This window comes from Lissotriton vulgaris, unplaced genomic scaffold, assembly GCF_964263255.1.
Source record: "Lissotriton vulgaris unplaced genomic scaffold, aLisVul1.2 SCAFFOLD_2217, whole genome shotgun sequence".
NCBI lineage: Eukaryota > Metazoa > Chordata > Amphibia > Caudata > Salamandridae > Lissotriton > Lissotriton vulgaris.
The window spans coordinates 111296-399653 of NW_028242215.1; the positions used below are offsets into that span (position 1 = coordinate 111296).

General features: G+C 47.2%; 1 protein-coding gene across 2 annotated transcripts; it reads left to right on the top strand.

Annotated features, from left to right (window-relative positions):
• Nucleotides 1–17793: 17793 nt before the first annotated feature.
• SMAP2 (small ArfGAP2) lies at nucleotides 17794–197192 on the top strand. 2 transcript variants are annotated; one of them, XM_086948280.1, is made up of 10 exons: nucleotides 17794–18126; nucleotides 107302–107435; nucleotides 107931–108016; nucleotides 109493–109571; nucleotides 110995–111075; nucleotides 111227–111308; nucleotides 114558–114667; nucleotides 122202–122364; nucleotides 166332–166615; nucleotides 193785–197192. In XM_086948280.1, the coding sequence occupies exons 1-10, from the start codon at nucleotides 18024–18026 to the stop codon at nucleotides 193908–193910; spliced, it is 1248 nt and encodes a 415-aa protein (XP_086804406.1). In that variant the 5' UTR covers nucleotides 17794–18023; the 3' UTR covers nucleotides 193911–197192. The 2 variants fall into 2 exon arrangements, with proteins under 2 accessions (XP_086804406.1, XP_086804405.1); XM_086948279.1 differs by having other exon boundaries at nucleotides 17806–18126; nucleotides 110995–111114.
• The last annotated feature ends 91166 nt before the right edge of the window (nucleotides 197193–288358 follow it).

Genomic DNA, 288358 nt, shown 5'->3' on the forward strand with positions numbered 1-288358 from the left:
AGCGTGTAGTGCTGGGTCCATGTCGGCGAGCGGCTCGTGGTGGGTATGTTCGCTGTGGGGCATCCGCAGTGTTCAGGCAGGTTGTTTTTCCGCAGCGCTTTTATGTGTATTTTCCGCCATCTTGATTTGGAGGACGGTCCTAGACGTCAGTCCGTACGGCGGAGTCTCTGGATTGGTTACGTCCGCCGCGTGGTCGGGTGTAGTTGGGCAGCGGAGCGTGATCTTCCGGCGCGGACGGATTTTGGCCCATCTTTTCTATCCTGATCTGGCGGACGGAGTGTCCGCGACGGGCGGATGCAGAATAGGCATGTTCCGCATGCTCCGGGGCTGCGGAGGCACTTCCGTCCGCCATCCTAATGAGCCCCTTAGTGTGAATCGGAATGAGATTCGAGAAGGCAGGCATAATCATTTCTTCGCCACGAGGGCACTCCCTGACAAACTCCGGGGGGCAATCTTTTTCAGCTAACAGGATGTCATAGCCTTTTGAGAGTTTATCCCAGAATAGACCCCTTATTTTCCTAGTCTTATCTCCCTCTATACGCAGTTTTATTTCGTATATCTTATGAGGTTCGCTAACTCTGGTGTCGGCAGTTTCTACTTGAATGTATTAATTCATGTCCACTGTCTCCAGATGACTCATCAGGATCTTGCGAGCTATGGTGATTTCTGCTGCACTGTCTAGCATTGTCTGTGCCCATTCCCCGTTTTTCAGCTGTGTCCTCAGTATTCTCAGCATGTTCGATTACTCTAATACTGGCTACCTTCTTTTTTGGAAATTGGGATTTTTTACTTTGAGCATGTTCCTTGTCTTTGGACTTGGTGTGCTCTCCTGGGTCTGACCGTCCTCTTCTTTCCGATTTCTGCGAAAAAGATCGAGAGGGACGTGTATCAATACTTTGATATCTATCAGGCTTCTTCAAGTTATCCCTATTTCTAAGGTTATATCTTTTCTCAGAGGGCTCCCTCTGGGGAGATTGGTGTTCCCGAGTCGGAGTTCTTTCCCTCCGTCGAGGAGACCTTCCTCTGGACTGGAAAACTTTTTCCTCGGGAGTGGATTGTTTATTTCCATCCCAGTTCTTTTTAGGAGTGTTTGAATTATTTGTAATAAATAATTTTTCAGGATTTTCGAGTAGTTGGGGTTTTACTGGTTTCCCACCCAAGCTGTCTTTACCTAATTCTTCATAAAATTTTTCTATAATTCTGGCAAGCTCAATTGGTTGATCTGTTATATCTGTTTCCTTCAATTTCTGGCGGATCGCCACAGATGCTGCTTCTCCTTTTATGTTGGCTAGTAATATAGCCGAGACCTGCTTGAAGTCTTTCAGTAATTTCATACCAAGAGTTAAAGCAGGTTCTGGACCGTATTCATTCTGAATCTGTTTTAGTACATCTGGTATTACCGCCATTGACGGAACACCATGTGTTTTTGTGTAAATGGAAGCAAAGACTGTACCCCAAGTGTCACAGTCCTCCACATGTGGTGCGACCCCCATTGGAAGGCAGATGGTCAGAATTCTGTGTTTCTCAATAGGGGTAGTATTCGGAAATACTGCCTCTATTTGAGTAATTTTCTGCGCTAACCAGAAAGGAATTTGTTCCCGTTTTATGGGTGTTTTACCAAGACATGATTGTATGTTCTGTGGTGTAATTTTATTTGTGTTCCCCTGATGAGGGGTCGGCTGTGGAACATTAACAGCTGTTTGGACTGTTGCAGTCCGCATTACATATTGTACTAATTGTCTATGTATTTTAATTAATGTTTTTAGCTGTGCTAAAAGTTCTTCTTTAGACATTTTATCAATGTCCGGATGTGGTGTGTAGCTGGATAGAACCGGCTACGTTGCTCCTGGTCTACCTAGTGGACCGAGCCTGGTAATATGATCATTGTGTTTTAGGGCGCCTTTAAACCAGAGCAGATGCTCTTGGTACTTTAATGGGATTTCAATCTCCTCGAAAGGAGCGTATTCATCCGGTGGATCCTCTATTTTGTAATAGTGGAACTCGTGTGTTGCAGCGTTTGCCGCTGGAAATTTTATCCAAGAATAGAATACCTCAGTCTGCCGATATTCATGTGCCTCTATCACGAAGACGACTGTGCCACCTGGTGTGGTCAGTCCATTTTCTATAAGTTTTAACGTTATAGTTTTTCTTATGTTGACCGGGATGATTATTGCACCCGGTTCATTAACACCGGCGTTCCGTTGATTCGCATCTACTGCGGCTTCAGCGGTCCCGTTGTCTAGTACTGACATTGTATAAATGAAAGTTTTTCAGAGCAGGTCTCCAAGGAGACAAAGATTAGGTGCACAATATTTTGGAACACTGTATCCTTCAACGTTGAATAAACCAGAGCTTTACATAGGAATCTCTTCCTACTAAGATCGGGCGGATTTTAACCTTTCACCCACTCCAGACGTCTATTTGAGTATTTACGGTAGAAAGGGTCTGTGTGAAAAAACACAATTGAGTTATTCTAACGTCTTGCGTTAGTTTGATCGCCTTACCAAACGTTGGGGGCAATGTAGTGTAGTTCCTATTTTCCCTATAGGCCCTGCGCATTGGAATAACATAAACAGCAGTGTAGACGTAGAAGTGCGGTCTTCCAGGTCTCTACTGACTATGTTAGACTTAATTGGGTTTGTACCAACTAGCTCAGAGGTCACTGGAAACTTTCTTGAATGAATAGGAAGTGATCAGCTCCCCTGGCTCAGACAAGAAGGGATTCAGTTTTCCAACAACCGCATAAACATGACAACTTTGCTCCTTAGAATAAGAGTCAATCTCTAGAGTCGTGTGAAACAATAGACAGCTATTTCACTCAGTCAGTTGTGCAGATTACTTTCACCAGGATGCAGAGAATAGAGAGACGGGCGTTTTCAATAAAAGGTATTATTTATTGAACAGTCTTTCTTCTCATGCAAGAGAAATGAATTGCCACAATTGCAAGCCTTGTTATTATAAAAAGTGCGTACAGTAAAAGGAGGATTGTGAAATAATACTGTAAAAGCATCGATATGGTTTCTTAGCCATACGATAGTTAAAATAAGTAAAATATATACATTCATATATACATTTAGCTAACGTCCTCAACTGGTGCTTCTAACTACGCCTACCCCAGTGAACGTGACCTAAGCCTAATACTTGGAAGGGAGTAAGTAAGTAGCAGTTTAAGTTAAGTTAGTTTTGCCAAGGGTTTGCTTCAAGAATTCTGTCTAAGGGTTTAGTCAACACTGTACCTCTGGAATAGAATGTTGGAAATCTTGTATTTCCTCTCAGGACTCGATATCCCAGTTACCCGCAAGGGTAGGCTGGAAACGCCGGAGCTGGATTTTCTCGGCAGGAGAAAAGACAGCGTCTTTCTCAGCGCGTCAAGGATGAGGAGGGGCAGCGTCCGTGGGCTTCTCGCATCTGCTGGGCTTTGCAAGGAACAGCTGCTCTGCTCCTGTATTCACCACCAGTACCTCTGTGTTTACTTAAGGCAACGTTGGTAATATTTATACCTGGAAGGTGCCTTGTTTGACGTACGTTTTTTGACATAAGACTTCAATAAAGATGTCACTAAGAACCGGTCGTTCTTACAGTGCTCATTAGAGTTCTATTACTAATCAAAACATAGCAAGCGGGGCTTTCCCAAGTTGCTGGGGGTTTTATCTGTTGAAAGAACTCGGTGTGTAGTCTAGGAATCTAAGATAGTGGCTTCTGCTGTGTCATATACTGTAATGAGCTGCAGAGACAAGTTTCTGAAATATGGCTCTGATCGTTTATGCCATTATAGGGGGTATGGATTGATTATAGCCGTATAGGGGCATAAGGTCACAATATTGATCGGGGTCCTAGATAGAACACGACAAACGAGAGTCAATCAACTTGGCTTGGTAGGAAAATTTAAGGCTAAACATTAAAAGAAGACCCCCCCCTCCCCCTCCCGGCTCTACCCATGTTAGACAGGATTGCATGTTTGCAGAATGAAATGAAGCCATCCAGTTAAAAACAATCATTTGGCCTCCCACGTTTCTTGTAAGGCAATGATGTGGTGTGTAGCACAGAAGTGTACCCAAGAAATATCGCCATTCTTTGCCCTAAGGCCATCTATGTTCCCGGACAATACCTTCGTCGTAACGTTGTCAGGGATAGTTGAGGTAGAGGAGGAATTTGGTGAATTAACCAGCAGGAGTTGGGGTATGGGAGCGGATACAGTTGGCTCGTTGGAAGTCTTAGTTGGCCCCTTCTTAGCCTGTGATGTCCCTGCTGTTGTCACTAGTCAGTCATTTTCGTCAAGGCCCTGGGGGTTAGCTAGCGGTAGGTATCGATTTGTTAAAGGTAGTATAGTGTTTACTTTTCTAACTTGGGGGGCTTAACCGGCTTAAATGGCAACTGCCAGTCACGGTTCACTAGGGGATGTTTGAAAGTATACAAAAAACTGTAGGAGACTGTTCTAATTTCAGTTTTGATGCCATTCTTGTATTGGCAGCGTACTAGAGCTTTATCTTCCACAGGGTGACTAAAATTAACAATTATACAGCCCCCTCAACATTTTTCCTAGTCCCAAGGCCAATCAAGCCCACTCTTCTGGCCATGATGACATTAGCTGCTCTGATTAAAAAGGAGTCTATCGTCCTAACTGGCCCTAGGACGTTTGTCCCTGGAGGGCCTCCAGCAGCTAATTTCCTTTTGCCCATTGCTGGCTAGTCGTATGTCGCTTTGACTTAAATAAACCCGCAGTGGACCCACACAGCAATATTTGCACACTGAACTTCATAATAGGGAAAACAGGAGGGCCTTCTTTGACTTAGTCTTAGGGGCTAAACATGACATTAAAAAGGGACACAGTCAACAAACACCATAGAATAAAAGTCTTGCCTGTACCTTGTTCCGGCCCTTGAGGGCTTTAGTCCAGCGAGCCGTGTACTGAGAAAACAGGGTCCTGACGGCAAGGACCCTAAAAAGATGAGCCAAGAGACCTGGCCTAGCCCGGCCTCTTCCGGTCTCGGGCGGGTGCAGACGGGCCCACTCTTGGCCTAGGCGCGGCCCGGGCACTCCCGTGTGTGTCCCTCACTGCGGGAGCCACTGCCCGATTTTAAACACCTCCTGGCGTGAAAGAACCCGTTGGCGCTCCCCGGCGCTTAGGATTGTGGGGAATGGAGACCCCTGAGGGAAGCAATAAGGTGGTGGTGGCTGGCGGCGAGTAATTACACAAAGTGGGCTCTTGTGTAATTTTCCAACTCCTTCACACAATGCAACAGTGCCAGCATTTTGTCTGCTTTCTGTTTGGAGCAGCAACCTGCAGGCAGGTGAGAGGGCTTTCTTACAGGGGTGTAGCTACATGAGGGGTGTTTGGGATGTTACACCCCCCTAAAAATGGTATTTTTTGGTAAATAATCAGGTACAGATGCTTTCAGTTGGGTCTGGTGAGGTGTCTGTCGAATTTCATCAGGACTTTTTACATACACACAGACAAAAAAACACACACACACACACACTCTCCCTCTCCTCTCCACTTTGAAAGCCTTTAAAAATGCTGGTTATTATACAAAATGTTGTGTTTTCTCTCATTTAATACCCTTAACAATTTGAATTTGCCTCCCTTTCCACTGCCACTTTAGCCCCTCTCATGTGCCCTGCTTGTGGTATAATGTATTTTAACGTTATATGCCAGCATGATTGTTGGAAAATCTGAAGCTCTCACACCCCCAATCTTACTGACCAAGCGACGCCCCTGCTTTCTTATTTTCACTTCCAGGTGGACTCAAAGCAAAGGCCTGATTCAAAAGGATCTTCAGCCCTTCTTTTGTTGAAGTGTCATTGTAGCTGGGAGCCATCTAGAGCAGGCTTCTCCAATGAGTAGCTTGTGAGCTACTAGTAGCTCTCCAGTTACTTGTAAGTAGCTCTCCTGTGTGAAGTACAGTCCATCACATTGGTGTAGGTTTAACATGCAAACTAAATGTTTGTGATTACCACAGTGTACCTCTCGACCAGTATTTTGGTTCCTCTGAGCTTTCTGTTACTACATCCAGATATTTAATACAACTGATTACACCTACCACTGCAGAAAGCATAAGGGTTTGGGTGCTGGCGGGTGGGGGCCCTGATACAGGGCAGGGGAGGAGTGGCTTGCCCACTATTGTGGGCGCTGACTGGTTGGCCGGCCCCAGGGCCGACCAAACCAGTTATACGCATTCTCTGTTTTCTCCATGTAGGGAGGAAACGGCCTCCCCATAGATACCTGTACGTCGGCGTCCGAGCCAATCACAACGCTGCCATTGCAGCTTATGATTGGCTTTGGGGAGGAGAGGGAGGCTGCCTGCTTCCTGGGACTCGGAGGGATGCGACGCAGCACCAGACCGGGCAGGCAAGGTAAGTTTAAAACATTTTTTTAAAAATAATTCTCCCCTCACCCCCTTGCGACCCCCTCTGCGCATGAGCCCCCCGTCCCCCCCCCACTAGTGACTAATGCCAGCCGTGACTGAGTTTCTGTAGTTTATTTTTGTTCAATATGTGACTCTTGTATAGGGCATAAAAGGTGAACTAAGTTGCCTCTAAATGTCTGTGTAAGTTCATGTTAGGGGTGGTGTACATTTTGGAGCATGAAAGCTTGAGGTGAGGATTAAGGAAGTGAGGGCTTTACACCATGCATCTAATCACTGGCTTCTCTAAACAGCGCTCTGAAAGACAGTAAACTCTTCCCTTCCATGTCACTGAAGCAGTCCCTGGTTACATTTCCCATTTTATTTGATTTTGCATTCCCTAAGAATACACCCCTTTTCTATATATTATGTCTCTATAGTTTCTATAGGTTTTCCTTGTATACTGCATATTGTGAACAGAGTTTCCTTTAGGTATCTGGGTACCTTCAGGTTATGGGTGTGTGTGAATGACAGTACATGATTGATTACTGTGGAATTGAGGTTGAAGTTAGTGAAAATGTATCACAGTACCTCTCGATGGTTCATTTAGTTGCTATGACCACATTCTCATCCAATCCGTAACCTTATACAGAGCGCAGAGACCGATTGTCACTCATTACCATTTTGTATAAAGGAGGTATACAGCGGTTGAAACAATGCTCTATTTATTTACAGATGAGGAGTGTGTGTGAGAGAGAGTGTGTGTGTGTTTTTTTTCATGACAAGGGGGTACCATAAGGAAGTAATGCAGAAAGGCAGAGTGAAAAGACAGTAGTGAAAAGGAAGCAGATAAGATAAATGATAATCAGATGGAAGACTTCTGAAAGATGTGAGGAAAATATGGCATAAGTGGTCATACAGTGAAAATGTGCCCATTAAAGCAGTGTGAACATACATGCCAACATTTTTTAAAAAGAAAGTGGGAGATTTTTAAAAAACAATCAGGAGAATGTATTTCTCTCATTGACTTCTATTGAAGCAGGGGCAATTTCAGGAGGGAGACAACCAAAATAAGGCCATTTTGGCTTAAAAAATTGGGAGTCTCCTGTCAGAAAGAACTGGAGTGATTGAGACACACTGAAGACAATATCCCTTCCACAGTCCTAGACGTTTTCATAACAGTCTAATATTCTCAGAACTTAAATATTTGTAATTCTCTTTATTCACCCCACGATCATTGTTACTACCTTTTGTTTCTTTCCATTTCTTTATTAGTTTTACAACAAACAGCCAGAACAAGCGAGCCAGGTCCCAGCCTGGCTCACATAGCAAACTCCTTGGAGTAACAGAAGCACACCCGTCCCACCTCCTTAATCCAAATAGCAATATTGCAGAGAACATACACATCATCAACCCCCAACATGGGCCACCATATATTTAATCAACAAGTGCCCTGTAGGGGTGGCCAGAGTAATGGTGCAGAACTGCCTTTCAGCTGCTAGTGGACCACATTCGCAAATGATGACTGATAATGCAGCATGCTGTGTCGCCCCCACCCAGTCACAGTTCTAGGTGCACTGTCCCCATACCAAGAGTCACAACATGAACTCATAGAAAGAGATATATGAAGAGTTGTGTTACTGTAGGAGGCTGGCTTAGTATATGGTGCACACTTATGTAAGTGTAGTACCCTGCACTAATCCAGACAACCCTTATGGTGATTTTAGTGGTCTTAGACAAACTTAGAAAGCTCTCTAAGTGGTAGCTGTGGAGAGCAGACTTCAGGCTTAGTCCAGAAGGAGTGTAAAGCAGCTGCTTTTACCAGTACTTAATCTTTATGGTGTACGTTAAGTGAAAAAGAACCATACAGTGTAGTTATAAAAATATGTATTTATTATAAACACTCACTAACACATTGCAATATCTCCTACCCGGAGTTATAACCACAATACACACAATACTTTGATAAAATAACACGTACATAGCACAGATACACAGTGGTCTCCAGGGGGAGACCAACCCATATACTATAATAGTGGAACGCGAACCATGACTTCAGTCTGAACTGGACCCAGGAGATGTAGAAGAGTCGGGCCCTAAGGAACCACCCATGATAAGTACCCAGGAACCCCACAGAGGCCGTGTGCAGAGTGAGAACACGACTGCGGACTCAATACAAGTCAATGGGTAAGTCACAGTTGTAGTTTTAAAGAAGAAGGACCCTTGCCAGTGGACCCTGAAGAAACCCTGTGGAAGATGGAAGGTTGGAGAGTCACCCCACCCTTGGATACCCCAAGAACCAGGATACCTACACCAGGGAAGATGGGTGCACAGGTGCGAAATTGATGTTGGAAACTTCTAAGTCACAATGGAGGACTTCAGTGAAGATGTCGATGGCGAAGAAGGCAAAAGGGTCTGGTGGAACCCATAGGTTGATTCAAGATGAGAGATACCTGCAAGCAGAGGGGACAGAGTATATGCCACTCAGGAGTGACCAGGAGTCACAGAAGACAAATTCCCACCAATGTCGGGGATGCAGGAGAGTTGATGGTGCCCTTAAACTTGCAGCTGTGTGACCAGGCGACACTGTGGAAGACCAGGAGCAGTTCACCAGCTGTCCCACGTCAGATGTCAAGAGCCAGCGGGTCAGTGTCCGGCAGGGTCAACAACAAGCTTGGCAACGGCAACTAACCTAGTAGTCGCAAAAGGTACAGTGTCAGGACCAGCAAGGTTCAAGTGACTCGCCACGAGCAGGTAAGTCAGGTAAGTCAGAGCATGCCCTGAGCAAGCAGGGGAGCCCACTGGAACCAAAGAAGACCCTCAAGAGGACCCATGGGCTGAAGTCACAGGAGTCGCAAGAGGACCTCGAGCACCTCACAAAAGGATGAAGACCCACGGTGCAGAGGATGCTGGTCAGGCAAAGATCTTGGTTGCAGGAGATGCTTGTGGCTAGAGCTTCTTGGAGCCTGATATCTCTGATAAAGAGAGTCAATAACCCTTGAAAAGGGCAAGTTGACATGGTGCACAGGGGTACTGCTCCAGCGGTTCTGACAAGGGATACTGGCTTCAAACTTGCTGTGAAAGCAGTGCAGGCCTTGAGGGAGTTGCAGAACCACCACCTGTGTAGCGGAACCTTTCAGAGTCCGTAGGAGGCCTCCCATATTATCAGAGAACTGAAGAGCAGAGAGGTCAGATGATTTTTGGAATTGCAGAAGTCGGTTGGATCAGTGTGGTCAGATGATTTTTGGAATTGAAGAAGTCGGTTGGATCAGTTTGGTCAAATGGAGTCAGTTGGTTTGCAGAGCTGGAGATGAGAGCTGGAGCTGTGAGTTGGACAGCTGATCTGTGGAGCAGTTACCAGGCAGATGGAAGAGTTGGAATTGTTAGCAGATGATGAAGTTACATTTGGAGTGCAGTTGAAGTCAGTGAAATACAGATGCCAGGAGAAACACCAGAAGTTGAACCAGTGGAGTGAAGCTAGTACGTTGGTGATGGTGAAGGAGAGACAGTCCTGATTCCACCAGAGAGAGGAAAAGACAGTTGGACCCTTCTTAACAGGGTGAGGTATTCTTAGTTAGTTTGCACTATATATAATCATTCATCCCCTTTTGTTTTCTAGGTTATATTTAGGTTCCTGTTTGCATCAATAATTCCCTACTGTAATATTGAAATGTTTTCTTTGTCTTGTTCTCCTTCTAATAAAGACCCCAATGTGCATTAGTACCATTTGTATGTTTTCCTTTGGGAGGGAGTAAGTGGGCTTTTCATAGCCAGGTGCTGACGTACAGAAGGCTGGTGATCTCCTTCTTACAGGTAACTGAAGACAGTGATGTGTACTGCTTCTGATCAGAGAATAACTGCAAATGCATTAGTCAGATCTGTGTATCTTTTTAGGTGTGTATGTGTGCATTCTCATGATTAATTATTTTCCCTTTCATCTATATTGCTATTCCTCCTTGTCATCCTATTGGTGTGTAAAGAGGCCCCAATACGTAGTAATTGCACTTGAGAGTTGTTTACTAAGACAGAATTAACCATTCTTTTTAGCCAGGTGCTGTCGTATAGAAGGATGGGCAATTCCCTTCTTACAGGTAACTGAGAAATGGAAGACAGGGTAGTTTTGATAGGAAATAACTTCCAGTGAATATTAGGTACTTAGGAACTTCCCAATAGAGAGAGAGAGAGCAGAAGGTATTAATAAGACAGTGAGATCGCACAAGATAGGGCGTTAATGAGAACACCAATTGTGATTGGTGTGTAATGAGATTGCTCAAGATAGGGCATTAGTGAGGACACCAATTGTGGATGGTGTGTAGTGAGATCGCTCAAGATAGGGCGTTAATGAGAACACCAACTGTGGTTGGTGTGGTAGAGTGAGCTGCTCTCCAATATGAGAAGGAGGGTAGAATAGCCCGGGCCAGATTGTCGCGGGGCTATAAGGTGAGATCATAGGATGAGACATGGAATTCCGTAGTTATTAGTGACTATTCTTAGTAATCCCTTAGATCTAGCAGTGTTTTTGATGGTATAAGTTTGTATATTGCGAATTCCCCATTCCCGGGTAAGTACTCAGGTACTGTTGTAAATAGGATCCGGGAAGGGATGGTGTTACGTTTTGGCCGGGTTGGTTGCATCTAGGTGAGTGGATAGTTTTTGGTCCGATAATCCGGTCATTACAGCGCCCGAGAGACAAAGAGGCCTGTTAGTGTTGTTTGGCAGCCTTTAAAGCCACCCCAAAGTGATCTCTGCTGATGAAGGATATTATCCAGAAACACGAGTTGTGTCTCGTGTCTAGAGATACCTTATACCAAGTACCTACTTGCACCAATCTTGGTGAAATACTTACGAACTTTTATCTGAATCTTCATATCATATGACCCGCATGTACCAGAATGCAAAGGGGCGATCCGGCTGAGAGGGTAGGAGTGTGCTCCCTCTTTGTTTCCTGTTTAAGGGCTCCCGTGAGCCTCCGTATCTGACCAGCTATTGGTGATGCACCTGCGCGCCCGAAAGGCAACGAGGCCTGTTAGTGTTGTTTGGCAGCCTTCAAAGCCACCCCGAACTGATCTCCACTGATGAAGGATATTATCCAGAAACACGAGTTGTGTCTCGTGTCTAGAGATACCTTATACCAAGGACCTACTTGCACCAATCTTGGTGAAATACTTACAAACTTTTTCCTGAATCTTCATATCATATGAACTGCATGTACCAGAATGCAAAGGGGCGATCCAGCCTCGAGGGTAGGAGTGTGCTCCCTCTTTGTTTCCTACACAGAAAGAGGTCCAGATGAGTGTGAATGACGTGCACTGGTGAGTAGAAAGAAATCTCGTTGCCCTCCGGATGGGCCGGTTACATGGCCAAGTAAGGATGTAACAGGCCCACGACCGAACAAGCAGCTAAGGAATGTGCACAATTTATGCCGGGGGTACGGCAGCAGAGCTGCAATCTGCTTTTGCGGTCCTAAAGTTGTACACCGGATCCAACAATAATGACACATTGGTCTCCACCAGCGACGGATTCCATGGCCGGGAACTGACACCTCAACTGATTGTCGAGTTTGCTATGATGTACTATGTCACTCTTGGGTGGTAAGACCCATGCCTACCTCTGTGAGCCAGACAAACATTTTTGGAGACTTGGGTGTGTGCTGCATCATGAAGTGGGTACTAAATTCACTGTGGAGGGCTCGAAGGCAGGATAACACTGTATACTGTTTGCCACACACCAGTTCACCGTAATGGACTTGAGCTCTGCATTGAAGTCTGATAGTGTTTTGTTGCATGAATTTGTTGCATTTCTACAGCTAGGAGCTAGGGGTTTGTCTAGTCAGGGGTGAGGTGGGTTGGCTTTCTACTGTTGATATGGTATGCACTTACACACCTACCTAGCTGTCACTACCACTGTTGTCACACTCTCATACATTGGGAGGGGTGTGAGAAGGATCAATTCCGGGGGGAGCCACACAGATGGGGCAAGGCTTTTGATCTCTGACTGACACTACATGCACTGAATGGGCACACCTGAGTGAGCGATGACCCCACAATACACCTTCTTGACATGGAACGTTCAGGGCATGACCACTCCTACTAAATGATACTGAGTTCTTACTTACCTTAAAAGATGCAACACATATAGCTTTCTTGCAGGAGATGCACTTGAAACAGACAGAACTGTGCAAACTCCATGTGAAATGGAGAGGACAGGTTTATGGCACCACTGCCTGTCATCTGGATAGCTCGGGGTGTCGGGTTTGTGCAAGAGTCACATAGGGTATATCCAGAAGGAAGAGATGTGACTGTAGAAGGACGTCCAGATGGCATGCCTCTTTCACTGCTCTCTATCTATGCTCCCAACATTAAAATTAGTAGAGTCACCCATTACAAAAATAACAATTGATGGACAGAATGCAGAACAATGTCATACATTCACCCCAGTACAGAGATCTGGGACTACATCCATCATTTTTTTTGCTCACCATGCCATTCCAGTTTCCGTTCCGGGGAGGACCTGGCTTGGCAGTTCGGTCTGGACTGTTCCCATGAGGCACAGTGTCAAGATTGATTTGCATATGGCTGGGTCCAAACTTGGGTGGCATAGTGAGCAAAAGAACAAAGGATTTAACCTAGATCTCTTGACTGGGGAGAGTGTATGAATCATTCATTATTCCGTCCATCATTTGTTGCAGTTACACTTTTTGCCCTAAGAGGTATGGGTATGCCCAGACGTGGGTCCCTTGCTCACTGTGCCACTGGATCCAAGCTAGCCTGGCTGATGAAGAGTGACATACCCTGAAACCGGTCCCAGGATGCTTGTTTCAGGTCCAGGGAGGACCTGGCTTGGAAATTCGGTCTGAACTGTTCCCATGAGCCACAGGGTCAAGACGGATTTGCATATGGCTGGGTCCAAACTGGGGTGGTATAATGGGCAAAAGAACAATGGATTTAACCCAGATCTCTTCACTGGTGGAGAAAGTTTGAATCATTCAGCATTCCGTCCATCATTTGTTACAGTTACACGAGTCACCCATTACAGTGCCCAAAAGACCACCCTGAGATGCGCACTGCGATTAAACCACACTGTGCTTCCCAAAGGAGAGCTATGTGCTTTACTTAGTGCCTCTCTCTTTAGTGCTTCTCTCTTGTTTAATTAATCAGTATCTGGTCTACAACACTCTGTTAGGTGCCACGCTGTGCTGCAGTCAGGGTAATTAATTATTACTTGACAGTTCGATGAAGCCGAGCTGTTCTATCCGAGTGAGTGGACCACATAGTCTCTTTCTTTCAGAGCAGCTCATGGTCTTGGACAACATTCGGGTGGGCGACACCTTGCTTGTTGTTATTTTAGAGCAAGTGGCCTGCCCCATTGTGACTACACTGTGGGGCCTACATCCACCAGAGCATGCAATGAGCAGTGAGCAGCAGTTCTGAATTTTCTTGCTGTTGCTCGATCATCAGTGGAGGTCACATAAACAAGTGAAAAGGTCCGAGATTAGCCTCCCTCACTGTTAAGTTTAAGAATCAAGTTTACATTTCTCATACGTACAAATTTGAGTAATAACCATACCCTTATTTATTAATGCTTATTTTTTAACCTCAGGCTTTGGAACTTACGAATGCCTGTTTTGCCTTTTACCTTGCATTGAAAGTAGCTTACTGCTCTCGTAACTAGCAACATGTCAAACCTTGTGCAAATGACAGAAGAAAATAGTCTACATACGCTTTTTGCACGTATCGGAATGGGTATAGCATATTATTCTGCATTTCAAGGAATGGAATGTTAAATAAGCATCTGCTAATTAGCCCACCCCGTGCTACTGCTAATTAGTGGGTGCACAATTTACACATGGAATTTGCAGGTCTGCTGCTGTAATCGAGCCCATACTGTTCAAGAGTCCAAGACCCCCTCAACGCTATGACCGACACCAACTACGCAGCCAGGGAATTCCACTGCTGGGCCGACAAGCTGGCACCTCTCCGCCAGACAACGCCTGCTGAAGGCCGCCTGGTTCACCACCGAACACCATGAAGCCAGACGCTCCTGCAGACGCATCGAAGCATGGAACAACCACAAGAGTGCCCTGAAGGACTACCACTAGCATATAAGGGACACCAAAAGGACCTTCATCAGAGACAAAGTAAAGACTAACGCATCCAACATCAAGGAACTGTTCAACATCATTCAGCAGGTCGCAAAACCCACCTGCGGAGCCACAGACATCACACCCTCCCAGGAACTCTGCGACAACCTCAGCTCCTACTTCCACCGGAAGATCAAGGCTCCCTATGACAACTTCAGTGAGCCAGCAGAAGACAACATCACACCTCCCACCACCGCGGAGAAGCCTACCATCACCGCCTGGGCCCCCGCGTCCGTCGAGCTCATCACCTCAACCATGAAGAAGAAACACTCATGAGCCCCAACCGACCCCTGCCGCCCTCACATCTTCCACAGGGCCACCGCTGCCATTGCACCCGAACTAGGACGGACAATCAACTCCTCCCTCAGATCCGGCATCTGCCTAGATGTCTGGAAACGTGCGGATGTGAAACCGCTCCTCAAGAAACCTACGGCCGACCCAAATGACCTGAAGAACTACCGGCCCATCTCTCTCCTCCCCTTAGCAGCCACAGTCACCGAAAGACTCATAAACGCCCAGCTGACCGCCTTCATCGAAGAGAACTCCATCCTAGACACATCCCAGTTTGGCTTCCGCAGCAACCACAGCACCAAGACCACCCTCCTCGCCGCCACCAACGACATCCGCATGCTGCTAGACCAGGGACACACCGAAGCCCTCATCCTCCTAGACCTCTCTGCAGCTTTCAGCACTGTCTCACATCGCACGCTAGCCGCCAGACTCCACAACTCAGGAATACAGGGATCCGCCCTCGACTGGATCTAATCCTTCCTCTCAGGCACAACCCAGAGGATCATATGCCCCCCTTCCTCTCTGACCCCACTGACATCATCTGAGGAGTACCCCAAGGATCATCACTCAGCCTGACGCTCTTCAACATCTACATGGTCCCCATCACTGGCATCGTCAGACAGCACGGGCGCAGCATCGTATCCGACGACACCCAGCTCATCCTCTCCCTCACCAAGAACCCAGAAGACACCAGACTCTGCTTCCATGAAAGAATGAGAAATGTAGCAGCCTGGATGAAGGGTAGCTGCCTAGATCTCAACTCTGAGATGACTGAGGTCCTCATCCTTGGACCCTGCACCTCAGCATGGGACAACACCTGATGGCCCCCGCCCTCTGGAGCCCACCCACCCCGGCAGACCACACCCGGAACCTCGGCATAAACCTCAACTCCTCCCTCTCCATGAACCGCCAGATCAACGCTGTCAAGTCCACCAGTTTCAACTGCCTCCGCATCCTCCGTAAGACCTTCAAATGGATCCCCCCCGACTGCAGAAAGACGTCACCCATGCTCTAATAACCAGCAGAATAGACTACGGCAATGCCCTCTACGCCAGAATCAACAAATCTCTTCTACGCAAACTCCAAACCATCCAGAACGCTGCTGCCAGGCTCGTCGTAGGGACTCCATGCCACAAGCATATGACCCTACACATACGAAGCCTCCACTGGCTCCCCGTCGAGAAGAGGGTCACCTTCAAACTCCTCATCCATGCCTACAAATCCCTCAAAAACATTGGCCCCAAATACCTCAATGACAGAGTATATTTCCACGTACCCAAGAGGAACCTCCGCTCCGCCGACCTCGCCCTGGCAGAGGTCCCCTGCATCCGCAGAAACTTACCGGCGGGAGAGCTTTCTCCTACATCGCAGCCAAGACCTGGAACGAGCTACCGGCCAACATCAAACGCTCCCAAACACTTCACACGTTCAGGAAGGACCTCAAGACCTGGCTCTACGACTGACTCAGACCTGCTCCCTCTCCCCTCCCCCCAGCGCCTTGAGACCCTCACGGGTGAGTAGCGCGCTCTATAAACCCCTGATTGAGTGTCTATATTGCAGAATTGATTACGCCTTGCGTAGGCCACGCAGTCTGAGCACACCATCAATCTAAACGCTTTGACGTAGAATGTTCTACAGGCCACCGTAACCCTCCCATGCTGCCCGGCCACATTACAACCATGCACGCTTTTAACCGCGCTGGTCTGCTCCAGTATGTAAAACAAAACACGATAGAGCGCTTCAAGGACACAAAAGTGGCAGTAGTGCGCTATGCAAATGTTGAGTGCAAAAAACAGGTAATTTGTCTGTGTTTTCCATTGAAAGGTGAGAGTAATAGTTGGGCTTTCTTTAAACGAGATTTGCCTGTAGGCTTCATTATGATGTGTTGTCAAAAAAAATTAGCTTCAGCATTCCAACAAATGACAAGAGCCTACACAGTGGAAAACTGGTTGGAGCAGTAGTGAATAGTGACAGCTCTATTATAGTGCTAAGAGGTTGCAGCCTGCAATTGAAAGCACTATGAATATGCACATTGTTTTATATATGTATTACACAGTCTGAGATAGGCTCCCACAGAAATATGGTGTTCATTGTAAAGCATGTGATAACCTTCTTATTTCAGTGCTCTTGCAGCAGTTTTAAGATATTTATAGGGCTTCTCAATAATCACAAGGGTATAATTTCTGATACTTATATCTTTCTGTGCAATTCATTGCTTAGTTTTACTCACGAGATAGTGCCACTCTAAGTTTCACACGTTTGGCAGCTGAATATAACTCGTATGTGCACTGAAACCATACAAATGTCACACATAAGCAATTTGAAAATTTGGCAGCTGTGGACTGTGTCATGTCGGTCATTGCCCTTCTTTTTCTGGTGCATTGCACCCGTTTTAAGATCCTCTTTGAGTTCCTCGTTGCTCAAATAGGTGTAATTTCAGAAATGTATATCTTTCCCCGTCTTCATTGCTTGGATTTTGCTTTTTAGAAAGTGTCACTCGTAGTTGTTGAATGTCATTTATAATTACACTGAAATTATGAAAATGTCACACATAAGCTATTAGGAACCTTGGCAGCTATTTTCAATGTGCATATTTAGTATTCACATTCCACCTATTACTAGTTGATCATAAACGTTTCAATGCTGGTGTTGTGTAATAGATACTCCCGGCTCTTTAAGAACAACTTCCGGTCCTCCCTCTTTATTACCCGTTTCATTCATGAATTTCAATGTCGAAACCTCCCACGGGCTTCGAACGCGCACTACTTACGTTCATCTTAAGGACAGGCAACTACGTCATATTAATAGTATTATGCTGAATATCGGTAGGAAAGATATGTTCCCTAAAATGAGCTGCGAGAAGCCTGCCTGACCCCAACTTGGCTGCCTTAGAGGACGCGGTTACGTGCATGGACGTAGAGTGATGCGCGTACTCAACATCAATGTTACTTGTGCTTTCTTAAACTCAGCTCCACTCTTTTCCTATTGGCTGTCAGTGGTGGGTGCGTATTCCTTGACGTCAATGTCCCTGTCTCGAGGGCGGAAGCGGTACCTGCCTTCCCGCAGTCAGTGAACAGAGGGAAACGGGACCCGGATGCAGGAAGTAGAGGTGTCAGCTGCTGGAGTAGAGCTCAATCCTTTATCGTTTGAGGACAAGAGCACCGGGAGGACTTAAGGCACCAGTTTAAAGAGTAAGACGGCAAAAGGAAACCCGTGACTGGAGGCTGCCGTGTCCTATTTGTACAGCCATGACTGGAAAATGCGTGAGGGACGTGGAGCGGTACCAGGCTCTTCTCAGCACCCTACTACAGGAGGAAGAAAATCGGACGTGTGCGGACTGCGGAGCTAAAGGTATGTGTAAGCCGTACAACTTGTCAAGCCTTGGAAATCTTAGTTTAGAGTTCCCTCCGTCTTCTCGTTCGAAACAGGGAACCGATGCTCCCTCAGGCCATCTCTTAACCGAGATCCCAAATTTCTGGAGTAAGCACCCCCTGCCGAAACCACCCTCCCTCCGCCCCCCCCTCCCTCATCACCTCACTGTTCAGAAATCCCTTCCATAGCCTCTTGTTATCGATCCACAGAAAGATCCCAATAGAATTCTGTAATAACTCGAAGGCACAATGAATGAATTTAAATACAATCTTTATTTAGTTCCTACATACATGTCTGACCAATTCGTTTAAAAAAAGTGCTCCATATCTGGCACGGAGACCTCCGCATCACCCCGCCCTCGTCAAAGGTCTTCAACAGTTCCTAGTTGAAAACCTCAACTAAACCGACTCAAAGCCGATAGCTTTCTCATCCGCACTGAATCCTCATGGCGCCATCTATCTACAGAGATAGGCTACACTAAGTTGCTAGTGGCACCGCAGTCCATCTAGGCTAGTGGCACCTAAGTTCATTTGCCTTCCCAACCCGAAGTACAAGACCCCGTTTTCAAGAAGCAACAGCAGTTGCATTGAGTCCTATACACGGGGCGTGTATAGGACTCAATGCGAATCCCTAACTACGGCGCCGGCTTTGCACACAGGTGACCGGTTTTCTCACTATGGACACTACTGTTCTTTTGGGTGTCACTTTTGCATGTAGATTTAAGTATAGCTTGACATTACTTTCACACGAGTAAGCGCACATTCTTGGTCTATAAGCTCTTCTGATAGTGTTCTCCGTTCTGTATTGTGGGGAATAAATATACTTCCCTCTTATGTCTCAATGAAAGACACACTTTAGATGCTATGTGTAGTAAACGGGCATACATTGGATCATATCTTGTAAGCAGAGTCTTTAATAAGATACCGAGGAGTAACAAGAGCGGACTCTCCTCCACAACAGCCACCAGTAACTGTCATAGAACAGAAGCCCACACAGTAGAACATGAAAGCAAAGTACATTCTGCATATAAAACATTCTAATAAAAGGTTCTATAAACACTAGAGCGAAACAGTATGTACTACACTGTGCCTATAGTTTCTTCACAGTATCCCCTGTGAAACTATAGAAAACATTGCCACACTACTCTCCCAAAGATGGGTTCCAGCTCAACTGTAGAAAGACACACTAAGCCAAAATAAACTAATTTCCACTCTCACATTAACTAGTGGTTCAGTTGCACTAATGAGGTAAATACATTCCCTCCACTCCTCTCAGTCAGGGGACACTTCAACCCTTCATGGGTCCCGGTAGTCTTTTGTGACACAGAAATGTACTACATGTTCACGGTGTAGTGCACTGTAAATGGTGAAAACACAACTTGCGAACAAATGTCAGAATAATGGTCCATAATTTACCTCTCTGTTTCACCTATGTGTTTGCTGATGCCAGTGGTCCACATCTGAGTCTACAGAGATGTGAAATAGTGCCTGTGGGTTTCTGTTTGTGTGAAAAGTAAACCTCCTATTTGGAAGTGAGACCTAGCCCTCATTGCCCTGTAACTCTCCTTTGGGTTTGGTAGCCCTTGGTAACTCATTACGCTTTTCCCACTTAATGGTCACCCGTGAACTTAAAGGCCACCAACTCTGCTCTTGTCTCCTGCAACTTCACGCCTGGTGCAGATAGGCTCCATGATATCAAGAGTTTGAGGGTGTTTGCATTCCAGTAACGCAACAAGGACTGATGCTTGCTGTCCAGCTCTTGGATCCCCAAAGGACCTAGTTCTTCATGTCCAACTTGGCACAGCAGATTGAGGTTTATCACACTGCTGCCCTTTCATGAATGATGTACGGCAGTGGTCCTTAACGATTTAACTTCTGTGAACCCCCCACTGAATCATTATTGGATCCAGTACACCCCCCACTGACTCATTATTGCATTCGGGGGACATCCATTGAGTCATTACTGGAAGCCGGGGAACCTGACCTAACCAATTTCAACAATTTGAACCATAAAACAATACACACAAATTCAGAAACAAACATTCATCAAACAAATACACAAATTATGAAATATTTTATTTGAATCACAAACAAATATGAACATGTCTACATTTTATTTAGAGGAAACATTGTGGCTTTTCTAAATTTGGTTGGGACCACCCACTGTCCATGCTATTCTGTTTGATATGCTTGCACTACTCTCAAAAATCAATCTGTGGACACCAACTTAATAATTAGCCTCCGATTTCAAGTTCCTTCACATTTACAGAACATTGCAGCATTTTCAATTTTACATTTTGTTTTGTTTACTTATATCCACTTTATTAATCTGGTAATATCACATTTTCTAAGCTTAGGCGTCACAGACCCTTAGGGGTCCTGGGACCACAGGTTAAGAACAACTGATGTAAGGTCTTTGTACCTATGATACAACAAAGCCTACCTTTCCCTTCACAAATGAATTGACAAATGTACCCAGGAAGAATAAGTTGCCGTGATCCTATTGATTCGTGCGTGAAAATCCTTCGATTGGTTTCAGCCCTGATTCTGCTCCAATTATTCACTCATGATCTAGCCACTCGAGAACCATAGAGCAAGCCATTCTTGCTGTGAGCCTATCTCCTGATACCAGTATGTAGGCCCACAACTCCTGGAACTGTACAAAAGGATCTGCAAACTTTGTCCATGGCGCCCAAGCACCACCCTCATCACCTACACTTCAGCATATTATATTCTGTGAGGTAATAATCAACTTGTGTGGGAGAAGGTTGAGGCAGGTGCCATAAACAAGGACACCACTCTCTACTCGCATATAGAACATGCTCCATTGCTTATTTTCATTAAATAACTGTACTCTCGTGACGCCTTTCCTCTTTTTTTAATCTTCTGAAATATCATCTAATTCACTGACATCGATATTTTCATCGCATGTCTGTCTTTTATATGTTGACCTCCAGAAATCTTGCACCAGAGGTTGTGGGCTTGTTTGCAAGGTAATTGAGGGTGCTGATTGTGACAGTGTTGTAAATGATGCAGCTGGGTTTGAAGATTGTGCGGCTAACAAGGGGAGCCAATGGCGTTCTATCAGGACTGGGGTGATGTGATCATATTTCTTCAGGCCCTGGAAGAGACGTGCTGCAGCATGATGGACACTTGTTAGAGGCACCAGCATGGTGGTTTGGAGGCCATGGAGGACTTGAACAGCAATTCTGCTGTCACTTTCTGGAAGAAATGGGTTAAATTTCATTAGGAGAGATAGCTGTAACCAGTCTCTTTGCTCTTTGACAGTGTGTTCCTTGAGGGTTCGGTTGTGTCCAGAGCAAATCCAAATGACTTGGCGTACAGTGAAAGTTGGGGTTCAACGCAATCAAGGTTAATTCCATTGAACTAGGTTTGTACTGTATCGTGTTTATTGCTCTTGGCAAATAACAGGATTTTTATCTTGATTGGGTTGACCTTCTGGGAGGCCCTGGATATCCAGATCTGGAAGATGTGGAAGCACTGTGAGATGTTGGATGTCTGTAGCAGAGGGGACTTTCAAGGAGAGTTGTGCATAATCAGCATATCGGTGAATCTTGATTTCTGTTACCTGTGCGTAGAACACCAAGCAGCTCCATGTGTAGGTTCAAGTTGACGGGAGAAAGCATGGAAACCTGCAAGACTCTATGGATGATGGGCATTTTTTGTGATCTGTACATGCTCATGTGAGCAAACTGATGTTGGTTGAAAAGCTAGGAAGAGAAATAATGAAGGACATTGTCAATGAATCCCGTGCAAGGCTCCCAGGTGTGAAAAAGGGTGAGATGGTAGACTGTGTTGAAGGAAGCAGAGAGGTCAAGCAACATCATGAGGCAGAAACCATCTTCATCTATGGTGAAGAGGACATACTTTATGATGTATATTGTAGGAGTTGCTGTCCAGATATTTTAGTTTGACACCTTTCTTAGTTCTTCGTACCTTCCTTATTCTATAGGTCCCCTGCTTTATTTTTTTTTCTTTCTTTCTGCTAGTTTGTCAGCCAACTGACACTACCTCAAATTTTGTGTGCCTAACTCTAACAGATGAAACTGTCTTCTTCCTGAGTTGTGATCAAAGTAAACCTGCAGTTGGCCTGAACTTCCACTACGATACTCACTGACTCAAGAAGGTCATTTTTCTTTCCTGTGTATTAGACAGTGCATTTACTCTCTGTTGTGTGGTGTATTGTTATTTTGCAGTAGGTTTATATCCCGCCCACTGCTTTCTCTTGGTGAGCTTCATTGCCACTTTCATTTGCTTGCTTATTCATTAGTGTATGGTGGTTCCTTCCTCCTCTTGTGTTTGTCAACTCACCGGGACCGTGGATTAATGACTGCATTTTTATACTTACTTTGTTCTTGTACTGCTCGATTTTCTTCAGGCACTGTTTTTTTTTTTAAGCACTTCACTCGCGTGTATGTGTTTTCCAGCTATCTTCTAAGTGTGCTTCTCTTCCTCTCTAGTGCTGCTCTGTCGCCAGTGTGGTTCTCCCCTCATGCCCTCTGTGATTCTCTTACCCTTTTCCTGACCATTTTGCTTTCTCGCCTCTATGCTTCTCCACACTCCCCATTCTACTTCCTCTTTTGTCTTTTTATTTGCTGATCTGAGTTGGATCGATCAATAAAAAGAAAAAAAAGTAGTAACTTAATTTTAATGGCATGCACATGAGTGATGCACATGCTTGTACAATGATGCAATAGCCTTCCACCGCTTTTCTTTTCCTACTTAGCCATGCTGCACAGCATCAGTGGATCATGTACAGCCTGGCTAAAAGATATTGGCAAATCAAAAGTTCCAAAAGGCGAGACCTATTGCTTTGCAAATGCTTGTTATGCTGTTCTGTTCCCCTCTCACTCAAAATGTCACAGCTATGTCCTATATTTTTTTGATTATTTGGTCACAACTCCAATCTTGGTACGACCCGCCAGTAATGCTGTCTTCATCAATGTATTTTATAGATTTAAGAATAATTTAGTTTTAACATTCTCATTGTCTAAGATGACAATAACACAATCTTAAAACGCTACTCTGACTCAGTGTACAACGACTAACATTTTGTTGCGGCAAATTATTTCACCTTATGTTTATCCGCACATTTATTTCATGCTGCTACATTATGGCAATTTAGCATTTATGAAATTGTAGAGCCATCTAAACAGTTTAAAAGTAAGTGACTCTTTTTTGTGGCTGAATTGCTTATCTCAGTGATTTGAGTCTGGTTACGTTTTTGGCTACGTAAGGCGTTTTATATTTGCACTTGATTGTTATTTTAAACGCGTCATTAGTTTTTGTTTTGTTCTTAATGTTTACTAATTCCAACCGCTTTTCACCTCTTGTTTTCAGTTGACTTACTTCTTCTCTTCTGTATTTTATTCATGTCTTTTCGTGGCTGCATGCTTTTCACATTCTGCAACTTTACTCGGACTCAGTGCTTGGTCGTCTCCGACCTGTTAAGCGTCAAAAACCTTTTTTTTTGTGTGTGTATATCTGTGTTCATCGCTGGTAGTGGTGATGCCTTGGTGTGTATCTGGAAAGGGTTGAAGATCAGCAAGTAACAGTATTCTTTTTGAGTAGCACAGGCCTATCCCGTATGCATGTATAAATGTCTCTTAGGCCCCAAACTACCATATTTGTAACTTCTTGTTGTACTTTCGAATGCCATATATTATTGGGTACAAATAACCCCCTTTTATAAAAATGATCTGCAATGTTTAAACAGTGCATCTACTAATTAATAACTTGACCCTCAAACATTCATAGAATAATATCTGCTGGTAACTGAAGTTTTCATGGCTTAAAGTAGTGGAGGCCTGAATAACAAGTTTCTCCTGTTTGTGCGATGTCTCCTACGTATAAACCTTTGACACACAAAACCCAAACCTGTTTAACTCTCTTGGGAGTCGTGTGATTCAGAATCCGACCTATTACCCAACTCATCAAAATGTATCTGTGTGCTCTTTTGCACATAATATGCCGAAGGCGACAAATCTGACTCTATGAAACAAAGTTAACATAAATAAAACCAAATATGCTTAATGTTGGTGGTGCAATATGAAGGTTTGGAAAGATTCCAGTTTAGCCACTGAATGGCAATTTCGGAAGTATTTTTGCGTCGGTATTTGCAGGAAGGGGCATGTGCACACATTTGTAATAGATCATGCAATAACATACATTCTGCGATAAGATAATTCGTTACACTACACATAGTCTACACTGTATAAGTGTATAATTCACAGTGGAGTTAGTAATGATGTTTGCATATTTGATGGCAGAATTAAAGGACCACATAGTACGTATAAAGTGCAGGAAAGCGTTGCCTCAGCTAGGGGATTATTTAAATTTCGCTGGCGATTGTCATGCATTTGGTCCCCCCCCTCCCGAAGGTCGGATTTCAAATACCGATGCATTTTGAAGATGAGAAACTAATCTCATGAATGGAAAGCCAGCTTAAGAACGTACAGGTGCATACATTTGTGGGGTGGCATTGGTTCTGTTTGTGCCATGTCCCCGTCATAGAACCTGACACATTATGGAAAACATGAACTTGGAGGCACCTTACACATCGATTAAAATTACTTTCATAACTTAATAACAATGTAATATGTCCATAAGTTTTATTTTCTGTGTATTGGTTGAGCATCAGGTATGGAACATCTAGAGACCAAAATCATAAATCTAATAGACTCAGACAAAGTTTGTTTTTTTCAAGGCTAGTCATTTAACTGGAGTCATGAAAATGCAATAATCATGTCAATTCAAATTTGAAGGACTGTAGCAAACCGTAGGCCACATGTACAACAGTTTTTAGCAGTCGCTAATAGACATTTGGGCCCAGAATCACAGGATGGTAAGCATCCCTGCCGAGACTCGAACCTGGTTCCCCAGCTTCGAGGTCGACCACTCTAGCCATTATGCAACATCCTTTCCCCAGGTCAGGTAATTTGCGACCCCATTAAGAATCGCAAAATGTGTCTGAGATAGTACATTTTCTTTAGCGACTCTCAAATTGCTAGTCGCTAAAATGTGCAAATTGTTAATCACAAAAGGAAATGGTCGTACATGCGGCCCCTTATGTAGTAGCATCCTTTTCAAATACTATCTGTAACAGTTAATACTAAAGGATTAAGTGTAGACCAGATTTAATACATTTTAAACTCTGGTTTAACATTGTGACTCTTACCCTGGGGAACATGGTTGAGTTTGACGCTATTTTTACTAATGTTAGTATGGCACATCCGTGAAGAAACTAGTGGCCATATGTATGAAACTTAAGTTTTACGATTCCCAATTAGCGACTTTTAGAGAATCGCTATTTGAGAATCGCAAAATGCTATATATGTAGGATTTGCAAATAATTTTGTGAATCTTACATATTCCTTAATTGCGAATCACAAATTGCAATTCACAATTAAGGAATATCTCCCTAATCATTCCTGTGGGCAATGGGAAGACATTCTCAATTTGCGATTCTCAATTAGAGAATCACAAATTGAGAATGCAATTTCAAGAGTGCCAGTGTGTCAAAAAGACACCTTGTTGCACCCCTGAAATGTACATGTGTGCACATGTGGCACATATACATGCCTTAAGGGCATGTATGTGCGCCACATAGCACTTTGAAAGATGCAAAAAAGTGCATTTTTCAAAGAAATCGCAAATTGCCACCAAATTGAAGTTGGTGGTAATTTACGGTTCCTTAATGCCAAATTGCACTTTTTCTGTGCTTCTTAAATTGCATTTAAGGAATAGTAATTTGCGATTCCTTAAATGCAATCGCAAAATAAGGAAACGCAAATTTTGCGATACCCTAATATTGCGATGCAAAAATGTCTCATACATCGCGTTTAGCTTTTTTTTCTTATTCGCAAATGCTGTGTTTTTGTGATTTGCAGCGTTTGAGACTACAAAATCGTTTCATACATATGCCCCCAAGATCGTATCTATCTTTGTCTGATTAGAGTGGAATGCATGTTCAAGCAGATTGCAGCAAAGGCTTTTGCCCAACTAGATCCTCCCAGTAATGCCTTTCAATGTGACCCGTTCCCTTGCCCCCAAACAAAATTACTGATACCTAGCTTTAGGTAATTTTTGGGGAGCGTGGATGGATGGGTGTTCTGATTTTTTTGGGAAATCCCATGTGGAAATCAGATTTTCAAGGCTGCTTCCTGCATGTTTTCCCCACGAAATTTGCCTGGAGACTTCGTCTGATTCCATTCGTAAAAATCGTAGTGAAAACCACAGATATGATATTTGAGGAAGTTTATAAGTGCGTTATTACCAGTAAAGTGCCCTTGTGCCCCCCTTAAATGCTTATTTTTACAGATGGGTTTTAGTAATTTCCTGAATACAGGAGGATCATTTGTGGAGATTCAGAAGTGCATTCACACCAGAGAGGACCCTAGGAAAAGCCATGTCCTGCCCGCCCAATCATTCTTCTTATTTTAGGAGGAGTGAGAAGACATGCAAATGAAGATCGCAAATTCCCAGCTGGGGTTTAACTCTGAACCAGATCGTTAATGAATTTGGGGCGAGCAATAAATGATCTTGTTACAAATGGTAAGCTTTAAACTGAACTCTTTTCTAGATAGGCAGCCAGTGCAGGTGATCAAGGTGGCTCTAGACCGATTATCTTCGAGGCAGATTCACCATAACTCTCATTCCCATCTTTTGGATAGTCGGAAGTTCCTGTATACTGCATTTTGGGAAGACTAAATAAAGGTAATTGCAGTGTTCCAGACGTGGCCCCACCGCGGATGGATCATTTTGGATCTATGTTCAGTAGACAATAGAGTAATTATTTTCCCAGTTGTCTGGGTGTTTAGCTGAAGAAAAAAAGATGTGCCACGTTTGACAACTTGTGATAAATTAATTTGCTCTCAAATTTGAATCCTAGGTGGCAGATGAAGCAACCTCGGGTTGAAGTGTCAGACGTGCAGCATTCCTACGAAACCTGAATTATGGTGGTGTTGGTAACGAGTTCCTGGCACCATCACAATTCTCGAGCAGCTCATAAGTAGGGTGAGGTGCCCCTCCTTTGCATACAAGATTGTCCTGAAAACCTGGAGTGAAAATGGGCATCGTGACCCAACATTGGACACTCTTCTACCACACTGTTGTGTAATGTGTTTAATGATAAAACAACGTGCACACAATTCCCCTGCACAGTGCGTGCTTTGTATTTCAAAATATGCAGAAGTAGTAATCTTGTTGCAAGGTGTACTTTACAGTCGAAACATCTTACTAAGGTACTTTTCGATCCCTACTTGCTAAAGTACATTTGAATATGTCTGATAAATTTGTAGGGGTAACCACACCAGTATGTCTCTGTGTTTCATGTGTCAAAAGTTGTAATACAGAACCGCAGTCTTAATCGAAATGCAACTCTTTAGTGGCACGAAAGATATGCACACCCTGTCTGTGTCTCCAGTAAAGTGCAGTTGTTATGCAAGGTGAGGGCGCCACTGCTGACATCATGTCCAGGAAGTCCCTGATTGCACTTCCCTATCTTGCTCAGTTTGCTGATCTGGCCCAGCTTATGTCGTACAGCTCATTGTTTGGTTTCCTCTGGTTAGCAATCCTGACACTGCACTTTGAGGGTAATGTTCTTTCCTAACCGGACATGGCAGAGCCCTCTTTGCATTTTTTTTCTGTGAGCGACAGGAGTTGTTAAGTACTTATGTGGTGGAGTGATGAGGCCAGTGATTGGATAACCTTGTAGTAAATGTTTTGACATGCTCGGAATTGTTTGTTTCACAACTGTAGAATTGCAGAGAGTTCTTGATGTTGCTGAGGCATGGCTTTACCGTTTACTTGTATTGTCCCGAAGTTTGAACAGTAAGGTAATGTGTGCCTGAATAATTATTTGTGTTTATGTAGGTTTTATACGTTTTTATGCCATCAAATTTTTTTCAGGGTGCATGTCGATTCGATTGTTGGAATGGAGTGGTCAATGGCTAATGGGAGAGTTGACATTTCAGAAAAACTATGAATATTTCACGAATAAGTGGGAAAATAATCAGAAGCGTTCCTTTGAGGATATCCTTAGTGAATTGATTGATGCCTTATCTTTTTAAAATGTATTTATGGCTTGACAGCTAACCACCACTGTATATGGTTGGCTATTTTTAATTTAAGATCTGGTCACATTACTGACAGTGTATCTGTATGTTTTTTTTATACCAGTATTGATACATTATTTATGATTCTGGGACGACAGTGAATGATTCTAAGATTTGTGCGTTGTGGAATTTGGTGAGGATTTGTTTAAGTTATGTCTTTATGGTTTATGGTTATAAGTGGTAGACACGTGTGGGGTGTTCTCAAGTTCATACTAGCTTGCTGAGCTTATAGCAGCAATGTTGTAAATAATATATATTTGTTTGTCCTTGTATCTTAACACACGGTCATTATATATGATCATGATTAACTGTGGTCTCTAACTTTTCGGGCTTTTTTTGTCTCTCCTGCAGTTTTCTAAGAACACATTGGGTGTTGTACTTACTTTTCTGTGTTCTTTCCCATTTTGGCTTTTTCTTGATTTTCTGTTTCATACAGAGGTAGAGACTCTATGAGTAACTTTTTAAAGCGTAGTGCCAGGAGGGTCATTTCATGTTTGTTTACAGTAAAATGTTGCCTTTTTTTATATGTGTATAAATCGAATTTGTGAATTTATAATATATTGTGTTGCAGCCCTGAGGAAGCCCACTGTGGGGCGAAATGCGTCGGCTGTTTTAAACCATCATTTCACACTTTCTGTGGCGCAAAGAAGCTATTAAAGAGTCATCACTTTGAAATCAAGGAAGAATCCGGATCTGAATTATGTGCCGTGCATTTAAGCTCTATAAATCTTGTGTTGCCTCTGTGCTTTTTGTATTTTTCTATAATTGTTTGGTCCTTGGGCAGTGGACTGACGAGGTGCACGAAACGAATTTGAGTATACTCCCGATTTGTGTATAGCTAGGTGGTGCGGCTCTTAAGTATCCCTTACTGACGTTCTCTTCTTGTTGTGTCTATATAAGCTATGGTTGCAGACAATTTTCAAATGCATATCTAATATAGAAAGCCACCATGCAGTACTGCATCAAGGTTTGCAAATGCTGCAATAAGAGAGAATGCTTTTTACATGGCACTCGCAGGCCCATAGTTTCCGTTCTTTGGCTCACAAATGCCATAGAAGCTAAGGACTGGAATAATAATGCAGTGGGCATACCCGTTCTGCTGTTTCATAGTCCACTGCCAATCTGACGTGTGGATTCTAACAAAGGCACAAGCCAGAGGCAAACATTGAAACCCACTCTATCCTTCAGTTCCTGATCCATGAGTGTGCAGAGAATGCATCGCGATTTTATTCCCCACCCCAGAAAAACATCTATTTATATCATGAGTACTATGGTGTATGCCATGTGCTCCGACTTGAGCATTATGAACAGAGATTATGCTTCTGAGTGTGTATATAAAGTATTGAACAATATATTATACACTCATTCTATTCTTGAGGAAAATTGACCAGGCATTAAAAAAAGCCCTGTCACACACTCTTTGAAAGCCTAAATTGATCAGTAGTTTCCCCCATCGAGCCATACATCACACTAGCTGATACTCGTGTAATTCCCTTAAAAAAGTCACAGTAATGGCCTCGACTCCAATATCTGTCATCATGCCCCAAAGCTTAGTACGATTTACATGTTCAAAGGCGGATTTTAATCCATAAAAGCTAGATAAACATTCCCTGGCTTAGCAATTGTATATTTATTCATTAATAGTTATAGTTTCAGGCAGTGCAACAGCACTTTCCCCCACCCGAAACCCATACTGCAAATCTAACACAATGTTGTTTTCCTCGGCCCAAACCTCTAGACATAATCTTGTTGTTGAATGATCAATTAAATGGGGTGATAGAAGTTAAATGGGGTGATAGAAGTAACTCAAAATGTTATCTCCTTTCTTGAATATGGGCACTATTACAGAATGTGACCAGGATTTTGGTGGCCTTGTCTTACAGTAGGCATTAAAAAGATTAGTCAGCAGGAGTGCCCGAAAATCAACATCATCTTTAAATAAATCCGCAGGGACCCCATTCAGGGCCTGGTGCCTTCCCTACAGGGCAGCTATTTATAGCCGCTACAACTTCATGCCTTTTCAGTTGACATTCCTGTGTCCTGTGCCAGTGGATTATCTGCAAATGAGACAACAGTATAATTCGGTAACTCTGAATTTCCCTACACCTCTTTAAAGTATTCTACCCGGCTGGAGATCCTTTAAGTTACTAGCTGCTTCAAAAGACTTGCAGGCCTCAGATCTGATCTTACTTTTCCTAGTCGGAAGTGCTGATCTATAGGACCTACGACACTTCCCAACAAGTTCAACATCTCATAGAACCTATCTGTTGGATTTTAACAGTGCTGCATGTGCTTTAGAGCAGTTGGAATCGAGCCATCTAGAAGCTTTCTGTGGGCAGTTCGCAATCTGGCAGCTGAGCACCCCCCCACCCCCGATCAAATAGCGCAACAAGTTGAAGCTTGGTATAATCTCGGTGAGGCTCCCGTCTACATTCAAACACAAGGAGTGCCTCCATATTGTGTGTGACATTGCTGCTAAACAACTTCTGTTTGTCTACTCTTTGCCGTTTCCGTAATACACCTTTTTAGGTTTCGCCTAAGTGAAAGCTGTGCACTGCGCAGCTTTTCGCGCAGACGAAAACCTAACGAGAATAACTATGTGGTTTGGGAATCCGCCCTCTGTTCCATTGCCTAGCTCCATAAATGGAGGCTAGCCATTGGAACAGAGATCTGTCCTTCATGGCCAGACCAGATTCGTGGGCGTTCCCGCGATTTCTTCCCTCTCCACCCTTTTCTGATCGCCATAGCGGCGGTGGGTGTGTTGTTTTTTTTTTTCGTGTCGGCCTGTTTTGTTCTTTTTAGAAGTGTCTGTTGCTGGAGTTGGCTGCAAGATTTAAGTTCCCACGAAGCGATCAGGTAAGGAGCATTTACTTTATAAATGTGTTTTCCCTTTGTATGTTTACGCCCTCCCGCTGTCCGTGTGCCCGTTCCCGCCCCCCTCCCTCTGTCCGTGTGCCCATTCCTGCTCCCCCTCCCCTCCCGCTGTCCATGTGCCCGTTAAATAACCTATAAAAGGACTCTGGCCCCTCCCGAAAGGCAATGTTCACATTCACTGCTGGGGAGGGCGGCTATGCCTGCATGTATTGCAGATCGCGTCCATGTACAAACTTATTATTGCTTAACTTATGAGAACCACTTTTAGTCGGGTGCCTTCTGCATCCATTGAGGGGGTGTCATGGTCCCTCAATACTTCTGCACTCCTGGCGCAGACCTGTCCTCTGCCTCTTTGGATCCGTACCAGTGCCCTACTGCCAGGGCTCCTGCAACTCTCATGGCGGCTGTACCCACTCTGCCCCTCGGTGTCCTCTTTAGAGCCTCAAGTGTATCTTTCCTGCCCCGCCCCCTCTTTTCCGTCCTCACATCCTCTGCTCTCTTTACCTGCTGAGCTGAGATGGCCCATGCTGTGCATCAGAGGCCCTGAATGCGCAGGTGTCTGAACCTTGAACCAGGGAAACCATGAATGGACGTCCAGCCAGCCCTGCGCGCCCTCTCTCAGGCCAGCAGCCCAGGCCCTTGCCCTGTGATACCGCAGTGTCTGGCCTCGTCACTTTCAACACGGGACGTTGTGAAGGATGGCTTTACTCCTGCGTGGGGGCGCGGCCCCTTCTACGCGCCTAGTCTCCGCATGCACCCTCCCATAAATCCCCCTTAACTCCCGAGTACACCAGGGACCTCGTGCACTGAACCGCGAGGCAGGGTTGGCAAACCCAGGCTGTGTAGTCTCCATCTTCACTATAAATGAACCAGCCTGCAGCAGCTCTCTTCTCCCATCGCTTCTGTTTACTTTACGTTTGCCTTCTGCACACTAATACATTTCGTTGCTTCTAGGCACAATGAATTGATTTTTATAGTTCAGGCCGCATTGTTAATTAGGGCCCCGTGTCTGTTAGGGCCCTGGGTCTGTTAAGGCCCATGAATATGTAGGCTCACTTGTGGTTGTTTAGTTCACACCGTGGTGTCAAGGCTGGGCGGCCATGTTTACAACAGCCATGTCCACTGGACATATGTGCAGCCTGAAATCCATTCGGCAGGTCTGATAATAGACTAGGACAGAGTACACTGTGCCATTAAATAAACAAGGACCTAAATGCTGCGCAATGCATACCAAAAGTACGTGCTGCCAGAGCGTCTCGCGCCAGGCCTTGGACAGCTTGAGATGTATTCATTTATTTAATGCGCTTTTATATAGTGCAAACTTTACCCGAAGGTATCAGAGCGCTTTACATAAGAACCAGTTTCAAAACATAATGATTTAGGATTAGGTGCGTTACATAAAAGATACAAGCCCGGCTCAAATTAAGGGCTGCCTGTAGCTATAGTTGCAGTGGTAATGTAACGCCATGGCTATAGTCTTCCTCCCTCAGGGCTGGGCCCACGCCGTTTCCATGGTGCGGGTCTCACCTTAAATGAGCTTCCGGGACTCCCCTGGGACTAAGTCTCAAAGCCACATATATAGTTATTGTCATAATAACTAAAGTATTTGAAGTAACTTCATATAGACAGGCACTGTCTTACCTCAAGTTGAAAAATTGATCTAGGTTATGACAGCAGCTCTCAGCTTTAAAAATTGCCTGCAACATTTTCTACACTTGACAGCATTATTTATATATCTATACTCCATGTAGTTTCCTGGCCTCGAGTTCGCCCCTCTAACACCGTCTGATGGCACCAGCCATGCATAAAAAGTTTGACTGAATAGAGTCAACCAAGCTAACGAAATTTGTGTAGTGACAGCCAACTTCACTAATGCCTCATTTTTGGCATCACTTTCTTATCTGCTCAGTAGCAGACTTTGGTGCTGCTGGAAGCTTACCTAACATCACAAAAGCAAGTTCGCCGTAAAAGTGCGATCAAAAGAAAATTTCATAACTAATCTTTTGTGAAGTGTGAAGGGTTAGCATTGGGCTGAACTACTTGCATGTTGATTTTCGTTTTCTGGGTTTTTATATGTTTTGTTTGAGATACAGGGTCTGCTAATGGAGCACACCCTTCCTCATCTTCCTTACCAAGCAACCATCACAGAAAGTAGATCCTCGTGTCCTTGCACTCCCACAAAGAGTGAACTTTTGCTTATAAGATGCCTATCCGCTCTGTAGCGTTGTGCAGGCTACACATGACTGGCTCTGCAGCATTTGACAGTTAATTGTTGGGGCAGAAAAGTAGCACCAGTCTTGGTGTTTTGCTGTAGCTAAGTCATTGTCTACTGAAGATTTGAAGGTAGTACCAAAAGAGCAGTAAGAGAACTGTTCTTGGTTTTACATTGATGCTTTTTTATGCGTGCATATTTTTACAGCACCAGTGTAGGGAATCCAAGTTTCTCTGCCCTGTTTTGTTGTTCGTGAAGAAATGTTGTGAAGTTCTTTTGCATTTCTTTTTCTCAGTATCCGATGAAAAGGGTAATTAAGTTCCCCTACGGAAATCAAACATTCAATTGGTAATATATCACGTTGTATTAAACCTTGGAGAGCAGCACGTTAGTGTGTGTCCTCTGCAGCACCATCATGTTTCAATATTGATTGTGCTAAATTCCTGCAGTCTCCTAGAAGGACTGCATGAATGTCGCTTTAAACATTATCACGCTTAGCTGATGCTCTCCACCATATGCTGAACGCCTTATTTATGGCTGTTCTTTCTGGCCCATGAAACTGTCGTATAGCAACCATCTTCTATGATTTGACTTCATTGTGAAGCAACTCAGTCCATTATCCCTCACTCAGCTGTGCCATCTCCACTCCTAATGCCCATTCTAGAATCTCGTCACAGAACTTTTTTTAAAGACCTAGAGATGTAAAGGCACTTTTTAGAGGGGGGACGTTTCTATATCTCCACATTAAAATAATCAATATCAAGTCATAAATGTCCCATCTGGTCACAGCTCTGAGACCCCCTCTATACATGCCCACCACAAAAGTTAGACTCTGCAACTTACCACCTTCTTCTTTAACACACTTTCTAACAAACGTATTCCGTAGTAACGGCCACTAATCGGTTTTGCATACTGTCTAATATCTTCTGCACTCTTGTCCTTGAACCCCTTGCTTTTTTTCCTCCCCCATTCGCTTATTCATCACCTCCTTTCTGCAGATGTCCGGCCATGATGCCAGTACCATCCTCCTTGATCTCCTTCAGTCTGGCTTTTGTATTCTCCACCTAGCAGTGGCTGGCCTTCCGCTCGTTTCTATTTTCATCACCCCAGCTCAACACTGCCACCAGTTCTCTGTACCTGTTCATCTAAATCGACCAGCTGTGTTTTAATACCCTTGACTGTTTCCTTCTGTTGTATATCCTACCTCTCTTAATATTACTTGCACAACCGATGAATTTCTCTTCGTACTACTGCACCGGTCTTTCTCCATCTCCTGGTGCTCCTCTCCGTCTGCTCAGTGTGGAAGTCTTGTAAGTGTCAATCTCAGGCCAGCTGCTTTTCTTGTTTTACTCACCTCCCTTAATACCAGTATTTGCACATTTTGTGGCTCTTACTACTGCTGGCAGTTCCTAGGTCTTATATCCCTTTATTGTCTTTGAGACAAACCAGTCGGCTATTCAAGGGGTGCTTTGCCATTTCTTAGCTAATGATATTAGATTATCTGTTTCTCCGTTTTTCCAAATTGGAATAGTCTTTACACCTCAGCTTTGTGTAAACGCAGTGAGGTCATAATATCTAAATATGCTTTATTTTATTTTTTAAACATCAGAAGGAGCTTTCCTCGTCTCCGGTTTAATACAAGTGGTAACATCATCTTTTCAGTAATTTATTCAGTAATGTGGAAATAGAGTAGAGTGGAACGTTCGTCTTGTAATTCGTCGTGCATTAGGAATGAAGAAACAGGTACTCGAGGTCGGACTCCGTTATTTAGTACATGTTCTGCCATTTATTAATTCTGCATAGCTACGATGTGAACAACGAACAGAAAAGGAAACAATAATGAGTTTACAAGTGGCTCACAAGAGTCTGTGATTACAAACTGGGCCTGAAAATAACAATTTGTAAAGCCTATGCCTGTTGCCAAATTCACCATATAACTGTTTTATGTTTTTATCTATCCATTATTTTCTAGCAAAACAAGCAAGCAATCTTTAGTGTTTACACACTCGGCTCTCTGTTCTGAATGTGTGCCCTCGAGGTCTCCTACATATCCCCATGATGCAGAAATATATCACAATTGGGGGAGGGGAGATATACCAGCTTTGGAGGAGGTGGCGCTGCAGAAGTTTTGGGTTCTGGAAATTTGCCCTGAGGTAGTCCATTGCACATTTCGAACCCTTCTCATTTATATAGAACTAATGTATCTGAGCTCAGTCACATATAGCGAGGACATGGCAGGAAAATCCATCTCTTTTAGGCCTGCCATTTAGGATGAGCGGGTGGGTGTGGTCAAGCAGGGACTGGGGTCCGTCTTTGTTTCGCCTCCTTGGAATCTCACACTTTCTGAAGTTTATGTTTGTGACTCAGTTAGTTATAAGAGGGAGTACAGCTGCCCACGTCCCTCCAAACTGTTTCCGCCTCTGTAGCTCTCACTCCAAAGAGAGGACCCTTTCTAGGCTGGGAAGCGGATATCCGATTATTTCCTATAAAGTAACTTGATGTGTCCTTGGCTCCCTCCCCTCCCCTTTCTTGCTCGGGTGTTAGGGGAGTTTGGGAAGAGGGTAGGAGTGGAACTTTCTAGCCCCCACTCTCTTCCTTTCACACTCCAATCAACGAGGAGGTTGGTGCAGTGAGCCACCCTAGTTCTGCTCCTACTCTTTTCAGCTCCTGATGAAAGTGGCAGGATGATCAGGTAAAACGCTGTGCTACTTTCTCCACTTTCTCATCTGTAGGCACTGTGGACGTTTACTCAGTGCCAAGTGCCTCGCCCAATTCTATGCAGTAATTACACCACCAATAAATCCGTGTAAGGAAAGGGAAGTGAATAAGAGAAGGTTAAAGCGATGATTGCTATTGCCTGCTCTTACAGTTTACTCTTACCTACCTGCGAGCTTTCCTATGTGTGAGATCTATAGGCAGTGGCAAATCCCTTCCCAGGCAGCTGATTGATACCTGCTTTTGTGAATGAGCTGATCCAGAAGTAATCTATCCAGCCCATCTTGAAATGGAATTAGCCCAGTACTGCCACGCCCTTTTGTAAACACCATGGATTTCTTTCACCTGAGATTTGGCAGTGATGTGTGCCATCAGGGCATTGGCATGAGTGTGCTCACTGGGGATAGCCCAATGATGTGGGAATTATTTGAAGCAATGGTGATCTGGCACCTCATGTCAGTGTGATGGCGGGCGGTTCTCCAAATCATTCACAGGTCCTGCTTGGAGGCTGTGAATGGCAAGCAGCATGGGTTGGAAATAATAGGCTCTCCCCACCAATGTTCCCTCTAATTTTTTTCCTCTGTGTGCGGCAGTGTGAGGGCTCTGTGCGCACCAGCCATGGCAATGTGCGCCAAGAACCCGACCGCGTGTGTGGGTGCAGCGACAGGGGCTCTGACATTGGAGTTCCTGCTTGATTGTGCAGATAAATTACCTAGGCACTGGAAAGGAGGAGGCCTATTTGATGGGGCAGCCAGGGCCGGACTGGGAACCCAAAGTAGCCCTGGCAATTTTGCCGCAATGGCTCCCACCCACCAGAGGTGGGGTGGAGGCGGGGGGTCAAGTGTCAAGCATTCCTACTTAAACCCGGTCCCCAGCACTGGCTTTTGTTACTGAGGGCCCCTATTGCCAAAAAATGTCTGTAATACAATTTCACACATTACCCAGATTAAAAATAAATGAAAGGAGAATGCTATGTGCAATAATCTGTTTAAGAATTATTCAAGGTCATCGGGGCAAGACTCCGCAGAACAGAGCTGGCTCTACCAAGGTGAGGGCTACTCCACTCTTTAAAATTGATAAACAGGAGTTCACTTATCCGCTCTGAAGATGGTTTCTTGGATACGCAGGGGGGAATGTACATAGAAGTCCACCATGTGTGCACTTAGAGTCACTAAAATATGTTAGTGAATCTGAAAGCACACATGGTGCTTTTAGGCTTGCTCAGGGATTTAAGTGGGATGAAAAAACTGGGGGGGTCTCTCAAAGGGGAATGCCTGATGTAATTAAGGGTGTGGCGTAAAAACACGTAAGCTAAAAATGTGTGCTTAGCATAGTGTGCCGCCCAACCGTTATTGTGCTGCCTCTGTCATTGCATGCAGATAAATAGCACAATAAGTAACATTATACCTACAAGCCAGGACTATTGACTTTGTCAATGGTTGTTAGTTGCATAGGATAAATAAGCAACAACTACAGCTTCGTTGAATATATTGAAAATGCCTCAGTTCTGAAATGATCAGACTGAAAAAACTATAAAAAGTCCTCTGAAGTTACACCAAAGGCTTTCAGCAGTTGCACTGCTGCAGAGTTGAGATTTCTTTTTTACCCTGAGGGTGAGGACAAAAAATGAAGAGCCTGATGGGGACCTGTCTCAGCACCGGCTATTAAAAACTCGAGATCAGAAGGACCCAGCCCACTTAACGCCCTGGGCTTGCTGCATGCTTTTTGTTAATAGAGCGAGGCTACGGGCAGATTGTGTGCTTTTTTTAAAGTATACTCGTTAATTGCAGCAATGAACATGAATACTTTAAAAAATGCACACAATCTTCCCGCAGCCACGCTCTATTAACAAAAAGCACGCATCAAGTCCAGAAGCAGGACGTGTGCTTTCAGAATCACTAACATATATTAGTGATTGTAAAAGCACACATTATGTTTTTAGGCCTTTTGTTAATAGCGGGCGGCAGATTGCGTGCCTTTTGGAAAGTTTTCATGTTAATTGCAGAGCCCGACATACTAATAGATGGGGCTGCATTTAACATGAAAACTTTCAAAAAGGCACACAATCTGCAGCGCTCTATTAACAAAAGGTGTGCAGTAAGCCTAAAAGCACAACGTGTGTTTACACATCTTTCTTTTGTGCTGGCTGCATTTATTTTCTTAATCGAGCACTGCTGCAAGCTTATTATGGGCTATTGTGAAAATAGTCTTGTTAATTGCAGCACTGTCAGATTGCTTATGTGTGACATTTTCATAATTTCAGTGTAATTATGAGCGACATTCAAAGACTATGAGTGACACTTTCACGCACACAAAATCATGCAATGAAGACGAGGGGAACATATAAATATCAGAAATTACACCCATTTGAGCAAGGAGATGCCTAGGATGACTTTTTTTTGTTTTTTTTTAAACTCGTTTAAATCTGCTCTTAACATTCACCCTGCTCATTACACTTCAAGAAATAACGAAGCCTCCGCCTTTTCCGAACAGTTCCTTTCTCACCACTCTAGTGTCGCACATGATCACACGTGGACCCACTTAATGTGATCCCATTCGCAGTGCCCTGGCCCACCTCAAACACACGAGGAACTGATCTTAACACTTTTTTTCAGAGTCGGATAACACGCAGTGCCCGCTCACATGATCACAAGCAGAGCGCCCCACTGCCCCCATCAGACACAGGACACCCTGGCACTTCCTCCCTGAGCAGGAGTTACTCGGGCTGGGCCTCTTGGCTCCTCCCCCATAATTATTAATGATGCTTCAGTCTTGGAGCAATCAAGCCAAGTCTCTCTCCCAGGTCGGACCTTGCCCAACTAGGATGTGCGTGAAGGCAGGCAGGCAGGCAAAACAAACTGAGCACTGAGATTGACAGCCAAATCAATCTGGAGAACACCATCTCAGGACTCGGGCCTCTCTTTGTGACACGAATGATGTCACCCGGCCCAACATCAGTGATCATGTGATAGGCCTCAACACAACCTAGTCACGGACACACCTGTGTCTCGGTGATGGAGTACCCACTAAGTGACTTAGAAATCAAGCAGCTGCAGCAGCGCCATGATCGGGTGCTCCTAGGCATTGGTATTTAATATGTGTTAACACTGACAAACACTCTGGGGTAGCAAATGGGTAAACAACTGTCTACTTACTATTAAATGATCTTTAAAGCCAGCGTGACACAATTAACAAATATTTTAACACTGATCGACAATCAGCCCGAAGCCGTGATCAGTTAAGAAAAGACATTCATCAAGTTCAAAAGTACGACGTGTAAAGCACACGTCGTGCTTTTGAACTCGCTGTATTTCTTCCCTTAAAGGAGCGCGACTGGGGGGCGATTGTGAGCCATTATGAAAATATTCCTGTTGATTGCAGCCCATCACGGCGCTGCAATTAACAGGAATATTTTCACAATGGCTCACAATCAGCCGGCAGCCGCCCTTCATTAAGAAAGGAAAACAGCAGCAAGTACAGGAGCCACCACAACCAACAAATTAGCATTTTTCGCGCCGCTCCCGTTCTAAAAGCGGCGGCGCTTTCCTGGGATGTGATGTGGATGGGCGCTCCACACGCAGCACTGCGTGCTCGGGGATCAGATATGCGCGCGCGCACAGGCGCGCGGGTTACTGGGAACAGTGCTCCCCACCACTCCTGGCCAAACACACCTGCTGATTCTTACAATGGTGTCGGCTGTTAAAAGGGGAGCTGTTATGGAATGGGAGGAAGAGCAATCACCCCCTTCCACTGTCAATTCCCCAAATGCAAGATGTATAACTTGAAACTGGCAACTGAACTAACGGAAAATGCCCACTACCTTCTCTGAAAAGACAGCGGGAAGCCAGGGATGCCTGTAGCGGCGTGAACTGAGTCTCCTGCACAACCATGCACAGTAAACATGGGCTTCGAAGAAATGACTGTGAGTGGGCAATATTTGTTTACCTGATCATTGGAAGGGAGGAAGTTCCAAAGTGTAATGCAGTTTTAGAAACATTTGCCGTTGGTCATGTCTGCAAGCTGGAAAGTGGTAACTTGCAATTAAATGTCACTAAATGGCTAGGTGACCAGCCATTAAGTATTTAATATAGTTCTTCTAGTATTAATTAGCCTGCTGAATTAATGACTATTTTCCGTGCCTTTTGCGTTCACTTGCCACCCTTCTGGCTGTAGAAGATGCAAGGGTGAGCATTTATCTGCCCTAATACGACCCTAATTCGACCCAATCCCTCTCCTCGAGCGAAAGTAGAGTCTCAAGGAGGAGCTCAAAGTATTGATCGGTGCCAACCCACTCAGTTTACCCTACTGGTTTTACAGATCCTAACTGGTTCCATGGTTCTCTTGTAACAGATCTCCTGTGCATATCTGCTTCTGTTATTGCCATTTTAATTATTTTGCACATTTAAAAAAGAAAAAATAGTACAATGTAAGAAACCACTTATCAGATAACCATACATATTTTACACTTCATATTTGAGCGCTTTTTTACAGGTTTTGGAATGGAAGGTGCTCAGTGGGACAATAGTCCAATTTGTTATATGAAACCATTAGATCAGTTGTTTGTCTGACTCCCATAGGGGCTGAGAATGTACTTTCCCCCAGATTTTAGTGCCTCGATGAACTCTGAGAGAATTGTCTGACTTGCTTGCAATTAGATCTCTCAGCACTATGCTAGGGTGCCAATCCCTCGCTCAGATATTTACTGGAGTGGGAAGGGAAGTGAGTGTGGTCTACTGAGTACCACCCCAAACACCTTCACAGGCTTCCATCTCAACCTGAGCAAGAAATGTGTGGGCTGGGTGGAAATGGACACAAAGTAAATTGACAAGTTCAGTGTACTTTTTGAGTCCGACATCGAAATGTTGAGTAGCTGTCAAGGAGCGTATTACTCCTTGTCCATGTCCTTGATATGACTGAGGAAGGGACACATCTTTTCATTAGTGTTTTTGTTACAATTTAAAATGTCCGGTGAGCAGTCTCATTGTCATGTCATTCATATTTACAGGTACCATCTTCTAAGGTTCTTCCACCGATATTAGTTGTTTGGTGGCTCGTGGGAGACACATGGTTAGTAAAATCACAGTGAACATTCCCTTGGTTGATTATGGCCTATCTGCCTCAAAGATTCACTATAGGCAGCTTTGCTCCCTAGGATGAAGTGACTATTTGGTGCTTCATTACAACAGTGAGATGCAACAATAGATCACTCAACACTTAGTTTGAAGGATACCAACAGCATTTTAGTTAATGGATTTTTTTGAATTTTCTTTTCAGAATTCCCCTTCTCTGAATTAAGCTGGGTACTTTTGTTATCAAGAAAATATCAGCCAAGAATGATAGAGGAGACAAGCTTTACATACGAGATTATACCTACCAGACAAACCAGCCCTTAAACCTAACTAGTAATACACTGCTAGACACTGCTGTAAATAGTAGCATAGCTCTCTGGTTTCCAAGGTCCCTGCGGGGGGAGTCCAGGTTTTTACCTCTGCTAGTAGTTGCAGTCCTGATTTTATCATTGTAAAACTGGATCACAAACACCAGAATGCCAAAACAATTGTAAACTTAAGGCGTTACTGATGTACAGTCCGTGAAAGAGTAAGAGCTCTGAAATTTCTAAATAGCAAACCAAATAAGGAAGCACAAAGTAAAAAAAAAAAAAAGGTTGCTTTTATCATTAGCTGCTGGAATATACTACAATTCTAATTACTATACCCGTTTAGAGTTCTTTGTGGACATATTGTTAATCTACCACCGTGACTTTGCAATAGTTTAACACATGTTTGAATATCACCAGGGAAGCATCTTGCACTTACAATACAATGCAGATTCACCTTTGCCTTGCTGAATTTCGAAGGGGTCCCTAACTTGTGCAAATGCCGACAGCTGAGAGTTTGCATTAGCCAGTGAGAGAAGAGCATTATGGGGAGCGGAAGGGGTGTGATGTGGTGGCTAAATTGCAGACGTCAGAACTGAAATACCTGAATTTGATTGATTCCCAGCTAGGTAAACTTGTCTGATCCTGGGCAAACCGATTAATTTAATTGTGTCTCAATTAATTCTATGGGCCTGCTTTTAGTAAAAAAATGTTCTTTTTTGTTCTGCAGTAGCTGTTAAAAAGATGGAATGCGGGAGAAAAAAGAATGGAAGGTGTAGAATAATCAGTTAAAAGCAGGAACAGCAGGAAAGTGAGGACAGTGTTATGATATAAAGAGGCATATGAGCAACAGAGAGGATGGATTCCGAGGCAGATCAAGAAAGTTGATAATCTCTGGGAAAACAGAAAGGAAGAAAAATCGTGGTAGTATAAATAAAGATCGTCCTTATGGTATATAGGGTAGAAGATGGGAAGAGAGCAAAAGGAGAACATCAGTGATGCGAAATAGGTTGATTGGGGGGGGGGCATTGAGAAAGGGAAGAAGAAGCTAGAGGGAGATTGGTCGGAAATTTGGTGATGTAAAGACATGATTGGGGAAAAAAAGGAAAAAAACTCGGATCCTCTTCAAAGAAATAAAAGCACGTGTAGGCTGATGTGCTTAGGAGGGCTCTGGATGTATGGTCATTCTCATGTGTCAGTGTGGGCCTGGGTCAGTGTCCCAGCAGGCCACGCATGATGCTAGTCGGACCTGGGCTTCCTAGGATCTTCGTTTTCTCAACACCGCCAATATCGGACTATCTGATCCGTATTTAGATTTGCCTCCGGAGTGGGGGATATATAATCTACCTACCTACACACCTGTTCCTCTGATGTGAAAGTTATAACTTTCAAGACTAAATGGAAAATCCGTTACACTGATTGGAAAGGAGCGAGTTGCGTGACTGCTGGTAGTGCATACTGAAATTGTTGTAAAGAGCTGTTTGATTTCTACCGTAACGGCTCTATAGATCGTGTGATATGTTTTTTTTTCTTTCTTGGTTTCCAAACTGTTGTTGGAAAAGCTGGGCGATGAAAGGGTATGATCCTCTTCTCTGCTTTTGTTTGTGGTGTCATCGCCAAGGGTGACACGCTTGCCTGCCATGGAAACCTGCCTGCAGACTGCTGTTACCTTATTGTCTTCGCAGTGGCAGGTGCTAGCTCTAGATATGCTGCAGGACAGCCTGCTCTTGTTTGTTTGATGTTCCTTTATTGTGAATAATATAAGGTGTCACACTGTTTACCTGTTTTGTGGTGAGAGACCGTGCCTGCATTCAAGTGAGTTGTACGACACACAAACTCCGGAGAGGGGGAAGAGGGATCCGTTGGGGGAGGAGTGTGGAAGTGGGTCGGTGGATTCACAGTTCAGTCATTTTGTGTCTTACTTGCAAATGTCATTGTCCTCATTTTGATGTTACCAGAGTCCTTCCTTCCTTTTGGCGATGTCTGAAGTTTCCCAAGTATTGTGCGCCACCTTTAATGTCTTTGGAAAGTAAATTCTGAGATGGGGTCTGAGTGACTCCAAAAACCTATTGTAGGTATATTCTTTCATATTGTGTAATGTTTGGTTCGTAAGATAAAATATACATATATGTACATATATACACTAAAGGTTACTAAGCACGAGCTGCATTAGCAGAGGTGAGTGTAGAATTGAGAGCGGCATAATAAGTGAAGCAGAAGATGGGAAAGATGAGGGAAAAGGGAGGGAAGGAAGAGGTTGGTCATATGAGGGAAGTGGATCTGAAAGTCAATATGAATATGGATACTTGCCCTGAGAATCTGCTAATTCTTTGCAGGGCTCCATTGGCAGCCCCAAGATGTTCATGCATCATTTGCCAGTTTATACATAGCTGCATGCGCCAGAATTTCTCTCCTAAAAATGTTTCAAAAGATTATTGACTTGAGATTTTTCTGGAGTTGCCATTTTTGGTTTTGTATGCGACCTACCTATAAATGCAACCGATGTACGAGTAGTTTGCATCACAAAATGGTCTTCAGAGTAGGTTGCAAAATAACCTGGCAATGTTTTTGTCCACTATGCAAGTAGACCCAACACCTGCCTGGCGTAACAAATTCTTTGGCTGACAGTTTAACGTGCCAATGTGTATCCGTGAAATTAAGGCAAGATTGTACCCATATCTATAACTTGTTCAAACTGGAGTATGGTTTATTAGTCAAAGAATTTAGTAATCGGGTGAACCCACTATGGAAATGCAGTGAGCTGTGAGCTCAGTTTGCATTACTGATAGTGGTTCTAGTTTAAAAAAAATCTACAGACATGGTTACAAAATGTAACCATTTGAGACTACATATAATGGTCCAGAATGCTCCTTGATTATATGCAAATACACGGAAAAGCTTGAAAGCACGATTTGTGGTTGTTTGCTTTCAGGATAACATGTGCTTGCAATTTTTTTTTTACTTAAAAAGCCATTGTGCTAAACTATTGTGCAACTTTGGAAACCATTTATTTGAGGCTTCATTTTACTAAACATGTTATACATGCTAACATTTTAAAAAGTAATAATCATGAATGAGTCTAAAGACATAATGGGGTACATGAAAATTAACATGTTGTCCAATATTTAAATAAAGGCACAAAATTGCGCCTTCGGGTATATGTCCTCAAAATTACAGCTTTCAGGAATTCACAAGAGTTTCAGAAGGCGGACTGGAAACGTTACTCAATGCAAACGTTTGTGAATTCCATTTTCGAATGAGCAAATATACAAACGCATATTTGCCCATGCTACAATATTCAGAGAGATTGACAGTTCACATTCCCTGCAATCCATTTATCTGCACCCTGAAAAAAAATTTCTCGTCCCCATGTCAGGAGTAAATTGCCACCCTTTTCCAGTGTGGGAAGAGATTGCAGGGGAGTTGGTGAACACCCTTAAACATGTAAGTTTGTAGGAGTACACAGACTTTCAGTTCATTCTAACCCTGGAACCACCACTTCCTACCTACTTCCAGTCCATTTGTAGATTTGAGGTAAGGTGGAAAAATTGGAACATTGCAAGAATACAAATCCTGATGATGAGATGCACCCTGACATCAGAGAGGATGTTTCAGAGCACTAATATGAGAATGCTGCCATGATCTGTCTCCTCACTGCATGGCTCTAATGGACCTTCTACAGTAGAGGTAGATTTATGAAGAACCCTCCTCATTGAGCAAGTACATAGTTTATAAAGATCTCCTAGAATGGAGAACTCGTGGAGCACTACAGGCTGCAGCCGTTTACCTTCACACAAGTACATGTCACTGTTGGTGCAGGTCTCGAACAGTAATTCATAGTTACTGTAGAAATGATTGCTAACTTGCAGCGATCTAGGGGCATATGTATGACGCATTTTGCTGGTCGATGGGCTGTTTGCGACCGGTCATATGCATTTTTGCAATGTACAAAAGGCAAAATGCAACTCCGTAACTCGTTACCGAATCACATTTTGCTTTTGTGATAAGGTATTGGGAAGGGGCGTGTTTAGGGCGTCCCTTTTTAATACCAAATAGCACTGGTATGTATGAATGTTTTGCGACCGAAATCCGGTCGCAAAACATTCATAATTTACCAACTCCGTAGAGGAGGTGGTAATCCATTTGCAAACTGGAAGGGGTCCTCAAGAGACCCCTTCCCCTTTGTGAATGTAGGTGAAAAGCTTTTTTAAGAGCAGGCAGTGATCTCGCGGACCACTGTCTGCTCTTAGAAAATGAACAGAAAACCTTTTATATTTGTAATTCAGTTTGTTTTCCTTAAACAACAAAGGGCTGCATTACAAAAAAAAACATTGCTTTATTTAAAAAACAATCACAGACATGGGGGTCTGCTAACACCAGCGGGACACCATTCCTGTGATTGTAGCCATTCCCAATGGGTCGCAAATTGCACACAGTTTCTGTGCTAGCTACTGTCTGGCAAAGTTGGTGCTACATTAAATGCTGTTCAGTGCTATTAATTTAATTGGACAGGGCACACTTTCCCGAATAGTCTGCTAGTGTACCTCTGACTCCATGCTTGTTAGTTCTGAGGTTGCCAGAGGCTGTGTCGCTTGGACCGTGATATGGTATTTTTTTGTTATTATGGTTTCATAATTTCACCAAGACCGCCCCTCTTCTCAGAATGACTTTAACCATCTGCCTTACACCAACACTCTGCATACTAATGACATTTGGTCATTGTCTCCTTGGCAGTACATTTTTAGCAGCTCTCAAACATAGCCCATTCGACTGAGCCGTCCACAGTCCTCTTAGCACAACGTGTACCATTGGCATCTTTGCACCCATGTTCCACCAATATGCCCAAAGCTGTGGTGGAATTAAGTGATATGGAGAGGGTAGTCGGGAACCTTCTGAAGACCTGACGTGCCAAAAAGCAGTGCCGTACCTACCTTTTCGGGTCACGGAAAGAGGAGAAGGAACAGGCAACAAGATTCAAAAGCTCATGAAAGGAAGCCTGCAAGATATGCATGAGAAAAAGGGCCAATCAAAGGACAGCGTACCATTCAGCGTACCTGTGATAGCTGGGGAGACCAGCCTAGTTTCCTTGGTCCGCCTTCAGTGAAAGAACGAAGTTGATGAAAAGACTATATAGTCCAATTCACTCTTTTGAAAATTCAGCAAAGAGGCTTAGACTTGGTCCTGGAATAGGATGAGGAAGAAAAGAGGGAAAGGGTAAAAAAAGAGAGAACTTGTAGGATGGATACCAGTCTGTATATTTGTAGAGAAGGTCCCATACAGCGCCCCAGCACTCTGCTTTTCAGTCTAAGGTTCAGGAGGCACGCATGATTTCTAATCCGGACGTTTGGCTGAACTACGATGAGTTTCTTGTTAAAAATGCAGAAGTGGCCAGTGATGGAGTGGGTCATCATCGGTTGTGCTCTCAAATTGGTGCCAGCAAAAGAAGGGGTAGTAAAGCCTTCACAGCCCTTTGATAGGTCTCCAGGAAGGGAACACTTGACCAATCCCAGCCTAGTCAAACCATCAGCAAGAGGCGGCTCTTACACATAGGAGGACGGAGAAGGGAGTGTAGGCCATATAATGGAAATTTGGAAAGAGTAAGTGGACCTGGGTGCCTGTCTGCAAATTCAGGCACACATGTAACAGCTATGGGAAATTAAACTCTAGCCCTGAGAAGCCTACCCGCGCCACAAACACCCTGGGGGCATGAGACAGCCATGGTGAGGTGGGTCACTAGAAGAGGCAAAGTGAGCAGTTAAAACAAAAGAACCCAATTTCAGTATCCGCTATTAAGGTGGCATCTGAGTGGTTACCACAAGAAAGACGAAGCATAGAAACTATCTGGGAGGGTAACGGGGTTTCTTAGGACATTGCTTGCACCTAAAATTTGGAAATACTCACCGCTGTTACAGCGGGCCTTTAGCTGCTTCTACCTGCGAGGGGGACATCTTGGGTGAGGTAGTGCCGGCTGCGGCAGACATCTTGGTTAGCAGGCTAGCTGCTGGCTGACGTGATAGGCCCACAGGAGGCCATTTAAAGCTGCCATATGCTAACGCGCAGCGTGGGCGCGCCGGAGGCGAGCCCATCTACGCCCATCCAGGACCAGACGGGACCCGGGGCCAGAACCCCTGGTTCGCGCATTATATATGACAGAGATGAGCTTCTGGAAATTAACTTGCTGCGCACTCCCCTTGAGGAGGGGAGCGAGGCGGCGCTTCGACAGGTAGGACTTTGGAAGGCTCAGGAGAAAGGTCTTGGCTGGCCTCATGCTTATAAAGCGAGGGTTGTGCATTATGGGCTGTTAAACACCCGCTCTCTCCAAAAACATAGTGTAGAGGTGTTCTCATTGCTGGAGGACGGGGAATTTGATGTGTTGGGGATCACGGAGACATGGCTGGAGGATTCCTCGCTACCGGATCTTGTGGCTGCCTTACCGGCAAGTTTCTCGGTCCTACATTGTAATAGAGCGGGAGAGAAAAGAGGCGGAGGGGTGGCACTCTTCTTTGCTGATCGTTTGCGTGGAGAAATAATCTTGGCCGAAGATATAGGCGGGGCGGAGGTTCTGGGTGTTAAACTTAGACTGGGGACAGATTGCTTAACTGTCCTGGTAGTTTACCGTCCTCCTTGGGCCATGCCGGAGTTCCCGGACCTATTCTTGAAACTTGTGCAGGATATGCGCTCGAGGTTTGATAATTTGGTCATCCTGGGAGACTTCAATTACCATTGGGAAATTACCCCAAGAGAAGGGCAGGCTGGCCACATTGATGAGGCATTATCCTCGTTAGGTCTAACCCAACAAGTAAGGGGGCCGACACATGTGAAAGGTCACACATTTGGTTTGGACGTCAATTCCGGTACAGGGAGCGACGATCTCACGACCGTGTGTCGGATCACCACCTATTGAAGGGAGATCTCCTGATGAACTTACATAAAACGAAACCGGCAGAAGGCCAGAGGCTGGTGAGGAAGTGGAAGAACATCAATGGAGACAAAATGGTGGCACATCTCTTGGCGAATCCATCTCCGAACCGTCAAGATGAGAATCCTGATGCTCTCTGCAGTAATCTAGATGAGAGACTTCGAAGGGCGGTCGACTATGTGGCGCCAGCACGCAGGGTCAACCTAGTAAATAGAGGCCGGAGGTCCCCATGGTACAACGACTCTTTAAGGGAGAAAAAGAGAGCTTTACGCAAGACGGAGAGAGCTTGGCGCAGAGCCTACGACACGAAGGCGAGAAGTCTCTACATGTTAGAATTAGCGAACTATAAACGGGCAATAATAGCTAGGAAGGCGGATTTCTATGAGGAAAGGATCATCACAGCTATAGATCCTCAAAAAGAAATCTTTTGAGTCCTAAATGAACTCAAGAAAGTAAAAGAACAAAGGCCGGAGTTCACTTTAGAGGACTGTCAGATATTTCAGAACTTCTTCACTAGCAAAATTAAAGATCTTATTTCAGAAATTGCCTGTACTCCCATGCATGCTTGCCCCCCACTGACTACGTCGGCTAAGAAGCTGGTGGTCAGACCTCTGGACTTTCTTCCTCCTATCACGAAAGAGGAACTGTCCCTGCTTATTGGGAGAGTTAAGTCTGGCTCCCAGGCTGATCCTTGTCCCCCTGATGTATTCAAACTGGCTATGCCAGGAATAGAAGAGGAGGTTCTGACCCTTTTGAACTCATCCTTAGCATTAGGCAAGGTTCCTACTGCCTTTAAGGAGGCAAGGTTGATCCCTCTGCTAAAAAAGACTGGGGCAGATGTGAAATGCCTAAAAAACTTTAGGCCCATTTCCCAGATCCCTTTCCTGGCCAAAGTGCTGGAACAGCATGTTCTGGCCGAGCTTTCTGACCATCTAGAAAGGAACGGGCTGTTGGAACCAAATCAATCGGGGTTCCGTGCAAATCACAGCACGGAACTGGTCATGCTGTCTATCATGGATGAGCTCCGGAACAGGGCAGATAAGAAGATACCTGGTGCCCTGGTGCTGTTAGACCTCTCTGCGGCGTTTGACACCGTTTGTCACAAACAACTTCTGTCGCGGATGAGGGATTTCGACATCCTAGGCACAGCCCACGCCTGGTTTGCTTCTTTCCTACAAGGGAGAACACAAAGAGTTCAGCTGGGAGAATTGCTCTCTACTGCAACACCAATTTTCTGTGGAGTGCCACAGGGGTCGGCTTTGTCGCCCCTGTTATTCAATATATTTCTCCAACCATTGATCGCACTCCTGAATGAAATGGATTGTCAGGTATACAACTATGCTGACGACACCCAAATCATTATCCAAATGGATAATGCTCCTGGGGCGTCAGCAAATCTGCAAACCATTCTTAAGCACACAGCTAATTGGATGTCGCTAAACTCCTTAAAAATTAACCCGGACAAGACTGAGGTCTTACCTATCACCATCGCTGGCAATCCATGGCATGACGGGTTCTGGCCTAGGGAACTTGGACCGCCCCCGGAGCCGGCAGTGGCAGTAAAAAGCCTAGGCATCCATGTGGATGATAAACTTTCCATGCGGAAACAAGTCACCACAGTGGTAGGAACTTGTGTTGGCCTGCTCCGTCAACTTAGAAAAATTGCGCCACTACTGTCCTATTCCACCTTGAGACGGGCGGTTTCCGCAATGATTCTAGCAAGATTGGACTACGGCAACTCACTTTATCTAGGATTACCCCAAAAAATCCTGGACAGACTTCAGATGGTGATGAATGATGCCGCCAGGCTCATTCATAAGAAACCCAGGAGCACGCATGTGTCCCCACTTATGCGCGAGCTACATTGGCTCCCAGTAAGGCAGAGGGTGCTTTTCAAAGGGTTATGTATTGCACACAAATCTCTCTATGGTAAGGCGCCAAGATACATTAAGACCCGCCTGATTCCATACAAACCGGGTAGGGTGCTAAGATCTGCTGAGGCAACCCTTCTCACACACCACGTTTCAGATTGGCGACAGTGGGTGGTCGTGCCATCTCGAATACCCTCCCAGCAGTCTGGAATAGTCTATCGGCGGATCTGCGTAAGGAACCTAATTTGCTGTCCTTTCGGAAGAGGTTGAAGACTGTTCTTTTCCCGAAGGCCTGGGGTGGGCTATAATCTTCTGGGAAGGGTCTTTTCAGGATTTCTGCGGTGTTTACCGGACAAGCGCTTAGAGACCCCTGGGTTATAACGCGCTATATAAATCGAAATAAATAAATAAATAAAATAAACTGGTTTTAAGCTGGGTTTCACAATTCCCTAAACCGGGTAATGCTGCTCAATAACATGTAAAAACATTAAACTAAATCCGCAGGAGACAATTTAGAGGAGGTGACGAACAAGGCAGTGAAATTGTTGAAAATAGGCAGTCACTAGGCCTTTTAAGACAATGTTGTTCCCAAAATTCATAATCTCTCCGTTAGGTTTGGTCTCAAAGAAAAAGGGGCAGGTTGGATTTATACACTGCCTCTGGTATCCTGAGGGGGTGGGGGCAGTGAATGATGGTATAGATCTCAAATACACAAGCATGACAAATCCATTGACTTTGTAAAGGCAATGGAAAAAGACGAGGAGATGGCCTGGGCTGATATAGTCTGCTTTTTGCCTCCTACCATTGTACCTGTATAGCTTTATGCTCCTCTATTTCCAATTTTGAAGCCACCTTTACTAGGACTGATGTCTCGATATGGTCTGTTCAGTATCTTGTTCATACTTAGAAATGTTCAGCGTGTTTATTGAATGGGCAGTGCACAAAACTCATCCGGACAGGGGCAAGCTAAACTACCTCGACTACTACTTATTTGGTGGTAGAAATGGTCTAACCGCTGCAAGACACTGTTAGAAGCATTCGAGCGAGTGACCAGAGAACTGGGGGTGCTCCTTGCTAAGGATAAGATAGTACGACCAGTGCCAGAAATTACATTTCTAGGTATCAAAATAGATTTTGAAGAAGGGATGTGCAGGCTACCGAAAGACAAACTGGAGGAGCTGGAAGACATGGGTGCGAGCTTGGTGAGAATAGCTAACGTAACTGCTGATGTAGATGACTAGAGGGGCACAAGCGAAGTGCCAACACATAAAAATAAGTGTGGCAGGAATTCCTTGCCAGATATAATGGAACTTTGATATGGAGGGACACGTGGGTACCTTCCTAGCAACTGACTGTCACAGACCCCACAGGCTGCTTGAGTTTCGGCATTGTAGTAAACAGAGCATGGTAGGTGGCAGAGTTGGCAACTAGTTGGTGGGAACAAGGGATCATAAGAAGCTTAGCCCTACAGCTGCTCCCAATAGTGGTTGTGGCACATATGTAGATAGACAAATTAAGGAACAAGCGGTCAGACAGCAAAATGGTGGTACAGCTCATAAATAATGGTTCAGTAAACTGTCCAAGGGTACTAGTCCACTTGAGACAGCTAGTGCAGTGCCAGCTGCATGATAACATGAAGGTAAGCTATGTTGCAGCCGAGTTTAACTCTGTTGCTTGTGCTCTTTCTCGATTACTGTGAGCAAAATTCAGGGAGATAGCACCGCACACGGATCAGATGACTCTCATCCCCAGAGAGTTATGGAAACTGGGTAACTTTACCTCATTAACAATGCCTTGGCACCAAAGGCAGCGGTTGGATATCGGAAACACATGGATAGGTTCCAAGAGATATCAGGAGATGGAAACTTGCAAGATGGAGGGCAGAGCAGAGGAGTCTAGAGTGCTTTATTAAATGGGCATTCAACAATGAGAAAAGCAGGACATGAGCACAGTTGCACGTAGAGTCAGTTACACACTTCACAAACCGAGAAGGTGAGGATGTCGCAAAGTCGCTATATAATGGAAGAAATGAAAGGCTGGGGTAGAATTCAGTTGAGAGAAAAAGACAACCGGTGACACATTGATTTTGAGAAACTGGGCCTGTTACTAGGGGGTGCTAGAAACAGTGTGCCTGTTATACAGAGAGACGTGTTCCATGTGACATTTGCAGTACCTTTCTTCGGGCCTTACAAGGCCAACTGCGTGGTGCTCTGCCACTTCCAAAACCTGGGCCGGAAGATGTGTGGCTACAAGACAAGCATGTGTTACCGAGGCTTAATCAATTGCCTAGACAGGATAGGCACCCTTTAGGCTTGGCCTGTGTCTCGTCTGTGAGAATACCTCAAGATACGTCCAGGGGGTGAGGACCCACTGTTGAAGCATCCCAACGGAGAGTATTTAAGCATAGTACGGTTTAGGCAAATAAAGAGAGGGCACGGCGAGCTATGGGTCTCCCATCAACATAGTACAGTACTTGGGCGGCCAGCAACAAGAAGGGATGCAGACTTAATGATGAAGGGACCAGAAAGATCAGAAGATGGGAATACGGGGCATTTAGATCATTCATTAGGGAAAGTAAGGAAAAACAACTCCAAAACTGTATTTGTTTCAGCAGCGCCATGAGTAATGTACCAAGAAGAAAGTGGCATGGATCATGGCACACTCGTACATCTTGTGAGCTCAGCTGTGGACCAGTAGGAGGAAAACATGGGGTGTGTGGGCAGGAATCCACTGACGTTAAATGATTCGGGTACCCAGAGATGAGTTGGGCCCAGATTATAACTGTTTATCCCAAAACCTAATGGGGATTCTTGAGATGGTGGACTACAGATGCAGGGATGCAAGCACCAACATATACCCACTAAAACAATGGGCAGCACTGCAAGGGTGGCCAGATGGCACAGTCACCCCTTATCTGTGGGCTTGGAATATGTCGAACACCAGAGCAACTGAAGGGGTACCAAAATGATGTTTGTGGTGGCCATGGTACCGGTGCAGGCATCGGCACGGCCCTTGCAGCCCAGGTATGGTCAGCCGTGCAGTGGGTAGCATATGGAGCCTGGAATCCCACAAGCAGTCTCCACTGTAGATAGTCTAAGGGGTGAATTTAATGAATTATTGTTTACGGTCATAAACATAATGAGGTTGATAAAATCACACCAGTTGATTTCCACCTGAGAATGGACAAAGGTTATTAAATCTGCGGCCAGATAATCCCAGCCATGCCTCTGTCATTTATTTCGAGCAAAGTGGTCAAATGTTGCTCCAAGTGCAGTTGTACTGCTTGGAGCTGTACTGCTTCACAGAAGGCACATAGTAGTTTTCTGTATGTTTATACAACGTATAGGTGCCTCCCAGTTGTGACCATCTGCTGACTGTCTTTCTTCTGCCGCTGTCCACCTGCCCCTCGCATTCCTGAAGCCAGCACTTGCCAGCTGATATATTTGTTGTTAGTTTCTTTCCCCTCTTCCTCCAATATATGGGATTCATTTCAAAAAAGGTATTCATAGCTTTGTCATTTGCTTTTATGGCAAAGCATGTGTGATTTATGCCTGATGAGATGAGCATGAATATATTGTGCTTTTTTGCTAATTCGTGTGGCGCAGAGAGTATTTGACAGGTTGCTCTCCTGACTGCTTTCCATATACTTTAAGACTGTTGTAGGTCTTAGTTAATTTTAAGTCTACCAGACTACCAAGATTGATCTGTGCATACAAAGAAGGCATACATTTAAAATCTGTTTGCATAATGTTAAATGCTCAAGCTGGTAGAAAAGTTCCCACATGTTTCCTCCTTAGAGAAGATCAAGTTACCATAGTAACAGAGACTCATTCTGTTCAAGAAGTTCCTACAGAAAAGTTCTTTTTTTAAAACTGGCATGTCCATATGCTATGATGTCTTTAAATCGGTAAATTCAACACCTTCTTCGTTGGGGGCGTTCTTCACATATTTAAGGGAGCTTTAGGCAGTTTTTAGATGCTAAGCTAACTCTGTGGGGTAATGGCTCATCTGCAGTGACCTATGCAGAGTTCAAGTGTTCAGGTTCAGAAGAGATGCAGCGATGCAGCGATGCCTGTCACCTAGGTTCTGAGTTAAAGCATTCCAATTACTTGATATTAGTAAAGTCTCTTACTCCACAACACTGATAGGCCAGTGAAGGTCAAACTTTATGTGAAGACTATTTTTGAATGTGATTTCTTGTGGCTTTTGTAATTCATTCTACTTACTGTAGTATGCAGGCCGCCCTCCCCTGCAAACTAGGGCCGTTTATGCATTTCATTACACATAGTCCGTGCAAGTAAGTTATCCAATTTTGAAAGCCTCTGTACCCACCTAGCATTGCTATCCCTAGCCCTTTGAGGATGTGAGTACCCTTTAAAATTACAACATAATGAAGACATTGACATGCTTTGTGTATAAAATGTTGCAAATTCATTGATTACGTAGGTTGGGTTATTTTACGAGAGATCCAAGTGTTGACGGTGAGTTCCTTCAATGGCCGACGCCAATCCTGAGAAAGTTAGAGCTAGAGCTATCCTGTTGGGCCGAGGATAAGGGGAGCGGTCTCCAGGGAGAGCCGACTCCAGTGACCGTACAGACAAGTAACTTCCCCCCCACAGACGGACACCACACAAGGGTAAAGTTCAACGAGATTTTATAGGCGATTCTTAAAGTACGATAAAATGGTACAAGGAGGTCTGGACTCAGGGGTCCCCTCGATTCTGGTCTTTGGTTTGGGGAAAGGGTAGCGGGACAGTCTTGGTTACCAAAAGATGGAAATAGCTCTCAATCCTCGAGCTCGGCGTTCTAGATGATCGGGCCGCGGCGGAGCCAGCAGGTCCCGAGATGGACGAAGGAAGCGACGGTCCGCGGCGGAGCCAGCAGGTCCCGATGAAGATGATGGTTGCAAACGGTCCGCGGCCACGCCAGCAGGTCCCGACGACGATGAAGGATTACGAAGGTTACGAAGGTTGCGGCAGCACCAGCAGGCAGGGCGATGGTGCACAAGGCAGAGCTACGGCAGCGCCAGTAGTCCGTCAAGGATGAGTTCTTCTTTACGTCTCTCGACTCCAAGATACAACTGCCTTCCTGCTCTGGAGCTGCCCCAGTTATAGGGCTGGTGTTCTTTGATGTCCGGACCCTCGCACTTGGAGGTCGGGAGGTCCGGGATGGGGGAGTCCAGACACCCAGCAGGGGGGTGGGGCCAGCGCCCGGGGAGGCGATGGGCGAGCGGCACTTGGCGGGGAGAGCCATCGACACCTCTTTCTCCCATTGACTTGCCAAGTAGCCCGCTCACCTCCTGGGTGGATGGTGGTGCCGGGATGTCTGAGGCCTGGCCAGGCCCAGGGTTGAGGTCGATCGGGGGCCAGGCGGCCTCGTGGTGGGGTGTCCAAGATGGCGCCCAGGATGGGCGCGCGGGCCAGCAGTGGATCGGGTCCACGAGGTTGATATGTTCGAAGGCAGGGGTCCCTGAGGGGACGGAGGACGTGCAATGGCGGTGTGTGGTACCTGTGTGACCGGGCTCGGGCCGGGTTGGGCCGGGGGAGAGCGGCCCTTCATGTGGCCTGTCCAACATGCGTCCCCCCCAGCTGAAGGCGGGGAGAGTTACCCATCCTCTTGGGGACTCTCCTCGTCGAGGCGGAAGAACCGGGACAGGCCATCTGCGTTGGCGTGATCCGGCCCAGGCCGGTGTTCAACTGTGAAGTCCATCCCTTGTAGGGAGATGGACCAACGTAGTAACTTCGGGTTTTCCCCCCGCATCTGCATCAGCCACTGCAGGGGTCGGTGATCGGTCTGCACCCGAAAGTGTGTGCCAAAGAGGTAGGGCCGGAGCTTCTTGAGGGCCCATACCACAGCGAAGGCCTCCCTCTCTATGGTGCTCCAGCGTTGTTCCCGTGGTAGGAGGCGCCTGCTGATGAAGGCCACTGGCTGATCAAGGCCTTCGGTGTTCACTTGAGACAGGACTGCCCCAATGCCATGGTCGGAGGCATCCGTCTGGACGACGAACTCCCGGTTGTAGTCGGGGGCCTGGAGCACCGGGGCGGAACACATGGCGGCTTTCAATTGTTCGAATGCTGTTTGGCACTCCGGGGTCCAGTTGACTTTTTTGGGTTGATTTTTTGACGTGAGTTCTGTGAGGGGCCCCACGATAGTACCATAGTCTTTCACGAACCTTCGGTAATAGCCCGTGAGGCCCAGGAAGGCTCGTATCTCGGTCTGGGTGATGGGTGGCTGCCAGGACTGGATGGCGGCAATTTTGAGCTGCAGAGGGGCCACCAGGCCGCTTCCCACCTGGTGCCCGAGGTAGGTCACAGATCCTTGCCCAATTTGACATTTGCTGGCCTTGATCGTGAGGCCAGCTCGCTGAAGGGCTTGTAGCACTGCTCGGAGGTGGTGGAGGTGCTCGGACCAATGGTGGCTGTATACAGCGATGTCGTCTAGGTAGGCGGCACTGAACCCTTCGAGCCCCGCCAGGACCTGATTGACGAGCCGCTGAAATGTTGCTGGGGCATTTTTCATGCCGAAGGGCATGACCTTGAAATGGTAATGCCCATCGGGGGTGGAAAAGGCAGAACGTTCTTGGGCCCGGGGTGTGAGGCCGATTTTGCCAGTAGCCCGCCGTCAGGTCGAAAATGCTGAGGTAGCGGGCAGCTCCCATGCGGTCGATTAGTTCATCCGCCCGGGGGATGGGATGTGCGTCGGTTCTGGTGACCGCATTCAAGCCCCGGTAGTCGACGCAGAACCGGAGTTCCGGTGGGGTGCCAGGGGCGGCCGCTTTGGGGACCAGTACTACAGGACTGGCCCAGGGGCTGTCTGAGGGCTCGATGACCCCGAGTGTGAGCATTTTGGCTACCTCTTCCTGGATGCAGGCCCGTACCCGATCTGGCACGCGGTAGGCCCGGTGGCGGATAGGGGGGCTGTCCCCCGTGTCCACATCGTGCACACACCAGGAAGTGACCCCTGGGGTGAGGGAGAACAGGTTGGCGAACTGTGACAGGAGGACTCGACACTCCTGGTGTTGCTCTCGGGTGAGGGCCTCCGAGAGTCGGACCCCATCCACGGAGCCGTCTTTCTCCTGAGTCCGTAGGAGGTCAGGGAGGGGCTCGGAGTCTTCTTCAACCCCATTGTCGGTGGCCATCAGGAGGCCGAGTTCGGAGCGCACAAAGTGGGGTTTCAGTCTGTTAGCGTGGAGGACCCGGAGGGGGTTCCGGGAAGATTCCATGTCGATGAGATAGGTGGCAGGACCCTTGCGCTCGACTACTTTGAAGGGCCCCGTCCACTTGTCTTGCAGGGCGCAGGGTTCGGTGGGGGACATCACCCATACCTGTTGCCCAGGTTCAAATTCGATGGAGGAGGCATTCCGGTCATACCACTTTTTCATGTCCTCTTGACTGGCCTCTAGGTTGGCTTTTGCCAGCTCTCTGAACCGCCGGGTCTGGTTGCGGAGTGTTAGGAGGTACCGGAAGACATCTGGTGGGTTCTTTAGAGGGGGCATCTCCCAGCCCTCTTTGACTAGGCTGAGCGGCCCCCGCACTGGATGTCCATATAGCAGTTCAAACGGGCTGAAGCCCAGGGACTTCTGGGGAACCTCTCGATATGCGGAGAGGAGGCACGGCAGCAGTACATCCCACTGGCGACGGAGGGGTTCTTCCAACCCCCCGATCATCCCTTTGAGCGTGCGGTTGAACCGCTCAACGAGTCCGTTTCCTTGAGGGTGATAGGGGGTCGTGAATCGGTAGGTAACCCCGCACTGTTGCCAGAGGGACTTCATATATTTAGAAATAAAGTTCGTGCCTCTGTCGCTGACGACTTCTCGGGGGAAGCCCACACGGGAGAAGATCCCCATTAGAGCCCGGCCGACTACCGGGGCTGTCACAGTTCGCAGGGGAACAGCCTCGGGGTAGCGGGTGGCGTGGTCCACTAGCACCAGGATGAACCGATGACCTTGTTTTGTGCGCGGGTCCAGGGGCCCCACGATGTCTATCCCGACCCTCTCGAACGGGGTGGTGACCACGGGAAAAGGTTGCAGGGGGGCTTTTAGTTTGCGGCCGCTCTTTCCACTGGCTTGGCACGTGGGGCAAGATCGGCAATGCTGGTGTACATCGTTCCTCATTTTGGGCCAGAAGAAGTGGGTCACCAGACGACTGTAGGTTTTATCTTGACCCAGGTGTCCCGCCAGGGGGACATCGTGGGCCAGGTTTAGCAGAAAGTCTCTAAAACGGTGGGGCACCACCAGTACTCGGCTGGCCCCCAGCTCCGCGATTCTTTGCTCACTGTACAGCAGGTCATTGTCCCAGTAGACCCAGTGAGTGCCGGAGGTATCCCCTGCGCCTTGGGCGAGCGCTTGCTGGCGGAGTCCCTCGAGGGAGGGACAGGTCTTCTGTTCTTGGCGAAATTGTTCTTGCGTGGGCCCCCCCTCTTGAGGCCACTGGTCGAGGTTAGTGAGGTCTGGAGGTTGAGCTTGTTCTGGGGGGACGTCACGGTCGGTGGTTTCGGCTGGGGCGACCGGAGGCGGTGGCGCCGGCCATTCGGGTTCCTCTGGGCGGGGGTTGGCACGGGCGGCCATGGACCGGGTGGTGACGCACGCCCAGTCCGGGACGCCTAACATCCCCAGGTGTTCTCTTCGTTCTACGGCGGCCCACGGGGAGCTTTCAAGGTCATTCCCCAGGAGGCAGTCTACGGGGGCATCGTCTCGGACCGTGACTTTCAACATGCCGGAGACCCCCCCCCATTCGAAAGGGACGCAGGCCATCCGACACAGACTTTCCGAGTTATCGGCTGAACGTACAGGGCAGAGAATGTTCGGTAGATACTGTTCCGGGGTCACCAGGTGACAGCGGATGGCTGTTACACTGGCCCCAGTGTCACGAAGGGCTTCAGCCCGGCGTCCATTGATGCTCACCCATTGGCTGTACTTCTGGGTGTTAGCGGGTAGGGGGACCCGCGGGACCATGTCTTTCCCCCCTAAGCAGGCTAGAGCCATGGCGGCTGGCTCCCATTCCTGATGCTCTTGCTCATATTCTTCTTGCTCCTCGGAGATCTGTTCTTCCCCCAGGGCAGCAGCAGCCACCTGGCGGGGTCTTGGGCTCTGGTACTGTGGGCAATTTGGATCGTTGGCATAGTGGCCGACTCGTTGGCATCGATGGCACGTAACATTGGCTCGGTATCCCGGTCGCGCCGGGGCGCTGCCCCGGTTGGCCGGGGGGGTGGTGCTGACCGCGGGGGCGACCGGAGCGTTGTCTCTTCCGCGTCCTTGGCCTCCTCCTCCTCCTCTGGGACGGTGCTGACCATTGTTCCGGTTCTGTTCGTAGGACCCATTCCGGCCCACTCTGGTGATTTCCCATCGGTCAGCTTCGGCTGCGAGCTGCCGGGGATCGGTTAACTTGCTGTCGAGGAGGTGCTGGCGTAGTTCAATAAAGCAATTGTTCGATAGGTGCTCCCATACCATGAGATTGAACAGTTGTTCGTAGGTTGTAACCTTGCTTCCTTTGATCCAGCCCTCGAAGGCTCGGCTAAAGTAGGTTACATAGTCCACCCAAGTTGTACCCGGGATGCGGGTGCAGTCTCGGAACCTCTGACGGTACATTTCGGGGGTGAGGCCATAGCGGGTGAGGAGGGCAGCTTTCATATGGTCATAGGAGGTCATCTGGTGGTCCGGGAGCTGTAGCAGGGTGTCGCGGCCCTCATTGAGGAATCTCCCCCATAGGCCGGCTCCCCAGTCGTTTCTATCGATCCGGTGTGCAGTCATAGCGATTTCGTAGGCTTTAAACCATTGCTGGATGTCGTCCTCTCGGAAGTATTCTCGAACGACATCCTTGGGGATGTGTACCTTTTTCTCCGTTGTCCCTGGGGTGTGGGGTTGCTCGAACACCCCTATTTCTTTATTCTGCTTGCGTAAATCAATCTCAGCTAGTCGTCGCTCGTGTTCATGTGCCAGTTTCTTTTCCTCGAGCTCCCTTTGTCTCTGTTTCTCCTCTCTTTCTTCTCGGAGACGCAGGCCAACTTAAGTTCAACGTCCATTTTGAGCCGAGCCATTTCTAGCTCGTGTAGTCGGGTTTTTTCTCGTTCCTGGATCTCGTCTTGCGAGAGACCCGTTCTTTGCTCTTCAGGAGCCATGGTGGTTTTTGCTGCGATGCTTCGATCGGGGGTTCCGGCGACCCCGGTCTCTGCCCAAGACTCTAGGGCATGCTTGAAATCGTCTTTGGTACTTAGTCCGGTGGTAGCGATACCTAGTTCGATGCAGAATTGTTTTAGTTCACGATGGTTGTACTCGTCCAATTTCTCCATCTGGAATTTCTCGGTGGATCCGCTTTCTTTAGTTGTCATCTTGATTTCGTCGTGGGGTGAGCTACTGTCTGTACGATTATGCGGTGATTCGGATCGCGCCGCTGGCCACCAATGTTAGACGGACCGGGAGGGTCGGCCGAGGATAAGGGGAGCGGTCTCCAGGGAGAGCCGACTCCAGTGACCGTACAGACAAGTAACTTCCCCCCCACAGACGGACACCACACAAGGGTAAAGTTCAACGAGATTTTATAGGCGATTCTTAAAGTACGATAAAATGGTACAAGGAGGTCTGGACTCAGGGGTCCCCTCGATTCTGGTCTTTGGTTTGGGGAAAGGGTAGCGGGACAGTCTTGGTTACCAAAAGATGGAAATAGCTCTCAATCCTCGAGCTCGGCGTTCTAGATGATCGGGCCGCGGCGGAGCCAGCAGGTCCCGAGATGGACGAAGGAAGCGACGGTCCGCGGCGGAGCCAGCAGGTCCCGATGAAGATGATGGTTGCAAACGGTCCGCGGCCACGCCAGCAGTTCCCGACGACGATGAAGGATTACGAAGGTTACGAAGGTTGCGGCAGCACCAGCAGGCAGGGCGATGGTGCACAAGGCAGAGCTACGGCAGCGCCAGTAGTCCGTCAAGGATGAGTTCTTCTTTACGTCTCTCGACTCCAAGATACAACTGCCTTCCTGCTCTGGAGCTGCCCCAGTTATAGGGCTGGTGTTCTTTGATGTCCGGACCCTCGCACTTGGAGGTCGGGAGGTCCGGGATGGGGGGAGTCCAGACACCCAGCAGGGGGGTGGGGCCAGCGCCCGGGGAGGCGATGGGCGAGCGGCACTTGGCGGGGAGAGCCATCGACACCTCTTTCTCCCATTGACTTGCCAAGTAGCCCGCTCACCTCCTGGGTGGATGGTGGTGCCGGGATGTCTGAGGCCTGGCCAGGCCCAGGGTTGAGGTCGATCGGGGGCCAGGCGGCCTCGTGGTGGGGTGTCCAAGATGGCGCCCAGGATGGGCGCGCGGGCCAGCAGTGGATCGGGTCCACGAGGTTGATATGTTCGAAGGCAGGGGTCCCTGAGGGGACGGAGGACGTGCAATGGCGGTGTGTGGTACCTGTGTGACCGGGCTCGGGCCGGGTTGGGCCGGGGGAGAGCGGCCCTTCATGTGGCCTGTCCAACACCTAGGTTCTGAGTTAAAGCATTCCAATTACTTGATATTAGTAAAGTCTCTTACTCCACAACACTGATAGGCCAGTGAAGGTCAAACTTTATGTGAAGACTATTTTTGAATGTGATTTCTTGTGGCTTTTGTAATTCATTCTACTTACTGTAGTATGCAGGCCGCCCTCCCCTGCAAACTAGGGCCGTTTATGCATTTCATTACACATAGTCCGTGCAAGTAAGTTATCCAATTTTGAAAGCCTCTGTACCCACCTAGCATTGCTATCCCTAGCCCTTTGAGGATGTGAGTACCCTTTAAAATTACAACATAATGAAGACATTGACATGCTTTGTGTATAAAATGTTGCAAATTCATTGATTACGTAGGTTGGGTTATTTTACGAGAGATCCAAGTGTTGACGGTGAGTTCCTTCAATGGCCGACGCCAATCCTGAGAAAGTTAGAGCTAGAGCTATCCTGTTGGTGTTTTCAGCACCAACACACTTTGATTCTTTACAGCGTATTCCTTTGCATTGGGTTGCCACCATACTCTTTACTTTTGTGCCATGCTCCTGACATGCCAGAACGAGACTCCTGCCAGTCTCCACAGTTGCTCAGGATTTCAACTGTCACTTGAGGGATTAAGGAGCTCCTTCGGGTCATCCGGTCCTGCCCTAATAGCTCCCAGTGACCTGAGGGATTGCTTTTGCCTCCAAGAACCACTATCTGGAGGCCTTTTTAGCTGAACAAAGCATTAGGATCGCCCTGTAACTCCACCTTGCAATGATAACTGGTACTTCTGAAATAGAAAATTGTATTACATACACCTGTATATACAGCCACATGTATGTATCTATATAAACATATATCTTTGTATCTTTTTTAAATGTATTTATTTATTTTCTGTATTGAAGTTGTTAGAGTTGGTGGTTAATGCTGATCACCAAAAAGACCTGGCGTTGCCACATGACCGTTATTTTGTTTGTGCATCTATACCAGTGGCTACCACAAAATGATGCCTCCACCCCCTGGGTAATCTGCACTTCAGTCTCCCGTATATCACAGATAATAATTGGAGTTTGGCTGAATATAGGCTGCAGGTCCCTGTGTGACGCTTCTTGTCTGAACAACATCACTAACCAAAATATGGGGACTTTAATCGCCGGTGTTGAAGTCGGATGAAAGATGCAGTAACTGCCAAGATGTTTCTGAATTAACTTTTGAATCTACTCGTAGCTAAGGACTCTGGAACACAGCGACTCGGTAATTAGTTTGTCGGAGATCAAAAGTTTTTTTTGCGTTAATTTATTTGTAGAATTATATGGCAGAATAAATTCAACTAGTAGATTATACAAATCGAAGACAATCGGGGATCCCAAAACATCATTTGTTAGATTTAATTTCTCTTTCTCTTCTCCCTGATTTTAATGGAGGCCGGAAGAAAACCGGTACGAGACCGAAACCAATGTTGAAATAAAGACAACATTCCAAAACTAACGATTCAAAGTCGGAACAAAGCATTACGCTGCACTCCTTTTTTTTAATCTCAGTTGTGATCTAAGGCCCATAATCTCCATTGTGATGTAAGTCCCATATATATATATATATATATATATATATATATAACATCTAACTGAATATATGCAAACAATGTTTAACCCGTGTGCATGTCACATTTGGTAAAATTAGTGTCACATGACACCAGTCAGGCCTAACGGCTGCTACTTTTGGGATAGGGGTTTTGCTTTAGAAGTGTGCATTTTAATGTAATCACTGGTACTTTGGTTCAAAGCCGCTAACAGCCTTCTTCAGTTTTAAAAGCTTGTTAAGAAAACTCCTGAAAAGTTCTGACAAACGACAATATTTTTTCATATGCAGCCCAAGTTCCCCCCTTCCTTTGTCGAGCCATGCTTCATGGGTGTGGACTTCCATCCCTGTTATGACTCGCAGCATCCCTACTTCATGTCAACGGGCAGTGCAGGACCCGGCTCATCACTGTGTAACACTGCCCTCACCACGCCTGTCCCAGTCTGCCCTGGTTATACCTCTCCTCTACCACATCACCCAGTGCTGAGCCCACACACCCTGCTGTCTGTCACCTGCTCTGCAGTTATGCCACACCAAGCTTGTCCTTGCCTGACCTGTGTCTTCTCCGCAGGCTATTTACCTTCAATCTGGCTGCTCTTTCCACACCAGTGTGTTGCATCCTCCTGTGTCCTGCCCTGCTTTGTATACCCTGCTGCTGTTATGAGTGCTCCAGGGTCCAGATGCACCATCTCAAAACTGTTTATAAATGGTATGAACCACATTCATCAGGCCATTGGCTACCGATGCTCTTGATATCCTGGCCTTAATGCAAAGGCCACAGCTTAACTCACCAGTCTGCCGTGAGGGAAACGGCCAGCCACGCCAAACTCATTGCTACATCCCAGGGACCCGGGACCCGCTTGCCTGCCTAGCGCCGACCATCGCGCTGCCGCCGCTGGGTGAGGAACTACACTACCCAGCGTGCTTTGGCTGCAGGCAGGCGCGACCGTGACCTCATCGAAGCGCCCGGAGGAGCCTTATCAGGCGGGAACGCCTCTCGCCCCCGCGAGTCGCGCACGGGAGAAGCCCGGGACAAGGGCGGGGCCATCTAAGGCCATCTGAGGCCATCTAAGGCCATCTGAGGCCATCTGAGGCCATCTGAGGCCAGAGGAGGTCGGGGCGGGGCCATTCCCCTTGGCTCATCTCGAGGAGATGCGAAATATGCACTAAAGGTACTGTTTCCCTTTACATGTCCCCCTTAACAAATTGGTCCCTCCTATTTTGTCTACAAAGTGGCATCTCTGAACTATTTAGGTCGTAAAGATGGCTGATGTCTTCACCTGCACGGGGGGTTACAGGAACGATGCCGCGCATAGTGGCATGATCAGAGGAACACTGGACCACTATCTAAAGAGGTTAACGCTCCCCATTGTTAGGGACCTAGAGCGATTAGAGCGATCTCCCGCCCTGGATAGTTCGCTCAATATGTACTCTCCTTTACAGTTTGTTGACCCTGCTCCCGAGATATCATTACTGTAGGAACTAAACAACCTGTGTAAAACTAAGTATGAACACGTGAAACCTGTCAATGTGGAAACTAATCCACCCATCTGCGCCATACCAAATATTAGCCCTCGGCCCTGCAATCAATCCCAACTATCCCTTAGTACACAGGATGAGCCCCCTTTAACACGATCAAAAGTAAATTCGCCTTTGGCATTGATCGCCAATCCTGCCCAGCCTATCATTGCCAAAAGGAAGCGAGGAGGGGTTAATCATCTTGGGAGACGGGCCAAGCTACAGAAACCAAATTCTCATCCTGTATCTACTAAAACTTCTAACACTGACACATTGAATCCACCTATCCACGCTTCTTTTCTGGCTTCAATTGAGAACTTATTAAAGTCTATATTATCCCCCCTGATGGACAAAATGGTCAGTTTAGGGGATAGGCTTATGGCCGTCGAGGAAGCAATTAAGGCCAATTCATTACCTGTAAAAACTATATCTACACCCACTCAATTACAGCCTTTAGTAGCCACACAAATGCCAGAAAACCCCGTACAAAGCAAGACCACCCATTATCAGTCAGCAACTCGGAATGTGAATAGCTTGGATCCCCTTGTTAAAAATGTACATAGCTCCCGCCCTACAGTAGGGCCAAATAAACAATTGCCTCTAATTAAGGAAACTATGGTCATTCGTATCACTCTGTCGCCCACTTCTAAGCACCTACATTTGCCTCCAGAGGCCGCCCCTATTGTGTGTGTGCTTTCGGGAGTACCTGAACTTACAAGGGGGAAACATGAAAGCCATACGGACCTTAGAAACAAGGTCTCATTTTGGCTAACCAAAAACAGACCTCTACCGCCAAATATTGATGGGACCATACTTAGTGTCAGAAGGGTGGGCTGGCTAGGACCTCTACGCAAGGACTTGGTGGGCGATCTGGTTCTTGTTAAATTTAGGTCTAACTATGTGGTTCCATTTCTCCAATCCTGGCAGCCTCAAATAGGTGATGGTCCTATTTCTACATGGAGCATATGTGACTTCTATCCCAGTTCATTATATGTCTAGCTGAAACGCAAAAATTCACAGCATGGTCGGTCTTTCTTTTTTGCTGTCTTTTTCCTTAAAGTGCGTCTGTAGAAATATCGCTCTTTCTTTTTTATTTGAACAACTTGAGAATATTAGTATGTATCCTGCAAGTATGTATTATGTTGGTTTTAACAATGTTTTGTACGTTTTAAAATGTTGTTTTTTATCTTGTGATGTCTTTTATGGTTAATGTACCGAATAAAGACTTGTGTGAACTGACCAAGCAAAGAAGACGACCCTTCGAAATAGGGATAATGTGATCCTAATGCATGTTGCAAATAGTGGTAAGAACAGCACTGTAAATGACTTTTGACAGGTCAGAACAGAGCATCTTTCTTTATGGGTGTGAGATCAGTTACCTTAGTCTGTGCACAAGATTACAATATGGCGTTATTTTCCGTACTCTTTCTTTTCTAAAACTGCAGGTCTTCACCCCTGATTAAAAAAAAAAAATCTCCGTATCAAACCTTAGATGGCCATACAACTCAGATTTCAGATATATTGAAGTTCTTTAATATATTGCATAGTGATAGACACATTTATTGTAGGGTCTCATTTTGATTGTGATAAAAAGGACCCTTCTGTTGACTGGCTGGATGTCGCAACTATCTGAGTGAGATAGAGCTCGATAAGTAGTCTGTGCTTCCTCCGGTTCGAGCAGTTAGTTGGTTCACTTCTGTTAATTGATTAACTTAGTTGTCATGGATTGTAGTGGTGTAACAATTGTATCTACATGCTAAAAAAACTGCAAATGTTGTGAGTCTGGCGACTCATACTTTCCACATGCCTTTGATGTGAGGATGCAAACTCCTTTTTGTAATGACATGTATGAGTAAACTGATTAAGCCTTGGTTCGTTAGTTTGGTGTACTCCAGATCTCTTGTTCAACTCTTATTTAAACTTGGATCACTTTGCAAACGTATTAAATGACCTTTTATTGTCAATCTTTGATTACCGGCCCTTGGGTGCTGCGGAAATTCTGTAGTCTGGTTTAAAAAAAAATGCTCTTGGCAGCTATTTTGAATGGAATGCAGCTTGTTATAATCTGTGTTTTTGGCAGAACATGCATTGTTTTGTATTCTTGTCTCAAATTTCTTTACTGATCACTCTACGTTTTCTGTTCTGTTTTTAGTACACATTGATCTTTGTTGGGAAAACAACTACTTCTACAGATCCAAGTGTTGATTAGATTTGTGTTTCGAGAGCGCAATACTGTGGTTAGTGCTGGGACAGGAAGTTGCATTTGCAAGTTCAGGCAGTTTAATGGTATTTTCTTACAGTTTAAGGAAGAAAAGTTTCAACATCACCAGGTCTAGCTGAGTTGCAGCTGCCTTACTAACTCAAATATTTTCACAATACATTATTTGGTACGTGGATATGTGAATTCATAAGTCTCACATCTGTTTGCACATTCTTAGAGGTAAATAATGTGCAGGTTCCATTCAGCTTGGTGTCAGGCTTTTGGCGCACTGTCCCAGCTAAATCATTTCCTTTGTGAGGAACGTTATTTACTGTGGATAGAAGATGGAATCCAGAATAAAAGCACATATCTATGTTCCCAAAACATTTATATTATCGGGTGTACTCTAGGGTTTAGCTTAAAGGCACATGGCCCTCTCAGAACACTGTGGGAATACATTAATGTCGAGATTTAAAAAGATTTGCATATTTGTATAAAAACCTGTGTTTCTTTAAACAATTGAAGAGGTGTCTGCAGTAATGGCTGGGGAACTTATATTTGCTACATTTGTAAAACAAGAAGATCTGGATTTACTAGCGTTTGTGACATGTGGTATTTCACATATCATTGATTTTGCATCAATTGCTATAATAATAACTCTTATGTATTGATGGGAATGAAGGTCCACATCAGGGTAAGAAATATGAGGCCCTTAAAAGCAGTAAGGCTGTGGGGCTTTCTAGGCTCTGATGTTTAAGGTCATCAGCCCTCATTTGGTGCAACTTAAAGCAAACTTTGAGACAAAAATGAAACATCCTAATACTTAACAGGCTGCAGGCATGGAAATCCTAACATGTTACGTAGCCTTTAAATGAGTCACCCCTTCCTGTTTAATGCCTTGCTCTCCAAACGAGAGTAAGAAAATGATGAGAGAATTTGAAGTAAATGCGTAAATCTATCCAACCACTTGATTTTTGGTATGCAGGAAGAACCAGGTCCGGTATGATAGTCCTCCAACTTGTCCCCAACTGGAGATGGGAGGATGCAGCATGAATTGTGGGAGTGGCTCCTTACTGATTTGTAATGCCATTATGACATTTTAATCGTTCTACCGATCCCAACCACTTTCTTTCCTCATATTCCAAATGTGACTGGCTCCACTTGGCAACCTCCAGAAGAACAGTCATCTTGATATGCCTATGGAATGTTTTTTTTGGGGGGATTTATCATGCATATTTTAGCAACTATTACTTTTCTACTGCATCCCATTCGAATTTGTGTCTCCTATTTGGAGTAGAAGAGGCTAGGCTCCAGTTTGTGTACTTTATTTGTTCCCTAGTTTTAATAGCGTTCGAGGCATGTGGGCTGCTGAATTCATATCTGTGCATAGACCGCCACCTAGTGTTGGGTCCGGATGATTGCACATTGTTGTCCTGGAAGAGTCTTCGAAGTATCACGAGATAGGTGGCTCCTCCCCTGGACTACAGTGCGCATGGGCATCGCCTCCATCCCCAGATTGTTTTTTTCCGCCATTGGGTTCGGATGTGTTTCGGTTCCCTCTGTCGGAACCGATAGTTGTTCAACTTCTACTCGAGACCAAAAGGTCTTTAGGCTGGGAGTCGGTATAGTTGCGTACGGGTTTCTTTCTGACTCTCAGCTCCGATCTCTTGCTGCCCTTCCACGTGCTTTCGGCGCGGACGGGCCTACACTACACCCTTTGCTATGGAGCGGACTCCATTCAAAAAGTGTCCGCTGTGTCACTCAAAATATTCACACCTCGACGTGCACCCTGTGTGCAATACCTGCTTGTCGCCGGATCACCGCGAAGACACCTGTATGGCGTGTTCGAAGTTCCGAAGCAAGAAGACTTTGAAGATTCGCCGGGCCAATCGGCTCCAGGCTCAATTATCGGCTTCGGCGCCCCCACCAGATGACATTTTCCAGGAATCTGTCGAGGGAGAAGACGACGTGCGAGGGTCGGACTCTGGCCCCGCGTCCGAGGAGGAGACCTACGACGCGGGTGAGGAGGACTTTGCCGAAGTCTCCGACGAGGTAGGGGACGACGATCAGGCTTGTGCCACGATGGGAGATAGCTCAGAGGAGGAGCATCCCCAACCAGACTCAGGGGTTATTCCCCTTCATACGGCCCAGGTCGAGGGATCGCCTTCGGGCCTTACCCAAGATCTAACTATGAGTCCTACGTCCCCGCCTCCGGGCCCGGTCACGGACATTTCTAAGCCATCACTTATGGTAAAGAAAACGAAAGTGAAGCCAACTGGTCACGCACCCTCGGATGCGAAACCGAAACTGAAAGTGGCGTTGGTAAAGAAGTTTCTGGAGGCGTCAACTTCCAAGAAAACCAAAATGGCCGACTTGAAGAGCCACGCCAAAATGGCCGACCCGAAGCCCTCGGGGTCGGCGCCGAAGGCCTCCGACGCGGCCGCGTCGGCGCCGAAAGGGGTCGGGGACCCGAAGACGGTTCCGAAGAAGCGTCAGGGCGACGACGCGCATAGGCATGGGGCGTCGGCCCCGGAGAAAGTGCCTACCGGCGATCAGGCTCTTGAAGATGACGTGTCGCTCGAGCCGGTTCAGCCCTCGGCAACCTTTACGAAGAAAGTGGGGGAATCCTTACAGCGGATCCGAAAGTCCACTGTGGTTCCCGCTCAGGACACTGTAGTGCCTGCGCTCACGCCTAAGCCTACTAAAGAGCAAACGCCTATTCGTTTCACCCTTCCACCCAAGTCGGCGCCGAAGGCCTTCGCGCCGAAACAGGGCGGACATTCAAGGGAGGTGTTGACGCCGAAAGCTGCCTTGGTGGTGTCGAAGCTTCGGCTCCAGCCGCTTGCGGTAGAGGAACGTCGTGAGGTCATCATCGACGCCAACGCCGGGAAACTGTCGCTCCTCAAACGAAAAATCACGACGGAGCCGGCGTTGGAACCTTTTAAGATCCCGCTCAAAAACAAGAAGTACTCTGCGGACTCTTCGGCTCTGGTGGAACCTGTGTCCCCACAGGCCTTGGAACACTCGCCAACGCATTCCCCCGCAGCCGATGCGGACGAGGATGATGCCGAGTACAACTATCCTGCGTACTCGGATCCGGAGGAGGAGCATGTGCCTTGGGCCGCTGGAGGCGACACAGAAGACCCGCAGTCGGGTCAGGACACTCAACTTTTCGCCGCCAAGACGTCCCCGACAGAGGTCTCGGCGGCCTTCAATGCTTTAATAGAGAGAGCTGCGGCGAACCACGACGTCGAGCTGCACTCGGACCCCGTGGATGCGGACTTCTTATTCGACACCTTCTCGGTAGCCGAAAAGCAAGTCAAAACGCTACCGATGCTTAAAGGGGTGCTGAAACATGCACCGGAGGTTTTCAAAGAGCCCACCCGGGCGCGGGTGGTCAACCCTCGCATCGACAGGAAATATAAGGCAGCGCCCACGGATCCCACTTATATCAAGGGACACTTGCCATTGGACTCCTTGGTTGTTTCCAACGCTCGGAAGAGGGCGAATTCTCAGACTACTGGTGACGCTCCTCCCCCAGACAAAGAGTCCAAGATCTTTGAGGCCTCAGGCAAACGCATTGCTGCACAGGCAGCTAACATCTGGAGAATATCTAACACCCAAGCCCTGCTTGCACGTTATGATAGGGCCCATTATGACACATTAGAGGCCATTCTGCAACACTTGCCTGACCAATACAAGGAGGCAGGAGAGATGCTCATTCAGGAGGGTAAACTCATTACAAATGCATCCATCAAATGTGCCCTAGACGTGGCAGACACAGCCTCCAGAGCTATCAATACAAGTGTGTTACTTAGACGCCATGCCTGGCTTAGAATTTCGGGGTTCAAACCCGACATCCAAACCACGATATTGAGTCAAACAGTGAATCCTGACCATCTGTTTGGCCCTGAGGTGGATGCCTCCCTAGAAAAGATGAAAAAGGATACCGAAACTGCCAAGTCAATGGGGGCTTTACAAAGTCAGCAGTTTCGGGGTGGTTCCTTTCGACGCTCAAATTCAAAAGGCACCTCACGGGGACAGGCATCCCAGGCCACGCAATACTACAAGGGTAACACCCAGCCCTCGTATAACAACAAGGGTAGAGGTGGTTACAGAGGCAATAATATCAAAGGCAGGGGGCGTGGAAACAATGGCTCCAGGTCCACCACCACCAACAAGCGGTGACGTCTTGTCACTGCCCCCCGATCACACAACACCGGTCGGGGGGAGACTCCAGCAGTTCCTGCCAGCGTGGAGGTCCATCACCACGGACAGGTGGGTGAGGTCTCTTATCCAGTACGGGTACTGTCTAGAGCTTACGTCCATTCCACCGGACATACCGCCAAGAAGCCGTCCTATGTCCGGCGAGCACTTGACCTTGTTGCAGCAAGAAGTTCTAGTTATGCTGCAAAAAGGGGCAATAGGGCTCGTTCCATTGCAAGAGCGGGGAACAGGGGTTTACTCCCTGTATTTTTTGATCCCCAAAAAGGACGGATCACTCAGGCCGATCCTGGACCTCAGGCCCCTGAACTGGTACATCCTCTCGGAGCACTTCCATATGCTCACGTTGCAGCAGGTGCTTCCCATGCTTCAACAAGGGGACTTTCTGGCTACGCTGGATCTGAAGGATGCCTATTTTCATATTCCCCTGCATCCTTCCCACAGGAAGTATCTCAGATTCACAATCTTAGACCAGCATTACCAGTTCAGAGTCCTGCCGTTCGGGGTCACCACGGCACCAAGGGTATTTACAAAATGCCTGGCGACTGTGGCGGCGCATCTCCGTCGCCAGCACATCCACGTCTATCCATACCTGGACGACTGGCTCATTCAAGCAAAAACAGAACAGCAGTGCGTAGACCACGTGTCACGCACCATTCATCTCCTGCACGATCTGGGATTCTCTCTGAACTACCCAAAGTCCCATCTCCAGCCCGCCCACGTGCGACAGTATCTGGGCGCGACAATCGACACTCTGGCAGCCACTGCGCAGCCGAATTCAGTGAGAATCGCCAGTATCCAGGCGCTGATCCAACGATTCAGACCCCAACACTCGCTTCCCGCGAAGGTGTTCATGCAGTTGATAGGCATGATGGCCTCCTGCATCTCCATTGTCCCGCACGCGAGACTACATATGCGTCCGCTTCAGGAGTGCCTAGCACGTCAGTGGACTCAGGCTCATGGGCAACTGACAGACCTAGTGTTGGTGAGCGGTCGGGCATACAACTCTCTGCATTGGTGGAATCCACAAAACCTTTGCAAGGGCCGACCTTTCCAAGAGCCTGTCCTACAGATTATCCTGACGACGGACGCCTCTCTCCAGGGATGGGGAGCGCATGTACTCCATTACACTGTGCAGGGACTATGGACACTACAGCAAAGGAAGATGCACATCAATGTGTTGGAACTGATGGCAATCTTCATGGCCTTAAAGGCGTTCAAAGTACATCTGTGCAACAAGGTCGTGCTGATCCGGACGGACAACATGACGGCCATGTACTACATCCAGAAACAGGGAGGCACACACTCTCCACAGCTGTCTCATCTGGCTCAGAGCATGTGGAAGTGGGCCATTCAGAGGAACATCTTCCTCATGGCAGAGCACCTCCCGGGCAAGGACAATCAGATGGCAGATCTGCTCAGCAGGCACAGCCATCAGATGCACGAGTGAGAGATACATCCATCAGTACTCCAACCGTACTTCCAAAGGTGGGGTCATCCAGAGATAGACCTGTTCGCCACAAAGGAGAACGCAAAATGCCAAAGCTTCGCCGCCAGGTTCCCACACCCCCAATCACAGGGCAATGCGATGTGGATGAACTGGTCAGGCAGATTTGCGTACGCTTTTCCCCCAGCACCTCTGATACCGCTGGTGGCACGCAAGCTCAGGCAACACTCGATGACGCTCATCCTGGTTGCTCCAACGTGGGCTCGCCAACCATGGTACACCACGTTTCTGGAACTCTCCGTGGTACCGCATCAAAGGCTTCATCTCACTCCCAGCCTTCTGACGCAGAGCCATGGCGACATTCAGCACCCAGATCCGCAACAGCTCAACCTGGCGATCTGGCTCCTGAAGTCCTAGAGTTTGGCTACCTCAATCTTCCTCCCGATTGCATGGACATCATTCGAGAGGCAAGGAAGCCCACTACTAGAGCTTGTTATGCGGCTAAATGGAAGAGGTTTGTCGTCTACTGTGTGAACCACGACATTGACCCGCTAGATGCTTCCATTCAAAACATCATATGTTACCTTTTTCACCTGTATCGGTGTAATCTAGCGTACTCTTCCATCCGCATTCACCTGTCTGCTATGGCAGCATACCTCCAGAACAGGCAGCACCTGTCACTCTTTAAGGTCCCTGCTATCAAGGCCTTTCTGGAAGGACTCAAAAGGGTCATTCCACCAAGGACTCCACCAGCTCCAGAATGGAACCTCAATGTGGTTCTTACAAGGCTGATGGGTCCTCCCTTTGAGCCACTGCACTCTTGTGAGCTCCAGTTTTTAACTTGGAAGGTTGCGTTCTTAGTAGCCATTACATCGCTACGGAGGGTTAGCGAACTGCAGGCGCTCACCATCCAAGAACCTTTCTTCCAGGTACATGCTAATAGGGTGGTGCTCCGCACTAACCCTAAATTCTTACCCAAAGTGGTCTCACAATTCCACATGAACCAAACAATTGAGTTGCCGGTGTTTTTCCAAAACCCAGAGACGCTGGCGGAGCGCATGCTCCACACCCTTGATGTGAAAAGGGCCTTGATGTACTATGTGGACAGGACGAAAGATTTCCGCAAAACCAAACAACTTTTTGTTGCTTTTGCCACACAACACAAGGGAAACGCTATCTCCAAAGCGGGGATTGCTAGATGGATAGTAAAGTGCATTCAGATCTGTTACGCTAAAGCTAAGCGCACTCTCACTATCCCACCGAGGGCCCACTCCACTAGGAAGTTAGGGGCCTCTATGGCTTTCCTAGGTAACATTCCCTTAGAAGATATCTGTAGAGCAGCCACATGGTCTACCACACATACTTTCACTAAGCACTACTGTGTAGACGTGCATTCCAAACAGCAGGCAGCTGTTGGTCAGGCTGTTCTAAAAACACTTTTTCAGACTGCTGCAGCTGGCACGGGCGGCCGCCGTTAATGGAGGGACTGCTATGTATTCTATGCACAGATATGAATTCAGCAGCCCACATGCCTCGAACTGCAAATGCTACTTACCAGTATGCATCTGTTCTTGGCATGTAGGGCTGCTGACATTCATATCGCCCGCCCTCCTCCCCGGCGCCTGTAGCAGCTGCAGTATTTATTCATACAAACACATATGCTCATAGCATGGTCATCACTCACATTCTTCACTCCATCTCTGCCAATGGCTAAAAACAATCTGGGGATGGAGGCGATGCCCATGCGCACTGTAGTCCAGGGGAGGAGCCACCTATCTCGTGATACTTCGAAGACTCTTCCAGGACAACAATGTGCAATCATCCGGACCCAACACTAGGTGGCGGTCTATGCACAGATATGAATGTCAGCAGCCCTACATGCCAAGAACAGATGCATACTGGTAAGTAGCATTTGCATTACACGCTGGTAGTGTAGTCTTGGCCACACCCCCACCTCTTTCATAGCTGGGTAAAAAAACAAAAGCATTCACAGAGTGCTCTAGCAGCTCACCAAAGTCCTGTGTGTCTTCTTCCATCCACGCACAACACGAATAAAGCCAGAAACTGGTTCCTACACATACCATCTCTCAACGCCTGGCACAATTTGCTACTGAGCTACTCTGACTTCAACCATTCATTAAGTCATGCTCCTGCTGTTGCCTGGCATCTATAACAACAGTTTCTTAATTCCTTCAACGTGTGCAGCTTAACCCTCTTTGCAGCCTTTCATTGTCCTTATTGTTCATCTCCTTCCACATCAAAAACTTATAAATACAACCAACCTACAGTAATTAAGATCTGTTTTGGCTAGTTGCCATTTTCTTAATGTCTTTTCCAAAGAACCATCTCTAGGTCTTTAAATTATTTGAGTTGGATTAACCAGATGTCTTGCTTCTGACTGAAATATGACTCTGTATCTTCTTAGGATCAGATCAGGCAGCAGTCATTTCCCTAAGTTTTCATTTCAGCATGCATGACAAGCTGGTGTGCTAGCAATTGTTTTCTGTGTTGCATCATCTGAACTTACCATAGACAACTGAAATTTCTGCCAGATGGAGTGTTTTATACCGTACTAAAATTGAATTCCACTACCACCTTCACAAGGGGCAAGATTATTGTCCTCCGGGCCCCGAAGTGGATTTTTGTCTTGCTGTGCTGAGTCTCTTAGCTCCTGTTATTTTAAAGGCGACTAATTGTTCCATTGTTGTAGGATGATGGTGTCATCTAGAGGACCCTTGTCTTCATGAAGCCAGTAACCTCACTGAATCAACGAATGCTCAGATCGCAGGATATACTCTTGATCCTGTCTTTACCAACCATTCACTCTTCAGAGTTGAAGCGCCTTATCCTCCTTTAAAGTCCAATCACTTTGCAGTTCCTGTTAAGGTTATTAAACCCTTGCATCATACTTAGGTCCCACTAGTTGGACATGCTCATTCTGCTTGTTTATGGCCGAAAGTCACTCAATCCAACTGGTCTCTTGCTCAAAAATTCTTCTCCACCCACTTCTGAAGACAGACCTCTTTACCATCTCTGAAGAACTCAATGTTTGGATCACCTCTGCTGTAGACCCCATACCACCTCCCAAAGGTCACTTCAGCCCCTTGGTACAGCAATGAAATCTGGATAGCCAAACGTAATTGTAGACGAATAGAGCACATTTGGAAAAATATCTATGACCATATGGATACATTCAGTTATCACTCTGACGTTCAGAATTACAAGCAGTTAATCAGGTCAGTCCACAGCTTGCCATGCCAAAACATGTGAACATTAAAAAACTCTGCTTGTGACTTTATTTTTTAATTTTCACTGTACTAAATCGGTCTGCTAGCGGTATTATTAACCAGCTATCTCAGCAGTTGTGATGATCTCTGGAATTATTTTTTTTTAGAAATGATCACAAAAATATATTAGGATTTTCCTACTCCTCCTTTTGACTTCTGTCCACTCTTTTCTTCCTGTACCCCTTCTTCAAGGGGTGGTTCTTTGTCTGTATTCAACCTTCACACAGCACTGAAACCCGCAATATCTGATGATATCAGAGCCAGTATCGACCGTGGTGGCCCAGCAATGGTGCTGTTGGATTTCTCTGCAGCTTTTGACATAGTCTCACACTTTTCTCATCTCGCTCCTGCTTGAGAACAGAATTTGCATGCAGGCACTAAAACGGTTCTACTTTTTTCCCTCAGACTGCACTCAGGCTAGGAATGTCCCCCCTTTCCATTCCATCACAAACTCTGTTAAGTTATGTGTACTTCAAGGCTCCTCGTTGAGTCCTACTCCAAGATTTGTCTCTTCTGTACCTTGTTCGTATCTTTTGCTGTGACATTGTTTCCTACGCTGACCACGCCTAAATCATTGTACCCCAATCTGAGAACATTCATCAAACTCAGAAAAACGTTGGGAAATGCATGGAAGCTGTCGCCAAATAGTTGAATCTTAACAGTGATAATAACAATGTCCTCTTATTTAGCATGGAAACATCGGCTTGGTCATTGCTGAGGCGGCCCACTGTGCATATACTTTCTCCTACCCCAGTCAGAAAAAAGCACTGGAGCATTTCTATCAACAAGTTGTTGTTCCTCTGCATCAAGTTAAACAGTAAATCAAGACGCCCTTGGTTCTAATCTTCATAATGGGAACTTCTTGTACTTAGTGGCCCATCTTTATCTGTTGCAGAGCTTTCAGGATGTGGAGATTCAGCAGCTCTGTTGCTTCTCAACCTACCTCCATGTGCCTCCACTTCATCTCATCTTCAGGATCTTCGTTGATTGCCTATTTACAAGGGTCTTTGCTTTACTTAGAGCTGTTAACTGTTGTGGCCATTCTTTTCCATCCTTGCCTCCTCTGCTCTATTTCTAAGAACAAGATGATTGTTCCTCTGATCAAATGCAGCAGGTAGAGCGGAATCTCTTGCTCTTCTTGTAAACATTTGAATTCTCTTCCTGTACGTATTAGCAATGCTCAGAGTCTCCGCCTTAAAAAAACAAGCATTTGCAATGCAATGGTCTCGGCATCATTAATGGTAGAGCTATTGGCATTGCTTATGACATTTTTTTTAATTTAAATCACAAATAAATGGCATTGTCATTAACATTGCCAATACACAGCACTCTGCACTCAACAGCACACAATGCTCTGCACACTCACTGCTCTGCACACTCACTCTGCACTCACTACTCTGCGCACTCACTACTCTGCACTCACTACTCTGCACACTCACTTTGCACTCACTCTTCGGCACTCACTCTTCGGCACTCACTCTTCGGCACTCACTCTTCGGCACTCACTCCTCGGCACTCACTCCTCGGCACTCACTCCTCGGCACTCACTCCTCTGCACTCACTCCTCTGCACTCACTCCTCTGCACTCACTCCTCTGCACTCACTCCTCTGCACTCACTCCTCTGCACTCACTCCTCTGCACTCACTCCTCTGCACTCACTCCTCTGCACTCACTCCTCTGCACTCACTCCTCTGCACTCACTCCTCTGCACTCACTCCTCTGCACTCACTCCTCTGCACTCACTCCTCTGCACTCACTCCTCTGCACTCACTCCTCTGCACTCACTCCTCTGCACTCACTCCTCTGCACTCACTCCTCTGCACTCACTATTATGCACTCACTACTCTGCACTCACTACTCACTATTATGCACTCACTACTCTGCACTCACTACTCTGCACTCACTACTCTGCACTCACTACTCACTATTATGCACTCACTACTCTGCACTCACTACTCACTATTATGCACTCACTACTCTGCACTCTGCACTCACTACTCTGCACTCTGCACTCACTACTCTGCACTCTGCACTCACTACTCTGCACTCACTACTCTGCACTCACTAGGAGGAAGGATACACAGTTATACGAGTAGCTTGTCCAGGTTTTTTGCTTTGGATTCTGCGACTTGCAATCCTCTGTACCCCTTTATAAATTCAGATCTGCAAATCTCAGAATTGAAAGGAAAACATCTGGACTTGATTAGATACTCCTACTCGGAACCAGAAAGCTTGAGAGGGTTGAATGAGCCTGCTTAACTCTGCAGTTCGGTAAGTGCTTCCTAGAATCAAGCGACAGGAAGTGTTGAGTTAAATATGAGGGCCAAGTCACAGGCACATCATGCTAGTCTCCCTCAAGTGCCAATGTGCATAGCTGCCAAGGTTTCAGATTGCTATGTGTGACATTTTCATAATTTCAGTGCAATTATGAGTGACATTTCAACAAATGAGTGACACCTTCGCGCGAGCAAAATCAAGTAATAAGGACGAGGGAAGCATATAAATATCAGGAATTACAACCATCTGAGGAATGAGAAACTCTAAGATCTTAAATCTGTTAAAAAGCACCAGAAATGGAAGAGCACTTCAGTGTGAATGTGCGAGGCGCGCTGCTTTTAAGCACCTCATGCCCATGACCCCCAGGATCTCCAGCCACGGCCTCCCTGAGTTCTGGGGCACTCTAATCGCCCTACTATGTCTCTCACATTCCATAGCGGACACCCAGCCTTGTACTACAGGTGTAAATGTGTGAGTCACTGTGCTTCTAAGCACCTAACACCAATGATCCACGTCCCCTCCTGTCCTCCCTAAGTTCTGAGGTGCTCCCTCTGCGCTACCATGCCTCTCACAACTCTAAGGGGTCACCCAGGCTGCTGACACACATGTAGGGTCATGATACATGTGTGAATGTGCTAGATGGGCAGCTTCTAACACACCACTACCACCCAGAACCTCCAGCCCTCCTTGAGTTCTGAGGCGCTTCTCTGCCCTACTGTGTCTCCCACGCTCATAAGGGGACATCCAGGCTGCAGGTATTGAAAGCACATTTAAAATTAAGAGTCAACCGCTGACTCGTGGACTCTGCTGCAGACAGGCACAGACATTGACTGGGCAACAAATAGCACTAAGCAGCTGAGGTACACAGCCAGCGGCAGTATTTCATAAACTACCCATCAATTTAGTGATACCAAAAATAATAATTATTGCCCCCGCCCCCTTCTTTGCACAGATCACAACACACCACAGCTTTCACAGAGACCTACACACCACTGAGCAGAGTCACCGGCGCGGCCCAATTAAAACAAATTAGTACATGACACTGCGGGCTCGCTCCGTTCCAGGACTCTAAAAGTACAGTGTAACTAACATTGCAGTTTTTAGAACGTACAAAGCGTACTCCTGTTATTAGTGTTGGTTTAAGCATGGGGTTACGTGGGGACACAGGAGCGGCAAGGACTGCAGCGCTAAAAGTTCGAAACAGACCCCCGGGCGTGGCAGAAGAACCCGAGTGGGGGCCTTACCGTTGTGCCTGAGGAACCAGCATATTTTGTGCTCACAGTGAACCAAGGTGGTTGTCGGCACAAAGGTCAAGCACTGAGTCTTCTTAAGGCACAAGAGGCGGGAGGGGCAAGCTGCTGCGAGTACGTGAGCGAGAGAGAAATCATGTAAGTGCAGGGATGCATGCAGCCTGACTGGCCGGTTGGGGACTCTGCAGCACTGATGCCAGGCTCAGGCCTTGATACACTCCCCCCGCCCCCCTCTCCCTGATGCCAGGCTCAGACCATGATCCACTCCGCCCTCCCCCCCTTCGCGGTAATCATTTCATTTTAAGAGGTGGGTAGCCTTAGTTCCGGCTGACAGTCTGTCCCTGATTTAAGTTCTATCGGGCCTGGCACTGGCTGCTGCACCAATCTTACCGTTCAGTGGGTGTCACACGGAAGACTCCACGATGTCCGATCACTCCACTGCACTCTTCCTCAGCAGGGTATGGCAAAATCGCATTCACTTGTGGCGCCCATCATAAGCCCCACAGCATGGGGGCCCCTACGAGCAGACAGCAATGCTGAGAAAGCCGAGCGCGGCGCTACCTGCAAACCAATGAGCCCACACTGTGCTGGCTTTTTCGCTTGAACTTCCCGCTGCGCCAGATGGCAGCAGGATGGCAGCAGGACGTGACGTTCTCCGCTGCGCCACTGTCCAATTGTATCAGTTGGGCCCAGCCCTGCGTCATGCTGTCTGACTCACAGCCGCGCGGCGCCATGGAATCACCACCTCGAGTCCTGAATAAGGTACCATTAAATGACGAGACGATGAGCCCGCCCCCCCCTAGCTACGCGGCTGGCCCCGTGTTTATTTCCTCTGCGGGGCTGTGGAGGAAGCACAAAGCACGCCCCCTTCTGCGTGACCCTCCTATGATGGGCTGGCTGAGAATGAAAGTCTTACCATTGTTCGCTACGGCGCGCGCACTCCTGAAAACGAAAGCTATGGTGGGGGCGGGACTTCCGCCTTGTGCGCGAAGCCCGCACCCACGAGTGTCTGGCCCGAGGAGCAGTGGTTGAGGCTGCAGATCTCCGGAGTGGCGGTAAGTGCCCTTACTTGTAGAGGGGGGGGGGTGCGCTTGTGTGTGTATATGTATGTGTGCGATGGGGGGCCTTGGTGCACGTGTGTGTGTGTGTGCTTGTGCGCGCGTGTATGTATGTGTGTGTGTGTGTGTGTGTGTGTCCGGGGGTGTGTGTCTATGTATGTATGTGCGTGCGTGGGCGCTGGGGGAATTGTCAGAAGAGGTGCGGCGTAGAGTGTGAGGCGAGGTGGGGGAGGGGTGGGTGCAGTATCGTGGGCAAAGGAGAGAGCGGACGAGGCACTGGGAGGCATGCGAAGGGGGGGCGAGAGTGCCGGGATAGTGGGCAATTGAGGAACATCAGCGATGTGAAGAGTGGGGTGGCATAGCGAGCGCTGAAAAATGGTTGATCACCGGAGTAGTAACGGCATAAGGGGCCCGTTGCTGGAGAGTTTTTAAAAGGTGCGCGTCTGTCGGCGGGGGGGCGTGGTGGGGGCGAGCGGGCGGCTCCCGTATTGGTGGGGATGTGTGTGTCTGTGTGCATGCGTGTGTGTATGCGTGTATGCGCAGGCGTGTTTGAAGCTTCTCAGGAGACAGTGGCTGAGCGCGCGGCCCGCGGCAATCGCCTCAACAGGAAATGCGCGCGGCCAGGACTGTCTCCTGGGAAGCACGCTCGGTGACATAAGATCTCGGCGGAGACCTAAAAAGAGTAAAAACATGGTTATTACAAGTCTAACATTACAATTTCATAATGTATCTGTCAATGCCAGAAAGCCCAGGAGGAAGAGTTCTGCGGTATAAGACTATTATGTGTTTAATTAAAAAGGGAACCCAGTTGTAATGGTCAGGGACCCTTGTGTATGTTAGCATTACAAAATAGTCCCTGACTGGGGAGATCACACAGAAAACCATGAATATAGGCCTGAAATCAGTACTATATTAAGGCTGTCTTGCCGGACAGAAAATTTAATAATTTATCAAATCACATAAAACACAAGAATAAAGTAAGACGCAATCTTGCATCCAACACAACATATATAGCAAAGACACAAATAAACAGAAATTCACAAATTCAGAAAAAGGCTCAGTCATATTTTGGTGGTGCCTCCCCTCCTCCCCCCCAATATATGTGCAGGAGGCATGTTTTTGCTGAGTCTGGTATCTTCACTGCTACAAGTTTCTGTAGTGCCACCCAATATGTCTGTGTTGCAGGGCAGGACCACAGGATGTGAAAGAATGTTCCCCTCTCCCCGCAGTCCCAAAGGCATAGATCTGTGGGGCATCTGGCCATGGCCTGAATGGCAGTGAGTGCTGGATTAACAGGAACGGTGTAGGATATCCAATTGATTTAAGCTGAACCCGGCATTAATTGCCACCTCCTTGGTAAGCCCCTGTGGCCTCCTCCCACTCACCATCCTCACAGTCCCAGACATCCCCCTCCCATTTAGTCCTCAGGGTGGCCAAGATGTCAGGCTATATATTGATTAGTTTCTTGTAGATAAGTGGAATCGTTTTTTTTTGTTGGGTAATGGTTGCGTAAGGCCTCTGTCCTCCAGAGGTGAGGACTCCTTTATCAAAGTGTGTCTGGGGATATGTCTCATCAGGGCATGCTGTAAACGCTGATATCTGAAAGATTCCGTGGGTGCCAAGTCATATTGGGCTTGCATGTCAGCCTGGCTGAGCATAGCTTCAACTATCCACACATCTCCCACTGTGGATATACCAATGAGATTCCATTTGTGAACCCTGTTACTTGCCGCACCTCCCCAAGGAGATCCCAGCACCACAATGAGATCACTACACCACAATGGGATCATTGCAGTTGGCTTCCCCTACCAACCAAGAAATGCTGTTGCCTTCTACCACACCTGGACCATGGTACGTGTCTGAGGCAGGAGTGTGTGTTCATGTTAGCCAGGGTGTAAAGTACCCTGAGATAATCCGGGACTCCCATCGAGAATCTCTCTAGTCTAAATGCTGGGTCGTTCCTAGCTGCAAAAGCCCAGCCATTAACCACCGTCAGTTGAATGGTCTAATAGTACTTTCTAATATCTGGGAGACCGATCCCACCATCATACACTGTGGGCATTAATTTAGAGAGGGCTATGTGCAGAGGTTTCGTGTTCCATAGAAGCAGACGGAGAAAGGACTCAGTCTTATGGAAAAACTCCTTGTGTATACAATATGGAGTATTTTAAAGTGAGTAAAGCATCCGGGGCAGTGTCCTCCTCTTGAACATTGCCACCTTGCCCAGGAGGGAGAGCGGCACTTCCCTCCAGTGTTGGATATCTGCTGTGAAGCGCTCTAGAGTAGGGACCAGATTAGAATGGTAGAAAAGGTCGGGGCCCTCCATGACATTTGATCCCCAAGTACTTAAAAAAAAAAAAACAGGAGACCTAGGCAGCTGGATTTCCCTTGGCAAGGTGAGCTCGGGGACGGTAATCAAATTCATGAGGGACTTATCCCAATTGATTGTGTATCCCGAATGTCTGCCAAAGATCCTAAGTATTTGGCCCAGCCTGGTTATCGTTATGGGGCAGATTGGTAACATAGAAAAGGATTTCATTGGCGTATCAAGAGATGCACTCTTCCCACAGATCCCTTCTAGTGTGTACCTCATATTAATGGGTCTTGGCGGACCCACGCCGCCATGGGTTCCAAAGCCAAGGCAAAGATCAATGGGGAGCGTGGGCATCCCTGCCTTGCTCCCCTACATAGAGTAAATTTGTGGGATATAGTTCCATTAACCCCAACAATAACACGCCCCACTCCCTGGCGCCCTTCATGGTGGGCTGCAAAATACCCCCCCCAATCCCCAACTAGCAAGGCACCTATAGCCCTTAAAAAACACTGTAGTTAACTTATAACTGGGGGTGATAACCTGCCCTCGCAGCCCCTGTGACTACCTCCCCCAATAAGAGCCAAAAACATTTGGCCACCCCTCTCTGGAATGCCTCAAAATGTGTTTGCTTACAGTTCGAGTTCGTCAGGCCAGTTTTATAAACACAGACAAGATCCAGGCTAAGCCTGATGTAAATCAGGAGCACGCCGTAGATGTGGTTTTGTCCATCTGCATGTCCACTCTGCGTGGACCATCTTTATCACTCCTCATTGACTGGTCACTGGTTGCTCCTCCTTCATGCCATCGCCTCTATCGTGGGTGGGCCTCTTCTCCTGCCGCCCATGGTTGTGCGCTAGCCCACCAGCCATTCCCCGCTAACCTCTAGGGATTTAAAAAAAAAAAACATTTTCCCCTCAGCGATCACTCAGTTTTTATGGGAAAGCATCATATATTTGATGTCTCGGTTGCGGAGCTCTTGTTTGACCTTCAAAAGCCCCGGCGTAGCTGCTGAACCCTGAGGGTGAAGTCCGGGTACAGGCTGGCTGTTGCGCCCTCAATTCTCAAGTCTGACGTGCGCCTCGCCACCTGAAGTATTGCGTCTGTCTCTTGGATTGAATAACCCTGCAATAATTGTGCGAGCAGGTGCACCCGGTCTGGGAGTACGAGCAGGCGCACCTGGTCTGGGACCAGGAATGGGTAACCTATGGGCTCTTTCAACAGAAAAGAGAAAAAGTATGAGAGGCCTTTGGGCTCTAAAACATTCGCAATAACATTTTCAACAACGGTTCATTCATTGTTCTTCCGCTCGCTCAGATACCCACACCAGGCAGATATTGTTACGTCTGGATCTACCCTCCATATCTTCCAGCCGTGCCTGCATGGTTGCATTCTCTTTCTGAATTGAGATGACCTGTTTCTGGAGCTGCGATGTGGCCTCAGAGATACCTGCTACAATCTGTACTTTATCATGGAGGCAGCCTTTTCTTTATTGAGCTCAGCACTCATCAGCGACATCTTTGCCATCGCAGAGTCCAGTTTGGGTTTGAGTGAGCCGGCAAGCTAACAAAGCTGACGAGGTGTCGGGAACTTTTCCTTCCTCTCTTCCGACTCACGCCCCCAGAGTCTTTTTGCCTCATGGGTCTCACTCTTTATGCCCGGGCTGTCTCCCCTGCTGTCCTAGTATTCTTCGATGCAGCCCCCTGGGTCTAGATATCCTCAAACTTCAACAGGACAGGCCACCTCCAGGCTCGGGGTGAGGGGGGGGCCCCACTGCTGTCCCTCATGTCTCCCTCTGCCGTTTCTCTGATCTTCTACCCAGCCTGTGCGTCTCAAAATGGTCCCCCGCCCCCACCTTTTTACTCTTTCACAGGACAGAGGTGTGGTTCCTGCGTCATTGTCTTCTCCTGCCAACGTGCAGGCTCCCACCGGTCTGAGATCTATCTGCCCAGTCGAGCCAGCAGGAAGGTGAGAGGTCCCAGTACCGGGGACACTCTGCATGTCGCACCAGCTAGCCCTGGCCTCAGCGAGCTGCAGCTCGCACCGGACCCGGACCCCACCAGGTAAGCTCCTTCGCGGCCTCACAGGGCTTAGCTAACCTGGGTAGCAGACCTGTTACTCCAGCGCCAGCATCTCTCTCAGAGCTTGCTGCAGCCCCGCCTCCACGTAGGCTGCAACTCTTGAGCCTGGTGAACCCCCCCCCCCCCCAGCCCCCACCCCACCACCCCGCCTCAGGGAGGTAATCCCAGTCAATTTTTACAGGGGGAAGCAGCGCACAACCGGGAGCTCTTCTGACGCACAACCGCCATGTTGGTCTGCTGACCACACCACCCAATGCTATATTTAAGTTATTGATGGTGTGTGGATGTAATCTGTACTAGGGTTCTCTTAACATGCCTATGAAATTGATCTATGATTGTGTAACAAGCTGGTTCCATGCGTAGAGGTGACACAGCAGACATAGCCGAGAGATATCTTTATGATATTTATTAAGTTCTTAACAGCCCCACCAGGAGCACCCTGCTAGCTGCTCAGCCCATCTTCCAACTGTCTCACTCACACCAGGCACCCAAGCATGCCACTCATGTCAACATTCCACACAGAAGACTCACACTGCTGAGCAGCTAGTTACAAGGTAAAGGGGAACACTATAAATCTAACATGAATATACTACAGATTTATGTGTTGTAATGTCTTTCCCTAGATCCCTAAACAAATACAAAAACGGTTTAAAATAGTTTATACACATACACAAGCTTCTTCATGTGCCTGGCCTTGAAAGCTAAGCTACGGAATTGCTGTTTGTCTGATGGTAGTTAGAAGAACATGGAGAACAGTGACCATTTTGTGCAATCTGCATGGTTGTTTGCCAAATAGTTTTTTTTTTTTGTAGCAACTCTGTTCCATTATGGACACATTTTGTCAAGAAAATGGGCCACAGGGTAGGAGGACGCTCAAGGAATCTTCGCATATCTTTGCTTTACCAGTGAGGGTATTATTCCCCTGCATACAAAGTGGGCATTAGTGTAAACATGTAATTGATTATCTGCAGCCCTGACTCTTAAGGTGCATTACGGATAGGCAGTTACATATAGAATGAGAGACTGGTGTAATGGAACAAGCAAACGTTACTTTTGCCTCTGATGCCACTGATTGTGTCCATCCACAGTTTCAGTTCCTCTGTCTGTACTTGCTTCCCCCTCTGCCTGAATAGTGGTGGTGTTGCTCTTTCCGTGCACCCATGGTGAGGTGACAAGCCAGAAAGTTCCAGCTGGCATCGTGATGATGTATGTATGCATGCATGCATGCAGATGCATCACCACACATGCATACGCATATGGCGTGATATGGTGGACAGTATATTTACATTTTTTATTTCTGCATCGAAGATGGTCCAAGTCAATCTTTGAGTGGTAAATAAAAACATTTGAAATGTGCAAACGCACATGTGGAAAGAGAGCGGCCTCTAAGCAACACTGCCAAACACTCCAAAAAATGTAAAAACAATGTTTATTTAAAGTTCACAATGCGGGGTGTGGTGTGTTTGTGCAGTGGAGAAGGACTTTAGGGAAAAGTCACAGCGAGGTGGGGGGAAACAGTGGGAGTGGAGTATTACGGAGATGCCTGTGGGCAGAGAGGAGCTGTTTAAAAAAAACACAAAAAACAGGGTGGTAGGAGAAGCAATTAACATGCTGGGGGTACAGGCATGCAGGAGGTACTTACTGTGAGAGGGGAAGAAGTGTGTGAGGGTGAGAACGTAATGACATGCACTCTTATGGCGTGCTGAAAGAAAAATATTAAGATTTACTTGAATGTGAGCAGTGGAATGCTACAAGTTATCTAATGAAAAGGATGACCAAAGCTATGCTCCAAAAGAGGGACAAATAGATGAAAAAGAAGGAAATTAATTGAAGAAGCAAGTGAGAGTGATGATAGCCAACCAGTGGTAAACAGCGGCCTGACTCTAACCCCACTAATATTTTTGTGTCGCCCCCACCTGCCAGAGGTGTTTCGGCAACAAACCGCTAAAAGCTTTCAGTGGGTGAGATCTAAAAACTCATGGTTGTGAACTGTTGGTTAGAAGAAATAAGCATTTGCAATGCAATAGGTCTCGCATTTCCAAGAGTTGAAGCTAATGGCTTTGTAAATGACAATACCTTTTATTAATTTGTTTTGAAAACCTGCAAGCAGCGCATAAACACGAACTTCGTATGTATAGTCCTTGCTAACGAAAAGCAAGGCTTGCAGTAAAGGAGACTGCCAGCCTTGCTTGTCATAAGCAAGCACTACAAGAACAAAGTGCTTGTTTAGGCACAGCTTGCAGGTTTTCAACGCATAAATAAGTCATTGTCATTTACAATGTCAATTGCTCAAACTCTCACAAATGCGAGATCTATTGCATTGCAAATGCTTGTTTTTTGTGTGTGATGTGTCTCTTGAAGTAAAGTTCTGAGTCGACTGCGACAACAAGATTTTGCTGAGGGAAAGTATGTGGCCGGAGTTTTCTATGGCCGAGATAGCTTGCACCTATGACTTAGGGTGGTTGTGAAGAGAAAACATTGTAACTTTATGAGGTGCAACTCGAGTTATACAGCGGTCACCCGCGCCTGTATTGCTAACGGCCACTTCACGGGGCCTATCTCTTTTATCCTCATGGCACTAAACATGCCCCGGGTCCGGCACCTGCAGGGACATCTTCTCTGTCCAGGACCTGGTTCCAGGGCCTGTTCTGATGGCACTGTAGGAATGGGCACTGGTTAACCACAGGGCGTGGCTTGTGTCCATGCCCTGCATGACTACACCATGTGTATATATAGCACCGTGCACAGCACAAGGCAATGTACTCAGGAATATGTGGACATTGACACTCGGCACAGGCCTTGCTCTATTAGTACAGAAGTGTACAAAAAAGTAATAGCTGCAATGTGTGAATGAATCTCAGCCTCTGGTAATTCTTCAGTGCCCCTTCCCAGTTCATCGTTATTCTGCACGCCATGCCACCTCAGTTTGGATGCAGACATGTAAAAATTAGCCTTGAACCTGCTCCAACAGGATCATTCTAGGCCAGGGCACTAAACCGGAACCCAAGCAACTTTTTTTTAGTCTCATATCGATTTCCGTTGAGGATATTCTCTTCATGTAAATACAATCACACATTGGCTCCCTTGTTGGTCCTCCCAGCAGAGAGGCCAAGGACTGTTGGGTTGAGTAGCATAACAAAAAATAAGTGATGCACTCTGGCGTGAAGTGCTTGGGTCCACATCGGGTAACAACTGTTTATGCAGCAATTGGTCTCACAGTATTGCAGCTACATAGCACTGTAGATAAATCATCATACTATTTAGTCACGATTAAAGGTCAAGTTGTCAACATCAGACGGGGACAAGGCTATTGTATGCCTTTACAGGGCAAATACTTCATACATTCCACCTGAAACTTGCACGCTGAGCTCCGCAGAGGTTGCATTAACACCTCATACCCGTTGTACTAAATCGCCAAAGGTTCGACGGAGGGATAATAAATATAGCATATTAATCATGTGCACGGCGAGCACCTTAAAATGAATGGTTTCACTCGTCTTTGTAATTTGGCAAATATTATGTGACTTAACTCCACACTATGCACGGACCCCAAAAGACTCATTCACGTATTTTGTGGTACGAACACGCGGGCCGCAGACTGCAAATTAATTAATGTCTGTGGCTGCCGGGCAGGAACACACCTAAAACTACGTATTCGATTTCCAGGACAAACTAAATTGCACCTAGTTTCTGCTCACCGCTACTTCAGCAGGAGCTGTAAGCGGGCACACATTTTGAGCTGTTTATGTTGTTATAACGTGCAGATTGCACATAATGTCGTCCCTTAACTTGGAGGGAGTCAAGGAATCATTGTGCCACGCCGGTGGTGGGCAATGAGGAGAGCGGTGTTTACCCTGCGGTGCGCTGGACTTACCGCCCTCCGCCGCCAGTGTTACCTGGAGCTCCGCGCTGTTACCATAGAGACGCTGCGTATTCCACTGTCCTCCAGCCCCACCGCAGCTACGTGTCCTCTGCTCCTGGCAGAGCAGGGAGAAGCTGCCGGAGGTTCCGGACGAGGCTCGGCCTGTCTGAAAACCCAGCCTGGATTCACGCTTCTGTGCGCAGCCCTGCTGCCACGCACTTAATCCGTGCACACTGAGGCTTTTTGAATCGTGGCGGCTTTAATAACTGATATTATGGTCACATTTGAAAAGATCTGAATTCCCTTTAAAATATTTATCAAATATGCGGGAAGACATCGAGCTAGTCCGTTACATATGCGTAAGGAGAGCTTCATAGATCAGGAATCTGTAGGCCGACTTCTCCCCCTTTGTCTAGCGAGGAAGATGGTGCTCTTGCCGACCATAATTAAGAAGCAGCAGGGAAAGCGTTCGCTTTCACTTGAAAAACAAAGAAGCTCGCGAGTGGTGCGCGCGCACCACTGCGAGCCATGTGGTTTCAGTTATCATGTCAGTGTCTGGGCACGATAATTGAAACCACATGACGGCCGGTGCGCGTAATGGACACCAATAGGCCGTGGGCGAAGCAATGCGCCCGCCTTTGGCCAATTGCGTGCTGTCTTTTATAAAAGGACGCTCGCAAAGGCCAATAGCCTGGCACAAAAGGAAAAGCACACGCACAAGCGTGTTCGATTCCTAGACCCGTTTTGAAACCACCCCTAAAAAAAAAATCTCTCGCTGCGCGAGCAGTGCTGCGTACGGCTAGACGTGAGACCTAAAAAAAGGGGGGGGATTTTGTTCTGCTGCAGTGTGACTAGACAGGCACCCAGTAATCATTAACTAATGCATATGCTTCTGACCAAGCCTAGATCCAAGTTTGAAGCTTTGAGACATACTTCCTCTTTTTGCGTTGAACTGCTGGTGCATTCTATTGTTTTTAGCCTCTGCATAGAACCATCCCAGTTCGCACTTTGTGATCCATCACTGTGGTTATAGTGAGTTTTCACACTTCTGGGAAGGTTGTTAGTGTTTGCCTTCAAGCTCACCCTCAATCACTGAGTTTGTTTTTTTTTGACCATCTGAACAAACTGCAAAGGCATTTAGAAGACTGGGAGCTTTGAAGGTCTGTTAACTTCCTGCTTGAAAAGTGCTATCCACGAAGCCTCCGACATGCGAAAAATCTAGCCAAACCATAACTAATTTGATAGAGAAGTGGGTTGAACATCATATGATTGTGTAAAATCTGCAGGTCACAGCTCCACACGCCATACTCTTTTATCCTTCCAAGTTGATGTAAGGAGCCTCATTGAGTTGGCTGCTAATTTCAACAACTTGGGGGTATGTTGTGCGATGTTTGTTTACAACTTGACTTTAAGCACATAGTTTGCTCATCTGTGATCTGTATGTACTAAGCCGAGTGTGGATATCTGTTTGGTATTTGAGTTTTGCAGGGTATTTCACAATTAGTAACAGTATTCGTGCTAAAAAGTGGTAGGCCCCACTCTGGAAGAGAATACAACTTGAATATGACCAGCTCATTGAAGTAAATACATCAAGTGGCTTTATCTATTGTGAATTGCTTTGAATCAATTCTCATTAAGATATGAGAATGTTTGGTAAGGTGTCGAAGTAAAGGGATACAGCTCTTCTTTCTAGACACCACTGTATCCGTATTATTTGATAACACGCCTGGCATTTCAGCCTTGCTCCACTGTGCTGACTTGGTGGGGGAGAGACACGGACCACAACTCCCAGAATCCGTCGTGACTCAGGAGCCGCCACTGCTGCACAAGCGCGTCAGGAGGCGCTTCAAATTGCGCCAGGGCTCCCGCAGCGTGCGACGCCCGGCATTTTAGCCTTGCTCACTGTGCTGAACTGGTGGGGAGAGACACAGATCACAGCCCTCCGAATCCGTTATGGCTCAGGAGCTGCCACCGCTGCACGAGCGCGCCAGGAGCCGCTTAATATCGCGCCAGGGCTCCCACAGTGCGGAACGCCTGGCATTTCAGCTTTGCTCCACTGTGCAGACCTCGTGGGGGAGCGACACGGACCATAGCCCCCAGAATCCGTCGTGGCTCGGCAGTCGCCACCGCTGCCAGAGCGCACCAGAAGGCGCTTAAAATCGCGCCCGGGCTCCCACCGCGCCAGACTCATCAGGGCAAAGCCTATGCCAAGGGCAGGCCCGTCCAAGCCCGTCTGAGACCGGAAGAGGCTGGGCTTGGCTCCCCCTCTTGAATCTAGCTCAATCAGAGGTCTTTCATTTTGACTAGCTGGGAGAGTCTTGCATGCCCCCCTCACGTGCAGGTGCTGTCGCTGGGCTGACCCTGTCCTTGGATGACTGTAGTTTTGGGGTCAATAAGTAGATCTCCTATGCAACAAGTAGGAAATGGGCTAAGCGTGCATAGTGCATCAACAATGGAGCTATCTATAAAGCTGCATTTGGACTTGGGTTGACGGAGGTTAAATCAGGGTTGGGCTACCCACTATTGTCATCTTCCGCTCCCATCTCGTTTGAATAGATCACAAGATTTATTGTGTTAACCCGGTTTTTGCTTCATTGATTTTGTCTGGGTCAGTGTTCACCAATAGCTTACTACTATTGCCAACGGACTAGTAAGAAATTGAGACTTTGGCATTAACAATCATACCCAGGCGATCACTCAGTTATAAACAATTGCTGTTTGATTTTATTGGGAGACCCTCTTTTCAGACTGTTTTTTGATCTTTTGCTTGTGTTCGCTACATTAGGTTTGTGCGCAATCTATGCTTTTGAGAGGACCAGTCATTTCTTGTAATATATCGGACTGTACACTAAGCAAAAAATACACAAGTTACATACGCGATATAGACTTATTGATCAGCATAATTTCTTAAGTCTCAAAAAACCCAAGTCACAGGGTATCTCCACTATCTGTCTTAAGCTCCCTTGCACCATATTCTACATCCAGTAAGCAGAACGTCAATCACTGCTATGACATCCCCTTCATCTACATTGTTGCAGACACTATCACTCTTTTATTATGGTCATTGACATGGGGAAAAGAAAATTGTCCAACTGCGAGGGAGGAGGTGAGATCCCTAAAACGAGCAGAAGTTAGCTGGCTCGAAAGACCACTTCTAATAACTGCGCCTTCGATGGCACCGACTATCTAATAGTGGAATGCCAGGGAATCCTATCTCCTGATACGTACAAGGCTGCATCAGGTAGTCCACATCCCTCATATGAGCCTTCTCACCCCCCTAGTCTCATTTCTAATTCTGAAAAACACATCCCCACAATGTTTACCAAGCGAAACAAGCGGAGTAGAAAAAACTTGTTGTCTTGCATGGCCACTGCCGCACCACCCTCTGACACTACTGGTAATTCGGAGGCAGGTACACCCCACTTTCCTCTGCACCTGCAGAAAACTCCTTAGTAGGCAGCGATACTGACAGTATTACTAACCTTACCCTATCAAATAGGTTTCTACTGCTCCAAGATCTGATGAGCACGCTACAGAGGGAAGTACTGGAGCTAGAAGTTCCATGGCCATGGGCCATAATGGAACTAATTGATAAAGCCTCTAATGCCTGGGAGCCTCCATGGGGTGCCAACCGCGCAGTCTGAGGATACCGCCGGGGTTATCTCGGAATTGAGGGTAGAAGTAACTTCCCAAAAAACATTCCTTTTAGCACTCCATGACCAAGTCAAACTCCTGATTGATAGAGGCTTCTCTGCAGGAGGCACCTCTGAAGTACGCCAATCAGTGCATACAAAGGGACCAACGCAGGAACCACCATTCATATTGACTAATATAGTCCCTCTAATGTTTATTCCCACATTCCCCCCCCAAAATATCCATTGACAAGAGTAGATTTGAGATGACACATAGTAGAGTTTGCACACTAGTAGTTATTGGTTGCCAAACTAGCTGCAGGAACGAACATGTCCAAAGCTGCGTAAGGTCTATTTATATGAAAACTTTCTTTACCAAGGATTTGTTGTCCTCATGCTTTGGGAGTAAACAAATCTATACATTGGATTTAAAAGATGAGGGGGTGCAGATCTATCATTAGAAAGGGCATGTTATGGGCAAAGAGGCTTTCACATCACTCCTCCCCAAATGATTCTATAGAATTACATTTTAAGGATGCCAACCTAGTCCACAATCTTCTAGCCCTAGAGGCAAGATCATGTCCGCCCACCCAAACGAGCATTAGAATAAAATACACCCCTTTCAACGCCCTACAGCAGCTAGGACCAACCAGCCAAGGCATCCCCTCTGGTTCAGACTCAACCTTAGCTATCAACGACTGACTGTCAAGCCACACTAGTAGTGTTTATTCGTCAATCCCCTCCACAAGAATGACTAGGCATCTAGGGACTAAACTGTGGCATTACAATGACCCAACACTACCTCTTCCAAAACCCCGTAATACAGGATTGCCTGCTTTACAACAGCATAGCAGCATTATCCCCAGGGAGGGGGCTCAAATTCATACAGATTCAATCGTAGGGCAGCAAGCAGCTCACACACAAATGAGATTTTAACAACCTATTTAGTTCCAGGAGGCACACCCCCAAATTTCGTATACTATCTTGGAATGTTGCTGGAGTGAGGCCCACGTTGGCACTCACCCATTGGACCCAGTACATAGAGCAATTTGATATTTGTCTTTTACAGGCAACTTGGTCCATGACCCCAGTCGTTATTCCCTAATATCACTTATTGCCGCCCAGCAGTCGCCAGTAAATCAGGATGACCTGGGACTTCAACACTACCTTTGAACCCCTGGACCTCCAAGATGTAACTGACAGTAACAAGGTGGACGGTATGTGGCATATTCCTTCATTACATCTCCTACCCATCAAAATATTGACCTGTACAGTGCTACTATTATCAGCAACACTTTACGGGCTCAAGGCCGCAAATGGCCGGACTATGTCCGATAGGATGGGACCAACATCAACATGAGATTGTGGAATGGGGTGCTGGACATGGTAGTCGGGTCAACTATAGATAGGAACCACAACCCTCTCGAACTTGACAAGTCAACTCTGTGCGACAAACATTTTGGCCAACCATACAAAAGACTTTGCACCAAGAAGGTATACCCCACAAACAATAATAGGCGACTTAAGTGGGTACGTGTAGCCACCGACATACCAAAACTAGAAGCCATGAAGGTCATATTGCTAGAGAGCACTAGTGAGCTACTTAGCCTACTTGAGCAGCATGACTGGCTCTCAAAAATCACGCTATGCCACACCCATTTTTTTTTAACTGACTAGCATAATTTGTCAGCATCTCTTAGGCCCGAGAGAAACCAGTTAGACCCCATTCCTCTTGGCTGAACCAAAACGTAGAACAACAAGATTACAATTGGCTACGGCCATTCGAGGAAACAATGCAACAGACTTGAAAGAAGCAAGGAGATCCTATAAGAAAGCTCAGGCCAAAGGCAAAAAAGACTGGGAGGAAAACAGATGGCTCCAGATTAAGGATGCTTGCCAAATAAGGATTCACAACAATTTTGGCTTTTGGGGACCATGGGTGATATTAATAGACCAAGACTCCTCACAAATAATATCTCAATTTTCACCTGGCACAAACATTTCTCTGCAGTCTATACCAAATCAGGAGCCTTTGATAGCGAGGGCCTGTCTGCCATTTTTACCTTCACTCTGATTCCTGAACATTTTACTTTGGCGGAAATCACACGAAGTATGAAATCAGTAGTCCGGAATAAGGCTTCGGGGCCTGATGGCATTCCTGGTGACCTTTTCCTTCACAACACTGATAATTGGTCCAAGTATATATGGGCACTTGCCAACGGAATTGCCGCTGGGGCTGCAATACCACCTTTGTGGAAGGTAGCCAAGATCATCCTGGTATTTAAAAAGGGTGAGCGTTCATTACCATCTAACTACAGGCCCATCAGCCTGATCGCTGGTGCTCAAAAGGTTTTCTACTGTGCACTTTTCACGAAGATCACGGATTGGATGGAGGAGACTAACATCTTATCCCACTTCCTAGCTGGATTCAGAAAGAAAGTCGGCACCATCGATCATGTTTTCCGATTTTCACTACTGGCATGGAAAACAGTCACAATTGAGAAGGGCAGTATCTATATAGCATTTGTCGACTTGAAGTCCGCCTTTGATATTATCCCCAGATACAAGTTATGGCAAGTGTTGCAGGAACTGGGCCTTCCATCATGGCTCCTCGCGTTGGTTATTTGCCTTCACAATGACAATTTTGCAAGATCCGCTAGGGTGAACAAGGGCAGCTGACCGATCCAATTTGAGTCGATAAAGGGGTTAGACAGGGCTTTGTGCCTACTCCTGTCCTGTTCGCCCTCTTCATTAATGGAGTGGTTAACTATCTATCTGGAGTGGTTAAGTTGCAGCCGATGCCCCTTCTATGGGGAGCGTCAAAGTAACAACTCTACTATTTACAGATGAGACACTGTTGGTCTCAAAGACCCCAGTGGTCTCCAACTGTTGCTAGATCGCTTAGATGCTTTCTACAGGTCGAGAGGCCTGGAAGTCTACACATCAAAAACAAAACTTCTATTGATTCTATTATTCATAAGACAGGGTGCAAAGTATTTAAAAGTAGGTAATGTAGAAGTTTAAGGTTGTACACGCCCTTACAGTGGAATAGCTCCAAACGCTAATTCACACATTCAGGCAGGCACCAATCCCTGTGGGATAGGAGCTGCCCTTAGAACTTGTCTAGAGTGATCACAGAGGAGGGGTTACTCGTTTCCCTGGCCGCACCTCTAGGTTGAGCACCTGAGCTCTGCACAGAGAAAGAAGGGTTCTGCGACCTTGGTTTTATGTAAAGGGGTTCTGTGAGATTGTTTGCAGTATGTCACACTGGAAAGTCTGGCTTTTCTCTAACCAGCCCCATTGGTTAGAGAAAATCCAGGTGCCACTCCCACCCACAGAATGGTGATGCAACCCCAATACCCTTTTATCTGGGCCTGTGGAAGAACAGTAGAGGACTGGACCTGCTGTCTGTAACCTGAGCAGAGAACAAAGGGGGTTGCAAGGGTCCTAATGCTGATCTCCTGTCCCACCTAGCAGGATGCAACAAGCTACAAGAGTCTCTTTTCTGAAACCGCCAATCTGTCCAGTTACAGCTGTACTTGCCTTGGACCCTCCTACTAACCTCTTTCGGAGTGAGTCTGGACCCCAGTGTGCTGTCCTGAACCTTTGACTGCTTTCAAAGTGTTTTCCTCCTAGCCTCTCCCGAAACCTGGGACTTAGAAACATTTTGGCTTCAAGAACTTCCAAAAGACAAGGACAAACCCTCAAAGCTAGTCCAGTAAATGTGCGTTCTGCATGAGCCAAAGATTCAGGTTGCTCCTGCTCTGAGCTTTTCTGTAGCAGCATATCTGTTTTAAGTGGGACAACTCCGATAAGTTATCCAGCCTTGTGGAGTGCGCTTTGGCTACAACCTACAGCCTTACACCATTGGAAGAATCGGAGCTTGAGCAAAAGAGACTGAGTCCGAAGGTAAAAATCTTCATCAGACGAAGGTGCAAAAGGTATCCGTCCAAATTCAGATTTTTCCGGCTCAGAGCTTTTTCGTGAAAGGTTTACAGTTTCAACAGGCCCTCGTTCCAGCGGCTAGCCAACATTGTGGAGCTCTCTTAAGTTACAGCGTGCTGCCATACCTCACTGAGGATGTTTGCTTCCTTTTCAGAGATGAAGTCTGAAGATAAAACTTTTGACCAGGTTGAACCGGGTTTCTGCATCCGAAACATGCTCTCAACACGATCATCCTTAACTTTATTCTAGGTACTGGTCAAGCACAGCCAGATATCCGCGGTTGGCGCTTTATAGCATTATTTTTATATTTAAACTTCAAACCAACACCAAAATGACATAGATCCAATAACCGAGTTATGAATTTTGTATTTATGAAAATATATTCTAATTTCCTAACTGGTTTGAAATGTTATACATCAATTTTGCTTTTTTGTAAAAAAATAAAAAACTTTTATTCGTTTTTATTTGTTTTTCCAGATGTTTTACAAAAAAATTGAAATCTCATTGCTGGGGCACTCCTGCCTATTTTTTTTTTTTTTAAATGTATGTTTGATGTTTGCTTTTTACCATCCATATCTGCTCGTTATAATGTATTCTACTTCTCCACATCCTGGTTCATTTCATCAACCTAACCCAGCTTTCATTTCCTAGAAACTGTAATCTGCATCTCTCCCAATGAGCCATATGAGATTTTATATCTATGAAACAATGTTTCATGTATTCAAAATGTTGTTTGTGAACCGTATGTTTCTTACAGTACTGTAGTCCGTATTTGACACCATAGCTAGAAGGTTGTCTCTGCTAGTCTTCTGCCACTGCATTCTGTTTCTCAGTGCTCACTGTAGTGGTCGGTGGGGTCTCTTTTCCGTCTTGAGTGCGCAAATCATCCTCATGGACTCAAGCTTTTTTTAAAAGCCAAGCGCATGAATGGAATTATAAGGCTTTAGTAGAGCATTCCATAGGTTGGTAATATCAGCAAACAAGAATTGGCATAGCTAACAGGTCTCGCCTTTGGGAACTTATAAGTGTTTAGTTATCCAGCACAACATCCTTGGAGCAACAACGTCAACTGTTGCAAGGCTAAACACTTATTAGGGCTTAAACTAGCGTAAATGCGAGCCCTATTTCATTGCAAATGCTTGTTTAAAATCATGAAGAAGCAGAGTAAGGTGGCCAGGGACCACCCCCCCAGAGATTGAGCTCAGATGAGCATGTGATCCATCAGGGGCATCAACCGAGAGAGGGCCTTCCCTTCTAGCACCAGTGGAAATTTTATAAAAATGGTATCAAATGCTGTTGAATCTCGCACCTTCACATGGAGTGGGATGTAATTAGCAGTCTTATGTTGACCCCACCAGACTGTTTACCACAGGGTGTACCTCTGGAACTATTCAGGGTACAAGGTCTCAGAGTACTGATAGCTCCTCTGTAGCATATTTTCTTTCGTCACTTAAGAAAATATCATGCAAAGACTTGAGATCTTGGAACGTAACCACAAAGAGATAAAAGGTGTCGGTCATACACTAGAAGATAAACTATACAAACTGACTCAGCCTACTGATGCTTTAGTAGTGAATGGCCCAAGTATGACTGGAGGTCTCTGAGAATGCACAGGAGGTCAAAGCCTTTGCAAAACAAGCAGCTGAGAGAGAGGTTAGAATTGCACTCTAGAAAGAACAAAGTAAGAATCTTGAATTTCCCAAAGGGGGTGTAAGGGCCTGATTTAAAAGCTTTTATCATAAAAATCCTGAAGGTGTTTTTTTTCAATAGGCCAGACCCTAATCTGGGGATCGACAACACCCAGAGGATAAATGGGAATACAGTTTAGGCAGAATCCCAATTGAAAAACACCGAAAAAGATCTTGGTGAATTTCCAGACCTATGCATTAAAGGAGCAGATCTTTCATGCGCCCTAAAGGCCAATTTCCTGTTATGCGAGAACTTCCTGTATCCGATCAGGTCTGATGTTGGATGGATTACTGCCCAGAAGCAGCGTGAGCTGGGTAAGTAAATGGAGGAGCTAAAGGGTCTAGGAGTTTCGGTCCAGTTTAAATTCCCGGCCAAGCTGAGAGCCATGTGGCAGAATGAGATGCATAACCTCAGGGGAGGGGATGAGGCTGATGAACTGATCAAGAATGTTAAGCAGTCAGGAACCTCCAAAAGCTAATAGGCTAGACAATGAAAAGTAGGGGGAAAAACATGGGTGTTGCTTCGGAATAGCTAGCTAGAGAAAGGGTGCTTATTTGGGTCTTTACTTTTTCAGTTTTCTTCATTCAGGGAGGGTGATGGATTACTTTGTGACTGGCAGGCACATATATTTCTCTCCTTGGGGTGGGGGGGGACCCTAAAAAGGCAGAAAGACATGCCAAGATTAGCTGGGAGGGTTTGCAGCGGGTGGTTGTACGAGGGTGTTGGAGCATTATGGTAACAAAAAAAATCCTCAATTAGCTGCGCCTCCTTAGAACATGAATAAAGAGAAGGGGTCCCAGTAATAAGGAGACATTAACTAAAGAAATGAAAATAATCAAACCAACAAAACTTCAGTCCACATTGTTTAATTCACAATGGGATGATATAGTGAATATGCATAATTTACACAATAATCAATCAATGGTTAATTACGGTGCCCCAAAGGTAGAAGCGGGGAGGGTAATGTGATAGTGATGGGAGTTGGTGAAGAAAAGAAAGAAGATTCTTAAGTGACGGTAAAATCAGCAATTGAAACTTGTTTCACAAAGTTACAAACTCTGTACCAAAAACAGGACCGACAGGTTCATGTGTATTATTTTTAGACGTAAATCATACTCCAAATGTTCAATGAATGAAACCAATGGGGTGTGGAGTTGACAGTGAAAGGCAATCAGATGTCGACGTTTCGACCCTCGTACGCGCAGATATTAGTATAATCTTGCTGTGGGGTCTTCATCAGGACTGGAGTATGGGGGACACGTAACCACAAACGTGGTATAGACAGGACCCGGTTGTACGTGGGTTTGAAGTCAATTACAAGGAAGGATCATGATGTAACCCAGACGCTGTTCATATGATTCCACGAATTCAGGGGGGGTCCATTGTACCATCGATAATATATAATCTGCACGCCGTAGCCAGGACACGTCCGGCGGAGATCGTGTTCAGTGGCGATCAGGCAGAGGTGGGTCAAGAGCTGTGTCGGTCACGGAGTTAATCCGGCTCTGGTCTCTTCTCGCAGTTGCAATTAAACAACGACTGAAGTTTTGTTGGTTTGATTATTTTCATTTCTTTAGTTAATGTCTCCTTATTACTGGGACCCCTTCTCTTTATTCGCTTACCAACCCAGGTCCCCGTAACTTTAATTGGGTCAACCCCCCTATCAATATTCCTCCTTAGAACATAGCAGTGATAGAAGAACTGCACTTGAAACCAGATTAAGTATCAAATTAATGATGTCTTAATAAAGAGGATTACATGGAATTTCAATGGGTTAAGTGCCACGAAAAAGCAGCAAATGATGCAAGGAGTTCTTGAATGGAACGAGGGTGCAGGTGATATTACAAGAAACCCAATTTAAAAGGGGAGAAACGCAAGCCTTTGTCCCGACGAGCGCAGGAACAACAGAGCACAGGGCTGGCAGCACACATGACTAGGAACACTGCTCGAGCACATGTGGGTCCATTAATAAACGGATGGGGGTGCTTATAATTTACTCAGCCACCACTCTGTTTTATTAGGGATAGTGAAAAAAGTTGGAAAACATTTTACAGGCTAGATACACTGCCATTTAAATAAGGTCAGTTGACATGTGCATTCAAAGACACATATTTACAAGATTGTTGACGCGTTGTCACTTTCTCGACAGTAGATGCCACTTAAACCTGCAATGAAATTTCCAGTTGGTGTCGGTTGTGCATAGTGTTTACTTGCTGCAAACATCCTCGCTGATATGAAGAATTAGTTCCTTGTTTTCTGGTTCCTATTAGGTTGTTTAATGTTTGATAACCAGAACTTATTTCTTGCTCTCTTATAAAGCGTACTGGGGCAAATCCACGCTGTATAAAAATGCAGGAGAAATAAAATAAATATTTCTGCGCATGGGTTATAATACATCCGCCAAAATTCACTTATCCTTTACAACGTGCCGTTTTGGTTTTAGGGGAGGGAACCGTGCGTCTGTGGACTGTTGCGCGAACCACAGTGGAATGGGACGATTCTACCTTTAAACGCAAAACTTGTTAAATTAGGACACGGGCTAAGCTGGGGAGGGAAACATCGGAAAGCTTACACTAGAGTAAAGCGCTATACAAACTTGTTAACAATTCATATAGCATTTTGTCTACACTATTTCCGACACATTACATTGACAGACAGTTTCCTAGAAAAAAGTGCCTCTAGAACCCCGTATCGTAAAAGATTACGAGACGTTTAAATATTCCTTTCCCAATAACAAAATGTATTAAAAACCTAATGCACCAACTTTTAACCAAGACAGCAGCATTACACAAGACACCCAGAGAAGCAACATTTCCGCATAACATGCAACGAAGACAAAACACATACAAAACATTTGGGAAATAAAACAAACACAACCTGCAAAGAAAATAAAAAATCAATTCATCTTACCAGTACATCATTGCAGATTTCTCTTAGTTCGGTCTCTACATAGCTTTTTTTCCGGGAAGGTCTCTGGAATCAATTAACGGATTAAACCGATGTCATCAAGATTCTAGCCCAGGGCCACAAATTAAACTCTCTTACACCACCATGTTTCTATTCATGTGATCTTTATTAAACAGCGGCGGCGACGACGATGGAAAGGGACATGTCGGTCTAACAGCGGATATATAATAAGGGGACAGGGTTATAACAGCTGTCAATACCCAAAGTGTGCAGTCAATAACAGTATATAAAGGCCCAGACCCCAACCTCACATAGGTAAACACCGTCTCTGCCAGTCGGTTTAATGACCGTTCTCTGCGCTTTCAATAATTTTGGACCGCAGACAAACAAGGGTCACTGCCGGCATTCCACCTTCTGATTCCAGGGCCACGCTCTGCCTTCTGTGTGGCTGCTAACTAAATAATACATCTTTCTAAAGGTGCTTATCTTTTGTAAACTGATTTTGTGAGCTGGGTGCCTGGAGGCCAGACTACCTTAATGACGGAGCTATTAAAAAAAGCTAAACCACACCGCACATTTACGCCATTGGAGGGAACACCGTCCTGCTCTGCAATCAGCGCAGTTTATGGTGAACGAGGAATTAATGCAGTATAATCCTAATGCCTTCAGAAGCGGCATCAGAATAGGTTCCATAATCTCCTACGCCGACGACACCCAGCTGATCCTCTCCCTGACCAACGACCCCGCCGCCGCCAGAACCAACCTGCACGAAGGGATGAGAGAGGTAGCCGAGTGGATGACGACGAGCCGCCTGAAACTGAACTCAGATAAGACGGAGGTCCTCATCCTGGGCTCCTCGCCCTCCGCCTGGGACGACTCCTGGTGGCCCCCGCCCTGGGCACCGCACCCAAACCGACGGACCACGCACGCAACCTGGGTTTCATCCTGGACTCCTCCCTCTCCATGACCAGGCAAGTCAACGCCGTCTCCTCATCGTGCTTCAACATCCTGCGCATGCTTCGGAAGATCTTCTGGTGGATCCCCACAGAGACCAGGAAGACCGTCACCCAGGCCCTCGTCACGAGCCGACTGGACTACGGCAACGCACTCTACGCCGGAGCCACCGCCAAGATCCAGAAGAGACTCCAGCGCATCCAGAACGCCTCAGCCAGACTCGTCCTCGACATCCCACGACACAGCCACATCTCCGGACACCTAAGAGACCTGCACTGGCTCCCGGTCAACAAGAGAATCACCTTCCGCCTCCTTACCCACGCACACAAAGCTCTCCACGATCAAGGCCCGAGCTACCTGAACAACCGCATCAACTTCTACGCTCCCAAACGCCACCTCCGATCTGCCAGCCACGCCCTCACCGCCGTCCCACGCATCCGCAGAGCCACTACAGGAGGAAGGTCCTTCTCCTACCGGGCCGCCAAGACCTGGAACTACCTCCCGGCCGACCTGCGCCTGACCCAAGACCACCTCTCCTTCAGGAAGAAGCTCAAGACCTGGCTGTTCGAGCAGTAGCGCCTCCCCCCCCCCCCCCCCCCTAGCGCCTTGAGACCCTACGGGTAGGTAGTGCGCTCTATAATTGTCGTTGATTGATTGATTGATTGGTGCAAGGCACACGGATCCCCGTGACTTGATTCTGAGCCTCTGACGTGATGTTCACAGGGCCCTTGGTAGCTGTAGGTAATGATGGGTTCGGGACACCGGGGTCGCTCTCCTGCCCCCCCTCCCCGCGTTACCTAATTGTGGGCTATGAAGTGAAAGCATCGCAATGCGAGCAGCCCGTCAAACAAGAATAAGCCAGCGAGTGGTGCGCCAGGCAATCTGTTTTTAATTTTTGAGCCCTGGGCATGATGATTTAAATCAGATCGTTCCCGTGGGCGGTTACATTGGCTGGGAAAGGCGGGACTGCGCCCGCCTTTACCCAATTGCATGCTGTCTTTTAAGGAAGACTCACGCATACGCCAATCGAAATATTGCAGGAAAAACAGCCACAATCACAAGCTTGTGAAAAGTGCTGGTCAGCTGCAAGAGGTCGTTTTCCTAATGCAATGCATGCGCGCTGCCATAGGCTCGAACTAAAAAGGCTCTGTTGTTCCTATGGTCTTCTAGAAGTGGGGAGTCACTAACTGCTTACCAAGAGAGCGGGAACAGATTGGAAACAACTGAAGAGTAGCTAGATTGCTCCTTCCGAATTTCAAGAGGAGCCAACCACTAGAACATCTCAACACTAATGGAATTTATTCACTACACACTAGGTGGATTTGTGGACACACAACTGCAGGTGCCATGTTTTTTTTTTTTTTACCCTTCCCAGGCACGGTCCTAAATGACTGCAAGTAAAGGTACCTTGAAAAAAAAATCTGAAAAAAAATCTATCAATTTCAATCAGAGGGAGTGAATAAAGATCTTACCTGCCTAAAATATCCAGGTCCGTCTCTCTCTGTTCGCCAGCAAGGAGCGTGGGGGTTCGGAGAGTGTGCTTGAAGTGCATATATGTATATATTTCCCTATTACAATATAGCCCCTAATTTATAGTAAAGAATGTGAAGAACATCTTTGTGTTTTTTTTTCTTCTTCAGAACAATCTTTTTCAAAGTCTCTGCAAATTAATGTTGACGTTTTAATTCTAGGATGTGCTTTGAACTATAGCAAAGAGTGCCTGCCCCCGTGATAGCATAGTGCGACAGTGGTGTATTGTATCTATCCTACTTTGCCCTTTTCTTTTTGGCAAGGCCTTCCCCTGCTGCACTGTTTCCCAAACTAGCTGAGTTCATCACAGCATTCTTAATTATCACTGAATATAATATTTGAATGTCAGTGTCCGTCTGCAACATGAAACACATGAATAGGACATGCAGTTTGTGTTTTTTTTTTTTAAATTTGTCAGCAAGATCTAGTCCCCGACATCATTGATCTGATAAAACCTTTTCAAATAATGCTGTGTGTGTTCAAGATTGCCTCTATTTGGATTTGCTGCCTACAGAGAGTACGCAAGATGCCATGTAGCAGTAGCGTGAGCTGCTGCTTTCCACAGCTTGTCAATTTCTTTATAATGGATGGTATTGTAATCCTGTTTTCCTTTTGGAGGGTTTTGGGGTAAAATATGCATCTCATAACCTACATTGTATATTGAAGCATTTTTTCACTCTTTTATATATATTTATGTAATTGTAAATGCATATTTTCATTATCTTGAGCTAAAAAGCCTGCCCAGTTACCATGATTATGCGCAAGTACTTTATCTTTTTAGGTCTGGCATTAGCCAAGACCTTTGATTTTAGCCTTAGCCGAGATATCTTGTCAATCCCGTACCAACCGTAGTCTATTCTGATTCAGGTAAATCATGCCTTTATCTCAACCCCAACTTTTTCCCCAGAACGACACCAGATAAAGTCAAAATGATATGAGACCTTTGGGAAGTGGATGCCCTCCAATCGGTCAGTGCCAGCTGACCCTTGTTTTGTGGGGCATGCTTGGTGCGATCTCGCCATCCCAAAGAATTTTAAGCCAATGTGGCTCAAACCATCCAAAATGGGCAGGACACCGCAAAAGTACATTATCCCACTATTAATTGCTTGGGCAGAGCAGTTGAAACTAGTGTTGTGCTTCGCCGACCTGCTTGGATGTGATTCACTGGCTACTCTGGAGATGTGCGAGGCTCTTTTATGGACATGCCGTTTGATGGGTCGCCCCTGATTGGCAAGAAGGTGATTCATTGCTGTAATATTTAAAATAAAGACTTGCTATGACTCTTTCTTTAATCGTTTCTACCCCAGCGAGAGAGTATCCTCATCAGTTTTGTCCCCATCAAGGAATTGCTGTACCCACAGCCCATAACAGACACCCCAGTCCTTCCAGGGTGATGGTTGGGATCAAGCAGGTAACGTCCAGTTCATGATGCACAGTGAACTTTGCAGTCCCCCACCCCTCTGACATTGACATCAGTGCTAGGTTGGGGAGGTTATCTGGGAGAGATAAAGATCAGAGGAATCTTTTTTTTTTTTTGGCAGAGTGCTGCCTTAATATGGTCATTGCCCATTTACCTGGCGCAGAAGGACTTCCTGCATCCATCAAAGGGAGACTGGTTTAGGTTCTCACAGAACACCATGCCATCTGGTAGTACAACAAGCAGGGTGTAGTGGGGTTCTCGGCTCCTGTGTCAGGAGATACTTTCCTTCTGGAGCTGGATGGGGTGATGGGGCAATTTCCTGGTCGTGAGCCACTTGGCGGGCTCAGCCGACAGTACCTTGCGGATCACGAGTGATAATAACACTCTGAGGTGCTACAGGGTATGCATTCAGTCATGAGGACCCTGGCTAGATCTTTTCACCACAGAAGAGAACACACAATATCTAAACCTATGCATTTTGGAGTTTCCAAAAAGGCTCTCTCTCTGAGACACATTTGGGATAGAGAACGGAAAGGGACTTCTGTATGCCCTTCTGCTACTAGCTCTCCTGCCCCGAGTTCTGAAGAATATCTTGAATGACAGGGCCCAAGTCATCTTGGTGGCTTTGGATTTGGCAAGGGGAGTGTGGTATCCAGAACTTCTGGGCATTAGAATCTGTCCTCTAATCAGGCTATCACTTAGGGAAGGCCTATTGCAGCGGCAGGGCAGGGTCTTGCACACAAACTTGATCAGCAGGCATTGATGACATTTGATCTTCTTTTCGAGGTTGTGGATGGTATCCTGGATGCGAAGTGTCCCTCTACTAAGTCTGTATACACCCAGCACTGGGACAAGTTGGTAGCCTGGTGTGGAGCTCTCAATACTGATCCATTGCTGGCAAAACTATCTCATGTCATATTGTTTGTTGTATCTTTGACCAAGCAAAGACTTAATTCGGCCACTGTTTGTCATCTGTTGGCTCTTTCAGCTTCTTTAGGTTTATTGGGCTTACTGTCCCTATTTAAAGCACTTGTGATTAGGTTTGTAAAAGGTTTGAGTGATTTATTTCCTCCAAAACCATTTCCGATGCCACAGTAGCATCTTAATTTGGTTCATGCTTTCCTCAAGAGCACACCATTCAATCCCATACATAGCTGCTCATTCTGACTTTGAAGACTGTATTTCTTGTTGACGCGAATTCAGCTCGTCATATGTGCGGACTCCAGGTTCTCTTGGTTGCAGCCACCTTTTACTATCTTCTTTCCAGACAAAGTGGTAATGTGGACCAAGACTACCTTCTTGCGTTAAGTGATTACGGCTTTTCACGTTGATCTATTCATCACTTTCAATGTTCTTGCCACACCTCATTTCTCGAAAGAGGAGGAGAGACTGCACCATCTTGACCATAAATGAGCTTTTGAGTTTCCATATCGATTGCACCAAAGAACATCGGGTCGATGCTCTGCTCTTTGTAGGATTCTATGGGGCAAGGAAGGGGAATGCATTGAAGAAAAGGACTTTGTTGAGGTTGATAGTCCTCTGCATCTGCTACGCATTGGCCAAGAAGCAGCTTCCAGAACGACTGAGGGCCCATTTCACAAAGAGCAAGATTGCAACTACTGCGCTTGCACTCGGAGCGCCTGTCCTTGGCATTTGTGAAGTTGCTACTTGTGCGTCCGTACACACGTTCACGAAGTGCTTTTGCCTTGACAGCCAGATCCAAGGAGAAGGGCATTTTGTCCGCTTAGTCCTGCAGGACTTTATCTGAGCTATTCCACAGACCCATCACCTTGGGAGGTACTGCTCTGTTGTCTGTTCTAAAGGTGAGGTTGAAATAATCTTGGTAATGCTCTTTCTGGTAGATACTCTACCTAAGCAGAGGTTCCTTACGGGACTCCCTCCTCCCCGTTCTCAGGATTTGTCTTCTTCCCAATCTAAAAAGGTCCTAATCTAGAAAGCTCCACACTCGTATAACTAATTATTTTTGAGCTCATGAGGGTGTGGACAGGGTTAAGATAAATGTACTACAGTTTGTCATTTCCAAGGCAGAAGCATTATTGTTCTGTCTTTCGGATCCAGTCTGGTGCTTGTGGAAATTCAAAAGTTGTGGAATTTGTATCCACCAGAAAGTGCATTACCGAAGGTAAGTAACTTGCCATTCACTGGAATGGCCTATATTTGCACAACATAACTTGGAGCACATTTTGCCTCAGGATGTCTAATTGTTTACAAGTTAATCAGTAAAACAGTTCTTGAAACAATACATTCTGAAACAACGAATTCTGTAGTCTGCAAAGTTTTACAGTCCGCCTAAATTGATTAGCAGCTAGACTTACAGATTGGTGTTTTCAAATATGCAAATTGATTGGTTGTTTACTGTTGCCATTTCTTATCTGTGTCATGTAGTCCTCATTTGTTATGTGCATTTTTCTTCAGGGCCAAGATGGGCATCTTGGAACATTGGAGTCTTTGTCTGCATTCGATGTGCTGGAATCCACCGCAATCTGGGGGTCCACATATCAAGGGTGAAGTCTGTCAATCTCGACCAGTGGACACAAGAACAGATAACGGTGAGCACGGGACCAATTGCTTTCACTGTTTAACCAGTCTCACTACTTTCGGTCATAGACGCCTTGTCACGCTTTTTTAAACTCGTGGATCTTATTGTGTACATATTATTTAGTTGGTCTCTTGCTGATTGTGGAGATTTACGGCCTGATTCACAATCCTATTTTCCCCTTGTTTCTTACTCTTGTCTGGGCAAACCTCCTGTCTCCTTGTTTCGTTACGCACCACAATTTACGTTCTTATGCCTGGTTAACCAAATCTTTCATTATATATTACTGAATGCCTGAAATGTATATACTGCATTAAAAGTGGCTTTGTTCAACAGTGGGTGTAAAATGTTCATTTAATGTGACTGATCATGGGATTTCAACATGTTTGATTGTGGAAGAGAGCAGAGTTAACCCTAATCTAAAGGGACACTTCAGGGGAGTTGGGCTTTTAAGTTACATATCCAGGTCGTTATGTGCAAGTGTTAGTAACATAAATCTCTTCATCAGTGCATGCAAGAAATGGGCAACAGAAAAGCCAACAGACTATATGAAGCTTATCTGCCGGAGAGCTTCAGGCGACCACAGACGGACCAGCATCCTTTTGATTTGTTTGATCTATTTGTACATTATGTTTTAGGTGTTCAATATGTTTACATTGGGACAAGGAGCACTGGTATTTGGGAGAGCAATCTCTGTTCTAAACATCTGTCAGGTCGCCCACCTCTTGCTAGGCTGATTTAGTAGCCCAGAGCACTTTGTATTTCTTTTTTTTTTAGTCCATATATGAAACAAAAAAAGAAAATGCACGTAGAGTACTTTGGTTAAAATGTGAGGACATATTGGACGCAGGCCACCTAGTTGTTACTTTCATAACTACTTTTTTGTTATACTTGTTGGGTGAGGGGGTGGGAGGCTAAAAAATAAAATGTGAATTGAGGTGATCTTTATGTGCTTAAAGCTGCAGATGACTACAAAAAACTGTCCACATAAATTAATAAAATACCGGGTATAGTGTTGCATAAACTCTTTACTTTATGGTCATTACTAATAAATGCATATGGGTCTGTGCCCTCAAAGGTTCACAGGGGACCTTTACATTGGTGCATGTAATAGAATAAAATGAAGTTGGTTTGGAGGTGGTTGTGAATTGACAAGATGGTGGGGCGGAGTAATGAACGGAAACCATGAATAATGCGGATGCCAAATGTAATCCAAGATGGAGTAGTTTTATAAAGTGAATTGAATGTATCATGCTTTGATTTCATAAGAGTGTTCGCACTTGACAAGGAAACTGGGGAGCAGGTAGGAAGGGTTTAAGTTGACTCCCTCTATTGAGGGCGAAGTCTAGTAAGGAGAAAGTCAAGCTTTCTGACTGCGGAAACCCCACAACCTTATAAGGCTGAACCTCACAGCCCTGCTCTGACACCTCACCAAAGTTTATATGAACACTGCGTGTGTGAAGCACCTATGAAGGACCAGCACCCACGTGTTCCCAGCACCATGAAAGTTGAGGCAGTCAGTTAAAGACGTGAAAAGTGTCCCTTGCTAGCCTGATTATCAGGGAACTGCAAAACATCAGTCCTATGAGTACATTTCTGGATCCCTTCGGGATTGCTACCCCCTTAGTACTTCAAAATGTCAGTGCACCCCACAGAAAATTTAAAGCACTCTTGCCATCTTCTACCTTTTTTTTGCATCTTTTTTTTTTTCTATATATATACCTCACACACTGTGTAAAGTACACATGAAGATTCAGTATTGCATGTATTTCTGTGATCAGGCCCCTCCTATAGAGATATCCAGTCAGTCTTCAGGTTCATTCGCCTTGGCCTGGGAAGGGAGCCAATTGTTCCTCGCATCTTCCTGCATGGTTAGTTTGTGTGAACCTCGGTTAAATTGTATGCATCATTAGTTATCTTAGGATATAGTAATTCAACATTGGATATTTCTAGGTCTTGCTTTTAACTTTGTTTGTTCTTCTGACTTGTTTGAATCCATTCTTGTCTTCGTTTTCCATTCTGTGATGGCTTCCAGTCTGTCATGGTTTAACCTTAAACATGCACTCTCAGATCAGTCGAATCATTCATCCGAGAGAAATATGAGAAGAAGAAATACCTGGATAGAAGTGTGGACATAAACGCTTATCGGGTGAGTGTTGCTGGAGCTGTAGTCTTCTGGTTGCTTTACTAAAAGTCCTGGTTTCACACTGCATCTGACCTCCATACATCCCTCTAAACTCCTTCCAACTACTAGCATCCAGCCTCTTTTTTGCACTTTGTCACCTCCATTGCACAAGTATCATAATACTGCATCATAATATACTCGGTCACTCAGCTACCTCATCTGCCATGGGCTTTGTTCCGACGAAAAGAGTAGATAACCAGCTTCAGCTATGTGAAGAGGGGCTGGATCTGGTGGATGGCATTTCATCTAAAATGGATAAGTACAATTTACCTGTGGGCTTGATGTTAGCTATATAGCTGAATTTGTTGGACTGTGGCTTTGAAGAGACCCTGTTTAATGCGCATCGAGACTTTGGAGGCTTAAACAATATATTTAAATGACGTAGATAGGCAATATATTTGAGTGACGAAAGAATGGACATCGGAACGGTGACCCCATTAAAAAGACAGTATGGGCATGTTTGAGTTGGTCTGGTGGCACGGAATCTAACTCATCCCCTGAAGGAACGTGTGTTTGGCTGAGTGGTCACAGGTTGAAATCCCTGCAGGTCCACTGTATCATTTTCCAAGGTCGATAAAATGAGTACCGTTCAGTTGGGTAACAATAATTAACTCGATTGTGATTGTTATTTTGGGACTATGACTGCTGTTTGTTTTTTTTGGCTAAAGATGAGTTGAGAGGGATGTGGTTGTTGGCAATTTCAGAACTCCTTCACCCCTGGAAGTTTACTGGAGCTGGTTTTGCAGAGATTGTAAGGAAGAATTAAACATCCTGTTGAGGTAAAAACAAGTTTTACAAAGCAATGGAGGTGATCTTTGATTGGTATCTATTCATATAAACTTGACTTTACAAAGTGACCGAGGCCAGTATCTTGGTCTTCTTTAACTGATAAAAGGTTTAATAAAATAAACCTCTTCCAGCTACTCAAACTCCATCCGCGGCTCCTCTGCAATTTCTCACCTCACTCTGTGCTTGTAATGTCAACCATCTCTGCTTCTCACAAACCTCGCGTGACCCTAAATACCTCCTTATTTATCTGCTGCTCAGTCTACCCACTCTTCTGCTTATCTGCACTCTTTCACCACCCAGTCTCCTTCGGCTGTTCAGTATCCCCACGCTTTTGAACTAACTGCCACCCCAGGCCTTTATATCCCCTTCCCCATCACCCCCAAGTATAAATGGTCAGACCTGAACAGTGTGGAGACGGTCCGGGTGCACTTGGTACACGCAAGTTCTCCTTCATTAATGAACTTGTTTCAGTGGCCAGTATGAACGTCTCTCCAATCTCACATCGAACTTTAATTCCTTCCTCTGTTTTTTTAAATGATTGTTTTAAATCATACTGGATTTAATTCTTTTAAATCTTTTTTCCCTCCTCCCATCGTAGAAAGAGCAAACGGATTCACAGAGTGCCGAACCACCACCAGAGACCAGGAAGGCACCAGTAGTCTTTGAAAAAGTGAAAATGGTAATTGAATGTGAGCCTTTTGATGGGTGTGGTATACATGTAAGGACACTTTTTTAATTCTCATTGGTTAGTTTATAACGGCATTCTTTCAAGATGGGATTCTCTGAGTCTGAGAAAATGGTTCATCAGGCATGTTTGTGTTTTTCTCTAGACTCTTAAGAAGGAGGACCCTGCTCCATTCAAATCTGTTCCCCTCAAAGCAGCCCAACCAGTCATGGACTTGCTGGGTTTGGGTAAGCCGCCTGCTTTTTGTTATCGTTTGCCTGTGAACTACTTGACACGTGCTGAAAGAACAACATTTGTAACTGATCTTAGAGGTGTGCTGTGTTGACTCGCATGGGTTTACTTTCAAGGAATGCTTTTCAGATTATTGCAGACCAGTGAAACAAAGCTTGTTTGAAGCCTTGCTACTCCAGTATTGAGTAAAATATCTAGTGTAATTGAAGGTACTTATGAAGTAGCCCTTTCTCGATCTGTTTATGACCAATCAAGCTCTAGACTATGCATTTTTCTTTTTGCTTTTGCAATTCTTTATTGGTAGCAAAATTATAGAAAATACAGCAGTAATACAGGTCGCCCGGATAGAAGAGAGCTTTGGACGGGAACTATGAACATCAAGATGAACCAGAAAATGCATATGTCAGACCCGGTTCGGGAGGTCATGGGCCAGCAGGGTGAAACTGGGCCACAGCCACTGGGGCTGAGGTAATTTGCCTCTGCTGAGGTCTGTCTGACTATGCATACAGGGTGAAGTATAGCCCATTCAGCATTTAACTCTGTGGTAGTGATGGCAAGATGTCGCAGGCTTCTCGGGAAGGAGAGTAGGAGTTCTCAAGTATACCACTAAAAATACACACCTCCTTTTAATAAAAGGTTGTTCATCCTAGTACTTGACTTTGTTACGAAAAGTATGTTTATTCCTCACACGGGCTAAATACCCTAATATGAATCTCACAGTTCTCCATTAGTCTGGGTCACTTGCACGCATAATGCATGCCACACACAAACACACGCTTAACGTAGGCTTGGAATGTTGGAGCTAAGATCTGGGTAAGCGCACAGAAGCAGAATTTTACAGAAGGGGCAAATAGATAGTTAGTGTGCTGCCACCACCGTCCATTTATTAAACTCACTACAGGGACAGTAGTAGTCTATAATTTGTATAAGGTGGGCATGCTTGTTGTGCCCCTCCAGGTCACAGAACTGGTCCGGGACCTCACTCATATCAAGGGACAGAGCTAGGCCTCCTAGCATTTACTACATTAGTGTGAGGCTACGGCCAAACTCAAAAACCAGGATACCACTACAGTCAGTCGGTCCATTGGGTTAAGGGTATATAACTGTACACCATGCAAGGGACTTTCAGGTCCACACAGCATGTTTCAGCCCTCAACGAAGCATAGGCCTTACCCCACCAACAAGCATACATTATCCCTTCTGCTTCTGCACCACCTTTACTGGACCCTCTGCTACCCCCAGTCCTCCGGCCCTCCTTTGCAGCCCCTTGCACCTTAGGAAATATGTATTACCCCACTAACGAGAATCTGTTTGAGATGATGCCAGAATTGTGTTCTGAGTTACCCCCCTCAGAAGCATGCTTTGACAATCAAAATTATGCTTTTCCACTATGGCGAGTATTAATACGTTAACATATTTTCAGAGTTACCTAGGGAGTTTCTCAGTGCATATTAAAGATCAGTTATAAAGGGCTTTTTTAAAAGATTTTACATTTAATGTATCGATTCATCCTATTCTTCTGTAGTTTTTACTTCCACTAATGGCATAGATAGACCCTAAACATAGCCTTGGATTCTTACTGCTGGTCTTGTGAGTGTCCTGGAGTACAATTCATGTTTTCTAGCTCATCACAAGGGAAGGGTTGCATATATTTACAAATAAAAATATCTGAGTGTTCTTTATCCTGGGAAAAAGTTTGAATCGTTGGCTACATGCCTGGAAGGTGACACATCCTCAAGGCTTTCCTCCATTAAGGATCTGTTCCTTGCTTAAAATGGCTATCTCTTACTTCACAACTGGTCAAGATAAACCCACAAAAGCATGCCCCTGCCTCTAGTTGGGTAGTAAGACGGGCATAATTTTAAGGCAGTGGGCCTTTTGCAACCCTGGGTCCTAGTGTCTCCAGAGCTACATAACTGATGGTAGCTATATCCCAGGGTACGCTTGCAACAGGACCTTACTGTCCTTTGTTTTACCAGGGGAAGAGATACTGTACAGCAAGGAGTTCTTTTAACTCCTGAAGCAGCATGTGGTCAAACCTACCTTGCAACAGGAGAGGAGAACGGCAAAACTACCACCAAACGTGTAAGCAAGTCAAATTTCCCTTACATCTTCTCCTGTTCCTTTGCATACCTCTAAGGATATGAAGAATGGATGTTTCTGTGAAGTAAGGAGCGTAGAATTGAAAAAGGTTAGAGGAATTTAATAACGATCATGACATAACATCAAGTCGCAAACCCGGAAACATATTGCATGCGATAAGGAGACGGCCCGTATGGCGAAAAATAGATAAACGGACTCCGAAGTTAAGAGTTCTCATTAAGTAACGCGACATCACGGTGAATCAGTTGCCTGTAGATTACTGCGCCATTGAGGTATGGCACATGGAAATTGAATAACACAGAAGCTGTTGAAATCTACATCGTAGTGGGGATTGTGTTGGGAAATTATCCTTATACACCCTAGTCCTGATGAAACGCGTCGACCTTGGGATTTGAGGACACCCTTCTGAATTTAAAGTGATGTGTTAAAAGTTTGAAAGTAAAAAAAACTTTGAGGTGGAGTAATGTACCTCCCAGTACTTTCTTATAGGGTGATCTTTTGTTGAAGGGTATGCTCTTTTTTTCTAAAAATTGGAAAGCATCCTGACCTATTAATAGGGTAATAGGGAACAGTATAAATATTTTGATTAGGTTTGAGTATTTTGTTTTTGTTGAAGAAAAAATGTATTGTGTATAAGAATATTGCATTGTATATATGCATACACAAAAAAGACACGTATATAAAAAGGTTTTGATTGAAAAAATCTTTTTCAAGACTTTTGTTTGAACTGCTCGTTGTCCATGAATTCAATTGATATTGGATTTGTCAAAAGAGTGAAGCTTGTGGGGAGGAATAATTTAAGTTTTCCTTCAATCTACTATATAGTATATATTTGTCCAAAGCATTGCTTGTATATAATATTGTTCATTTACCCAGATGCTGTTGGGTTATTTGGGTTACCACTTTGATATAGCGATAACCTCAAGTTGCAGCTTTCTTAACCAGTCAAAAGTGCCCCGCCTCTCAACCCCCCAAAGTGGTAACCATTTTTATTGTACTCAACAGTCATTATGGTAAGTAAAAAAAAAAAAGAAAGTGTTACACAGATGGATGCTCAGTGCCCCTGAAATCCTTGGCTTCCCTTAATTGCCCTCTGCTGAATATGTTTAACTTCTAACTTCTCCATTTTCTTATTTCCCTAGACACACCAGTCAACAACAGCGTCCCAAATGGAAAGCCCAACAACCAACTGCAAAACGAATTGGATCTTTTTGGTCCTCCCTCATCAATCTCTTTTTCGGACTCTAGTAAGGTGGGGATCGTATGTGGACTAGTATGGTAAATAATCGCAATACTTGTGGCATGGTAGAACAGAGCCTTGGTTGCTTGCTTGTTGATGTCTTTGTAAGTTTCTCTCAACTTACTGTAATTCTCTTTGAGTTAGTTGCTTCTTTTTCGTAACCTACAGAGGCCGGGAGTTATTGAGTCCTCCTTTGGGTTGCTGTCAGAGCAGTGACTGTACTTTGCTCCGTGAGAATTTCAAACAAGGTTGTAGGAGTTTGAGTGGTTGGGGGGTGGGAATAGCGAGCAGGAATAATTTATCATAATAACTTTATGATCTGCCTGGCTGGTCTACCTACTCACAATGGTTTGTCCTGTAAGAGCAACCTGGGGCCAGCAAGGCGATTGCATTTCCGTATAAGACTTCCACCCCTGGATGTTTACTCTCATGTCGCCTCACTGTTGTATAATTTACTCAACCTCTAAATCCGCTGCACCCCAAATAATGGCATTTTTCTCATTTTTTTTTCTTTTACCTCTTAATGTCATACATTGGATTGCTCCATGTTTGTAAATGTAAAAATATTTGTCAAGACGCAAGACTCCGATTTCTAAAGCGGTATCACACTCCATTCATTGTGTGGTAATAGGAAACTACTACCTTAATCAGAATGGGATTTCATTAGAATCGTATCGCATTCATCTCTTATCCTTTGTTTAATCGGTTAAGTTCATGAATTAATTTCTATTTTGCCACCCTTTTAACTGCAGAGGCCATGTTAGAGGGGGTCGTTGCAGCTCAAACAGAAATATGGTTATCAAAGACCTTAACTTCATGTCTAATATACCTGGTGCCTTTGGGTAAATGGCTTTAAAAAGGAAGAAGTTACTGACTAAATGAAGGTTCTGTGGCGTCCAGAGCTTGCTTGAATTATTTCATAGAAATATCCTCACACCTTTGTCTGTCTGTGTAGCCTTTGATTGCAAATCTGAAAATCTTTTACAACTTTGCTCTGAAAGTGCCATATATGGAATACAGTGGAAAAAAGTTGTATTAAGGTGGGTGAGAAAAAGAAGGAACAGGTTTTAAAAAAAAAATAACAACTTACTATAATGAAAGTTGTTTTTAAATATCCTGTTTCAACAGCGAAGACAATGGACCTTCCCGTACAGTAGAATTGTCACAGATCATTCACCTCTTCGTTCTGCATAGGCCTAATGTTATGACAAGACTATGGGCAAACGCCATAATTATTTATTATGATGGTAAATATGGCAGACCTGTTTATCACTGAGCTCCAAGGAGATATTTAGGTATTTGTTTTGTAGTTGCCAAAAGCTGAGGATTACCCTGGTTTGTTGAAAAGTGGAATCTTCACAACAGCAAAGCGGGGTACAATGCTTGCAGAGATTGAATGTTTTGTGAATGTACATCCTATTTATTGAAATGTTCACCTGTAAAATATGTGTTTGCATCTAGATGACCGATGCCTTTTTTGTGTTAGTGTACAATTAGATCTCCATCTTTTGCCTTTAGCGATGTTATACACTCTATACTTCAAACCATATTCTAATACATGGGAGCCTGTCATTTCTGTATAGAAGCCTATCCGGGCTGGGCTGGGAACACAATACAGCTGGACCCGCCACGGGGGTGGGGTGTGGTAGAGGTAGTGAGAAGCACTGCTGACGTTTTTGTTACAGGGGGCCCATATTTCAGCACTGCTGTAAAACCGTCCGCAACTGCTTGAAAACAAGCCCCCACCCTTCCAGCCCACCAGGAAAACGCCTGGTGCCCGCAACGGCCAGTCCGGCCCTGAAGCCTATCTCTAATTTATTTATTACAGGCAACTTGTGACATCTCTAGTCCCCTGTAAGAAAGAAATGATAAAGCGCCTTAACTGTAATAAGGCATTACAATGGAGTTCTGACCTCCTAAGAATGACTCCTGCCACACCTAGCATCCAAGAGAAAAGGGAGGGAACACAACATAATTAAAGCTGCACTTTAGACAACAAAAGCGAAACCTTCCTTTTCTTCTTGTGATCTGTTTTTTACATTAACAGCGACTAGCAGAAAGGAGCTTTTTATGGCAACATATTTATGCGAGAAATCTCTATGCAGGTTTATACAGGGCTTTAAGTGGGGTGGGGGGTCTGTGGGTGTCTGATCACCCCCATTTTTTTTTGGTGGGGGGGCGTCGAAACGGGTCTCTAGGGGCCTCTTTTTTCGGGCCTCAAAGGTAGGGTGACCTGATGCCCCGGTTTTTGTTTGGTGTTTCGGGTGAGCATGTGCGCGCACACTTCTTAAGGCGTGACATCATTGTAGCAGGAAGGGAAATCCTTTGAAGATACACTTTCTCTCGGGATTTCCCTACTCTTTGAACACGCAGCGCCACCTACGTCATCGTGCCAGCCATCAGCACAAGAACAGCTGGTTAGAACCGGCATGACCATGCTAAAGCTTTAGCGTTAATATTTATTTGAAAATAGCTCTGGGCCCAAGGACGTAACTACCAAACGTGACGTGACTGTAGGAACACTGGGGCCAGGGGTATTGATTAATGGGCCTCACTTCACCCCAATTATGACCATTTTCCAATACCAAACCAGATATATGGGGACCATATTTCCTTCCCTGCATTAGAGCCCACAACACTTGCTATCCCACTACTTGGGACGCCTGAAGTCGGTCTTCCCGCCCCCTTGTTAGGCAAAGGGCCCACTTTCTACATTCTGCGGGGGGGGGGGCATTATTTTATATGACGCCACTGCTCAGTACAAACAGTCCAAGGCTGCCACATCCAGCAGATGCTCGGGTTTAATTAGGATCCACTGTTGGTTGTGCGCAGGGTGGGGCACAGTACAGGGTATAGAAAGAAGTACAACAAAATTGTTACTAGTATATGAATGTTTCTGTGTTGTAGTAATAGCCCACATGATTGTAAACAGCTGAAGAGCAACCACGGTGTACAGACCACATGTTAAAGTACAGAAAAAAACACTACCTTATACAGCACTAACTGCCCAAACATGCGCACTACCAGTGCAGCCCTGCCCCTGTCTGCCCGTCATCTCTATGCCTATTTTATTATCCTTTGCTGGATGCGACTTCATGATTTTCATAAGCACACAATACTAGTTATCTTGATTTAGACCACGCCCCTACGTGGATAGGCCACCCCCCTTTAAGAAATTTGTCTCGCTCCTTTTAGAGCTCCCCCAGTTTTTTTTTCCCACTTAATGCACTGGGTTTATACTTATTCAGAGCTTGAGCATTTTTTTTTAATCTGGCAAACTGATTCTAAAATCTTTTTGCAACAAATATCTAACTGCTGTTTATTGTTTAGTTTTCCTATATTTCGTATGAAAGAGCAACACACTAAGGAGTTAAGTAGTTTGTAGGAAGGGTGTTGATGTAACCGGTACACAGACAAAATATCGAGTAGGAAATATCGACCTACCATAATATCGAGTCTGAAATATCGAAGGAGCATAATATCGAAGGCAAGAATATCGTAGGACAGAATATCGACCCAAGGTAAGTAATATCGAAATTCTTAATATCGATGTAAGTAATATCGAAGTTAGTAATATCGATAGCATATATATCGATGTTACTAATTTCTATGACACTAATATCAATATTTGTATTATTTTATAGTTTTTTTATTATGTATGTGTTATATGTTTAACTTAAGTTTATAAAATAATTACTATTATATGTGTATTAATTTGATATAAAAATGAATTAATTTATAAGAAAATTGTATGTTTTAGTACTGGAGCGGGTTGTGGGTTTATAGGGGAATAGGGTGGGAAGTAATTTAATTATGTTAAATTGATTATTAATTAGTAGTATTAATAAATTATAATTAATTGGTAATTATTTGAAAATAATAGGAAAATAATTTAAAATAAATTATTAATTGATATATATGTTCTGTAGCGGGTTGTGGGTTTATAGGGGAATAGGGTGGGAAGTAATTTAATTATGGTAAGTTGATGAATAATTAGTAAAATTAATTAATTATAATTAATTGCTAATTATTAATTAATTGAAGAAAAAAATTAATTTATTAATTGATATATATTTTCTGTAGCGGGATGTGGGTTTATAGGGGAATTGGGTGGGGAGTAATTTAATTATGGTTAATTATTTAATAATTAGTAGGAATTAAAAAATAAATTTAATTGGTAATTAATTTTAATTAATAGTTAATTAATTTTAAATATTTGCTAATTAATTTTCATTAATTCAAAAATGGATAAATGTGTTATGTTGTGGGTAGTGGTTTTATAGGGAAATATGGTGGGAAGTAAAGTTAATTTAATTAATAATGTATAAAAACTAATTGTATTAATAATATAATTGTTAATTAATTAATAATAGGTAATTAAATATTAAATGGTATTATTTTACATTTATTTTAGGTAAAATATATTTTGCTAAGCATGTGTTTTATAATTAAGTATAGGTATTGTATATGGTTTATATTTATTTGATATTTTTTTTTTAGAACTACAAAAATCGTTTATTTCTAAGTATGTTATTTTAACCCTTACACTATCCAACACTTTCCCTACTGTTGCACTCTCTGGAGTTGGAATAGTATTTTTTACTCCTACGCTATCCAACGCTTTCCCTACTGTTGCACTCTCTGGAGTGGGAATAGTAATTTTTACCCCTACGCTATCCAATGCTTTCCCTACTGTTGCACTCTCTGGAGTGGGAATAGTAATTTTTACCCCTACGCTATCCAACGCTTTCCCTACTGTTGCACTCTCTGGAGTGGGAATAGTAATTTTTACCCCTACGCTATCCAATGCTTTCTCTACTGTTGCATTCTCTGGAGTGGGAATAGTCATTTTTACCCCTACGCTATCCAATGTTTTCCCTACTGTTGCACACTCTGGAGTGGGAATAGTAATTTTTACCCCTACTCTATCCAACGCTTTCCCTACTGTTGCACTCTCTGGAGTGGGAATAGTAATTTTTATCCCTACGCTATCCAACACTTTCCCTACTGTTGCACTCTCTGGAGTGGGAATAGTAATTTTTACCCCTACGCTATCCAACACTTTCCCTACTGTTGCACTCTCTGGAGTGGGAATAGTAATTTTTATCCCTACGCTATCCAACACTTTCCCTACTGTTGCACTCTCTGGAGTGGGAATAGTAATTTTTACCCCTACGCTATCCAACACTTTCCCTACTGTTGCACTCTCTGGAGTGGGAATAGTAATTTGTACCCCTACACAATCCAACGCTTTCCCTACTGTTGCACTCTCTGGAGTGGGAATAGTAATTTTTACTCCTACGCTATCCAAAGCTTTCCCTACTGTTGCACTCTCTGGAGTGGAAATAGTAATTTTACCCCTACGCTATCAAACGTTTTCCCTACTGTTGCACTCTCTGGAGGAGGAATAGTAATTTTTACCCTTACACTATCCAACGTTTTATATGATTAATTGTAAAAAAATTAAATGTTTATTTTATTTTTTATATTACTTACATTTTATTTATGTTATTGTTTTGTTTGTAAATGTATTACTAATTTAGAATATATTTTAATAATTTATAAATTAGTAAAATAATTATTAATTATTGTTCAGTACATAGATATTATATATTTACTGTATATATTTAATTAATGTATTATTAATATATATGTATTATTTATTAATTTTAAACATTATTAGATATTTTTAAATATGTATATTTTATTTATTAGTGTTATGTACTTAATTTTATATTTATATATTTTAAAAAAATCGATAATTTTAACATCGATATTTTTTACATCTATTATTTTTTCAATATTTTTGTACTTACCATGTTGTAGATAGGATGTCGATATTTTTGCCTTCGATATTGTTGACTCGATATTCTTGTAGGTCGATATTTATGAGGTCGAAATTCTGTCAGTGATCCGATGTAACCATGTATTACAAGGAATATAGTTCCTCTGACATATATTATAAGGAAATTGCAAGTCACCTTGGGGTTCCATGACCTTTTAGGAACTCTGCCTCATTCCTCTAAATGGTCAACAAAACTCCTCGGTGACTTGCAATATCCTTATGTACTGCAGTGTATACTTTATCCACTATATTGTAAACACACGTTTACTCATTTGCTACTGCTGTGGGAAGTAAATTCTATGTTCTTTCCACAATGCGGCTAAATGAATACAATATTTTGTGAGTGCATAGGGCTAAACCCTTGTTCTCATATATGCAGGTCCGCTGAGTGTAATATGCCATTTATTACAATTGTTGAGAGACTGGAAGGGGCATCTTGACCTACTCGAGTTTTCACCTTTTGTGAATCATGAGCCCACACTCGCACAACGGTAATACGTAGCATATTAAACTCTAAACCTAATTAGGTTCATACTGTAAACATTTACAGCTTGTGGGTCCTTTTGTATTGCACAGCATGCAGTAGTATTAAATACCCTATATTTCACAGGGACTGAACATTTTCACAGTGTAATGTGAAATGTGTTTTGTCGCCATAGAACAGTCCCAAAACGCCCTCCGCAGCTTTACTGCTATCTTGTTTAATCAAGATTTTTTTTCACAAATGATTGCCCAAACCTGAACATTCTTGTTCCAGTCACTATCCATTGTTAGCTGCACCTTCCAGGGAACATGGTTAAAAGTCTTACAGCTTCTACAGACAATGCTTTTTTTTAACACACCAAAGGGTATTTTTTTAAACATTCTACGTTCTTTACTACAGGATGAATCCCATAGGTCTGTACTTTTCTTCTCTTACTTTTCTTCTCTTTTTACCAGAGACAGCAAAGCACTATAATCCAGCATCTGTTATTCTTTCTCTTTGAAATATACCTTTTCAAGCTACCTCCCTCACAAGAAACATGTAATATAAAACACATAAAGAGTAGCCTGTAATATGGTCCTTTATTGCCATGTTCTGTTGGCACTTAAAATATACTTGCCGTTTTGGTTTATAATGTCATCAGAATCACTCAATAGCAAAATAGGGCCATATTACAGTTTTCATTATGTATCTAATATGGATGTACAGATACAGCAAGAGACACAATATACATACCTGTACATCTGTCCATATAAACACAGCTAAGTGAGTTGGTGTTTTCACTGTTTTATTTATCAGAACTATATCGAGATTATCAGTTTGTATTGTCAGTATATCCTCAGTTAGTTTTATCTAGTTCAAGATACGCATCCTCCATTTTCATTTTGATTTGTTTTTGGAAATTGTGTAGCACAATCTACTATTGGCGGTTCATAGTACCCTGTGCCTGTACACTTAGCACCTTTATTTCTAACTGCTCTGAATTCGAAATTGTAACTTGGCTTGTAGAGGGAACAACTATTATAGATGAGGGGTGTAAAACCATTTAAAGTGGAAAAATATTCATTTACTCTGAGTTTTCAGTGCAGATTTCAGCTCCTTGGAATGAAACAGCCTTGTGATTCCATTATCTGCAACCCACTGGCACAAGGCTGAAGTGTTTTGGAAATACCTTGAAAGTAGCTGACATCTTTCCCTATGTTTGTCACCTTTCCTAGGCACTTCCTGCTGCACCCATCACTGGAAGCTCCTGCTCCGTCCCTGAGAACCTGAATCTGTTTCCAGAGTCTGGCAGTAAAGCGGAAGAGTCTGGAAAGAAAATGTCCAAAGATTCCATCCTGTCCCTCTATGGGTCCCAGGCGCCTTCATTGCCAGCTCAAGGTACAGTTTAATTTCTTACATACTCCGCATTCTCTCTCTCTCTCTCTCTCTCTCTCTCTCTCTCTCTCTCTCTCTCTCTCTCTCTCTCTCTCTCTCTCTCTCTCTCTCTCTCTCTCTCTCTCTCTCTTTCTCTCTCTCTCTTTCTCTCTCTTTCTCTCTCTCTTTCTCTCTCTCTCTTTCTCTCTCTCTCTTTCTCTCTCTCTCTTTCTCTCTTTCTCTTTCTCTCTCTCTCTTTCTCTCTTTCTCTCTCTCTTTCTCTCTCTCGGGCAGCCCTTCTTTCTTTTATAAGATTTGTAGTTGCTGAGTCTTAAACGTAGATCACTATACAGCCTTTTGACTAAACGGGGAAAAACAAAGTTCCTAACAGACATATTTTGGTGGAAACACAAACACCCAGACTATATAAAAAGTCGATTTACCAAAATGTTAAAAAAAATTACTTTATTGCTTAACAAAAGAAAGACTTTTTGGATTAAAATTATTGAGGAAGCTAAGAACTCTTCAGTAGTTATGGATCTGATAGGGACTTCTAGCCTCAGATAACTTACCTTTGAATATCTCCAGGTGTCAGGCTGGATGCAGAAGATTTACGAGCAGTGCCCCTGTGCACCGGTATGTGGAGCTGTCCAGTTGGGTGCCATCCATGCCACAAGTGATGTGCGCAGTACCCACATAGGTACCACTTCGGTGCACTGATGTCGGTTCTTTTCTTTCTGCCCCAGTTAACACTGATCTGGATTGAGCTACCCCTCAGTCACATTTTGAATAGAGTTTTCAACTTTGTCAATGTTTTTGAGATTTATTTCCTGATGAGATGATGTCACCCAAGAAATTGGCTGATTTCAAACCATGTGGAGTCTGTCATTGGCAAATGTCTGTGACAGACCCCCTCTTGGTGTGTTTGTGATACCTGGTCCCGGGACTCCAAGTCCTGTTCAGACTGCTGTTCCATGCACCCCAAGGCGCTCATTCAACGCTCGAGGTCCCGTCAGCCTTGGGCGGTCCTGGAACTGTTCACAGAGCCTGTCCTGGAACTGTTCAGAGCCTGTCTCAATGTTCATCCTCGCATTTAAAGTCTTCAGGGAAGTTGGGGAAGTTCACAAGTATAAGTAGTTGAAGAAATCCAAACTCTTTTTGACTTCCCCTCGACTGTAGAATTCATCCAACGAGACACAGGAGCATCTGCACCCTAGGCTTGTGAGCCGATGGTGCCTGATCCTAGGTCCACTCCCTGCTTCCCAGAATTTTTCAGGAGCACCCCCACCCAATTGAAGTAATATTATGAGTCCGTGCATCGCATTGTTGGGCAGCCCGGCCACTCTGGAACACCTTAGGGCTCCATGGGTGTGGGAGGTACCCCTACTGGGAATACGCTTGCTGGTTTGCCCTCAACGCCAGTCGGCCCCCAATGAGCCTGTTATACCTGGCACCTTGGCATGGTTCTCCCTTCCATTTTTGCTGTTGCCTCCTGTGTTTTTGCTATGTGTTTTGCTGGTCAAGATGCTTTGGGCACTTTGCCACTGCTATTCAGTGCCAAAGTGCAAGTGCTCCCCATTGTATACTGTTGTATTCGATTAGTGACTCCATGATTGGTTTATTTGATTTACTTGTCAGATCCTATTACAGAGCACCATGCGTGCCCAGGGCCTGTAAATCAAATGCTGTTGGTGGGCTCGCAGCACTGGTTGTGCCACCCACAGAAGCAGCTGGTAAAATGTGACTCAGGCCTGCCATTGCCTGTGTGTAGCCTGGGGCCGCCATGTCGACTTGGCAAGTGCACCAACTTGCCAGTCCCTAAACCTTCCCTTTTCTACATATTAGTCACCCCTAAGGTAGGTCCAAGGGCAGGGTGCATTGTATGTAGAAGGCAGGACCTGCCCTGATGTGTGTAGCATGTCCTGATAGCCAATTACAGCCAATTTCATGTTTCACTATTGCAAGGCTACCTGTTTCCATGGGCCAGAATGGGCAGTTTGATTATAACATCTTATAATCCTAACTGACTCAGGGAACTAGGAAGAAATTAGAGTTCAGTATGCCTGAACATCAGAATGATAAAATGCATCTTTTAGTGAAGTTGGTTTTTAACATTCTTTGTTTGAAAATACCACTTTTAGAAAGTAGGTATTTCATGCCTAACCATCCAAGCCTGCCTCTGCTAGGTTGTGTATTCCATGTCTGGTTTGTGAGTGACCGGGCTGGGGGGCTCCAGGAGAACAGGTGAGTCAGCACAAGGCTAAATAGATCTATCTGCATTAGGAGTGGCAGCACCTGGGCCTGAATAGGCTATACCTGCCTTCCACAATGCTGGTTCCACCTCCTGTGGTGTGTCTGATGACCCTGGCCCACACTGACAATGGAAGAAGTTGTGTACTAGCAGAATGCACCCAGAACTGGTTTGGACTAGGTACAGACACTCTCTGCTTTCAGAGACAAAGGATTTTGGTGTATAAAAGCGGCGACCCAGGCCCCAGAACTTTAGATCACTTCTGGGAATCAAGATGACCCTTTGCCAAGGAGAAGAACCAAGGAAGCCGAAGGAGGAGATTGCCCCTGTGCTGTTGGGGTTGGCCTGCAGTGGTTACTTTATTTGCCAAGGAAAGGAGAAAAGGAACTTTGTGGGAACTTTTGCAATCTTGAAGAAGAATCTCAAAAGGCTTGAACTGTGCTTGCCTCCTGCCTGAAGTCTCAGGGGTGCAAGACTTCACCCCCAGCTCACCTGAATTCCCATGCTGTGGAATTCTGCCTGCAGAGAGATGCCTACTGTTGTTTGGGACCTCTGACAAGACTGCGAGCCGCTGGAAGCACAATGCAACGAGGAGAAGCGTGTTGCATTGCATCTCCGGAGAAGCGTGCTGCTGCTAAAGCTGTTCGCCGTTGCATCATCGACGAAGGATGTTACATCACCAGAGAAGAGCGTCGCTGCCGCAGAGGTCTCCTTCGCATCACCAGAGAAGCGTGTCGCAGGACCTGTAGTGGCTCAGAAATTATCGAGTTCTACGCGCGGCTTTCAGGCATGCATGCATCACATCCAACATTGTCGCATCGTATCAAGACGCCATTTTTTTCGCATTGCCCCGTATCGACGCATCGCATCGAGGCACCATTTTGTTGCATCGCGCCGGATCATAGTAAGAAACAGACGCATCACCTCCTCTCCGGTAAGGAACCAAGGCATCACCTCACCTCCCCCGTAGCAAGGAACCAACGCATTACCTTCCCTGCGACCCTTTTGTTTGTATTGCAAGACGCATCCAAGGTACTTTGAGAGTAAAGTGTTGCATTTACCATCTACATTGAACTAAGCTATTTCTACCGTTTTAAAGTCTATTTTTGATTACAGTGTTGTGTATTTTTGCCGTTTGGTCTTGTTAGGTCTAGTAAATATTACTTATTTTTCTAAACTGGTTTGGTGCCCATTTGTAGTGTTTTTACTGTATTACTTTGTGTGTTCACAAATGCGTTACACACTGCCTCTGAGATAAGCCTGTCTGCTCATGCCAAGCTACCAAGGGGATGAGCAGGGGTTATTTTCGAAGTGTACCCCCTTACACTGACTAGAAGCAAGGATCCCTATTTGGTTAAAGGTATCTACCTCTGCCAACTAGAGAACCCCAGTTCTAACAGAGCCCTTGCTGGATCTAGAGGTGAGTTGCCGGTGAGACCTTACTCAGCGGCTGCTCCAGTGCAGATGCCCCAAGGCAGCGCCATTCCCATCGTCACACCGACCCCGACACGGAGACGGATGGGCGGCGTCTGACACCAACCGAGAATGCCCTCCCCGGAGCAGAGCCAGTGTCTTATTTAATTTATAGGTCTGGAGACTGAGACGTTTGGGAGGAGTCTCTGGACCTTTATCAAGAAGAACCAGTGTAGGAGGACAACTGGTATGAGGATCTGAGACAGGCCAGTGAGTTAGATACCTCACCTGATATTGGCGTGGTTTCCCCGCCTACTGTGGCTTCAGAAGAGGGAGCCTCTTTGCTATGGTGGTGCGTAGGGCGGCTGAGGTCTTAAACCTTAACTTGCCCTCAGTGGCAATCAAAACTAATGTTTTGACTGAGGTGCTTCAGTCTGCAGTTTCCCCCTCAGAATCTTTTTTCCCTTTTAATGAAGCCCTTACAAATGTCCTCCTTGGGCTTGGTCCAAGCCCTGCACAGGGGCTCCTCTGAATAGGATGATTGCCCGCTTTCATTGCCCTGGTCCTGAGGATCCCAGTTTCCTTACCCAGCACCCCACACTGGGGGGCTTTGTGGTCCAAGCCTCCTCATCCAATAATCCCCCTAGTTTGTTCCCTATCACTCTACTGTCTATTGGGCTTTTATTCCCATACTCTTTGGGATTTTGTTGCGCAAGTGCTGCCTACGGTCTGGCCTGGGCCATACTCTGTCAGGTTGTTTCCGATGGGAGAGATGTTGCAAAGTTCTCCATCAAATGTGGACTTGACACAACCGACTTGCTAGGTAAGCAAATTTATGATTGATGGCATTGCAACGCCACGTCTGGCTGAGAACATCTGGGATTTCAAGGGATGTCCAGGCTTACCTCAGAGACATACCCTTTGATGACTCTCACCTTGGAGAGAAAGCAGATTAAACATTCACGCACTTCAAGGACAGCAGAGCTACAGCCAGATACTTGGGGTTGTCTATGGCCCCTCATCCACCTCAATCTGCCTTCCTCCTTTTTGTGGCTACAGAACGGCTCTCCAACTGCGCTCTTACCCTTCCAGCCAACAGGCTTGCCAGGCTTTTTGTGGCCAAGGGCGCAAGTCCCAACAACCATGTGGGACAGGTGGCCAGCGGTCAGGTCAGTCAACCACTCTCCTGGCAGCTGTTTCCTTCAAGCCTCTTTAGTCCTCCCTCAGAGTATCCTCCCTCCTACTTGGTGCCATCATGATCTATCACCTCTCCCACTAGTGGTCAGTAACATCAGATCGATGGGTACCTTAAGTTATCCAAAGGAGCTACTCACCCCCTCAGCCCATCCCACCCACCAACCCACTTACGACCGGCAGATGAAGGACCATCAAGAATTGCAGGCTGTCTTGGCCAAGGGAGCCATAGACAGGGTGCTAGGATCAGAAGTAGGTTGTGGTTGTTATTCCCTCTACTTTCTGGTACCCAAAAAGACCGAGGACTCCGTTCTCGATCTGTGCATTCTCAACCTCTTCTTGAAGAAGAAATTCAGAATGCTCATACTCTCACAGGTGTTCCTGCACTGGACTCGGGAAACTGGATAGTAGCATTGGACTTGAAGGACGCTTATTTCCACTTCCACTTCCTTGTCCTGTTGGCCACAGACACGATCTGCGATATACGGGGTGCCGGAAGCATTTTCAGTTTGCTGTGCTCCTCTTCTGCCTTATCAGCGCCCCTCCGGTGTTCACCAAGGTGATGGCGATGGTCGCAGCTCATCTGCGGAGGTCAGGGATTTCAGTCTTTCCCAACCTCAACGACTGGCTGTGAACGATGGGTTCGCACCCAGTAGTCCTCTCTCACCTTCAGACTACGGCGAACCTCTTGCACTCGCCGGGGTTCACTATCAATATGCCGAAGTCACTCCTGACATCCTATCAGACGCTCCCTTGATCAAAGCTGTTATGGAGACAGTTCAGTTTCGGACCTATCCTCTTGAGTGGCGAGTCCAAGATATTCCGGCTATGATACTGATTTTCCATCCTCTATCCTGGGTTTCGGTGAGACTGACTCTGAAGCTGCTGGGCCTCATGGCCTACTACAGCCTGCTTGTGATACCTTCGCGCTGGCATATGTGGGCTCTGCAATGTGACCTGAAGTTTCAGTGGGCGCAGCATCAGAGAAATCTCTCTGACCTGCAGTGGTGGTTAACAAACCACAAAGGGTCATCGGCAAACCCCTCTCCCTACCCCAACTAGATCGGACAGTGGTGACAGATACGTTACTTCTGGGATGGGGCAACCATCTGGTAGAGGTGGAGATAGAAGGCCTGTGGTCTTCGGTGAAATCCAGATTTCAGATCAATCATCTGGAGATCCGGCTGGCATTGAACGCCTTTCTACCCTCCATCAAGGGAAGGCTAGTGCTGGTGTTCATGGACAACACCACTGCTATGCATTACTGCAACAAACGGGGAGGGGGGGTGGGGGATGAGATCAGGTCATGGGTCCTTTGTCAAGAGGCCCTGTGTCTCTGGACAAGGCTGGAATGTCCAGGCATATCCCTAAGGGTTCAACAACTGGCGAACTCTCTGACCATCAGGGTGGACAAACTCATCTGAAGATGCCTTGCGGATCGTGAATGGCATCTCCACCCGCATGAGTCTATCAGCAGTGGAAGATACTTGGTTAGATCTGTTCCCCACTGCTGAGAATGTACAATGTCCGCAGTTCTGCACACTGGAGTTTCCAAGGCAGCTCTCGCTCGCAGACACTTTTTGCATCGAGTGGAGCTCAGGCCTCCTGTATACCTTCTGCCCAAAGTTCCCAAGAAGGTCAGGACCGACTGGGCCCCAGCCATCCATCTGGTTCCAGCCTGGGCTTGGAGAGTTTTGTATCCTGAGCTGTTGAGCTTGGCAATCAGTTCTCTGATAAGGCTACCTCTTGCGGAGGATCTTCTGTTGCAGCAGTAGGAGAGGATTCTCCACCCAAGCCTGTCAACACCCTGCCTTCTTGCGGGAAGATTGGAGGCACAGTTGACAGCTTTCGACCTTCCACCTGTAGTCTGCGATGTTATTCTGGCAGCCAGGTGTCCCTTCACCAAAACGGTATACGCCTGCCATTGAGGCAAGTTTGGAGCATGATGTGCAGAAAAACAGACTGACCTCCTTTCTGCTCCTCTTGCTCAGGTTCTTTTCTTTATTCTTTCCATGGCCCAGCAGGGCTCTGCTCTGGACACCTTAAAGGGTTACCTTTTGGCTATTTCAGCCTTTCTGCTGTTACCTGACCAGCAATCTCTCTTACCCCTATTGTACATAGGTTCTTGAAAGGTTTTCAACATATGTTTCCTCCTCTTCCTTTCATCCTGCTTCAGTGTCGCCTTAATCTAGTCCTGGCGGTCCTGATTTGCGCTTCCTTTGAGCCTGTGCATAACTGTCCTCTCAGGCTCCTTACCATTTAGACGGCATTACTGGTGCCAATAATGTCTGCCTGGAGTGTCGGTGAGCTTCAGGGTTTGTCATCGAAGCCTTTGAATTTGAACATCTACCCAGACAAGCTGATTCTTCGAACTAGAGCTTCCTTTCTGCCGAAAGTCGTCACTCCCTTTCATGTAGGCCAGTCCATCACCCTGCCTACTTTATACTCTCTGCCACATCCCTCTAAAGAAGAAGAGCAACTTCACCGACTGGACCCAAAAAGAGCATTGTCATTCTAACTTCACCACATGAGCAAATACCGGGTGGATGACCAACTCTTTGTGGGGTACGTTGGAGCTAAGAAGGGACAGGCTTTGCAGAAGCGCACCATCCCCTGATAAAGTGTGCTCTGCACCTCTGGGGAGTATTGCTTGGTTATCTATTCTAAAGTGAGGAATCTGCGGTTAGAAGTCTCTATCATCTGAGCAAGTTATTTACCTTCGGTTACACCTCTTATGGTAGAGACTATCTAGCTGCAGATTCTTTACTGACCCAACCATCGTCCCTGCTCTGCGAGTTGGGTTGTTCCCCTTTCAGGGCCCAAGTTTCCACACCAGTGGTCCGTCTTCTTCGTGGCTCCACACTCCTGACGTGGAAACCATGTCCTATCCGTCACGGACGATGACAGGCAGCACCGATCAGTGCCACCTACCGGCGTGCAGGGGTACTGCTCAAGAGATTCCCAGATCTAGTCTAATGCCTTGGGATAATTCTAGGGTGAGGAATCTGGGGCTAGATAGTCTGTAGCAGATCAATGCATTACCGAAGGTAAGTAACTTGTTCTACTCCGGCAGATGGTACAGGTCTGTTTCTTGTTGCGCAGATAATCGGATCGACCCCTTGAAAGCAGGTTGATCTGACATCCTCAAGTTAGTGTTTTCTTTGGCTCTGGAAGTCTGTGCTGTGGGTAAAATAAAGGGGTATCTAGCAGCTTTGTCGATTTTCAAGTCCCCACCCCCAATATTTTGCAATTCTTGATAGGTCTGATCAATAGGTTTACTTCCTTTCCTTTTGTTATGCCACAGAGGAATTTAAATCTGGTTCTTACATTATTGATGGGAGCTCATTTTGAGCCCGGTCATAGTTGTTCCTTAAAACATTTAATCCTTAAGATAGTTTCCCTCGTTGCCATTACTTTGGCCAGAAGTGTCCGTGAGTTGCAAACCGTGCGCGCCCGTCGTCACTTCACCATTTTTTTTTATCCCAACAAGCTCTCAGAACTAGAGCTGCTTTTCTCCTGATGGTGGCGACCCCCTTCCACCTGGGTCAATTCTTAACACTGTAATCCTACTATCTCTTACCCCCTAGACTCCTTCAGCCGAGCCTACCTAAGAGTAGGAGAGATTAAAATGGAGTGTGTTTTTGCATTGGCTGCACAAAGTACATCCGTGAGGATGATCAGCTTCATGGGTATTTAAGCAAAAGAAAAGGGCATTATCTGGATGGATTACTTTATTCATCTGACATGCCATGGCCATAAAGATCTCCAAGAGGCTATTCGAGCACACTGTACAAGTGCCAAATCCTCAACATCTGTCTTGGCTAGTAAAGTTCATGGAGCTGACATTTGCAGAGCCACCACAGTTTTTCATTCATACCTTGGCCAAGCACTATTGCCTGGATTTTGAGGTGCAGAGGGACAGGCCCTTTTTCTGATCTGTGCTGCAGGACTCCCTGGCATAAACCTTCATCAAGGCCCTATATACCGCAGGTAGATATTGTTTGGTGATCTATTCTGCTAGTGAGAAATCTGCAGGTAGAAGTATCCATCAGAAGAAAGACTTACTTACCTTTTGTATCGATCTTTCTGATAAATACCTTCTATTTATAGATTCTTCACTCATACCTTATACTTCCCCTGTTGTTGGATCATTATGGACCGGCATAATACGTTTCCAATTTTCTGATGTTGCGCTATATATCATATCTGATATCCTTCTCATTCCCCCCCCCCTGACTCAGCAGTGCAGAGAAAAGATGACAAACTGACATTTGCATGACCATGGCGGTGCTGAATGGGGGTCGGCTACATCACTCATTTACTTCCAGGGTCTAATGGACCAAACGCCTACTACTATCTGGGCAGAGATTTTGGGAAGTTTTCCGCACTAGTCTGATGACTGGGAGAGTATTCAGAAAGTGAGGAGTCTGCAGGTAGATGGCGTATTCACTAGAAAGATTGTAATTGAAAGTCTAGACTGTTCATATTGTAGCAGGGTCACAACTGTTTTCCATATGGTTAGGTCCTATCCACGATGCTGTAATGGGCAAAAGAACAATGGGTTGCAATACTACCCCGAGCGATTGCCAGTTGTGGGTTAAACTTATTGTTAGAGTGTCTCCCATCACCTTTTGTGTCTTTTATATGAATAAGATTGTGCCAGCCATTTCTTCAAGTGATCTCATATGCTATGGCTTTCTTGAAATGCTCTCAATCACTGCAAATGAGGTTAAAATAAAACTCAAATAAGGTGAGTTAGAATGTTGATAATCTATAGTCACATCTTTATACCATATATAGCAGTGTCTTGCATATGCTGTGAGTACCCTGTATATATGAGCAGAGTTCTGTGCCTATTTCGAGGCATTTATTATACACATATTTCTATATGAATCCAAAGGGCTTCATAATAGCAGAGGGCGTGAAGAGTTTCACCATTGTTACTTAATGCTTATTCTATTTCAATTTATCCAACATGTTTGCTATCATAATATCGAAGTTAGAGCCTTATGCTTCCTTTCGAACACCCTCTTCTGCAATTGGGTAGGGATATGCAGGGAGGTATGGAAGCCCTGATGAAAGCAGAGTGACCCGTATGGACAAAAAAAAAATTCCGCTGAAATATGTCGACAATATAGCATGTTAAAAACATTGTGTCTTCATTGAACATTCCGACACTGTTTTTGACCATGATATGCGTACTCATTAAATAAAAGGAAATATCCACGGTATACCCATAATACCTTTTACTCTTTTGGGATCACCGTATTTGCCCCGGATAATACCTTTTACGAGCTCCCACTTTTTTTAGTAGCGCCCATTTGGGGGATTTCATCTAACCTGATGAGGAAAGATATCAATGATGATGCTTGCTTCCATTTGGTCAGAGAGGTATCATCTCCTATTTGAAAAACACTGTAGGTTATCTGGTAGATTAAAAGGAAGGAACTCATCTTTCCAGGTCCTCTGCACATTTGTGTATAAAATTAGTTCTATTTGGGAGGATGTGCAAAGGTTGTAGAAAAAAACTTGGTCTCGTGTTGTGTGATTCTAATGCAGAAATAAAAGGCTATAGTAATTCCATCTTTCTCAGTAATCCCCCACTAGCGGACTTCTCCTTCCTTCATATGTCTTTAGATAAATCCCTCATCAAGAGAAAGAGGCTAATGCTTTTTAGGTCTTGCCTAGCAGCGCGCATGCGCTGCAGAGCAAAAAGACCTTAAGCCGTCAGTTACCTTTTTTAGGTAAAGTGCACACGTTGCATTGGCTTGAATGGCAACGCATGCACATGTGGCGATTTACTTGCCAGGAGTCCTAGCTAATTACAGCTGTTACTCACATTTCAAGCGCCCCGCCCCCCTCTCATTAACCCTTCCAGGCCCTGATGCCTCCAATACCTAGCAACCAGCGTGAGCCTGCAGCGGAGCTCAGGGAACTGGAAGCCTGCAGGCTTCATGGGAAAAAGACCCGTGCTCGCCAGTCCATTACAGTGCAGTAGGAGCCCCTGCATGTAGGAGCTGCTAACTACAGACGCCCATTTGTACCTAACTTCACGGGAACTCTATCAATCCTGAAACAAAAAACAAACAAATCATACGCGCCAAAATGCAAAGAATAGAACAAGACTGGATGACCTACTCACATTGTGTTCAGAGGCCAGTTCCTTATCCCGTGACGGTGACCCGCGAAAATAAGAGGCTCTCTGATGCCACCTTATATTCACCACTAGCAGTGAGGGCACCACATTCCTTTCCATCCAGAGCGCTGTCTGAGCAAAGGCGTCCCATGGCTCACTGCACACTCTGTAGTGACAGGGCCTACTTTAATCATTTCATTCTTTGACTCAACTCTACCCTGCTTCCGCTACACTATGCTAAAAATAGACGCCAAGCTGTTTGTATGCCAGACGGGCACAGAAGTCTGTCTCATGTCCTTAAGTATATGTGGGGTTTGTTGCCTTGCACACCCCGGAGGCTCCTACGCAGGTGATTCTCATAATCTCCGAATCTGTGGTAAAACACTATGATGCAGCAGAGGCGGAGGCGCAGTAGGCCAGCAGGCTCGGGCACGTGCCACTAACAACATAGCCCAATTTTGCGAAGGAAACTCTTTAGACGGACCAACATGCTTTTTTTTAAATAGCACATCGCGCATTGTCATCTCTGGCTTATTGGTCATTGACAATATCGTTGTATGCAGTCTAAGTGCAAGATTTAACTCCTTCTTAGACTCAAACTGCATTTATTTCTGCATGGGAAATCGATGCTTGCTTTAAAACTGGACACCATATCAAACAATAAAACTGCCGTAGCTTTAAGATAACTCTATCCAGAGGCGCAAATAGTCAAATTTTGAGTCGGGGGGGTAAGAAAAATTTTCGGGGGGGGGGGGGGCAGATTCTTCAAGCAAAATGCAGGATAGAGCTGCAGGGGCTCCAAGTGGGGGGGGGGGGCATCAAAGCTTCATTAACAACCAAAAGGTCTTTTAAAGACCTGTGAAGTACTCAGTGCGGCTGTGTGTGTGCCCGGGAAGCTGTCTCATCCTGGCTGACACACACGATGGGCGGAGGGGGGAAGAGGGGGTGGGAGGTGATGGGGTGGGGGGGCTGAATCCCTTTGAGTCCAATGGGCGTTGCTCGCCTGACTCTATGGACTGACAAAGATTTTGTGTAATAGTTTCATTTCAGGCACCCTTTGACACACAGAGCTTCACTGCCGTGTTTTGTTGTCTTGTGAGTTAGGTGAGCTAGGTTTGATGTCCATGTGATGTCCACTACTCCCAGAACTTATAGATTTAAGGACCTGGTTTAGGGTTGGGCCGAGAACCAGGGCTGGACTGGGAACCAAAACTGGCCCTGGCAAACTGCTCGGCCAGCACTCCAGGGGGGCAGGGCAGCTGCAGCCGAGATGTTTGCTAGGGCCGGTTTCTGATGATTTTGTTACAGGGGGCTGATATTGCCGGCCCGCGGTAACAAAACGGCCCCAAAGGGCCCAAAACCGCCCCCCATCCTTGCGTCCCACCGGAGAAATCCCGGTGCCGGCTATGGCCAGTCAGGCCCTGGCGAGAACATATTCCCTCGCAAACTTAATGGAGCACCCAGCAAAACTCTTGGTCTAACGTCGCCTAATTTAGAGAAGGGCGGATATTACGTTTCTGTTGACAAAGCCTCAGTTGGCTCTCTTCAACAGAAATTTTTCTCTGACAGTCCTGCGGAGTAGGGGCCTTGGAGAAAGGACATTCAAGGAGAAAGCACATACAAGACCCTCCCAATTTAGGGGGGTAGTGAAATGGCTTCTTCTAGGTTTCATCCGAGATAGTGCATGCTTAGAGGTGGCTTTGAGCCAGATCATTGCTTTCCACCGGTTGGATTCACTGGCATTCCCATTTCCTTTCTTTGCTTTGTCCTTTTGTCTGGCTTCAGATTTGATTTGATTTAGATTTTTATAAAGCGCAACAATTACCCATAGGCATCAAGGCAATGTAGTCACAGAAGTCTGCTGCAGACCAGTGGCAAATCAAACATGTACATGCTAAGAAGGGGCTACCTAAATAGCATATAACCAAATCTTAAGTGCCTTTCTGAAAGGCAGGTGTCCATTGATCGCAGTCAAAGATTGGGAGAGCGGGTTCCAGAGTCTGGCTGCAGCGACTTAGAAGGCTCTGCCCTCCCCACCTCTTCACCGGACTCTAGGCATGATAACCAAATTGCGATGGAATGAACAGAGATTTCTCCCTAGAATGTACCGGTGGAAAATTTTCCAAATCCCCGCTGGGCTCGATTGATGGAGAGGCTTTCGTACAATACAGATAGTCTTAAGCATGATGCGCTTCCTGATGGGGAGCTACTGCAGCTCACGGGGCCCCCCCAGCAGCTGATTTGTTGCTTAGGAATGTCAAGGACCGCCCTGTCGAGGGTGTTCTGTGCTGCCTGCAATTTTGCCTGGGTGCTGATATTACAGTCCAAACAGAGAGCGTTACACTAATCAATTCTGGACATGACCAATGCCAGGGCAACCTGCTTCTGCACAGAGAGAGGAATAAAAGGGAATATCTTAACTTCCTTATGAGCCAGAAACAGGCCGCAACTGTACTATTGTCCTGTCCATCAAGCAAGAGTTTTGCTATCTTGAATTCCCTAAGATTGCTGGCCTTCTTAGCTGGAGTAGAGAGGGTGCCTATGGCCTCCAATTGTCATTCCAAAGCGAGGCTTGCATCCCAAAGAACAACACCTTGGTTGTCTGATCATTGAGTTTAACAAAATTCCTTTTTATCCAGTCTGCAACCAAAGACAGACAGTTTTAGAAATTATCTGCAGTAGCTGCTGAGTTATTAAGGATCAACAGTATTAACTGGGTGTCGTCAGCGTATGATATCGCATAAGAGTGAATAATGGTCACAAGTGGCGAAACAAAGATTAAATAATGAAGGGCTCAAAGATGAGCCCTGCAGTACACAACATGGCAAATAAATACATCAGAGTAGCACTGGTTAAGCATCACTCTCTGAGGGCGGTCCTTAAGAAAGGGGGAGAATAATGCCAGGGCCCTATCTGTAATGCCGATTTCTTGTAGGCAATCAATCAGCAGAGAAGGGGAGATGGTGTTTAAGGCCGCAGACAGATCTAATAAAATCAGAGCAGTGCCTTGCCCTTCATCCACTAGCCGTCTAATGTAGTCCCGGGCCGAGACCAATGTGGTTTTGGTTCTATGATGTTTCCAGAAATCAGAAATGAGATCTGTCCAGCCATCCCTGATCTTCCACAAACTCTATCACGTGGCCGTTCAATTGTCTCAAGAATCTTGGCAGGTTGTGGAAGTAGCAAGACTAAAACAATAGTTTTAAAGATCTTTACTATCAAGATGGGGCTTTTTAAGAAAACGCCTAATCACCACCTCCTTCCATAGCAGTGGACAGCAGCCAGAGGAGATCACTTTATTCATAAGGATGCAAGAGGGCATGCAATAGTACCAGCCACCATATGCAGAACTGCACTTGCGCATGATTCCTAGGGTGAGTCTGACTCAATATTAATAAGGTGTTGACCACCATTTCAGGGGTAAAAGGTGAAAAAAGACTGAGCAAGTTCAGCTCATGGTTCTTGGACTACAGAGGGAAAAGAGACTCCACTTGAGGCTCACTACTTGAGGATTGCAGCATGCAAATTTTAGTTTTGATAGTTCAAGTTTGTCAGCTATGTTAGTGATTTGGAAAAAAATCAACCACCTGATTACCAAAATCTTGTGAACAATCAAGCTCTCCAGATGACGGAAGAGTACAGAGCTGGTGCACCACCTTAAAAAGGTGTGGTTGTCCCACCCCTGGAGCATGGCTAAGTACTGCTTCCTTTCAGTGCCCTGTGACCTTCCATTGCTCGTTGGCTTTTGGAGGTACTTTTTAAAATGTTAGTTGTAGTGCTCCATAAAAGTGTGGACCCCCCACTCCAGTGCTGTGTTGTTGCTCCATTGTTGTTGCTCTGTCATTGTTGTCCTGTTGTTGTTGCTTGACCCCATTCTCTCGAGAGATAAAATACTCTAATTTGCCGTGACTACCCTCTCCCTTTCACTAACCGCCCTCTCCCAGTTGCTAAGGGTCCTCTGAGGCCTCACACCCACCCGGCCTTCCCCCCGCTCTTTCTGCTTAACTGTCCAGCTAGACGTCTCCATTGCAAGATGGCCACCTCGTCCCGCAGAGGACCGGAGCCGCTCTGAAGACCTAGCATGCGCAGTTTCCGCGATGTGCGTCACAGGGGTTCAGCAGCGCTTAGCTTGCGAGCTCCGTGAGCTAGTGACGTCCACATTAAGATCAGGCAGGCCATTCAATTAGGTATTTCTAAAGATCGCGATGTCTGCAAACAATTTGCGGTTAGCCTGACCCTAAGATGACTGTCTATTACCCCACTCCACCGAATCTGCTGGGTGGGTAAAGGAAGTTGTTGTTTGACGTTCAGTTTTTCTCTTGGGCTATTTTATAGAATGCAGATTTGTAGATCTTGCCTAGCAGCGCGCATGCGCTGCATAGGAAAAAGACCTTTAGCCGTCAGTTCCGTTTTTCAGGCAAAAACGTGCATGCGTTGCATTGTTTTGAATGGCAACGCGTGCACGTTTGGCGATTCCCTTGCGGGAGCGAGCTTTGTCACTATATGTTTGTAATTAACTTGTAAACATATGGTGTCCCTGCTCGCTCCAGCAAGAAAAACTGGCACAAGCCCCCTCCTCTCTCCCCTCCCCCTGCTGCCGTGCGTGTTAATCTACCTTCCTATCTATTCTATCTGTACCTCATAGTGTCCACAATTTGTGAGTTTTTTATGTCCTTATTCTGGCATTTAATTAGTTTTGAAGGTTTCTCTGTAAAGAACTCAGTGACCCACTCTTAGTCTCTCTACCAAGGCCGTTATCAGCTTTAAAATCATCCCACGACGGCCCGTTTCACTGGGGCACAGTCACAGGAGCGGGCGGTAACAAGAAGACCTGCACCTGCAGGTTTTTGAGCCCACAGGCACTTCCTAATGGTCTACGTTACTACAATTAAACAAGCAGGAGATCCTATTATGGAGATCTACGGGCCTCCATGGCCTTGGGGGACACTCTTTAACTACCCGCGCGTTCCAGCTACCGAGTGCTTTATTTTTAACCATCTGCTCACCCCAAGCTTTGTCCTCAGCCAGCGCTTGAATCACTGATTAGTTCACTAACACAATTGTCTTTGCTTCACATAAGCTATAGCCGCCCTGTTGATTACATTACGACCGCCTTGCCAACGGAATTTTAGTGATTATCCTCGCGTGAAGCATAACAACCAGGCACCTCACCTGCCTTCAAAACAATTTTTAAACAACAACAAGATGGCCAGCTAGATTGTTTGAATATAATCACACCACACTTAGCCAAAAAATCCTAAGCGGGCACACTTATCATTTAGTGATTTTTACTTGTTTCATAGTTTTTTGAAAAGCATTTACATATATCCAAGCATCAAGAATACTCAAGTAGCAAAATTCACATATAACACCATACTACAAATAAACATATTACAAACAATGTAAATGAAAAAACATTCATGGAAACACCATATACAAACGAGGGAAAGAAACAATGCCTCTAGTAATTCAATTCATGGGGCACCAGTCCTGATATCATAAAAACAGACAAGCGGCCATTCACTTCTTTTTTGCAGGCCTGCTTGTTTTACTGTGCTGAAAACTTTTTCTTCCAAGGGTCCATTACCAAAGCTTGGTAAAATCGAAACCGAAAGTGATGGAACCTGAACAGAAACCGAAACTGATTGACTTCACAGTCTTCGGACCAAGAAGTGTGGATCCATCGGAGCCGACCAAAAATAGAAAGGTCGTCGACCCAGCAGGGTCGCATACAAGGGTTGTCGAGCCGAGAGCAGTGCACCCATGTCCAAGTTTAAGCTAAAGGCCGTCGAACCGACGAGATCGATGTCGACACCAAGCAATACTAACAAGGGACTCGAACAGAAGACGGTTGTCGAAACAAAACAGAAAGTCGACAAACCAAGGCCGGGGCACTCAAAGACACTCAAGCCGAAGATAAGGATCGAACCGAAGGGGTCCGTCGAGCCGAGGCAGCAAAACATCGCTCCAAAGCAGCAAGCTCCGAAGACGACACAAGGCCAAAAAGTGGTTATCGAACAAACTAGAACCGTCGGATCGATAACAATTGCGGTTCCAAAAAAGTTCATACAGACTAAAAAGACTGTTGAAACACAGAAGTCTCTCGGACCAATAAATTTCGGACTTCTTACACACGTGAAGCCAAGAGCGGTCGAACCGACAACCATAATCGAACCGACACCAACAAAAAAGGCGATATCGGGGGAAAGAGCTAAAGCACCTGAAGGGCAGGAGCCCTCAACAGATGAACAGTCAAAACTGTATGTTGACCCCGGTACTGGCAAAGTTACCCTATTAAAAAGGAAAATCAGACCAGACACTTGCGCTGAGTCCTATAAAATACCACTCAAAAAGAAAAGAAACACTTCTACATCCCCAATTCTTTTTGAGCCTATCAAACCATATGTGCAAGAGAATTATACATATTCTCCCACACGCACAGATGAGTATGGGGACTATGAGGATAATGAACAGTACAATTATCCGGTGGACAGTGACCAGGACATCCAAAATCAACCATGGTCTGACCCTGTACATCCTGGAGACTCTCAGCCAATTCCAGACAATACTGCATACCCTGTGAAGACGTCGCCTACAGAGGACATAGCTGCTTTCAATGCATTGATAGAAAGAGCAGCATACAATCACCATGTGGACATGCATGCAGATCCCATTAACGAAGACTTCCTCTTTGACACTTTCAACACTTCAGAATAAACAGTCAAAACATTGCCAATGTTAAAAGGGGTGCTTAAACATGCAGGGGACATATTTAAAGAAACAACCAGGGCACAGGTCGTTAATCCCAGAATAGAGAGAAAATATAGGCCAGCACCAGTGGACCCTACATACATTAAGGGACAGCTGCCTTTGGACTCTTTGGTAGTGTCCAATGCACGTAAACGTGCTAATTCGCAAACTTCTGGCGAGGCTCCACCTCCAGACAAGGAGTCTAAAATTCTGGAGGCTTCAGGAACAAGCATTTACAATGCAATGGTTTCGCCTTTGGAAAAGTTAGAGTTATTGGCATTGTATATGCCAAAATTTGTATTTATGTTTTTGTTTCGAAAACAGATAAGTAAATGGCATTGTCATTTACATTGCCATTACCTTTTTTTTTGCAGTCACTTGGCACTCTCTAGCACTCCCTAGCACTCTTTATGCACTCTGCATTTCTTATGCACTCCCTGTGCACTCTGCATGCACTCTGTACTCTATATGCACCCTGCACGCTCCACTTCCTATGCACTCCCTTTGCACTCTGCACTTTTTATGCAGCACTCTGTATGCACTGTGCACTTTGTATGCACTCCACACTTCCTATGCACTCTGCACTCCCTATGCACTCTGCACTTATCATGCACTCCCTATGCACTCCCTATGCACTCTGCACTCCCTATGCAGCACTTTGCATAGAGAGTGCAGAGTGCATAGGGAGTGCATAGAGAGTGCAGAGTGCATAGAGAGTGCAGAGTGCCTAAAGAGTGCAGAGTGCACTCCCTATGCACTCTGCACTGTCTATGCACTCTGCACTCCCTATGCACTCTGCACTCCCTATGCACTCTGCACTCCCTATGCACTCTGCACTCCCTATGCACTCTGCACTCCCTATGCACTCTGCACTCCCTATGCACTCTGCACTCCCTATGCACTCTGCACTCCCTATGCACTCTGCACTCCCTATGCACTCTGCACTCCCTATGCACTCTGCACTCCCTATGCACTCTGCACTCCCTATGCACTCTGTATGCATTCTGCATTACCTATGCACTGTGCACTGTCTATGCACTGTGCACTCTGCACTCCCTATGCACTCTCTGCATTCCTTATGCACTCTGCACTTCCTATGCACTTTGCACTCTCTATACACTCTGCACTCTCTATGTACTCTCTCTGCACTTTGCACTGTCTATGCACTCCCTATGCACTCTGCATTACCTATGCACTCTCTATGCACTTTGCACTCCTTATGCACTCTGCACTCTCTCTGCACTCTTTATACATTCTGCACTTTTATGCACTCTCTCTCTGCACTCTCTATGCACTCTGCACTCCTTATGCACTCTGCACTGTGTATGCACTCCCTATGCACTCTGCATTCCCTATGCACTCTGCACTTTGTATACATTCCCTATGCACTTTGTATGCACTCTTTATGCACGCTCTCTGGACTCTGCATTCCCTGGCAGAAGAGAGAGAGAATGGGCATAAAGGAGTGTGAGGGCATGAGGGAAGGTAGGAGGGTGTGAGAAAGGCAGAAAGGAGAGGGCAGCAGGTTAGAGGGAGTGCGGGAAGGAGAAGGAGGAGAGAGATGGAGGACAAGAAGGTGAAAGAGAGCAGAAGAGAGAGGTGGAAAGGGAGGGCAGTAGAGACTAAGAAGGCAGAAGAGAGAGAGGGATAACAGTAGAGAGAAGGGCAGAGGTAATAGAGTGAGAGAAGGCAGAAGAGATAGGGAGGTCAGGAAAGAATAGAGCAGGAAGGAGCGAGAGAGTGTTGAAAGAAAAGATAAGGAGTGCGGGATAGAAAGTGTAGAGAAAATGTGGATGTAGATGGAGAGTGAAAGGCAGGAGTGTGAGAGATGTAGAGGGAGGGCGAAAGGAAGTGAGATTGAAACAAAGGAGAGAGATAAAAGATTGAGGACAGTAAAGTGAAAGAGATCAGAAGAGAGGTGGAAAGGGAGAGAGTGGGAGAGAGGGAAAGGGAGGGAGTGAGAAGGAAGGATGTAGGGCAAGAAAGAGAGAGGGTAGAAGGGAGAGAGGGGGCAGGTATTAGTGTAGTAATGTAGACAGAAAGAGGAAAAAATGTGTGAAAAAGTTGACAGTGCCTCAGGAAAGCAACACCGTAGCAGTTTGCAGATTTGTTCTCATCACATAAGGAACACCATTGGAGTTTGCAGATTTGTTGTCACCTGCACTCACTTTCTCATCATAAGCACTGGTCAACTTATAGCCTCTACACATGCCCTTTTAAACATGCACTATTTGCACTTGATCTCTCTGTACTTGCCCTGTCCGGAAAACACCCTCTCTGCACACGCCCTCTTTACTCATGCCTTCTCTTCACTTGCCCTCTCTACACATGGACCTGTGCAGAGAGATCATATGGAGAGAGGCATGTGCAGAGAGGCCGTGTGTAGAGAGGCTGTGTGCAGTGATCGCGCATGTTGAGAGGGCAAATGCAAAGAGGAGAGGACAGGATACAGAGGTAGTGCAGGAATAAGAAAGTGCAAGAAGTAGTGGGAGGGCAGAAAAGAGTGGGAGAGCAAGAGAGAGGGCAGAAATAAAAGGGAAGGGATGAAAGAGGCCAGGAGTAAGAAAGAAGAAAGGTCAAAAGGACGCGAGGCGCCCAGCTCACCTCACCATTAACAGGGGTCTCAGAGCACACACTTGCACGTTTATCTACGCCTGATGGGTCAAGTAAGGGCACACCCCATGATGGGGACTCGTTGGGTGGATTGCGTTCTGCTGACGTCACTCTCCGGGTTGCTGACCGCTCTCCAGCATTGCTGCCATCATTTTGCGTCACCTAGTCCCCGTCACCTAGTCCCTGTGGCCTGCAGTCCGCTTAAGATGCGGCTCCAAGGTCAATTCACCAAAATGCCTGGGGTAGCGGAAGTGCCTTTACATTCCACTTGACCTTCACTTACACATACATATTTATGCATATACAAACACACACTCTGCCTACTCATTTACACTCTTACATAAACACACTTAAAACTGCCAGCACGCACACAACATACATATATCTAAAAGCATTTTTCCCCTTACCTCAGCTGCGAGGGAAAAGCATTCGCCAGCTATGTATACCCCATTTTTTATTAAACTAATAGCAAATCATTTAATATTGACTATTTGTATAACAAAAATGTTACAAAAACAGAGGCGAGTGAAGCCCTTACCGACGTCCAGTATGAAATGCTTCTGTTCCTGGCACTGCTGACGCTAGGGGTCGCAAAGGCAGTGCCAGGGGTGACAAGGGGCATGCCAGGGGTCGCAGCAGCAACCCTGGTGACCCCTAAATAACGTCCATGTCCGGCGCCAGAGAAACGATCTAGGAGCGAAAGGTGCACATTGAGAGGTGCAACCATGTAAGAATTTAGGCCGAAGATACCGCCATACACATGTTCATGCAAACCGGAGATCACCAGCCTAAGTCCTTCTCAAAGTGGAAAACAGAATACTTCCAAAGTTTGCAATATCCCGGCATTTCAGCCTGGATTTATGTATACTATGCAATTCTCGGACAAAAGTAGTTTTCCAGCATTTGCATTTGGGAGAAAACTACAGTTGAAAAGGCAGCTGACTCATGGCCAAATCCGAGGGCCCTCTACAGGACGACCCTTCGCTATCGCACTCAGAATAAATAAAGGCTCTGTACGAGCAAAAAAGTTTATGGCAGAATGAAGGTCCCAGAAAATCAGGGGAAATTGGAATGGGATTGTGCTCAACTCAGGAGGACATTTTAAAGTGCTAAAAAGAGCGATTGTTGTCACCTGCTGAGAACATTTACCTTCCCTGCAACATTATTTGTTCACCATGCTGTCCCCAGAAGTGCTTGTGAGAAGGGTCAGCCCCGCCTGTCGATTTTATTTACAGGAAAGAGCCAGCTCTGATAATATTAGCTCGTGTGGCTGCAATTCATTCCATGATGCTCCACCTCGGAGGCCGGTTGAATGGTAAACATGAACATGCCTGTATCACTACATATCTGAATTCCACTATATCCGAATAGTACGGGTGGAGTAGCCTCGTCCAAAAAGTTGGCACACTACGATTTTGAACATGTGCTTGCCACCCACCCTCTGCGCTGGGTGTTTACAAGTGGGGGGCTCACTGTTTTGGTGGGTGAAATCCGGTACCTGTAATGTAGTGAAACCTGCCTGTGATCCCTTGTAAAATTCGTAGCAGGGGTAAAAAGGGTCAATTTGCATTTGTGGGCGAAAGTCACCTGTGTCAATAAGGGGGGGGACGGGCACACGGAGGGGGTGAGGGGGGACGGCGGGAGGATTGGGAGTCAAAAAAGCTCAGTATCTCAACTCGGCAGCGAGCACCTAAAGCATTCCGTCCCACATTTTAACCGTTCTTCACTTCGTCTGGTCTGTGAGGAGGGGAGAGAGCGGGAGGGGGGACGGCGGGAGGAAAATCGTGTTAAGGGCATATTACTGCTTCTGAAAGGGGAGAGGGGGGACGGGCACACGGAGGGGGTGAGGGGGGACGGCGGGAGGATTGGGAGTCAAAAAAGCTCAGTATCTCAACCCGGCAGCGAGCACCTAAAGCATTCCGTCCCACATTTTAACCGTTCTTCACTTCGTCTGGTCTGTGAGGTTTCCCACATCTGACCGAACATGTCCCATACATTACGTTCTTGATCATGGATTTAATAGCAATGACAGTTTCTGTTCTTGGGCTAGGCACTTCTCCAGATGGGCGATTCAAATACTTCCAGTCCCCGAAAAGCCATTTCTTCCATTTAGCTTATGAATAACGGCACACCACATTCGCAAGCTATTCAATAGACCCTTCACTGGAAACTGTGCATTGCTGGATGGAAGGATACCCAAGGTCAGACCCACCTCTCTGCCTAAGTAAGTCATTTGAATTACAATTTTCAATCCTCACAAAGGATTTTGTTTACCATATGCACATTGGCTGTCTGGAGTGTTGTCAAATTTCTGAACATAGCATCTCCACTACCCCACACCCCCTCTCAAGATCCACTTCTACATATGTATTTACCTCGTCACAACACCCAAAACACTCTGAAGCATCTTACTGCTGCCTACCACACTTCACATACAGATACATCTGAGCTCCTACGGCTGCCCTTCCAATAAATATTGGATAACAAGTTACCTGTAAATATATTGGTCACATTTATATTGCAGAGATTTGTGCTGGTCTGCTAGTACATTTTATGACTTCGTACTTGGTTATTCCAAAGCTCTAATACACATCTTAGAATCAGCTTGCTTTGCTGAACAAAGAGACGTTTGTATAGTGTGCCTCAGCAGACACCGAGATATCTGTATTTGAAATGCATTCCACTTGGCATGTGGATTCGCAAGGGTTTTCTATGAGGCTCTTACTGCTTGCAACAGAACAGGCCTAACCAGGATCTTGTGACGTATGTCTATTTACAAAGATCCAGGTGATGTATTAGTATTTGCCGACAGCCCTTTTCAAAGGGAACCTAACAGTACATGGAAGGAGAGTGGTTTGGCAGACAAGAGGCACACATCCCGTGAGACGCACAGTACTTCAGAACAAGGTCAAGCCTTGGGAATGTGTCATTCTGCCCAAATTCCTCATGGCACCTGGGAAACGAGCCCCCGGGTGCCTCTGCCGGCTCGTGTGATCGCATCCCATGGCGGTAGAGAGAGCCTCACACCGTTCAGGGGATCCGTGCCGCTGCAGCAGCCGTGTGCACCCTGCGTGCGGAGCCACGCAACACCCGAGCAACACAGCACTCACCGTGGGCGGAGGCGCGGGGCTGCAGCTGTCCTACTCGGCAACACCTGCCCGGCAACGTCCTCCGCTTCTTCCGGGGCTCCCTCCAGGCAGGCCACGGGAGCCCCGCGTGGGCCGCCATACTTGTTGTGGGCCGCCGTCTTCCTTCTTCCCCTGGGCGGCGGGGGGGCGGGCACTTCCGGCCGGCCGCGCTAGGATTGGCCGGCCGGCCAGTCACGGGGCAAGGCAATCGGGGAGGAGGAGACTGGAGGCCGGCGACGGAGGAGAAGAGACGCAGTAGTGCCGGCAATGCCGGACCAGACACGGGGGCGTTCCCGGCGTCCCGTGACGTCGGCAAAAGCCAAAGAATGTCGGGAACGCCCCCGTGTCTGGTCCGGCATTGACGGACAGGCCCCTCGTCCAATGGCAAGGCTCCGTTTACGGAGCCAGCCAATCAAGGACGAGGGCCGGACAAAGCCACCTTACAGTTCTCAACAGGATTTCGCCTGCGCCGAAAAGATGCGCAGAGCGCATCCTTCGGCGAGGCGAAACCTAAAAAGGGTAGCTGCGCAAGCAGCTAACATATGGAGAATATCAAACACAGAAGCCCTGTTAGCCAGGTATGACAGGGCACACAATGACACACTAGAGCAAATTCTCCAGCATCTACCTGACCTTTATAAGGAACAGGCAGAGTTCCTAATACAAGAGGGCAAGCTAATTTCTAACGCCTCCTTTAAATGTGCCTTAGATGCGGCAGACACAGCTGCCAGGGCTTTCTGATAGATACATCTGCCGTGTGGATTCCTCACCTTGTGAATATCCCCCTTGCGTCTGCAACATTCGGAAATTCTTTTCGTAGCCTCGCGCCGACGTGGATAGGACGTCACAGAGACACGGCTCCACTCGCGACTCCGCTGACGTCATCAACGCCTATAATAGGCCCACGCCGGCGTGATGACATCAGTTCCCTTTTTTCCACGTCGTCGACGCTAACGGTTATCGGGAATCTCTGTAGCCTACTGGTACATTGTTGCCATTTTGTTGCATATTTCTGCTTCTCTGTATCCTGTCTCTTCGACGATGTCATCCAAGAAGACCGGCTTCAAGCCCTGCAGGGAGTGCGGTAAAATGATGTCCATTACCGACCCCCATGAAGACTGCATCTGGTGTTTAAGTTCCGACCATGATGTGGAGGATTGTTCTTCATGTCGGAAGATGAATCCGAAGGCCCTGAGGGAGAGAGAAGCCAAACTTCTGGTTGCTAAGGTGAAAGCTGGAAAGGAGAAGTCGTCGAGGTCTCGTTCTCGAAGGGCGAGGTCGAAGTCCAGGGCGAGGTCGAGATCTGGTTCTCGAGAGAGGTCGTCTTCGAAGTCGGCGTCGGATCATGTTTCGAAGTCGAAGAAGAAGCACAAGAAGAGGAGACATGAGTCCCGACGTCGGTCTGGTAAGGAGTCGGGCTCGAGGTCAAGGTCGAGGTCACCGAAGAAGGTAGGTTCGAAGGTGGTTACTCTCGAAGTCTCTGAGCATGAAGGTGAGGCCTCACCTTCCGAGTCGCATGGGCGGTCGCCCACTCCGGCTCCGAATCCTTCTCCGGTTCCGAATCCGTCTCCGGCGCCGGCCCGTGAAGAGGAAGAGGCTCGGGAGGTTGTGGATTCTGCGCCTGTTGAAGAGCCGAATCCGATCCCTCCACAGGACCGGCCTGATGGTTTTCAGCCGCCCTTTCCTGCTCCAGGCCAGGACCCTTCAGCGTTTCTTAACGCTATGTATGGCGTCTTCTCATGGGCGTGGTACCCCTCTGGTGCACCTTCTGGTCCCATGGGTCCTTTGGCATACAGCCTGGGAGTTCTTCACTCCTATCCTCCGGCTCCGTTTATGCCTTACATGCCGGCTCCGACGCCGCATTATTTACAACAAGGGGTGGTGAGGGACAGAGTCTCTGAATTAAACAGAATACTCTCACCCAGTCAAGAGATCAGGGCTAGATCCAACACCGTTTTTTAGCTCACTGCACCATCCCAGTTTCAGAACCTGGCTGTATGCAAATTAGTCTGTTCCTGTCCCAGTGCATGATGGGAACAGGGCAAACCAAACTACAAAAGCCAATTCTTACACTGGGAAGGAAACAAGCTACCGGGGACCGGTTTCTGGCATTTCAGCCTCTTCGGCCCGGCTTGCTTGAATCCTGATGGTGCAATGAGCAAGGGACTCACATCTGAGTATACCCTTCCACGCTTAGGGTGGACAAAAATATTTACAACAAGGGGTGGTGAGGGACAGAGTCTCTGAATTAAACAGAATACTCTCACCCAGTCAAGAGATCAGGGCTAGATCCAACACCGTTTTTTAGCTCACTGCACCATCCCAGTTTCAGAACCTGGCTGTATGCAAATTAGTCTGTTCCTGTCCCAGTGCATGATGGGAACAGGGCAAACCAAACTACAAAAGCCAATTCTTACACTGGGAAGGAAACAAGCTACCGGGGACCGGTTTCTGGCATTTCAGCCTCTTCGGCCCGGCTTGCTTGAATCCTGATGGTGCAATGAGCAAGGGACTCACATCTGAGTATACCCTTCCACGCTTAGGGTGGACAAAAATATTTACAACAAGGGGTGGTGAGGGACAGAGTCTCTGAATTAAACAGAATACTCTCACCCAGTCAAGAGATCAGGGCTAGATCCAACACCGTTTTTTAGCTCACTGCACCATCCCAGTTTCAGAACCTGGCTGTATGCAAATTAGTCTGTTCCTGTCCCAGTTTTGCTTGATGGGAACAGGGCAAACCAAACTACAAAAGCCAATTCTTACACTGGGAAGGAAACAAGCTACCGGGGACCGGTTTCTGGCATTTCAGCCTCTTCGGCCCGGCTTGCTTGAATCCTGATGGTGCAATGAGCAAGGGACTCACATCTGAGTATACCCTTCCACGCTTAGGGTGGACAAAAATATTTACAACAAGGGGTGGTGAGGGACAGAGTCTCTGAATTAAACAGAATACTCTCACCCAGTCAAGAGATCAGGGCTAGATCCGACGCCGCATTGGCAGTTCCCGGCTCCGCCGAAGTCGTCAACGCCGATTCCAGCGTCGCCTGCTCCTGATCGTCCTCGAGGGCATTCTTCTGTGCCGTCGAATTCGATACCGGCGCCGGCCCCGAATCCGTCGGAGCCGCAGGTGGATCCGGCTGCGAGGCGTGTAAAGGAGAGATCCAGAAGGGAAGCTCAACGCCTTTTGGAAGAGCAGAGGTACATGGATTCACAGTGTGATGTTGAAGAAGGTGAATTAGAAGAGAGCTGTTTTGAGGAATTGGCGGATTCAGGAACTCGTGATTTCTCTCCAGAGTGGGAGTTGCCCTCAGGCTCGGGTGCTCCTTCTAAGGATATCCAGCCTTACCATCAACTCTCACCAACTCTCGACTGTCCTTCTACACCCCCTCCCGCCAACTACGTTCTTCCAACCAAGCCCTCGCCACTGTACCTCGCATCAACAAGACCACCATGGGTGGCAGATCCTTTTCATACCTGGCTGCTAAAACATGGAACTCACTCCCCGCCTACCTTCGCCTCACCCAGAACCACCTAGCGTTCAGAAAGCAGCTTAAAACGTGGATATTTGACAAATAATCCTCCTCCCCTTCCTAAGCGCCTTGAAACCCTCTGGGTATGTAGTGCGCTATACAAATTTTATGACTTGACTTGACTTGACTCTTCAATTGACTCTGCCTACAGTGGAGTTCAAGTCTAATATCCTCACTGAGGTCTTGCATTCACCGAATTCTGTGGTTGAGCCTTTACTTCCATTCAATGATGCCTTGACAGATCCTATAATGGAGGTGTGGAAGAAACCTTTGTCGGCTCCTGCGGTTTCTAAGAGTGTTGCGAGGAGGTACAGGGCTGCTCCTGAGGACCCGGCTTTTCTGTCTTCTCATCCTTCGCCGGAGAGCCTGGTAATTCAGGCTGCCTGTTCAAAGAAGAGTCTTAGTGCCTTTCCTCAGGTTCCTTGTGAGAAGGAAGCAAAGAAACAGGACCAGGTTGCAAAAAAGACCTTTTCATTGGCGAGTATGGCGTTGAAGTCAACTAATGCCACATGTCTTATGGGAAGGTATGTGCATGCCCTGATGGACTCTTTGCGTATCCTGGCTCCAAAAATTCCTGACGCCAACCGGAAGGATTTTGAGGAGGTGATTTCTGACACTCAGGCGGCAGCCCGCCAGGTTATTCAAAGTGGTCTGGACACTGCCGACTCTGTGGCTCGAATTATGGGCACTGCTGTCGCCACTAGGAGGTCAGCCTGGTTGAAGTCATCGGACTTTTCGGCTTATGTTCAGGCGACCTTGCTGGATCTTCCTTTTGATGGATCAGGTCTCTTTGGGAAGAAGGCGGATGCGGCTCTTGAGAGATTCAAGGATTGCAGAGCAACTGCTAAGTCTTTGGGTCTCCAGATCAGAGGCACTTCTTCCAGCAGAAGGTTCAGGGGTTTTGGTCGCTCCTTTCGGAATTTCCGGCAAGGCCAACAGCAGCAGCAGCAGCAACAGCAGCAGCAGCAAAATTCAGTGTACAGATCGTACAGGGGAAAGCAAAGAGCGCGTCCTCGTGGACGTCAGCCCTCCTCTTCCTCCACCTCTTCCAACCCCCCTGCCTCAGAAAAGCAGCCCTAGATCCGCTATTCAGGATCATGTGGGTCCGGTTGGGGGTCGGCTTACCCATTTTCTACAGGATTGGGAATCGGTTACGACAGATCTTTGGGTTCTCAATCTTGTAGAAAATGGGTATGCCCTTCCCTTTCGGGATTTCCCCCTGTTTACCGTCCTTGTCAAGGTTTTTGCACCGAGGAACATCTGTCTCTTCTGCAGCAGGAGGTTCTAACTCTGTTACGAAAGGGTGCGATAGAGGTGGTCCCAGAGCAGGAGAGGGGTCAGGGATGCTACTCCCTGTATTTCCTGATCCCCAAAAAGGATGGCCGGCTTCGTCCAATCCTGGATCTCAGGATCTTGAATCTCTATCTGAAGCAGGAGAAATTCAAGATGCTCACCCTTGTTCAGGTTCTTCAAGCGTTGATGGAAGGAGACTGGATGGTGTCGCTCGACTTGCAGGACGCGTATTTCCACATACCCATCCTGAAGTCGCACAGAAAGTATCTCCGTTTCACGGTTGGGTCGCAGCACTACCAGTTTGCGGTCCTTCCGTTTGGTCTTACTACTGCGCCTCGAGTCTTCACCAAGGTGATGGCGGTGGTGGCAGCTCATCTCAGGAGGTCGGGGATACCTGTGTTCCCTTATTTGGACGACTGGCTGATCAAAGCGGAGTCGTCAGAGAAGGTGCTCCATCATCTGCAAGAGACAACTCAGTTGTTGTTCAGGTTGGGTTTTTCGATAAATGTACCCAAGTCTCACCTGGTGCCCTCCCAGCGCAACCTGTTCATAGGTGCCGTACTGGACACTACTGTTTGTCGTGCATTCCCTCCTCCTCAAAGGATTCGCGACATTCAGGAAATGATTCCTTTATTTTACAATGGAGCGGTCGTTCCAGTCCTGAAGGTCCTTCGCCTGCTCGGTCTGATGGCTTCTTGCATTCTGTTGGTCAACCATGCACGCTGGCACATGAGGGCACTCCAGTGGTGTCTCCGCAGGCAGTGGTATCAGCACAACGGAGATCTCGGGAAGTCGGTGAAGATCTCCAGAGAAACTGCAGCGGATCTGTCTTGGTGGAGCGTGGAAGGCAACCTGTCGCAAGGAAAGCCTTTCCAACTACCTCCATCGGTGGCCACGGTGATAGCGGATGCATCCACTCTAGGGTGGGGTGCTCATCTGGGGGATCTGGAGGTCAAGGGTCTTTGGTCTCCGGAGGAAAGGTTGCTTCACATCAACCTTCTAGAGTTGCGGGCGATACGTTTGGCGCTCAAGGCCTTCCTCCCTTCCCTTCGCGGTCGGTCGATCCAAGTCCTGACGGACAACACGACCGCGATGTGGTACATCAACAAGCAGGGAGGAGTGGGGTCGCAGTGTCTCTGCAGGGAGGCTCTGCGTCTCTGGTCCTGGGCTCAGGACCACCAGATTTGTCTGATGGCGAATCATCTGGCCGGAGTTCTGAACGTGCGTGCAGACAGTCTCAGCCGGCAGTTCTCTGCCGACCACGAGTGGAGGCTTCACCCGGAGGTGGTTCGTCACGTCTTTCGGACGTGGGGGACTCCTCGGGTGGACCTGTTTGCCACTCGCGAGAATGCTCACTGCCCGTCATTCCGCAGTCTCCAGTATCCGATGCAAGGAGCCTTGGGGGACGCGTTTCAGTTGAGTTGGGGAGATCAACTCCTTTACGCGTTTCCTCCCATACCTTTGATTCCTCGGGTTCTGAGGAAGATTCGCCAAGATCGGGCCCAAGTTATATTGGTCGCCCCGGATTGGCCAAGAAGGGTGTGGTATACAGATCTACTCCACCTCTCCTCTCACCCGTCTCCCTCTCAGGGCAGACCTCCTCTCTCAGATGGAGGGGCAGGTTCTACACCCCCACCTCCAGACATTGCACCTTCATGCCTGGAGATTGAACGGGGCAACCTGATTTCCTATTCTCTCACGTCTTACGTGGTGGATGTCATTTTGTCTGCCAGGCGTGACTCCTCTAAGACTGTCTATTCATGTAGATGGTCTAGATTTGTCACTTGGTGTGGTGAGAATGATATTGACCCTTTGAGAGCCCATTTATCAGATGTGCTCCAGTTTGCTCTTTCTTTGGCGCAACAGGGGCTTGCAGTTGCCACGGTTAAGGGCTATCTTTCGGCGCTGTCTGCTTTTATTTGTTTGCCTGATCAGCCCTCTCTTTTTAAGTCTCCTGTAGTTTTAAGGTTTTTGAAGGGTCTTGTAAACAAGTTCCCTCCTACTCCTTTTATTGTACCTCAGTGGGACTTGAATCTTGTCTTGACTTTTCTGATGGGCTCTCCCTTTGAGCCTCTTCATAAATGTCCTATGAGGCTTTTAACCTTTAAGGCAGTTTTCCTCGTTGCAATAACCTCGGCAAAGAGGGTGAGTGAGCTTCAAGCTCTTAGTTCCAAGCCCCCGTTCCTGACCATACATGCTGATCGGATGGTTCTAAGGACCAGGGCTGCTTTCCTTCCTAAGGTGGTGACTCCTTTCCACCTTGGTCAATCCATTACCCTCCCTACCTTTTATCCTCTCCCGCACCCTTCCAAGGAGGAGGAGAGGTTGTACCGTCTGGACCCTAAGAGGGCGGTGTCTTTTTGTTTGGACAGAACTAAAGACTGTCGCTTGGATGATCAACTCTTCGTTGGCTTTGCTGGCTGCAAGAAGGGAAGAGCGGTCCATATAAGGACTTTATCAAGATGGATCGTTCTGTGTATAAAGATCTGCTACTCTTTGGCCGGTAAGGAACCTCCAGAGGGTATTAGGGCTCATTCAACTAGAGCTAAGTCGTCAACCTCAGCTTTGGCTAGAGGTGTTCCTGTGGAGGACATTTGTAGGGCGGCAACCTGGTCTTCCCTCCACACTTTCGCGAAGCATTACTGCTTGGATTCCGAAGTGAGGAGGGACGGTCACTTTGCGCGCTCTGTCCTTCAGGATTTCCTGGTTTAGAAGAGTGGACACCCTCCTCCGGGAGTGGGGACTGCTGTGGGACTCTATTCACAAGGTGAGGAATCCACATGGCAGATGTATCTATCAGAAGAACAAGTTACTTACCTTCGGTAACGCTTTTTCTGGTAGATACTATATCTGCCTGTGGATTCCTCACTGACCCACCCGCCTCCCCGTTGTCCACTCTTCTTTACCAGAGTTATTGTATTATATTGTTATTATGTTGGATTGTTAAGGAGTTGCTTTATTTGCTTTCTTGCATTTGCTCAACACTATATATTTTCTCCTTGGCAATTGTTTATTGTGTATATTGCTTATTTCATTGGTCCGTCCGTGTGCCTCGATGGCACGGAAAAAAGGCGGAACTGATGTCATCACGTCGGCGTGGGCCTATTATAGGCGTCGGTGACGTCAGCGGAGTCGCGAACGGAGCGGTGTCTCTGTGACGTCCTTTCCACGTCGGCGCGAGCCTACGAAAAGAATTTCCGAATGTTGCAGACGCAAGGGGGATATTCACAAGGTGAGGAATCCACAGGCAGATATAGTATCTACCAGAAAAAGCGTTACCGAAGGTAAGTAACTTGTTCATCAATACCAATGTCCTGCTCAGAAGACATGCGTGGCTACGCATCTCTGGGTTTAAGAATGAGGTTCAAAGCACTTTACTCAATCAACCTGTAAACCCTGATTTTTTTTATTTGGCCCTGATGTGGACACAATATTAGACAAAATGAAGAAGGATACCGAGACAGCCAAGTCTATGGGAGCCTTGCAGTCACAACAATACAGAGGCGGCTCCTTTCGTCGCTCCGGCAACAGAGGAGCTGCAAGAGGAGGCTCAACACAGCAAACCTCATACAACAAAGGCAACACACAAAACACCTACAACAAAAACAGTAGTGGTGGATACCGTGGCAATAACACAAAGGGTAGAGGACGAGGGAATAACACCAGATCCTCTACCAACACCAAACAGTAACTTCTTGTCACTACCCCCAGACCATGTAACACCGGTCGGGGGAAGATTAGAGCAGTTCCTGCCAGTCTGGGAAAACATAACTACAGACAGGTGGGTGAGGCAAATTATACAGCATGGCTATTGCCTACAATTAATCTCCACACCACCCAACATACCCCCAAGACACCGTCCTATGTCCGCAGAACACCTACACTTATTGCAGCAAGAAGTCATCCGCATGCTACAAAAAGGGGCCATAGAACTAGTACCCTTAGAACACCAGGGTACAGGGGTGTACTCTCTGTACTTCCTATTCCCCAAAAAGGACGGGTCTCTCAGACCAATTTTGGACCTCGGGCCCCTAAACCAATACATCTTATCAGAGTATTTCCACATGATCACTCTACAGCAGGTATTACTACTGTTGCGTCGAGGAGACATCCTCGCAACACTAGACCTCAAAGACACATATTTCCATATACCGATACACCCGGCACACAGGAAATATCTCAGGTTTACAATACAAAATCAGCACTACCAATTCAAAGTCCTCCCTTTTGGGGTAACAACAGCCTCAAGGGTGTTCACCAAGTGCCTAGCAACAGTAGCTTGTCTATCCATATCTGGACGACTGGCTAATACAAGCACAGTCAGCCCAGCAATGTGCCAGCCACATGTCACGCACGATTCACCTCCTGCACAGTTTAGGTTTCTCGCTGAACTACAACAAGTCCCATCTTCAGCCTGCCCACGTACAACAGTACCTGGGAGCAACAATAGACACACTGGCAGCAAAAGCACAGCCAAATTCTGTCAGAATAAGCAGCATTCAGACGCTAATCCAAAGGTTCAGGCCCCAACACTCGCTCCCAGCCCGAGGGTTTATGCAACTGACAGGCATGATGGCCTCATGCATTTTCATAGTCCCTCACGCGAGACTTCACATGCGTCCGCTGCAGGAGTGCCTAGCACGGCAGTGGAACCAGGCTCTAGGACAATTAAACGACCTAGTGTTGGTGACCAGTCGTGCATACAACTCTCTGCATTGGTGGAATCCACAAAACCTTTGCAAGGGACTACTGTTCCAGGAGCCTGTACCACAAATAGTGTTGGCGACGGGCTCATCCCTGATGGTGTGGGGGACCCATGTCCTCCACCGCACAGTGCAGGGCTTATGGACCGCGCAGCAATAGAAAATGCACATCAACCTACTGGAGCTGATGGCAGTTTTTATGGCAATGAAAGCGTTCAAAGTACATTGTGCAACAAGACAGTGTTGGTCCGGATGGACAACATGACTGCAATGTACTACCTACAGAAACAGAAACACACTCTCCACAGCTGTCACATCTAGCTCAGAGCGTGTGGAAGTGGGCCATTCAGAGGAACATTTTTCTCATGGCGGAACACCTCCCAGGCAAGGACAATCAAATAGCGGATCTGCTCAGCAGACACAGCCAACAGGTGCACGAGTGGGAGATTCATCCCACAGTGCTACAACCATACTTCCAACAGTGGGGACAACCAGAGTTAGACCTGTTCGCCACAAAAGAAAATGCAAAATGCCAGTACTTCGCCGCAAGGTTCCCACACCCGCAGTCTTAGGGCAATGCGATATGGATGAACTGGTCAGGCAAATTTGCCTACGCTTTTCCACCAGCACCGTTGATACCGCTGGTGGCACGCAAACTGCTCCAGCATTCAATTACGCTAATCCTGGTTGCTCAAACATGGGCGAGGCAACCGTGGTACACCACGTTCCTAGAACTTTCCGTGGTGCCTCATCAAAGACGACGACTAACACCCAGTCTCTTAACGCAGAGCCATGGAGACATTCAGCACCCAGATCCGCAGCAGCTGAACCTTGCAATCTGGCTCCTGAAGTCCTAGAGTTTGGCTACCTAAACTTACCTCCGGACTGCATGAACATTATCAAGGAGGCAAGAAGACCTACAACAAGAGCATGCTATGCAGCAAAGTGGAAACGTTTTGTCATTTATTGTAACCACAATTACATAAACCCACTAGACGCATCAACTCAAAATATCATATGCTATCTTTTGCACCTACACCGCTGCAATCTAGCCTATACATCCATAAGGATACACTTAGCTGCCATAGCAGCTTACCTTCAGAACAGGCAGCACCTTTCGCTATTCAGAGTGCCTGCAATTAAAGCATTCATGGAGGGGCTCAAACGAGTGATCGCCCCCCTTCCCCCCATCCCCAAAACACCCACCTTCACCTGTCTGGAACCTAAACGTTGTTCTAACGAGACAAATGGGACCACCTTTTGAACCTTTACACTCGTGTGAAATTCAATTTTTAACATGGAAGGTGGCTTTTCTCGTAGCAATTACTTCGCTTAGAAGAGTTAGTGAGCTGCAAGCCCTAACTATTCAAGAGCCATTCATTCAAATTCACGCGAATAGGGTCATGCTTAGGACAAACCCTAAATTCATGCCCAAAGTGGTATCCCACTTCCACATCAATCAAACAATAGAACTGCCAGTGTTCTTCCCAAATCCACAGTCAGTACCTGAAAGGGCTCTACACACACTAGATGTTAAGAGGGCTCTCCTATATTACATAGACAGGACAAAAGATTTCAGGAAGACAAAACAGTTGTTTGTTGCCTTTTCACCACAGCACAAAGGCAACCCTATTTCAAAAAATGGTTTAGCTAGATGGATAGTTAAAGTGCGTTTAGTTTAATGTAACATATTTGGATGCACTTAACAGTTCCCCCAAGAGCGCATTCCACACACAAAATGGGGGCATCCATGGCTTTCCTAGGAAACATTCCTCTAGAGGGTATATGTAGAGCAGCCACATGGACTACCATACATACATTTACCTAACACTACTGCGTAGATGTACACTCCAAGCAGCTGTAGGACAGGCTGTTCTCAAAACTCTTTTTCAGACTGCTGCAGCTGGCACGGGCAACCACCGCTAGGGGAGAGACTGCTATACATTCTATGCACAGATATGAATTCAGCAGCCCACATGCCTCAAACGGAATATGCTACTTACCAGTATGCATCTGTTCTTGGCATGTAGGGTTGCTGACATTCATATCGCCCACCCTCCTCCCCGGTGCCTGTCGCAGCTGTAGCATTCACTATTACTTCTTAGCATGGACATCACTTACTGTAGCATACTCCATCTCTGCCACAATGGCAAAAAACAATCTGAGGATAGAGAGGATGCCCATGCGCACTGTAGTCCAGGGGAGGAGCCACCTATCTCGTGATACTTCGAAGACTCTTCCAGGACAACAATGTGCAATCATCCGGACACAACACTAGGCGGCGATCTATGCACAGATATGAATGTCAGCAGCCCTACATGCCAAGAACAGATGCATACTGGTAAGTAGCATATTCCATCCAAAACCATGCAAACCTTTCTAGACTGTGTGGGCGGTACTGTTTACTGCTTCCTTGCCTGGCGGGAGGGATGCAGGGGAGGGGTGGCATGTTATTCCAGTACTCTGTATGCTGTCTGTGGAATTTATTTATTCTGCTTTTGTATAAGCATTATGCTGTTTCTCGTTCCTTGTTTCTTGTAAACGTAAGTTTAAAGATTGTCGGCCTTCCCTAGTACTTCATCATTATTTTATATTTGTTTATATCAACATTCCGACCCAGTCTTGTTTTCCTGTTTTCCATTGGTTACATGCCTTTACATTTAGTTTTACACTCTATGGTTATCTAGACACTCTATTCCCTTGAGTACGCCATCACTACGGGTTTCTCATGGAAATTTAACAAGATTCACTGTATTTTTCACTAAGTTTAGCGCAACAGGGCACTGAAAGCAAGAAAGCATGTTACTTGTGTCCACTCGTCATCATAATCAGGAATGCGACTACTTCACTTTGCTATTATTGAGATACAGATTCCTACGTGGACACTGTTGGCGCTTGATAAGTTCACACACTTCACGAGCTGCTGCATGTTTTGGTTTCTCTTCATTGTTGCACTCATACGTACTACACGATATTTTCACGTAATTTACTTCCGTGTACCAGTCATAAGGCTCCCGCACGCTTGGGATAATGAACTGTCTTGCTTTTTGACTTAAAATGACAGCTTTTATGACCCGATCTGTGCACGTCTCATTAATTTACTTTTCATTTGTTCATCCTCCCCTTTTTCTTCACCCTTTCAGAAACCGGAACCTTAACCAAGTTGCACCACTGGTCTGCACGTCATATCCACACATATTTAAATCATTGGAACACCCAGTTCACTCTAATCATGTATACTTACCCTGTGTTGCTGGTTGTGTGTATTCCACCAACATTCATTTATTACTTTCCAGGAGAGCATATCCCCTCCCAGACTCGAGAGATGAGCAATCAATTCACTTTATTAAACACATAAATTGTTCTGTGTTGCAAATGTATCTTTTAAATATTTGTACATTTCATGTCTTGATTTATCGTGCTCTCTCGTGCGCACATGCCCATTTTATTTTTATTTTAACCTTCGCCCTCTTCCAATCAGGGAATCTCTAATGCTTCTCGGTGGTCATATCAATGTACATATTTAGGTTTCTCTAAAATGGTAACACAGTCCTGCTGGCCTTTCTCCTCACTCCTGCCTTGCATCTTTTAGTGTTGTATTGGAAGCTGCACATGGGAGCGCTAAATAATCAAGTGCACAAGAAGCTTCTCTTTTGTGCTACCTGCCGTACCGCACATAAGGAAGTGCATTATGCCGATTACCACCCTTTTTTAATGGTGCAACATTGCTTAAAGCTAAATTCACCCAACCCGCCCCCAAAACCCTATTCTACTGGATAACTAAACACTTAAAAGCTCCCGTCGGCTAGACCTATTGGCTATGCCAATGCCTGTTTACTTTGTCTGTGAAAAGACATTGGTGCAGTGAACACTGTTTGTGCAATGCTTCTCTGGCATTGAGGACCCTGAATTCTGCAGTTTATTTGGACAGCTACCCTTATTTGGTGCAGCAGCTAGCGAAGGCGGGAGTGGATTATCTTGCTGAGTTTAGGAGGTGGCTGCTGGCTTGGATTCAATCTGCCCTTGATTCTGCTTTTTTACTGTTGAAAGAGAAAGGGTTATTTATTTTTGCCATGAAAATGTAATGCTTGCTGAGACTGTCTGTTTTTTCACCATTAGCCAGTCCAAGGTTTTAGACATGCCTTTAGATGGAGAGACTCAGGTGCGCACTACTTGAATAGATTTATATCTTTAACACATTAAACAATATTTTTCAACACTTTTAGTATACAATTTATTTTCAATAAGTTTAATCTATTAGATATTCAGTCTCCAACATATGTTTTCACAATCACTGGAATACAAAGCAAATGTTCAATTCAATATGTAATAGTACAATATAGTATAAAACAATAACATTTTTTGTTGTGGATGTCGATGGCCCAATGCATTTCGGGACGTAAATGAAGTCCCTTCGTCAGGGGCAACACTAGGAAAAAGCAAAAAGTTTCAAGCAAATAAATTGAATACCTTAAGCGTAATCATATTCAATTAACATCAAAATGAATGATATTCTTCAAAAGTTCTGTGATTTATAAAGAATGAACAATCTCTTAAACATGGTCATATTCAATTTACATCTAGTTGTTTCAGGTCATAAAAGTCAACTGTTTTAGGTTGGAAAAATAACTCCGTATAGAACGTGAAAAGAAAGAGCCGCCACCTAAATTAATATCTCCATGTGTAGAAGTTGACAGACAAATATAAAACTCACTCCCATCTATGGATAACTTCACCTCTCTGGGTGAAAGGCGGAACTATCGTGATCCTACAAGAAAGAATAATACATGACCGTAAGGTGCCTACTCCATCGTAATCATCGGTGTTATAAGAACATGCTGATTTACTTACAATACTAAGTGGATCGTAGTAAACACAACCTGCAAAGACAACAATATGCGACGTTAGGAACATTCTAAATCTAACTAGTTTCAAAAATAAACACGTGCTTTCACTGTGTAGTCCTGTAACATACCGTACGCAGAAATGGCGTGTGTTCGTAAGGGTCTATGGAGTTCTTCAATAAAGCATGCATTGGACCATCGACATCCACAACTAAAAATGTTATTGTATTATACTATATTGTACTATTACATATTGAATTGAACATTTGCTTTGTATTACACTCATTGTGAAAACATATGTTGGAGACTGAATATCTAATAGATTAAACTTATTGAAAATAAATTGTATACTAAGTGTTGAAAAATATTGTTTAATGTGTTAAAGATATAAATCTATTCAAGTAGTGCGCACCTGAGTCTAGCAGGCAACTTAGCAAGCTAGTCCCACAGTTCATTTAGTCAGGAGTGTTTAGGTACGCTCTATCAGGCGCAGCATACAGATCGAAATACAGGATTAAACTACGATTAGTAATAATTTTAAAAAAGAGTGCTCCGATCACCCCTCTGATCTTTAGATGGAGAGAAGCAGAAGAAATTGATCATTAAACCCTTTAATACCACTCAGCGGTATAGGTTGATGCCTAGACCCCCCCAGCCTAAATTTGGCATGGGCATTACTTTTGTCTGGCACTTAGGGAAGATGTATGCCTGCTACAGGTAAAAGTACATGGAAGACTGCCGCTCAAACTGCAGCTAATGCTGGCACTGTGGACAGGCAGAAACACTTTCATAAACCACTAACAGTATGCTTCACCAGTAGTGGGCTGGTTTAGAGATTTCTTTTTTGTGTAATTGGGGAGGTCTTCCTCAGACCTTTGAGGCTTACAGATTTTTAAAGAAAAAAGTTGTTATCTTTGCTGTTGATGAGAATTCCTTTACACCATCCACTGCTAAATCCAAGGACAACCACATGTTTTAGAGGTGCACTTCATAAGTTAATGACTTCACAAGTAGAAAGTGCAACCAATAAAACATGTATTAGTCCAATTTAGCTTGTTGGACAATGGTGGAAAATTACAATTTGAAGGTGTTTCTTCAAAATGTAGGTGTCATTTTTCCATTGTTTGTGTCTGTCAGGCCAGCTCATGCAGTACTATTTCTTTATAAGCGCCCATGCATTTGGTCTTGTACAGTTCTGAAGCACTAACAAAATGCTTATAAAAATGGAAAGCGACTTTGCACAGGTAAAAAAGCAACCAAAACATCTGCTCCACCAAAGAAAGCATTGCTACCATGAGGCACAATTACTCCCAACGAGCATCTAGCCCATGCTTCAGTCTCATTTGCCATCTTCTCTGCTCCAACAGCTTCGCCATTATGCATACTTTGGTATTTTCTTTCTTTTAGTAGTGCAAATATATTTTTATCTATGACCATGAAAAGTGTTCCCAGTAAACATGTGTTGCAGTGAAGACCCTGTTCTCTGACGAATGCTGGGTTTTGTTGTCATGATGGTGTTTATTGCTTTTAAAATCCTCCTGAGGCTTGAGCCGGGAGGCTGCTTTAACTATTGTGTGCTGAATTTTCACTTTATTCTCGTGTGTCCGCTCCCTCCCCCTCGCACTGAATTCTAGAATAGAATTACCTGCCACATTAGCGCTGCTCGCTGATCTGTACTTGGACTATTTTCAATAGCTAGATTCAACTCTTGCCTGTCCTGGGACGCGGTCGATTGTTAGACCGGCATCAGGTGGGACATTAGATTGGCAGTGAGTCAGGCAGCGGCCATCTTTGTGAGGGCTCGCGCTGCACGTCGCGCTTCGAGCGCTTAAAACCAGGAAATCCGAGCAGGAACTTGATTGCTTTTAAAATCCTCCTGAGGCTTGAGCCGGGAGGCTGCTTTTACTATTGTGTGCTGAATTTTCACTTTATTCCCGTGTGTCCGCTCCCTCCCCCTCGCACTGAATTCTAGAATAGAATTACCTGCCACATTAGCGCTGCTCGCTGATCTGTACTTGGACTATTTTCAATAGCTAGATTCAACTCTTGCCTGTCCTGGGAAGCGGTCGATTGTTAGACCGGCATCAGGTGGGACATTAGATTGGCATTGAGTCAGGCAGCGGCCATCTTTGTGAGGGCTCGCGCTGTACGTCGCGCTTCGAGCGCTTAAAAACATACGTCCATGGCTCCGCGCAGCGGACGCGCATTGCGTGTTCGCCGATCGCGCGCCGGAGTCAAGCCAGAGTCCTGCCCGTCTGCGCCCGTCCGCGACCAGACGGGACGCGGGGCAGGGGACTCTGGTCATAATGTCATCGCGCAGGCACCCGAGACAGCGCTCTTTCATCAGCAAATCCGCTACACACGCGAGACTCTACTTGAAATCTGTAAGACCCCTACTAAATCATGCTATCACTCCATAGACCCCAATGCGCTGCCTTCACAATGCAATTCATGCAACTTTCGCTTTGTTAACGATCCCAACCCTAACCACCCTGCACCTAATCTTAAATTGATGCTACTTAATTGTAGATCCATGGTCAAACACAAACTGGAACTTCACGACCTACTATTAAATCATGACTTTGATGTAATGTTTTTAACAGAAACCTGGCTAGAAGAATCCTCATCCCCCGAAATACTTGAGACAGTCCCGCTGAACTACAGCTTACTGAGAATTGATAGGCCTATACAGCGCGGTGGAGGTCTTGCAATGATCTTTAAAAAAGAACTGGAATGCACCCTCACTAACAAGGGCATCACTAACAGTGAAAGCGGCACTTTCACCATTAAAGTGACCCCTTGTATGACCATCACTGGGCTTCTCATTTATCGGCCCCCTGGTAATGCCACTCCTTTTTGCAATCAGCTAATAGAAACGGCGACGCAACTAGCTATCAAATACAACAATTTTATGATTCTAGGCGATCTTAATCTTCATTTTGAAGATCCCTATGCTAAGGAAGCCCAACTACTGAAGACTGCCCTACATGCTTTGGGGATTACTCTGCTCTCCACTTCTCCCACACACAAACATGGCCATCTTCTCGACCCTATCTTTGCGACTTGGAAAGGCATTGATATACAACCTCCGGTCCCAATCATTTGGTCAGACCACCATATGATCATGTTCAACATACCTAAAACCAGGACTAAGAATACTGTCCACAAACCCTTGTATGCCAAGCGGCGCAACTGGAAAAACTATACCCCAGAACGCCTGATTGACGAATTAAAAATCCACCCCCCTCCCCAAGGTCAGTCCCTACAAGATACCTGGAACTCTTATGAATTATGGTTAAGTAAGGCACTTGACAAAATTGCTCCTTGGACTTGTAAGCCCCCAGCCAGGAGAACAAAATCTGAACCGTGGTTCTCAGAAAAATTAAAGGTAGCTAAAGCCCGTTGTAAAGCGACTGAAAGAAAATGGAGAAAGAACTACTCCACGGAACTGAAGGAGACCTACAAACAAGAATTAAAGTCTTATCAGAGACTTATAAGAGAGGAAAAAAGTCTCTTCTATCAAAACAGAATTGAATAGGCTATAAATCCATCTAAAGAATTATTTCGGATTTATAAGGAACTAACAGACACGTCGAGCCTGGATACGCAGGATACGTATTCTAATGAGCTATGCGAAAAAATTGCAGACTTCTTTGTCAATAAAGTAGAGAAAATTCATGTCACTTTCTCCACTCCCCCCACATCCGGTAAGATAATACCCCCTCTTCACAAAAACATTCTTACCCATTTTCACACTCCCGACAAAGAAAAACTGTCCAGCATAATCAACAGCATCCACTCTGGCTCCCCTAATGATGTGTGTCCGTTAGATAAATGCAAAGACATCATGGACAATACCCTTATGGATCAAATAAGCCAACTCATTACCCTCTCTTTCAAAGAATGCCATGTCCCGGAGGCTTGGAAAAACGCCCAGGTCATTCCCCTGAAAAAAAAACCTAACATTCCGGTCACCCAATTCCAAAATCTCAGGCCAATATATCTATTGCCTCAATGCGCCAAAATAATAGAAAAAATAGTTAACATCCAACTAATGGCGTTTTTAGAGGCAGAAAACATTCTCCACCCCACTCAATCCGGTTTCAGACCTAACTACTCCACGGAGACAGCTGTCTTGTATTCCACGGAATATATCCGCAAGATGGTGGACGAGGGTGAAACAGCAGCGTTGGTCATGCTTGACTTAAGCGCCGCTTTCGATACTGTGCTACATGCCACGCTGCTGTCCCGTCTTTCAGATATCGGAGTAAAAGACTATGCATTGGCGTGGATTAAATCTTTCCTCACGAATAGATCTTTCCAGCTTCATTGCCCGCCCTTTAAATCATCTTCTCGGGCTGTGAGCTATGGGGTTCCACAGGGCTCTAGTTTGAGCCCTACATTGTTCAACATCTATATGGAACCCCTGGCTCAGATCATAGAGAACTTTGGGGTTGGCATTGTTAGCTACGCCGATGACACTCAGCTTATGTTTAAGCTTACTCCTGATACCGAGAAGTATGCCTCCAACTTCTCGGAGTGCATGGCTGCGGTTGCCATGTGGATGGGCAGTAATTGCCTCCGGCTTAACGGAGACAAAACAGAGGTGTTAGTGATAGGGAACAAAACCTCTCTATGGTCTCAAGCGTGGTGGCCCACATCTCTTGGCGAATGCCCTCGACCTGTTGAGAAGGTCAAGAACCTTGGGATCATGATCGACTCTGATCTATCAGGAAAATCCCAAGTGAACAAGATCATTGGAAAATGCATTGGCACATTAAGAATTCTTAGAAAAATCATTGACCTGATTCCTATCAAAGCCAGGAAAACTATTGTGCATGCACTTATTACACCTCACCTGGACTATGGGAATGCCCTCCTTTTAGGCCTCAACCAAAAACATCTTCACCAGCTGCAATGCGTACAAAATGCGGCAGCCCGCTTGGTACTAGGCCTTCCCAAAAGAACTTCTGCCAAGACGGCATTGTCCAAACTGCACTGGCTCCCCGTAAGGGAGAGAATAAAATTCAAGAGCCTCTGCTATGCCCACAAGATAGCCCACAACAAGGATCCCACCTATTTAAGAGGCCTCATGACCATCCACCGCCCTACCAGAGACCTTAGGTCCTCAGGAATGTCCCTTTTCAAACTCCCCCGCGTCCACAGAGCAAAAATTGGTGGCCGCTCCTTTCGCTACCTAGGAGTGAAATATTGGAATGCTCTTCCGATTCATTTAAGAATGGAACCCTCGGAAACCCTTTTCAGAGCAAACCTGAAAACCCACCTCTTTCCTCAATAAACCTGTCATTCTTTTCCTCTGCTTGATTCTCTGTGAGTTTTTTCAGCAATCAGCGCGGGGATACACAGCTGTGCAGCCATGCGCTTAATAAATGTTTTATTATTATTATTATTTATTAGATTTCACAGGCTTGTGGTATGCGTCGGAGTGATGGATACATTCTATGGCATAATGGCAGTGTTGCATTTTTGTTATGAGATTTTTCTCTGGAGCTTTTGCAGTCAGCACGTTCTGCAACACAGTGCCAGCTGTGTTCCTGAGCAGTGTTAGGTGCATTCTATGGAGGTAACCTATATATCTGTGTCCTACTTGGGGGATACCCTGTTGCCTATCTCCCAAAGCACTTGAAGCTAATGGCAGGTTTCTGTGTAATACGAAAATATGTTCTGCAAATGGACACATAAGCAGCTATGTGTGGTTGGACAATACTTCCCTTTCCACATTCACACCGTCTAAGGTCCTTTCTCATCTGTTTGGAATATGTTCATGTAAGCACCTATGTCTGTAATGCAGAAAACGTCTCGATCATAAGTAGCTGCAAAATAATAACCTAATTGTACGGCAAGCCCTGGATAATCATTTTGTTGGTTTCTTACATTATTGAAAATTCTGTGTACTTAATGAAGCAGTAACATTTAAGTAACTGGTAATCCATGGAAGCCGTACCCGTGCCTTTGTGTTCTAGGGGTATGTTTTAAGTAACTCATTGTACATACCACTTACTGCTGGTGTACAGTTTTTTTTAAACCATCTGTTTTAAACAAACACATCATCACATCAGGAACAACCTGGTTTCTCTTTTTCTCTATAATTTTTCTTTGTGCATTTTTTCAGGTGCAATGTACATGTCACCTGCTCCGCCGATGGCGTATCCCACAGCCTACAGTGGCTTTCCAGGTGTGGCTCAGGCAGGGGGATTAATTGGCGGCATGATGGCTCCAAATCCTGGCATGGTTGCTCCCATGGGTATTCCAGCAGGGTACCTGGGCAACATTCAACCCACCATGATGGGCCACCCAAATGGAATGATGGCACAGCAAGCCAGCTTCGGCATTGGGGTACCGCAACCGGTCTATGGAGTGCAGCCAACTCAACCGATGCCATGGAATGTTGCTCAGGTGAGACTGTTTTCTTCTGTTCTCTTGTTTGCAACTTTCAAGTATTCAGGGCATACTAAAAACCAGGTACTCACTCAATGTGAGTTTTTGGCGAAACAAGAGGCTATAGATTTTGTCTTTCGCCACTGTTGGCCATCTCCTAAGAGTGTCTGTGTATCCTTTCAATTTTTTTATACCTCTAGTTCACGTGCAACCAAATTAGTCCAAAGGTGAAAACGTCAAAGATTTATTATATATTTACATACTATCTCATTTGGCTACATTTTGGTGAATAAATCTGGGCAGTTGTTCTACACGTTAATGCTAGCTCATTGACACCCCCTGCCTGTTCTTTGTAAGATGGTGTTATTTTTTTATTATTGTTATTTTTTTATTTAGGTTGTCATTTTATAAATTTTGAAGCCTTCTTGTTTTGAAGCTTTTGCTAAGATTTGTTTCCTTGCTGATTGTATGTGGTTGAGGTAGATTAGTCCTAAGCGTTGTTTTAGACTACACCAACTGCACGTTTTTTAAGAACCTGCCAACGATATTCCGCAAAACTGGAAATTAACAAAGACATGCCATTGGCAGCTGCACAGTGTGTTTTTATGGTTAAGGATTAAGCGATAAACTCATGCTTGCCTTTGTGTGTAGCTGCCAGAGTATATTAAAGTGTTTGCTGTAGTTGGTAACACAGGCTTTGTATTCATATGTTCAGACCATGCACATTTGAAATAGTATATACGGCAAGAAAGGGCCTATGTTATGCTGGTTGTCAAACATTTTTAATTCCCTGTTAGGGTGCTATTACCATTTATTCCTGCCAAATGACAGACTTTTGTAAGATGTAAACGAGCAGCAGTGTTGGAAGAGTTTTGAGATTGGGGGCGCTGGTTAGTAACCTAATCTCACCAAATAAATAGGGAATGTAAATAATCATGTTCAAAAGTAGCAAATAGGTCAAACATTCTCTGCTGGATTATAGGCCTGGGCATGAGTGACGTCTACACCCTTGTTGAAGGCTATTCTCACAATAATGGTAGTCAGAGATGCATTTCGAATTATATTTTCTCAAGTATATGGCTTAAATGCAGTATGGTATGTCCATATATAGGGAATATGATCTTCATCAAAACGGCCTTTTTTCAGCTAAATCACCAGGAAAGAGCACTGCTTTGTTGTCTTACCATTATTTCTATGATCTCTTTTGGCTATCCAGTATTCCAAGAGAATGTGGATGAACAGTGAGAAAAGACTATTTTCCCTGAGGATTTGTTTAAGATTGTATTCATACAATGATGGTAATGTCTTACACATCAGTTACAATGCAGTCTATATTACTGTAGCTTAAATATTTCAAGAAAAATGGCATAAAACGGTCTGGTAAGTTCTAGAATTCAAAAACATTTAACTTAAATAGTAATGAAGATGTCAAAAATAGTGTGCAGCAACATTGTGATCCTCGTAAAATATTGAATGGGAGAAGCAAAATAATGAGATTTTAAACCAAATCCAGTATTTAATGAGGGCAGTTGTATAACTCTGCTGATGACTTTAATTTAGTAATTGAGTGAAGGGTGAAAAAGCATTCTTTAACACAAACCTCAGTTAGTGGTGTAAACTGCCAAAGCGACTCCATGACTTAACTATGTGAAACCGACAAGGACAAGCCAATTCCTAAGTTGGATCTGATGAGGTTGCACTTTTCACTAGGTGAGCACAAGGGGTAAGGGGATATTATAAAGTCAAATACCTCACAAAGCTGGCAAACTAACTGGAACAGAGAATGTTCCTCATGATGCTCGTGGCAATGAGGACACCACTCAGCAGCAACTTTTAGTTTGACTGGCACTATCTGTCTACTGTTTCCCGCTGCCTGATGTTTCAGGGTGGAAAGTCCAGCTACATTGAATGCAACTATCAAGTGGAAACTATTTTATTTCCTTCTGCTCCTCGGGGCTCCTAGAGCCTCCAGTGGTGGCTGGGAAACACAGTGGCCTGCACCCTGAATTCCTGTACATGTTAGGCACCATTTCTAGGCACACTGAATGGGTTAAAGTGAGACTTTGTCTCAAGGGAAGTCCCCTAACATCGCCCTTTTTCTTGAAGGGTCAAGTTTCCCGACTTTGTGATCATAAGGTTTCACTCTGCTCCCACTGGCTAAGTATATGACTTTTAAGTAGCTACCAATACATTGTCCCAATTTAACGTCCAGAGTTTGCTCAAATGTATGTTCGAGGCATTTGTGCTGTAGATACACATGCTTTGCATACTCGTGCCATCTAGTGTTGGGTCTGGATGCCCTCAAGTTGTTTTTCTTCGAACAAGTACTTCTAGTCGCGAAGAAAGGTGACTCCTTTCGATGATATTGCACATGGGCATCAACTTCATTGTGAATTGTGTTTTTCCCCCTTCGGGTTTGGATGTGTATTGCTGAGCTCCAGTTCAAAACCATTCTTCAGATTCTCTTTGGTGCGCAATCCACTGTACCCTCAACGGTATTGTTTTCGTACGCTTTTTCTTGTTCTACGCATAACAAATCGGTCAACAATTTCTCCATCTTCTATCAAAAACCTCAATGGAACAGACTTCATTCCAATTCTGTCCTCTGTGCCATGCCAAGCACCATCGCACCGACCAACATCAAGTTTGTAACTTTTACCTCTCTCCGTAGCACTAGGAGGAAGACTGCGATGCTTGTAAATCATATCTGAAAGAAACACATTGTGATCGGTTCCTTACCTTAGAATTACCCCCAGGCGTCAGACTGGATCCGGAAAGTTTTCGTCCGCAGTACCCCGATCGCGTCTGTAGGTGGCGTTGTGCGGCTCCGCATCTTTCACTGGCGTTGTGGTCGCGAAATAACATCGCGGACGCTACTTTGACGATGCCACGCACACTGACCTCCGTTCTTTCTTTTTACGTGCCAGCAAGCGCAGATCTGGGAAGAGCAGGAACCCCTAGTCCATTTTTGACTGACTCTTTGAGGCTTTTTGTCTCCATTTTTTCATTGAGTCTTCAACTCCTACGGTACAGTTAGGATGCCTGGTGTAAAGTCCTGTGAGGACCGTCACCGTATGATGTCTGTGACGGACCCACACCGAGTGTGCCTTTTCTGCCTGGGGTACGACCACGACCCCAAGTCGTGCCCCGACTGCCGGGCCATGGCACCGAAAACCTAGCGGGAGCGGTCCCGAAAGTTGCTGGAAGCCCGGCAGTCTGTTCCGCTCCGTTCGAGGTCCCTGTCCCGAGGGAGGTCGAGGGACTGTGCGCGGAGTCATCCCCATCGATCTTCGGGATCAAAGTCTTCGCACTCAGGATCAGGTAAGACGAAGCTCAAGAAGTCAAAGAAACAACATTGTTCTCTTCCAGGGGATCCTCATCAATAGTCATAAGCACCAGAATATTCTATCTATCTATCTATCTATCTATCTATCTATCTCTTCCACACACTAGAGCTGAAGAATGCTGTAAGGACTCCCCAATATAATCATAAAGAATACATTAAAAAAACAGGGGAAAAAACCACAACAAAGCATGTTTGAAAACTGTTTTAATGCAAAGCACAAACTCTCATATAGGATTGAAAGCTCCCAGGCTGCATTGCAGAAAACATAGCCTCCAAAAAGGCTGAAAAGCTAACTCATAGCAACAGAAATAAACTGGCACTGTGCCTTTAAGGCAGTCATGGCCCCCAGCTTCCCATCATACCTCAGGGGTGACGGGTAGGTCAGTTCTTTCTAGCTCCTTCAGGAAGGACCCTGGTTACACAGCTCCACTTCTTTCTGATTTTTGTCAGAAATAATCTTCAGTTTTCTAGAAAATTTTGACTTACTTCGATGTTTTTCATCCTCTGAAGTAAAGTTCTGTCTTTTTTCTACAGAATTTGGCATTTTTTCAACTCCAAAATGCCATCTCTTTTTGACCCCTGCCCTTCTTGTGGAAAAAAGGCCAGGTCAGACTCTCATGCAGTCTGTATTCTTTGTTTGCCTAAGGACCATGTCCCCAAGGCTTGCCCTCATTGCCAGTCTTTATCCAAAAGGACTCTGAAAGACAGAGAAAGAATCAGTCTTTTTGGGCTGGCAGAAAAGGATAAATCCTCTTCCAGAGGCAGGTCACCGGTGAGGAAGGACTCTAAGAGGGGCAGATCTTCTTCCAGAAACAAGATTCCTAGCTTTTCTGCTTCAGCGTCGGGCTCGGCGCTGAAAAATCTACCACCGGTGGGACATATGTCCAAAAGAAGACCTACGCCGGTGGACTCCCCATCGAGAGAACACCGACAATCGGGTACCTCACTCCATTCACCGTCGAAGAATCGTGAGCCTCCGTCAACCCGGTGACTATCTGTGTCGAGGAGCAAAAGCCCTCCGCCGTCGTCAACCCGGCGACGATCGGCGTCGAGGAGCAGAAGCCCCCCCCCGTCGTCATCTCAACGTCTGGCGTCGAAGGCGGGTAACCCTCAGCCGTCGTCAGTCCAACGGCGTTCGGCGTCGAGGGGCAGGAGTCCTCCGCCGTCGTCAACCCAGCAACGGTAGGCATCGAGAATCAGACGTTCTCCGCTGTAGTCATCTCGACGACGATCGGCGTTGAAGAGGAAAAGCCCTCCGCTGTCATCAACCCGGCGACGATAATCGGAGGACCTTTGCCTTTGTCAGCACGGCGACGTTCTGCGTCTAAGAGCAGAAGCCCTCAGCAGTCGTCGACTCACCGACATTCGGCGTCGAGACACCGAAGTACTCCGACGTCGGCTGTGAGGCACTCGACGTCCAGGAACAGTGAGTCAATGTCGAGGCCGGTTCCAACACCTGGCTGGAAATCGACGTCGAGAAGGAGGTCAAGGTCGCCGTCGAGAAGGGCTCCGTCAGAGCAGGTCACATGCTCAATGTCGAGGCCCACATCAGTGACGTTTGGAGAAGGTTCAGTGGTTTTAGGGAAAATCAGCATCCTGACACTCATCTTCTCACTCCTCGAGATGCCCTTCACCAGAATATTCGCCATCTGCATCACCAGAAAGGCATTCAGAAAGACCACGACATAGATCTCCTTCACATCACAGGGAGGCTTCCCATTCTGTTCGCTTATCCCCGAGAAGGCTCCTTCCCCTCCATCCCTGGAGTAAAAAATCCTACAGGAGCAACCCGACGGGAGGAAGAATACACCATTTCTCTACACAGATCACCTCTGCTAAGATTGGTGCAGGAAGTGGATAGATCGCCCTCAACGAGACGTAGGGAACGTACTGGCAGATCATGGGAGCGCAGACCTAGTTTACATCGCAAAAGGAGATCACCTACATGGTCTTCTCTTCCACTTGTTCCTCAAAGAGGGACTATTCACCCACTTTATCACCTAGCCCTTTATCAAGAGTATCACCGATAGATGACATAAACACGTACCATGATGTGCTTCAGAGAGGAGCTCGGAAGCTGAACATCGAAATGTCGACTCAGGTGGCAACAACAGTTATTTTTGAGACGCTACATCAGAGATCAGCGTGTCGACTGTGCTTCCTCTTGTTCCTGGTCTTCTGGAACCGGTGATGGACATTTTCCTGACACCAGCTGCAATTAAAGCTGCCCCGGCTAGGATTCAAAAGAAATACAAGCCTGCAGCAACAGACCCTGTGTTCTTGAAATCGGACCCGCCTGCGGACTCTGTTATAATTGCAGCAGCGAGAAAAACTCATGCAGTAGCTGCATCTTTGTCAGTCCCGCCGGACAAGGAAAGTAGGTCCCAGGACTCTTGGGGACGGAAGGTTTGCGGGTCTGCAGCATCATCGCTAAAGGTTTCTAGCGCAGCGGCTTTATTAGGTTGCTGCGACAGAGACTTATGGGACTCCTTGGACCGCTTCAAAGAAAAACTTCCAAAAGAAGATCAAAGGGATTTCGAGGAGGCCATCAAGGAAGGATCCCTTGTAGCCAACCAATTGATTAGCACAGCAGCGGATGGTGCTACGCTGTCAGCGCATTCATATGTGCATGGGATTTGCGCTAGGCGGTCCTCCTGGATGAGACTAACAGCTCTTAAACCAGATGCACAACAGAGGATCCTTAACCTTCCTTTTCCTGGCTACTCCCTGTTTGGCACCCACACTGATGAGGAGATGGCTTGGATGAAAGCCGAACTAGTCACCCTCAAGGCGGTTGGATTAGAAAAGAAAAAGGAGTTTAAACGAAGATACAGACCCAACCAACGCAAGGGCTACCAACAGAGGGTTCAAACCCCTCAATGGACATAAACAAAAACCAAAGCAAATCACAGTTTCAAGACCAAGTCCAACAGAGGTAGAGGAGGTCATCAGCAGTCCTCTAACATGGCCAGATCAGCAGGGAAGCAATGAGCAAGAGCTTCCTCTGGCGCTGTTGCCCACTCCAGTGGGAGGAAGTCTTTCACATCATCTGAAAGAGTGGTGCAGCATAACAAAAGATTGTTGGGTGCTCAGTATACTGTGCAATGGATACTCACTACATTTTCGTGTGCCTCCAAAGGACATTCCTCCGAAAAGATCTTGTCCTCACCAGTTAAAGTTGCTTCACAGGAAGTGGTACCCCTTCTGCGAAAAAAGGCCATAGAAGAGCTTCCCCCTGCTCAGCGAGGGAAGGGAGTTTATTCCAGATACTTCCTTCTGCTAAAAAGAGATCAAGAGCACAAATTCAGACCTATCCTGGACCTTTGATTGCTGAATAAAGTCCTCTTGAAGGAGAAGTTTTGCATGTTGGCCCTTCATCAAATATGTCCACATCTGCAGGCAGGAAATTGGATGTGTTTGATGTACCTCCAAGATGCGTACGTCCACATACCTATCATTCAACATCATCGCAAATACCTTCGATTCGTGGTCGGCAGCAAGCATTACCAGTTCAAAGTCTTACCCTTCGGACTGAAATGTGCTCCACTAGTCTTTACCAAGTGCATGGCAGTGGTGGTGGCGGCGGCTCTGCACAGAAAGGGTCTGTTTGTCTACTCTTACTTGGATAATTGGCTCCTGAAAGGGCCCTCTCCTCAGAAAGTAAGGAACGATTTTTAAGTTTGTCTGAATCTGCTCCGCAGGCTGGGTCTTCATGTGAACATGGAAAAATCGGTTCACCGGCCTACCCAGACAATCCATTATTTGGGCTCCACTCTGGACTCAAACAAAGGAAGTGTGTTTCCTTCAGAGGAGAGACTTTCTTCGATGGAACAGAAATGCGAAACTCTTCTCCAGGCAGCTCATCCAACGGTCCGGCAAGTGGCATCTCTACTAGGATTGATGGCTTCTTGCATATTTCTCATTCCCAACGCCAGACTGAGAATGAGACCTTTGCAACAAGATCTAGAGGACAAGTGGGACTAAGGAACGGGTCACTGGGAAGACTGAATTGTGCTCTCTCAAGCAGCAAAGTTGTCCATTCTATGATGGACTCGGCCAGAGAACCTCATGGTGGGAGTCCCTTTCCATCAACGAGTTCTGGCGCAGTCCTTGATAATGGATGCATGTCTGCAAGGATGGGGGGCACACATGGATTGCCTACAGATGCAGGGCCGGTGGTCCATCAGGGAGCAGTCCTATCATATAAACATGTTAGAGGTACGAGCAGTCCACCTAGCTCTGAAAGCTTTTCAGCCATCAATCACGTCCAACTCTATTCTGATCCAAACAGACAACACGACCACCATGTATTATCTCAACAAACAGGGTGGTACGCGCTCTCGCCCGCTCTCCCAGTAAGCTCAAGCGATCTGGCACTGGCTTCTGGCCCAAAACCTCTCTATCATGGCGGTGCACCTTCCTGGGGAGCAAAACGTGCGAGCAGACGCACTCAGTCGGCACTTCAAAGATCAACCAGACTGGGTGCTAAACAACGAGGTGGTGGCAGATTTTTTTTCATCAGTGGGGTCATCCGTCAATAGATTTGTTTGCAGACGGCCAAAACAAAAAATGCCACGCCTTCGCATCCTGGTTCCACCGTCCAGGGACGAGGGGGAATGCGCTTTTGATGGATTGGTCAGGAATATTTGCATACGCCTTTCCTCCCCTGCCTCTGATCCCGAAGGTGGTGTCCAAGCTCATCCGATCCAACATGACGATCTTGAAAGCTTAGGACTGGCCTGGTCAGTGGTGGTACCCGGACCTGTTGCTGTTGTCGGTACTTCCCCACAAGAGACTACCTTACAGAGCGGACCTGCTAACCAAGATGGACGGGAGGATTCTCCATCCCAGCCTTCCCTCACTGAACTTGGCAGCATAGCTCCTGAGGTCCTGCAATATGGACACTTAAATCTACCGCAGAACTGTATGCACATCCTGAAAGAGGCGAAGAGGCCTTCCACGAGAGCGTCGTACTCTTTTAAGTGGAAGAGATTCTACTTATGGTGTATGTATAATCATTTTAATCCTACGAAGGGGAAGGAGGAGGTCATTCTTCCTTACCTCCTTTATTTAGCCAAAGCAGGTTTAAAGTATTCCTCGATCAGGGTTCACTTGTCAGCAATTACGGTCTACAGAAAGTCTCCTAAACAACCTTCTTTTTTCCAAATGCAGGTGGTTAAGGATTTCCTACAAGGGTTGAAGAAAGTGTATCCCCCTGTTCAAACTCATTTTCCTCGTTGGGAATTGAATCTGCTACTTTCTAGATTGATGGTCCTTCCTTTTGAATCCATTCATAAGGCCATGTTGCAACACTTGACATGGAAGACTACTTTCCTAGTAGTAATAATATCAGCGCGCAGAGTACGTGAGATCCAAGCACTGTGTGCTAAAGAGCCATATACTGTTTTTCACCACAACAGGGCCATATACTGTTTTTCACCACAACAGGGTAGTGTTAAGGACTCACCCTGCTTTTTTGCCAAAGGTTGTATCTGATTTTCATGTTAACCAGACAATCTCCCTACCGCCTTTTACCCCAATCCCCCCCGACTCCTGCGGAAAAGTCCATTCACTCCTTAAACCTTAAAACAGTGCTCAAGTTCTATTTGAAGGGAACGAAAGGCATAAGGGAATCAGATCAATTGTTTTTAAATTATGGTGCATTTCAAGATGGATAGTGTCCTGTATAAAATTGGCCTACCAGTTGGCAAATAAACCCCTTTTGTTGTCTCCTAAAGTACACTCCACTAGGGGTAAAGCGGCTACAATAGCTTTCTTGCATCATGTTTCAATGGCAGAGATTTTCAAGGCAGCAACCTGAAGATCGGTTCACACTTGCACAAGTCATTATCGTCTTGAATAAGATTCCAGGGCGGATACTCAAGTAGGCCAGGCTTCCTTGAGGAATCTATTTAGATAATTAGATGTCTGTCCAAGCTTTGTTATCTGAGCTTGATGGTTAATTGTCGTTCTTTTTCTTTGTCCGCAGGTGGATGAGGTGAGGCTCGCTATTCTATTCTAGTACTTATAACTATTGATGAGGATCCCCTGGAAGAGAAGGATTAGTTACTTACCTGTAATCCTAGTTCTCTTCCAGGGGTATCCTCATCAAAGTCATAAGCAACCCTCCCACCTCCCCGCGCAAAGGAACATTGTATATTTTAAGGAAATATCAACTCTTTGTGCCATGGCTTTTGAGTCACCGCAAAAAACTGACTGTCGCCCCTGAGGCATGATAGGAAACTGGGGGTCCTGACTGCCTTAAAGGCACAGTGCCAGTTTATTTCTGTGTTGCTATGAGTTTACTTTTCAGCCTTTTTAGGTTATGTTTTCTGCAATGCAGCCTGGGAGCTTTCAATGCTCTCAGTCCTATATGAGAGTTTGTGCTAAGTGCTAAGCATTAAAACAGTTTTGCTGTTGTTTTTTTCCCCCTGATTTTTAATGTATTCTTTATGATATATTGGGGATTCCTTACAGCATTATTTAGCTCTAGTGTGTGGAAGCTGCATTTGCTTTTTTACTGTGTGTGTGTGTGTATGTATGTATGTATATATGTGTATATATGTGTATATATATATATGTGTGTGTGTATATATATATATATATATATATATATATATATATATATATATACACACAATACCTTCTGGTTGCAGAAAGAAATGAGCCGCGCTCGTGACACTGTAGTTTCAATTCTTTTAATGAGCAGCTGCGGGCAGTCCTGACGCGTTTCGTGCATCCAGTGCACTTTTCCAAAGGTAAGCCCAGCCACCGGAACCAATTGTGGGGCCACGGAAATGTTCGCACATTGCATCCCTCTGGTGGTGAGTTTAAATATTGAGTTCTTGGCGCCTGCTGGTATATGTGGTCCCCAGTCGGTGTTGGCGATTTCTTGTGCTGCCTGCTAGGAACCTGTGCAGTGTTACCCCTTCACAATACTATTTTCGAGCTTGATAGGGACCAAGCCACATTCCAGTACGTGGCAGCGTCCGTTACCCTGTTTGTTTTGCCGAGACATCACACATGGTTCAGGGACGGGTAATGATGGCGCACTTTCTGGCGGCGCGTTGCTCTGCGGCGGAACCCAAGCCGCTGAATATGCACACAATACCTTCTGGTTGCAGAAAGAAATGAGCTGCGCTCGTGACACTGTAGTTTCAATTCTTTTAATGAGCAGCTGCGGGCAGTCCTGACTCGTTTCGTGCATCCAGTGCACTTTTTCAAAGGTAAGCCCAGCCACCGGAACCAATTGTGGGGCCACGCAAATGTTCGCACATTGCATCCCTCTGGTGGTGAGTTTAAATATTGAGTTCTTGGCGCCTGCTGGTATATGTGGTCCCCAGTCGGTGTTGGCGATTTCTTGTGCTGCCTGCTAGGAACCTGTGCAGTGTTACCCCTTCACAATACTATTTTCGAGCTTTATAGGGACCAAGCCACATTCCAGTACGTGGCAGCGTCCGTTACCCTGTTCGTTTTGCCGAGACATCACAGATGGTTCAGGGACGGGTAATGATGGCGCACTTTCTGGGGGCGCGTTGCTCTGCGGCGGAACCCAAGCCGCTGAATATGCACACAATACCTTCTGGTTGCAGAAAGAAATGAGCCGCGCTCGTGACACTGTAGTTTCAATTCTTTTAATGAGCAGCTGCGGAGATATATATATATATATATATATATATTTTATATTTCGGGGGGGGGGTCCCGCACATGGGTGGAAATATTCTAGTGCTTATGACTTTGATGAAGATACACCTGGAAGAGAACTAGGATTACATGTAAGTAACTAATCCTTCTTAGACTTCTGGTCGCGCGAAGCGCCTGAGGGTGCGGGTGCCGCCTTCAGCGGAGCCTATGCGGGTGCCGCCTTCAGCGGAGCCTATGCGGGTGCCGCCAGCCTGCCCACCCTTTCCGGGTTCGTCGGCGACTCCGGCCCAGATACAAGAATTCCTGTCGGCCATGGCTCGCCTCTCTGGGTCATTGGGTCCTGCTAGTGCGCCTTCGGGCCCCGCAGTCCCGAGCTTTTCACTGCCAGTGGCTCCGGCGCCGCAAGACGCCCCTGGATCCCGGTCGATGCTGGTTGACCTTGTAACACCTCCACTGACGACCCTGCCAGCACCACTTTCAACGTCACCTGCTCCTCGGGACGATGTCGGCCCCGGTTTCAGCCCAATAGGGAACGCGGAGTCTGCACGGCATCTCTCAGTGCAGTTTTCGACGCCGCTCTGGGATTTCTATACCCATGTCCCTACTCCTTATTTCCGACCTGTACACCAGCCTGAGGAGGAAGGGGAGGACTGCGAGGGGTCTGAACAGGACTGGACAGAGGAGTTTGGAGATGCCAGTGGTCTTGATACCTCTCCAGACCTTGGCATGCTGTCTCCTTCAACCGTGGCTACGGATTACGGTGCTAGTTATGCTGTGGTGTTGCGAAGGGTGGTTGAGGCCCTACACCTCTAGCTCCCACACCTCTAGCTCCCACACCTCGAGATCACACACCTCGAGCTCCCTACTGTGGCTGTCAGGACAAACCCCCTGACGGAAGTGCTTCAGCCAGCAGCTACTTCTGCTGAGCCGCTGCTTCCCTTTAACGAAGCACTTTATGATGTTCTTTTGTGCACTTGGTCCAGGCCCCCCACAGGGGCTCCTGTGGATATAAACGTGGCTTGACGCCATTGCCCAGCTCCGGGTGACCCAATATTCCTCTCCCAAAACTCCACCCCTGAGAGCTTGGTTGTCCAAGCCTCTGCTTCCCTGACTGCCTTCTCTTTCGCACCCCCAGATAGGGAATCCAAGAAACTGAATCAGTTCAGAAAGAAGATTTTTTTCTTCTGCCAGTTCTGCGCTGCGGTCCGTGAACACCGCATGCCTCTTGGGTTATTCCCACTCTGTGGGATACGGTGACACAAGTGCTGCCTCAGTGTCCGGAGGAGGCCCTGACAGCTCTCTCCCAGGCTGTTGCAGAGGGGAGGGACACCGCTAAGTTCATGATTCGTTGTGACCTAGACCTTGGGGCTCTCCAAAGCCCGTCCTCCTCCTGCGCAGGCTGCTTTTCGCTCCTTTCGTGGAACGGGAAGGGACGCACGCAGCGTTTGCAACAGAGCCACAAGCCTGCGCAGCATCCATCCCAGCGCGGCCGCGGACGCTGGTTCCGCCGTGACTGACCAAGGGGCCAGCGGGCGGGTCAGTACACCGCCACCACTGCCTCCAAACTTTCCTAGTCCGAACCTTTAGGCCCATCAGACACCAGTGGGCGGCAGGCTTCGCCATCACCTCCCCCACTGGCGCACCATCACATCGTACAGGTGGGTTTTAGAAGTAGTCCGAAGGGGCTACTCCCTCCCTTTCAAGACTACCCCTCCATCCATGCCACCTCAATACCCACCGCATGTCGGGGGAATCACTTGGTGCTTCTTCAGCAGGAAGTTGTGGCGAGCGTTCCGATGCCGAAAGTAGGTTGTGGTTGCTATTCCCACTACTTTCTGGTGCCAAAGAAGGAGAAAGGCCTGCGTCCTATCTTATATCTCCGGAACGTAAATCGCTTCCTCCGCAAAGAGAAGTTCAAGATGCTCACTTTGGCTCGGGTCTTGTCTACTCTCGACCCACAAGAGACTGGATGGTAGCGCTGGACTTGCAGGATCCTTTTTCAAATCCTGGTCCTGCAGGCCCACCGGTGTTACCTGCGGTTCACGGTAGGCCACAAGCATTTTCAATTTATCGTGCTCCCCTTTGGCCTCACCAGCGCCCCTCGGGTGTTCAAGAAAGTGAAGGCGGTGGTCGCAGCTCATCTGCGCAGATCAGGGGTTTCAGTCTTCTGCTATCTCGACGACTGGTTTTTGAAGGCGGGCTCGCCCCAGACAGTCATCTCCCACCTCCAGACTACGGCGACCTCCTGCATTTGCTGAGGTTCTCCATCAGTGTGTCGCAGTCGCACCTGATTCCCTCTCAGAAGCTCCTCTTCATCGGAGCAGTTCTGGACACGACGCAGTTTCGGGTCTATTCTCCCGAACAGCGAGTCCGGGATATACGGGCTCTGATTCCAATCTTCCAGCCCATATCCCGGGTTTCGGTCAGAGTGACCCTGAGGCTGCTGGGCCTCATGGCCTCCTGCACTGCTGATCAATCATGCCAGATGGCATATGCGGGCTCTGCAGTGGGCCCTGAAGTTCCAGTGGGTGCAGCATCACAGGAACCTGTCCAACAACCTCCAGATCTCTGAGGGCACTGCACAACAGTTGCAGTGGTTGCTCAAGGACCGGCATTGGGTCGATGGCAGATCCCTCTCCCAACCCCAACCGGAGTTCACAGAAGTGACAGATGTGTCCCTCCTGGGATTTGGCGGCCACATGGGAGAGGCAGAGATCAGAGGCTCCATATAAACCTTCTGGAGCTTCGGGCGATCCAACTTGCACTAAAGGCATTCCTTTCCTCTGGGGGAGTAGTGCAGGTGTTTACCGACAACATCACCGCCATGTGGTACTGCAACAAGCAAAGCGGTTTGGGGTTGTGGACCCTATATCAGGAGCCGCTGGACATGGCTGGAATATCAAGGCATTTTCGTGGTGGTTCAACACCTGGCTGGTTCTCTGAATTCCAGGGCGGACTAACTCAGCCGCGGGTATTGAATGGATCATAAATGGCGTCTTCACTCGGACGTGGCGCAAGGTCTCTTTTGGCAGTGGGGAGAGCCTCGGTTAGATCTATTCTCCACCTAAGAGAATGCGCAATGTCAGAAGTTCGGCGCGCTTGAATTTCCAAGGCAGCACTCGCTCGGTGATGCTTTTCGTCGCGAGTGGAGTTGCGGTCTGTTGTATGCCTTTCCGCCTACACCGCTTCTACCCAGAGTGCTGAAGAAGATCAGACTCGACCGGGCCCAAGTCATTCATGTGTCCCCGGACTGAGCTCGAAGAGTTTGGTATCCCGAGCTACTTGGTATGAGCATTGATTGTCCGATCAGACAGCCTCTTCAGGAGGATCTTCTGTCGCAGCAGTCCTCCACCCGAACCTGTTCAGCCTCCACCTCTTTGCGTGGAGATTGAGCAGTTGATTCCTTTCGACTTGCCTCCTGAATGTCATTCTGGCAGCTAGGCGTCCCTCCACCAAGGTGGTATACGCCTGCAGGTGTAACAAATTTGTGGCCTGGTGCACAGCAAAGGCTGTGGATCCCCTTTCTGCCCCTCTTTCTGAGGTCCTTTTGTTCCTTCTCTCTTTAGCCCCACAGGGCTCTGCTCTGGGCACTATCAAAGGTTATTTTGCTGCCATTTCAGCCTTCTCTTTTTAAGTCCTCTGTTGTCAATAGATTTCTCAAAGGCATTACACACTTTTTCCCTCCTATTCCGTTTGTGATGCCGCAGTGGGACTCGAATCTAGTTCTTATCTCATGTGGGCTCCTTTCGAACCCCTTCATAACTGTCCTCTCTGTCTCTTGACCTGAAGACTGCCTTCATGATTGCCATCACCTCCGCTTCGCGAGTGAATGAGCGCCAGGCTCTTTCTTGTAAGCCTCCTTTTCTGACGGTCCATCCGGACAGGTTGTGCTCAGGCCCCGTCCTTCCTTTTCGCCAAAAGTTGTTACGGCCTTTCACATTGGGCAGATTATTACCTTGCCCACCTTCTTTCCGCATCCCTCAAGAGAGGACTCCACCGTCTGTACACTAAACGTTTACTTTCCTTTTATCTCAACCTTACTCTGCAGTTCCGGGTGGATGACCAACTCTTTCTTAGCTATGTTGCCACTCAGAAAGGTCGGGCGGTGCATAAAAGGACTATCTCCCACTGGGTCGTCCTATGTATCAAAGCCTGTTACTCTTTGGCTAAAAAGGAACCTCCAGTGTGACAACATGCTCATTCCACCAGAGCAACTGCAGCCACTACTGCATTGGGAAGTGGTGTCCTCCTGCAAGACATTTGTCAGGCAGCCACATGGGCCTCACGGCACACTTTTACTAAGTATTACTGCCTGGACAGCCAAGTCCGGAGAGACGGCTTCTTTGGCTGTTCTGTTCTCCGGTACTTTCTGGTGTGATCTTGGTTCGCAGACCACCCACCGGGGTTGGTTTTGCTGGGGTATCTATTCTAAGGGAAGTAATCGATCACTATGTGTTTCTTTCAGATGGACAAGTTACTTACCTTCGGTAACAATATATCTGTAAGAAACCTTAGTAGTGATAGATTCCTTACCGTTCCACCCATCCTCCCCGCGAACTGATTTCTAGGGTTAAGGTCATCCCTTTCCAGGCCCTAGTTTCAATGCACCAGTGGTCAGTTACTTGCATGGCTCTGCGTTCCTGGCGTGGAAAGTAGTGTACAGAACTGAGGTCAGCGCACATGGGCGTCGTGCAAGTAGCTCTCGCGACGTCATCTCGGCGACCACAACGTCATCTCGGCGACCACAACGTCATCTCGGCGACCACAACGTCATCTCGGCGACCACAACGTCATCTCGGCGACCACAACGTCATCTCGGCGACCACAACATCAGCGACGAACGTGGAGCTGCACGACGCCACCTACCAACGCCAGGGGTACTGCTGACTAAAACTTTCTGGTTCCAGTCTGACGCCTGGGGGTAATTCAAAGGTAAGGAATCTATCACTACTAATGTTTCTTACAGATATATCATTACCGAAGTTAAGTAACTTTTTCTTCGGTCCAAGAAGACTCTACGCAATCGTCTGGCTCGATAACGAGAAATGCAAAGTCAAAGCATTCAACACACTCCGGTTATCTTTGGGGAAGAATCCGAGCCAGAGGAGATCGAAGTGTCCGCCGCAGAAGAACAACAACTTTTCCATTTCAGAGTCTGATCCTGAGCTGGAGATCGCTCTGGAGTCTGAAGATGTGCCTCTGGGAGAAAGCGCTGTGAATACCGAAGACCACTTTCCCCTCTAAACCTCTTCCAAAACGCATAAGGCTTCAGGACCACCTCTGCCTTCTGTCCAAGGTGGCCCAAGACATTGTTTCCGACGCCCCGCCTACCGGCTCAGCACCAAAATAGACCGTCAAGCCTTCCAGCTCGGGACCGAGTCAACCAAAATAATCTTCGGATCCAAAACCATCAGGATCGAAAGACAAATCTAATTTGCAGCCGAAACCCTCCACTCCGAAACGAAAACATGCTTCGGAACCGAAACCTTCACTCCCAAGAACAAGTCAATTTTGACGCCGATATCCAAGGACGATTCAGAAAAGGGGGTGGTGATGAACAGAGTGTCTGAATTAAGCAGACCACTCTTACCCAGTCCAAAGATCAGGGCTTGATCCATCACCGTTTTTTAGCTCACTGCACCATCCCAGCTCAGAACTTGGCTATATGCAAATTAGTCTGACCCTGGCCCAGTGCATCATGGGAACAGGGCAGACCAAACTACCAAGCCAATTCTTATACTAAGAAGGAAACAAGCTACCTGGGACCGGTTTCTGGCATTTCAGCCGTCTTCGGCCCGGCTTGCTTGAATCCTGATGGTGCAATGAGCTAGGGACTCACATCTGAGTATACCCTTCCACGCTTATGGTGGACAAAAATGATTCAGAAAAGGGGGTGGTGATGAACAGAGGGTCTGAATTAAGCAGACCACTCTTACCCAGTCCAAAGATCAGGGCTTGATCCATCACCGTTTTTTAGCTCACTGCACCATCCCAGCTCAGAACTTGGCTATATGCAAATTAGTCTGACCCTGGCCCAGTGCATCATGGGAACAGGGCAGACCAAACTACCAAGCCAATTCTTATACTGGGAAGGAAACAAGCTACCGGGGACCGGTTTCTGGCATTTCAGCCGTCTTCGGCCCGGCTTGCTTGAATCCTGATGGTGCAATGAGCTAGGGACTCAAATCTGATCCATCACCACCCCCTTTTCTGTATCGTTTTTGGCCACTATAGGTGTGGCAGGGTATACTCAGACATGAGTCCCTTTCTCACTGCACGATCAGGATTCAAGCAAGCCGGGCCGAAGACGGCTGAAATGCCAGAAACCGGTCCCCGGTAGCTTGTCTCCTTTCTGGTGAAGAATTGGCTTGGTAGTTTAGTCTGCCCTGTTCCCATGATGCACTGGGCCAGGGACAGACTGATTTGCATATAGCCAGGTTCTGAGCTGGGATGGTGCAGTGAGATAAATAACGGTGATGGATCAAGCCCTGATCTTTGGACTGGGTACGAGTGGTCTGCTTAATTCAGACACTCTGTTCATCACCACCCCCTTTTCTGTATCGATATCCAAGGACAGCCTCCCTGAACCTCCGGAACCAATTTTAGACATTTCTATGGCCAAATTAGATCCTAAGCATAAAAAGATTTATATTAATCCTGATACAGGACATATTTCTGGTAAAAATCCATCAAAACGGAAACTTCCTTCAGAGGACCCTCCCTACAAGATTCCTTGAAGAAAAAGGACATGGCTACTAGCCCTGCTTATCCTGCCCCACAACTCTCTCCACCATCACCATCTTCTCCACACTTAATAATTTAACACCTCCAGGATCTCCACATACAGATCCATATGGGGATCATATTGCTGATTACACTCTTTTGCCTGTAGCCCCATGGAATGACTACACCATTGACCCTCTAGTAGATCATGACTCAGACCTTTATCCCGCAAAGCCATTACCTCCAGACGATTTATATGGCTTATCAACAACTCCTTGCTAGAGCCGCAGAGTATCATGGGTTGGCCTTACATAAAGAGTCCTTAGAAAAAACAATTTTATTTTAGACACTTGAGTCCACACACAGGTCAAGTCAATCACTCCCCATGCTTAAAGGCATGATGCGGCATGCTGAAGATATCTTTAAAGACCCTGTATGGGCACATAATTTAACTCCCAAGAGTAGATTAAAAATAAAAACCTTCACCATCTGGTCCTGTTTATCAAGGGATAATGATCTCTCGATTCCCTAGTAGTGTCCAATGCTCGCAAAAGATCCAATTCACAAACAATCTAAGCACATTGATGCATCAGGAAAATGAGTGGCTGTTCAAGATGCTAAACACTTGCGCATCGCGGACACACAGGGCCTACTAGCCAGGTACAACAGTGCACACTTGGATGAAATGGAGTAGCTGCTTCAATACCTTTATGAAGAACACAATGCTAAAGCACTACATTTTGTGGAAGAGGGAAAAGGGAAAACTCCTCTCCAACTACTCAATCAGATGTGCTCTAGATGCAGTTGACACTGCAGCTAGGGAGATCAATACCTGCATTCTCCTTAGAAAGCATACATGGCTTAGGCTTTCGGGGTTTAGGCCTGAGGTCCATAAGTCCATCTTAAACACCCCCTATGGCAAAGAAAACCAGTTTGGTCCTGTAGTCGACCGCTTCCTAGAAAAAATGAAAAAACATACTGAAGTGGAAAAGTCCATGGGAGCACTCCAGTCCCCATCAAAATAGAGGCTCCTTGTGTCGCTCTTTTTACAGAGCAGGGTGTAAAACAACATCTTCAGACCCAAATGCTTCCTCTTATAAAAGCAACATCCAATTCTCTCCCTCTAGAGGTTTGTGTAGAGGAAACCACTCCAAGGGTTGGGGTAAAGGCGCCACACCGCGTAACACGCCTTCCCCTAACAAACAGTGACTTGCCCACACTTCCCTCCCCGGGCACTTAACACCTGTCGGGGGGAAGGCTTCATCAATTATTCCCGATTTGGCAACCTATAACAACCGACAAATGACTGATGGACTTTATCCAATATGGTTTTTGTCTGGAGCTTACCACCAATTCTCCGAACATCCCATCTCGCATTCACAAACTGTTTTCAGACCACTTAGTTACTCACAAAAGAGGTGCAATCTCTCTTAGAGAAAGGAGTCATATAACCAGTTCCATTACAGTACCAAGATTCAGGGGTTTATGTAATTTATTTTCTAATCTCCAAAAAAGAAAGTTCCTTGAGACCAATTTTGGATCTCAGGGTGTTAACATACTACATACTGTCAGAACACTTCCATATGGTAACGCTTCAACAAGTCTTTATGCTAGACTTAAAAGATTCATATTTTCACATCCCCATTAATCCAGCTCATCACAAATATCTCAGATTTGCATATAGCTGTGTCTGAGCTGGGGTGGGGAAGTGAGCTAAAGAACGGTGAAAGATTCAACCCAGATCTGTGACAAGCGGTGAGTGTCTGAAAAGTTTCAGCCCTCTGTCCATCTCCCCAAGTTCTCCTTCCATATTTTCAACATTGAGGATACCTGTAAATAGATCTATTCGCCACAGTTTACAACGCACAATGCCCAAACTTCGCTCCCATGTTTCCACACCCTCTATCCTAAGGCAATGCACCATGGATGAATTGGTCAGGGGTATTAGCCTACGCTTTTCCGCCTCTCCCTCTCCAAGTCCTTCCGTTTTTGGCGCGGAAACTCAGGCAAACATCATTCACACTGATTTGGCTCCTGAAGTCATAGCGTTTGGATATTTAAGTTTGCCACCAGGCTGTAGGACTATTCTCTGAGAAGCAAGAAAACCTACCACCAGAGCTTGCTATGAAGCAAAGTGGAAACAATTTGTCACCTACTGTAACAACAATAAAATCATTCTGATATAGCACGCACCTTTCCCCTCCTGAGGCGGAAGCCGGGAGGTCTCTTGTCTTTCCCTGTTTTATAATTCGTGTTTTTAACCTTTGACAATTTGCTACTTGTAAATCTCACACCTGATCTTAATAGGTGTTTTGAGACCCCCCAGCGCTCAGCAGCGCCTAGAATTTACATTTACCCCTTCCCGCAGCTCCGGTCCCGCTCTCGGCTGAGTATTGACGCCGAGAGCGCTGGGCACCGGTTTTGGCGGCCATCTTGGGTCGGGCTGGGTTTAGTGAGGCCATCGACAGCGCTATAAAAATAGACAGTGATGGCTCCGCGCAGCGGACGCGCCGGACTTGCGCCGGAGTCGTGCCAGAGTCCTGCCCGTCTGCGCCCGTCCGCGCACGATCGGGCCCAGGGCTTAGGGACTCTGGCACACGCACCTGCTATACCTCAGTGGATCTCCTAGCACTGAAATCTGACAGGTATACCCTATCTCCTATTATATGTGCCACTCTCAAGAAAAATCACATCTTGCACACTCCTAGTTGTATGAATTTAAGCCGTCCAACCCCCTTAAAGCTAGCAACCCTCAACACCAGGTCACTGCAGAAACACCACTTGGAAATCTTCACCCTCCTACAGGACGAGACTATCGATATCCTGACACTCACCGAAACTTGGCTGAGTGATGCCTCTTCCCCGGATATCATCGCCGCCCTTCCCAGTGGGTATGATATGATCTGGCATAATCGACCAGAGGGGGCCCGAGGTGGGGGTGTAGCAACGATCTTTAAAAGGCAATTTATGGTAACCAAAATCTTATCAGAGACCATAAATACAGTTGATTTACTGGGGATAAAAATTACCATGAACAACTCCTGTCTTACTATCTTAACAGTATATTGCCCACCCCAAAGTACCCCCATGTTCAATGATCTCTTTTTTCCCATTATATCAGATCTATGTACACGTTATAAAAATATCCTGGTAACTGGTGACTTTAATGTCCACTGGGATAAAAGTGATCAAGATCCGTCAGTCCAGAAATTACAGACCACCATGACCGCCCTTGGATTGACCCAACTTGTGGAAGCTCCAACCCACATAAAAGGCCATACTTTAGATCTTATTTGGTCCTCGACACCAAAAGCGGTCATCACAAGTATTTCACCCTGTATTTGGTCGGATCACCATCTTATCTATTATGACTTACCAGAAAATATCTACCAGGCCAAACTACCGTTAAAAACAAAAAAAGTGCGCCAATGGAAAAAAGTGAATTCTGAGACCCTAGCCAAAGTCCTGCCCAAATACAAACAGAATTTCACAACCCTTTCTGATAGTACTGACCTAGACTCAAAGTATGATATGATAATAACCACCCTTAGGCAATCAATCGATGAGCTAGCTCCTGAAAAGAAACAAAAAGTAAAAGGTGCAGAGAAAGGAGCCCCCTGGTTCACCGAAGGTCTACGTGAACAAAAAAGAAAGCTTCGCTACCTCGAAAGATGCTGGAGGAAATCCAAAAAGGATACCGACAGAGAATCATACAGAACATCGTTTCAATCATACAAAAAGCTTATTATATTAGCCAAGAAGGATTACTATGAGACACGCATTAACAACGCCACTAACATTCATAGAGAGACCTTCCAAATCCTGAAAGAGCTGAGTAAAAAGGAGGAAAAGGCAGATATCCTGATTGACTGCGATACTTTTCAAGGATATTTCCTCGAAAAAGTAGCGACCATCTTGTCTGATATCAAGAAGGATAACCCAGTCTCCTACATCGAACAACTGCCTCATTCAAACTTTTCAATCCCTATCTTCACCAGCTTCCCTGAAATAGATTCCACTATTCTGAGACAACTTGTAGTATCCACCAAATCAGGTTCCCCCGCTGATCCCTGCCCGCCCGACATCCTTCGGCTAGCAATACCGATTCTAGAAGACCAGATTTTAGAACTCTTAAACACCTCACTAGCCACTGGATCATTACCATCTACCTTCAAAGAGGCACGCGTCAGACCCCTGATAAAAAAGCCTGGAGCTGACCCAACTAGCCTGAAGAACTACAGGCCAATCTCCCAACTGCCATTTCTGTCAAAGGTACTTGAACAGCACGAACTAAAATCCCTGTCATCCCTCCTGGAATCCCACCACCTTCTCCAGGAGCGGCAAGCTGGTTTTCGTGCCCACCATAGCACAGAACTAGTAATGCTGTCGGTACTGGATGAGCTAAGATGCATGGCTGACAGTAAAAAGCCAAGCGCCCTGATATTACTAGATCTTTCAGCGGCGTTTGATACTGTCAGCCATGCACTGCTCCTGGACAGACTGGATAGGTTTGGGATAGGAGAGCAAGCCCTCAAATGGTTAAGAGCTTTCTTAACAGGAAGGACGCAGAAGATCCAGTTGGCAGACCAGGTCTCAGACGTGGGCATGTTAGCCTGTGGAGTCCCGCAGGGATCAGCGCTCTCTCCGCTCTTATTTAATCTTTACCTACAACCATTGATAGAGTCCCTGGCAAATATGAATTGTAAAGTTTTTAATTATGCCGACGATACTCAGCTGTTGCTGAGTATCGACAATACACCATCGGTTCAGTCCATGGCCCAAGACATACTACGATTTACAGTGAACTGGATGTCGTCCAATTTGCTGAAAATCAATCCAGATAAAACGGAAGTCCTCATAGTCTCAACCTCTACTTCCCCCTGGAATGATTTGTTTTGGCCACAAGAACTAGGACCCACTCCAAAACCATGCCCTAGCGTCAAGAGTCTTGGGATGAAAATCGATCAGGAACTCTCGATGGCAAACCAAGTATCCGCTGTAGTTGGTTCCTGCACCAACCTGATCAGGCAACTACGTAAACTCGCCCCCTTGCTCTCGAGGAATATGCTGCGAACCATTGTCTCAGCCACAATAGTGTCTAGAATAGACTATGGCAATGCGTTGTACCTCGGCCTTCCAAAAAACTCCATCAACCGTCTTCAGGTTATCCTGAATGACGCAGCACGTCTGATTTTTGGAATGCCGAGGAGGACTCATGCCTCCCCTCTGCTCTATAGGCTACATTGGCTGCCTATAGTGCAGAGAGTCGAATTTAAGAGTATGTGTATCTGCCACAAAGCAATCCACGGACAGGCGCCAGCCTACATAAAAGAAAGGCTCGAAATATACGAACCTAAGCGCGCCCTGCGATCGTCCGGATCTTTTCTGCTATCCTGTCCACGTTTCAAGTTAACAACAAAAGGAGGCAGATCTTTTTCAGTTCAGGCTCCCACCATCTGGAATAAGCTACCGGAGGCGCTTCGCAGAGAATCCAATCACCTCCTTTTTAGGAAGTCCTTGAAAACCTTACTCTTTAAAGACGCTTTCCCATCCCAATAGTCGGCTATTAGATCAGACACCTCTATATTCTTATTTCATCTTTGTTGCTGTACTTGGTCAGTAGGGCTTTGAGACCTGTCGGTGAGTTGGCGCGATACAAAACCCAGTTACAAATTACAAATTACATATGCTTCTGTTCAGAACATTGTATGCTACCTTCTACACTTACAGCAACGTGGGCTAGCTTACACATCTATTTGTTTGCATCTTGGAGCAGGAGCTGCATATTTGCAGAATAGACAGCATTTATCTTTATTCGAAGTTCCTGTTATTAAAGCCTTTATGCAGTGCTTAAAAAGAGTAATACCACCTAGAATCCCTCTGGCACCAATATGGAATCTTAACGTTGTACTTACAAGACTTATGGGTCCACCCTTTGAACCATTACACAATTCTCTTTTAGAGTTTCTTTCATGGAAGGTTGACTTCCTCATTGCAATCACTTCATTAAGGAGAGTTGGTGAGCTACAGGCATTAACCTTCGAAGAACCCTTCTTTCAACTATATAAAGATAGGGTATTTCTGTGCACCAATCCCTTATTCCTTTCCAAAGCAGTTTCTGCTTTCCATATCAACCAATCTGCAGAGTTACCTGTGTTCTTTCCTCAACCTGATTTAGTGGCTGAAAGTGCTTTTCATAACCTGATGCCAGAATTGCTTTATTGTACTATATTGAATGGACAAAAGATTTTTGTAAATCAAAGCAACTGTTTGTTTCATTTGCACCACCTCTCAAAGGCAATCCAATCTCTCAAGCTACCATTTCAAGATGGATTGTTAAGTGCATTCAAACTTGCTATGCAAAAGCTAAAAGAACTGTATACCCCCTAGAGCGCATTCCACTCGAAAAATAGAGGCATCTATGGACCCTTTGGGTAATATTCCTATGTGTAAAGCAGCAACATGGTCTTTACCACACACATTTACCAAACACTGTTGTGTGGATGTACTCGCACGCCAACAAGCCAATGTAGAGCAGGCAGTGCTAATGACACTTTTCCAGACAACTGCAGCATCTACTGGGTAGCCACTACTTTGGGAGAATACTGCTATATACTCTATGCAAAGCATGTGTATCTACAGCACACATGCCTCAAATGGTTTGTTACTTACCCAGTAAGCATCGGTTCTTAGCATATAGAGCTGTAAATTCACATGCGCATCCCCACCTCCCCGGGAAGCTGTTGCAGTTCTCATTATTTACACATGGACATCTTTACTGCACTCACTCCATTCTCACCCTCTCGCGAGAAAACAATCTATAACAATGCAGTCGATGCCCATGCGCACTATTATCGAATGGAGGAGTCCCCTTACCTCATGACTGGAAAGACTCCTTCGAAGAAAAATAACTTGCAAACATCCGGGCTCAACACTAGATGGCAGGAGTATGCAAAGCATGTGAATATACAGCTCTACATGCCAAGAACGGAAGCTTACTGGGTAAGTAACATAATCCTTTTATTTCCATTGTTATTCCTTTTAATTGTATAAATTGCAACTGCATAACATTTTTCATGTTTTTAAAGTAATGTATGTAATTGATTGGAAGGTTTTTACGTGAATGTTTATATACAGTGGGCCAGATGTATCCAGGGTTTTCCCGTTCGCAAACGAGCCGATTCGCAGAATCCTAAAAAGTCTTTTAGGATGTGTCATCCCAAAAGGCCATTGCAAAATAAGGAATCGCAAAATTTGCAATTCCCTATTTTGCGAATGCATCTAAGGAATCGCAAATTGCGAATCCTTAAATGCAATTTTGGAAGCGCCTTTTTTGTATTTTTTTAAGTGCCCTTAGGGCATGTATGTGCTCCACATGTGCACACATGCATATTTCAGGGGTGCAACAGGGTGTCCTTTTGGCACCCTAGCATCCTTGAAATTGCATGTGCAATTTGCGAGTACCTATTGGGTACTTGCAAATTGGGCATGCAATTTCCAGTCATTTCTATTGGCCTTTTGGCCCATAGAAATGAATGGGAAGCCATTCCTTATTTGCAACTCGCAATTTGCGAGTCATAGATAAGGAATGCGTAGGAATCGCTATTTTAATTGCGAAACCTACATACATTGCATTTTGTCCTTAATAGGACTCGCAAAATAAAATGTTATATCTGCCCCTGTACTCCGACAAAAAGCCTAAATTGTAAGAAAGGTGAAATGCCTCTTTTGTAATTCTGTTGAGGGTGATATATTTTGAAAAATTCATACATATAATAAAGGGAGCAAGAAAAGTTTTTTATTTTTTTATTTACCCCAGCATCAATAGCATATGGTTCATTGACAGAATGCCATTGCCTTGTAGCCAGAAAGGCAATGAAAATATCTTCAAACAGAAATTGCGCAGTGTACAAGGTTACGTGCCATTTGGTAGTCTATTTTTAACATACAGCAAATACTGAAAAGAAAGAATAACGCTTTTGATGTCTCTTCCGTTACCCGTTTGATTGCTGACCTCACTTGAGAATCTCTGCGGGTGCTGGAGCACCTACAGAAATTCTGGTCCCTTCGCCACTGTAAATGAGTCACTTTTTTGGAACGCTTAACAATAGGTAATGATGATAGACTCACATTATATACTCTGAACATTCAGGGTAAATGTATGGGCATTTTCTTCATCCTTGTTTTTATACCTGCAACGGCAAATAGCTCTACATCTAAAGAAGCAGCCGTTCTAGACTCTGCATGTCTATGCAGTTGTAAAACTGCCCTGAAAATGTTCATGAAATTTCAAATAAGCAATTAAATCAGAAAACATTTATTTATATATTTCCACATTATGGCTGTCCTCTCCAGATAGTGTTTGTAGAACATTTGTGCATTGTATGAATCTGTAGAACTATTGTTCCCTCGTTAGGCTGAAGACATTTACTGTTAAAAAATATCAATCCGAGTTCATCACCTCCTCCTCCTCCAGTACAGGCTGAGGGTTTCGGGATCATTGAATATGGTTTATTTCCATGGATTAGGGACCCAGGTGATGAATTCTTCCCAATCAGGGTGTGTATGCTGTGTGCACAGACTTCGAAAACCACATTGAAATGCATTTGCTGCATCTTTGATTGATCTAATGCGCAGTAACCATTGCCCATTTTCCAAGTCGGATCAATCAGAATGGGAAGCAGTGTTATTATAGGTGCTACAAAACAACATATTAGAAATTTCAGCTGTCAATTTGGCATCAATTACTATTTTCCGAACACCTAACTGTGTTATCTTCCTATGCAGAGGAACCCACCAACACATCCATTAAACCGGTAAAGATGCAAGGAACGTCAGCATTGTTGCATTCACTACTTTTGCTAAATCAGTTTGGAAGAGCAGAGCTTTCTAAATACAGATGATAAAGTGACACCAGAAGTACAGCAAATCTGCGGGCATCATTGTTGAGGCTCCCATAGAAATGTAGCTACCCCTTTAAAAAGTACAGAAGCCGAAAAAGCAACATCGTAATTACAGCCAAAAGTTGAGTCCAAGGAGATGCTTGGATTGTGGAAAATATTGGGAGATCAAACAGTACTTAGACAGTGTCTACTGGCAGAGAATGGCAGTGTAAATGGGAAGATACTGTACCTGGATAGCTTAACAGCTCTGATGCTTGCTATCTTTTGATTGTGACTGAATATACAGGCCAAATTTGGTGAAGGAAATGGGGGATTTCATAGTATCTCTGGTTTTAGAGGCAGTAGTGTTATTGACGTGATACGAAGGCAGCCTTTAGTGTTCATATGCCATTCATTAGGTCTGCAACACCTTTAGGAGTAAGCTAATTCATGTATGGTTAATATGTCTATTTAAGAATCGTTCATCAGAGGTGCCTTTTAGGCCTTATTTTTGACGCTGTAATGAATCCTATGTTTTGTACATGCCAGTTTGTTGGAGTTCTTACCAACCTTCTGTCTCCCTGTATCCCAGATGAATCACCAGATGGCCAGCATGAACTTTTATGGCGCCAATGGAATGGTGGCATATGGACAGCCTATAGGTGGAGGAAGTGGCCACGCGACCAGTCAGACGCTCAGCACCCAGATATGGAAATGAGGCGGAATGACATCTATATAAAATATATTAGCCTTTTTCTTCGCCTTCAACATATTTCTTTTTTATTGTACATTGCACTGTGAGCCATGTGGCTTGTTTAAGGCCTGATCGCATTTTCACAGCTGAGATCCATTGTGCCTTTCTATACCTGGCACACAGGAAATCCTCTGGATCTGTCCGTTCGTGGTCACCTTCTCATGGGAGAGGCATGGAGTGATCCACTCCAACAGAGTTGCATGCTGTCAAAAGTGCACATCGCGTTGGCTTTGTCAGGGCACCTGTACTGTGATTCCTCCTCTGCCACCTGTCATGTAACATATCTCACATTGAGCTGCGATACTTGAATTCATACGTGATGAGAGAGCGTTCGTTTTCTTGTGGCAACTATTGAAGGTGTTTTGTATGGACTCTATAAAGGCCCCCCGCTCCAACCACAGAGTCTGAAGCAGTTACCTCTCATACCATATCTGCTTCACTTTTGTTGGGGGCTAGCAGGGTAGAGACTGGGATGTTTGGGACATTGCATCTGTTAACTTTGTAAATTCCAAATTGATACAAATATGGAATACAGGGTGAATTTAAGAAGTTTAACTCAGCACTTAACAGCGGCTTTATGAGCTAGTCATTTTGCATTATGGAGATTGACCAACGACAATCTTAAACTTAAACATCCGAGGACATTGGAAGTGTTTAGGGATCATGTTTCTCCTTATTATTTATCATATATACACTTTATAACACAGTTAAAGAAACTAGGAAGCCACGCAAAGTGGTGCCTCTCAATGTGCCATGCCCAGCCTGAAGGTATTCTGAGATATACTGCATGGTCAAAGACAAAGTAAGATTGTTTTCATTAATTTTTTACAGCAGTTTTCTCCATTTTATAAAAATTGGCATATGATTTTTCCCTGAGACGAAGTTTTACAAACCAAAATGTCCAATTGGACTGATAATGACATTGCTGTTTTATATACGGGCCCATGAGGGTGGGAGGGCTTTATTTTCTGTATTTGTAGTTTGTACAGACTGGCTTATGTTTTCAGACTAAAATTACAACATATATTTATGTGAGGAAGGACAAGGGAATGCATTTAGCTAAGTATTCCATTGGGTCCAAGCTTAATAAATAGATCCTCGCAACATCTTGGTAAGTTACATATAAACCATCATGGGTGCCTAGAGTTAAAGATGCTCAAACTGATATTCTGAAATCTTTAGTTGCTGCATGTCCTTTGACCCTTGTTTGTATTTCAGTGTAGAAGCATGCTGTGGTCGTAGTGTGCTGCAAGCAGAATTTTTGTGAAGCCTTGTTCAGGCTAACTGTGCCAGAGTGTGTGTTTTTTTTTTTTTGCACATCGTCACTCTTTCCTATCAAAAGCACTGTAAAGTGTAGTAACCCATCTCGATCTCTTTTGACCCCTTCACTGCGGCGGCTATTCCGCTGCAGAGCTAAGGGGGCGGGGCGGCCACGCGGCAGCCGCATGCTGGTGACTGAATCGCTCCGTCACCAGCCTCGGTTGAGCTGTGCTCATGACGGAGCAGTTCCGTCATGGCCCGCCCCGCTCAATAGACCGTTCAGCGCAGGCGCGGAATCCGCGCTGCGCAGGCGTTCCGAGCGGGCCATGACTGAACCACTCCGTCATCAGCACAGCGCACTCGCAGCTGTTGACGGAGCGGTTCCGTCATCAGCGTCCAAGGGGTTAAAGCACAATCCCTCCCTATGACTTTGATTTACTCACAATTGTTTCTTCTGGCTTAATTATGGGACCCAAAATATTTAAAAAAACACTTTTGTGAAGGATATCAGGGCAGGGTTTTTCTTTTTTTTTTTTTTAATAGCCCCTTTATTATATCCACTGTATGATTTCATTTGTGCTAGGAATCATTCCGTTGGTACTTTGATCTTAGTGTTCTGGAGACTTTTAACCAGGTTCTGAGCCGAAGAATCTTTAACAGGATTAGGAACCTGCTTTTTTATTAGGTTTTATTCAGTATTGCGTTAAGTAAAACCTCATTTGTTGCTCATTTCATCTAGTCTCCGAGGCACAGGTGTCCTTTCTTGTTTGATAAATGGGTCAAGTGTTTGCTACCCTTTGACAGGCAATAGTAAAACAATAAGCATGCTTGCGTAGCCAATAGGCAGTTATTTCAATTTTGTTTTGGTTCAGCCAGTTGTTGAAAAACATAAGTTCCTTGTTCTTCAGCTGCTGCCACCAACAAACACATCTTCCAAATCCCTTAAAGGAGACCAAATGCTCACTGCTTGCTATCACTGCTAACTGATATCTGATGCTCTGTGAACAAGCTTTCTTTAGTGTTCAATTATGGTTCGCTGGGCTTTCTAGTGCCAAATTGCTTTACAGTTGCATATAAGAAGTTTAATGGTCTGATGACTGCTACTTTAATCCTCTGCAGTTCCAGAAGGCTTACTTTGCTGTCCCAGGTAACAGGGTGCCAGGCGCTTCATCCAATGATGGCATTTCACTAAGCGTTGAAACATGCATCACACCTATCTCATCTATGGTAAGGTGGCATCAAAGAACAGGTCGGATGGGTTACTCCGGCATGCAATGTAGGCAAGCAGGCTGAAAGCTTATGCCTTTGAAGTGCATGACCAGTCTTGCTGGTTCATGATATTCCAAAATGGCGCTGAGGCAGAGTTGACTGCACCTGGAAAAAATATACACCAAAACGTTTGTGTCTTGATGATCCGTGTGAGACATCCATAACCAAAAGACAGCAGGCCAGAGCTGGAGTGGAAGGAGGGGTGGTATCCTGCCTGAGCACAACCGTGTGCTCTCAGGTTGGCATTTTGTTTTGATATGGTGTCTCCTCTTATTGAGGTGTTGCATCCACGTTTCTGTATAATACACCGCAAGGGCACACACTCACTTCTGCTGCTAATGGGAAATTCCCTGAATGTTAAATTTGCACTTACTTTTTTTTTTTCTTTGACTGTGTGACATTGATGTTCCATCTCTTTAAATGAACCGAATTTAAACAGGTAACGTTAAGTTATTGAAGCAAAAAAGGTGCATAGTGACTTTTTCTGTCCAATACATCTATGTTCTAAGTTATGCCTCATTTTTAATGTGAACTTTTATATTCTTGTATTCTCGAGTGGTTGGGTGTCCTGCTAGAGACATGGAGGGAAGAACATATATGCTTTTATATTTCTTTTAATCAAAACAATTTCCACTCGAGCCTCCTTATTGAAGATTTGGTCTGTTACGGATGCGGATTGTGAATATGTAAATTCCAGAAATAAATATTGCATATTAATTAGTGTAGTTGGTGTCTGTTCTTATTTTGCTTTTTTTTTTTTTTAATAGCATCACTTTTCCAAATATTTTTTATTTATTTTATTCGTTCTACTACCTGTATAGTGAAATGGGGGTCTAAAAAGGTACCGATGTTGCCAAATTTCATTCTGCCAATTTTTTAGGTCTTGGTTTTGATACCCAGCGATCTAAACAGATTGTTTTAAAGTGTACATGCGTTACTGAGCTTATGGTCGGACTATTTCAAACAATTACTTTTTTGCCAGCAATAGTTTATAACATCTTGGCTCGGCCCAGAGAAATAATTCTGTCTCACCTAATGTTATTGCCTGTTTGATTATCCTTCCTCTTCCAAGAAAGTACATGTACATGTGTAGTTGTGCATGAGGATTATTTTACATCTCTCTGCCGGTCAACTTCTTAATGTCAACACATGCACAAATGCGCATTTATTGCTGCCAATCATTACATGCGATAGCATATTAAAACCAGGCATGGTGTTGTTGCTTGTTCTTGATGTGATTTGTCAATCGAGTGCATATTTGTGTCCCACAATATCTGTGCATCATGTTTGCCTGTTCGTGCCCTGCAATTTAAACAAGAGATAGACCGTGCTCTAGAAATGCTGCAATACAGAACATTACAATACTCATTTGACAATTTTATGATCACCTTTGAAATACCCAAAATGGAGAACTGCCCACTGACAGCCACCATTTTCTTTTCGCTGTATAACCACCTTTTCTCAAAAAGTGTATTTGCTGTGCACCAGCGCTTATGTATATGAGACTTTGAAATTGCAAAAAATGTAGATACCCTCTCCAAAATGTAAATTCTGTGTATTTTTAAGGTTTACCTACCAGACTTATTTTAGCTGTATTTTAGTTAATAGCCTATTGTTGGCTATCCCAAAACTTTCGAGTGTGCTTTAGCACCACCCGTTGATTACCCTTGTTTGCCTTTGTTGTCACTCTTATTTGCTTGTCCCTCCCCTGAAGCATTCCCTCTTTACCATTCGCTCGATTGAATGACTTGTATTCTTCAACTGCTCACACTTCCATAACGAATTTGCTTCTTTTTCTTTTAGCACTCCATGAGAGTGTATGTGCTGCTTCCCACCCACAGTAATTTGTTCCTCGCATGTTCCCTGTTACCTCTCATGCATCCCGCCCCGCCCCTAGACCATCGTATGCTTTAGTCCACCCTCCCCCCGGCTTTTTTTCAGCCCAGAGTGTTACTTCCTTCCCCTCTGTGCACTCCCCCAGGCTTTTTGCTGCCAGTCTTCTCTGCTTAAAAACACCAAAAAGAAACACTTTTGCATTAGTAAAATGTCACACACACATGCATACATACATACATTCATACTTTACAGCGCTGTGGTAGCCATGCTGTAGTTATAGATAGGGTTACCAGAGATAGGGATTCCTCTGATTTCCGTCCCTTAATAGCTTTGCACTCTTTTAACAAATCTTTGCAAAACTTTACAGACCTATTATAACAGTTACATCAGTGAAGGATTAGAGGTTTCGTGGCAGTTGGTCAAGCGGGTGCAAAGAAGCAAGGGAAGTCCCAAAACACACTTGCACTTCAATGCGTTTTACATAGACTTTTGCATTTCATGCAGCAGAAAAATGGCCGACCGGATGAAATTTAACAGCAATGTACATTACACTTTGTAGATTTATTTATTTATTTAATGTTTTGTTTGTTTGTAAAGCGCCAGAATCGACCTCCGAAGGGGTATCTCTGCGCCCGAGACGGGCTACAAGTGGAGAAACTGCCGGCTAAAAATAAGAAACAAAAGAGGAAGGTCTTAAGCTGTTTCCTGAAGTGGAGATGTTCCGTGCACTGTCTTAATTGCAAAGGGAGCTTGTTCCAGTAGCGGGGGCCTAGATAGGATAGGGACTTGTCTAGACCTTTTAATTCCCAGCACCACAAGAAGGGATTTGGATCCTGAACGAAAGATCCGCCGAGGTGTATATGGGGTACATTTGTCAGCAAGATAGCTAGGGCCAGAATTAGACAAGACCTTGTGAATGGTTCAGCAAATTTTAAACTGTACTCGCTCCTGTATCGGGAGCCAGTGGAGCTGATAAAGCAGAGGCCGAGAGGCAGTCCTGGGGAGGGCGATCAGGATCAGGCATGCCGTTGTGTTCTGGACAACCTGTAGTCTGACGAGGGCAGCCTCGTTGGCGGACAGCAATGGACCATTACAATTATCCAGTAAGAAGTGTTTGTGAGAGGGACAAGATGTACATGTAAACACTTATACACAATTATGTGAGAAAGAGCATTAGAATAAGCACACTGTTATTTAATCACACTGTGTTTCATTACATACACATTACTTTTAAAATCCAGTGAAAGTGGTTCCCCAAGGGAGTGAAAGGGATAAAGTGCATATAAGGCGAAATATGTACAGTATTATCACAAGTATAAATGAGGAGAATGTTCATTAACATCACAATGATTCCTTCTTGGCATCAATAGAGCCAAATGCTATGTGAACCAACAATGTTCAAAACATATTCAGATCTAAACCATGCTACATGCACAGCAATCAATGTTCGCTACTTAGAAGGCGCGGGCTGGTTGGGAAAGGACAGTTGTCGAAGTTTCGACCCCAAATGATGTGGTAGGTATCAATGCAATTTTAAAGCGAGGTCTTCATTAGGACAGTGATAGTGTAGGGACGGTGAAAAGGGGCATGGGAAAGCTAGAACAATGAGCCAATCTGTAAGAGGGGTAAATGAAATTTCTATGAATCCTTGAGTAGTCCTCGCATCCTCCCTCGTCCGTGGCTTCCGTGGTGGAAGCCGCGGACGAGGGAGGATACGACAACAGATTGGCTCATGGGGCACTGACACTTACTTATTCCAGCTTACGATTCAGAAATACTGATAGGGCTGTAACTGTTATTTATATTCAATACCACATGGGTATTATACTTCACTTCCTTTCACTTGTATATACACATAGCACACATTGATGGCAATATTAGTGAGTGACAGAGGGATCTGACCCCGTCCTGACGAAGAGGCAGTCAGCCTCAAAACATGTTGACATCACTAGGAGAACTAGCTCATTGTTAAGCTTAAAGTTTCTCCGCTACACGTTTTTTAACGATACTAGCCTATGACCAATAAAGATTTTTTGTATTCATAAGGCCAGGTATTCTTTTAATCTTACTTTTCCTTATCACTCCTGACCCTACTTACACTCCCTCAAATACACTTCACATAGCACTTACAATATCTAAGTGCTCCAGCGTAGTCGCTATGCGTAGCCCTTCCTGTCCCGCAGCGGGGCGGGAAGACCCCGATGATGAAGCATGACACCAAGGGCCCTTTTGGTGTGTGAGGGGTATTTTAACAAATAATGTGTATGCCTGCTATACCTTGGCTCACAGGATACCTCTTAGAGGCGGACCTTGTTTATTCATACCATTGACTGGAGGAGGGTGCGTCCATCTGAGTGCTTCCTAGCACTCCCTCTTCACTTCCCTTTTGATTTTTGTTTAGTCTTGCACAGATGGACATGGATCACAGTACTTAGAAACTAATTGATAGAAAGGCGAATGAAGGATTTATGTATGGGATCAGTGTGGTTAACTGGACAATGCTGCTAGTTGGGCATGACTGCTATCCAATTAATTCAGGCCGTGATTAATGGAGTCGAAAAACAACATCCATTTTGACTCTTGGATGTTCAGGATCATGCTTATGTCCCCCCCCCCTCCCCCCCCCCCCTTCTGGGTCCCAAGGATACTTTCTCAAGGACATTAACATTTACAAGAGTGTCCGGAGTGTGCCCTAATTTCTTACAATGTTCTACCATTGGGGTGCCTGTTACTTCACAGCGGATCCTGCTACCATGTTGTAAGATTCTTGCCTTGAAATTTTGCTGAGTCTGGCCAACATATAAAAAATTGCACGGGCACTGGATCACATATATAACGCTCGAGGTATTGCACTTTGTATAGGATTTTAAAGCAATTTTACGTTGGTTGTGTTTCAACACCTTGCATTGTATCGTTGTTGCGCAGGCTTTACATGATCCACATCTGTGGTGTCCTAGTATGAGCGGAAGGTTCCACATGGAAAGTACAGTCTCTGGTTCCGGGGGATCCAGGAAGGAGTGGACCACCTGGTCTCTGATGTTCTTTGTTCTTCTGTATGAATGAAGGGGAACAGCATTCTGCTCGATGCCATCTGAAACGAGGCCCCAGTGCTTATTCACAATCTTTTTGATGGCATTACTCTTGGTAGAAAAAGTCGTTATGCAAATCATCCTTTCGCAAGTAGAATCATTTCTGTCCCTTGGTTGTAATAGATTTTCCCTTGGGCTACACCACGCCCGTTTGCGTGCCTGCTTGATCAATCTCGCTGAATATCCCCGTGCTGAAAGGCGGTCGTATTTTACAGAACAGTGGTCCCTACTTATGAGCAGAATGAATTTCAAGCAGATAATCAAAACACCTAATAAGTGTAGTGTTTAGTGTCCAGCCGGACAAAAAGCTTTTAACACCTTGGCTGCTAGGCGTTTTCCCCCCCTGTGCTGGAAATTGCTCCTACTATGTATTCATGACGAGCTCAGCTCGTCATCAGCACAGCTCAACTGTGCATCATGACGAGCTGAGCTCGTCATCAGCATCGAAAGGGTTAATTAAGCGTAGTAATTCAGTAATACAAAAAAATGTAAGAACAACACAGTAACAAGTGGGCACAGCCGTGACCCACAACATATAAGACAAAACAACGGAAGCAATGGCCAAAGGGCAAAGCTACAATAGGTCTGTGAACTTGTATTCAGTTTTTACAGACATGGATTTTAAGAAAACCAAAACTTTGCATTTTTACAATATTCCTGGATCATATTGCATAAGAGGTTTTTTCTAAAAGTCGACGACGTTTCGATGCCTTATTATATTATGGGCATCATCATCAGGACAAGGAAATAATCATTGTCTTATTAATTATTATCACTAAGCCTTTCTGCATTACTTAACAAAGGATAATAGAACACATTGGAAAAATGAGGAAGGAAAAAAAAGGAGAAAGAGAAAATCAATTCAGGCATTATGTTTGGGCATGTTAAAACAAGACTGATCTTCATCATGGTGTCTATATACAAATGTGGATCCTCCGTGAAGGTGAACTTGCCAAGCAGTATGTGTTTCACTTAGTGCCTAAGCAGTCGATTGTGGCCTCGTAGTGAAAAGAGTAACATCGTGGGTACAGAGCCGCAAGGTGACAAACAGCTGTGAAAAGTGCTGTGAACGGTGGTTGAATCACGGCGATGTGGACCGATCGGTTTAAATGAGAAAACAACGTCTGGGTGATAGTCGGGCGAATTACTGAAAAATGACATGCGAGTGATAGCTGCAGACATGGGCGGCACGGTTACTATTTTAAACAATGTACATCCATGCAAACTCAGTGACGAGCGAACGACGGCGGCCAGCTCCTCTGACTCCATCATGTAGTGTGACTTCATGGAACAATTCCTGCGCACCCGCATGAACTGTTCAACTGGGAGATTGTCCCTCAACCCCCTGGGGTGATGGCTATCGTATTGAAGAAGAGAGTTTCGTTCTGCAGGTTTCCTGAACAGAGTCGTTTGTAGTTCATAGTTTTCATTGAAAATGGTTATATCTAGGAAATCAATACGTTGGATGTTAGATTGTAGGGTAAATTGGATGTCAGGCTCCTGATCGTTCAGCCAAGTATGGAAACTGGTTAGGTTAGACGTTGTTCCAGTCCAAATCAAGAGGAGATAGTCTATATAGCGGACCCATAGATCCACGTTTTTGCCGTATGGGTTCTGGTCACCGAATATATATACCTCCTCTCATAGTCGTCCATATATATAATTGCCAGATTTGGGGCAAATGAGGCCCCCATGGCGACTCCCTTAGTCTGCAGGAAGAAGTCATTTTGGAAAATGAAGAAATTCTTCATCATGGCAATTCTGAGGAGATAATGAAATCTGTCTGGACTGGTACAGGTGCTGTTCTCTGATTGAGTGCCCTCTCCGCCACCTCCAATGCGCGCAGTTGGGGAATTCTTGTGTACAAGGACACAATGTCCCTAGGAGCTTATTTGTGGGGTCAAAAGTGCGTGCATCCACTATATTTATTGTCTGCATAGTGTCCCGCATGTATGCCTTAGTGTTTTCGGCGATGGGCTTTAGGAAATGATAGATATATTTACACAGAGGCTCCAAAATAGACCCACAGCCAGATACAATCGGCCGGCCTGGTGGATCGGTCATGCTTTAGTGGATCTTTGGTAAAGTATAAATCGTGGGAAGTCTGGGATGCCTCTGATTTAAACATTGTAATTCCTTATCTGTAATGAAGTCTTGATCCCCTCCCTCTTTGGGTGACTTGAAGTATCTCCAGTGCCAGGGTTTTGGATGGGTCCGAAGGTAATTTCTTATAACTGACTCCATCGGTCAGTAGATTTCTTTTTTGTATGTCACGACATCCTGCACAATAATGGCCGCACCCTTGTCCGCCGGCTTAATCACCAACTCCTTGTTGTCTTTAAGTGATGCTAACGCGGTCTTTTCAGCATTTCTGTTATTGTATCTTGTGTATTTATGTACACCCAAGATCTTATCTACATCCCGAGAAACCACATTTTCATATGCTAGTATCTTGCTCGTCATAGCATAGGATGGTGGAAAGAATGTGGACGGTACTCGTAGTCCTGTTTCAGAGGTTCTCTGCTGGGTTGTGGAATTCCTAAAGTAATATCTTAGGCGGATTTTTCTGAAGAAGCTGTAGAGTTTTCTGTGCCACCATTTGTACTCTAACTCAGCAATAATTAGAGATGCCTCACCCTCATGTTCGAGAGGTGCGCGCCTTTCCAACTTAAACACTGTATGCCAGATTGGATAATACCTAAATAGTGAATTGTTGATCAGGGTCTGTATTCATACATCTCTATTCATATACCTTAAATTGACAATGGACGCCTCACCCTCATGATCGAGAGGTGCGCCCCCGCCATACCCAAGCACTGGTTGGTTTTCACCCGAACAGCGAAACCTTGTCAGATGGCACTTTCATCCATAATCGGGTAATAATGCGGCCTCCTCCTATGTGTTTTTAATTGTCTTATAGAGCACCTCGGACCTACTAGGCAGCCCGGATCGCAAGGTTACATGAATTGGACCTTTTTGATCCAGATCTTATATTGTAAGTTATAAGCGCATTTGAGGCCACTTTCGAGCAATTTCTTCCAATTTGAACAATCTGAAAAAAACATGATAGTATTAGATTCCTTACCTTAGAATATCCCCAGGCATCAAGACTGGATCCGGAAAATTTTGCGTAGCAGTACCCCTGCGCGTCGGTAGACGTCGTCTGCGGCTCCATGTCCGTCGTTGGTGCCGGGATGTCGTCGTTGGAGTACTTAGACGCCGCCCTTGCGCGCTGACGTCTGTTTTTCTTTTTTCCGCGCCAGCAAGCGCAGGTCCGGAGAAAGTGGTACCCTTAGGTCACTTTTTGACTAAACTTTTTGAATCTGCTTTTCGAGTCAACCAACTCAGACGGTGCCGGTAGGGATGCCCAGGTTCAAACCCTGCGTCGACTGCAGCCGACTGATGGTTACCGACCCCCATCGCCGGTGCCTTCATTGCCTGGGGCCCGACCACGACGACAAGTTGTGCCCCGACTGCCGGGCCTTGACATCGAAGGCTAGGTGGGAGCGGTCCCGCAAGCGTCTCGAGCTCCGGCAGTCGGCCCGTGCCGTTAGAGGTTACGGTCCGGAAGGAGGTCGAGGGACCGGTCGCGGGCCAGAGTCGTCATAGCTCCGGGAGTCAACATCATTCCTCGGACTCCAGGTCCTCAGGTAAGAGGCACAAGAAGTCGAAGAGGCATCATCGCTCTTCTGACTCCCGCCGACACGGACGGGGGTCCGGGCGACACCGCCCACGCGCTCGCTCCTCCGTCTGGTTCCGCGGTGCCTTCAGCGGCCCCGACTGTGTCCCCAAGCAGGCCGGGTGCTTCACGCCGTCGGCGACTTCGGTCCCGGCACCGCAGGGCCCCTCCGGATCCGGGTCATCGCCAGTCGACCATACGACCTCGCCGGCGCCGACCCCCAGGGTGTCGCACCCGGCGCCGTCACAGGACGACGCAGTCCCTGGTCCTACCCTCGATTTGGGTTCGACGCCACTAGGAGATTTTTACTTGTATGACCTGGCCCCATCCTTTCACCCTGAGTATCAGGAGATGGGTGGCGGGGAGGATTGGGAGGGGTCTGAGGACCCTCTGGCACGTGAGTGTCAACCTCACCAGGACTGGGCAGGTGAGCTTGGGGATGCCAGTGGTCTAGACACTTCGCAAGACACTGGTTTTGTCTCCCCTCTCCCCCCCCCCCCCCCCCCCCCCCTACCGTGGCTACGGAGGAGGGGGCTGCCTATAGTGTGGTGTTGACGCAGGCGGCCAAGGCCTTATCCCTTGAACTCCCCGTCGTGGCCGTGAGGACTAACCTCCTCACTGGGGTCCTTAAACCGCAGGCAAGCTCCTCGGAGCCTCTGCTGCCGTTTAATGAGGCCTTATCTGACGTTCTTCTGGGCACCTGGTCCAGGCCCACTACAGGTCCGCCTGTAGATAGGAACGTGGCCTGACGCCACCGCCCGGCTCCGGGCGACCCTTGCTTCCTGTCCACCCACCCCACCCCAAGAGCCTGGACATCCAGCCCTCTAACTTCTCGACCGCATTTCCGACGGCTCCCCCCGATCGGGAATCCAAGAGGTACGGAAAGAAAATGTTCTCCTCCCTAAGTTTAGGGATGCGGTCAGTTAACACCGCGTGCCTCTTGGGCCGTTCTACCCACTCTCTGTGGGACACTGTTGCGGCCGTGCTGCCACAATGTCCGGAGGAGGCCCGGACTAAACTTGCCCAAGCCCTTGCGGAGGGTCGAGATGCGGCACGGTATTCTATCCGATGTGGACTGGATGCAACGGACTCGCTAGGTAGAGCGATGGCAACGACGGTGGCGATTAGACGCCACGCCTGGCTGAGGTCCGCCAACTTTTCGGCTGATGTCTAAAACGCCCTTATGGACATGCCGTTTGATGGCCGTCGCCTCTTTGGTGACAAGGCAGACAGTGCGCTCGAGCGCTTTAAGGACTCGAGGGCTACGGCCAAGTCTTTGGGCCTGTCGGCCCGCGCCTGCAGCCTGCTGCCTTTCGCTCCTTTCGTGGCCAAGGAAGGGGCGCCCCCACATGTCCTGCCACACACGGGGCGCAGACTAACATCCAGCGTGGTGGCGGACGTGGTAACCGCCGTGGCGGTGCCCGGGGACAACGGCGAGGCCAGTCCACATCCACCCCCGCAGCATCTTCCTCAAAGCCTTCCTAGTACGAGCTTTCAGGCCCACATGACGCCATTGGGGGGCAGGGTTCTCCTTCACCTCCTTTACTGGCGCAACATCACTTCGGACAGGTGGGTGCTGCAAATCGTCCGAAGGGGCTACTCCCTCCCCTTTGAAGCGACCCCCTCCAGCCATGCCACCGCAGTACCACAGCGTGTCGGGGATCACTTGAATCTTCTGCGGGAGGAAGTTACTGCCCTCTTGGCCAAGAGGGCCATCGAGCGCGTTCCTGGGCCAAAAGTAGGGTGCAGTTGTTACTCCCACTACTTTCTGGTTCCCAAGAAGGGCAAAGGGGGCCTACGCCCTATCTTGGACTTGCGGAACGTCAACGGCTTTTTCCGGAAGGAGCGGTTCAAGATGCTGACACTGGCTCAGGTCTTAGCTGCCCTGGACCCAGGAGACTGGATGGTAGCGTTGGACTTGCAGGACGCTTATTTTCACATCCCCATCCTGCCGGCCCACTGGCGTTACCTGCGGTTCACGGTAGGCCACAAGCACTTTCAGTTTACCGTGCTCCCCTTCGGCCTTACCAGCGCCCCACGGGTGTTCACGAAAGTGATGGCGGTAGTCGCAGCTCATCTGAAAGAGACACGTTAGTGATAGATTCCTTACCTTAGAATATCCCTAGGCGTCAGACTGGATCCGGAAATGTTTGCGTAGCAGTACCCTTGCGCGTCAGTAGGCGTCGTCTGCGGCTCCGCGTCCGTCGTCGGCGTCGTGGGTGCCGTGATGACGTCGTCGGAGTACTTAGACGCCGCCTCCGCGTGCTGACGTCAGTTCTTATTCTTTTTTCCGTGCCAGCAAGCGTAGATCTGGAAAAAGCAGTACTTTAGTCACTTTTTGAGTAGTCTTTTTGATCTCTTTTGATCATCTTTTCTCAATTCTTGCGACTCCGGACGGTGCCTAGGGATGCCTGGTTTCAAGCCCTGTGAGGATTGCGCCCGACTGATGTCGGTCACGGATCCTCACCGTCGGTGTCTCCACTGTCTCGGCGTCGACCACGGCGACAAGACCTGCCTCGACTGCCGGGCCGTTATTTCGAAAGCTAGGCGGGAGCGGTCCCGCAAGCGACTCGAACTCCGGCAGTCGGCCCCGCGCCCAGAGAGGTCCCGGTCCGCAGGAGGTTGAAGGACAGGTCGCCGGGCCGGAGCCATCACAGCTCCGAGAGTCGGCATCGCTCCTCCGGGTCGAAGTCGTCGTCAGGTAAGAAACACAAGAAGTCGAAGAGACGTCATCGCTCTTCCGACTCCCCCCGACGCTCGCGTGACGCGGCCGGGGGTTCGGGTGACACCGCCCACGCGACTCCGCCGGAGTCGCGGGCGTCGCGGCCTGCTCCACACCCTCCCGTCCCTGGGCACGACGCAACGCCAGGGGAGATAGAGCGATTCCTCATGGCCATGAAGAACATTTCTTCCCAGACGGGTTCCATGGCGCCTTCGGGCCCAGCGGACCCTTCTGGGGCCCCTAGCGGGTCGGGGGCTTCGGCCCGACGCCGCCGGGTGCTTCGGCCCTGACTCCGCCGGCGCCTTTGGGCCCGGCGCCGCTGGACCTCACTGGATCCGCTTCGGGATCCGGGTCGTCGCCAGTTGACCTAACGACCTTACCGGCGCCGGTCCCACAGGTGTCACCTCCGGCGCAGTCCTCAGGCGGCGCCGTCCCCGATGCCTCCCTCGCCCCGGTTCCGGCGTCTGAACGGCACCGCAGGGCGCCTCTTTCGACGCCGCTTGGGAAGTTTAGCTTCTATGAACCGGCCTCATTGTTTGACAACCCTGACTATCAGGGGATGGGTGAAGAGGAGTATTGGGAGGGGTCTGAGGACCCTCTGACCCGAGAGTGTCAATCTCAAGAGGACTGGACAGGTGACCTTGGATGCCAGTGGTCTGGCCAGACACTGGCTTTGTCTCAACTTATACCGTGGCTACGGAGGAGGGGGCAACCTACAGTGTGGTGGTGTTGAGGGCAGCCAAGGCCTTGGGCCTTGAGCTCCCTGTCGCGGCCGTGAGGACTAACCTCTTCACTGAGGTCCTTAAACCGCAGTCAAGCTTGGCAGATCCTCTGCTGCCCTTTAATGAGGCCTTGACCGATGTTCTTTTGGGCACTTGGTCCAGGCCCGCTATGGGTTCGCCCGTAGATAGGAACGTGGCCAGACGCCACCGGGCGACCCATATTTCCTGTCCACCCGCCCCACCCCTGAGAGCCTGGTCATCCAGGCATCGAATTCCCAGACCGCATTCCCGTCGGCTCCGCCAGACAGGGAATCCAAGAGGTATGAGCAATACGGCAAAAAGGTGTTCTCCTCCCTTAGCCTGGTACTGCGGTCTTCCAACACTGCATGCTTCTTGGTCCGCTACACCCACTCTCTGTGGGATACGGAATTGCTGCCAGAGTGTCCGTTGGAGGTACGAGCCAAACTCGACCAAGCCCTTGTGGAAGGCTGGGATGCAGCAAAATATTCTATCCAGTGTGGGCTGGATACCACCGACTCACTAGGTAGAGCAATGGCAACGACGGTGGCGATTCGTCGCCACGCCTGGTTGAGGTCCGCCAACTTTTCGGCGGATGTCCAGAACACACTGATGGACATGCCGTTTGATGGCCGTCGCCTTTTTGGCGACTAGGCAGACCATGCGCTTGAGCGCTTTAAGGACTCTAGGGCTACGGCCAAGTTCTTGGGCCTCTCGGCCCGCACAAGCAAACTGGTGCCTTTCGCTCCTTTCGTGGCCAAGGAAGGGGCGCCCCCACACGTGCTGCCAGCCACGCACCGCAGACTAACATCCAGCGTGGTGGCGGCCGTGGAAAACGCCGTGGTGGCGGTCGGGGACAACAGCGAGGCCAGTCCACACCCTCCCCCGCGGCATCCGCCTCAAAACCCTCCTAGTTCGTGCTTTTCGGCCCATGTGACGCCAGTGGGGGGCAGGGTTTGCCATCACCACTCTCACTGGTGCACTGTCACGTCGGACAGGTGGGTGCTGCAAATCTTCCGAAGGGGCTACTCCCTCCCCTTCGAGACGACCCCACCCGCCATGCCAGCGCAACACCACCGCGTATCGGGGGATCATTTGCGGCTTCTGCAGGAGGAAGTTTCGGCCCTCTTGGCCAAGGGGGCCATCGAGCACGTTCCTGGGCCAGAAGTAGAACGTGTTTGCTACTCCCACTACTTTCTGGTACCCAAGAAGGGCAAAGGGGGCCTGCGCCCTATCTTGGACCTACGGAACGTCAACGGCTTCCTCCAGAAGGAGAAGTTTAAGATGCTGACACTGGCTCAGGTCTTAGCTGCCCTGGACCCAGGAGACTGCATGGTAGCGTTGTACTTGCAGGACGCTCATTTCCACATCCCCGTCCTGCCGCCCCACCGGCGCTTCCTACGGTTCATGGTAGGCCACGAGCACTTTCAATTTACAGTGCTCCCCTTCGGCCTTACCAGCCCCCCAAGGGTGTTCACGAAAGTGATGGCAGTGGTCGCAGCTCATCTGCGCAGGTTAGGGATTTCAGTCTTCCCCTACCTCGACGACTGGTTGTTGAAGGCGGGCTCACCCCAGACAGTCGTCAGCCACCTCCAGACGACGGCAGACCTCTTGCACCTGCTGGGGTTCTCCATCAATGTGACGAAGTCACACCTGTGTCCCTCTCAGAAGCTCCTTTTCATCGGAGCGGTTCTCGACTCTGCGCAGTTTCGGGTTTACCCACCTGAGCAGCGGGTTCGGGATATACAGGCACTGGTTCCAATCTTTCAGCCTTCATCCCGAATTTCGATCAGGTTGACGCTGCGGCTTCTGAGGCTGATGGCTTCCTGCATCCTTCTGGTGCATCACGCCCGTTGGCGGATGCGGGCTCTGCAGTGGGACGTGAAGTTTCAGTGGGCCCAGCATCAGGGCAACCTGTCCGGCCATGTCCTGATCGCGGAGGGCACTGCGAGACGGCTGCAGTGGTGGCTCACGAACTGCGATTGGGTCAGCGGCAGATCCCTCTCCCTTCCCCAACCGGAGCACGTGGTTGTGACGGACGCGTCCCTCCAGGGCTGGGGAGGCCACATGGGAGAGGTGGAGATCAGTGGACTCTGGTCTCCGGCGGAGTCCGGGCTTAATATCAACCTTTTGAAGCTGCGGGCGATTCATCTAGCACTGAAGGCATTCCTCCCCTCTGTCCGGGGGAGTGTAGTGCAGGTGTTCACGGACAACACCACCGCCATGTGGTACTGCAACAAACAGGGAGGGGTGGGGTCGTGGACCCTCTGCCAAGAGGCTCTGTGCCTTTGGCAGTGGCTGGAACATCAGGGTGTGACCCTGGTGGTTCAACACCTGGCAGGTTCTCTGAACGCCAGGGCAGACTAACTCAGCGGCCGGTGCATGATGGATCCCGAATGGCGTCTGAACTCGGACGTGGCGCAAGGCCTCTTTCAGCAGTGGGGAGAGCCTTGGTTAGATCTATTCGCCACCGAAGAGAACGCGCAATGTCATCAGTTCTGCATGTTGGAATTTCCAAGGCGGCACTCACTCGGAGACTCTTTTCGTCGCGAGTGGAGTTGCGGTCTGTTGTACGCCTTTCCGCCTATACCACTTCTGCCCAGAGTGTTGAAGATCAAGCGCGACCGGGCACAAGTCATCCTTGTGGCTCAGGACTGGGCACGAAGGTACTGGTATCCCGAGCTACTCAGTATGTCAGTCGATTCCCCCGGTTCGTCTGCCTCTTCAGGAGGACCTTCTGTCGCAGACGGTCCTCCACCCGAACCTGTCCAGTCTCCACCTCCATGCTTAGAGATTGAGCGGCGACAGTTGAGGCCATTTGACTTGCCTCCTGAAGTCTGTAACATCATTCTGGCTGCCAGGCGTCCCTCCACAAAGTCTGTATGCGCCTGTAGGTGGAACAGATTTGTGGCGTGGTGCACAGCAAAGGCTGTGGATCTTCTCTCTGCCCCTCTTTCTGAGGTTCTTCTCTTCCTTCTTTCGCTTGCCCAGCAGGGCTCTGCTCTGGGTACTATCAAGGGATAACTTTCTGCCCTTTCAGCCTTTCTAAGGCTGCCTGATCAACCATCTTCGTTCAAGTCCCCAATTGTAAATTATTTCTGAAAGGCATCACACACACGTTCCACCTGTTCCCTTCGTGATGCCTCAGTGGGACTTGAACTTGGTTCTTACTTTCCTGATGTGCGCTCCTTTTGAGCCACTTCACAACTGTCCTATCTGCCTTCTTACATTGAAGACTGCCTTCCTGGTTGCCATCACCTCTGCCAGGAGAGTGAGTAAAATTGATACTTGTATAGCGCACTACTCACCCGCAAGGGTCTCAAGGCGCTTGTACGAATACCGCTGTGGAACCCATCCTGGCTTTCCCTGTGAGGTGTCCACTCCTGGGCACCCCCAAGGTGGAGGCATCCTTAGCGTTGTGGGGGCCGTTGTGGAGATTAAGCAAGCTATTGCCCAGAGTTGCAGAGTGGGACTCCATGATTGGAATAGGCACCGAGACGAGAATTATCAGGTCCGTGGAATTTTGAGCCCAAGACCCGCCGAGGTGGGAATTGAGCACTGGTCCTGGGCTAGACCTCTGCATCAGGGTCTGCCGCTCTAATCATTGAGCCACACTTCTCCACTGTGAGCTCCAGGCTCTATCCTCTGAACCTCCTTTTCTTTAGGTCCATCCGGACAAGGTTGTATTGCTGACAAGGCCCTCTTTTCTGCCCAAGGTAGTCACAGCCTTCCACATCGGGCAGTCCATCACCTTGCCCACCTTCTTTCCGCATCCCTCAAAGGAGGAAGAGCGGCTCCACCGTCTGGACCCAAAACGTGCGCTCTCTTTCTATTTAGATCGCACACGCCCGTTCCGGTGGATGACCAACTCTTTGTTGGTTACGTGGGCGCTAAGAAGAGAAAGGCGGTGCACAAGCGGACCATCTCGCTGTGGATCATCTTGTGTATCCAGGCGTCTTACTCCTTGGCTAAGAAGGAACCCCCTGTTGGGCTTAGGGTTCATTCCACTCTGGCCATGGCGACTACAACTGCCCTGGGCCGAGGAGTGCCCTTGCAGGACATTTGCCAGGCAGCTACGTGGGCCTCGCGGCACACGTTTGCAAGACACTATTGTCTGGACAGCCAAATCCGGAGGGATGGCTTCTTTGGCCGTTCTGTCCTCCACGACTTTCTGGTGTGATTATTGGTTCGCAGATCCACCACCAGGGTTGGTATTGCTGGGGTATCTATTCTAAGGTAAAGAATCTGTCACGAACGTGTCTCTTTCAGATGCACAAGTTACTATTTGTGTAACGATATATCTGTAAGAGACATTAGTTAGTGATAGATTCCTTACCGTCCCACCCATCCTCCCCGTTCTGCGAACCGATATCTAGGGTTAAGGTCATCCCCTTTCAGGGCCCTAGTTTCAATGGCGCCAGTGTTGGTTTTTAGCATAGCTCTGCGTTCCTTGCACGGAAAAGCTGTGGCTAAGAACTGACGTCGGCACACGGAAGCGGCGTCTAAGTACTCCAACTGCATCACGGCGCCCACGACGCCGGCGACTGACGCGGAGCCGCAGACGACGCCTACCGACGCGCAAGGGTACTGCTACGCAAAAATTTCCGGATCCAGTCTGACGCCTGGGGTTATTCTAAGGTAAGGAATCTATCACTTACTAATGTCTCTTACAGATATATCGTTACACAAGTAGTAACTTGTGCATCTGCGCAGATTAGTGGTTTCAGTCTTCCCCCTACCTCGACAACTGGTTGTTGAAGGCGGGCTCGCCCCAGAAAGTAGTCAGCCACCTCCAGACTACGGCCAACCTCCTGCACCAGCTGCGATTCTCCATCAGTGTGCCGAAGTCACACCTGCGTCCCTCTCAGAAGCTCCTCCTCATCGGAGTGGTTCTAGACTCTACGCAGTTTCGGGTTTATCCTCCCGAACAGCGGGTTCAGGAAATTCAGGCACCGATTCCGATCTTTCAGCCGTTATCCCGACTCTCGGTCAGGTAGACGCTGTGGATTCTGGGGCTGATGGCCTCCTGCATCCTTCTGGTGCATCACACCAGGTGGCGGATGCAGGCTCTGCAGTGGGACCTGAAGTTTCAGTGGGCCCAGCATCAGGGCCCACTTGGAGCCTGAGGCTGGTCGTGAGAACTGTTTGCCCATACCCACCCCGCACAAGACTTTGTCCTGAGGTCTGTTGAATGCTCGCTCTCTGATAAAGCATTATGCTGAGATTGCACTACTAATAGAAAGGTCTCAGCTGGACATATTGTTCGTGACTGAAACCTGGGCCACGAAGGACTGTGGCATGGAATTGGGCTGGGCCTGCCTGCTAGGCTATCTGATAAGGCATATTCCCCGCACTTCGGGTAGGGGTGGTGGGGTAGGTTACATTTTTAGAGATTCGATCTCCTTGGCCGAATTGGCGGTTAAAGAGGTAGCAGGGTTTGAGCTTATGGGCTTTTCCATCGTGGCTCAGGGAGGTACTCTGGTAACAGGCCTTTTATGCTACAGACCGCCCTCTTTACCCACGACAGCCCTTCAAGCCCTGATCGATTTGGTCTACGACCTTTCTAACTCTCATACCAATTTCTTAGTAGTGGGTGACTTTAACCTGTGGCCTTCTGGTCCTCATGACTTGGCTTTTCGAGAACTTTGCCAAGCATGTAGCAATATTCAACTCGCTCAATTGGTCCTGGTACCCACCCATGATATGGGGCATACATTAGATTTGGTATTTGCTGATAAGAACTTAGTCGTGGTGGAAAAGGTCGTAGATCAGGGTTGGACTGATCATTCATTGATTGGTATGTCCTTTCTCATGCCTGCCCCGTGGAGGCCTAACAAACCGGCCAGCAGGAAGCTGAATCGGCAATGGAACCGCCTCCTTAGGGAGCCGAGTCGACCCGCACTGCTACCGGGATTCTTTCAGGTGGAGGAGAATGTGGACAAGAGCTATGCATCTCTCTGTCGGCATATTGTATCATCTCTTGATGAACTGGCTCCTTTGCGTAAGGTGAGAGACAGGCCTAGAGGCTTAAATGCCTGGTTCAGTGAAGATCTTGGACAGTTTAAACTTCGCTGTAAGCAGGCGGAGCGTACTTGGAGGAGAGGATATAGGGAGCAGGATAAGGCGGCTTATAAAGTAGCCCTGCATGAATACAAGGCCCAGTTAAGAATCGCAAAAGCTAAGTTCCTAGAAGACACTCTGGCAAAGGCCCTAACAAATCCCAGACTCTGTTCAGGCTGGTTAAGACTTTGTCTGACCCGCCTTGTACGGCGTCTACTATTCCGGCCTCGCAGGAATTGTGCGACTCGCTGGCCCTTGCATTTGAGGAGAAAATCAGGACTATCCTGACTGGACTTAAAAGACCTGAACAGTCTGTGACACCTACAGTCTCTCTTTCGGATTCCCCTGATAATTTGGGATCCGAATGGGCGATTAGCAAGGATGGTCTGCCTCAGCTGTCCGGTTTCCCTGTTCCCTCGCTAGAGGAATTTGTCATCCTGGCTAATAGCGTATCTTCAGGATTACCGCTTGATCCAATGCCTCATAAGATCTGGAAGGCCTTTCAAGATGAGCTTTTCCCTCCTTTGCACTCCATTTGCTGTCAATCATTGACTACAGCGACAGTCCCAGACAGCTGGAAGATGGCAATTGTAACACCTTTGTTGAAAAAGGCCTCTTTGGACCCTCTCTGTTCGGCTAATTACAGGCCGATTTCGCTATTACCATTTGCGATAAAAATTCTGGAGAGAACGGTCACAAGAGCTTTATCCAACTTCCTGGAAACAAATCTCTGCCTGGATGCTGCACAATTTGGCTTTAGGCCAGCTCACGGCACCGAGACGGCCTTGGTCACCGTGCTGGATGATCTAGGAACGCGAGTCGACAAGGGCAAGTCTGCATTTTTGTTGCTACTTGACATGTCGGCCGCGTTCGACATGGTGGACCATGAGGTATTACACGGCCGTCTTCGGAATGCGGGAGTGAGTGGTCTGGCCCTAGACTGGCTCACTTCTTTCTTGGACAACAGACAACAAGCCGTGGCATTACCACCATTTCGATCAGCCACTCGGCAGGTGAAACAAGGAGTCCCTCAAGGATCGGCGATTAGTCCGATCCTATTTAATATATATCTCCGTCCCTTGGTAGCACTGATAAAGTCATTCGGCATATCAGTCATCAATTATGCCGATGACACTCAGTTGATTTTTTTCATTTGAGGGATCGGAGATTATTTCACGGGATGCCTTTCACCGTTGTATGTCAGCAACAGCAGCATGGTTGCGAGCCAACGCGTTGCAATTCAATGGGTCAAAAACTGAGGTACTTTACTGCTCCTTGGACCGAACTCCCCGTACATTACCGGCTGACTTTTGGCCAACGTCCATCCCGGGTTCGGTGGAGGCTGCAGAATCAGCTTGCAATCTGGGAGTTCTATTTGAACCCAATTTGCAGCTTGATGCTTCCGTAAATAAGACGGCAGCGACGTGTATGGGCTTGCTCTGTGCCCTACGGAAAATCTTGCCACTTCTTCCTCAGGGCTCCAGAGCAGAGGTAGTGCTTAGTTCCATCCTCAGTAGGTTAGACTACTGTAACGCACTACTTCTGGGTGCCCCGAAGACTCTGGTCCTCAAGCTCCAAAGGATCCAGAATATGGCCGCTAAATTGGCCTTGTCTCGACCGCGGTCCGCCTCTTCATCGACAGCTCTGGCCGATCTTCATTGGCTTCCAGTCCAGCAGAGAATTGCATTTAAAGCTCTGTCTTGTTTTTAGGGCCCTGCATGGACTGGGACCAATACCTCTTCAGAATCTCTTCTCCTGGTATCAGGCAGCCAGACCTCCGAGATCCTCTTCGGCGTTCCTGGTAAGGGTCCCCAGGATAAATAGAGTGAGGATGGGTGGTCGTGCCTTTAGTTTTACGGCCGCCACGTTGTGGAATACTCTTCCTCTGGCACTGAGGAGTTGCCATGATCTGCCTACGTTTAAAAAGGACCTTAAGACCCACTTGTTCCCCAGAGTAATGTAGCTTATTTAACAGATGTATGGATAGGTCTCAGCGCCAGGATACCCTTTGGGTGACAGCTGCGCTCAACAAGCAATAAATACATACATACAGGGCAACTTGTCAAACCATGTCTTGATCTCGGAGGGCATTGCAAGCCAGTTGCAGTGGTGGCTCACGGACCGCGATTGGGTCAGCGGCAGATCCCTCTCCCTACCCCAGCCAGAGATCGTGGTTGTGACGGACGCGTCCCTCCAGGGCTGGAGGGGCCACATGGGAGAGGCGGAGATCAGAGGCCTCTGGTCTCCGGCGGAGTCCCGGCTCCACATCAACCTTCTGGAGCTGCGGGCGATCCGGCTTGCACTGAATGTATTCCTCCTCTCTGTCCGGGGCAGTGTAGTGCAGGTGTTCACGGACAACACCACCGCCATGTGGTACTGCAACAAATAGGGCGGGGTGGGATCATGGACCCTATGCCAGGAGGTTCTGCGCATCTGGCCGTGACTGGAACATCCGGACATGACCCGGGTGGTTCAACACCTGGCAGGTTCCCTGAACGCCAGGGCAGATGAACTCCGCCGTCGGTGCATGATGGATCACAAATTGCGTCTGAACTCTGACGTGGCGCAAGGTCTCTTTCTGCAGTGGGTAGAGCCTTGGTTAGATCTATTCGCCACAGAAGAGAACTCGCAATGTCATCAGTTCTGCACGTTGGAATTTCCAAGGCGGCGCTCGCTCGGAGACACTTTTTGTCGCGAGTGGAGCTGCGGTCTGTTGTACACCTTTCCGCCTATACCACTTCTGCCCAGAGTGCTGAAGATCAGACGTGACCGGGCCTTGTTTTTACTTACCTGATGTGCGCTCTTTTCGAGCCACTTCATAATTGTCCTCTTCGTCTCCTTACTCTCAAGACTGCATTCCTGGTTGCAATCACCTCTGCCAGGAGAGTGAGTGAGCTCCAGGCTCTTTCCTATAAACCTCCTTTCCTTTCTGTCCATCCGGACAAAGTTGTGTTGGGGACTCTACCCTCTTTCCTGCCCAAGGTAGTCCCAGCCTTCCACATCGGGCAGTCCATCACCTTGCCCACCTTCTTTCGGCCTCCGCATCTCTTTGAAAGAGGAAGAGCGGCTCCACCTTCTGGACCTAAAACGTGCGTGCTCATTCTATTTGGATCGCACATGCCAGTTCCGGGTGGATGACCAACTCTTTGTTGGTTACGTGGGCGCTAAGAAAGGTCGGGCGGTGCACAAGAGGACCATCTCTCGGTGGGTCGTGTTGTGCGTCAAGGTATGCTACTCTTTGGCTAAAAAGGAGCCTCCTGTAGGGCTTCGTGCTCATTCCACACGGGCCACAGCGGCTACTACTGCCCTGGGCCGGGGAGTCCCCTTGCAGGACATCTGTCAGGCAGCTACGTGGGCCTTGCTGCACACGTTCGCAAGACACTACTGCCTGGACAGCCAAGTCCGGAGAGATGGCTTTTTCGGCCGTTCCGTCCTCCAGGACTTTCTGGTGTGATCAATGGTTCGCAGATCCACCACCGTGGTTGGTATTGCTGGGGTATCTATTCTAAGGTAAGGAATCTAATACTAACCTGTCTCTTTCAGATGCACAAGTTACTTACCTTCGGTAACGATATATCTGTAAGAAACAGTAGTTAGTATTAGATTCCTTACCGCCCCACCCATCCTCCCCGTTCTGCAAACCGATATCTAGGGTTAAGGTCATCCCCTTTCAGGGCCCTAGTTTCATGGCACCAGAGTTGGTTTTTATCATGGCTCTGCGTTTCTGACGCGGAAAAGCTATGTATAAGAACTGACGTCAGCGCGCGATGGCGGCGTCGAAGTACTCCGACGTCATCCCGACGACAGACGCGGAGCCGCAGACAACACCTACCGACGCGCAGGGGTACTGCTACGCAAAATTTTCCGGATCCAGTCTGACGCCTGGGGATATTCTAAGGTAAGGAATCTAATACTAACTACTGTTTCTTATTGATATATTGTTACCGATGGTAAGTAACTTGTGCTTCTCGAGCCTAAAACGGGCCCGCCTGTTTTTGTAATTTGTTACAGATTCTTTTGTTTTCCGCCAAGCTTGGAGCCGGGCGACCCAACACATTTCCACGGTAATTACCTTGGTCTGTCCCTAAATATAGTATTACTCAATATATTTTTTTTAAATATTCGCTATCGCAGTTTCCATAGTTTTAGGTTTCCCATGCCCCTTTTCACTTTCCCTACACAATCACTGTCCTGATGAAGACCCCGCTTTAAGGTTGCATTGATACCTACCACATCATTTGGGGTCGAAACTTCGACAACTGTCCTTCCCCTAACCAGCCCGTGCCTTCTAAGTAGCGAACATTGATTGTAGCGCATGTAGCATGGTTTAGGTCTGAATATGTTTTGAACATTGTTGGTTCACATATCATTTGGCTTTATTGATGCCAAGAAGGAATCATTGTTGTGATGTTAATGAACATTCTCCTCATTTATACTTGTGATAATACTGTACATATTTCACCTTCTATGCACTCTTCCCCCTTTTACTCCCTTGGGGCACCACTTTCACTGGATTTGAAAAGTAATGTGTATGTAATGAAACACAGTGGGATTAAAAAACAGTGTGTTTATTCTAATCTTTCTCGCATAATTGTGTTTACATGTACGTCTTGTCCCTCTCACAAACACATCTTACTGAGACCCCTCTCCTGTACCATATAGCACCCAGGTCCCAGTGACTGTTATGGGTAACCAGGTCCCAGTGACTTTTATGGGTATACCCTTCTACTGTAACATTACAATAATCCAGGCGTCTTAAAATAATCGCCTGGGTTAGCGTCTTCCTGGTCGAATCAGGGAGCAGAGGGAGGATGTGGTGCAGCAGACCCAGCATATGAAAACAGGAGCCAACTGTCTCTGCAGCTTGTTCCATCATGGTAAGCGCCTGCTAAAGGCGAAAGCCTAGATTTTTGACACTGGTGTTTGGAACGGGGGAGATACCTAGGTCAGTGGGCCACCAGTCAGTGGTCCACAACAGTTGAGCCTCACTAAAAAGCATGATCTCCGTCTTTCCCACATTGCACTAAAGAAAATTACTCCTCATCCACTGTGAGATGCCTTTCATTCCCAAAGAGAAGGCGGGCCGCACTGATGGAGTAAACTTTGCAAATGGAAAAAGCAGCTGGGTATCCTCAGCGTAGGAGATTGGGGTAAACCCACAACTCCTTAACAGATTGACAAGAGAGCCACATAGGTGTTAAACCAAGTCGGGCTTAGGCAAGAGCCCTGTGGTACTCCCTTGGACAGCTCTGTTACAGCAGAACGATAGGGACCGAGGTTAACCGCCTGTGAGCGAGAGGATAGAAAACTTGTCAGCCACTGAAGGGCCGAATCTCTAAGTTCAATCTCCTCCAGTCTCCTGAGCAAAATCTTGTGGGAAACCGCATCGAACGCAGCGGATAGATCCAACAGCACCAGAATCGTAGAGTGGCCTCTATCTAGGGTCATCCTGATGTTGTCGTGACCGCTAGTAGGGCAGATTCTGTGCTGTGCTTAGGTCGGAAACCTGATTGAGATGGATCAAGACTACCCGTCTGTCCGACATGGTTGGGGAAGATGTAGATTTATGTGTTTCTGCAATGGCTTGCCCAGGAAAGGAAGGAGTGAAATAGGACGGAGATTTGAAAGCTCAGTTAGCGGGCCTTGGTGTTTTTACGGATACGCATAACTTGAGCTGCTTTCCATTACAAAATGACCGTTCCCTCTTGCAGGGAGAGGTTGAGGAGTTGTGCAATGGAGGGGGACAGATGACAGGCAATGGAAGTAGTGAATTTTGCTGGTATATGATCCAGAGGTGATCCTGATCTTACTGAGCGGATCAGTGACTCTGCCTGCGTAACCAGGGGGGAAGCTTCCCAACAGTTGAGTGGCTATCTGTACAGGCACTTCGGGAAGCATAGTAGAGGTACAGTGCTCCCCGGATCGGACTATTTTGTCATAAATGATCTCAATTTTTTGTGTGAAGAAGGTGCTAATGTCATCACACAATGTTTGTGTAGGGGCCACTGGGTTCTCACACGCTTTAGGGTTGGTAAATGACTGTAATACACGGAATGGCACCTTAGGGTCATATTTGAGCCTGATCTAATTGAAAAGTTATTTGGGCTTTACGTGCGGCCCTGATTTCCCCATGGTAGCAGACCAGAGCTGTATAAAACTGGTCCCTGTCTTCCCCCATCATGGGTGAGACGCAACCATTTTTCATGCTTCCTACAAATGCGTTTCTGGGCACGAAGTTGGGGGTAATACCAGGTGCTAATGAAAAATTTCAAAGGGGCTAGGTGATCAATAGTGCTAAAGACTGCCTGATTGTACTTGGCGAGCGCCTCTTCGATGTTATCTGATTCTGATATCCGAGGCACTACAAAGGAGGCTTTAAAGCCATCTGAGGTTACTCTCTTCCTCTGTCTACAAAAATGAGGGGTAGCATGAATGGTGTTAATTCTCTTCCTAGGGGCCTGAATGGAAAATTCAATTAATGCATGATAAGACGATGGCAGGGACTGGGGGGATTTACAGAGGATTTTTTTTTGTTATTGCAAGTGATGTTCTGAAGTGTTTATGACGTTATAAGGGCCAACACCATAGTGATATCTGTGTAGCACAATAATATTACAAGTAGGAAGGAAGCTCAAAAAATAAACTGAACTGCATATGTAAAGTTTCAGATTTACTACATGAACAACTGAAAGACCCATTTATGGTCACATGCTAATGGAAACCTATTAACAAATACATAACAAATAGAATACATCTTAATCTATACAAGTTTTATTTGCATGCTCTGACTCATAAAATAAAACCGTGCTCAGCAAGCCAAACAAAACTCATCTTCCTTATGCATCCTTTTGCAACAAAATAAGTGTCCTACCGGTGAAATACACAAATTACTTTTCAGAATTGATAATAAGCCACTAGGAATAAAATAATAATCTCAATTTCTATAACGACGATTGTCTTTCATTCATGTGGGGCTGCATGTGTAGCACAATCCTACTAAAAGCAAAGAAGCCCAAAAAAGAAACTAGACTACCTGCATATATAAAGTTTCAGAATTTCTAAACGAACAACTAAAAGATACATTTATGTTCACATGAGTATGTAAACCAATGAACAAATACATAATAAATCCAATTGAAAGAAATCGCATTATATATGACTGCCACTCTGTAGTTACATCTGGTACTCCCAGAGAAAGGAATTCCTCTGATTTTAGCTCCCTAATGACCCTGGTTAGAAATCTCTTTAGGACATATGCAGCACCAGGGCACCTTCGGGTATTAGTTTGCGCTATAGAAATATCTATAACATTAACATAATTACGTTCCACTGGTTCGACAAATCGCCACAAACTTTGCAGACTGATAGCATTTTCTACATTTTGAGATGATGTAAATTTTTATGGTGAACCGTTAAAGGGGGGCAAAGATAGAAGGGGGGCGGGGGTGGAGTGTCCCAAAACACGTTTTTCCACCAATGCATTTTCCATTGACTATTGTATATGACATAGAGCAGAAAAGGATTTACATGAAATTTGGCAGCATTGTACATTATGGTACACAGAAGATGCTTTTTGGGTAATATAGTTCAGTAGGGTACATATTATCTAAGTTATAAAACACTTAAATTTAGTGATATCAGTCACTGCAGTACCGTCACAGAATTTTACAAAGGTTTGTGAAACTACCATGGTAAATGTCTGTGAACTAATTTACAAATATGTACAAAAAATATAAATACATTTCCATATTTAATAACACTTTAATAAAGTAGTAACCGGTAGGCACATACTACTTACCTATATCTAAGGCCCTAACACTGAACCCAGTTAAGGTGTAGTAGAAACAAAATAGGGCTTCCTTTTCATTCTTTAAAAAGGGCCAATACCCAATTATATACTGACTTGTCATGGCCATGTACCACAGTATACTGCAAAGATACACGGTATATCATGGCCTAAAATATAACTAAGGCCTAGCTGTATTGTAAGATTGTGGTACCCTGGTGTCACGTGAACAAAGCAATATGTGAGTCAGATTTACAAAGCAACGCAAGGCCACCATGCATGGACCTGCGTTGATTGGTAAATGTTGGAGAGGCGCAAGGCTGCGGAATTCGCTGTTGTGCATTACTTTGCACACCATAAACTTAATTGCTGCTAAATTTCACATACATCTGTATGCCATGATGCTGCACGCCACTCTCCGCTATTCCACTCTACGCTATTCCACTCTATGAATCTGAACTCCCCTCTATGCTGTTAAACTGTATGCAACTCCGCTGTGTGCCACTATACTCTACGCTCTTACACTATACGCACCTCCACTGTAAACCACTCGTCTACATCACTCCACTGACTGCCATTCTACTGTACACAACTTCACTCTTCGCTATTCCACTGTATGCCACTTATGCCACTCCGCTCTACAATGCTCCACTGTATGCTATTTTTTTTAATACTTTTTTTGTCTGTATTTTAATGCAACTTTGATTCCGGTGTACTGGGTCCCTGCTAACCAGGTTCCCAGTACCAGTGTTCTTTCCCTAAAAATATACCACAATTGGCACCACTTAAGCTACTTTTGTAAGTCCCTTGTCAGTACTGATGCCCTGCTGCCTAGGGAATGGGCACTGAAAAGGGTCCTCTAAGGCTGCAGCACTGGTTGAGCCACCCCAGAGACCTCTGACCAAGGCTGTGCACATTGCACTGCAGAGAATCCGAATACTCTACTTGCACCACAGCTCTGTGTGCCATGCCTCCCTTACACTGCATAAGGTATAGGTAAGTCACCCCTACTGCAGGCTTTTAGACCTGCAGGGTGCACTATGTGAGCGCATGTCAGCATGAGCCAATATGCCCCTACAATGTCCAGTCTATTCAGAGATGGCTTAAGTGCACAGGGAAGCCATAAAGAGTACATGGGATGAATACTGGGCAACACGAGTTTTCTAGTTCCAAATGGCTTCACCTATTTATTAGGTGTTTGGTATCAAACATCTTGTCTTAATAAATCCTCACTGATACCAGTGTTGGGTTTATTAAAATAATTCACTCATGAGACCCTTTTAGAGGGTCCCCTGAAAACCTACCAAGCACTGGTGTGGTCTCTGACTTTTTTTCGCCAGTCTGCCACCACCAGACATGTTTCTAAACTCATGGGGTCAGAGCTAGCTCTCTGAGGACAGAGAAAAAGCCTGCTCTAGGTGGAGGTGCTTCACACCTCGCCCAGGACAGGATGGCCTTCATGGGTGTAAGCTTCAGAGGCGATGCCACCTTTGAAATCCAACCCAGGAACCTCCAGATAGTGGGTGAAGTCTCCTTTTGGCAGCAAGAAAGGTGGGAACATTTGTTAGATTGGGATGAGGGTCCCCACTTTGCCTACACCACCACTAGGGTGGGGCTGGCAAGGTAAACCCCTCTCCTAAAATTCCACCATCTTGGGATGTTGAAGAAACAACCTATCAGGGCTCGTGTAGTGCCCCTTTCCACTGGAAGGGGTCACTAGAGGGTTTAGACACCCTAAAGGTAAATAGCCCATTGGCTACTACATATCTCCCTTTGTAATGCCCCTAAATTCAGTATTTAGGTGGCACCCAGAGACCTGACTGTCAGATTCTTTGGACAAGAGAAGATCTGTTGAACGAGAACTGTAGCCCCTCTCCAGAAGAAAGTGTCCTAACCCTTCCTGCTGCTCCAAGGACTTTACAGTTGCTGCCCCTCATGTCGACCTGGACTTGAAAGAACCCTGTATTACCTCCAGCCATCAAGAAATCACCAAGAAACTCCCTTGGAATGAATGTATAACTCCCCTGCACTCCGCAGGCACCGATTTCTTGTAGTCCGGTTTGTTGAATTGCTGCTAACAGACGACCTCGATGCAGCAGCGAAGCATGAAAAGGTACAGCAGCTCTGGAGGGTCAGATTTGTTTCCTCACCAAGTTTGGAGACCCCAGAACCTCCCGTAGCCGTGGTGTACCAATACCCAAGGTACTGAACCCCAAACAGCAAACACTGAACAGAAGAGCCCGAAGCAAGCACCATTCTAGGGATGTTGAGGCCCCCAAGACCCACTTCATGAGTGGCCCAATTGTCCTGAGACCTCCTCTCCAAGTTACCGGCTCCTGAACTCAAGACGCACAACGCTCGGCTGACCTGTTTGCTCTGCACCTGGCCGAGTCACCAGCTCTGCTCCCATGGTCCACAAGCCCTTGCGACCGCCTCCGTTGAAGGAGCCCCAACGGACTTACCTGCAAGTCCTTCTGTGCAGTGTACTTTCAAGTGTCCCCCATAGTCTTTATGCAACAGCTTCCAAGACCGTCCTTACTCTTTTCCCTCCCAATCTAGGACACTCCTGCTGGAACTTTGGACCTGGTCTCGACATCAACCTAGAACGAGAAGGTGAGGGTAAACTTTGTGAAAGCATTGGCTGATTTTTCTATACCTTTTTCTGCTTTTCTCCATTGTTTCCTATGGTGCGTAATGAAAAATTTCCTAGCTATTGTAACGGAAAGTTTCAACTCTATTAAGGACTCGGAGGCGAGGATTATGCTATACTTTCTTTGCTTTATTCTGATAGCAGCCGTTTTAAAACTCATTTTCCAACCACATTTCCCAAACACCCATGGGGAATTGGTTAATAAAAGAAACTGTTTGATAACTTTATTTTGGCCTCAGAGGACCATAAAAGCGCATAGAAAAATGTACAACACAAATATTAAAACAATAAATATATGATGCTTCTAAAACACATTAAAAATACAGTAGAATGAGCATAGTAAAATAAGATTAAACTCTGACATTATCGAACTTTACATTTGATAGTGGCAGAAGTACATACTAGGCAGGAAATTTGACACAGCAAGAACAATAGGGGGATGGGTGTCATGTTTTAATACTCTCATTGCGCTTGAGCACTGGCGAAATCCCAAGTTTCTGCAAATGGGGATTAGCCAGTACTTTCGTGCACCCTGATACCCTGGGCAGAAGAAAAAAACATGTAATTCATTTTCCAAGGAATATCCACACGCAGGGCATTCTTTGTGGTTCCTTTTGTCCCATTTACTGGAGAAAACTCTAAGAGGCAAGGTGCCCAATCTAAATTGCATATAGAGTTTCCTTGCTGATGCAGGGAATGCCACGTCCAGGAATTCTTCTCTTTTATATTCTGCCTTGACCTCAAGGAACTCTGTGGTCTGTCTTCCTCCTCCAGAACTCGCCTGGAGGGTGGCTAAATTGTATTTTTTATAATGTCGGATGACCTCAGCCTTGGTGATCTCCAGGCAGGCAACATCCGGGGTCTCCCGTAGCTCAGGTAAGCCTATCCTACAACTCATACGCTTTATGTGAGACAGCCACCTAATGGTCTTGCCTCTCAGGGCATCCCATATATCCTAAATTCGTCCCTATAGGACGCCAATTCTGGGACGGACCACAATCTTTTCCAGAATGTTAGGGGGCGTGATGCCATAACCTCTTCATTAGGGGGCAACCCTAGATCCAGACGCAGTGGGACGAGTGGAGTGCTCACATGGAGGCCCAGTATGTTCCTCAGGAAGGTATTTTCAACCCTGGGGAGTTTTGTTGCCCCCAAAGTTCGGCCCCATAGAGTGCTGCTGCTCTTGCCTGCACACTATAGATTTCTAAGACTGGGGCAGCCGGTTTGAACTCAGACTCTCTGTGGAGCTTCTGCATCCCCCCCACCACTCTTGATAGTTTGAGTGTAGATTTGGCCAGCTGCGGATCCCACTGAAAGTGTTCACCCAGGGTGATGCCTAGATATTCAAAGATTTTCACTCTCTCTAAAGGAGTTCCTCCCAACAGCGGGTTCGGGCGTGTCTGCCTCGGAGGATTGAAAATCATAAACTTTGTTTTATCCAGGTTTATGTCCAATCCTCGCGCGACACAAAAACCCTCCTAGCCATCCAGGATGCGCTGGATGCCCGTTGATGTCTTGGACAACAACAAAGTGTTGTCCACGAACATCAAATCTGAAAGAAACAGGTTAGTATTAGATTCCTTACCTTAGAATATCCCCAGGCATCAGTCTGTATCCGGAAACCTTTGCGTAGCATTACCCCTTCGCGTCGGTAGGCGTCGTCTGCAGGCGTCCCCTCCGGCTCCGCGTCAGTCATTGGCGTCGTGCGCCGTGATGACGTCGCTGGAGTATATAGACGCCGCCTCCGCGCGCTGACGTCGGTTCTTCTTTTTTCCGCGCCAGTTAGCGCAGATCCGAGAAGAGCAGTACTCCGGTCTTTGACCAAAGTTTTTCATCTTTTTGATAACTCTTACGGTGCCAGTAGGATGCCCGGTTTTAAGAACTGTGATGACTGCGACCGCACGATGTCGGTCACGGACCATCACCGACTCTGCCTCCGGTGCCTGGGCCCCGACCATGACGTGGACGCCTGTGTCGATTGCCGGGCCTTGACGAGTGAAGCTACTCGAGCTGCGGGTGTCGGCCCCGCGTCGAGAGAAGTCCCGGTCCGGCCGGAGGTAAAGGGAGCGGTCGAGGGAGCGGTTGCGGAGCCGTCACGAACGCTCCGGGAGTAGTCACCATTCCTCTGGTTCCTCAGGTAGGAAACACAAGAAGTCGGGGTGTCGTCATCATACCTCCGACTCCCCCCGATGCTCACGCGATGCGGCCGGGGGTTCGGGTGGCCCCACCCCCGCGGCTCCGCATGAGCCGTCGGCGCGGCCTGCTCCATACCCTACGGTCCCTGGGCAAGGCGCGACGCCTGAGGAGATAGAGGAGTTCCTCATGGCCATGAGGAATCTGTCTTCTCCGACGGGGCCTATGGCGCCTTCGGGCACTGTGCCCACGTCCGAGGGCCCTAGCGGGTCGGGTGCCCCTGCCTCGACGCCGTCGGGTGCTCCGGCCCCGGCGCCGCTGACGGCTCCGGTCCCGGTGCCGCAGGGGCCTTCAGGATCGACGCCGGCCGGCCAGCCGACCTCTCCGGCGCCGAATCCATCGGGGCTGCCCCCGACGCCGTCCCCGCGCGGCGCCGGTTCTCCGGCGCCTGCTCCGGGCGGCATCGCCCCCATACTCTCTCCGACTCCGGTCACGGAGCCGGACGGGCGCCGCCCGACGCCGAGTCCGACGCCGATGGGGCCTGTAAACCCCAAGGAACCGGTCTACTATGTTGATCCCGAATATGATGAGGAGGTAGAGTACGGAGAGGATTGGGAGGGGTCTGAGGACCCTCTGACACGTTTTTGTCAGTACAATGTGGACTGGGCAGGTGACTTGGGTGACGCCAGTGGTCTAGATGAATCCCCTAACCCTGGCTTTGTCTCGCCTCCCACCGTGGCTTCGGAGGAGGAGGCAGCTTATTCAGTGGTGTTGATGAGGGCTGCCAAGGCCTTAAACCTTGAGCTCCCCGTCGCGGCCGTGAGGACTAACATCCTCACTGAGGTCCTCAAACCGCAGTCCTGCCCACAGGAGCCACTGCTGCCGTTCAACGAGGCCTTGTCTGACGTTCTTTTGGGCACGTGGTCCAGGCCTGCTTCAGGTTCGCCCGTTGATAGGAACGTGGCCAGACGCCACCGTCCCTGTACGGATGACCCCAAGTTCCTGTCTACCCATCCCACCCCTGAGAGTCTGGTGATCCAGGCCTCGACTTCCCAGACCGCATTCCCGTCGGCCCCGCCCGACAGGGAATCTAAGAGGTACGACCAGTATGGAAAAAAGGTCTTCTCGTCCCTGAGTCTAGGACTGCGGTCTTGCAACACCGCATGCCTCTTGGGCCGCTACACCCACTCTCTGTGGGATACGGTCGTGGACTTGCTGCCAGAATGCCCACCGGAGGTACGGGCAAAACTCTGCAAAGCTATGATTGAAAGCCGAGACGCAGCGAAATACTCCATCAGGTGTGGTCTTGATACGACCGACTCGCTGGGCAGAGCGATGTCCACGACGGTGGCGGTCCACGACGGTGGCGATCCGTCGCCACGCCTGGCTGAGATCTGCCAACTTTTCGGCAGATGTCCAGAATGCCTTGATGGACATGCCGTTTGATGGCAGTCGCCTGTTTGGCGACAAGGCGGACCACGCGCTGGAACGCTTCAAGGACTCCATGGTCACGGCCAAGTCCTTGGGTCTCTCGACCCAGCGCCAGCAAACGGGTTCGTTTCGCTCCTTTCGTGGCCAGGGAAAGGGCGGTCCCACACGTGCTGCCAGCCACGCGCCGCAACAAACTTATCAACGCGGTGGCGGCCGTGGAAACCGCCGTGGAGGCGGTCGGGGACAACGGCGAGGTCAGACCACACCTCCCCCCGCAGCATCCGCCTCAAAGTCCTCCTAGTCCATGCTTTCAGGCCCATGTGACGCCGGTGGGTGGCAGGGTTCGCCATCACCACTCCCACTGGCGCACCATCACCTCGGACAGGTGGGTGCTGCAGATCGTCCGAAGGGGCTACTCCCTCCCCTTTGAGACCACTCCTCCAGCCATGCCACCGCAGAACCACTGTGTGTCGGGGGACCACTTGCAACTTCTACGGGAGGAAGTTACGGCCCTCTTGGCCAAGGGGGCCATCGAATGTGTTCCTGGGCCAGAAGTAGGGCGTGGTTGCTATTCCCACTACTTTCTGGTACTCAAGAAGGACAAAGGGGGCCTACGTCCTATCTTGGACCTACGGAACGTCAACGGCTTCCTCCGGAAGCAGAAGTTCAAGATGTTGACTTTGGCTCAGGTCTTGGCTGCTCTAGACCCGCAAGACTGGATGGTAGCGTTGGACTTGCAGGATGCGTATTTTCACATCCCCGTCCTGCCGGCCCACCGGCGTTACCTGCGGTTCACGGTAGGCCACGAGCACTTTCAGTTTATCGTGCTCCCCTTCGGCCTTACCAGCGCCCCACGGGTGTTCACAAAGGTGATGGCGGTGGTCGCAGCCCATCTGCGCAGGTTAGGAGTTTCAGTCTTCCCCTACCTAGACGACTGGTTGTTGAAGGCGGGCTCGCCCCAGACAGTCGTCCACCACCTTCAGATGACAGCAGACCTCCTGCACGAGCTGGGGTTTTCCATCAATGTGCCGAAATCACACCTGTGTCCCTCTCAAAAGCTCCTTTTCATCGGAGCGGTTCTCGACTCGGCGCAGTTTCGGGTTTATCCTCCAGAACGGCGAGTCCAGGATATACAGTGTGAGAAGTTGGCCTGGTATATAATGCTCACTAATTCTTAGTGATCACTTTGTACCATGCCAAGCAACCCTTATGATGATGGTTGTAATTCAACCTTGTAGACCAGTTATCCTAGTGGTAACGTGGACAAAGCAGTCTTAGGCTAAACTCTGAAAGGCATGTGAAGCCAGCTGTTATACCATACACAACCCCCTTGAATACCAAATGAAAGGGACACCACTCAGATATATATTGAAAATATATATTGATTTATTAACTATAAAATCCCCTGGACTCTTTATGAGCACAGAAGCACAAGCGTTAAATCACAAGACAGTTTAAAATACACAAAAGTTGCACAATATGGATGAGCCCTAGGGGCCACCTAAACCATATACTAAGAAAGTGGTATAAGAGATACCAAATGGAAAGGGAACAGGCCTAGGGCCTTGGGAATCGCTGGAGCTATTCGAGACTAAGTCGGGAAAGGCCCGCGGGACTCGGGTGCAGTGTTCAAAGTGCACGCACTTTCCAATGTAAAGTCTATGGTGCGTAAAAAGTACAAAGTTAGAAAGTTAGGAACCTTCCGAGTGACCTACCGAGCTGAAACTTAAGACTCAGGCCCTTGAGATGTGAACCAGTGCAGGAGCACCGGCGGAGCTGAGTTACCTCACCCACAGGAAGCGGGTGCACAGGGTCGAAGTAGTGTCGGGTTTCGTCACGCTGGTCGATGGTGCTTGGAGCTGAAGATGCTGCAGGTGGCTCGATGTGAAGAGTTCCGGTGGATCCAAGGGTGGATCTGAAGATGTGAAGACCTGAAAGCAGAGGGGACAGTGTTCAAAGTCACTAGCCAGTGACTACCGTGGAACCAGATTGGAACCAGGCGATGTCGGGTGCAAACAGGCGTTGTCGGGTAGCTTCCTTCTGCAGCCACGTGGATACCCGGGGTCGAGGACGTCCAGGAGTCGGTCACGAGCTGTCCCACGCAGGTTTCTCGCTGTTGGCGGTGTCAGCAACTTGATCGGAGCAAACAGGCCTTGGCAAAGGCAAGCCAGGCAGAAGTTGAAAGATGCTTAACACTCGGACCAGCGGGTGCTCCTTTTTACAGGAGCTTGGATAGGTCTGGAGCAACCAGACCTGCTGTGTAAATCGTCGGTTTCGTCGCCAAGATGGCCGCTGACCACGTGACTATTGGCCGGGATGGCGCGTCGAGTGGCCCAATGCAAAAGGGCCCCACGCAGATCGTGGAGATGCTGGAGGGCTGATCTTCGGTGCAAGGGCTGCTCGGTGGTGGGGGTTCTCAGTCCCCAAAGCACAATGTCGAGGATGCCTCAGAAGCTGCGCAGTCAGCTTTTCGCGTGTCTTCCAAGATGACAGGTCCCACGTCACTCGGTGCCTCCACGGGTCCCTTCTTTGCAGGGACTGTGGATCGGGCTCTGAGAGGTCTGGGAGTCTGGTTCTTGTCGGGCTCTGGGCTCGGGCTCCGGCGGGAGGCGGCGGCAAAGCAGACGTTGAGTTGCTGGTTGGTGCCTGTGTTCACAGGGTGGCCACTCCTAGGCCACAAGGGAGATTCTCTTCAGTCTTCTGTACAGCAGAATGTCGAAGTCCAGTCTTCTTCTTGTTTAAAGTTGATTTCAGGATGATCTGCTGTGCAATGGCACTGCTCCCACTCTTATTCCCAATCTGAGGGGTGGATCACCTACTAGGTCCCTCCTCTGGGAGGAACCAGGAAGGGGGGCGGTTACACCCCCTTTCCTTTGTCCAGTTCCGCGCCAAGCCTGGGTCTGGAAAGTCCCAGGACCGGTTTGGACTGGCCTATGCACGGGGTCACCTTGTGTGCCCCGGGCATGTCTGATTCTATTCAGCCCTGTCCTACCCAATACACAAAACCCTGTCTGGGGTGGTGCTCGCACCTCCCAAGGCAGGAAACCCTTTGTCCAGGCCACCATCTGCCGAGTTTCGGTCAGCAGCAGGAGGCCAGACTCGTGTCTGTGGTGGCAGCATCCATTTTGTGATGCTGAGGCTCGGTTTAACTTTAACCGGGGTTAAGGCTACACACATGTCGTGTCCCTCTAGAAGGGTGGAATGCTATCCCCGTCGCCAGAACTGGCGAGGGGATAGTATTCCAATTCGTATGACACCTTACTCGACATGTTTTGATAAAGCCAAACCAAAGATAGCATTTAACCGCGAGGATTATAATGCACTTAAGAGTATATGGTATGGCAATATCCCGGAACAGCTTAGGGAGTGGTTCCCGACAGCTGCAGACAGGCTCAGCTCATGCTAGAGCACCATATCACATATTTCCAAGCACTCTGCCTCCAGGATTGATGAGGCCTTCCATAGGAGTGGCTGATAGGAACATATGTGTCCAGTTTAGGGTTAGGCACAGACATACTGTACCTAAGTAAGAGGTGGTTACACCGACTTACCCCAGCTGAGTGATCAGCCAGTTGTGTCAAATATGGAGGCCAGGACAGGGGTGGCACAATACATGCTGCAGCCCCTGGTAGGCCTTGGATATACCTATGCCCTGGGCACCTATGGTGCACTGATACAGGGGCTCACAAGGTGAACCAGTTCCAATTCGTAATGCACCTAGAGTGCATTGGCAGTAACTTAGAGACAGAACAGCAGGCTGTGGGTCTGATTAGCAGGCCCACAGCCACATTAAGTCAGAAACCAGTGAAGCAAAAAGCAAAAATTTGGGGTGACCATAGGATAGCAGACCCTACTCTCCTACATAACCCCCCCCCCCCCCAAACGCAGGGACATTAGACTAACCTTGACCAGTTGTGTCTTCATGTTCTAAGTGGAAGTACCTGGAGAGACCATCTGCGTTGCCATGGTCAGTCCCTGGGCGGTGCTCCACTGTAAAGTCCATCCCCTGTAGGGAAATGGACCACCTGAGTAGTTTGGGGTTTTCACCCTTCATCTGATTAAGCCATAAGAGGGGCTTATGGTCGGTCTGAATCTTGAAGTGAGTACCAAACAAGTATGGCCTCAACTTCTTCAGGGCCCACACCACAGCAAAGGCCTCCCTCTCTATAGCTGACCAACGTTTCTCTCTGGGGGTCAGCCTTCTGCTAATGAAAGCAATGGGCTGGTCCTGGCCATCTACATTAAGCTGTGAAAGCACTGCTCCCACTCCCAACTCAGAAGCATCTGTTTGGACAATGAACTCTCTTGAGTAGTCAGGACTCTTCAGGATAGGTGCAGAGCACATGGCCTTCTTCAGGTCATCAAATGCCTTTTGACAGATTTCTGTCCACTGAACCTTTTTGGGCATCTTCTTGGATGTCAGATCATTAAGAGGAGTCACAATGGACCCATAGTTCTTAATAAACTTCCTGTAGTACCCAGTCAGGCCCAAGAACGCTCTGACCTGAGTCTGGGTGGTTGGAGGGGACCAGTCCTTGATGGTCTGGATATTACTCTCCAGGGGTTGAACTTGGCCTCCACCTACAAGGTGGCCCAGGTATACAACCTTACTCTGCCCTATCTGGCACTTGGTTGCCTTGATAGTGAGGCCTGCCTTCTGCAGAGCCTCAAGCACTTCCTTCAGGTGGACCAGGTGATCCTCCCAGGTGGAGCTAAAGACAGCAATATCATCCAGATAAGCTGCACAAAAGTCATCCAACCCAGTGAGGACTTGATTCACCAACCTTTGGAAGGTGGCAGGTGCATTTTTCAAACCAAAGGGCATCACCACAAACTGATAATGCCCACTAGGGGTAGAAAATGCTGTTTTGGCTTTAGACTCCTCAGCTAACCTGATTTGCCAGTAGCCAGCTGTCAAGTCAAATGTGCTCAAATAGTTGGCAGAAGCCAACTTGTCGATGAGCTCATCTGCCCTTGGAATAGGGTGTGCATCTGTCCTGGTGACAGCATTGAGTCCTCTGTAATCCACACAGAACCACATCTCTCTCTTGCCATCTTTGGTGTGAGGTTTTGGGACCAGAACCACTGGGCTAGCCCAGGGGCTCTCTGAAGGCTCAATGACACCTAATTCCAGCATCTTTTGCACCTCAGTCTTTATACAGTCCCTGACGTGGTCAGGTTGCCTGTAAATCTTGCTCTTTACAGGAAGACTGTCACCAGTGTCCACCACATGTGTACACCAGTTAGTCTGACTGGGTGTCAATGAGAACATATGCCTGTATGCCTGTAGAACTTGTCTGCAGTCATGTTGCTGATGTTCAGTGAGGCTGCCACCTAAGGCCACACCATCAACTGAGCCATCCTCAGGGTTCTGAGTGAGCAGGTCTGGGAGAGGATCACTCTCTTCCTCCTGTCCCTCATCTGTAGCCATGAGCAAGCCCATGTCTGCCCTGCTGACATATGCCTTCAATCTGTTCACATGGAGCACCCTGTGGGGGCTCCTGGGAGTTCCTAGGTCCACCAAGTAGGTAATCTCTCCCTTCTTCTCCAGAATTGTATGGGGTCCAGACCATTTGTCTTGGAGTGCTGCTGGGGCCACTGGCTCCAACACCCATACCTTCTGTCCAGGCTGAAATTCAACAAGGACAGCCTTTTGGTCATGCCAAGCTTTCTGTAATTCTTGGCTAGCCTCAAGGTTTTTGGATGCCTTTTCCATGTACTCTGCCATCCTGGAGCGGAGACCAAGTACATAGTCCACTATGTCTTGCTTTTTGAGAGGTAACTCCCATCCTTCCTTCACTAGACACAGGGGTTCTCTTACAGGGTGCCCAAACAACAATTCAAAGGGGCTGAAGCCAACCCCCTTTTGAGGGACCTCTCTGTAAGCAAACAAAAGGCAGGGCAGTAGGATGTCCCATCTACGCCTGAGCTTTTCAGGTAATCCTTTAATCATGCCCTTTAGGGTCTTGTTAAATCTGTCAACAAGCCCATTGCATTGTGGGTGATAAGGAGTGGTGAACTTGTAGTTGACACCACATTCCTTCCACATAGCTGTCAAATATCCTGACATGAAGTTGGTACCTCTATCAGATATTACCTCCTTAGGAAACCCCACTCTGGAGGAAACTCCAAGTAAGGCCCTGGCCACAACAGGAGCTGTTGTGGTCCTAAGTGGAATTGCCTCTGGGTACCTGGTGGCATGATCCACTACCACCAGTATGAATCTGTGCCCAGATGCTGTAGGGGGATCCATTGGACCAACAATATCAATCCCCACTCTTTCAAAGGGAACCCCCACCACAGGTAGTGGTATCAGGGGGGCCTTTGTTGTTCCACCTGCTTTACCACTGGCTTGGCAGGTTTCACAGGAGCGACAAAACTCCTTGGTGTCTTCAGACATGTGAGGCCAGTGAAAGTGAGGGACAAGCCTGTCCCAGGTCTTGTTCTGGCCTAAGTGTCCTGCTAGAGGAATATCATGGGCTAAGGTGAGAAGGAAACCCCTAAATTGCAGAGGTATAATCAACCTCCTGGTTGCACCAGGCTTGGGGTCTCTACCCTCTGTGTAAAGGAGTCCTTCATCCCAATAAACTTTATGGGCACCTTCAGCATTCCCAGCAGCCTCAGCAGCAGCCTGCTGTCTGAGGGGTTCAAGAGAAGGACAGGTTAACTGAGCCTGCCCCAAGTCTGCCCTAGAAGGTCCCCCTGTCCCCAGAAACTCAACCTGATCAGGTTCAAGTTCTTCAGAGACAGTTCCTTCAGGGGTCTCAAGATCAGTTTCCTGTGAAGCCTGATCCTCACTTGTAGGCAGTTGGGAAGGCGCAGTCTTAACCCTCCTGTTCTTCTTCTTGGAAGGTACTTGGTCCAATGTTCCAGGATCCAAGACCTGAGGTTCAGAGAGGCACTTTTTGGCCTGTGACCTGGTCACAGCAAGGACATGTGATGATATCCCTAACATCTCTGCATGAGTCCTGTACTCAACTTCTGACCATAGAGAGTTCTCCAGGTCATTGCCCAACAAACATTCTACTGGGAGATCAGCACTAACCACAACTCTTTTTAGGCCAGTTACCCCTCCCCAGGAAAAGTTAACAAGTGCCACACTATGTGTAGTAGTGACATTGCTGGCATTGGTCACCAGGTAATCATCACCTGGCATGTATTGTCCAGGGTCCACAAAGTTAGGTGTCACCATAGTGACACTGGCACATGTGTCCCTGTAAGCTTGAGCCACTTTATTGTTGATCAAAGGCGTCTGTCTGTATTTGCCCAGATTACTGGGACTTATGTCAGGGGTCAAATCTATGTCCCCTTCACAAATCAGAACAGCCTGTGTAAGGGTTCTGACTAGGTCAGAATCTCCTTCAGTTCCCAAGGTGATACCCACTAATCCCTTGGTTTGAGGACCAGCACTGCTAGCTGTACTAGTGGGTGCAGTTACCTTAGGGGCTGCAGTGCTGGGGGCTCCACCCTTTTTACACTCACTTGTCCAGTGAGAGGTGATTTTACAAGTTTTACACCAGGGTTTCTTCTGACCTTCTTTCTTCTTCTTCTTGGAAGTTTGGGACCCACCCTCTCTGTTTGGGGGCCTGTTGAAGACTTCTGGTCTTTAGCTTTCTGCTCCCCACCCTTCTGGTCTGTTTTCTTCTGGTCACCACCCTGGTTCTGGTTCTTTTGCTTAACTCTGGTTCTTACCCATTTATCTGCCCTCTTTCCCAATTCTTGGGGAGAGGTCAAATCTGAGTCAACCAAATGTTGATGCAACTGCTGGTTCTGACAATTATTTAAAATTTGTTCTCTCATCAGCAAATTATACAATCCTTCATAGTCTGTAACCTTGCTTCCCAGCAACCATTTCTCCAGAGCCTTAGTGGCACACTCAACAAATTCAGACCAGTCCTGAGTCTGTGTCTTCTGGGTATCTCTGAACATTAACCTGTACTGTTCAGTGGTTAAGCCTAACCCATCAATCAGAGCACTCTTCAGGACCAGGTAGTTTCTAAAATCCCCATCACTAACTGTGAGGAGTCTGTCTCAGCCTCTACCTTCAAAGGAGAGCCACAAGATTGCTGCCCACTGCTCCTGAGGGATCTGCTGTACTCTGCAGGCTCTCTCCATTGCAGTAATCCATTTATGGATATCATCCCCAGCTTTGTAGGGGGGCACAATCTTACTCCGGTTTCTGTTATCAAAAGACCTGTCTTTATCCTTGTAGATATTGCTGCCACCAGTGGGTTCTATTAACCCACTCTCTCTAGGCTGTCTTGCTCTAGCAAGTTTCTCTTGGGCCAGGGCAATTTCTAACTCTTGTCTCTGGACTCTCAATTCAGCCTCTCTAATTTGAGATTCTCTCAATTTGGTCTCATGTTCCCTTCTCTGAGGGCTAGTCATCTCCCTTCTGGAGTGACCATGAGAGCCTCAAGAGACATGGGAGGTATTGTATTCACCTGAGTGATTCCTCCTCCTCCTATGCCCCTGGTTAAGTCCACCTGGGGGTCTGAATGAGTTGTTACCAGATTCATTCCCAAATTGGCTTAAGTTAGCCTGGTTCAGTCTACTGACCAGCACCTGACTATTTCTGTCATCATCTGACTCACTGCTTTCCACCTCCTCCTCTTCCTCTTCCTCCTCATCTACCTGAGGAGCTCCAGTGGTGGAGGCTTCCTCATCTACCAGAATGATAGGGGCAGGGGTGTCTACAGTGTCATCCTCTGAAGGATGGCCTCCTTCAGCATTCCCTGTGGGGTTTGCCTTAGAGGGCTTTAGAGTCTCAGACTGGTCTAAGAGCTCTCTTAGGTGGTCTGTAGTAGGGGAAGGCCCTGTCTTCAGACCCCTTAAGACACAAAGCTGTCTTAATTCCTTAAAGGAAAAAATAGCAAATTTGGATGGTGCCCTTGGAGGGTCACTCTCCACAGGAGTAAGTCCACTGGACCCCTCTGCTCCAGACATTGCTCTAGTGTGGGTGGATGTGTTGCAATCTACCTACACTGGTGTTTACCTACTAAACCTATCTAGTAGTTGTAGCTAGGGTGTGCTACTCCCTTTGCTCTACAACAACTAAGTTCAGTAGAACTTAAGTATACTAGTCTTGTTTTATATGTACCTAGCAGGTACCTGTATGATCTTTCAAATGATAATCTCAAAGATTGTAATGGTAAAACAACAGCAAGCTCAGATCCCAATCCGCTGCTCACCAATGTGAGAAGTTGGCCTGGTATATAATGCTCACTAATTCTTAGTGATCACTTTGTACCATGCCAAGCAACCCTTATGATGATGGTCGTAATTCAACCTTGTAGACCAGTTATCCTAGTGGTAACGTGGACAAAGCAGTCTTAGGCTAAACTCTGAAAGGCATGTGAAGCCAGCTGTTATACCATACACAACCCCCTTGAATACCAAATGAAAGGGACACCACACAGATATATATTGAAAATATATATTGATTTATTAACTATAAAATCCCCTGGACTCTTTATGAGCACAGAAGCACAAGCGTTAAATCACAAGACAGTTTAAAATACACAAAAGTTGCACAATATGGATGAGCCCTAGGGGCCACCTAAACTATATACTAAGAAAGTGGTATAAGAGATACCAAATGGAAAGGGAACAGGCCTAGGGCCTTGGGAATCGCTGGAGCTATTCGAGACTAGCAGTGACTAAGTCGGGAAAGGCCCGCGGGACTCGGGTGCAGTGTTCAAAGTGCACGCACTTTCCAATGTAAAGTCTATGGTGCGTAAAAAGTACAAAGTTAGAAAGTTAGGAACCTTCCGAGTGACCTACGGAGCTGAAACTTAAGACACAGGCCCTTGAGATGTGAACCAGTGCAGGAGCACCGGCGGAGCTGAGTTACCTCACCCACAGGAAGCGGGTGCACAGGGTCGAAGTAGTGTCGGGTTTCGTCACGCTGGTCGATGGTGCTTGGAGCTGAAGATGCTGCAGGCGGCTCGATGTGAAGAGTTCCGGTGGATCCAAGGGTGGATCTGAAGATGTGAAGACCTGAAAGCAGAGGGGACAGTGTTCAAAGTCACTAGCCAGTGACTACCGTGGAACCAGATTGGAACCAGGCGATGTCGGGTGCAAACAGGCGTTGTCGGGTAGCTTCCTTCTGCAGCCACGTGGATACCCGGGGTCGAGGACGTCCAGGAGTCGGTCACGAGCTGTCCCACGCAGGCTTCTCGCTGTTGGCGGTGTCGGCAACTTGATCGGAGCAAACAGGCCTTGGCAAAGGCAAGCCAGGCAGAAGTTGAAAGATGCTTAACACTCGGACCAGCAAGGTCAGAGCGGGTGCTCCTTTTTACAGGAGCTTGGGTAGGTCTGGAGCAACCAGACCTGCTGTGTAAATCGTCGGTTTCGTTGCCAAGATGGCCGCTGACCACGTGGCTAGTGGCCGGGATGGCGCGTCGAGTGGCCCAATGCAAAAGGGCCCCACGCAGATCGTGGAGATGCTGGAGGGCTGATCTTCGGTGCAAGGGCTGCTCGGTGTTGGGGGTTCTCAGTCCCCAAAGCACAACGTCGAGGATGCCTCAGAAGCTGCGCAGTCAGCTTTTCGAGTGTCTTCCAAGAGGTCCGGTCCCACGTCACTCGGTGCCTCCACGGGTCCCTTCTTTGCAGGGACTGTGGATCGGGCTCTGAGAGGTCTGGGAGTCTGGTTCTTGTCGGGCTCTGGGCTCTGGCTCCGGCGGGAGGCGGCGGCAAAGCAGACGTCGAGTTGCTGATTGGTGCCTGTGTTCACAGGGTGGCCACTCCTAGGCCACAAGGGAGATTCTCTTCAGTCTTCTGTACAGCAGAATGTCGAAGTCCAGTCTTCTTCTTGTTTAAAGTTGATTTCAGGATGATCTGCTGTGCAATGGCACTGCTCCCACTCTTATTCCCAATCTGAGGGGTGGATCACCTACTAGGTCCCTCCTCTGGGAGGAACCAGGAAGGGGGGCGGTTACACCCCCTTTCCTTTGTCCAGTTCCGCGCCAAGCCTGGGTCTGGAAAGTCCCAGGACCGGTTTGGACTGGCCTATGCACGGGGTCACCTTGTGTGCCCCGGGCATGTCTGATTCTATTCAGCCCTGTCCTACCCAATACACAAAACCCTGTCTGGGGTGGTGCTCGCACCTCCCAAGGCAGGAAACCCTTTGTCCAGGCCACCATCTGCCGAGTTTCGGTCAGCAGCAGGAGGCCAGACTCGTGTCTGTGGTGGCAGCATCCATTTTGTGATGCTGAGGCTCGGTTTAACTTTAACCGGGGTTAAGGCTACACACATGTTGTGTCCCTCTAGAAGGGTGGAATGCAATCCCCGTCGCCAGAACTGGCGAGGGGATAGTATTCCAATTCGTATGACACCTTACTCGACATGTTTTGATAAAGCCAAACCAAAGATAGCATTTAACCGCGAGGATTATAATGCACTTAAGAGTATATGGTATGGCAATATCCCGGAACAGCTTAGAGAGTGGTTCCCGACAGCTGCAGACAGGCTCAGCTCATGCTAGAGCACCATCTCACATATTTCCAAGCACTCTGCCTCCAGGATTGATGAGGCCTTCCATAGGAGTGGCTGATAGGAACATATGTGTCCAGTTTAGGGTTAGGCACAGACATACTGTACCTAAGTAAGAGGTGGTTACACCGACTTACCCCAGCTGAGTGATCAGCCAGTTGTGTCAAATATGGAGGCCAGGACAGGGGTGGCACAATACATGCTGCAGCCCCTGGTAGGCCTTGGAAACACTTATGCCCTGGGCACCTATGGTGCACTGATACAGGGGCTCACAAGGTGAACCAGTTCCAATTCGTAATGCACCTAGAGTGCATTGGCAGTAATTTATAGAGAGAACAGCAGGCTGTGGGTCTGATTAGCAGGCCCACAGCCACATTAAGTCAGAAACCAGTGAAGCAAAATGCAAAAATTTGGGGTGACCATAGGATAGCAGACCCTACTCTCCTACATACAGGCTTTGATTTCCAACTTCCAGCCGTTATACCGGGTTTCGGTCAGGTTGACGCTGCGGCTTCTGGGGCTGATGGCCTCCTGCATCCTTCTGGTGCATCACGCCCGGTGGCGGATGCGGGCTCTGCAGTGGGACCTGAAGTTTCGGTGGGCCCCAGCGTCAGGGCAACTTGTCCGACCATGTCTTGATCTCAGAGGGCACTGCGAGACAACTGCAGTGGTGGCTTACGGACCGCGATTGGGTCAGAGGCAGATCCCTCTCCCTTCCCCAACCGGAGCACGTTGTTGTGACAGGCGCGTCCCTCCAGGGCTGGGGAGGCCACTTGAGAGAGGCAGAGATCAGAGGCATCTGGTCTCCGGCGGAGTCCCGGCTCCATTTCAATTTGTTGGAGCTACGGGCGATTCGTCTGGCACTGAAGGCATTCCTCCCCTTTGTCAGCGGGAGTGTAGTGCAGGTGTTCACGGACAACACCACCGCCATGTGGTACTGCAACAAACAGGGTTGGGTGGGGTCGTGGACCCTTTGCCAGGAGGCTCTGCGCCTCTGGCAGTGGCTGGAACATCAGGATGTGACCCTGGTGGTTCAACACCTGGCAGGCTCTCTGAATTCCAGGGCGGACAACCTCAGCCGTCGGTGCTCGATGGATCACGAATGGCGTCTGAACTCGTACGTGGTGCAAGGCCTCTTTCTGCAATGGGGAGAGCCTTGGTTAGATCTATTCGCCACAGAAGAGAACGCGCAATGTCATCAGTTCTGCGCGTTGGAGTTTCCAAGACGGCACTCGCACGGCGACGCCTTACGGCGCAAGTGGAGTTGCGGTCTGTTATACGCCTTTCCGCCTATACCACTTCTGCCCAGAGTGCTGAAGAAGATCAGGCGCGACCGGGCCCAAGTCATCCTTGTGGCTCTGGACTGGGCTTGAAGGTACTGGTATCCCGAGCTACTCAGCATGTCAGTCGGTCCCCCGATCCGCCTGCCCCTTCAGGAGGACCTTCTGTCACAGCAGCAGGGGACGGTCCTCCACCCGAATCTGTCCAGCCTCCACCTCCATGCGTGGAGATTGAGCGGCGACAGTTGAGGCCATTTGACTTGCCTCCTGAAGTCTGTGATGTGATTCTGGCAGCCAGGCGTTCCTCTACAAAGTCGGTATACGCCTGCCGGTGGAACAGATTTGTGGCATGGTGCACAGCAAAGGCTGTGGATCCTCTTTCTGCCCCTCTTTCCGAGGTTCTCCTCTTTCTTCTCTCTCTTGCCCAGCAGGGCTCTGCTCTGTGCACTATCAAGGGCTACCTTTCGGCCTTTCTGAGGCTGCCTGATCAACCTTCTTTGTTCAAGTCCCCTATTGTAACAAGGTTCTTGAAGGGCATCACACACATGTATCAACCTGTTCCGTTTGTGATGCCTCAGTGGGACTTGAACCTGGTTCTAACCTTCTTGATGTGTGCTCCCTTTGAGCCACTTCATTCCTGTCCTCTCCGTCTCCTGACTTTAAAGACAGCCTTCCTGGTTGCCATCACCTCTGCCAGGAGAGTGAGTGAGCTCCAGGCTCTTTCTGTCAAGCCTCCTTTCATGTCCATTCATCCAGACAAGGTGGTTTTGAGAACTAGACCTTCTTTCCTGCCCAAAGTAGTCTCTGCTTTTCACATCGGGCAGTCCATCACCTTACCCTCCTTCTTCCCGCCTCCGCATCCTTCAAAGGATGAAGAGCGGCTCCATCGTCTGGACCCGAAACGTGTGCTTTCATTTTATATGGATCGCACACGCCAGTTCCGGGTGGATGACCAACTGTTTGTTGGCTACGTGGGTGCGAAGAAGGGATGGGCGGTGCATAAACGGACCATCTCTCGGTGGGTCGTTCTGTGCATCAAAGCGGGCTACTCTTTGGCTCGGAATGAGCCTCCTGTTGGGCTGAGGGCCCATTCCACTCGGGCCACGGCGGCTACTACTGCCCTGGGCCGGGGAGTCCCCTTGCAGGACATTTGCCAGGTGGCTACGTGGGCCTCGCTGCATACTTTTGCAAGGCACTACTGCCTGGACAGTCAAGTCCGGAGGGATGGCTTCTTTGGCCGTTCTGTCCTCCAGGACTTTCTGGTGTAAGATGGTATTGGTTTGCAGACCCACCACCGGGGTTGGTATTGCTGGGGTATCTATTCTAAGGTAAGGAATCTAATACTAACCTGCTTCTTTCAGATGAACAAGTTACTTACCTTCGGTAACGATATATCTGTAAGAAACAGTAGTTAGTATTAGATTCCTTACTGCCCCACCCATCCTCCCCGTTCTGTGAACTGATACCTAGGGTTAAGGACATCCCTTTCAGGGCCCTAGTTTCAAATGGCACCAGTGTTGGTTCTCACATGGCTCTGCGTGTTCTGGCGCGGAAAAGCTGTGTGCAAAGAACTGACGTCAGCGCGCGGAGGCGGCGTCTATATACTCCAGCAACGTCATTACGGCGCACGGCGCCAACGACGGACGCGGAGCCGCAGGGGACGCCTGCAGATGACGCCTACCGACGCGCAGGGGTACTGCTACGCAAAAGTTTCCGGATCCAGACTGACGCCTGGGGATATTCTAAGGTAAGGAATCTAATACTAACTACTGTTTCTTACAGGTATATCGTTACCGAAGGTAAGTAACTTGTTCAGCGGGCACCCTGCCCGTGACTAGCCTCTGGGCGTCTATGTTTCCGATCCCAAGCAGGTGATCAACCAAGCCGTTAATGTACAGGCAAAAGAGAGTAGGCGCCAGTACACAGCCCTGGCGGACCCCCTGCCTGACTGGAAAACGTGGAGACCGTTCGCCCTGCCTTCCGCACCTCACCTGGGCGAAATTATCGATGTTGAGCCTGACTAGAACATTGAGGAGGTAACCTGGTAGACCCAACTCATGTAACACCTTCCAAAGTTTAGCTCTGGGCACTAGGTCAAACGCTGACCGCAGATCTACAAAGATCATGTAGAGGCTGCCACCCTCTACAGTCCCTGTTCTCCAGTATAAAACCTGGAGTCTGAATAACTGGTCCATGGTTGATGTTCCCTGCCTCAAACCAGCCTGATAAATAGACAGGACCTCATGTTCCTCCCTCCATGTCTGTATTCTCCCCAAGATGATGCGTCCCATCAGTTTTTGGGTAACGTCAATAAGGCTGATTGGCCTATAGTTGGAGGGTTTCAAAGGGCATCCTTTCTTATAAATAGGGACAATTTCTGCCCTCCACCATGAGTCAGGAGGGTCCATTCCTTTTAAAATGGCATTATATAAAACACAAAGGTAGGAGGCCCAAATGTTCGGCTCTGAACGGTACAGGTCACCCGGTAGCTTGTCCAAGCCAGGGGCTTTGTTTGGAGACAGGGTCAGAATGGCAGACTCAACCTTCACGAGTGTGATCTCCCAGGCCCCCTCCAGTCGACACTCGTGGGGGAGGGGCATGGGGGAAAGGTCTCAAATCCAGCATTACTCGGGAGGGAGTACAATCCCCTAAAATGAGACTCCCAAGCCGAAGCAGCTATGTTGGGTTCATTCGTCAGTTTTCCTTCCCTGCTTCCACAACAAACAATTGACCAGAAGGATTTGGAGTCCTTGGCCTGGAGTGTGGTTCTCAAATCTTTCCGCTTGTCAGTCTCCCACTCCTTCCTAGCCCTCTTCGTGGCCGACTTGTACAAGCGCCGGTTGAGCTTGATCTTAAATTTATCCTGGAGCCTTACCGCACAGACCAGTTCATTTTTAGCTTTCCTACATTCGGCGTTATACCGTGGATGGGCTGTGGCTGTTTTTGCCTTGAATCTCCCCTCTGGGAAGAACACATCGCTGAGGTCCCGCACGAGGCCCTGGTTAATGGAAAGGGGTTCCTTGCTGGCTTCTGGACTTTCCTCCACCTCTGCCATACCGCAAAGGTGGGGCAGGGCCCTTTGGTAAACATCAGCCAGTTTTTTTCGGAGAGCCCAGTATATATGGCCACTTCACTCTCCGCCTGGTATTAGTTAAGGATAGCGGAGGGGCAATTAAATTTAGATCAATACTTGGGTTAGATAAGCCAAGGCTCCCAGGTTTAAAATACATGTCCAGGGGATTGTGGTCACTGTCTTTCTTAGGGAAGATTTAGAAATCCGAGACCATGCCCCAGGCTCTAGCTTCCACCAGGATATAATCCAGGATGGGATTATGGCCTTCCCTATTAAATGTCATTTGGGCCGGTCTATCTGAATTGGTCCTCCCATTCCAGGCTCTGAGAGAGGTCGAAAGAGTGAGGGAATTAATTTGCAGGACCAAAGGGGGTCCATGCTCTCACCACGAGGGTCTGTGGTTGTGGGATGAGCCAGAACTGGTCCTCTTCATGAGGACCATCATGGGATGTGTTGATAAGTGGCTCAAACTGACAGTTAAAGTCTCCACCCAAAATTATTGTTACAGCTGGGTCCAGGGTTGGAATAAACTGTGCAAGTTGCTCTATAGTTGTAGACTCCTTCCCACTCGCGGTGGGTCTCGTAGATGTTAATTAGCGCAACTTGCCTGTTTCCAGGGAGTGTAAGTATCACACATTGCACATCTCGGAACTCGGTGGGAACCTGGACAGCCTGAGCCCCCAAGTGAGTGCCGACCCAGCTGCTAAGGCCCCCAGAGGGTCTACCCCTCCCCTTCTTAACTGCCAGTTTGCTGAATGTTGAGTACCCGCACCTTAGTTCGCCTGCCAGTGCTCAAGTTTCCTGGAATAGGCATACATCATTGCTTTCCACAAAAGCTCCCCAGTCTGGACATAACAGTTTGTTTTCAATTCCAGCCACATTCCAGGAGAGAATTTTAAAGGAATCCTTTCCCAGCCCCGCCCTATTTTTGAAACCCACTAAATTCAAGCTGTCCCCCAGGACAGATCCCTCCTCTGCTGTGTTTGTGAGGTATGGTTGCCCTGCATGCTGTGGTTCTCTGACTTTAGGACCATCCACAACCTCCGAGGCAGGAATGAACTATCCTCGACCACCCGGAAGGGTCCAACCTTTGCCCCTTACAGGGCATCAATCAAGTTGGTCTAACACACTGAATCTATTGGTAAGGTCGCTCCTGGGGCCGTTACAATTATTCCTCATCCAGGGACTCCGGGAGTCGTATAGTCTAGGGTCCTGCATGCCCTGGTCACCTCTGTTCAGTGTCCTTCTCCCCCTATTTAACCTCAAGTCAGGTGAAGAGATTGGACTTGTGAACCTGGACACCCTGGGGCCCAGTTAGAGATATAGTCCACCTCCCTACTATCCCTAAAATGTATGACTATGCAGTCTCCCTCTGTTTTTCGCCCGGGGCCCTATTCAACTTACACGCAGTGCAAAAAGATATTCGCTCGATACGTGCACTGGCAATGGTCTATTATAATTGAGCCAATGTATACCTTTATTCTTGAGGATTGCATAATCCTCCTTGCTCTCTTGGCCCAGGGCTGGGACTCCAGCTAAGACAACCACTCAGGTGGAAGATCCAAAGAATTAGTTACTAGGATAGAGGATGGGGGATTCCGATTTACACTCCTGAAAGGACTAGAATGGGGGTTTGCAGGCCCACCCCCCTCACCCGCTCTAGGCTTCTATACCCCTCAGTTTGCCCGACAGTGCCCTCCCCCGCTAGATCCCCCTGTCTCCGCCCCTGATAGCTCTGGGCCATAGCCCAAAGCTATCAGGCGCGGAGACAGGGGGATCTAGCGGCAATACCTGAGGGTTAGAGAGCACATTATTCAACCCAGCTGACCTCACTGGCAATATCGAGGGGTTACAGAACACATTATTCATCCCAAGTGGCCTCGCCGGAGTGTCCTCGGTTGCTGGCGAATCAGAAACTACCCCCTCCCTTTGGGCAACAGATCGTGATTGTTCCAAGCATGTGAGTCTGGTTTCAATGGCATTCAGTCTATCGTGCAATGGGCCACAAGTCTTAACAAAATAAACTTCCATTTTGTCCCGAAAATCTTCACCCAGGTCGGTGCAGCTGGCATCATTAAGGGCTAGGGATGCCCTAGGTGCATAGGCTGGCCGCTCGTCCAGGGGTGGACTTGCAGCGACCGTTGACGATTGAATCTCTCCCCCATCATTGCCTTTTTGTAGTTTTGCCTTCCTTTTGTTCTTTGGTACACCCCCCACTTCCTTTTAGCTGATGCAGCCACAGCCTCTATACCTCTCTTCTGACTGGTTATAGAGCGAGTTTGGGGGTTCCTGTGGCTGGGGCCCGGGGCTTCAATCCTACTCGCTGATGTGTCCTGCACAAGAGATGGAGCATCCTCCCCAACTAAGGGGGCCTGTGGACTAATTTCAATTTGCACCTGATGCGGGGGACCATCTCCGCCGACCCCCCCTCCCCCTGTTGCATGTTCCAGGTGAAGCCAACCTTGTAGGTGTAGAAACCAGAGCCAGCCGTCCCAGAGAAGACCGCTTATCGAAATTGGGATACAAAGATAGCCTTTTTTCCGTAATATCTATCTGTTGGGCCAGCATAGACGATGCCTTAGTGAGGAAATGATCAAGCGTACCAATGAACGACCCACCAGGGATTGATTTTCTACCTTTCCCCCCTTTTGTGCTCGCCATAGCTGCTAAAGGAGCCACAGTACTGTTATTTGAAGACTATGAAATAAGCGCTCATTCAGAAGTTCTACAGCAGGTAGAATGCTTGCACAATCCAAATGTAAATCACACCAACCTTTGCTTGAACATTTTGTGGTGGGGATGTTAGAAGGTGGGCCCGTCCCGGATCGGCCTCGAACGGGCTCAAATGGGCCCACCCTTGGCCCCGGCTTCGCCCGCGCGCGTCCCGCGGGACGTGGATAGGATGTCGATTATATACACCTGTGCAGGGGCGTGATGGTGTTGCTGTCCGTGGCCCCGCTGCCTTCTGGGGAGCGTGGTTCTCCCAGGTTCGTGTGCCCCTCTGCTGCCTGAGGCCGCTGGGTCCAAGTCTGCGAGCGTTTCCGAGAAGTATTTCAACTCCTGTGCAGGGGCATGACAGTGTGGCTGTCTGTGGCTCCGCTGCCTTCTGGGGAGCATGGTTCTCCCAGGTTTGTGTGCCCCTCTGCTGCCTGAGATCGCTGCCGCTGGGTTCAAGTCTAGGAGCGTTTCCAAACAAAAAAGGGACAACATATCCCTCAGTCCAATGCACCAATCACAGCACTGTATTACTGCATGGTCCCTCGTCGACCCCTTGCTCATCCTCTTTGCGCGAGTCACGCCATTCGCCTGGCTCTAGTTGTCGTTTCCCAGAATACGCTCCTGGAACAAAAGACAAAATCGGGACTAGAAAAACCAACAAAGTTTCTAAGTGCAATTACTTTGCAAACAAGGCTAGCCAAACATTACATGACTAAGAAAATTAGAGAATGATGTACAAGATTATCTAAGAAGCATTGAGCTATAACAGGAACTAAAAACCGCAACAAATGCCATTTACCAACAGTAAAGTAGAGCCATAGAAGAATGTACTTACTCCCAATGCGAGGGGTCGTCTTGTAGAGATCCATGGGTGGGATAATCCACATAGCCGGCGACCTCCACTCAGAGGACCGGTGGTTCATGAGCAATTCAGGGTCCAAAATATTGGAAGTGCCATTGTTCCTTGAGGCTGCGAAGCGCCTTACGGCTCTGCCGTACGCCATGGTCTAGATGGCCCGGGCTTGTCGTTGGTATCACCTTGAGTGTCATCCCCAAAGGCCTGGGCTGAACTGACTGGGTTATTAGGAGTAGGGGAAAGGGATGGGTCTAAGGGGACTGACTGTGAGCCAAAAAAGCCTCCTATAAGCGCTCAAACGCGCCCTGATCCACGCCGTCCACCCTAGGACACTTAGCTGGCACTGCCTTAAAAACGTATTGTCAGGCTTAAGATTCCACTGGGAGCGTGTCCCCACAGGCCAAATTCAGCCTGCTCACCAAAAATATGCCAAAAACATGTTTTACTACCCACAGGGCTTCAATCCTAACTTTCACACAAACCTACTCAGAGAGCACTCGGAGTGTTTAACACAAACACGCTCAAGAGCTCTACAGACCCTTTTGTGATTGCGTAAGTCTCCAGAGGTTGCGGAGCTCCAGGCAACAACGGGCGGAATGAAAGCAATTAAGGGTCTTTCCGATTCCGCGTGCTGTGACAAACGAGGCACTGATGTGCTGGACTGGCGCAACAATGCCCCCACCCCCCCCAACCCCGCCATGGCGGCCAGAGGTCGGAGCTGCGCTCCGGAGCAGGAAAATGCAGAGCAGTCCTGCGTAGGCAGGGAGCGGACCTGCGAGCCTAGGGACAAGCCGAAAGCACGGCGAGCAGTCACCAGACGACCAAGGTGAACAAGCATTTACAATGCAATGGTTTTGGCTTTGTTAAAGTTTGAGCTATTGGCATTGCACTTGACAATACTTTTATTTGTTTTTTTAACATAAATAAATGGCATTGTCCTTTACAAAACCACTAGCTTTATCTCTCGCAAATGACAAACACCCACAGAGAGCCCCCCCAACACACACACACACACACACACACAGAGCCCCCCACACACACAGCCACACAAAGCCCCCCCACACACCCACAGAGCCTCCCTACACACTGCGAGCCCCCCCACACATTGCGAGCCCCCCCACACACTGCGAGCCCCCCCACACACTGCGAGCCCCCCACACACTGCGAGCCCCCCCACACACTGCGAGCCCCCCACACACTGCGAGCCCCCCCCCACACACTGCGAGCCCCCCCACACACTGCGAGCCCCCCCACACACTGCGAGCCCCCCCACACACTGCGAGCCCCCCCACACACTGCGAGCCCCCCACACACACTGCGAGCCCCCCACACACACTGCGAGCCCCCCACACACACTGCAAGCCCCCCACACACACTGCGAGCCCCCCCACACACACTGCGAGCCCCCCCACACACACTGCGAGCCCCCCCACACACACTGCGAGCCCCCCAACACACTGCAAGCCCCCCAACACACTGCAAGCCCTCACACACACTGCAAGCCCTCACACACACTGCAAGCCCCCACACACTCTGCAAGCCCGAGCCCAAGCATAGTTACATGCAAATAGAAGGGGTCATTTAAATGAAAAGGACGAGAGTTCGTAATGATACGTGTATTAAGCACACAAACACCCTGGAGAATGAATAAAGGCAGTTACGCAGGTGACACTGGAGAGTGGTAGGAGAAGGTAATATAGTGTCATATAGTGACATGTTAGAAGCTCAAGTAGTGCATGGTCTAAAAACAGTCTCTGGGAGAGATTTTAGTCGAGTCTACATAGAAAGAGGATATTAATATCGTGTGTCAATAACACAAGAAGAACTCCACAAAGGTATACAAGTCACAGAGGAGGGTGGGGGGGGGGAATCATGGAAGAACCGCTTGTCGGCAGGAATGTAAAATGATGCACGTTTCACCTGCTGCGCTCTGTGGATGGCCAGGTGCTCTTCGGAAGACTAAACAAAAGAAAGAAAGTACGGGGTGATTATCAGAGGACGAGAGTGCGAGCGGCGTGATGACTGACAGTGGCAGGGGGTCTTACCGTGGTGGCGACTACTGGATACAAAGTCGGCCAAGTGGTAAAAAGTACAGTAAACGACCAGGGCACCCATGCCAAAGGTGGGAGTACTGTTTGGACGGGTGCGTCCAGAACTATTCGAGGCGACCTGTGAGGGAAAATAAGAATGAGGTCAGAGCGAGATAATAAGGGGCTACTGCGGTCAGCATCGGGTGGACGGGATGGCTCTCACCTGAGTCAGAAGGTCAGAAGACGCATCCTTTCCGCGCGTCCATGTAGCGAGTTCCGGGTATTGGACGTGTTTCGGCGCCCCTCCTCTGCGGCCGCACTCACCAGTACTTGGACGCTGCAGCTCTTCCTCACCCGGTCCCGCTTCTTGGGGCCGGGTGCTCTCACGGGTGGCGGCGGGGCTCCTCTTCCACCATGGAGCCCTGCCGGTGGGTGCAGCTGCTTCTCCTTGTCCTCGCTGTGGGGGTGGGACTTCGCTGCAGCTCTTCCTCACTCGGTCCCGCTTCTTGGGGCCGGGTGCTCTCACGGGCGGCGGCGGGGCTCCTCTTCCACCATTTAGCCCTGCCGGTGGGTGCAGCTGCTTCTCCTTCTCCGCGCTGGTGGGGCGGGACTTCCGGGTCGCCTCCTCAGCTTCCGGGTCGTCGCGGGCAGCGCGGCGGCCCGTCTCAGCTACTGCAGGCGGGGAGTGAATTCACCGAGGGGTGGGCTCCCTCGAGGTGAAAATATACAATAGCGGCAAGGTCCCTGGGCGCCTGCCAGGGGACAATTTAATTACAAAAAAGCGAGGTGAGCACTCGCTAGGGCAGAAAAGCGCTATGAAGCGCTCGGGGTGTTTTTCACGAAACTCCCCGGCCTGAGCAGGAAGGCGGGTGCCGGCAATGCCGGACCAGATTCGGGGGCGTTCCCGGCTTTTGGCTGACGTAGCGTGACGTAGCCAAAAGCCAAAATTCTTGGGATCGCCCCCGAATCTGGTCTGGCATTGACGGACAGGCCCGTCTTCCAATGGCTAGCCTCCATTTATGGAGCTAGCCAATGGAAGACGGGGGCGGATTCCAAGCCCCATGCTATACTCATTAGGTTTTCGCCTGCGCGAAAAAGCTGCGCAGAGCGCAGCTTTCGCCAGGCAAAACCTAAAAAAAGAAGCACACTGGCGCAGCTCCGCTATGCGCGTCTGCGACCAAGCACGGTTACGCAGCACAAAGACAACAAAGTAAAGTGTGAGCAAATTGCCATGCACCAACATGTATTAAACGAAGCACATAATCTTGCAGTCGCGGGTGGCAGGAAAACGCGGTCCCGCAACTGCGATAAAACTGAATACAATTACACTGACTAAAATATATATGGGAAAGAAAAGGCACTCCTATCATGGCTGTGTAGCAGCAAAGAAAGAGGATGAGCAAGGGGTCGACGAGGGACTATGCAGTGAATACAGTGTTGTGATTGGGGCATTGGACTGAGGGATATGTTGTCCCTTCTTGGTTTCTTTTATTAACCAATTTCCTGAGGTGTTTGGGAAATGTGGTTGGAATAGAAGTTTTAAAATGGCTGCTATCGGAATAAACCAAATAAAGTATAGCATAATCTGAAGCCTCCGTTCCTGACATAGAATTGCGCACAAAAGTGATAAATTTTCCGAACTTTCAAAAATCGTAGCTCCGAAAGAATTTACTTTTGAACTGTGGTCTTAAAAATTACATAAAAATCGATATTTTTGTTAATCGGTCTCTGATTCATTCTTTAGTGCATCTCATTTATTGCTTCCCTCGAAGTCTAACTGCTCTCCCACACTTCAACAAAAAGATAATTCCTTTTACCTCTGTGTACCATTTGAGGGTCCACTGAACTCTCTGCACAGGGTACTTCATTTTGGTACCCTATATAGAGAGCCAGCTTCTACACTATTTCACTTTATGCTACTCCAGTGTATGGCACTTCACTCTATACCACTTCATTCTCCGCTGTTCCATTGGACACCACTCCACTGAATGATGCTACACTCTACCTCACTCCCCTGTACACCATTACTAAATGTTATCTTACTCTGTTAGTCCACTTTATGCTAGTCCACTCTACACCACTCTAGTGTACTTAACTCTTTGCCATACACTCCACTGTCCAAATGTGTACTAGACTCTATGCCCGTACACACTATTATACAATACTCCACTCTGATAGTTCCCAAAACTGTACGACACAGCACTTCACTCCACTGTACCAGACGGCACTCTAAATTATAAGTGTCCCTGACTCTACGCCGCTTCAATGTTCTCCACACACAATATTCTTACTCCACTGTACACCACTCCACTCTTCTACACTTTGCTATACAGTGTTTCACAGTATGCTATTTCACTACGTCCTACTGCCACTATAGTATACGCCACTCCACTGTATGGCACTCTCCTCAACCCTATATAACTCCACTCTATAAAAATCTACCACACTTTATGGCACTGTGATAATCTACTCCACTCTATCCGTGTACTTCCCCCAGTCCGCCTCTGTTCTCCACTCTATGCCCGTACACTGGATTGTCAAACACTCTGTTCTACTATAAAACACTTTACAATTTGACAAAGCACTTGACTCTACTGTACGAGACAGCACTCCAATTTATAACAGTTTACTACCTATGCTACACCCCTACAGTTCACTCTATGTCACTTTACTCTGTGACACACCAATACACTCGATTGTACTTTACTTCTCATGTTACGGTATTCCACTCAACTCCACAGACTACTTCACGCTATGCTGCTGTACAACAATCCACTCTACGTAGCTTCACTGTTTGACAGACTACTGTACTATGTGCAGCTTCACTCTTCAACACTTTACTACACTGTATGCCACTCCAACACTTTAATCCTGTCAATACCCCCTACACTCCACTGTACTATACTGTAAGCCACTATGCAACACTCTACGATACTCTAGTCCACTATACAACACTGTATGCAGCAAATTGTATGCCACTGCCCCCAGCTTTTTGCCACTCTGCTCTGACACTGTACACCACTACGTGCCTTTGTACTCTATAGCACTGTATGCCAATCCACACTACCACTCTCTACAACCCTGTACTGTACACCACTTCACTCTCAAAGCTCAACTAGACTGTATGCCACTCGACTCTTCTGTAGTTTACATCACTTTGCAATAGTGTATGACAAGCCCCTACATACTACAGTACAACATGGTACTCCAGTTTATTTAGACTGTATGTTACGCCACTCTACTGCACTCTGCTCTATTGCACTCCACTATAGTCTAAGGCATGCCACTCCACTCTGCACTACACCACTGCAGTGTACTCCAATTTACTCTACTATAAACTTTCTCCCACTCTAATCCACTGTACCATACTGCTCTACGCCACTCCACAGTCTGACACACTGTTCCACTATATGCAACTCCACTCTTAAACATTGAACCACAATTTATGCCACTTTAACACGCTACTCCATGCCGATCCACTCTACACACTACTCTGTATGACACTCGACGCCATGCTACTCAATTTCTTTCTATGATAGGCCACTTTAGTATATAACACAGCCCTCTGCAACGCTCTCCTCCTCTGTAACACTCTCCTCCTCTGTACTCTACGACACTCCACTTGATGATACTCCACGCTACGACATTTCACCCTACTCCATTCTGAAACACTACTCAGAGTCTCTACGGCACTCTACTCTACTGTTCGACATGCCAGTCCACTGTACAACTCGCTGCTACATTCTACGATACTTGACTCCACTGTATGGGACACCATGCCAGTATAGTATATAACATTTAACCAGTCGTTGCCGGCATGACTCGCGGGTGGGGTAGGAGTTAGGCGGGGGCCGTGCAGGCAGGGGGGGTTGATTAAATAGATATATATATATATATATATATATATATATATATATATATATATATATATTAAATGTAAACTTACCTTTGCCTCCCGTCCCGCGTTGCGTCTCCTCTCTGCGTCTAACGCCTTACAGGAAGAAGGCAGCCTCCCTCTCCTCCCCAAGCCATATACAATGCTGCAATGGCAGCCTTGTGATTGGCTACGACGCCGACCCCACAGGCGTCTATGGGGAGAAAATGCAGTGTGTGCATGACTGGTTTGGCCGGTCTGGGGCCGACCAAACAGTCAGCGCCCACAACAGTGGGCAAGCCACTCCTCCCCGGAGCAGGAACTCCCACAAACCCGCACCCAACCTGGCATACCCTTCTGCTTTCTCACAGTTCGAGAAGTAGAAACATAAAATGGTATTTAAAATACCATTTTATGTTTCTGCCTCGCACTGTGTGAAAGCAGTGGGGCGCGCTCCTCCTCCTACGTGGAGGAGCTGCCCCTGCAATTAATTTCACTGTACAATAGGCCACTACACTCAATTCTATTCCAATCTAGAATACTCCTCTGACAATAAACCTTACAACACTCTCCTCCACTGTACTGTACGACATTCCACATAACTCTCCACTCACAACACTGGACTCTGTGATTTGAAATTTTTTATTAAAAAGTTTTTTAAAACCATTTAATTTTAATTAAAAACACAAGCTTAAAGCTCAGTTAGTTAGGGAAACTGGGTTTCCCTATATAAACCAGGCTTAAACTACACAAGCTTTAAAAACTTTCATTTACAATTTATCCACCATCTTCAAATTATTATAAGTAGCTCATCTCGTTACTCATTTTACAGCTTGCTAACCAGACACTAACTATAACTCGCCATACAACCATGCACTGTGTTCTCGCAATTAATTATATTCCGGGCCATTGGAATTATGAGGCAGTGGAGGGCAAATTATGTGACAGGTTTAAGTAAATTATGCTGTACATTTTGTGATCGTATTACTTCATTATTTTGTCAATTTCCAACTTAACACTGTGTGGGCATTAGTTGCACCTCTTTAGTACCAGTTTAACTCCAAAATATAAACTGTAAGCAACGGAAAGGTGACTATTCCACCTTTGCAAAGGGCCTTCCACTGCGCTGCAACACGTCGCTCTTTGTTTTTTACCAACTTTTGAAACTAAGCTAGAAGCATTTTTTTTGTTGCTAAAATCTGCATAATATGCAGCAGAAGATGGATTATGTAGCAAATGCGGTGAGTCTCTAATTATATGAAATTCACCGGCCGATTGCATAATTCCAGTGGCCCTGATGATACTCACTACACTGCACGAGACTCGGCTATTCTAATGCATGATACTGTACTTGACAACATGAACTGTATGACACTCTACTCCGCCACGCTCCATTTCATGACACTTCAGCCAACGACACTCCTCTGTACTGTTCTACACTGTACAACGAGCCTCTCCACTCTATGCTACTCCACTTCGATATTACACACCACTGTACTACACAATGCTTTGTTCCACTGTACCCTACAACACTCCAATCTTCCCCACTCTATCCCACGCCAAACCACTAGATTCTGACATTGTCCCTCTCTGCGCTATACTACACATCACTTTACGACACTCCAATGAATGATACTCTACACTGTGATTTGAAGCACGTTTATTGAAAGATGAACACCATTAACATACAATGAAAATAATAAAGGTTATGGAAAATTTATAGTTAGAAATGCCTTTTGTATTATTTCTATACAAACCCAACTTAAAATACCCAAACAAAAATTGTTAAGTTAAGATTATAACTTAAAATTAATAATTTACGCTCCACCTTCATATTACTATATGTTGCGTATCTCCAAACAGTCTTGTCACCTCACTTGTCACACTACATGAACTATATTGCTCATGCCTTTTCCATGCACTGTTTATACCCTTGCATACTACTTCACTTACGGTTTGTGAAATCATAGCATTCGTAACAACACTTACAGCTTCTCAAATTGCATCATTTATCACAACACAGTGCATTGTACAGTGGTGAGTTATAGTTAGTGTTGCCTGGTTAAGGAACTCAAAAGAGTGTGAGAGACAGTTAGTTATAGATTCCTTACCTTAGAATTTCCCCCGGGCATGGGACTGGACCTGGAGATTTTTTTTTAGCTGCACCCCTGCGCGTTGGTAGGTGGCATCAGTCAACTTCGCGTCCGTCTTTGGTGTAGTGGTCGCCAGGATGACATGCCTACTTAGACGCCGCCCCTGCACGCTGACATCAGTTTTCTTTTTCCGCACCAGTCTAGCACAGATCTGGGGAGAGAGATACCCCTTTAGTCACTTTTTGACTAAGCTTTTTTTGACTTTTTGTCAACTTCTTTTTGAGTCCTCGACTCATGGTGAGAAAGGGATGTCCCATTGTCAGACCAGCTTAAAACCCTGCGAGGCCTGTCACAAACTGATGTCTGTGATGGACCTGCACCTAGTCTGCCTTTGGTCTCTGGAGCGCAACCACGATCCGAAGTCTTGCTCCGAGTGCCGGGCAATGAATCCAAAGTTTTTACGGGAGCGGTCCCGAAAGCTCTTGGAAGCCCGACAGTCGGCTCTGCATCGCTCCCGGTCTCGTTCGGGGGGATGGTCTAGAAGACCGCTCGTGGAGCAATCACACCTCGTCCAAGTCTTCAAAATTTTCAGGTAAGTTAAAGCACATGAAGAAGGCGAAGAAGAACTAGTGCTCTTCGCCTTCTCTGCATCGGTCGGCTGAGGCGACGCGGAATCTGGAGCATCATTGCTCACTAGCTCAGTTTTCGAAGCCTCCTTCAGGGATGACTCCTCACTTCCCTCCGTTTCCCAGAGCCGGGGCATCCCCTGCCCAGCTTCATGCATTTTACGAAGCCCTTCACAGCATCTTTGGGCAGCTCGTCTCCACTGGTGCGCCTTCGGGCCCCGGTCGAGGGTCCTGGGCCTTTGATACCAGTTGTTCCAGCCCCGGGGCTTGAGGGGCCCCAAGGATCCGGATCAACGCCTGTTGACCTTACTCAACCCTCCCCAGCACCGATCCTGGCGACGCATACCCCATACTCATCACAGAGATGGAGCCGGATCGACGTCAGCCAATGTCGAAGGGTACTTTTGTTCCCTTTTTCATCCCTTGTGTTCCCTATCGCCCAAGAGGGTGGTGATGAGGACTGAGAGAGGTCATCAGACCCATTAGCAGACCAGCTTGAAGTGCTGGACTGGAGTGAGGACCTGGGTGATGCCAGTGGTCTGAACATTTGCCCAGACCTTGGCATACTTTCTCCCACTACCGTAGCAAGGGAGGAGGGAGTGTCTTACTCAGTGGTGGTGTGAAGGGCAACCAAGGCCTTGGTCCTAGAGCTCCCAGTCGGGACTAATCTGACAGAAATGCTTCAGCCTGCAGCAACCTCCTCTGATCTCCTCCTGCCCGTCAATGAAACCTTCACTGACGTCCTTCTGGGCACCTTGTCCAAGCCCAGCACAGTGGCTCCTGTGGAAAGCACTGTTTCCTCGCCACCACCTCCCGTCCCCAGGCAACCCAGTTTTCCTCACCCTTCATCCAAAGGCGAATTCCCTTCTGCTCTCCCAGACAGGGAATCCAAGAAGCTGGAACATCTTGGGAAGCGCATGTTCTCCAGCTTGGCACTGCGGTCCTTGAATACCGCATGCCTATTAGGCCTATACGCAATCATATCACAGATTGTATGGAAGTAAGTGCTGCCTCAGTGCCAGGAGGAGGCTTGGGCCGTTCTCTCCCAAGTGCTGGCAGATGGGAAAGACGCAGAAAAATTCAGAACGATTGCCACGTCACAAAGCCCTTTGGTGCTACGCCTGGTTGAGAAGGTCTGAATTTTCGAGGGATGCCAGACAACCCTGCTGGGCATGCCCTTCGATGGCTGTCACCTTTTTGGTGACTCAGCGTTGGAGTGCTTCAAGGATTCTCGAGCTATGGCCATATCCTTGGGCCTCACTGTGTCCTCCTGTCCACCACAGTCTGCCTTTCGCCCCTTTCGTGGCTAAGGAAGGGGCACCCAACACGTCCGGCCCAGTCTAGCCACCAGTCCACGCAAGCTGCCAAGCCTCTGCTTGGCCGCAGATGTGGGACGCAGCAACCTTGTGGGTCCGGGAGCCAGTATGACGGCCAGTCCGCCCACTCCCCCTTTCAACATCCCCCACCCCCCTACAGCAGCCTCCAAGCCCTCCTAGTCTGACATTTCGGGCCATCAACTGCCAGTGGATGGCAGAATTCGCCATCACCTCACCAACTGGCAAACTATCACATTGTGTTGATCAAAAAGGACTAGTCTATTGTGAAATATTTAGCAAGACTCAAAGCTGTATGACTGGGTACAAACCATTAGGTTTTTTCATGAAGCCCTCACCCACCACTCTAGTTGGTGGCATGCTTTATCATCGGGCCCACCCAGTGGCACCGAATGTGTCCCGGGTGTGCTTCTACGCCTGAATACAGCGGAGCATGTATGTAGCTTAGTGTGCAGCGTGATGACCTAAATAGTGAAGGTTAAAAGGCTATACGTTGGAGTTTCCAAGGTGGCACTCGCTCAGTGATGTGTTTTTGTCGCAAGTGGAATTATGGCCTCCTGTACGCCTTTCCGCCTGTACCACTTGATCCCCAAGTGCTGAAGAAGGTCAAGCGCGATCAGGCCCAAGTCATTCTTGTGGCATGGACTGGGCATGAAGAGTTTGGAACCCCAAGTTCCTGAGCATGGCAATCAATCGTCCGATCACACTGCCCCTTTGGGAGAATCTTCTGTCGTAGCATCACAGGTCGGTCTTCTACCCGAACCTGTCCAACCTCCACCTCCTTGTGCGGAGATTGAACTGCAAAAGTTGACCGCTTTTGACCTTCCGCCCGAAGTCTGTAACGTCATCTTGGCAGCCAGGTGTCCCTCCACTAAGACGGTATACGCCTTTTGGAACAAGTTTGTGGCATGGTGCACAGCAAAGACTGTGGATCCCTTCTACGCCACTCTTTCTGAGGTTCTCTTTCATTCTTTCTTTGGCCCAAAATTGCTCTGCTCTGGGCACTCTTAAAGGCTATCTGGCAGCCATTTCTGCTTTCCTCGGCTACCAGATCAGACCTCTTTATTCAAGTCCCCTATTGTAAATAGATTCATTAAGGGCATTATTCACCTCTTTCCTCCATCTACTTTCATAATGCCCCAGTGAGACTTGAACCTTGTCTTGACTTACCTTATGTGTGCTCCTTTTGAGCCTCTTCATAACTGTCCTCTCAGGCTCCTCACTCTGAAGACTGCTTTTCTTGTTGTCAAAACCTCTGCTCGCAGAGTCAGTGAGCTTCAGGCTCTTTCTTCTAAGCCCCCTTTCTTTTCTGTGCATCCAGACAAAGTGGTGTTTAGGACGAGACCCTTGTTCCTTCCTAAAGTAGTTACACCTTTTCACTTAGGACAGACTATCACTCTGCCCACCTCTGCACCCTTCCAAGGATGAGAGACTCCACCGTCTGGACCCGAAACATTGCCTGTCCTTCTACCTTGGCCGGGGTGGACTATCAATCAATCAGGGAATTGTAAGTGCGCTACTCACCCATAAGGGTCTCGAGGTGCTTAGGGAGGTGGAGGAGTCCCCAGATCTGTTTAGTCAAAGAGCCAGGTCTTGAGGGTCTTCCTGAAGGTGTTCAGGGATTGGGTGCATCTGATGTCTGCCGGTAGCTCGTTCCAGGTCTTGGCTGAAATGTGAGAGAATGATCTTCCGCCTGTTCTGGCTCTGTGGATGCGCGGAGTTTCGGCCAGTGCGAGGTTGGAAGATCAGAGGTTTCTTTTGGGTACGCGGAAGTTGATTCTGTCGTTGAGGTACTTGGGTCCGTTGTTGTGTAAGCATGTGTAAGCTCGAACGAGAATTTTGAAAGAAACTCTTTTCTCCACGGGGAGCCAGTGGAGACTTCGTTGGTGTTGGCTGATGTGTTTGTGTCAGGGGATTCTGAGGACGAGTCTGGCGGCGATATTCTGTATTGTCTAGAGTTTGCGGAGTAGGGACTTCTTGATGCCGGCGTAGAGTGCGTTTCCATAGTCCAGTCTGCTGGTGATGAGTGTGTGATTGACTGTCTTCCTTGACTCAGGGGGGATCCACTTGAAGGTCTTGCGGAGAGTGTTGAAGCAGCTGGAGATGACGGCGTTGACCTGTCGGTTCATGGTGAGTGATAAGTCGAATACGATGCCGAAGTTCTTAGCGTGGTCTGTGGGAGTAGGTGGGCTTCCGAGGGTGGTCGGCCACCAGGTGCTGTCCCATGCAGAAGGGGTGGTACCGAGGACGAGGACTTCAGAGTTCTTAGCGTTGCGTTTTAGGCAGCTGTTGGTCATCCAGACTGTGGTGTCTTGCATTCATTTCTGGAAGTTGAGTTTGGCAGTGGTGGGGTCTTTGGTGAGGGAGAGGATGAGGTGGGTGTTGTCTGCATAGGATACAATGTTGAGGCCGTGTTGTCGGACGATTGCTGCGAGGGGGACCATGTAGATGTTAAAGAGGGTGGGGCTCAGGGATGAGCCCAGTGGGACTCCGCAGGTGATTTTCGTGGGGTCGGAGAGGAAGGGTGGGAGTCTGATACTTTGGCTTCTTCCAGTGAGGAATGATCGGATCCAGTCTACGGATGTTCCATGTATGCCTGCGTTGTGTAGTCTGGCGATTAGTGTGCGGTGGGGGACTATGTCGAAGGCCGTTGATTGGTCGAGTAGGATGAGTGCTGCGGAGTGGCCTTGGTCCAGGAGGGAGCCAATGTCATCTGTGGTGGCAAGTAGGGCAGTCTCTGTGCTGTGGTTGCTTCGGAATCCGGATTGGGATGGGTCGAGGACGGCGTTCTCTTCAATGAATCGTGTCAGTTTGTTGTTGACTTTTTTACTCTTCAACTTTTCCTGCAAAGGGGTGGAGCGAAATGGGCCGATAGGTCTTGAGGTCGGTGGGGTCAGCTGTGGGCTACTTGAGTAGGGGTCTGGCTTCTGCGTGCTTCCTGTCACCTGGGTAGGTACCTGTTTTGAAGGTGGTGCTTATGGTGCATTGTAGTTCGGGTGCGATGGCAGCCGTGGCTCTGTAGTAGATGTGAGGGGTGGCAGGGGTTGGTAGGGGCCCCCGAGTGGAGGCTTTTCATGATCGAGACGGTGTGTTCAGCTGTGATCGGTGTTCAGTTCGAGATGGTGGGCTGTCTGGTGTTTATGGGGGGCCATATGTTGCACCTGGTGGATGGTCGATGCATTTGTCGTAGAGGTTTTTGATCTTGAGGTGGAAATAGATTCCAAGCTTGTCGAAGAGGTCTAGGGATGGGGTGATGTCTGTGGCTTTGCTGTGTGGGTAGGTGAATTCTTGAATGACACAGACAAGTCCCTTGGAGTTGGTGGATTTGGCCAGGATTTTGTTGTGATGAAGTTCCTCTTTTTGTCTCTAATCTGGTTGTGGTAGTCTGTCATGGCATCCTTGTAGTTGGTGTGGTTTTCGGTTGTCCTGGTGTTTCTCCAGTTCTTCTCCAAGCGTCTGCAGGTGCGTCTGGCTTCTTGGAGAGCGGTGGTGAACCAGGTGGCTTTCCTGGGACGTTGTCTGTCGGGGTTGCTTAGCGAGGCAAGCTCACCTGCCAGTTGGAGATCCAGGTGTGGAGTTCTCTGGCTGTGTCGTTTGCGTTGGGTGCCCAGGTTTGGTTGTCTCGAGTGAAGATGAAGTTAAGTTGCTCATTGGTAACCTTGCTCCAGTTACTTCGTGGTGAGCATAGGGCTGGTGTGGGTGCCTTGGGTTTGATGGCGTAGTGTATGCAGTGGTGGACGGTCCATGGCGGCTGCGTTGTGTGGCTGAATTGGACGCTGTTTCCTGCTGTGAAGGTGGGGTCGAGGGTGTGTTGACAAGTTTTGTAAGTCCGATGTTGGCGAGGTTGTCAAGAAGGATAGTGGAGTTAAGGGTCGCGCGGGGTTGTCAAAGTGGAAGTTCAGGGCTCCAATGAGTATGTAGTTTGTTGAGGCGATGGCGTGGGGTGGATGAAGTCGGTGATGGTGGTGGAGAAGGGTGTTCAGGGGCTAAGGGGGGGGGGGGTCTGTAGACTAGGGTTCCTCGGCGTGCGGCTTTGGGGGTGGTTTGGATCTGGAAGTGCAGGTGTTCGGCAGAGGGGAAGGTTTTGCTGGAGGTGGTGAGGCAAAGGGTGCTCTTGTGGGCGATGGCGAGGCCCCCTCCTGGGTGGCTGGGGCGGTCTTTCCTCTGGATCTTGTATCCTTCTGTAATGGCGGTGCTGATGTCTGGAGCAAAGAATTCGTTGGTCCAGGTCTCTGTGAAGAAGGCGATGTTGTGCGAGAGAGAGGCTTTTAGGTTCCAGATTTCCTTGGCGCATTTGTGTACGGAGCGTACGTTGAGGATGCATTTTAGGGTGCCGCCTGTGCTGGCGTCGGTGGTGGTGGAGGCCGCGGTGGCGGTGAAGGTCTGGAGGCAGGAGAACTGGCGGTGGGTCGTGTTCGGCGAGGCCTGTTGGCATTCTCGAAGTCTTACAGGGTTGATTACGAGGAGGAGGGTGGTGGTGTCATAGCGATGAGTAGTGGGAGGTCCAGGGTTCCGGGTGTTGGCCGCGGTCGGGTTGCGGACAGGCGCAGACGGGCTTGCCTTTGGTGCGCCTTATGTGCGCCGGTGGTGCCTCCACTACGTGACCGCACAGCGGCCACCATTAAGTAGGGGAGGTGGGAGGGAGAAGAGGCTGGGAGGCAGGAGCGGGTGAATTTCAGGGGAGAATTCCCGGGGGAGGGGCCGCAGGGGCAGCAACGGCGAAAGGAACAGGCAGGCACAAGAAAATAAAAACAGTGGTGGAATTAGAGGAAGACACCATCAACTCTTCCTTGGCTATGTGAGTGCCAAAACAGGTTGGGCTGTCCAAAAGCGTACCATCTCAAGATGGGTTGTCCTTTGTATAAAAATGTGTTACGCTTTAGGCAAATAGGAACCTCCAGTGGGACTGCGTGCTCATTCCAATAGGACTACGGCAACAACTACCGCTTTGTCATGTATAATCACACTCCTTGACATCTGCCAGGCGGCAATGTGGGCTTCTGTGCACACGCTCACCTGACATTACTGCCTCGATAGATCAGTTGACTGGGGGTGAGTGCTTGTATTGTCAATGCTCCGTCCATCATTTCCCTTGGTTTTTCTTTGTTCGCCATAAGTTGGCAGAGTATGCTCAGACGTGCGTCCCTTGCTCACTTTGCCACTGGATTCAAGCAAGCCGGGCTGAAGACGGCCAGAAACCGGTCCTCGGTAGCTTGTTTCCGGTCCAGGGAAGGCATGGCTTGGCAGTTCGGGCTGGACTGTTCCATGAGGCACAGGGTCAGACTAATTTGCATATGGCAGAGTGGGCAATAGAACGGTGATGGATTAAACCCTGATCAGTTGACTGGGGGTGAGTGCTTGTATTGTCAACGCTCCGTCCATCATTTCCTTTGGTTTTTCCTTCCTTTCACAAGGCCATCGAAGCTGATTGGTTGGTATGTAATAAACGCAACTCTGAATGGGGCTTAAACATGTTAGCCAAAAAATGACCAGCTCTACCTCTAGGTGATCTCCAGGCTGGCCTGAGAGTGCGACCCCTCTAGTCTCACGAGCAGTTGTTAGTTTACAGTTTACCACATCGGCGTATACTACTGTTTGACATACGTTGTCGGTATCCATAATGCATACATTATGCCTATTTTAATGTACAGATATGCCTAGTTTCTACAGTGCTGTAAAGATTTACCTGTTTTTCACAGTGATCCACATTTGCCCATCTGTCAAGTCATACAAATGCACATAGTTGCCTAGTTTGCACGAATATGTGTATGAAGACTGCATTGTGCACTTACCACAATGTTACAATATACAATGTAAAGAGGCATGAATGCACCAGCCTATAGATTCAGATGGACAAGCAGCTACTCATACGACACACAGGCATATGTGGCATAAAAGCCCATATACTGATGTAGAGAACAGTTAAAATTGGCACAAAGAAAATACATACACACTCGCTTACACACTTGGAGGCAGATCGATTCATGTACACATAAGACACTCCACCCGCAGGATGGTTGTCTGTGGGGCACTTCTTGTGCTAGTAAAGGCAGTCATGCAGTGGCATTCTGATGGATATTTCTACTTGCACCTTTTCTTTGAATGGTCCCCAGGCATTAGTCTACTTTGGAAAACTTCTGCAACAGGTTTCCCTTGCTAGCAGAGGATGCAGACTCTGCCACAATTTAGGGTTTAGAGTTGTGATGATGTCATTGGAGTCATATATTGCGAGGACTGGCTCCTTTATGTCAGTTCTGTTATTTCCATGCCTTAAGACGGTTCAGAGCTGCTTTCTTTCACACTCTGGAACATTTTTTCTTCTCCTAACATTTTTTGGTGGTGCAGATAGGGATATTTTGTCTCTCGAGGTCTGGTTCCAAGCGCCGCCATTGAAGCGACATTGCCGCGGATTCGCACATCTGGCTCTTGTGCCTTTGGTTGAGGCACAACACTTTGTTGTGTGACCTCTGCCAGAAGATTCACCCGAAGGCTGTCAAGAAACATATGACCAAGCTTTTATTTTTTATATTGGTGGCTTTGAAGAGATTTGATGGGGGACTGAAGGATGAGGTTTGGTTCAGGACCAGGCCCAGATCGTCATCTTGGTTGTCCCATTTACCAGCTCTTACAAGGACAAGAGCAGACTTCAGAAGAAGAAAAATCATGACCTCCGTCTGTGGACCCCAAATTAGTCAAGATTTCCCCTGCATCCCCTGAATCTTTGCCGCTTTGTCCACCCTCCCCTCATCCACAGTGTTGATGCAGTCTTTTTTCAGGTACCCACTGACAGGGATGGATCTGTTTGCCTTCATGCAAACCATAATGGATGTCTTTAGTGGGGCGGCCTTTTCCCCATAGGACTGGTCGCAGACCTATACAGCCTCATTCCAGAGATGTCCTTGTCCCCATTTAGATTCTATCGGGGCAGTTTTGATCTTTTGGGCCCGTCCATGTCCACCTACATTGAACAAGGCTCTCCGTGTTTCCTTGAGAGATCCCTGGTCAAAGCCTTCCTTATGTTCGCAGTTAAAAGATGCATTGCTAGCTGATACAGAGCATCATCAGGGTACCCTTACTAGACAGCTTGATGGTACAGAGCTTCTCCACTTTCAAATTCTACTCTTGATCTTTCCCTACACACCCTTCTGATAGTCCAAACATCTGGTAGGCATAGTGAATAAGAATTTTGGCTGACCGCTTAGCAATTTGCTCCCTTAACACCATTTGTCTCTTAGGTAGATATGAATATCCTCTCTGTGGTCGAGCAGCCATATTGTAGGAAAGGTGGCTGTTATGTTGTGTGGAGGTTAGACCCCACCTTATAATGCTATCATGATACTCCAAAGATAGTCCTTTGATTCAAACTAATAAATCCTTAGCTCAGTCCTGGTAGTATGGCAAAGAGCAGTCCTGCTTTACTAGATGAACCGTTGTAATCATTTCAAAGTACTAACATGGACGATAAGTAATTGACACGAGGGAAATCTGACACCAATTTATTATAATAGAGTGTATTTTAATCCTAATTTGAACACCACAACAAATGGATTAGCATACATATATTATAATAACAAAAAGTGTCTTGAGGTCAAAAGGGGACTCAGCTATGTAAACTGTCCTTGACACAACTGAATGAAAAACCAGGGCGTGATAGGAAAGAATGGTGCACCAAGAAGTCCTAAAGGCGCAGCATAATACCTCTAGGGTGTAAAAAAGTACCCATCAGTTCCCGTTCTGTACCACCCATGTCATCATTTGGGTTCTCCTTTTTCTCAGGAGAGTATGTGATCAGCCACTAGATGTTACCATGACTGGCACTCAACCAAATGTTGATGTATATGCAAGTAGGAAGATCCAAAATCAGCGTATGTGGGATAACTGATTTGCAGTGTATAAGTGAAAAAGTGAGATATATAAAATTGGAGAGAGATGAGTAGAAGGAGAATTTTGAATTTTTCTCTCAAATCTTCCAAACTTTAAAAACAGTATGTAGAGAGACAGATTTAACAAAATATCTGTTTCAAAAAAAGGTCGACATGTTTCAGCATATGTGGCGGCTATTTTGCCACTGCTTTCTTCAGGACCAGTGTGTTAGCTACTGCAAAATTAGAAAAATTTATAAACCATATCACCTGTTGATTTCAGGTTAAGAAGATGTCCTCCAAAGTACTATTAAGTAGGTGGACAATGCATCACCCCTGTCGGGGGGAGACAGCGCAGAGGGACGCCCTTAACCTGGAATCAACAGGTGATATGGTTTATATATTTTTCTAATTTTGCAGTAGCTAACACACTGGTGCTGAAGAAAGCAGTGGCAAAATAGCCGCCACATATGCTGAAACATGTCGACCTTTTTTTTTAAACAGATATTTTGTTAAATGTGTCTCACTACATACTGTTTTTAAAGTTTGGAAGATATGAGAGAAAATTTAAAAATTCTCCTTCTACTCATCTCTCTCCAATTTTATATATCTGACTTTTTCACTTATGCACTGCAAATCAGTTATCCCGACATACACTGATTTTGGTACTTCCCACTTGCATATACATCAACCTTTGGTTGAGCGCCAGTCACGGTAACATCTAGTGGCTGATAACATACTCTCCTGGGAAAAAGGAGAACCAAATGATGACAAGGGCGGTACCGAGCGGGAACTGATGGGTACTTTTTTACACCCTAGAGGTATTATGTTGCGCCTTTAGGACTTCTTGGTGCACCATTCTTTCCTATCACGTCCTGGTTTTTCCTTCAGTTGTGTCACGGACAGTTTACAAATTTGAGTCCCCTTTTGACCTCTAGACACTTTTTGTTATTATAATGTATCCCATGGGGCCTGTGTCAATAAGATGGTCATTAAACATGCCCGCAGACCCTCATTCAAACTGTTGTTTTTGTTAGCATACATATAACCAGTGTTATAGACTTTTGAAGCAATATAAAATCAGTGCAAAATATTACAGTGAAAATGTTACATTGTGGTCAATGGGAAAATCCACTAGGGACAATCGGTCACTTGCGGGTCGAGTTGCGTTGTACGTTTGCAAAGGTGATGCTGGTCTCAGGACCAAGCCACAATAGTCAGTTCCATTTTACCTGGCCAGTGTAGCCCGGGCGCATAATTGTCCTGGTTGTCCCTTGTGCTGAATGGGAGACCCGGGAGAGCTTCTTTTACCATTGATACAGTGCAGCTGGGGAAAAGATGCAAAGATACAACAACGGAGCTGCTGCTGATGTCTGATGTGCATCTGATGGAATCCCCGCTATGTGCAGCTTCTAATGCAGTGGTCAGTTGCTGGATTAGTGACCAACAAGCATTGGCAGCACTAAGTGGAGCAGAAAGTAACTTCGACGTTCTGGGAACGCTGTAGCTACTTGTAACTTATTGGAAGGTGTGGCGACAGTTCCCACAATGCACTAGACCATCTGGATTTGGGTGCCTACTGATTCTTCAGATCCACAGTGTTGTTTCACCTGCAGTTTACAGGAGACTAGTGCCACTAGTCCAGGTGATTCTGAGGATGCTTCAGGCTTCCACTTGGGTCCCTCTATCTGGGGAAACCGAGATATAACCTAGGACAAGTTTCGATCAGGCAGTAACAGGAGTGTTGTTACAGGTTCCTCTTTTGGTTGGTGCAAGTCATATTGTTTCTGGCATGGATCTCTTCTGTTCTCTTTGATACAGGTTGTTCAGAACTGAGGTTCTGGTGTCAGGTGTGTCCCTTAAATATTATAATTAGGTGAGTAAGGGTTGTAGAAGCAAAATATATATAAATATATATATATATATATATATATATATATATATATATATATATATATATATATATATATATATGAAAATGCAATCAAGTTCGGAATCATTACACATGAGTTATTACATCAGTTATGGGGTCTGAAGATCATCTTGTGTGGGAACGCTTGCGGGAGTACAGATATTTCCACGGTAAACATTTCAATCATTCCAGATGGCGGACCATTTCTGGGGGCATCCCCGCATCACATACACTCTCTTTTCCCGGAACATGCACCAGTCCATGTCTGCCTTCCAGGCCTCCAATTTGGGCGGGTGTGTCGCCCCCACTATTGTTAAATTTTGCGTTTTGCAATCATGAAACCCAGTGTGACCCAGAGTGTGCATTTGGTGTTATGGTCTGTGGGCTCCCACACATTCAGGAGGTACCTCCTTGCTTCCGGGCCGATAGTAATTGTGAGAACCACACTAAGGACTTTGTGCATTTTGCCCCAGTAGTGCTGAATCTGCTCACATTCCAACAGGATATGCATAAAGATCCCCTCTTGGCCACACTGTCTCCTGCAACCCCCACTCTCCGCCCTGCCCATACGCACCAAACACTGCCCTTTATATACACATTGTGCAGAATTTTAAGTTGAACGAGTCGCAATCTGGCTGAGATGGCTACTTCCCGGGGAAAGGCCACCGCCTGCTGCCAGTCCTCATCATCCAGCACTACTGCATCCCTTTCCCAATGTTCTCTAGTGCGCTGGAGAGGGTTTACAGAGTTATTAATCAGTTTTTAATAACTCAACGAAATGGCTCTTGTTGGCAGACAGCAGTCTAGTATTCGTTCCTCGAGGGGTGAGGACTCGGGAGGAACTACACCCTTTGTCAGTTTCGATAGCAGATTATGGTGAACCTGCCGGTATCGGAAATGCTCCGAGTCCGCCAAGTCGTAAGGTAGTGAAGGCTTTCACATACCCCTTCACCCAGGAGTCCCCTATTTTGGAGATGACGGTTAGGTCCCATTTACCAAACCTCTTTGACTTCCGCAGGTTTCCCAGGGCATCGAAGTCCCACACGGGGTCGCCAGGGTGAGTTTTTGCTCCCAGCCCAAGCTCCTGTTCACAGCATGCCATATTTGAACCGCATTTTTAGTTGGTCCTGTTAGGGAGAGTCACCGGGGTTAAGAGTATAGTACTCTGCTATAATTTCCTCCCAGTTCATCAGTGTGTCTATATGTCCCATGGTTCATGGCTGCAAGTTGTGTTGCCCAATAATATTTTTTGAGGTCTGCGAGGCTAATACCTCTGTCATACCAGCTGAGGTTGAGTTTGGCTAGTGTTATACAGGCTTTCCCGTTGCATAGCAGGGCTCTCTGCAGACTTTTGATCTCCCTAAAGTAGCTTGCGGGGACCGAGTCGGGAGAATTTTGCAATGCATACAAAAAGCGGGGCAGGGAGATCATTTTAAAGAGAGCCGTCCTGCCTAATAACGAGAGCGGGAGTGTCATCCAGCTTGACTTACTCCAGTTAATCGAGTAGCCAGAGTACCGGCCAAAGATGTCCAGTACTGCACCAATTGATGATTTTGGGGAGGCCAGGAACAGGAGTATATCATCCGCATACATGGAGATTCGGTTTTCCCAGGTTTCTGACCTGTGCAGTCCTTGTATCACTGTATGTTTGCGAATCCAGTACGCCAATAGTTCCTGTACCAGAGCAAACGGGAGCGGGGACAGAGGGCAGCCTTGGCGAGTTCCTCGACTTAAGTTAAATATTTCAGACTTTTTGTTATTGACTGACTTGAGACAGGGGTTCTGAGTAAAGGAGCCTGACCCATTGGATGAACTTGGGCCCAAACCCCATTTTAACAAGGACTGCAAAAAGGTACGACCATTCAACTGTGTCAAATGCCATTGTGGCATCTAACGACACTACTATCGCCGCGTCCTGAGTTGTTGCCACCCTTCCCATCACCCCATGCACTCTGCATAGATTTAATGCAGTGTTATGCTGGGGCATGAAGCCCGACTGGTCTGGGTGCACCAGTCTACTAATTACTTTGACAAGTTTATTGGCTAGGAGCTTGGCCAGTATCTTGGGTTCTGCGTTCAATAAGGAGATTGGCCTGTAGGAGGCACATTCCATTTTTAGCTTCCCTTCCTTACGAATCGTAACCAGTGTTGCAGTTCTTTGGTCTCGTGAAAGCACACCCAGCGTCTTACTCTCTTCGAACATGGCTCTCAAGTACGGGGCTAGTTTATCTGGTATAATCTTGTACAGTTCTATCGGTAGGCTGTTAGGGCCCAGGGCCTTTCCAGAATGGAGACTTCTGATTGCTATGGCTATATCATCGTTGGTAAAGTAGCCTACGAGCCGTTTTAGGTCGTCAGTCGAGAGGGTTGGAAGTGTTATGTCCCTGAGTAGTGTTAGAGAATCATTTTCAGTGTAGGTTGTAGTCAAGCTGTATGTCTCCCCATAGTGAGGCATGAATGCATTCGCAACTTCTTGGGGATCGGTGGCTGATTGGCCTGTCCTGTCTACGAGCTCCGGGACTAGCCTACTTGCAAGCTCTTTCTTGTCAAGCCAGGAAATACATTTCCCGCCTTATCCCTGAGGTCATATATCCTGCCTTGGCTGTCCCTCCCCAACTCCCTGGCTCAATCTGTAACAATTGCCTTATACTCGCCCCTCTTTAGCTGGAGGACATGGAACTTCTCTTGAGTTAGCACCTCCCCCCATCTCCTCCTCTAGTCTAAGGATTTAATTTTCTGCCTCGCTCCACCATCTTTGATTTCTACTTCCGGACCCCAGCTATCAGGGAGAGCACGTGTCCCCTTATGATGGTTTTGAATGCTTCCCATATTATATGGGGGGACTGTACCGAACCCTCATTTTCTTGCAAGTAGAGGTCTGTTGCTGTGATTAGTGACTTCCGAACTTCTGGGTTGTGGAGATTTCAAGGATTGATCGGGGCAATTCTACCCACTTTATTCTGACCCATAAGTAGGTGGGCCCATATCTGGGAGTGATCAGAGATGCCTCGCGCCAAATGTCTTATCTCCTGGATGAGTGTGATGTGAGGTGTGGGAACTAGTAGGTAATCTATATGGGAGAGACTATGATGGGCCCCCCGAGTGGAAGGTGTGCTGAATGGTGTCTGGTTGATAAGCCTTCCAGGCGTCTGTGAAGGCCAGGGATTCAATAAAGTCTGGCAGCCAGCGGTTCGACGGGTTAAGCTCACAAGGTGGGTATCGGTCTAGTGTGTCTGAAACCACTGAGTTGAGGTCTCCTTCCACTACCAGGAGACCATCTGGGATGGTTAACAGTATTGCTCCCAGGTCCGTGAAGGTGCGACCTTTGAGGCCAGGAGGCACATACACAGACATCAGCTTTAACGTTCTGCCCTCCTATTCTCCAGTGATCCCTTTATATCTGTCCAAGTCATCTGACCATGTGGATTGCACAGTAAGGGGAAAGGAGTATCTCAACATTATGCCAACTCCTCTGGAACCAGTGGTAAAATCAGAGTATGCTACCAGCCTGTACCCCCACCTATTCAAAGCCATGCATGTATTACCCACCAGGTGTGTTTCTTGAAGCAAGACAACGTCCAGAGCATGTTGTTTAATGTTTTGCAACACTACACATGTTTTAACCTTGTCCCCAAGCCAATCACGTTCCAACTCATCAGTTTGATGCTTTTATCCCAGCCTATACTCATCATGACCTACATGCAGTAGACAATCCTTTAACATGGAGCCGTAGTACTGTGTCGATTCAGAACAAACAAATAACCATACAAAAATCCAGCCCCAACTACCCCCCGCTTCCCTGCACTATGGGCTCAAAACTGCCCATAAATAACCTATGCAGAGTGCCAGCGCTTTAACTAAGAGTAGAAAGTTGGGGGAGGCAGTGTCCCACTCCCCCCTGTCCCCCACCTACTAGGTTCAGTGAGTGCCCCGAGAAGGGCTGGGCCCCTTGATCAGCATTAAACAGTCAACAATAGGCCATCAAGTCCGCGACCGCCTATAAGGTATTCTACCTGTGTGGCATAGCGAGCCGATGGATCCCGGTGTGAAGTAGGCAGCATGTGATCTGTAGGATAAGGTGATGTGAGCCGGACAGTCTGTCTCAATTGGTGTTGTTACCCGGCTCTCCTCCATTCGTCCAACCACTCAGCCACAGACTCAGGGCAGTCAAAGAACACATGCCTTTCCGTCCGCCTCAACACGGTGCCAGGCCGGGAATAACATTGCATACTTCACCCCCTTGTCTCTGAGTCTTTTCTTGACAGCAAAGAAGGAGCGCCTCTGCTTCTGCACAGCTTGAGTAAAACCCGGAAACAAGGTTATGTCAGCTTTATCGTATCGAAGTGGTAGCACGACATCTGTCCCTGCAGTTTAATAGCTTGGCCTGTATTGGAAGGGGGAACCGGGCTTCGGCCGACCCCCACGAACTCTGTGGGCCCGCTCAATTCCAAAAAGTTTTGAGAGGCCTTTGGGCTGTAGGTGGGCAGTTATGAGGTTCTCCACGAAGAGATCTGTGGCCTGCCCCTCCGCCTTTTCCAGCGCCCGAAGAATACGCATATTTTTGCGCTTGGAGCGCCCCTCAAAGTCATCCGGCTTAATTTCTGTGAATTTCCTAAACACCTGCAGTTCCTGGATCTTAGTCTGCAACTGTGAGGTGTTACCTACTAGGCTTGTCTTAGTGATCTCAAGTTTGACTTTTTCTCTATTTTTAGCAAGGTCTGCTCTTATCAGCATCACTTCTGAGGAGATGGTGTCCATTTTCTGCTCCAGTGAGGTCCGGACTCCAGCGATCGCCGCTATGACCTGGCATAATGTAAGTTCCGGGAGGTCCCTCTCTGCGTCTCCAGGTGGTTTATCCTTCGGTTGTTGTTGGTCCGGGAGTGCCGTCTTCGGGAGAGTGTATCGGTATAGTTTGTTTTGCTGGATACTCTTGGTGCTTCTCGTGTTCGACATCCTGGCAGGGAAGGTTTGACTCCAGCGCTGGGTCCACCCTGTCACGGGCGGCCTCATTGGTCACCACCCGTCACCAGTTCCACTGTGGGAGGGGAGGGGGTTTTCTTTGCCCTCACACAATGTCAGCCCCACTGGGCTCCCGTGCCTCTGCGAAAGGGGAAGCAATGAGGGCCCCACGATCCACAGCACACCCTCAAAGAAATCTGCACTGCAGGGGCGGGGGAGGAGTGCCACAATCCTCCAGCGGTTTCCAGAGACCACTGCCCCACACAAACTTCGTAATGGCTCCCCAACTCCAGTCCTCACCCCTGTTGAGCAGGCCAGCCCCAAGTGGCCCCCAGGCCCCAGAACCACCAACGCCCAGGCCTCACAGGATCACACTTCACCACAAGGCGCAGTCTGTCCTTTCTGGTGAGGGTGGAGCTCTGGCAGCAATTCAGACACAGCAAGGGCTCGCAGCACTTCTCCGGTGTCTCTGCTGACTGCACGCAATTCTCCCGCGTTATGGATCTCCAGGTCGGATCCCAGCGTCTTCTGCGCCCCGCCTCAGGACTGGCCTCTCCTCCCACCGGCCTGCTGCTGCTGCTGTGCATGCCGGTCGTCGGTTAATGTGTCCGATCTATCCTACAGCTGCTGGCCGTTACCAATTTCCAGCTGAGGGGAAGGTGCAGGCCCAGTCCCCAGCCTTGCACTAGACTCAGCCCCCCGTTAGTGCCCTCAATGCGGGTCAGGCTGCCCCTCGAGCTCCCGGCTTCTGCCCGGCCGTAGACCATAGCCAGCGAGGTCTCCAACTCCAGTTCCCGAGGTGCTACCAGCTCAGGCCCGGGGTCGCTGCAATCAGCAGAACATCGGAAGGCCCATTTCTGACTCGGGGACTGGATGTATGTGGCGGATCTGTGGGTGTGAGAGGGATTTGGTGAAGCAACCCTAAATTGTGGACATCTTGCTACGCTGCATAGCCACAGCCCCACAAATAGTACTTTCAAGGTTGTTACCTGCAATTCAATGGTGCAAGGGAAAGATACATGTTAACTTGTCTGTGGTTGTGAACCAAGACAGTGTCCAAATTTTAAAACCTCCTTGTTGTGCCCATTTCTCCTTCTAGTTAAAACCAATTGCCTGTTTATACAATAAACCCATTGTAAGCCATCATCGTTATAGACTATATACAAGCTGCTTTTATACTCCGTATTGTGTATTTATTATTTATTTAATATGATGGTAATCTCATGGTTTGTCGCATATTGCTATCTATTACGGCCCTAATCATTATGATCCCCTTCAATTTAGTTATCAACAAAAGCCTAACAATACGGATGTTTATCCTGGTGTCATGTTATAAAACCCTCTGCAAGGATGTTACTGCTACCTATCCATCACCCTAATATCTGACGGCTAACATTGTATTAGAAACATATGAGGTATTCCTTACTTTGCCTCACAGTTCTATCCTTATGCTAGACCCTCATCTCATGAATCACCCTGGTATACAGGTGTCCATCATCTTGTATTGCATGTCTATAAATCTTGCGATCTGATCACGCCCGCCATTTCCCTTTTAGTTCACCAATTTTTTTAAAAGGTCCCTCTTAAGTTAGAAAATGTAGGCCCATAGAACTCTATATAAAAGTCCCCCCACCGCATTTTAAATGGAAACTCACCAGGACTAAACAGCCTCCTGGCGCGCTCCGGTCAAAGTTTGTTCTGCTAAAAAGACTGTGCGGTTCAAAGTTACGGTATAAATAGGGCCCTCCCATGTATGACATAGAGATAGAAAAGGAGTTTAGTATTGAAAAATTCTCTTCCATCTTTAAAAGGATACTTCATGATGTAATTTGTGCAAAAACTATCTTATCTGAAAAACTCAATACAGGGTACCAGAGCCATATATGTCATATAATCAGATGCTTCAATCGCCATGGACATAAATTTTTATAACCGGGGGTACAATAATGTATCACACTCTCCTTTGTGTATCCTGATGTGTGACTAAAACCTATGCATTCATCAATTCTCATAAGAAAAGGGGGGGGGGGAATTTTCTGTTCCTAACCCTCCTTTTGTCAAACTTTCTTAAGTTGGGGCGATTTAATGAAGAGCTGTGGACAATGGTTTATTTTGCTAAACATTTTTTCATTTACTTCCCGACATGGCACCCTCCTTAAACTGAACCGCACATGTAGCTATTACAGAACATAAGAACCCATTTCCAGCTATTTTGTGAATAGCTTAAACAATCAGAGCTTATTGTTAAACTATATCCAAATGTCATTAATTGTGCTCCCTTAGGAGCATCATATACTCTGCGTGTATCCTGATATGACATATAAAACAGGTACATAAAACCACCCTATTCGTAAAGATGATTTTTTACATTTTTTTTTAATTTATATAAATATAAGCCCATAAACCCATCCAGGCGTACTCAACCGTATACCTTATGTGTAGGTTGAGAGGCTTCACCCCACCTGGCTGCAGCGCAGGTAAAAGGAGCACCGCTCTCTCCGTCGGTGTCTCCGGGCAGTCTTCAGTACTGCTCGGGGGTATACGGTTGAGTACGCCTGGATGTCCAGGTGATATCTTTTATTATTCATTTTATTTACAAAGCAGTAGTGTATCTTTTTAGGTCCTGAGGAATGCATTAGAAAATCTTTTCTTATGAAATGCTGAAACATGTCGACCACCATCACGTGCGGTTATTATTTAAAACCTGCACCCACACCTGCCTTTTAATCTTAGGGTTTGGGGGATATTAATAAAATTCCTTTTTTCCACCCACTCACCTAATTTTATAATTACCCTTCACTTTTCCACTCCAATCACCATACACTGCTTTTGTCATTAGCCACTATCATACCCTTCTGTTCTGCCCTCACATCACATCTCGGTCACGGTAATCACTTACCGGCCGTCTTGTCTCCTGGGTAAGGAGATCCCAAATGATGACAACAAGGGCGGTACAGTGTGGCTTCTGATGGGAACAATACATTTTTCTCCATGTACTCTTGAGTCTTGACTTGACCGTTCACCAACTATTATTTCTCACCGATACTGTTTTGCATGCTTTTGGTATAGTGGTCCTTCCTGCCAGACTTACTGACTCTCTTTTTGACCCCCAGATATTATCTGTTGTTGTATATGCAGTGATGCCCCAGACAAGGCTCTCTGCATGTCAGCTGTATATAGATTAAATAGCATTGGAGCTAGCACGCACCCTTGTTTTAGCCCACGATCCGTGTTGATCTTTGCTGATGCATGGTCCCTCGAGAGTTTAATTCTTACCCACGTTTTGTGATACAAAGATTGGATCGCCCTCAACAAAGCTGGGTTGATATTCCATTGGGCCAGCTTTCTCCACAAGATTGCACGATCTACCCCGTCGAACGCCGCCGAATAGTCAATAAAGCAGGCGAATAAGGGGGGGCTTTTGCGTGTCCGAGCGTGGTGGACCAGATAAGCGAGTGCAGTAATGTTGTCAACTGTGGCAGACCCTGGTCTGAATCCAGTTTGACAGAATGGTAGGAGACCTTCAGCGTTCGTCCAGTCTGTAAGGTCCCTCAGGATCGCACTGGCATATGCTTTGCCCTCGATGTCTAGAAGGGCAATCAGGCGATAGTTTGATGGTTCAGATTTGGGGCCCTTTTTGTGGATTGGCTGTAGTAGCGAGCCTCTCCATGAGTCAGGGACATCCCCCAGAAGCCAGCATTCGGTGTACAGGTGGGTCAGGGTCTTTGACCAGTAGTCGATGTTAGCCCTAAATAAGTGTCCGGGAAGGCCATTAGGCCCCGGGGCACCATTTTGTCTGATGTTTTTTAGGATTTTTGACACCAACAGTTTTCCCGGCGGGGCAGTCATCTCAGTGATTAGATCTAAGACAGCTCCAGCATTGATTGTTTCATTTTGCTTGATGACAGGGTCGGTTTCAATGTAGAGTGCTTTTACATGAGCGACCCAGATAGGAGCCTCGAGGGAGTTTTCTCGGTGGTTTGTACATCGTCCGAGTGTGCTTATATAGTGCCAAAACTCCTGCGATTTTCCTGGGCTCAGTAGGTCAAAGATTTTCAGCCATTGTGCTTCGCAGTGTTCTCGTTTTGCCACCCAGACCTTCTTTGAGTGACTTTTGCTGGCCTCTTGGAGTTGTTTCTTCATTGGGCTAGTGCCATGTTTATAGAAGAGTTTACGTTTCTTGCTCAGTTGTTTGGCGCTGATTTTAAGTTCTGCCTTGTGACCGTATGTGGATTGGGAGTCCCTGTTAAATGTGCTGTTTGAGGTTCCACGAAGGATCACAGCCAGGGTCTCAGTGGTGGTATTCCAGGTTGCTATTGCACCCTTTACCTGTTCATTCGGTGGCCAGCCTGGCCACTGATTTGCCCAGTTGTTAAAGGATGTGATAGACGTCTGTGCCCATTTAATTCTTCTGGGCAGCATTATCAGATCTTCGCCGTTTGATGCGCCAATCTATTCGAGCCTGTGGCGAGTATCCGCGATGAGGTTCAATGTGATGGTTAAGGCAGTGTGGTCGCTATCGTTGCGCGGATGAACAGAGAAGTCTGACATGAGAGGTTGCAGTTTTTCACTGAGGGTAATGTAATCGATCGTTGTTTGGTTGTTATATGTAGGGCCGACAAAAGACCCTGGGCTCAGATTTAAGAGGACCGAGTGGGCTGTCGCCAGCTTGTAAGTTTTTAATAGATCATTCAGAGCATTGGTAGCCCCTGGCTGAAGTCTTCGTGTGGTTAATATCCCTATATTATGGGTATTGAAGTCACCGAGGATGATGCATTCCAAGGCCGGATGTTGGAGGATTAAGGTCTCAAGGAGCATTGTCAGGGTGGCCAGATTAAATATAGGCCCATGTGAGTTATGATAGAGGTTGATTAATAAGAGCGCATTATGACCATTTGTCAGGCGACAGCCTTTTAGGATGCCTGCCTGTAAATTGTCCGGGAGATTAGGAATTACCTCAAATTCCAGATTGAGTGAATGTTTTATGTAAACACATAACCTCCCCGAAGGTCTTCCGAATATGTTGAGCTTTTTTGCAGGTTTTCCATATTCTGCGTATCCTCTTATTGAAAGTGGTTGGAGCTGCCAGGTTTCTTGTGTGCAGAGGATGTCTGCCTCTTCCATGAATGTCACGGTGTTTTTTATTAAGGAGCAGCCTCCTGAGCCCTGCGACGTTCCAGGTCATGATTTTCAGACAGCCCAGGGATGGTCCCTGTCTGGAGGGTTTTATTGGGCGATAATCATGGTGCAGAGAAGTGGCTCGAGGCATAGTGGCTGTGTTAGGGTCTTGAGTTTAATGCTAGCGGCAGCCAAGACCAATCTTTACTTGCGCATCCCAAGGTGGTGCATATGCGTGTGCCCTGGTTCGTGTTAGTTGTTATTTTAATTGGGGTGCTGATGGTTGGTCCAGTATTTCTAGCACCTTTGGACCCCTGAAGGGTGGACACCATATGTGGCCCATCAATGGGGGGGGCATACAGGCATGAGGTCCCTCCAGTTCGCTGAACTATGCTTCCCATCTGGGAGTGTGCGGTTTGAGTTTTTAGAGGGAATGGGTATTTTTGTGTGCGCGTAGATTTTATTATTATGCCCCAGCTTTCCAATAGCTTGTACTGGCTTCTCAGGACCTCGGCCTTGTGCGGGCTCACAAAGATTAGCTCCGTGGGTTCGGTTTTCTCCTCCGCTTCTGGCTCGAGAAAAGAGATGATGTCAATGTCTGTAGTATTAGTTCCCTCCAATCCTGGGATATTTGCAAAAAGTTTTAATAAGTTGCCACGGTTAAGAATATCCCACGGCCCCTGGGAGGCGTAGTCAGGGTACAACGTTATCTTGCGATCCTGGGGGTGGCTTGTTTGGCAGAGGGAGTCCGCCCCATGGCCTCCTATTTGTGGTATTTGTACTGTGTCCTGTCTGTTTAACCCCAGTGGTCCCAAGTGTCGCAAGTGGGCCTCCATCTCTGACAGACTAGGGGCGCTTACGGTTAGTAGCGGCTGTTCGATTTCCCTGAAATCCGTGATAGTCAGGGAAGCTTGTGTTGCGCAGCCCTTCGCGAATGTTGATAAAGCAGCGACCTGAGGGTCGCATCTGTTTGAGTTTGCTGGAGTTGCTTCAGTGGAGCTTTGGCCATAAGGCTCCATTGCTTGTTTTAGGTGTGATGCTGTTAAGACTGGCTGGGGGGTGACAGGCAAGGTTATTGCTGGGTTGGTCACGTGAGTGTCTTCAGCGTTTGACTTGTTTGTTTCAGGTGTTTTCACTGTTGCTCCCAGTTTGGTCGTTTCCTGTTTCACGATGTGGGAAGACATCGCATTCTCAGGCCGGAGCCAGTCCCGGATAGTTCTGGGAGCGAGAGCTTTGTTTCTGTTTACCTTGTTGAGTTTTTTTAGTTTTTTCTTGTTTTTCCTAGATAAGATGGGGATATCTGGGCTGGTTGATGTGGTAATATGCTGGAGTGCATGATTTTGTATTTTGGTTGTAATGGCGTCTGGCCTGCTCATGCTGGGCATGGGTAATGGTGCCTCCCAGGCAGTTATATCTTCTTTGTTAATCTGTGTAAAGTGGTTAGTTGGGTTTCTTAAACTTTCTGTTTTTGAAGGTTGCGGAGGTGGTTCCTGAGAGATCGGGTCCTTGATTTTGCCGACTTCATTCTTGAGGTCCTCAGCTAGTGTGGTCATGATGTCCGGAAGTTTACCTAGCTTGTTCAGGATTGGACTGTAGCAGCACGGTACGGGCTTGAAGTGTGTGCTGTCCTGTGCTCTGCGAATCAGGGAGTTGAGATGGTCCAATTTACAGTCGATTCCAGAAATTAAGTTTGCGACAGTTTGTAGGATATTTATCTGGGCATCAAGCTTGTCGGCGTGCATTATTGCCGCACCTGTCATAGAGATGAGTGTCTCATTGATCAAAGTTAGATGGTCTGTGATCACTGGGGGATTCTCCACCCTATCCGAGCTTCTACTCATTGAAGATGGTGACAAGGTAGTTTTATCTTGGGCCTGCGTGCTCCGAGGCATCAAGTTCGCACGTGGGGAGTGCCGGGCCAGTATATCTGTGATGGTTCCTCCCTCAAAATTTCATGTGTGTAGCTGGTTGCGTCAGGCGTGTGCCCCCCGATTGCCGGGGGGGCACTACATGTGCTGATCAATATATCAGCCTTGAGGGCCCCGTCTAGGATCGAGTTCAAGTGAGAATCTTCCCATGAGCGATGTAAGGGCGTTGCTGGTCTATCTGAGTCGAGTGTAGGTGCAACCCTACCCGAAGCCTCTGGCTTGGAAGGTATGCCACCCTGTAGCGTAGTTATGATTGGTGACAGGGGCCTTCCTGGGGCCCGTGAGGCAGTGCGGCTGGAGGGTGGGCTGTCCTCTGTGGCTTTGTTAGGTGGAGTACAGCTTGAGGATCTGATTGGTGCACCTGGGCTTGTGGCCAGTGGGTTAAAGAAGCTTCTTATGTCTCTGTTTCCTGGAGGGATGTCTGTCCCAGGGCTGAGAGTAGGGTGAACCGGTTTGTGACGTTTCCCATCTTGCCCAGCTTGCGACGATGACAGTGCGGGGAACGCAGATTGTAATCCTACGGACGTCAGTGTTGCACCAGTCGCACCCGGAGTTCCCGGGGTACCCCCCTCCGACAGCCCAGGTCCGGAGTAAAGGCTACCCACGCCTGGGGGGTAGAAGAGTTTTGCCTTCCGTCTTCTGGCTGTTCTGTGTGGTCGGGGCTTTTCTTGTGCCTGCAAATAAGGACGAGTTTCTAGTCCTCATTGTTTTTCTCTGTTTTGGTTGTCACTTTTTTTTCTGCAGCAAGGAGGTCGCTGCGATGTATCGGTGACAAACAGCAAGGGGTTTTCCCCGGCGTCTGCCCTTCTGTTGGCGACCACTGAGGATCTGGCTGGGGCGAGCGGGGCACACAGGGGGTCCCACTGGCGAGGTCGGACCTAGTCAGACCGGCCTAGGCCACCGCCCCCGGGCTCTTACCTCGCAGCTGCCTCTAACGGCAGCCGTGCTCGCAGTCTCTCAGTCTCTCAGACCCGCTGATTTTGCCAGAGTCGATTCAATACAATTCTAGTGGGGTTTTTCCTTGATAGACACTTGTTTGTGGTGGGGGAAAGCGGGAGCGGCGGAGTTCCATGGGGTCCCCGTCAAGGAACCCTGCCACGGGTCTCTGGCTGTGGAGGGGCCACGGTGGGGGAGGATGACTTTAATGTGGCAGGTAATACAGGTGCTGCGGGTGAGATGAAGGAAGATGAAGAGATGAGCCCCAGCCTGCTTCTGCCACTCTGCTGCCCCCCCCCCCCCCCCCCCTTGGCTCCCAGTCCTGGATGACTCTATCCCCAGCTCCGCTCGTGTGCCGACTGAACACCGAGCCGCTCAGCTGCTCACCTGCCGCTTGTGGTGAATTAATGCGAACGTGGGTATGCCGGGCTGGAGCCTCCCGTGTCCGAGCTTTTTCTTCCTGCCGGCTCAGCTCTCTCAGCGTTCACAGGCTTTTACGACTTTCGCGGCTCAGGGAGCTCAGGGGGCGGCAGTCAGGAGACAGGAGCAAGCAGGCAGGCAGGCAGCCACAGCGTCCGTCTCGCTTCGGTGATGTGGATGTTTCTGGCGTTTCCGTTGCAGCTCGCGGCTCGTGGGCTCTCTCCAGTGGTCTCTAGTCACACTGCCTTTAAACGTGCACAACAATCCCTTTCAGCCAAGCTCTGGCTCCATACGGACAGTAGAGTGTCATTTCTTAAATAGTAATGTGAAATCCAACTACATCAGTATGAAGGATTTATCAATACCATTCTAAATATAACAAACATGACTGTGCCACTCCTTTCTGATCAGGAATTACCACTTAAAGTATATAAGGGAATTCCCAATGCTTGCCTATGGGAGGAGTAGGCTTTACAGCAGGGAAAAGCAAAATAGGCACTTTGTCACTACCAGGACATGCAAAACATAGAGGGTCATGCCCTACCTTTTTATTTACAGAGCACCATGCCCATAGGGCTACATAGGGCCTTATTTAGGGATGACCTATTTGTAATAAAAGGGGTGTTTATGGCTTGGCAAGTAGTTTTAAATATCAAGTTGAAGTGACAGTAGTCTGCACATACAGGCACTGCAGTGGTAGGCCTAAGACAGTTTTGAAAGGCTACTTTAGTGGGTGGCAAAATCTGTGCTGCAGGTCCACTAGTAGCATTTATTTTATAGGTCCTTGGTATATGGTATACCACTTTACAAGGGTCTTACAAGGTAATCAAATATGCCAAACAGGTGTAAACCAATCATACCATGTTTAGGGGGGGAGAGCACATTCACTTAAGCACTGGTTAGCAGTGGGAAAATGCCCAGAGTCCTAGAGCGAACACAAAAAAGGAAAAAATGGAAGGATGAAGGCAAAGTATTTGGAGATAACCCTGCAAAAAGGGCTAGGTCCAACATGCAATCTGCCTCGTAGGCTACAGGAGGCCTTTCTTGGAGGTCACTGGCTTATGTCCATGATAGTGCATTGACATTGCCACACATGATGAGTCAATTTGAGCTGATTGCAGACTGCTCCTGCAGTCTGCAATGGCAGGCCTGCTGTTGATTTATTTGGGTCACTCGGGCACAATCAGTGCTACAAGCCCTCAGGACCCCTTTACCATCCATGCCCTGGGTACTAGGGAATTATAAGGGGAGTAAAGACCTTGCCAATTGGCGTTGCCAATTCACACCAGTTTTGGGGAGAGAGCACTTACACTGTGGCCTATTTAGCAGGCTCCAGTGCACTGTCTGAGTTGGAAACCAGCATCTAGTAGGAGACACCTGCAAAAAGCCCTGTTTTCTTACAAGGCAGATCTGTGAATCATTGTGGTAGAAACCGCATATATGCGCTACTGTAATTGAGGCTATCGCTGAGTCTCAGTGAGATGGATGGCAATGGTACGAATTTCAGATTAATATGTGACGATGGCCAACTTATGTGACTTGTGTAACAGTCACTGTTTAATTGTGTGTTTCAATTCAAATGCGTTTCATCATTCATGGCCTTGTTTTTTGCATTGTGTATCTAATCTCATTAAAAAATGTCTCCAAAAAACTAAGAAGGTAGAGAAACAGTAATTTATTTAGGGCTGCAGCCCGTTTCCATAACTTTTCGGCCCTATGAAAACCAACCTCATTCTCCAAGTGTTTCCAAAGAAAATCACAGCTCTCTACGGTAGGTCGGCAGCAGAGGAACTCCCTTGTATACCAGTACAGTATAAAGCCCTGCCAGAAATCTCCCTCCTCCCTCTTCTTCTGCCGCCCCCTCCTCCCAATCACCACCTGGGAAGCAACATTTGTTTGCTTGGGAAGGAGCACAACATGCCAATGGGAGTAAAGGTGCCCCTTTTTCTGCAGGCTGGGAAGGTCATCATCACCCCGTACTGCTGGGTCCTGTAAATTATAGAAAAGGGATACTCCTTCCTCTTCTGCCAGTATCCCCCCCCCCCTGCTGTCATCTCTGTCCCTTTCAGATTGTGGAACAGTAGGGCTGTTGTTAGTACTTCCTACTTCCCTAGAAGAACGACTGTTTGTGCCCGATCCTCAATCCTGTGGTCCCTCGTGTGGCACATCTGACCTTGACCTCTTTGCCACTCAAGACAATGCCCACTGCATGAAGAGCAGAGCCCTCTGGCGTTCAGCGCAGGGAGCTTTGGGGGATGCATTTAAGTTGAGTGCAAGTTGCCCCTGCACTATTAATTTCCCCTTCTTCCTCTACAAACACCTCCACCCCCAAGATCATTTCCTTGATTCCTCTGATTCTGAGGAAGATTTACCACAACCTGGACAAATTCATTCTTATATCACCGGAAGACTGGCCATGAATGGTGGGGTACATGTGGATTGCAGTCCCTTTGTCTTCCATGCCCTGCACCCAAGTGTTCACAACCTACACCTTCTTGGATGGAGATTAAGCAGGGAATTCTGACTGCTTTTCAGCTACCACTGGAGGTGGTGGATGTGGCACTTTTGGTGCATTCCCCTTTCTAACAATACATTTACTCAGTGATATGGACTCATTGTTTCCTGATGTGCAGAGAGGAGAATTGATCCTTTTTAAAGGTATCCCTTGCCAATGCACTACAGTTTGCACAGTTCAAACTCTGTTTTACCCCAGTTGTGGCTTTTGAGGTTAAAGACCTAGCTGCCATCTCCTCTGCTGGCCGAATCAGCGAGTTACAAACTTTATATATCCAAACCCTGCTTACTTGTAATCCAGCGATCTGGGACGAATACTTTTCTACACAAGGCCCAATTTCATTACCCAACAAGTCCCTTCACTCCGGGTTAGTGATTTTCTAAACCAATACCAAAGTCCAATTTGTACCATCATTTCTAATATGCCAATTATGGTGATGTAATCTTTTTATAGTTGATAGGGTTTGGCAAACTAATACTTGTTTCTAAAAGTACTCATAAACTAGTAAACACCTCTAATAAAGACAGACTCATTTATAATGTTTATCTAAACAATGTGAAATAAATGCTCATCAATACCATAATACAGTACAAATCATAGTAACAATATCAGAGAAATAATGGTAACAAATTTGACAGGGCATAAGGAGTTGAAAGGCGAAGAGAAAAGATTCAGAGACAAATCACATTTGCAAATGGTTATGCAAATTCAGTTTTCTGTCAATACTAACCCAATTGGAAAAGAAAAGTACTCCCTGGCCATGAGAGCAGTAAGGCCCCTCAAGAAGAGTTGAAGAGGCAAAGACTCCCTTTGAGGAGTGAGTTAGTCAGAAGATTTATATAAGATCCCCAGAGAGCTATATTCTCCTCATAAAGATTGTTGAGGATCCTGTCTGGTCCGGGGGCACGGCCCGAGGTGCATGAGCAAATTGCTTCTTGCATTTCTTCAATTGAAAAAGAAAGGCATGTACCCTCATTTACCGGCCCCTGACCTTGACACTGAGATATCTCCTTGATTATGGTATCCCTTGACTCATAAAGGGAGCCAAAGTATGCTACCAAGCCCCCTGGCTGAACTGTATATTCTAAGGCTTTCCCGTTCCCTTTAAGCCAGTATGCAGCTATATTTCCAAAAGCTCTTTGAGTCTTTGGCTGAGAGTATATTTCGTAAGGCAGATCACAGGGAGCCATCCCACTCCTTCGCGGATTCAATTGCCCGCTTGTACTTGACTCTACAGGCCACTATCTCAATACGTGATTTCTGCTTATCTGCCCTTATAAGCGCCTCCTAATGGAGCCTACTATCCTTATTATACCAGGCACCCTGCTGAGCTGACCTCTGATATGTACTAATACTTTCCTTCTTTTGAGGGTTGTGTTATTGACCTAGCAATTCCCTTATCTCATTGTACAGGAACTCATGTCTGGGGCCCAGTATCTCCACAACCTTGTCGAAAATGCAACTGGCTATTTACCACAATAGCAGACAGACCTTACTCTTGGCTAGACCTAAGGCCCCTGGATGGGCCTCCACCCAGTCCCATCAAATTGCCCTCTGATTATTGGTGATTGTCAGAGTACCTATAGCTGGACAGCCCCTTTTAGGAGGCTTAGCAATACCCTGCTTGATTAAGGTAAGTGCTAGGGCATTGTGGTCACTATCGACCCGTTTAACCACTGCCATGTCTTTAACTGAATACCAAAGGTCGAGAGATTCCAGGCAGTAATCAATCCTACTTTTGTGACCTAACCTATTGAAAGTAGGATCCTATTCAGGTCAGAAATTCTCCTTCCATTTGAGGCTCTCCAATCATGCTGCATCGTGAGAGCAGCATGGAGCTTAGGGAGCAGAGGGTCCAAATGGGCAAATACCTCTCCCCTGTAAAGTAGTTGCAATGTGGGGTGCCACAAGGGTCGGCTTTAAGTCCGACCCTATTCAACATATATGTGGCCCCACTTGCTAGACTAGTAAGATCTTTGGGGATGGAGGTAGTGTCGTATGCAGACGACACTCAGATCATGGTGTCCCTGTCACGGTCTGTTAGCACCACAGCGTTCAGCTTCAGGAGTTGCATGCAATCAGTGGCCGATTGGATGACGGTCAATTCCTTGAAGCTGAATGGCGACAAGACCGAGGTGCTGATATTCGGAAAGGACAGGGACGCCTGGTCAAGTGAATGGTGGCCGGCATCACTGGGAACCTGCCCAACCCCCTCACAGTCTGCTAGAAACCTGGGGGTCATCTTTGACATCGAGCTGGCCATGAGCCTACAGATCAATAGAACTGTAGCTACCTGCTGGGGAGTTCTAAAAATCCTTCGCAGAATTGCCCACTACCTATCCCCGCAGGCAAGAAAACAAACAGTGGTGGCATTGGTTGGATCTCGATTAGATTATTGCAATGCGCTATACACTGAGATTAACAAGGGATTGGTACATCGCCTGCAAGTAACACAGAATGCAGCAGCGAGATTTGTTCTGGACCTCCCTTGCTCCGCCTCCGCCACGTTAGCCAGGAAGAATCTTCATTGGTTACCCATTGAGCAACGTATTTCTTTTAAAATTACTTGCCTAGTCCATAAGGGCCTTACAGCAGGACTGACTGATGGACTGGGACTGACTGATGGACTGGGATCTCTGCTTTCTAATTATATACCCAGCAGATGTCTCAGATCATCTCAACTGAATCTCCTTGTTATTCCCCGCACTAAAAAGAGAAGATGGGGAGGAAGAGCCTTTGCATCAGTGGCCCCTCGACTATGGAATGCTCTCCCCTGCGAGCTTAAGGCTCTTTCATCCCTGCCCCTCTTTAAGAAAGCTCTCAAGACCTGGTATTTTGAGAAAGCCTTTTATTAATCCGTGTATGGTTATGCAATATATTATGTTAGGCGCCTTGATGCCCATTGGGGTAAGTTCTGCGCGTTATAAATTTATTTTCATTTCATTTCAATCAACTGGGCTCCTCTCTTGGACCACCTTACTAAGGGAAGATCGAGCGGAGGAATTTGTCCCTCTCCGTCCGACTCATCAGTCAAGTCTGCGGGAATCGGGGCAACTGGTTCGAATGTACAGATAAAATCACCCGCCACTAATGCAGGCATATTGTCTGCATAATGTGACGAGGAAAAATCTAGAATGTGCAATGTATTGGTTTCCTCCTGGGCCCGCAGCACTCTATTGTAGACCTTAAACATCCTAATTTTTGGACTACTGCAAGAAGTAAGCTCCATTGCTAAAAAATTTTGAGAATCAACATGTAAGAGTTTAACCTTAACCCCTAGGTCAATTTTCACCCATACTGCTAGCCCTCCAGAGGATCTACCCAGCTCTTTTCTTGTAGCATTAATGGCATAAGTGGAAAAGCCACTTGTGTCCGGACATTGCAAACACCAAGTTTCTTGGAAAAGGATTGCATCAAAAGAGTCTACAAAAGAACACCACTCTGAGTCCACCAGTGACTTTGAGATCCCAGCCTCATTCCATACAAGGTCCCTTAACGAGTGGTTTACCAGATCTCACCTTTTACATCTCCCAGGGGTTAAGTAATAGGCATGGGCGGATTTCGCGGATCCACGAACCGTGAATTTGCGATTTGCGTATTCGCGGATCTGCAAAATCCGCGAATTTGCGGATTCGCGGATTTGGATTGCACTCGTGAAAGTCAAGGATACAGAGGCCTCTATCTAGCGTCACAGCTGATTTTTGACGGTAGATTAGGGAAGAAGGCACACCTGCTCAGCCTCGACGAAGCTCACGATTGTTTTTGGGCTGATGAATGAGTCACTGAATTTGAGCTTCAACTAGTTCCAGCGACCATGTGTGTGTTACTATGCAATCTCCCCGAAGGACGCAGGGGTCCCTTGAGTGAGCTATCATAGTGGGTAAATGGCGGGAAGACTGTGCACACCGCGTGTGTGTGAGCGGGACCAAACGTGCGGGGCTTCCATGCGAGTTCACATGCCTCTTGTGTGTATAAAAGGTCAGAGACCGATCAGAGCAGCAGATCAAGAGAAAGAAGCTCCTGGTCACAGGAACAGCACGAGGATTGCGCTCGTGAAAGTCAAGGATACAAAGGCCTCTATCCAGGATCACAGCTGATTTTCGACGGTAGATTTGGGAAAAAGGCACACCTGCCCAGCCTTGACGACGCTCACGATTGTTTTTGGGCTGATGAATGAGTCACTGAATTTGAGCTTCAACCAGTTCCACCGACCATGTGTGTGTTACTATGCAATCGCCCCGAAGGGCGCAGGGGTCCCTTAAGTGAGCTATCATAGTGGGCAAATGGCGGGAAGACGGTGCACACCGCGAGTGTGTGAGCGGGACCAAACGTGCGGGGCTTCCATGCGAGTTCATACCTCTTGTATGTATAAAAGGTCAGAGACCGATCAGGAAGCACAAATAGATCAAATAAAGCAGGTGCTCGGGCACCTGCTTTATTTTATCTATTAGTGCTTCCTGTTGAAGCTAACTTAGCTAACTTAGTAACTATTTTAGGATGGCGCTGGCAGCTTGCCGGCGCCATCCTAAAATAGTTACAACTTCAAGCTTGAAGGCTTGAACTTTTGCCCCCCCCGAATCCGCCGCTAGCGGATTCGCGGATTTTCGGTAAATTTGCGGGAGTTCGCGGATTTACCAAAAATCCACGAAATCATCGAGCGGAACGGATTTTGCGCTCACGCCTATTAAGTAACCCCATCCCCACTTTCCACCAATGGAACAATCTCACTA

What these genes read in the sequence shown, in the direction of transcription:
- SMAP2 (XM_086948279.1), top strand. Translation starts at nt 18,024, where the DNA reads ATGACTGGAAAATGCGTGAGGGACGTGGAGCGGTACCAGGCTCTTCTC. An exon ending in TGCGGACTGCGGAGCTAAAG is followed by an intron (nt 18,127 to 107,301) that starts GTATGTGTAAGC and finishes ATTTTTCTTCAG; the next exon opens with GGCCAAGATGGGCATCTTGG. An exon ending in CTTTTTCGGACTCTAGTAAG is followed by an intron (nt 114,668 to 122,201) that starts GTGGGGATCGTA and finishes CACCTTTCCTAG; the next exon opens with GCACTTCCTGCTGCACCCAT.